This window comes from Capricornis sumatraensis, chromosome 7, assembly GCF_032405125.1.
Source record: "Capricornis sumatraensis isolate serow.1 chromosome 7, serow.2, whole genome shotgun sequence".
Taxonomy (NCBI): Eukaryota; Metazoa; Chordata; class Mammalia; order Artiodactyla; family Bovidae; genus Capricornis; species Capricornis sumatraensis.
Genome location: NC_091075.1, coordinates 106858561 through 107113956, shown reverse-complemented (window position 1 = coordinate 107113956; position 255396 = coordinate 106858561). Strand labels below are relative to the sequence as shown.

General features: G+C 47.1%; 2 protein-coding genes across 3 annotated transcripts; one reads left to right on the top strand and one right to left on the bottom strand.

Moving 5' to 3' along the window:
• The first annotated feature begins 55021 nt into the window (after window positions 1-55021).
• On the top strand, window positions 55022-85882 carry NSG1 (neuronal vesicle trafficking associated 1). 2 transcript variants are annotated; one of them, XM_068975491.1, is made up of 4 exons: window positions 55022-55150; window positions 59611-59727; window positions 78012-78122; window positions 85682-85882. In XM_068975491.1, the coding sequence occupies exons 1-4, from the start codon at window positions 55022-55024 to the stop codon at window positions 85880-85882; spliced, it is 558 nt and encodes a 185-aa protein (XP_068831592.1). The 2 variants fall into 2 exon arrangements, with proteins under 2 accessions (XP_068831592.1, XP_068831593.1); XM_068975492.1 differs by lacking the exon at window positions 59611-59727.
• A 2252-nt stretch (window positions 85883-88134) lies between these two features.
• STX18 (syntaxin 18) lies at window positions 88135-203749 on the bottom strand. The gene is made up of 11 exons (XM_068975311.1): window positions 203562-203749; window positions 130972-131039; window positions 123306-123421; window positions 121406-121483; window positions 121180-121246; window positions 108356-108471; window positions 100006-100094; window positions 93435-93493; window positions 91638-91707; window positions 89063-89143; window positions 88135-88391 (listed from the first exon to the last, which is right to left on the bottom strand). The coding sequence occupies exons 1-11, from the start codon at window positions 203727-203729 to the stop codon at window positions 88296-88298; spliced, it is 1008 nt and encodes a 335-aa protein (XP_068831412.1). The 5' UTR covers window positions 203730-203749; the 3' UTR covers window positions 88135-88295.
• Between the last annotated feature and the right edge of the window lie 51647 nt (window positions 203750-255396).

The following is a 255396-nucleotide window of genomic DNA, read 5'->3' as shown; positions in this document are numbered from 1 at the left end:
AGGGATGGAACCCAGGTCTCCTGCTTTGCAGGTGGATTCTTTACTGACTGAGCCACCAGGGAAGCCCTAACCTAAAGACCCTGCTGCGTTGCTTCAGTCACGTCCGACTCTGTGCGACCCCATAGACGGCAGCCCACCAGGCTCCGCCATCCTTGGGATTCTCCAGGCAAGAACACTGGAGTGGGTTGCCATTTCCTCCCCCAATGCATGAAAGTGAAAACTGAAAGTGAAGTCACTCAGTCGTGCCCGACTCTTAGCGACCCCACGGACTGCAGCCTACCAGGCTCCTCCATCCATGGGATTTTCCAGGCAAGAGTACTGGAGTGGGTTGCCATTGCCTTCTCCAATAGTGGTATAAAAATAAACATCAGGATTTCCCTGGTGGTCCAGTGGTTAAGAATTCACCTTCCAATGCAGGGGACACAGGTTGGATACCTGGTCTCTAAACTAAGATCCCACATGCCTCAGGGCAACTAAGCCAAACTACAGAGCCTGTGCCCCACAGCTAGAGAGCTTGCCTGCTGCAACCAGAGAAAAGCCATACACCCTGATTCCGCATGCCGTGACAAAGACCTGACAGAGCCAGATAAATGAACGCTTAAAAAAAAAAAGGCTTTTTTTGTTTTTGTTAAAGGGTCCAGTGGTTAAGGATCCACCTGCCAGTGCAGGGGACATGGACTTGATCCCTGGTCTGGGAGGATCCCCATGCAGCTGAGCCCTCAGCCGCCATTACTGAAGCCCGTACTCTGCAACAAGAGAAGCCGCTGCAATGAGAGGCCCACACGCCGCGACTAGAGAGCAGCTCCCACTTGCCGCAACTAGAGAATGCCCGTGTGCAGCAACAAAGAGCTGGTGCAGCCAAAAGTAAAAGCACCCAGGAGGGCTCACCCTGGGGATGAATACAGGTTCCGTTCTTCCGTCCTCCTGGACAGTGGCTTCAGGAACCGGCCGATCAGAGCCTGGGTCCTGGCTGCCACATCCCAGTCAGGTCATGGGCAAGCTCCTCAACCTCCCAGAACCTTCTGTGGGTTCACTTTTCTGTGGTGGTTTAGTCACTAAGTCGTGTCCGATTCTTGCAACCGCATGGACTGTAGCCCGCCAGGCTCCTCTGTCCATGGGATTCTCCAGGCAAGAACACTGGAGCGGGTTGCCACTGCCTTCTCCCACTTCTCTGTAGCGCGAGGTGAATAGCTTTTGGTAGTCTTACAGGGCTCAAATGATCTCATCCACTTGAAAACACCTGCCCAGGGCCTGGCTGTTGACAGCTTCTGAACGTGTCCTTCCTCTCAGCCGCCCGGCAGAGCCGCGCTGGCCCCTGCAGGGTGAGTTGCCTTGTAGCGCTGTCTATGGAGCTTCCAAGTGAGAGCAAGTGCGTGAAACTAGTTACACGTGTGGACAGCAGAGTCACTGGCCTCTAGAGCTGCTCGCACAAAGGACTAGGGCTTGTGAGGACACCTCCAAATCCTGTCGTCAGCGCTGGCTTGGAAGTAGAAGACAACCATTGAGAGAGAAACATAGGTTAGATGAGGATTTCCATGGAAACACTTCAAGGAATTCAGCCTTGAAGTCAGGTGCAGGTTCAGCTCCTGGCACTCCCCAGCGTGAAGGGCATCGCTGTCCCACAAGGCTGGAGCAGCGCATGTCATCCCCGCCCTCAGGATGGGCGAGCCTGAGGTTGTGAGAGGTTGGCGACCTGCACGAGGACATGCAGCTGGTAAGGCTGAGACCTCGGGTCTCCTTGCAGGGGGCGTGCCTGGCTGTGAACTTGAAACTTGACCTCTGGTGCGAATGTGCGAGCACACTCAGTCATGTCCAACTCTTGGCAACCCCATGGACTGCAGCCCGCCAGGCTCCTCTGTCCATGGGGATTCTCCAGGCAAGAATACTGGAGTGGGTTGCTGTGCCCTCCTCCAGGGGATCTTCCCAACCCAGTGATCGAACCCCCATCTCCTGCGTCTCCTGTATGGCAGGCGGATTATTTACCACTGAGCCATTGGGGAAGCCCTAGTCACATATGGGTGGTCATCTCCCTGGGCCTCCTCACTTGTTCCCATTCTCATCCCCACCACCTCTTTCTAGCGCCTCCCTAGTATGCCAGCCCCAGCAACAGCCCTTCATGCCCACCAGGACCTCCAGCCCGTTGGTGAGCTCGTCTCACAGTGCCTCACCCCTGGTGTCCCAGTCCACCTCCTTCCCGGCTGTACCCCGTGGGCTGACGTGCTCTGGTCCGCCCTCCAGCCTCTCTGTCCAGCTTCCCTGCTGAGCCCTGCCCTCTGCTCCTGCACACGGGGCACGGAGCCTGGCTGGCGGGGAGCAGCCACCCTCTGGTTTCTAACACAGCTCGCTCCTGGTGAGGTCGGAGTCCGCCTGGCCTCCTTCCTCAGTGATCGAGGCCCTGTGCTCTCCTGGACGACTTTTCCTCCATCTTCATGGTGCTCTCCAGCCTCTGCCCCTCCCTGCCCCATCCTCAAGGCCCAAAGAATAAGATTTGCCTTGGCCAAGGTAGGTCTTCCCTGGGGGCTCAGCGGGTAAAGAATCCACCTGCAATGCAGGAGACCCGGCTTCAGTTCCCGGGTCGGGAAGATCCCCTGCCAAAGGGAATGGCAACCCACTCCAGTATTCTTGCCTGGAGAATCCCATGGACCGAGAAGCCTGGTGAGCTACAGTCCATGGGATCTCAGAGTTGGAGGCGACTGAGGCCAAGGTAGCCATCCTTGAATAACTCTGCATGACTGGGACAATAATTTGACCTTAATAAAAGTTTAGGGAAAAAATGAAAACCAAATCTTTAAAATTCGTATTTCCTGCCTCTTTCTTTCTCCCCTTATTACTCTGCCCCAAAGGCTTAACCTAAATAAGGAAGAACTTAGGAGTGGTGAAATGTTTGGAAGTGTGCTTGTGTGTCCATGAGTGGGGGATTGCGTTTCAGTGCACCAGGCCTTGACTTTGTGGTGCACACGTAACATGGCCATCCACAGCATGAATGAATGCCTCTGTGTGTGTGTGTGTGTGTGTGTGTGTGTGTGTGTGTGTACATGTGCACATGCGTATCACTGGCCCCAGAGTCAGGAGGCCTGGACTGTGTTCTCAGCTCCATCACCAGCGTGTGACAAGTGCCCTCCCTTCTCTGGACTTCAGTATCCTGACGGCAGGATGAGGTCTCCATGGTTTTGTTGCTCTGTGAACACTCTAGATGGCTCATGACTAGGCTCCTGTAGATCCTTCCAGGGCCAAGAACAGCCTTTCATTACAAAGTTGGAGTGCAGAGGCCAAGAGATTGGGCAGGTCTTCAGAAGCACCCCAGCATCGTAGAGCTGGACGGGACCTTAGGAACCATATCCTGCTTCCATACGGGTCTCCGGGTTCTGTGAGGTCGACGGGAAGTCTTGTTAACAATGCAGGTCTTTATCATTTGGCTGCTATCAGAATCAAATGGACCAAATCTGACTCTTGGTCAGGGCCAAGGCCTAGGAACTGCATTTTATCAAGTTTCCCAGGTGATTCTCAGGCAGCTGGCGTCAGGACAGTAGTTGAAGAGCCTCTGCTGTAGTCTGCGTCCCTCATCGGACAGACGCCCTGAGCTGGGAGGGGATGTGCCCAGGCGCAACAGCAGCTTCGTGTTCGTCCTGTGCCAGGGACGACGGAGACGCTTTACCAGTGTCAACTCTTTTAAACTCCATGACACCCTCAAGGAGATCCTGCGATCCTCCCCATCTACAGATGAGGAGAGGGACCCCCTTGGGAGGTCAAGGAACTTGCCCAGTTCCACTCAGCCAGGAGGTTGGGTCCCAAGGTTCTGGGTGAGTTACTGACCCCAAAACTAGGATCAGACCCAGCCCAGAATGCAGGGCTCATCTGCCAGGAGGTTGATGGGTTTCCAGAGACCAACCTGCTCCTGAAACAAAACTCACCTCTGCAGGGACTCATCCCACCCTCTTCTTTTTAATTTTTTTTCTTTTTTCTAAGTGAATGAAACAGAAACATCAGAAAATACAAGAAGTGAAAAGGAAATATATTTCCGTCACCCAGAGGTGACAATGATGTTGATAATGATGACAGATGTGACTCTAGTCCTGACCACAACTGACAGCTGCTGAACACCCCAGCCTTGGCTCTGCACCTCACATGCATTTTCTCGTTAAGCCCCTTCAACACCCGAGGAAGCTGAGCACTGTTTACACCTGGATTTGTTTCCTCTGCAGTCAGATACAACATAACTTCGACACATTAACATTTTAAAGATCTGTTTGTACCATACACTCTTCTTTTTGCCTTGTCACAAAACAAATTGTCATAAGCATCAGCTCAGTTCAGTCATTCAGTTGTGTCCGACTCTTTGCAACCCTGTGGACTGCAGCACGCCTGGCTTCCCTATCCCATCACCAACTCCCGGAGCTTGCTCAAACTCATGTCCATCAAGTTGGTGATGCCATCCAACCATCTCATCCTCCGTCGTCCCCTTCTCCTGCCTTTAATCTTTCCCAGCACCACGGTCTTTTCCAATGAGTCATAAGCATCATTCCTTGTCAAAAAATGTGTTGACCCCACCTCTCTGAGTCCCCATCTCATATCACACCCACTGCGGTTTGAGGCTGTTTGTGAAGGGTCCAGCACAGTTCTGGGAAGAAGGCAGGTGCTCCACATAAAAAGCTCTCTCTTCTGGAGGAGCCTGGTGGGCTACAGTCCATGGGGTCACAAAGAGTCGGACACGACTGAGCGACTTCACTTCACTTCCATGTAGTTACAAGGAAATCTACAGGCCACCCAGGCTGTTTCATGTCAGGTTTGCTTCTGGCCACCAGATGGCGGTATAGCCCCTCAGAATAAGCTGAGGCTGCAGCTGGGAGAACCTCAAACGCTAAGGCTGCCCCCGGAGACTGCCAGGGCCACTTGCACCCACCTGAGTCCCTGCCCTTGCCGCCCACCCCACACCACATGGGAGCCTGTTGGTGACCTAACATTCTCCTTCCCCAGTTTGGAGGGATGTGTCCCAGAAAGGGGAGTCATTTGCTCATTTATTTTTCAACCTTGCTGAGTGCTGACAATGTCCCCCGACTCCAGGGTTCAGGCTTTAAGAGGAGACGATGTGGTTCACTTGGTTCTCAGTCTCCTCTGTACAAATGGGCTCTAAAAAGAGCTCAGACTCAGGGGTGACCTGTGAAAACCTGATGCTGTGTAAAGGAAGCCAGACACAGAAGATCACATGTCTTGCATGGTTCCATTTATATGAAATGCCCAGAATAGGCGAATTCATAGAGAAAGAAAGCGGATGAGTGGTTGCCAGGGCTTGGGGGAGGGCGGGATGGGGAGTGACTGCTAATGAGTCTGGGGTTCCCACCTGGGATGATGAAAAGATTCTAGAACTAGATAGTGGTTATTAAGGGCCAAATTGTGTCTCCCTCCCCCCAAAATAAGACCGTAAGTCTGGGACCTGATCCCATAGAACCATGTCCTTAGAAGAAGGGACCCCAGAGGCAATCAGGAGGTGGGGACCAGGCTCCCTGGCTCCTAAGGGGTGGCTTCAGTGAGCTCACCTGCAGGATCCCTGGACACGTGAATCGGACGCTGACACTGTCTGCCCTCCTCCTTGTGCCTTCAGGACAAAAAAAAAAAATCCTGTGTTCTGAGCCCCAGAGCCGGCCTCACCATCTCCTGAGAACCCTCTAAGCCGCCTGGGCCTGGCCCATGATGTGCTGACAGAGAAGAGAAATGAATTGTGAAAATCCCGTCTCTCTCACAAAACCCTGGCTTTTGAATCTATTGTCTGACTGCAGGATTCATTCTGCATGCCAGAGTCAAAACAGGACCTGGAGCCTTTTTTCTTTGCTTCCTGTGTGACATTCCTAACCCCACACCCATCCCCATCCCCACCCAAGGCAGATGGATGTTTTTGATCATCAGGGAGGAAGTTCTCAGAGGCAAAAGAGAAACAAAATGAATAATTTTCCGAATAATACCTTTTAAACATACATCATGCAAAAGTATAAACGTGGTTCAGTCTGGGGCCAACAGCAGAGCAAAATAATTGTTGTCTATCTCCTGTCCGGCAGAGGCCCAGCTGGCTTCTCCCCTGACGTAAAAAGCCAGTCCTGTCTCCATTTCATTTCAATATTCCTGACCTGAATATAGGTCTATTCTTTGGATTCTCTGTTGAACTAGCTAGGACATCTGCCCAGCTCCCTCCCTGATTAACGTGTTAAATAAAATCTTCAACACGTATTCATTCTCACCTCTCTGTGAGAGGTATGATTTTTCCCTTTTTTTTTTTTTTGGAAATTATTTCTGACAGACTTCAGAAAGTAGAGCTTGGTCCAGACATAGACAAAATTTTCTCTTGTTTATTTCGTGCCTGAATTTGGTAGATTTCCAAGCCTAGAGTGTTATTAGTTTGCCAGAGCTGCCAAAACACAGTACTGCAGACTGGGCACTCAAACAGCAAAAATTGGTTTTCTCGCAGTTCTAGAGGCTGGGAGGCTGAGATCAAGGGCTTGGTGGGGTTGGTCCCTTCTGAGGCCTCTCCCCTTTGCTTGAAGATGGCCATCTTCTCCCTGGGTCCTCACAAAGTCATTCTTCTGTGCTTATCTTTGTCCTGAACGCCTCTTCTCATAAGGACACCAGTCCTATTGGATCAAGGCCTACCCGTATGACCTCATTTTACCTTAATCTCCTGTATAAAAGCCCTGCCTCCAAATACAGTCACATTCTGAAGTCCTAGAGGTTAGAATTTCAACATGGATTTGGAGGAGAGGGGATCGTAATTCAGCCCATAACATAGAGCAAGAAGCAGGACAGGCTTGAGTGCATGGCGCGGAATCGTGCTGGGTGACCCAGCAGAGGGAGCTGGGCCCTTGCCCCCAGGAGCCACAGACAGAAGAGTGCTAAGGTACCCACTCCACTCGTCTGTCTGTGATTCCCAGAGACCACAGCAGCAAGGCCAGTGGCAAACCGGTGCTACTGCTAAAGGAGGTGGGTCATTTTACTTTTGGTCCCTGAGATTCTCCAGTTCCTTGGCTGTAGACCGCCTGACCCTTCAACTGTAGGAAAAAGAGAAATGGGACTATGGGCTTTGAGCACTGACACTGCTTCCCTCCTGCTGACCTGCTGGGGCTGGTTTGGCTTCAGGGTTTCTTTCAAGCAGTCTTGGTCACGAGATCTTTAATCCATCACATGGCAGGTGGATGCCCAACCCACAGAGCCGAAGAAACCAAAACGCTTTGATTCATGCAGGGTGGAGCCAGAACCCTGTGTGCTCAGCGCCTCATCCTTCTATGCCCCACCAGCCTTGACCCTGAGGGGGCTCCGTGAGATCCCCAGGGACTCCAAGAAGCACACTGTGGAAACGCCTGCCCTTGGGGACACTGCTGGGCGTGCCACCACGTTTCCTGCCTCCTGACCTCTGCAAATCAACACAGTGTGGTTCCATTATCTCATTAGTTATTAAGACTTGTCTTGCTCCAAGAAGATGATAGAAATACAAATAAATTTCTAAAATATCTAAGGAGACTGAGACAAAGAGAAAATAGAGGCACGAGATATGTGTATATATGTTCAGTTCAGTTCAGTCACTCAGTCGTGTCTGACTCTTTGCGACCCCATGAATCACAGCACGCCAGGCCTCCCTATCCATCACCAACTCCCAGAGTTTACTCAGATTGACATCCATCGAGTCCATGATGCCATCCAGCCATCTCATCCTCTGTCATCCCTTTCTCCTCCTGCCCCCAATCCCTCCCAGCATCAGAGTCTTTTCCAATGAGTCAACTCTTTGCATGAGGTGGCCAAAGTACTGGAGTTTCAGCTTTAGCATCATTCCTTCCAAAGAAATCCCAGGGCTGATCTCCTTCAGAATGGACTGGTTGGATCTCCTTGCAGTCCAAGGGACTCTCAAGAGTCTTCTCCAACACCGCAGTTCAAAAGCATCAATTCTTCGGCGCTTAGCCTTCTTCACAGTCCAACTCTCACATCCATACATGACTACTGGAAAAACCATAGCCTTGACGAGACGGACCTTAGTTGGCAAAGTAATGTCTTTGCTTTTGAATATGCTATCTAGGTTAATCATAACTTTTCTTCCAAGGAGTAAGTGTCTTTTAATTTCATGGCTGCAGTCACCATCTGCAGTATATATGTTACATACATAGAAAGTGAAAGTGAAGTCACTCAGTCGTGTCCGACTCTTTTCAACCCCATGGACTGTAGTCTATCAGGCTCTTCCATCCATGGGATTTTCCAGGCAAGAGCACTGGAGTGGGTTGTCATTTCCTTCTCCAGGGGATCTTCCCAACCCAGGAATCGAACCCGGGTCTCCCGCATTGCGGGCAGACACTTTACCGTCTGAGCCATCAGGGAAGCAGACATACCTAGAAGTGTATACCATATAGCATAGAATCTATAACATAACGTGTAGTGTATAATGTATATATGTAATATAACAGATAATGTATAATGTTAAGAGGTGTTATGAACTGAATGTCATGGAAGTGAAAAGTGAAAGTCACTCAGTTGTGTCCAAGTCTTTACAACCCCAAGGACTATACAGTCCATGGAATTCTCCAGGCCAGGATACTAGAGTGGGTAGCCTTTCCTTTCTCCAGGGGATCTTCTCAACCCAGGAATCGAACCCACGTCTCCGGCTTTGCAGGCGGATTCTTTACCAGCTGAGTCATAAAATACCCCCTCCCAATTCATATAATGAAGCCCTGGCACCTAATGTGGTTGTATTTGGGGATGGGGCCTCTAGTGAGTTGATTAAGGCTAAATAAGGTCACAAGGGAGGGGCCCTCATCCAATGGGATTAGCATCCTTATGAGAGAAGAGACAGCAGAGAGCTCTCATCCATGGAAAGGCCATGTAAGGACACATCAAGAAGACAGCCACATCCCACCAAAATTCTTATGCTGAAGTCCTGACCCCCAGGACCTCATATATGACCCTCTTTGGAAATACGGTCATTCAGACATAATCAGTCAATTTAAATCAGATCATACTGGTGTCAGGTAGGCCCTAATCCAATGTGACTGGTATCCTTATAAAAGGAGAAGTTTGTAAACAGACACAGGAAGAGTGCCATGCGAAGATTACAGTTCTTTTCTTTTTTTTTTTTTAGTATTTATTCATTTGGCTATGCCGCATCTTACTTGCAGCACATGGGATCTTTAGTTGCAACACTCACAGTCTTCACTGTGGCGTGTGGGATCTAGTCCCTGGACTAGGGAGTGAACCCAGGCCCTCTGCATTGGGAGTGCAGAGTCTTAGCCACTGGACCACCAAGGAAATCCTGAAGATTACAGTTCTGCTGCCACAGCTGGGAAGCTAGTAGAGAGATCTGGATTCTTCCTTAGCACCTTCAGAGGGGCCATAGTCCTGCCAATACCTTGCTTTTGACTGTGGTCTCCAGAACTGGGAGGCAATAAATGTCTGTTGTTTAAGCCCCTCAGTGGTAGTTCTTTGTTATGACGACCCTTGCAAACTCTCAGTATACACACAGTGCTGCACTGCCAGTTTACACACGTGAGCGTCACCTTCAGCCATGAGATTCCTGGCGGCCAAAGGAAAGAGGGAATCTGCTACTGGAATCTCAGCATTTCTTATGGGCTAAGAACTGCCGGGGCCAGGACACTCAGCACAGTGCCTGGAAGCCAGGCGGTGCTCAAAAATATATGTTACCTGGCCTTTTTATTTTTAATTTTTCTTATTTTTAATTTATTAGCCACCAATTTCCTTGAAATCATCACTTTGGGGAGCAATAGACTAGAATCTAAGCTTATCTCCAGCTCTGTGGTTTTAAGGTTTTGCAGTCCTCTTGCAGTGGTTGGTGTTGGTTTTCATGGCAGACGAGCTGGTGTAGGAATCCACAGGCTGTGGGCTCAGGCCAAACCACAGGGCCGGGCCAGCCAGGTACCGGCAGGGAGGAGCCCTGTCCCCAGGCATGTGCCCTGGCCAGGCCAGAGTGTTTGCCTCTGCTTGCCTGCTCCACCTGCCTCCCTGCACCTACACTGGTCTACACATCCCAGCATTCTCTCACTAAGCTCATGCCGATTTCAGGATCTTCTCAACACCATGTTCTAGGCAAACCGGGCCAACCAGACCAGCTGCACCAAATAGGAAGGCTGAAATGATCCCAAAGCCCCTGGAGGAGTGAATGTTCTAGAATTCCATCATCTATGTCATGGACGTCCAGACCATGCTTCTTTAGCCTTTATGCTTTCATTCACGGTCTGGTGGGTCTTAGAGCTGGTCTCCGAGTGTCTGTCTTGCACTAGTTCGTGCCCTCCTCAGAGTGGACGTGTGAAGGCACCTCACAGTCCCTGTCACTGTCCCCCACTCACTGTGTACCCGCGGCCCCCAGGCCTCTGCGGGGCACACGCTTTCACAGTGAAACCCACTGCGGTGTTCCCTTCTCTCCTCCAGCCACCCTGCATGATCCCAAGGGGCTTGGAGCATAGTGCTGCTGCTGCTGCTGCTGCCAAGTCACTTCAGTCGTATCCGACTCTGTGCGACCCCATAGACGGAAGCCCACCAGGCTCCCCCGTCCCTGGGATTCTCCAGGCAAGAACACTGGAGTGGGTTGCCATTTCCTTCTGCAATGCATGAAAGTGAAAAGTCAAAGTGAAGTTGCTGAGTCATATCCAGCTCTTAACAACCCCATGGACTACAGCCTACCAGGCTTCTCTGTCCATGGGATTTTCCAGGCAAGAGTACTGGAGTGGGGTGCCATAGCTAGTAAGTGCTCAAAAATATTAATACTTAATGATTTCATCAAATAGAAAACAAATCTGACCTTACACCCATGAGAATAGATACTACCAAAAAAAAAAAAAGACAAACGTTGGCAAGAAGTGAAGAAATTGAAACCTTTATTCGACGCAGGAAGGACAACCACTATGGAAAACAAGCATGGAGACCCCTCAAAACTTTTTCAATTCATTAAAAAAAATTTTAATTAAAAAAAAATTTTAAATCGACCTAGCCAACCCACTTGTGGGTATATATCCAAGAGAATTCAAAGTAGACAAGATATTTTGCACATTCATGCTCATAGCAATGTTACTCACAAGAGCTAAGAAGTATAAATGACCCCAAGAGTCCAACAACAGAAGAATGAGTCAATAAAGTGTGGTCTAGATCTTCCTAGGCCATGGGATATTATTCAGCCCTAAACAGGAAGAGGGTTCCGGTATATGTTACAACATGGATGGACATTGAGGACGTTATGCTAAATGAAATTAGCCAGAACGAAAGGACAAACACATTAGGCTTCCACTAGCACAGGTGCTTGGAGGAGACAAGTTCCTAGAGACAGAAGGTAGAATGGTGTCATCAGAGGCTGGGGGAGGGACGATGGGGAGTCATTTAGTAGGGACAGAGTTTCAGTTTTGCAAGATGAAAAAGTGCCAGCAATCGATGGTGGTTGAGGTTGCACAATGACGTGAGTGCACTTAACGCAACCGAAGCAGATACTTCAAAATGGTTAAGATGGTCAATCTTATGTGTTTTTACTACAATTTTTAAAAAGAGAAGCACATATTTAAAAAAAAAAAATCTGATCTCAGGTAAACGGAGACTTTTTCAGATAGGATCTTGGCAACAGCAGGAGGGACAATCACACGAGCCAGGCAAGTCGCCCGAGGCCAGGCTGGGTCCTCTCCAGGGAAGTGCCAGCACGCCTGGGAAGAGCCGGGTGGGTGGGCTGGGGTGGAGTGATGGGCAATAGATCAGAAGATGTCTTTCCTGCCACCAGCCCAAGGGTCCTTGGGAGGACGTTGGCAGGTATCATTGTACCCTGGCCCCAGGCCAAGGGCAGCCAGACTTCAGGAGCCCAGAGGGAAGGGAGAATCTTCACGGAGGTTCGGTCAAGTCAGAGGAATGGACATGTCCAGGGGGGTCAGTGGGAACAAACCGTTCAGCTATTTTTTTTTTTTTTTTGGCCTCACTATCTGGCAGGGAGATGGTCAGGGATGGAACCCACGCTCCCTGCACTGGAATCATGGGGTCCTAACCACTAGACCGCCAGGGAATTCCTCAGGTAATCATTCAGGAGCAAAGGATGAGAATTTGGAAGGTCTGACCACGTCACTGGTAAACGGGTGGGGCGAGGATCTGTGAGTCGTACCCGAGTCACCTGGACGACGGCAGGGGCTTTGCAGTGAGCTGCCTCTGCAGAACACAAAAAGGGGAAAGTTTCTGGATGTTCTCTGTTTTCCCGGAGCAGGTAAAATTCAACATCAATTTGCATGGGATGGAAGTGGTCAGCGCTGGGGAGGACCTGCTTTTCTGGCATAGAGCAGACCCTCAATAGACACTTCAGTGAACGAATGAGTGAGTGAGTGGATGAATGAGTTGGTAGAAGGGAGTAAGTGCTGTGGGCTGCTGGGGTCTGGGGGGGCCCCCAGAGAAGGGGAGACCTGAAGCGAGTGTGATAGATGCACAGGAAATTGGTCACCTTGAAAGTGCTAGTCGCTCAGGCGTGTCTGACTCTTTGTGACCCCGTGGACTGTAGCCCACCAGGCTCCTCTGTCCATGGGATTCTCCAGGCAAGGATACTGGAGTGGGTTGCCACACCTTCCTCCAGCAGATCTGCCCAACTCATGGATCGAACCCGGGTCCCCTGCGCTGCAGGCGGACTCTTTACCCTCTGAGCCACAAGGGCAGCCTGGTCACCTTGAGAGTCACAGCAACAAAGCAGTTTTAAGGGACAGGAAGGCAAAACCATGCATGGTTCATTATATATTATACGTGAGGCCCTAGGCAGTTCGATCAGGAAAACAGAAACCTCCCTGGTTATTTCAAGCAGAAAAGACAAGGAATCGACTGCTTACAGAGCCAGAGGACCAAGCTTCTAGGTCAAAAACCAAGAGCCCTTCCAGAAATGGACACATTTGCCTGAGGTCCAGCTGTCTGCCCAGCGCGTTTATTGCCACTGGTACAGGTAGAACCTCCTTGAGTACAAGACTCATATGATACAGATTAAGAGGACCAGGCCCCTTGCTGCTGTTGTTCACTAGACCGGATTTCCTAGGCTCAGCTTGCTTGTAATAGAAGCCCAGGCCGGAAAGGAAGATTCCTCTGGATTCCTCACTCCAGTAAGGGGGTGCTGACCTACAGAGCCCTTCCAGGAAAGAGGACAACAGTGAAACCAGTTTATTGAACAAGAGGCCCCACAAAGGGCAATGGAAGCGAGAATTTGCTTTCTCGTGTCTGCCCCTTTCAGCCTGGTCCCCGGAAGTGGTCCTGGCAGATCCCAGGCTCCCCCCTCCCCCACCCCATCACCCTCTGAGGATGCTCCGTGTGCCATTACCTGGCTGTTAAAGGGCCAGTCCCATCGGCTCTCAAGGCTCCAATCTGACATCTAATTTATAAACTCCACTGCCCCAGGTCTCAGGTGTAGAGCCGTGACCCCAACTTGCCCACTGTTCCTCTCCCCTGTTGCAGGTCTCTGCACTCCAGAAGGCGTGTGCGGCTCCCCCAGCAGGTGTGTTGGGCGTGCTGGAGAGAAGACAGGACAGTGTTCCGTAGCTGGTGGAGCTGGAGTTCACTCTCAGCTGTGAAAAGCCCTGGGCTGTGGCAGATACCAGGCCTGCAGTGGTTCTGTGCCCACTTGTGTGGCTTCTTCAGAACCTGCTCATTCCTGCTGCCTGTCACCGGAACCAATAGCTGCTGGCAACACCTGATGCCTTCTGTGTGCGAGGCCTGGGGGTCAGCTCAGCCATGCCCTGGAAGCCTCCAGATCCTCACCCCTGGACCCTGGAAATGCCACCTTACACAGCAGAAGGGACTTTGCAGGTCTGATTAAGGAACTTTAGATGGGAGCTTAGCCTGGATTTTCTGGATCCATGTCATCAGGAGGGTCTTTATAAGGAGACAGGGAGGTTTGACACAAAAGAAGGAGGCAATGTGATGACAGAAACAGATTTGAAGCTGCCAGACACACCAGACCCAGCTTGGTGACCAGGACTCAGGTCTCCGGGAGATTACCTTATAGTGGGAGGAGACAAGCAGGAAAATGATTGTCGAGATGGTTTTCAGAGAAGGGTAAATGCTTCGAGGGTCATAGACTGGGGTGGCACGTTACCCACGCTGGAGGGGCCGATGTGGGAGGGAGGCACTTGAATGAGATATCAACATTCCCGGGTCCTGAGCCCCTGCGTGTGGTAAGTCCTCAAGTTCGCCTTAGCTAAATTCAAACGTGAAACGCAGGCAGGGAACAAAGTGCAGGCTTGCCCTAGGGGCCTGGAACACTCGTGCGAGGATCCTGAGTGGTTTCCTGCCTTTCCCAGGGTGCAGTCATTCAGTAAACAATGGGCTTCCCTTGTGGCTTAGCTGGGAAAGAACCTGCCTGCAGTGCGGGAGACCTGGGTTCGATCCCTTGGTTGGGAAGATCCCCTGGGGGAAGGGAAAGGCTACCCACTCCAGTATTCTGGCCTGGAGAATTCCATGGACTGTATAGTCCAGGGGGTCCCAAAGAGTCGACATGACTGAGCAACTTTCACTCTTTAAACAATTATCTCTTAAACACTCCTCACCCACTCTGATTGTATGCCAGGCATTGTGCTCTCTGTCCCCTTATTCCAGCTCTGTAGCCTCACCCCAGGCCACCTCTCCCACCAGCCACAGGACTGACAGTATCAGCAAAATGCCTGCCTTCCCTTCCTAAGTCTGGCTGTACACCTCCCCACCAACACACACCCACTCCCCACAGGAGAGCCCCACCCTCTCAGGGAAGCTTAGTTGCTAGGTGTCTCCCCAGGTCCAGGTTGAGCATCTAGGAACCTGCAGTCATAACCCACTGCATGCCTGGGTCCTCTGTCGCCTCAGTCACGTCTGAATCAGTGACACTATGGACTATAGCCCACCAGGCTCCTCTGTCCATGGGATTTTCCAGGCAAGAGTACTAGAGTGGGTTGCCATGCCCTCCTCCAGGGGATCTTCCCAACCCAGGGATCAAACCCCAAACCTGCATCTATTATATCCGCCCTGGCAGGTGGGTTCTTTACCACTAGCGCCACCTAGGAAGCCTTTTGCCAGAGTGCAAATTGGGAAACGCCTCATTTCAATCGAGCCTCTCATTATTTGCCTTGCCGCAGGGCTGGGAGGTGGTGGTTAAATGAGATTCTGGTTCAGCAGCAGCTGGGGGAGTGTGGGAGCCTGGCTTTCTCACCGGCCCCCCCGCTGATGCCCACACGGCTGGATCTCAGACCAGTGTTGAGGAGCTAAGGGTTACCAGACTATAGCACTTCACCCTAGAGCCCTTCCAACGTGTGAATAACAGCTCTTTTCTACAGACCCTTCCTGGGAATCTGGGAATGTGTGAAGGGCTTTGCATCAACCCTTCCTTTGATCTAGTAAAAGCCCCCTTTTACAAACATAGGAAACAGGCACAGGAGGTTAGAGACTTGCCAAGTCATGGAGCTGAGTAACGCAAAGCTGGAGCCTGAACCCAGGAGATCTGAGGCCAACTCTAAGGTGGCCAAGAAGAGAGAACATTTCTGGGCAGCTGTGTGCGTCAGGCCTACGCTGTTTGCTTGTCACCACCTCTGATCCTTACAGAGTCATGTGGTAGACTTGTGGATGTCCTCAACTTACCAAAAAGGAAACCGAGGCCCGGGGCGGCTCGTAACCAGCCCAGCGCCAGTCTGTGCCAAGTGGCAGACCTGGGACTGAGCCCAGCCCCTGATGTCCACACTGGGACCACTCAGGCCGCCCACCCAGGGTAACCTTTGAGCCGAGCACAGAGCTGGAGCTGCTCAGTGACCTGGCCCACGGCCCGCCTGTCACCCCGCCAGCTGTCCCTGCCCAACCGTAGCCCTGTGCTCCTTTCCTGCAGCTGCTGGGACAAATTCCCACCACTGGCTGGCTTGAAACAACAGTGCTGCATTCTCTTACAGTCCTGGAGGCCAGAAGTCTGAGGTCAAGGTGTCCCAGGGGCCCTTCCGGCTTCTGGTGGCTCCTTGGCTGAGGTCCCATCACAGTCCCTGCCTCTATCGTCACGTGCCTTCTGTGTCCAGGTCTATGTCTCTTCTCCTCTTAGAAGGGATTGGGTCAGGGCCCAGCCCAGTCAGCATCATCTCCTCCTAACTAATGACGTTGCAAAGACCCTATTACCAAACAATAGGTTCCGAGGATCCGGGTGACCCACCAGGGTTCCTGGCCTTAACTAGAGCCAGACAAGAAGTTCAGGCAAGGCTTTACTGGGGCCCCTGCTGCCGTAGGGGGCAGTGAGCACAGCTAACAGGTTCCCTGGCTTGCTGTTTCCAACGCGGGGCGGGTGGAGCTGGTTCCTTATTTGGGGTGAAGGTAGGGGTGGGTCAAGGGGTCAGGCCGAAAGGATGGCTTAGGTGGTTTACCCCCACCTCTGTGGTGTTGTGTGCAGAGAAGGGGATGTACAATACTGTAACGCTGAGTTGGGGGTGGGGAGCCTAATCCAATACCTGGCTCACTACTGTTTTTTCTCCTGACCCCTTGCTTTTGCTCCTGGCTCTTCAGAAGAGACAGTGGGGCCTTTGGGGGTTTTTTTGGTGTCTTTTGTCCAGAATCTGCCCCAGCTGCTCACGCACACAGACATTTTTAGTCCCATTTTTAGTTTCTGTGTTTTGCTGCTCGAGGAGAGGTGTGTCAGGTGCCAGCATCGTGGCGCTGCGGCCAAGGCCCCCACCTGTCTCGCGGGGAGATGGGAATCCGGGGGACTGTTACTCAATCCAGTACAAGCCCACCATCTGCCCTCAGCCCCAGGCTGCAGCACAGAACTAGGAGACCAGAGAGGCTGGGGGAGCCACTGGCGGTCCCTGCAGCGCCCAGAGCTCCGTCACGTGTGGGGCCAGCTGTGCCTTTCCCATCCTGACAAAACGAGGACTTTTGCTCTGGTTTGGTTTGTTGTCCTTTCTAGAATTTCCCCTCCAGGTCTTTTTCCCCTGCCTGTGGTTGGGAGCTGCCAGGCTGTTGCTGTGTTTGTAAGAGGTCAGAAGCAAAGGATATGGACAAGCGACATGGGGCAGGGGCTGGGGGTGATGGGAGGCAGGGGCAGGGCAGGAATGTCACCCACAGGAGGAAATGTCACTAGCTAACAAGCTGGGAAATGCATTCGTCCCCTCTGGGGGTCAAACAAATGCAAACCGACACAGGATACCATTTCTTGCCCTTGAAGTTAAGGGAAGTTTCTTGGGTTTGTTTTTCAATGATAATTGTCAATGCTGGCAATGATGTGTTTGAAGCAGTCACTTTCAAGCAAGGCTTTTAGCCCCTTTTGGAAAGTCATGTGATAGTGCTCCCCAAGAACTGCCAAGAGTCATGCCATTCTATTCAGTGATTCCACTTCTAATCATCTCTCCTAAGGAAATAATCAGAGATGTGGTCAAGTTTTTTGTACCAAGTGTTATTACAATGTTTTTTAAAAATCATGGTTAAAAAAATAAATTGGAAATAGCTTAAATGTCTAACCATAGGGGATTGACTGAGTAAACAATGGCATATCAGCTTGATAGAAAAGTGTTTACAGAGCTTGTACTAACTTGGAAGAATGCGATGCTAAGTGAAACAGGATACACAATTGTATATCCACAGGACCACAAATGTGTACAAAATTGTGCAGAAAGAAAGGATTTGATGTGCTTGTGATAATGAATGTCTTCAGGGAGTCTACGAAGAGAGGGGAAAAAAAGCGAGTTGGCAAGGGGACTGCCTCTGGGACAGAGATGGGCCCTGGGGGAGGGGAGGGAGGTCACAGCCCAGAAATTATCCCCCACGACAAGCAGCGTATGAATGGACATGAGATTTTGAAGCGTTCTGAGCAGGGACCAGCCCACCTTGGCCCCATCTCCCCACTAATCTCCTGCAGCTCCACATCCTTCCATCCTGCACCCCAAAGGCAGAGTGATTTTCCAAAACACAGATCTAGTCAGCTCATTCCCATACCATGAACCCTTCAACAGCTCCCCATTGACTAAAGAATAAATCCAGGCCCAAGTTGGAAGGCCAGGTGCTTGCCAATCAGCTCACCCATCTTCCCAGCCTCACCTTTCTCCCCACCAGTCATAAGCCATGCTCTTCCATCCCTCTGTGCATTCGCTCATAGTCTCCCCTCTGCTCCCAATCCACTTCTCTTTCATTTCCTCCTAGTAAACTCCTACACATCCTTCAAAACCCTAAACAGTTGCCACCTCCTCTCTGACCCTTTCTCTGGCTGTCCCCAGGTGAGCTGGAATTTCCCTCCTCTGCTCCCACAGTCTCTGAAGCTCCCAGTTCTCGCTTGCTTTTACACTCTAAAGATTCATTTGGCATCCAGTCTCCTCCTCCAGGCTGTGAATTCCTTAAGGGAAAGGGCGGCACTTCTTCATCTAGAATCTTCAGAGCCCAACCGAGGAGCCAGACCACAATAAAGACCCATTGATCATTTGTTGAGTAGTGATTACATGTCATGGCTGACCACGAAAAAAAGGTTCCAGATGAATTTACTCACTGGAACAACTGTCAGAAATAGGAATTAGGATCCTCATTTAATACCCAGGGAAGCTAAGACTTACAGTGCTTAGGGAATTCAGCCAAGACAGCAAGAGGCAGAGCTATCTGAATCCAAGTATCTTGTGTTCTTTCTAAGACACCTGTATCAGTTTTCCTGGGGCTGCTGTAACAAAGTACCACAAACCAGCTGACTTAGAACAACTGAAAGTTGTCCTCCCACAGTTTCCGAGATCGGAAGTCCAAAGTTAAGGCGTCAGCAGCGCCAAGCTCCAGGCTCGGGTATTCCTGCATCGCTCTGGTCTCTGCCTCCATCTGCACGGCCTTGTCTCTGTCTCTCCTCTGGGTGTCTCTTAAAAGGACACCATCATTGGATTTAGGGCCCACCCAGGTAATTCCATCTGCAAAGGCCCTTTTCCCAAAGAAGGTCACATTCCCAGGTTCTAAGGATTAGTGGGGACATGGAAATCTTGGGGAAGAGTCAGCTTTCACTAATTCAATTCAGTTCAGTTCAGTTGCTTAGTCGTATCCGACTCTTTGCGACCCCATGAACTGCAGCATGCCAGGCCTCCCTGTCCATCACCAACTCCTGGAGTTCACCCAAACCCATGTCCATTGAGTCGGTGATGCCATCCAACCATCTCATCCTCTGTTGTCTCCTTCTCCTCCTGCCCCCAATCCCTCCCAGCATCAGAGTCTTTTCCAATGAGTCAATTCTTTGCATGAGGTGGCCAAAGTACTGCAGTTTCAGCTTTAGCATCATTCCTTCCAATGAATATTCAGGACTGATTTCCTTCAGGATGGATTGGTTGGATCTCCTTGCAGTCCAAGGGACTCTCAAGAGTCTTCTCCAACACCACAGTTCAAAGGCATCAATTCTTCGGCGTTCAGCCTTCTTCACAGTCCAACTCTTACATCCATACATGACTACTGAAAACCATAGCCTTGACTAGATGGACCTTTGTTGACAAAATGATGTCTCTGCTTTTTAATGGGCTTCCCTGGTGGCTCAGAGGTTAAAGCATCTGCCTGCAATGTGGGAGACCTGGGTTCAATCCCTGGGTCGGGAAGATCCCCTGGAGAAGGAAATGGCAGCCCACTCCAGTACTCTTGCCTGGAGAATCCCATGGGTGGAGGAGCCAGGTGGGCTACAGTCCACGGGGTCCCAAAGAGTAGGACACAACTGAGCGACTTCACTTTCACTTTCACTTCTGCTTTTTAATATGCTATCTAAGTTGGTCATAACTTTCCTTCCAAGGAGTAAGCATCTTTTAATTTCATGGCTGCAATCACCATCTGCAGTGATTTTGGAGCCCAAAAAAATAAAGTCTGACACTGTTTCCACTGTTTCCCCATCTATTTCCCATGAAGTGATGGGACAAGGTGCCATGATCTTCGTTTTCTGAATGTTGAGCTTTAAGCCAACTTTTTCACTCTCCTCTTTCACTTTCATCAAGAGGCTTTTTAGCTCCTCTTCACTTTCTGCCATAAGGGTGGTGTCATCTGCATATCTGAAGTTATTGATATTTCTCCCTGCAATCTTGATTCCAGTTTGTGCTTCCTCCAGCCCAGTGTTTCTCATAATGTACTCTGCATATAAGTTAAATAAGCAGAGTGACAATATACAGCCTTGGCGTACTCCTTTTCCTATTTGGAGCCAGTCTGTTGTTCCATGTCCAGTTCTAACTGTTACTTCCTGACCTGCATACAGGTTTCTCAAGAGGCAGGTCAGGTGGTCTGGTATTCCCATCTCTTTCAGAATTTTCCAGTTTGTTGTGATTATATAAACCTATAATGAGTATACTTATGTCTGGTTTTAATTAGTTTCATTTCTACACAAAGGGTTTCATCGTAATCCAGTCAGTGCTGGCTGGACAGCTTCCATGGACCAAGGTTGGTGAAATTCCATAGATGAAGGATGTGGCCCTCATAAAGGGTCCCCACTTAACAAGGGAGCTGTCATGGGAGAGGGTACAGCTAACTCTCTCTGTAGGTCGGAGTGGGAGTGCCAGAAAAAAAGCTCTTAGGCCCAGCTGAGTGGTTTAGGAACAGCCAAGGGACCAGCTTGTCAAGAGCAAAGCATCGTAAGGGACCTGGGATGATCATCCACGAGGTGGGAGTTGGGGTGGGGGTGTCCGGTCAGCCTGCAGTGGAGGAGGCTGGGAGAGGTGCCAGGCAACCCGGCTGGAGATCTGGGCCAGCCTTGGTCATGGAGGGCCCCGGGGGCTGGGGGAGCTGGACTCTGTGAACTGGACGCAGCCTCCCCAAGGCCTCAGCTCCTCCCATGCCTGCCCTTCAAGGGCTGCCTGGGTCCGGCTCTCTGTGGGGCTCAGCTTTCTCTTGACCTAACTGATGCCCTCAGCTGTGCTGGCTGGTGACATCCTTGGGGCCTCCCCAGAAAAATGACGCTGGGTGCCCTGGCTCCCTCTTTACAATGAAGAGAAATGAGTGCTCAGCCCTCAGCATCTTATTACCAAGATTGAAGGGGGGATGCCGCTAAAAGCCTGCCCCAATGGCCTTGGTTCACACTTGAGCTACTGTGAAGGTCTTCTCTGTTCTTCCCCCTCCAGCCCTCCCTCCCCAGCTTTGTGAATCAGAAAAGACAATCTGCAGAGCCGAAGGGCAAACACATAAATATCCCTCCTTCCCTGCCTTTGGACGAATCCCAAAATGTTCCCTGTGTCTAAATTGAGTCCCTTCCACAAGAGCCACATTCTGTCAGGGTCTCCCTCCCATCCCACACCCCCCCCCCCCCAGAGCTCCTGGGGTCTGTTTGTTGCTGGAAGCCAGAAGCCCCCGGCTCCCACACTCTGTAACTTTGGACCTTGTCCCTCCCCCCATCCCCTCCCATCCCAGACCAGCACAGATCTTTCTAACCTGGACAGGTGTGTTCTGCAGGGCCCCGAGCTCTGACTCTGCCCCTTCCCTTCTGTGGGGCCCCTTGCTCATCTGTGAAATGGGGATAAGAGTCACTTTTACTCCACTGGTTTTTTTTCATTGAGGTAGGGCTTCCCAGGTGGCTCAGTGGTAAAGAACCTTCCAGCCAGTGCAGGAGATGTGAGTTCGATCCCTGGATGGGGAAGATCCCTTTACTTCATTGTTTTTTTTAAACTGAGGTGGGGCTTCCCAGGTGGCTCAGTGGTAAAGAACCTGCCTGCCAATGTGGGTTTGCTCCCTGAATGGGGAAGATCCCCTGGAGAAGGAAACGGTCAACCCACTCCAGTATTCTTGCCTGGAAAATCCTATGGACAGAGGAGCCTGCCAGAGTACAGTCCATGGGGTCACAAAAGAGTTGGACATGACTCAGCACCTGAGCAGTAACAACAACAAAGTATATTTAGCATGGAATTGACCATTTTAACCATTTTAAAGGTGTGAGGGACATTCACACTGTTGTGTAACCATCACCACCATCCATCCCTAGAACTTCGTCATCTTCCTAAACTGAAACTCAGTCCCCATTAAACACTCAATCCCCTGCCCTCCCCTGAGCCTCTGGGCCCACCTCTCTGCCTTCTGTCTCTATGAACTTGTCTCTGCTGGACGCCTCATGTAAGTGGGATCATGCAGGGTTTGTCCCTTGTGACGGGCTTATTTTATTTCACACAACATCTCTGAGGGTCATCCGTGTTGTAGCCTGTGCCCAATTTTCTCTTTTAAGGCTGAACACCAGTCCATTGCACAGATAGACCCTGGTTTGTTTGTCCATTCATCTGTCGATGTGAGCACGAATGTTTGAGTCAGATCTGTTGAGACTCATATCTGTTTGAGTCTTCATTTTCAATTCTTTTGAGTATACACTGAGAAGTAGAGTTGAAAATATATCCAGAGGTGGGATCGCTGGGTTATATGCTGACTCCTTGTAAATTGTCACGGGACCACCAGAGTCTGTTCCCAGCCATTTTTACCTTCACTGCACAGGGCTTTGTGTGCAAATTGAAAGTGAGAGCAACGCTTAGCAAGAACCAGAGGTTGAGAAACGTTGACTGTGAGCCCTGCAACCTGCCCTGCCTGTTACCTTCCAGATGTAACAGACAGGGTGGAGCCTTTGGCTCAGGGTGGAGCTGAACTCCTTTACCTGCATCTAAGACCCCCATGGACTGGCCTTCAGCTTCCCCAGTATCACTTTCTCTGGCCCTTCCTAAACCCTGGCTCTAGCAATTGGGACTGGCTGACCAGTTGGGGTGACCTTGACTGGGGCTCCTTGGGTCTTGGAGCCTTGGGTCTTGGTTTATGTCAGTTCCTTTGCCTGACCCTCCTGCTTTGCCAGTAGCCAATATTCAATTTGTCAATATTCAATTATGAATGTTCATATTCAATATGAATTTGAATGAAATTCATTTGAAATTGAAAATGAATTTGAAATTCATTGAACATGATTTTGAAATGGCATATTCAAGTCAATTCATAATCAATATTCAATTATGGATATTTAATAATATATCAATTATTCAATTAAAATATTCGATTCAATTTGTCAGTACTGGATTATGTGCCGCCTCCTCCAGGGAGACTTCCTAGTTGTTCACTGTTATGCCCCGTGGTCTTCTAGTGAATTCCTGAAGGTCCAAGAGATGCAGGATTGATGAAGAAGGTCTCAGACCCTGGCACTAGAGACCCTGGGTATCCTGCTCATCTCTTGATGCTGCCAAAAACTGTGTGGGCACAGGGCTACATCTGGCCCTTCTGTCTGGAAGCCCTTGATGGGCTGCCTCATGGCGTGAGTCCAGTGAATGAATGAACGGATGAATGACTGAATGAACGCATGCAGCCGTGGGCACTCGCTCCAGGCAGAGGTCCCATCCCCATGCATGGAGGCTAGGCAGGAAGGCAGCCTGTTGGGGAGGCTTGGCGTGAGGAGTCAGCATTCTGACCTCAGGAAGGTGACCCCCCCTCTCGGAAGCTCACACACACCTACCGAGATCTTGTGGGTATCAGAGGTCATGCATGTGACCTCCTGCCTGGGTGGTGCCCTGAGGATAGGCCTGGGATCTTGTGCCCTGCAGATCTCATAGGGGCAGACCATCCCAGGGGCCACTGCCGGTCTCCTTCCAGCACACACAGAGCATGCCTCCCTTACCTAGAGAACATCACCCACGGGGGACAGACTACAAACCCAGAGATCACAAAAAAAGGGAAAAAAATGATCTGGGTCTGAGCCCCCAGATGAATGCCACAGCCTGTGGGTGCTGCTGGGGGAACACAGCTCCCTAGTTCCTCATAAGGAGGACCTTTATTCTGTAGGCCCGGGTATCATGATCTGGTCCAGCCTTCAACAGATGCGGAGTAGTGAGCGCTACCATTTTCTGGAGTTTTCATTTTCCCCGAGGCAGGATTCCAAGTTATTTCACATTTGTTGCCCATTTAAGCCTTCTCACAACCGCAGGAAGTACATTATTTTCTTAGCATCTCTATTTGACGCACAGAGAGGTCGATGAACTTGCTCAAGGTCACACAGCTGAGAAGAGCAGAGCTAGGATTTGAACCCAGGCAGGCTGGCTCTAAAACTTACACTTTGACCACTGTGTTCTGGTGAAATAGAAGCTAAGGAAACAGATTTGAGAGCAGCGGGATGTGACAGCGGCAGCTGGGGGACAGAAAAGGTTTAAAAAGAAAACGCAAGAACTCAGAAGGTTGGCGGTATGGGGGTCTCTGGTGGAAGGGCCTAGAAACATGAAATCAGGCAGGGTTACAGCTTCTTCCTACCCCATCCCCACCCCCGTCCCCCTCTCCTTGCTGCTCAGAAGGCTCCCCTCGCACTGACAAGGTGGCCTCCAGCCTTGCCCCCCCAGGCCCTTTCCAGCAGCCCCAGACACTGTCTCTTGCCATCTCCGTGGCCCGAGATGGATGCTGCCCAGGGAGCTGGGGTCCCTGCAGCTGTAGGTCAGGGGGTGGGTGCGGGTGGGAGGCGGCTACTGGCATCTTGGCATCATCACCAAGTGGGGCTCAGCAGGCCTCAGTGTCCTGTGTTAGAGAGGCCAGGGGAGCTGCAGCTAGTAAGACGGAGGGTCTGGGTGCTTGTTTCCCGGGTCCACACCTGCTACCTGGACTCCTCGGCATGAATATCTCAATAAGGAGGATTGCCGCCTTCCCTCGGGATGCAGCCTGGAGGCTTTGCCAAGCAAGGGCCATCTTGCCGGGATGCTCTGACACGGACCACTGGTTCTTTGGCCACATTGGGTCGCTGTGAGATCTCAGTCTTGTAAGCACATGCCAAGAGCCTTACCAGCCTTACCAGGGAAACAAGGGTAGTAAACCAGGTTCTTCCTGTGTGTCCGCATCCTCCCTGAAGTAGACCTACGCAGGGAAACTGGGGTTCAGTCTGTGTGTGCCTGTGGGGTTCGGTCACTCCCTGGGGATTGGGCCCAGAGATTCTATGGGACACCCCTGTGCTCCTAGGGGTCTGGCAGGAGCCTCCCCATCCCACGGGGGGGGGGTTCCCAGCTTCAGACTGTAGATGTGGAACCTGCCCTATGCCCCTTCTGGTCTCAGTGCCCCCAAGACCCCAAAGGCTCTCAGACTCCAGCACCACTCCACTGGGAGAGGGCACCAGGAAAGGTCGTCATTCCACCTCCTTGCCTCCTGCCATGCTGTACCCGCCCCCCAGAAGCCCTCTGGCCCCACTCTCAGGGGCCTGGTTAACCCCTACATCTGCAGGACCTACAGTGCACATCCTCCTCTCTGAAGCGTTCCCTGACTCAGCAGTTCATGTGTCCCCAGGTAACACACCAGTGAAACAGACACTGGGGTCCTAGGACTCAGGGTGCATCTCTGCACCCCACCAGCCAGAAACACTGCCTGGAATACACAGGCACTCAGTAAGCACCAGACGAGTGGGGGGTGAAGCCATGGGGTGGGCAAACAGTGGGCTTGGGATCCCCCCTTATCTAGAGTTTGAACCCCAGCTCTGCCACTTGCCAGCCAAGTGGATGTAGCTTCGTGGCTTTACCTCTGTGAGCCTCTGTTTTCCCATCTGGAAAATGGGTGCAGTGACCCTTCCTTTAGGGTTGGTGGAAGGAGGAATAGAGTAACAGGCATAAAGCGTGAGGCACAGAGCAGAGCTGAGGAAGCGCTGGTCCCCATTCCATGCAGAGAATTGGGGCATTTTGTAATGTCACCTTTCTATACCTCTAAGAAAAATGTCACAAAATGAGGAGGCCGCTTTGCAAAAGTTCAGAGCAGGGACTCTGACACCAGGCTGCCTGGGTCCCTGGGTGGCCACTTATAATCTTAGGCAGATAACTTCTGTGTGCCTACCTCAGTTTGTTTGCAGTAAAAATGGGTCGATGATGGTCCCTCCTCACAGGAGGGTCAGAGGGTCAGAGGGTCAGATGAACTCATCTTAAATTAGGGGTGGCATGAGCTAAGTTTTGTAGAGCACACAGGACAGCACCTGGTTGAAGGAAGCCCCTAAGAGTGTCAGAGAACCAAGCTTCCTTCCTGGGCCTTTGTGGTCTGGGGTTTGGACCTCGCTCTGTGTTTCCCTCTGCAAGAGGAGCAAGACCTCGGTTACTCTTAACAGAGGACCTTTGTTTCGCAGATAGAGTCCGGACGCTGATTTTATGTGAAGGCATCCTTTATGGTCTGTGAGGCCGTCACACCATGGGTACCACACAAAGGGGAGGACAGATCTGCAGCGCTTGAAGCTAGGTCGACCAGGCCAGCCCATTACGCAGGATTCATGTGATCCTTCTCTAGGAGTGTGGATGTTGAGCAGCTTCGAAGTAAACTCCTAAATACGGGCTGCAGCCCAGCCCACGTGCCCTGAGCAATCTGAATCTTCTAGTTCTGTACAGTTCCCACCTTCTCCATGACAGTTTTCTCAGACTTCTGTCCACTCACATTCTGCCCCCCCAACAGAGAAAAGAATCCAAAAGATATGAGTTCGAAAACCACTTTCCCTGCTCACTGCTGTGTGACCTTGACCAAGTTACTTACCCTCTCTGAGCAACTCTCATCTTCCTTAAAGTGGGGATAATGCATCATGCTTTCCATGGAGGAGAACCGAGGGGACTCAGTGAGGTTAGGAAGGAAATGGAACTCAGGTCGTTTTTCTGCTTCATCACCTGGAACCTCTCTTTTCTGAGCCAGCCTCTGACCGTGGTTAATTTCATGGGAGCTGAGCACCTCCACTCACAAGTGAGGTCCCCGAGTCAGGATTCAGTGGCCTCCTCCTTGTGTCCCCCACACCCAGCCATGCCTGGGAAATGCTTGCCTCAAGGATGTGCCCCCAAGGGACCCACAAACACCTATCAACATGGATCCTCCCATGAGTGGCTTTTAGACATCTTTGTTAAGAAGCAGTGAATGTTTATCTCTCAGCTTGTTTTATGCTGAAAATGTGAGAGGAGTCAGAAAATCCTCCTGGGACCCCGTGGCGGAGCTGGGGGAGAAACATGGAGAAGAGTAGGGCCAGGCTAACGGGTGATGTGGGTCTGGGTCTAGGACCACAGCCGTGCAGTGCGTGGGGCTGGGTGGGTGTTCCACGAGCACAGCTGGAGCCCGGCAGGGAGGTGGTGACAACATGGGTTCTAAGCCAGTGCCAGTGCGATGGCTGGGAGCCTGGACATGGCATTCCACACCCGAGGACACTGCTTGTGAGCAGGCTGTGGGCTGAATGGTAGCCTCCATCAAATGTGTCCACATCCCAGTCCCTGGACCCTCTGTTGTCGCTGTTTATTTGCTCAGTCGTGTCTGACTCTTTGCAGCCCTGTAGACTGTAGCCCACCAGGCTCCTCTGTCCCTGGAGTTTTCCCAGCCAGAATGCTGGAATCGGTTGCCATGCCCTCCTCCAGGGGATCTTCCCGACCCAGGATCGAACCCTTGTCTCCTGCACTGGCAGGTGGATTCTTTACCACTGAGCCACCTGGGAAGCCCTCTGAATGCTCCCTTATCTGGCAAAGGCCTTTACAGATGTGATTAATCAAGGACCTCCAGAGGGGATAATCCCGTATTAATGAGGTGGGCCCTGAATCTGACAAGTGTCCATATAGGAGGGAGATTTGAGACAGGAGAAAAAGCCATGTGAGGGTGGGCCAGAGACTGGAGCAATGGGGCCACGAGCCAAGGAAGCCCCCAGACACTGGGAGAGAGAGAACACGCCACACCCCCACCCTGAATTCAGACTTCTGGCCTCCGGAACTGTGAAAGAATAATAAATTCTGCTGAGTACAGCTGCTGTGTGTGTTCCCGCAGCTTCCAGAAACTAACACATGAGCTTTGTGACTTTGCGGGAATTCCTTAATCTTCTAAATTTCAGCATCTTCGCTTGTAAATAGCACCTAATTTATACAATTTGTAAAGGATGAACCGAAGTATTGGGCTTCCCTGGTGGCTCAGATGATAAAGAATCTGCTTGCCCTGTGGGAGACCCAGGTTCCGTCTCTGGGTTGGGAGGATCCCCTGGAGAAGGAAATGGCAACCCATTCAGTATTGGTGCCTAGAGAATTCCATGGACAGAGGAGCCTAGTGGGTCATGGGGGTACAGTCCATGGGGTCGTAAAGAGTTAGACATGACTGAGCCACTAACACTGATACTGACTGAACTGAAGTATTTAGGTTGAATCATGTTAAATTGCCATTTTTGCAAGTCAGAAATAATTGGATGCTGGCAGTTTTATTTGAGTCAACCCAGTAATCTATGCAAAGCTCTTAGAATAGTATGTGGCCCACAAAAAGTGTGCACAACTACGGAAACACACTCCCAGGGCTAGGAGAGATGACTCCTCAACTGGGGCTGATAGCTTTCGGTGAAGGGGCATTTACACTGGGCTCTGAGGGATGCATAGGAGCTCATGTGGCAGAAAATGGGGATGCTGAGGGTGGGGGAACACTTCAAAAGGTGGGCCAAGAGGGAAAGGGGGCTTTGGTAGGTACTGGTAGGAGACAGAGGAGCTCCCCTAGGGGGAGGGGTACAGGGATGATGTAGGCACCTACTGAATACAGAACCCCCTGTGCCTGCCCAGCCACCAAAGTGGACTCTCCTCCATCCTATCACAGCATGCTGCTGCTAAATCACTTCAGTCGTGTCCGACTCTGTGTGACCCCATAGACGGCAGCCCACTAGGCTCCCCCGTCCCTGGGATTCTCCAGGCAAGAACACTGGAGTGGGTTGCCATTTCCTTCTCCAATGCATGAAAGTGAAAAGTGAAAGTGAAGTTGCTCAGTCGTATCCGATTCTTCGGGACCCCATGGACTGCAGCCTACCAGGCTCCTCCGTCCATGGGATTTTCCAGGGAAGAGAACTGGAGTGGGGTGCCATTGCCTTCTCCATATCACAGCATAACTTTCTTAAAATACCTAAGTGAGCCACATCCGTGCTCACACTTTTCACTGAGGTATGTGACCCTGGGGAAGAAAACTTAAATCTCTTTAGCCTACATAGGAGTTTCCTGTGGTTGCTGTAATAGATAACCCAAGACTGGGAGGCTTAAAATAACAGATATTAATTTTCTTACAGTTCTGGGACTCAGAAGTCCAAAATCATTTTCACTGGGCCGAAATCAAGGTCAATAGGGCCACATCCCATCTAGAAGTTTCCTTGCATTTTCCAGCTTCCGTGGCTGGTCTTCACCGAATGTCTTGGCTGGCAGCCCCTTCCTCCATCTTCAAGGCCAGAAGCTTAACATCTTACTTCCTTGTCACATGGCCTTCTTTCATGTCAAATCTCCTTCAGTGGCTCAGTCAGTGAAGAATCTGCCTGCAATGCGGGAGACCTGGGTTTGATCCCTGGAGAAGGGAATGGCAACTCACTCAGTATTCCATGGACAGAGGAGCCTGGCGAGCTATACTGTCCATGGGGTCCTGAAGTGTCCAATTAATTAGAGTTGTTCGGTTAGTCTGAACTACAAACACTAACACTCCCTCTTTAAGAACACCTGTGATTCCATGTACAGTCTGCCTGTATAATTGAGGATAATCTCTCCTATCCCAAGATCGTTGATGTAATCAAATTTGCAAAGTTCCTTTGCCACACAAAGTCACAAGCAGAGGTTCTGGGAACTAAGACCCACATGCCCATGGGGACTGTTATTCAGCCAGCCTGACTGGCATTAGAAGTCCCGCCTTTTGTTTGGCCTCTGATCCTCGTCTTCCTGCCTGCTCCACCAAGCCCTGCTCAGACACGCCAGGACCTGCTTCCGCTGGAACACTCTCCCTGCCCCTCCACATGGTTCCTCTGTCTGGAGATCTCCGTAGTAACACCCCGTGGTGCTTCCGTCACTGCCTGCCCCCCGGTGCCCCCGGAGGAGTGCCTCTGCACCCATCTCTGGCAGCATCTGAGTCCCAGGCCAGTTCTGGACCGACTCAATGGACGTGAGTTGGAGCAAACTCTGGGGGATAGTGAAGGACGGGGAAGCCATCACTTCACAGACCTGGAGTGCGGCAGTTCACGGGGCTGCAAAGAGTCAGACACGACTGAGCGACAGCATGGGAGGGGACAGGCAGAACAAGCACATCCTGGGAGGACCTGCATGCGATCTCACAGAAAGGAAGGGACAGGTCGGGTGAGAACAGGTGGGGCACTGAGAATGCCCGGAACACAGACACGCCAGGGACTCTCTGCCACCCCGTGAGCTGTAGCACGTGAGGCTCCTCTGTCCTTGGAATTCTCCAGGCAAGGATACTGGGGTAGGTTGCCATTTCCTTCTCCAGGGGATCTTCCCTACCCAGGGAATCGAACCCAGGTCTCCTACATTGTAGGCAGATTCTTTACTGTCTGAGCCACAAGGGAAGCCCCGATTGGGCTCGTACTGTTAATACAGCCCACTCATGCAACAGCGCTCACAGCATCTCCAAGAGGGAGAAACTCTCATCAGATCTATTCCAAGGATGAGGAAGTTGAGGCACAGAGAGCTTCAATGACTTCCACAAGGTCACGCAGCTGGATCCTTGATCTTGGACTCTAGCTCCCAGAACTGTGAGAAAACACATTCCTGTTGTTTAAGCCACTCAGTCTGTAGTGTTCTTGCTATAGCAGCCCAAGCTGACAAGGACACTCTGTGATTCCACTCATATAACCTTCCGGAAAAAGCATAGCTGTAAGGACAGAGAAGAGACTGGAAGTCACCAAGGGCAGAGGCGGGAGGATTTCACTACGAAGGGATAAACAGAGGGAATTTGCGGGGGAGGGGGGATGATGGAACTATTCTCTGTGCTCTGAGAGTGATGATGATCACATAACTCCTAGAACTCTGCTGCTGCTGCTGCTAAGTCTCTTCAGTTGTGTCCAATTCTGTGCGACCCCACAGACGGCAGCCCACCAGGCTCCCCCATCCCTGGGATTCTCTACTCCCTTATAAAACAAACTTTTCTGTGTATAAATTTTAATTTTTAAAAAGTTTATGGCATGCTGGATCTTAATTCCCCGACCAGGGGTTGAACCCATGCTCCCTGCAGTGGGTGCATCATGTCTTAACCAATGGACCACCAGTGAAGTTCTCGTGTATAAATTTTAAAAGAAATAAAAGGTATGCTTTGCTTCACAGACAGAAGGCTGAGCACCGAAGAATTGATGCTTTTGAACTGTGGTGCTGGAGAAGACTTTTGAGAATCCCTTGGACAGCAAGGAAATCCAACCAATCAATCTGAAAGGAAATCAACCCTGGATATTCACTGGAAGGACTGATGCTGAAGCTGAAGCTCTAATACTTTGTCTACCTGATTCGAAGAGCTGACTCATTGGAAAAGACCCTGATGCTGGGAAAGATTGCGGGCAGGAGGAGAAGGGAGTGACAGAGGATGAGATGGTTGGATGGCATCATAGACTCAATAGACATGAATTTGAGCAAATTCCAGGAGATAGTGAAGGACAGGGAATCCTGGTGTGCGAAGAGTTGGACATGGCTAAGCAACTGAACAACAACAATATCACAGATAAAAAGAACCCTCTGGCTGCTGTTTGGAGAATGGACTAGGGGGGCAAGAGTTGGAGGAGGTTGGAAATCAGACAGCAGTAGTGATGGTGAGGCTGAGGGGTAGCCAGGGAGGAGGGGAGATGCAGTCAGACTAGGGCTGTGTTTGGAGGTAGAAGTGACAAGAATTGCTGATGGACTGGCTGGGGACTGGTCAGGAATGGAGCAGAATCAGTGATGACTTCTAGGTGTTGGCTGTGAGTCTGCCTTGGTGGAGAGGATTGGGGGTAGGGTTCCAATGGCAGCCCCAGTGTCATTAGATTGGGTTGGTTCCGGTAGACGCTGCTCTAGTAGTGAACACTGGATTCCAGCTGGAAGCTATGGCCTATGCTCAGAGTTAGCCATGAGTGAAATGATGCTTTATAAGCAATAAACATCCCTGAGCATGTTAAGCATTTCCAAGAGGCTGGCAGGTGTCTCCCTCCGAATCGATCTGGATAAGCCCCACGGCATCCCTCGCTTTCCCTACCTCCCAATGAGTTATTGTAAGTGTCTGTCTTCTTGACCATTTGGGAACTCACAGATTGGTCATCCATGCTTCCCACTGACTCAGGATGCATCTGGGTGAGTCCTCTTATTTAAACCTCATAGCTTGAAAGGAGACTAGAATCCAAACCTTCCTTCCCAGCCCCAAATTTGTGGTTGAAGTTCAGGGCTTGTCCCCTCACTGGTCCTGCCAGTCCCCCAACCCTGGATTGAGCCATCATCAACTGGAAACTCCTTGGTTTGAAAACATTGTTCCTACAGTCACTGGGGGCTGGCACAGGCCTGCAGGGAACCCCTGTGGGCCTCGGTATCCTCGTCTGTAAAGTGGAGACACTCATAGTCATCCCCTAATGAGTGTGTTAGTTGCTCAGTCATGTCCAGCTCTTGCGGCTTCATGGACTCTAGCCTGCCAGGCTCGTCTGTCCATGGGCTTCTCCAGGCAAGAACACTGGTGTGGGTTGCTAGGCCCTTCTCCAGAGGATCTTTCCGATTCAGGGATCGAACCTGGGTCTCCTGCACTGCAGGCAGATTCTTTACTGTCTGAGCCACCAGGGAAGCCCTTCATTACCTCGTGGGAGGTAGTGAAAATCAGGAGAATCCAAATGAGACACCAAGGACAGGGCCTGACCCATGATCTGGGCTCAAAATAGGCTAAGATATTCTATTGCTGTGCTCAGACGCTCAGTCGTGTCCGACTCTTTGCGACCCCATGGACTGTAGCCGCCAGGCTCTTCTGTCCCTGGGATTTCCCAGGCAAGAATACAGGAGTGCGTTGCCATTTTCTCCTCCAGGGGATCTTCCCGACCCAGGGGATTGAACCCGCATCATCTGCATTCACAGGTGGATTGGAGAATCCCGTGGACAGAGGAGCCTGCTGGGCTATGGTCCATAGGGTTGCAAAGAGTCAGACATAACTGAAGTGACTTAGCACGCACGCACAAGTACCACCTAGGAAGCCCAAGACATGCAATTACCGTCCAGAAAAAAATCATGCTCCTTCCAGCGGACACAGTGCTTTCAAGTTTGCAAAGAGCTGAGTAGATAGCATTTCATTCCCGCTGTGTGGCAAGCCCGTGAAGGCAGATCGCACAGCAGTGTGGCCTCTGATTTGGGGAGCAGGGAGTAGAGCTCTCAGCCCCACGGCAGGGTGCAGGCGGATGGCCAGGGCTCAGCCTGGAGGCCTGAGATCTTTTCACACTTCTCTGTGGGAGAGACTGGCCAGCTCCTTGGAGACAGAAAGTGGGTCTCTGTGACAGCGCTCGGAAAGGAGCGCCTGCACGGACTCACCTCTTTGTTCTTTTTTTTTTTTTTGTATTATTTATTTATCTTTGGCTGCGCTGGGCCTTCGTGGCTGCTTGCGCTTTTCTCTAGCTGCAGCGAGCGGGGGCTGCTCTCCGGCTGTGGTGTGCGGGCTTCTCATTGCGGTCACTTCTCCTGTTGTGGAGTGCAGGCTCTAGGGAGTGTGGGCTTCAGGAGCTGTGGCACGTGGGCTCTGTACTTGTGGTTTCTGGGCTCCAAAGCACAAGCCCAGTCGCTGTGGCACACGAGCTTAGTTGCTCCGTGGCTTGTGGAAGCTTCCCAGATCAGGGATTGAACCTGTGTCCTGCACTGGCAGGTTCCATTGAGCCACGAGGGAAGTGCTCATCTCTGTGTTCTGATACCACGTCCTGGGCCTGGCTCTTAAGTGGAGACCCTCGGTTAGGTTGTTGTTGTTTGTTCTTAACTTTTTAATTCTTTTTTAAAAAATTAATTTATTTTAATTGGAGGCTAATTACTTTACAATATTGTAGTGGCTCTTGCCATACATTGACATGAATCCGCCACAGTGTACATGTGTTCCCCATCCTGAACCCCCTTCCCACCTCCCTTCCCATCCCATCCCTCAGGGTCATCCCAGTGCACCAGCCTTGAGCGCCCTGCCTCATGCATGCAACCTGGACTAGCGATCTATTTCACATATGATAATATACACGATTCAATGCTATTCTCTGTTCTTAATTTTTATTGAAATATAGTTGATTTACCATGTTGTGTTAGTTTCAGCGTACAGCAAAGTGATTCACTTACACACACACACACACACACACACATATATATTCTTTTCCATTCTAGGTTATTGCAAGATACTGAGTATGCAGTTCCCTGCGAGACAGTAGAGTCTCGTTACCTATTTCATATATAGTAGTTGGTCTATGTTAATCCCAAACTCTTCATTTACCTCTTCCTGCCTCTTTCCCCTTCGGTAACCATAAGTTTGTTTTCTATGTCTGTGAGTCTGTTCTGTTTTAGAAATAATTTCATTTATATCTTTTTTTCACATTCCACATATAAGTGATACCATATGATATTTGCCTTTGTCTGACTTCACTTATTATGACAATCTCTAGGTTCATCCATGCTGATGCAAATGGCATTATTTCATCCCTTATATGGCTGAGTAATATTCCATTGTGTGTATACACACACACACACACACACACACACACACACACACACACACACCCATGTGTGTATATATATGGACTTTCCTGGTAGCTCAAACAGTAAAGAATCCACCTGTAATGCAGGATACCTGTGTTTGATCCCTGGGTTGGGAAGATCCCCTGGAGAAAGGCATGGCAACCCACTCCAGTATTCTTGCCTAGAGAATCCCATGGACAGAGGAGCCTGGCGGGCTACAGTCCATAGGGTCACAAAGAGTCAGACACGACTGAGCGACTAAGCACACACATGCATATACACACCACATCTTCTTTATCCATTCATCTGTCAGTGGAGATTTAAACTGCTTCCATGTCTTGGCTACTATAAATACTGCTGCTACGAACACTGGGGTGCAGGTATCTTTTGGAATTAGAGTTTTCTCTGGATATACGCCCAGGAGTGGAATCACCATGGTGGATTTGTTAAGTGAATGAGCAAATGAATGAGGGCTCTGTATGGTGATTGAGTCAGGGGTGTGAACCATGAATACAGAGGGGCCTGCTTCATAACACTTACTCTAAGCCTGGTGAATGCTGAGCCAGCCTTCACAACAATCCACCACCATTAGTCCCATCTTACAGATGGGAAAACTAACACTCAGAGAGCTTAAGCCACCTGCCAACCATCACTAGGCCAGTGAGTGGTCCAGCCAGAGTAAAATTTAGGCCTGACCGATGCCTGTTACCCTTGCCAAACACCTTCACCCAGGGGTAGGTGATGGGAGAGCATAGACTTTCAAATCAAGGTCCTATTTGCCATATGAATGCAATCGTCCAACTCTTACAAGCTAAAAGCTTATACTACTTATACCAAAATTGCAACCACCTCGACTTTTTCAAAGCCTAGGATACTGGTTTCCCAGGGCTGCCCTCAGGAAGGACCATGGACAGAAGTGTCTTCTCGCGGTTCTAGAGGGGCTCCAGGTCCGCATTACAGGACTGGCTTTGCTGATGAAATGTGACTAGAGGGGGCACTTTAAGGGTTGCCATGTGATCTGGGCAGCTCTCTTTCCCCTCTGCTCCAAGATCAGCAAGTCCCTGAGATGGGCTGCTGCTGTTCTGTGGTCTGGGATGCAGAAGATGAAGGACAGGACCACAGAGGCCCGCAGTAGACATGGATGGGAGTGTTCCTGCTGATGCTGCTGGGATCTCAGTGTTCCTTGTTACAGCAGCATGACTTGACCTCAGCTGGCGCTATACACTGCAGACATCATTTTATGAATTTTAGGGTGTTCAGTGTAGCTCTTCACAGAGATGGAGGAAATCCCTCAGTCCTCAGACCCCTGCGATTAAACTCTACTCACTGCAGTGTTCAGGTTTCCCTGGCGGCTCAGATGATAAAGAGTCTACCTGTCAATGCAGGAGACCCAGCTTCGATCCTTGGGTAGGGAAGATCCCCTGGAGAAGGGCACGGCAACCCACTCCAGTATTCTTTCCTGGAGAATCACTTGGACAGAGAAGCCTGGCGGACTACAGTTCACGGGGTTGCAAACAATCGGACACGACTAAGCAGCTAACACTTCCACTTTTCACTTCACTCCAGTGTTCATCTGTTTGTCTTTGACAGTATAACTTGGCAGCTGAATCTCTGAAACACCAAGTGGTGCCCAGGCCTCAGCATTCATCAGGATGCCACTTGCCCCATGGCCCGACAGCAATCAGAGGCTGGCCACTGCAGGGTGGGCTTTGGAAAGAGACCCAAATTCCCGCCTTTGTTCTTCCTACCAACCTGATAGCCATGAGCCAGTTACCAAATTGACTGGTGGGTGAGTGTGTTAGTCTGCTTGGGCCGCTATCATAAAATTCCATAAACTGGGTGGCTTAAATAATAAAAATTTACTTCTCACAGTTCTGGAGGCCAGGTGTCCCGGATCAAGGTCCAGCAAGATCAGTTTCTGGTGAGGGCTCTGGTCCTGCCTTGCAGGCGGCCGCCTCCTCACTACGTCCTCACGTGGTAGAGAGAAAGAGAGCTCTCTAGGGTCCTTTCCTCTTCTGACAAGGTCACCAGCCCTACAGGATAAGCCCTACCCTTATGACCTCAGTTAAACTTTATCACCTCCTCAAAGGGTCACATTGGGGGTCAGAGCTTCAACATTTGGGGGAGAGAGACATAGCATTCAGTCCATAATGGTGTGGTAGGCTGAGTAAAATCCTTCCAGATCCTTCCATGACCTAATTTCTGGAATCTGTGAATGTCACCTTAAATGGGAAAAGAGACTTTGCAGGTGTGATTAAGTTAAGAGTCTTGAGGTGGGCAGTCGCCCTGAATCATCAAAACGGCCTCATGCAATCATGCTGGTCCAAGCGGGAGGAGATGGGAAGAAGAGAGGAAAAAGTGATGATGGAAGGAGAAACTTCAAGAGATGCTCTGAAGGAGGAGGAAGGGGCCATGAACACAGGAGGCCGTGAAGGTGAAAGAGGCAAGGAAACACATTCTCCTCCAGAGCCTCCCGAAAGAACCAGCTCTGCCAACCTGGTGAGGCTGACTTCAGACTTCCGATTTGCAAAACCCTAAGAGAGGAAGTTTGTATTGTTTTAAGCCAACAAGTCCTTCGTTGGAAGGACTGATGTTGAAGCTAAAACTCCAATACTCTGGCCACCTGATGCAAAGAGCTGACTCCCTTGAAAAGACCCTGATGCTGGGAAAGATTGAGGGCAGGAGGAGAAGGGGATGACAGAGGATGAGATGGTTGGATGGCGTCACCGGCTCAATGGACATGGGTTTGGGTGGACTCCGGGAGTTGGTGATGGACAGGGAGGCCTGGCGTGTTGCAGTTCATGGGGTTGGACACAACTGAGCGACTGAACTGAACTGAAGCCAATGAGCGTATGATACCTTGTTACAGCAACCACAGAAAACAAATGCAGCTGCTTTGGGTTTGACCGTGACAGAAAATGCCACCTAAGAGTAGCTCAAAGAAGAGAGCTGGGCACAAAGCCTGGAGACAAGTGGGTCAGGGCTGGGGGCAGGGCTCAGCCACAAGGTCCTTCGAGCGGGTCCCAGCTCCTTTTAGCTCCCTGCTGCACCAACCTGGCCAGGGCCCTTATCTTCGTGGTCCGTGGTGACATCCACAAAGCAGGCAGCGGGGAGGAGGAAGGGGCAAAGGCGACAGAGGCAAGGAGTGGGCATCAGCTGTCCCGAGGGAAGGTTACGAGGAGCTTCCACACAACACTTCCTCCGTTTTTTCTTCCTGCCAGGACTTACCTATGGGCCACACCTCACCACGAGGGAGGTGAGACAATTGTTCTTACTCTGTGCAGACACATGCCTGGAGGGAACTTCCAGTGCAACAGAAGCAGGGGAGAATGGGTGTGGGAATGGTCCGCATCTGGCACGCTGAACCTGCCTGTGAGTCAGGAATGCGCTCATCTGAAGGAACAGAAGTCCTGCCCTAATAAGGCTTCAGCAAATTAAGCTTTGCTTTTCCTGGACAACAAGGAGCGTTTGGTTGCTCATGCAGTGCAACCATTGCAAAGATGGCCACGCTTTGAGGGTTGGTTTCCATCCTCAGACTTGGAGCCTCATGGACAGAAAATGGCTGCTGTGGCTCCAAACATCATTTTTATGTTTAAGGCAGGAAGAAGGATGAAGAGTACTGCAGTCTGTGTGTCCCTCTTCAGCAGGAAAATGAAAGCTTCTTATAGGCACTCCCAGAAGACTTTGTATAACAGTCATTGGGCAGGACTGGGGTTCATGGCCTCTCTAGCTCCAAAGGGGTGTGGAAAACCAAGCAGTCAGCTTTTCAGCATATTAGGCAATAGATCTGGCATGCCAATTGTTATTCCATGCAATTGTCATACCAATTGTTATTATCATTATTGTGCACAGACCTGTATATGCCCAAAGATGTTCACTACAAGTTTTACTTATCACTGTGAAAAATCATAAACATCTCACATGTTCAACTGTATAGTTTGGGTCCCAGTCGATGAGTTGATCATTCAGGGTCTGGCCCCGCCACCTGTGTTACTTCATCTGGAAAACAGAAGAAAATATAACTTATCTTTTAGGATTATGGAGAAGAGCAAGGATGGGCATGGAGCTTGTCTGGCACTTAGCTGGTGCTCTGTTGTTGTTCAGTTGCTAAGTCACGTTCGACTCTTTCCTGCCCCATGACCTGCAGTATGCTAGGCTTCCCTGTCCTCCACTATCTCCCGAAGTTTGCTCAAACTCATGTCCATTGACTCAGTGATGTTATCTAATCATCTCATATTCTGCTACCTTCTTCTCCTCCTGCTCTCAATCTTTCCTAGCGTCGGGGTCTTTTCCAAAGAGCTGGTGCTTAGTCAATGGTGCGGAGAAGGCAGTGGCACCCCACTCCAGTGCTCTTGCCCAGAAAATCCCATGGATGGAGGAGCCTGGTGGGCTGCAGTCCATGGGGTCGCTAAGAGTCGGACACGACTGAGTGACTTCACTTTCACTTTTCACTTTCATCCATTGAGAAGGAAATGGCAACCCACTCCAGTGTCCTTGCCTGGAGAATCCCAGGGACGGAGGAGCCTGGTGGGCTGCTGTCTATGGGGTCGCACAGAGTCAGACACGACTGAAGCGACTTAGCAGCAGCAGCAGCAGTCAATGGTAATGTATCCTAACCTCCAGCCCTTCCACCATCTGCCCCAATGGTAAGTGCAGCCATGAAATTAAAGATGCTTGCTCCTTGGAAGAAAAGCTATGACAAACCTAGACAGTTTATTAAAAACCAGAGATATCACTTTGCTGACAAAGGTCCATCTAGTCAAAGCTATAGTTTTTCCAGGAGTCATGTACGGATGTGAGAGTTGGACCATAAATAAAACTGAGCACTGAAGAATTAATGCTTTTGAATTGTGCTCCTGGAGATGACTCTTGAGAGTCCTTTGGACTGCAAGGAGAACAAACCAGTCAATTCTAAAGGAAATTAACCCTGAATATACATTAGACAGTCTGATGCTGAAGCTAAAGCCTAATACATTGGCCACCTGATGCAAAGAACCAACTCTGGAAAAGACCCTGATGCTGGGAGAGACTGAGGGCAGGAGGAGAAGGGGACGACAGAGGATGAGATTGGTTGGATGGCATCACCGACTCAATGGACATGAGTTTGAGCAAACTCCGGGAGACAGTGAATGACAGGGAAGCCTGGCATGCTGCAGTCCATGGGGTAGCAAAGAATCGGACACGGCTGAGTGACTGAACAAAAACAACTCCCAAAATGGAGAAATAATCAGTTTCAATGTTTTAAGCATCTTGTTAGAACCATTTCTGGTGGATTTAGCTTGTTGATCTCAAGAGAGTGAAACTCCACCCTCCGACTCTCTAAACTCTGGAGGGAGAGGTGCCTGTGTGGTATGGGGCTGCGGGGGCGGATGGCACCTGCTTGGGAGCAGGCTGTGCCTTCCTGTGAGGATGGCTTTCACTCTCCTATCAAAAGGAATAGTGCTGACCTCCCAGGCTGTTGTGAGGTTTCACAGGACGAACTACCCCTGGTTACAGTGTCTACAGTCTAGCAAACCCCAAACAAGTGCTAGTCCCCTGCTCCCGACATTAGGCGTTGGAGGAAGCCTGTTGTGCCCAGGCCCTGGGGCATCCTGACATTGGCAGTGGGAACGCTGCAGCACGCTAGGGGCTTCTAATCCAGTTTAAGTCTCCCCGGCCTGGCCCATCCAGGGCTCCTGGCTAAAAGGTGACCTAATTATTAACGAAAGCCCCAGAGATGAAAGCTCAGACATAATCCACCCCTGAATGGATTCAGAAGGAGCAGATAATGGGACAATAAAATTAATCTAGTAGAAAAACACAATTAGCTGTATCGTTTATAAATCTCCTCTCCTTCCTCACGGGGTGAAGTGGGGAACAGTGTAGCCTGAGCTGTTCACGGCCCAGCGTCCCGTTTCACTTGGATGGAGGCATCTTTGGCTGGGAAAATATTTCCAATTCACATTCGCAGAGCCTTGTTAGAGGTTTGAAAACAGTCTTCAGAAGCCAGGATGACCCAGAGGACAAAGTCAACGTGACGGTCTGTCATCGCTCCCATCCCTTCTCTTGCCTGTTTCAAGTCATTTCAGTATAACTGAAGCTCTGTTTATGGAGAATATACCCACAAGGGGCCCATGCCAGGCATGAGGGCGTTAAATGGACGAGCCCCAGTTTCCATCTCCTCAGGGTTCACAGGAGACACAGACCCACCCCCAGCTCCCCACCCCCACCACCCAGTGTGTGACGTTGGGCAGGTACTTCACCTTAGCAAGACTCCGTTTCCGTACAGGTAATGCACAGAAAACGAGGGCGCCTCCTTCCTCCCGTGGCCTGCCGAGGATCAGGTGGACATCAGCAGAGCCCTCGCCCAGGACTGGCCCACAACAGCCTCAGCAACCGGAAGCCGGGATGACTCCCACGGCGGGAAGCGTCATTTATTGAGCACGTGCTGTGTGCCAGGCACTGGTAGCTGCAGAGACCTAAGGACTCGGCCCTGGACTCTCACGAGGCCCCCTCGTGGTTCAGAGGAGTCTACAAAGTGAGCAAATCCAGGTTTGAGCCCAGCCCATCAGGCTTGGAAGCCTAAGCTATTTTCTGAAACATTACTCTATGTGGAGGTGGGTTGTGAGTTAAAGTCTGTCCCCCACATTTCATATGTTGGAGCCCGAACCCCCAGTGCCTCAAAATGTGGCTGCATTAGGAGAAAATGCCTTGAAGGAGGTGATTAAGGTAGAATGAGGTCACTAAGGTGGGCCCTGATCCAATGTGACTGGCGTCCTTATAAGAAGGGGAGATTAGGATACAGACACACACAGAGGGAAGCCCATTGAGGATGGAGGGAGGACCACTGAGGATGGAGGGAAGACTACTAAGGATGGAGGGAAGACCACTGAGGATGGAGGGAGGACTGCTGAGGATGTATGGAGGACCACTGAGGGTGGAGGGAGGATCACTGGGGAAGGAGGGAGGACCACTGGGGATGGAGGGAGGACCACTGAGGATGGAGGGAAGACTACTAAGGATGGAGGGAAGACCACTGAGGATGGAGGGAAGACCACTGAGGCTGGAGAGAGGACCATGTGAGGATTGAGGGAGCACCACTGAGGGTGGAGGGAGGATCACTGGGGAAGGAGGGAGGACCACTGGGGATGGAGGGAAGACCACTGAGGATGGAGAGAGGACCACTGAGGATGGAGGGAGGATCACTGAAGACGGAGGGGGACAACTGAGGATGGAGGGAGGACTACGTGAGGATGGAGGGAGGATCACTGAGGATGGAGGGAGGATCACTGAGGATGGAGGGAGGATCACTGAGGATGGAGGGAGGACCATGTAAGGATGGAGGGAAGACCACTGAGGATGGAGGGAGGACCACATGAGGATGGAGGGAGGATTACTGAAGGTGGAGGGAGGATTACTGAAGGTGGAGGGAGGACTACTGAGGGTGGAGGGAGGATCACTGAGGATAGAGGGAAGACCACTGAGGGTGGAGGGAGGATCACTGAGGATGGAGGGAAGACCACTGAGGATGGAGGAAAGACCACTGAGGATGGAAGGAGGACCACTGAGGATGGAAGGAGGACCACTGAGGATGGAAGGAGGACCACTGAGGATGGAGGGAGGACCACTGAGGATGGAGGGAGGATCACTGGGGAAGGAGGGAGGATCACTGGGGAAGGAGGGAGGACCACTGGGGAAGGAGGGAGGACCACTGAGGATGGAGGGAGACCACTGAGGATGGAGGGAGGACTACGTGAGGACATGGGGAGAAGGTGGGCACCCACAAGCCAAGGAGAGTGGCCTCAGGAGGGACCATCCGTGCCCACATCTCATCCCTAGCTGCAGCCTCCAGGACCGAGAACACAGCATCTGTTGTTTAAGCCCCAGGCTGTGGTGCTTTGTCCAGTGGCTGAGAGGAAGGAGGGAGTGAGCCTCAACCTGTGGAGTGGGGTCGGGTGGTAGCGGAGCTGCCCCTGGGAAGGCGGTCTCGAAGTTCACTAGGAGGGGCCGGCAAAGGCAGCGCTGCTTCTGGTCCGAAGGCCCAGCATCTGTCGGTCCGTCGGGCCCTTAGGCACAGGCTGACTTCCTCAGGAGATTTTCTTCTCTCAACCCAGTTCCATCTCGCCCTGGGAAAGGACCCAACCAGGAGACAGAGGGCTGCCTCACAGGCCCTCAAGTTCCTCTCATGGGTGTGCAAGATACACACACAAAACACACATGCAAACAGGCATGCACGTGTGTGCATCTCCAGGTATACATGCAAACACACATGTGCATATGCACACATGGACACGTGCATGCACATACATGCGCATAGATGGGCTTGTGCACAAATAATACACACCTGCACACACAGCCACAGTGTCACAAGCCAGCTGACAGAGTGGTAGAGTGGGTGACTCCTTGGGTTTGAGTCTTGGCCCTGCCTCAGTTTGACATCTGCAAATGGGCTCTAACCACAGTAGCTGCACATACTTCACTGCAAGTACAGTATTTAACTAAGTCAGTGTACAAGGCAATGTATATAAAGTCTTAATACAGTGCCTGTTGTGTAAACGCTTTGAAAGTGTCAGCAATTAACAGCACTGTGCTTGGAATCATTCTGTCCCCACCCCAACTGCTGATTCACCAACCATTTTGTGACCTGAGCATTCCCTCCCTATTTTGAAATGTAATTCACACACCACAAAGTTTGCCATTTTTTTCCTTTTCTTTTCTTCCTTTTTTTTTTTTTTTTTTGCTGCGTGTTATGCAGGATCCTAGTTCCCCAGCCAGGGATCAAACCTGCATCCCCTGCAGTAGAAGCATGGAATTCCAACCACTGGACTGCCAGGGAAGTCCCAAGTGAGCCATTTAAAGTGTACAAGTCACAGGTTTTCAGAATGTCCACAAAGTAGTGCAACTACTCAGCTGGTAAATAATCTGCCTGCAGTGAAGGAGGCCCCGGTTCGATCCCTGGGTCGGGAAGATGCCCTGGAGAAGGATAGGCTGCCCGCTCCAATGTTCCTGGGCTTTCCTGGTGGCTCAGTCTGTGAAGAATCCGCCTGCAATGCGGGAGACCTGGGCTCCATCCCTAGGTTGGGAAGACCCCCTGGAGGAGGGCATGGCAGCCCACTTCAGTATTCTTGCCTGGAGAATCCCCAGGGACAGAGAGCCTGGTGGGCTACATCCATGGGGTCACAGAGAGTTGGACCTGACTGAGCGACTAAGCACAGCACACAGCACAGAACAATGCGGCTCTCACCACTGCCTAATTTCAGAATATTCTCATCACTGCAGAAAGAAACTCCATTCTGTTAACAGCCACCTTCTATTCTCTCCCCTTCCCCATCCCCAGGCAACCACTAATCTTCCTATGTGAACACTGTCTACCAATGGGATGATACCAATTGGTAAGATATCAATGGGATCATACAATATGTGGGGTTTTGTGACCAATTTCCTTCATTCCACATCATAATATTTTCATCCATGCTGTAGCCTGCCTCAGTGCATCATTCCTTTTTGAGATTGAGTCATTTTCCATTCTATGGAGAGACCACGTTTTGTTTACCTGTTCATCAGCTGATGGATGTTTGGGTGGCTTCCACTTTCAGCTTTTATGATTCGTGTTAGAATGAACATGGGTGTACTCATTTTTGTGTGAGCCTGTGCTGGGTGCATTGCTAGGCCTGGAATTGCTGGACCCTCTGTTCATTCTACATTTAAATTCTGGAGGAACCATCATGCTGTTTTCCATGGCGGCTGCACCATTCGACATTCCCATCAGCAGTGTAGAGGGGTTTCCATTTCTTCGCAACCTTGTCAACACTTGTTACTGTCTTTTGAAGTAGTAGTAGTTGCTGTTATAGCCAGCCCCCCACCATCTCTGCGTCTCTCTCCATGACCTCGCCCTTATCCCACCTTCCCCTTCCCCGCGTGGCCCAGTGTGCCACCGAGGGTTTCTAATAGTAGGGCTGACTGCCAGGACTGTAGTTTTTCCCAGGTGCCCCTGATGAACCTCTGTGTTTGCCTAAGTACCTGCAAAGTCTCCCAAGCTGCCCAGGTTACCCAGCAAATATGTTGGAAAGTGCTCTTTCCTTTGTCTGTTCCTCAGTGTCCCCACGTGTAAAATGAGGTCTTAGCGTCTCAAACTCTAGCGCCTCCAAGAGCCAAGTAGGCGAGGTAGTGGAGGTGTAAGGAGGAAGGGGGCATGGTGCAGGGGACAGGCGTTATTTGCACACAGCCGATTTCTGTCCTGTAGGAATGCCTCTATTCTTAGATCCCTCAATTTTCCAAAAGAAAGCAGGAAATCTGAATGTTTTGCAAAATCTCCTGGCTTTCCAATATTTTCAACGAAAGCATTTTTTAAAGGGCACACAATTAAAACATATCTGTGTATCTAGCCTAGCCCAGCCTGCAGAATTCCAGTTTACAAAGCTGGAAGCAATGATTCTGGAACCTGCGTGTACCTGGGAGTCACCTGGAGGGCTTGTTAAGCCAGAGTCTCTGAGCCAGCATGTCCGGGGGGTGGGGGGAACCCGAATATTTGCACGTGTAACCAGTTCCCAGGTAAGGCCCATGCTGCTGGTCCCAGGACCCCACCTTGGGAATCACAGCTTTGGACTAATGCTAAGTTCCATCCCAGGTCTGAAAGGCAGGTTCAGGATTCTACACCCCACAGTTCAGGGTCTCCCCTCGAGGGGAGGAAGTGCCACGTCGTGGATGGGACTATGGACAGGAGTTAGCAAGCTCCTGTGATGACCACCCGGCAAGGACAGCAGCACAGAGCAGGTACCTCCCTTCTGTCAAGCTTTTGTTGTTTGGTCGATCAGGCATGTCTGACTCTTTGCGACCCCATGGACTGCAGCACACCAGGCTTCCCCGTCCATCACCAACTCCCATTGTGGAAGTTCTTCCCCATGAAAGGCTTTGAAAACTCTAAATCAGGGGTCCCCAACCTCCAAGCCAAGGACCAGTACCTCCTGTCAGATGAGCAGTGGTGTTATATTAGAAATGAAGTGTAAAATAAATAGAAAACGCTTGAATCATCTCAAAACCACCCCCCTGCCCTGGTCCGTGGAAAAAGTGTCTTCCACAAAACCAATCCCTGGTGCCAAAAAAGTCAGGGACTGTTGTTCAAAAGGGCTTTTAAAAAAATTTATATAGGGCTAGTGGTAAAGAACCTGCTTGCAAATGCAGGAGATGTAAGAGACCAGGGTTCGATCCCTGGATCGGGAAGATTCCCTGGAGAAGGAAATGGCAACCCACTCCAGTCTTCTTGCCTGGAGAATCCCAAGGACAGAGGAGCCAGGCAAGAGTCCACAGAGTCGGACATGAATGAGCGCACACTCCCACAGTCCTGTTTCTCTCTCTTTTTAAAAATTTGTTCTAATAAATTTGGCATTTCAGATATTTTGCTCACAGCAAGTTGGATAGAGATAACGGGGTGAATGGTAAGGAGGGCTACCAGCAGCCCCCTGACGGGGACAGAGGCCACAGAGATGTCAATAATTAGCCCTACACAAGCCCAGGAGCCTGGAGACACCCAGCGTGGGAAGGTTCCTGACTCTGTACCCCCAGTCCAGTTCGTGCAGAAAGCTGACCCCATTCTTCTAGAAGCGGTACGATTCCTTTCAGCATCCTCTGTTTTGGAACACAGGGTAACGTACTATCCACATTAGAGTCACGGTGGTCCAAAATGAGCAAATTTTCAATCTTTAGGAAAACCCACCCCCATTTCCCAGCTGGACCAGAGAAACAGGGAGCCTGTCTGACATAGAAAGGATTATAAATTATGGATGTAAAAAAATAAAATCACACCACAGCCAGAAGTCCTAGGTCAGCTCAGAGCCTGGGATCGGCTCTGTGCTAATTTCACTGGGCTGCTACTACCCAGCCTCGGGAAGGGAGAGATTCTGGACAGAACAGCCCCACCAGGTCATAGCTGAGCTGCCTGCAATGCAGCTGAGCCTGGCCCTGCGTAATCTCCAGCACACTCTGAGGATGCTGTGAATTTTAGACACTCTCCCAGGGACCTGGCTCCACAGAGCGTGCAATGCGTTGCACTCAGCCATCTGTGGGCTTTTTAAAAATTCAATAATTAATTCCAGCATATGGTGGTCTTACTGCTATTAGGATTTGGTCTTTTTGTGGTTCTTTTCTTCGGTAAAGGGCTTTTCTAATCATTTACCAGCTAAATAATTTAATATGAGTTATTGCTACAGGCTGCAAACCTGGCACTTAGCCGGTGCTGGGTGATACGAAAATGCCTCTGAACGGAGCAGGGGAAGAGCTGAATGGAATTATGTGGCCCTGGTAATTTATTCCCCAGGTTGAGCGCAGTACCTTGCTTGACCTCACCATGCCCTCAGTAATTTTGCTTCTGATTTATCCCGGGGCATTCTTGTCATGGGAAGAGTGAACCCAGTTGGGGCGGAGGTGTCTTTGAAGCAGGAAGGGAATTCCGTTCTAGTCCAGGAAGGGGAAACTGAGGCCCAGGCAGGTTGGTGGTTTGCCCAAGGCCATCTTGCTAGGATGACTGCTGGCCAATGAGGAAAGGGAGTGATGGCGCGTAGCCTCTGGGCCACAGTGTAGGGTTTCAGATTTAGGGGATTTGTCCTCCCCCATTTTAGGTGCTAAGTGGAAACTGAAGGGGGTTAGGGGAGAGCAGAGATGAGCAGCTGGGCAGGGGCTGGGCCTGGAGCACGGGCGGGCTGCAGTTCCGCCACGCTCAGTCGCTTCAGTCCTGTCCCACTCTTTGTGATCCCATGGACTGTAGCCCACCAGGCTCCCGTGTCCATGGGGTTCTCCAGGCAAGAAAATACTGGAGTGGGTTGCCATTTCCTTCCTCCTGGAGGAGGAAATGGTAGTTTTAGTGGAGGAAATGGTAGTTTTGGTGGAGAATCTACATTTTCACTAGGTTCTTCTGAGCTTTGTCTTTTTTTATTTCTTTCAGCTTAGCTTCTCCTAATTTTATTAAATTATTATTATTATTAAAAATTTTACAGCTATACTGCGAGGCATGTGGGATCTTAGTTCCCAGGCCAGGGGTGGAACCCACACCCCATGCAGTGCAAGGGCAGAGCTGTAACCACTGGACCACCAGGGAAATTCTCTGAGCTTGTCTTAATGACCACATCTCGTCTCAGACCCAGTGGTTTTGTCTGAGAGGTGGAATAATAGAACTGCACACAGTGGTTTGCAGGGATTGATAGCATTCACTGCCTGTTGGCTCTGGTTGATACAGTCTTTCTACCTATTGTTACAGTTCTTTTATCTGCAAAATGGGTATACTTCGAGACTCAACAACAATGACTGCCCCCACCACTTTGGTATTGATGCTTTCAAATGGTAGTGCTGGAGAAGACTCTTAGACAGCAAGGAGATCTAACCACTCAATTCAAAAGGAAGTCAACCCTGAATACTCCATGGAAGGACTGATGCTGAAGCTGAAGCTCCAATACTTTGGCTTCCTGATGCAAAGAGCTGACTTATTGGAAAAGACCCTGATGACTGGGAAAGACTGAAGGCAGGAAGAGAGGGGGAGACAGAGGATGAGATGGTTGGATGGTATCACTGACTCAATGGACATGAGTTTGAGCAAACTTCTGGAGATGGTGAAGGACAAGGGAGCCTGGAGTGCTGCAGTCCATGGGGGCGCAAAGAGTCAGACATGACTGAGCGATTGAACACACAACAACTTTGGAAATTTTGAGTAGTGAGACAGAAAAGGATAATGGTACACAGTTCTTCACCCAAGAGGTGGTCAGGGCAGGACATGGGGGTATTTCTGGAGGCTCCAGGAAGGGTCTAGGCAGGAGCAAAAACTTTCTCCATTGCCAATTGTATCATGAGTCAAGATGACTAGAGGTAGCAGGTGGCCTGCTAAATGGGATTGTTTGAAGGGGACTTGTCTGCAAAGGTGTGGCCGAGGTCTGGGGCCCAGAAGGTGTGGTCCAGTAGCCTGAGCCGAGGTTGGGGAGCATGAAGGCAGGGCAGGGGGCGGGGCTCCTCCTGAGTGACCTCCTTTTAGGGACAGGGACACAGGATCCCATTGGTCAGAGTGCATGATGATGTCTGCAGGATTAGAGACAGGATGGGATAGTGGGAACGGGTCTGGAGGAAAAAGGGCAGGGGGAGGGGTGCCTAGCACATCCCTGGGGGTGCCCTCCATGCAGTGGGGTTGCCTGGGAGGTGAAGGGAAGGGATGGGGGCTGGAGTCCGCCTGGCCTGTGAGTTCACTGCCAGGGCTCCCAGGGAAGATGAGCTGCGGAAAGCCCCAGGGACGGGTTCTCCTTCTCGGAGAGGCTGGTGACAGTGTGTGCGACTCCCCCTGGGCCTCGGCTTCCCTGGAGGAAAAATGTAAAACCAGGGTGTGGAACTAGAGGATGATTCAACCTCTGAAAAGCCCTTGATCCTAAGTTACATTGTCACTTGATCTGCATTTCCTCCGCCGTCAGGACTGTGGAGATGCGTGTTCTGAACTTGCTCCCCTCAAAAAGCAACCACATTGGATGTTCTTAGAATGCACTGCCCCCCGCCCCCCAGCCCCTTATGTGTGGGGGGTAAGGGTGGGCGGGGTGGGGGGGACGGGGGTCACGGGGAGAGCATAGGGTGATGTGGAGGTGCTGGTGCTCCCCCTTCCCCCTCCCTCCCTGCAAACACGGGAAACCTTGGGGGTGGGGGATGGAGGGGTCAGTGCATGTTGTTTTAAGTCCCCTCTGCTAGACAGTGACAGGCCTTGTCCTCAGCATCTTTCTACCTACTGTCCTTGATTTCAGGGTTGGACAGGTTTGAACATTTGAAAGCAGCCTGGGTTGTGCAGACCATAGGAATTTGGAGCTGCCAGCATTTCTTGGAGACAATTGAGTGAGTGAAAGTCACTCAGTCGTGTCTGACTCTTTGCAACCCCATAGACTATACAGTCCATGGAATTCTCCAGGCCAGAATATTGGAGTGGGTAGCCTTTCCTGTCTCCAGGGGATCTTCCCATCTCAGGGATCAAACCCAGGTCTCCCACATTGCAGGTGGATTCTTTACCAGCCTAGCCACCAGGGGAGCTCAACTGGAGGCTCAACCAGGGAAGGCTACTGGAGTGGGTAGCCCATCCCTTCTCCAGAGGATTTTCCCAACCCAAGAATCGAACCGGAGTCTCCTGCATTGTAAGCAGATTCTTTACCAACTGAGCTATCAAGGAAGCCCCAACAGGAAAAAATCAACTTCTGCTGACTTTATGCCCATCAGTCACCCAAAATTGCAATTCTCTGATGGAAAATGCAAAAATTTGCGGGACTCAAGTAGGAAGCATTTTAAAAATAGTATTTTCGGGCCTTCCTTGGTGGTCCAGTGGTTAACACTCCATGCTTCCACTGCAGGGGGCATGGGTTCCCTCCTTGGTTTGGGAGTTGAGTTCCCTCATGCCACAAGGTGTGGCCAAAAAATTAAAAAAAATTTTTTAATTAAAAAAATGCAGAATAAAAAAAATTGTTCTTTTCTTATATCCCAAATCAGGATGAAAACAAGAAACCTCTGTGATCACTGCCATCATTTTAGATGAGGACACTGAGGATGGAGGGAATCACTCCCCAGATCGCTGTGTCTTTCTTGCTCACAGCCCCCCAGCCCTGCAGCCCTGCCAAGGCCGAGGACCTCAGGGCCAAAGTGAAGTGGGTCTAAGAAACATGTGGGGAAGATCAGGAATTGTTGAGTGGTTCACTAAGGCTATACAGGCAACAACAAACAAACAACCCCCCAACTTTCCCTGGAGACTTCTAAAACCCCAAATACCATAGTTTTGTTTAAAACGTAACAGGTCACCTAATGACTTGGAGCCCCTTTAGTCCTGTTTAGTTTCTACAAGTACAGAGAAAGGAACAAAAGTATCGCTCATTCATTTCTTAACCATTCACAGAGTCCCTAGTGTGTGCCGAGGGCTGGGGACTACAAAGGTGAATGAGACACTGAAACCATCAAAATGACCGTATTTATGATTTTGTCTACACAGCATATATTTTTAAACAAGGTCTGGCATTTTCCAGAAATGAGCATTGGCAGCAGGGTTAAACCTAGGAGGCGGAATGTCTCAATGATGCTACAGGCCAGCCTGCTTTCAGCTTGAATTAGACTGTGAATTTTCTCACGACACACTTGAGCTTGGCTTTACAAACCTGACATTAGGATGTCTGAATCTACTGTGAATGTGAGATGAGTGGGTGCCTATTTCATTTAACATCTGGCTCCTGTGCAGTTGCAGTGTGCCAGGCCTTGTTCTAGGCACGGGGGCTGGAGAGACGAGAAACTGAGTTCTTTTGCAGGATTTGCTCCTATGCTGGGGACCAGGCTGGTATGGGAAGCCAGCCCAGTGAGCCTGGGACTTGCCCCACATTTGCCCAGAGCTCTGTGGCCTGGGACTAGGCATTTACTTCCCTGAGCTGCAAAGAGGCTCATCAGGACCCTGGAAGAGTCTTCATAGTTATTCTGAGCCCTCATCCTACACCCTTGACAAGCCTCTACCACCTCTGCCTGGCTCCAGCACACGCTACCAAGTACAGAGACCACCTAATGAGAGGTCAACGCTGTAATAAGAGTCGAAGAAGGCACTGTGGGTTTTTAAAATAATGGCTCATTTGATCCTCACGAGACAGTGATGGAGGGACTATTATTATCCTCCCCGTTTTATAGAGGGGAAACTGAAGCACAGAGAAGTTACGCAACTAGTCCAAAGTCACACAGCTAGAAATGGGAGAGACAGGACTGGAAATCAGACTGGCTCAGCCTGCCTCCCGTTGTGGCAGTCTGGGCTCCAACAAAGTGGGACCAAAAAAGTTGCTGAGAGGCTAGAACCTGGGGACAGGGTCTCGAGTGGTGGGGAGCAGTAGCTGGTGGTCCTGCCCCGTGGAAGGTAGGTGGGTTACTGCAGTCACCTGCAAAATGAAGGGTCTGTCCTTAGAAGGGAACACAACCCTAGAAACATCCCTGAAAAAGTCATCTGGAAAAACCAAATCCTTGTCAAATATCCTGCGAGGCACCAGGAATTATAGACTGTTGGTGTGAGGACGAAACTGGGGTCCCAGAACATGGTGTATTCCACACAGATTTCATTCTGTGTGGACTGTAAAAACACCTTAAATCCATTTGCCTTAAAACTACCAACACAGCGTCACTGATCCCCAGTTCTGTGACTGTGGCCTCTTCAATTGACTCTCTAGCCCAGACCCTGCCCCTCCCAGAAAGCATCTGAGACCCTGAGTTCCCCAATTCCCTGCACTCCTAAAGGCTTGAAGCTTATGGTGGGCTCCATGGTGTTCCCCTCAAACACGTCCAAATCTAACTCTTGGAACCTGCAGATGTTATGTATAGGGCAAATGATGTGATTGAGGATTTTGCAAGAACATTAATTTGGATCATCCCAGTGGCCCTGAAATCCAGTGACGAGTGCCCTAGGAGGAGACACACACAGGAGGGGAAGGGGCGGTGCGACCGTGGAGGCGGAGACTGAAGGCATGTGGCCATAGGTCAAGAAACGGGGGCCACCAAGAGCTGGCAGGGGCAGAAGAGATTTCCCCCCACAACTTCTGCAGGGAGAGAGGCTGGCTGACACCTTGATGTCAGACCCTGGCCTCTAGAGCTGTGAGACCAAACATTTCTGCTGTTTTGAGCCCCCCAGTTTGGAGTAATTTGTTACAGCAGCCCCAGGAACTGATGCCTGCACCTCCACCCCTACTTGTGAGGCCCTCCGCCCGCTCTGCCTTCCCTCCCACTCCCCTCCAGGATTTCACACGTTGTCCACAGTCTCTTGCGCCACCCCCCAGCAGAGGATGTGGTCTCTTACTCCCGTGGGCGCTCTGCTCTGTCCAAAGGCTATTTCATTTTCCTCACCTGTCAGCTGCTGATGGGTGGGCTATGTCTTGTGTGCTGCCCTGCCCATGTGTGTGCCCTTCACAGGGCCTAGTATGGCCTGCTAGTGCTAAGTCGCTTCAGTCGTCTCCGACTCTTTGCAACCCCATGGACTGTAGCCTGCCAGGTTTCTCCATCCATGGGATTTTTTTCAAGCAAGCACACTGGAGTGGGTTGCCATGCCCTCTTCCAGGGGGTCCTCCCCACCCAGGGATGGAACCTGCGTCTACTATGTCTGCAGCACTGGCAGGTTCTTTACCACTAGTACCACCTGGGAAGCCCTGGGCACCCAACAAAAAACCCACAGAACGAAACTACAGAGACCCAATGACCGGCACCAGCCAAAATCCTTGACAAAATGAGAAAGCAAGCAAACGCATGGCAACTGTCCACTGCTGTCTCTGGGACAACCATGAGTTCTTGTCTTTGTCCTTCACAGGTGACAAAGGCTTGAAGGGGCTTTCATCACACGGGGTGCAGGAGGCCCACCCGGCAGCTCCCTGTGTGAGATTCTGACTGGTGTGTGTGTGTATGTGTTGGGGTCTGTAAAATGCTGGTACCTAAGATGGGGCAAAGCTATGCCCTTGCTTAAACCCACAAAGTTTCTCATGATCTGTAAGCTTAATCTGCACCTAAACCAGGACCTGAGCAGATTCCCACCACTCTTCCTCACCTGCGGCAGGAGGAAACAAAGTGTCAGGAAGGAGGCTGCCCCGGTTCCACGGAAGACCCTGGACCACACACAGGTGCCTTATCGTGCCACCAGTCCTGCATTCTAAAGCCCTTTGCCAAAAGGATGCTAAGGTCAGGCCCCCAAGGCCAGTGGCAGGGGCCAGTACCTGGGACACCTGCCCCCACCTCCAGGGTCTGCCCAGGGGTATGTGTACGCCAAGAGCCTGGACCCTTTCAGGCTACAATGTGGTCAAAGGCCCACTTGGACCCTGGTGAGGACTTGGAGCCATGTAAGAGGTACCTCATCTGCTGGTACCCTCCAGGGGATTCTGGAACCAAGGTGCCCATGGCCAGGTTCCTAGATTGAGCCGGTGGCTCAAGGCTTGGCAGGCAGTGGCTGCTCCTATTCTAGAGGTAGACTGGGGGCCAGGAGGTTTTGCGGGGCTGGTTTGCAGGCAGCTGATGGAAAACGCTGGGCTTCAGGCCACAGTCAAGCAAAGCAGAAGCAGGCAAAGTGTGTTAAAGTAAGACTTTAGGTAACACCTACTCTGGGTCCTAGCAGGGCCCCAAGCAGGACACAGGGGCCTGGGAAAAGCCCTTTTTTCCTTGAGCCCCCTTCCTCGGCTCCGGGTCTTGCTCCCACACCCCCGCAATTTCTCTCTGGGGAAGTCCTGAAGCCAGGGTTGGTTGGACGTCTGTAAAATGGGGGCCCTAATCTGGGCAGCTGCGACAGTGGCCCCGCTGCGGAGAGGGTGGGCCAACGGATCGGGTTAGAAACCCTCTCTTTCTTTCCAGGACGACCCCTTTCTGCGCCCTGGAGGCGTGAGGCTGAGCTGCCTGGAGCGTCCCGAGCTTTCTCTTCGGATCGGGACCGGAGAAACCCTCCGACGCGGCACGCAGCGCTCTCTCTGCCCTGAATTTCCTTCCCTCCAGCTACCCTGGGCGTCCCCCCAAATCCGGGCCCTCTCCCCGGCTCTGGAGAGCGCCCCCCAATTCCTGCACCCCCGAAAACTCCCCCCGCTCCGCACTCCCGCCTCGATTCCCATCCATGCCTCCTTCCACCAGGGACACGCCCTCTCCCGCACCCAGCCACGCACACTAACTGGACGCTCCGGTCTCTGCCGCCCTCTACCGCCTGCTGGAACCCTCCCCGTCGGCCCCTTCCCCATTCTTCAGGACTCCCAGATCCTGCTCGACTGCAAGGTGGGGGTGGTGGGGGGAGCACCTTTTCCACTACTTTTGGGCACCGCTTCATCCTTAGCATCGCCCCCCGCCCCTCTCTGGCTTCCAATTGCCTCGCGCCCGGGCCGCCGCCCCGGGATTGCGCAGCCCGCACCTCTCTTGGCCGCCCGCCTCCTCCCCATCCCCGGCTTCCAGCCCTGTGGGCGCCCTCCCGCCGCTCGGAGCCTCCCATCCAGGGTGCGATCCCACCCCTCCCCGGTTCCCCCGCCCCCAGGTCCTAGCGATCGCGGGGTCCCCCGGGGAGTGCTCCCCCCTGAGCCCGGCCCGCGCTCCTTTGTGCGGCCGGTGCGCGCGCTGCGTCAAGGCTGCTGCCGCCACACGCACGCACTCACCGCGCTCAGTTAACCCCCGGGAGCGGCAGGAAGGGAGGCGGAGAGCGGGAGGAGGGAGCCCAATCGCACGGTGCCCCCGCCCCGGCCCCGCGCGGCGCCGCCTCCGCCATTGCTGCGAGCGGGAGCGGGCGACGCGGAGGCTCGGAGCGCGGCCGGAGCCCAGACCTGCCGGAGCCGGGCGTGGGGTGAGTGCCGGCCGGAGGGACCGCGGGGCGCCCGCGCTGGACCCTCCCGCCCGGGAGCCGGGTCCAGGGCCGCGCATCACCCTTAGGTGGGAGGGCCGGGGGTGGGGGTCCCCGGGCAGGTCTCCGGCGCAGCGGCGCCAGGACCGGGGACGCGTCTAGACCTCGCGGGCAGGGGCGGCGCCCCCTCCCCGGCGGCCGTGCGCCCCTGCACTGGGCGCTTTTGTCCAGCCGGTGGGAGTCCGTAAATACACCGCGCCCGCCCCCCACCCCTAGAGCCGCGACCTCTGCATCCTCACGACCCCTCCCCGGAGACCAGGCGGGGGGCCGGAGAGCTCGCCGACGCCCGGGACAGCGGGTGGGTCCGGCTCGCGGTGACTCCCGCCCGGCCCTCGCTCCGCAGGCTGGCAGCCTCGGGTCTCCCGGAACCATGGTGAAGTTGGGGAACAATTTCGCGGAGAAGGGCGCCAAGCAGCAGCTGCTGGAGGATGGCTTCGACACCATCCCCCTGATGACGCCCCTCGATGTCAATCAGCTGCAGTTCCCGCCCCCGGATAAGGTGAGAGGCCCCCCCACCCCGGCGCCCCGCACGGCCCGGTGCGCACCCCCAAATCTCGGGTGGCGGCCGAAACAAAAGGATCGCGCCGCGCGTGTGCTCGGGACGGGCTTGGGCGGGGTGGAGGACGCGCCTCGGGGGACAACGTATCCCCGAGGGATTCTGGAGCGGGCGGTCTGCGCCCCCCATCACCCCACCCTCCGCGCCCCGCCTTAGATGACAGCTTCGTGCTGACCCAGGAACTGCGCGGTCCGGGAAAGATCCTTTGATTTTCGTGGGACCCTGATCCGAGAGAGGTCCCTGACCCCTCCGCCGCCAGCCCAGCTCTGCGCCTGCCTGCCACGGGATACCAGGGGCTCTGCTTTGGGGGTGAGCCCAGGAGCGGCTCGGCGGCCCCTCGCGCCTTCCCGGGTGGTGCAGTTTCCGATTTGCCCCTTTGCGGTGGGGAGACCCCTCTCCTTGGCCAGATGGACCCTCCCTGGGGGCATCCTCCTCTCCCCCCGCCCAGACACACCGGTGGTAGCTGCGGCAGGATGCGCGCTCCTTCGCCGCCACCTTCCTTTCTTTGTTCCTTTTGTGAAAATCTCCAAATAAGCTGAACACTCGCGCTCCTCAGTGTTAGTGTAACCGGGGACAGCCATTCATCATCCTCTTCTGGAAGTGGGATTTGTGTGTGTGCGCTGAATTTAAAGAATCCCCTCTTTTCTTAAATACAGTCTGCAATCGAGTGCTTTCTGTCCGTTAAGAGCAGTCTTTACAAGAGTTAACGCTTAGAAAACGTTTAAAAGCCTAGACAACTCTATCGTGAAACGGAGACCTAAAATTGGGCACTCGCATCCTTTCTGCCCGCCTTGCTGCTCTTTAGAAGTCACCCCAGCCGCCAGGAAGCGCTCTCTCTTCCCTGAAGTGTGCAGGCATTTCTTGTTTCATTGAATGCCTGGCGGGGTGGTTCTGACTCAGGACTTGTCCTTTATTCCAGCCTGTTGACGATGATGGGTGACAGGGCTCGGGTGGGGATGGGGGGAATATCCCTGCCATGGATCCATCCTCTCTGGAGGATTCCTTTATTCACATGGTGGGCCCTTTGATAGGCTTACTCAGCTCCTCGAGATGGTTCTGATCCTCCCAACTCTTGTGTTTGGGTAGGTAGGCAGGGGGGCAGGGGCTGGAGGGAGGCTGAAACAAGTGTTTCATTTCAAGGAAAAGGATCAGCTGATCTCACCTGTGCGCTTGGGCCATGTGGGACCACTCTGGGGCATTGATGGTCCAAAAGAGGCTTTGAGGGAGGGGCAGGACTGCCTGAGGCCTTGGCTCCCACCTCCCTTTTGCCGTGCAGGTTAGCACAGCCTGGCGCCACCATCCCCACCTTCTGCTGCTGCCTCAGCCCAGGAGCCATGGCAGCCTGTGCCAGGAACACTGCATGCCCGGGCAGCACCCCTGTCAGGCCCTTCCCTCCACTCGGCCTCCTCTTGCGTCCTAAGTCTGTTCCATTTTGGCTTATAGCAGGGAGGAGGTTTCAGGCAGGTATGAAGTCTTGACCAACCAATTGGGCCGTCCAGGAGTAGCTTTGTTCTTAAGTCACTCAGTTGTGTTCGACTCTTTGTGACCCCTTGGACTGCAGCATGCCAGGCTTCCCTGTCCTTCACTATCTCCTGGAGTTTGCTCAAACTCATGTCCATTGAGTCAGGGATGCCATCCAACCATCTCATCCTCTGCCACCCCTTTCTCCTGCCCTCAATCTTTCCTGAAATCAGGGTCTTTTCCAATGAGTCGGCTCTTTGCATCAGGTGGTCAAAGTATTGAAGTAACCTAGGCTGCTCTGAAAGGTGATGAATCTCCCATCCCTGTGATGCTCCCAGCTGGGGATTCTAGCAGGAAGTGATGGATGGGCCAGAAGATTTCTAAGGTCCACAGATGAAGAAACCGACTCTCCGGGAGTTTATAGGACATGCCCAAGGTCACTCAACTGATGGCCACCACCCTCCAGGATGTGAAGCTCCAGCAAGACCTCTTGCTCTGCCCTCTTGGAGCTAGACCGTGCTCACATGGGATGTCTCTTAACCCAAGCAGTGGCACCGTGTTGCTCCCAGCCCAGGTTCAGGGAGGTGATGTCACCTGTCCCAGAGGACACGTGTCTGACGGCAGATAGTGCAGATAGGGTTTTCAATGGACTGTGTGCTGCGTGCCGAGGTTCTAGAGGTGCGACAGTGCGGGTAGTCACAGAGCTGGCAGCCACGTCAGGGCCAGTCTCTGCTGACGTGTGTTGAATGTTTATTATGCACCAAGCCCTTGTCTGTGTGGTTTACAGCTTTCACTTCCTTTCGTGTTGCTGACATTAGACAGTAACCACCACTGTTGCCCCATTTTACAGGTGTGGAAATGGAGGCACAGAGAGTAAGGAACTTGCCTGAGGTCAGCCTTGTAGTGGCAGAGGCAGACTGAATCTGGGCCAGTGGGCTACTGAGCAGGTCCCCACTGGGCTGAGGGTCCCAGGGATTCCCTCCTCCTCACAGTAGCCCAACCAGATGGGCCTTGTTCCCATTTCACAGGCCAGGACACTGAGGTTCCAAGTGGTCAAGGGTGTGCTCAGGGTCACGCAGCTAGTCAGGTACAGTTGGGGTTCGAGGATGGCAGGGTTAGGCTCTAGTGCTGCCCTAGAGACGGGTGCCCCTGGACTGGGCACGCAGGCTGTCAGGCTGGGTAGAGGAGAGCTGCATATAACCGAAGGGAGGGAGGAGGGGGCCAAGGGTGTGCTTACAAGCGATGTGGCCCTTGGATCGGTTTTTCAGTGTCACGAGGCGTGAGCCAAATTCTCCCTGAGGCTGGGTCCACTGTCACAGCTCCGTGTGGGATCCCTGCAATCTCCTAAGTCCTTGTTCTGCCCTGGGTCCCAGCATCATGCAAGGCAGTATGTCCCACCCAGTGAAGGGCGCTGCCACCTGGGTGAGGAAGCAGGTTGGTGGCGGGGGGCTGGTCCTCTCCAGTCCAACAGCCACTTCCTGGCTCCTGCTTTGGGGTGGGGGTGGGCGTTTGGGGATTAGAGACTTGTAGCCCCTGGATAATTTGCCACCTCGTCAAGTGGGAACAGAGAAGGAAACAATCCCAGAAACAGGGTTTGAGGAGGGCAGTAAATGATGCAGAAAGGCTGAGGGTGGAGGCTGCAAGGTTGGGTTAGGGTTCATCTGAAGCTGGTGGGGATGATGGGAACAGGTTTGCCCTGGGCAAAGGCAGAGCAGGTTTCCTGGTTGGAAAAACATCTCCTGCTTCACAGTGGAGAGTGGAAGGGTAACAAGCAAGGAGACCATCTAAGTGGTAAAGAACCTGCTGGTCAACGCAGGAGGGGTAGGAGACATGGGTTCGATCTCTGGGTTGGGAAGATCCCCTGGAGTAGGAAGTGGTCAACCCACTCCAGTATTCTTGCCTGGAGAATCCCATGGACAGGGAGCCTGGCGGGCTACAGTCCACGGGGTCGCAAAGAGTCAAACACAGCTGAAGCAACTGAGCACGCAGAGACAGGGGAGAGAGGAGGATGGTGGGGGTTAGACAGACTCCCCAAAAGTGATTTGCTTGAAGGCTGGTTTCCTGTTCCTTCCTAATCCTGGAGGGACATAGTGCACTTGAATCTTCTCATTTTACCCCTGGCAGCATATAAAAAATAAATGTATCCTTCCTTCCCGCTACCCAGACCATGAAGCTCCGGGCAGTGATCAGTCAGTTCAGTCTCTCAGTCATGTCTGACTCTTTGCGACCCCATGGACTGCAGTGCGCCAGGCTTCCCTGTCCATCACCAACTCCTGGAGCTTGTTCAAACCCATGCCCATCGAGTCGGTGATACCATCCAACCATCTCATCTTCTGTCGTCCCCTTCTCCTCTTGCCTTCAGTCTTTCCCAGCATCAGGGTCTTTCCCAATGAGTCAGTTCTTCTCATCAGGTGGCCAAAGTATTGGAGCTTCAGCTTCAGCATCAGTCCTTCCAATGAATATTCAGGACTGATTTCCTCTAGGATAGACTGGTTGGATCTCCTTGCAGTCCAAGAGATTCTCAAGAGTCTCCTCCAGCACCACAGTGAAGGGAGTTCACTGTGAAGAGAGCCCCAGGTACGGAGGCGGGAGCCCCAGGTGCCGGGGGAGCACTGCATCAGGAGTCTGGGGCCCTGCTGACCCCTAATAGGCCTGCTGCCTATTAGCCTTGGCTTCGGAGCTTAACTTCTCTGACTCTCTGTTGTCATATTTCCCTTCTGGTGCTGCTCTCAGGATTATCAGTGCATAATTTCTCACTAGTCTTGGCACAGAGGAGAGTTGTAATAAGTGGTGACTGTTCTCATTCTTTTTGTGAAATACTTCCTGGCAAAATGGTGACTTTGAACACTAGAGTCCCCTCCGACAACCTGTCCTCTTTGGACAGGTGTGTCGGAATGCATGTGGCCATACTCCTAACTGTTTGCTTCTGTTTCCTGAACAAGGTGGTCGTGAAAACTAAGACTGAATATGAACCTGACCGCAAGAAAGGCAAAGTGCGTCCTCCCAAGATAGCAGAGTTCACCGTCAGCATCACCGAGGGCGTCACCGAGAGGTTCAAGGTGAGTGGCCCCGGAGACAGGTGAGATGCTGCTTTTGCCCCCAGGACAGGTCCACTGAGCTCCAGAGATGACCTGTGGAATGATGGGAACAGAATGGGACACTAATATGGGCTGACTCCAGATATGCAAAATTGACCTTGTGGTTTTTAAAATTTCTTCTTTTATTTTCAGAAAATGATCAGTATTACCAAGTTTTAATAATAGGGACAACCCAGTCCTCAACTTTCTTTTAGACAGAGGTATATATGGCTTCCTGGGTAGCTCAAATAGTAAAGAATCTGCCTGCAATGCGAGATGCCTGGGTTTGATTCTTGAGTCTGGAAGATCCCCTGGAGAATGGAATGGCAACCCACTCTAGTATTCTTGCCTGGAGAATTCCATGGACAGTGAAGCCTGGTGGTCTACAGTCCATAGGGTCACAAAAAATTGGACATGACTGAGCAGCTAACACTTTATAAACAGTAAAATCTTTACCTTAAGTGCAGAAGAGGGGCAAACAATAACAAAAAGGCAACCATTGTCCTTAGTTGGTGCAAGACCCAGTCTGAGCCTTTGTGTTGCAGGCTCATCTGAGCATCCCTCTCCAGGGAGTCAATACTCTCCATGTAACCTGTTTTGCAGAAGTTGAGGCACAGGGCAGTCAGGGCCAGGAGTCAGAGGTGGTCCACTCTGGAGCCCTTGTGTTCACACTTCACCTATCACCATCCTTGACAGGTGCAGAGGTGTGGGGCCTGACCAGCTCTGTACACAGTTTGCTGGAAGTGCTCACTTTGGGGAAAGAAACTGCTCCAGACCATTCTTTAGGGAGAGACAGCTACTGAAAGGGTCAGGGTTCCAGCCAAGCCTGGGGACAAAGCCTTCTCCACTGAGTCTGTGTGGCCTCTGAGGGTGGAAGCAGCTGTGATGGTTGAGGAACAAGTTAGGATATTGATATTCTGGAAACTTTGTTTCTTTGGCAAACATGAAAGATGGTAAAATGGAGGCCCTCACCTAGATTCAAAGGAATGATTTAGGAGACATAAGGCATAAGTCACCCAGGCCCTAAAGGGTGGCCTTGACTGGCCACCCTGGTTGTCACCCACGTGGATGTGTGAGCAGTGTCTTTATGCTGGGTGCATAGACACCTGCCCACCCCCATGCTCTGCAGTTTCCAAAGTCCCTTTGCATATTGCATCCTGTTCTCTCTCTCTCTCAACCCTGTGAACTGGTTAAGAGATGAAAGTCAACCCCAAAGGAGTGAGCGGCTTTGTGGGGTGATTGGGTATGCCAGGACATAATCTGGCTTTAAGTCCTTCTTCCCATGCCTTGGTGCTGCCGTCCTGGGCTGGAGGAAGACCATCCGGGGGCTTGCCTGAAAACCATACAGCAGGTCCCATCAGAGTCGCCGTGTCTTTTGTGTCTGTGGGGCTGTTACTGGTGTCAGCTCATCTAACCCTCCTATCAGTCTTCCCAGAGAAGCAAGTACCATTAGTGCTACTCAGTTTACAGATGGAGAAGTCGAGGCACAGACAGGCCTGCGTCTGTGGTTTCTGCTGGTGTCCAGGAGGGTGTCCAGGTGGAGATGCTCTTCCGGCAGTTCCTGGCTTGGTGGTTCATCTGTGTTGCGAGGTTCATGGGGGACCAGGTCAGACTGACCTAAGGTCACCATCTGTCTCCTGCTCTGGCCAGCCGCTTGGCGTGTGCCTCTTCTGGGGCCAGTCGCTCATCCTGTCCTGTCCACACCTGGGGCTCAGCCCTGGCTGAGGCAGAGGTGACTTCATTTTCAAGGTCATGATAACCATCACCATCTGAATCTCTGAGCATGGCTGGGTTTGTTTTCCCTGCTTTGAACCCTGCCTCTTCTGGCCCTGGCATTTTGTGTCCCTACGAGGCAGTACGCTTTGTGGCCCTTGAACGGCCGTCCCTGCATCTGTGAGTTGCCTGCCGGCTCTGACCCCACGTCTGGGGTCCTTTGCTTGTGCTTTTCCCTCACCTGATGCAGGTCCCCAGGTCCCTTATTTAAGGTGTGGATGACGCACCAGAGCCTCCAGGGCTCTCAGCCTTGGCTGGGCCTTTGTGTGGTTACCAGGCTCCGGTTGCCAAGAACCTGGGCCCAGAAGATCGGTGCTATCCCAGGGGGTGGGCTGTGGCGGCAGAGGTCCTGCCTTCTCTGCCCCCACCTCCCAGGGATGTCTAAGAGGTGTTGTCCACAGGTGGTGCTCAGTGGATTTTTTTGCACTGCAGTGGCCTGTTTCCCCAGTTCTATGTGTAAACCAGGCATGTCTGTACACTTAGATTTGTGGCCTTCCTGTGACTCCTGGCCATCCTGAAGGGAGCATCACAGCCCCTTTTGCAGCTGAGGCCGTTGAGTCCCAGGAGGTCACCGGTGGGGGGGGGGGGGGTTGCTGGGGTCCTCCCCACGACTCTCTGCCTCCGAGTCCAATGCCCTTGCATCACCCCTCCTGCCACACACACTGCTCTGTGGGCCCCGCTTCCAATTTCTAGGCCCGGTTCCCCTTCTGTCCCCTTCCAGTGCCAGCTCAGATATCACCTCTGCCGTGAAGCCTCCCAGGATTAACCTCACCCTCCCTGTAGTTCCACTGCCCTTTTTAATGAGGCAATGACAGCCTCTCACAGTAACGGAGTGCCCCCAGGAGCCAGATTCCGGGTCCGGCTCGTTATGCTTATGATCTCATTTTATACTCAGAGACCTCAGGGGGCAGGCACTGTTATTATCTGCATTTTGCTCTCGAGGGGGAATTGAGGTAGACATCTTGAACCTGAGCAGCCTATTCTTGGCTGTACCACCTGAGGTCCAGGCGGCTTCTCCTGCAGGACACATTTGCAGAGGATGCTCTGAGCCCCAGGTGACCCATGTGCTGCTGGACTGACTCGCTTCTAAGAAGCCTTTTCCTTTGTTGATTCAGAGCCCTTCCCAGTGCCTGCCGCCCTGTGGCCTCCGTCCGAACACCAGTCACCCTCCTTTCCAGCAGCCTTCAGATATGGGGGCGCCCGTGTACCTCGAGTCCTCCCCATGTGAGCCTCGAATTTCAGCTTTTTATGTTGCGGTGCCCTTTCCCTGGCCCATGCTTCTCTTTGGGTGTGAGGCCTGTGACCTGGTGCCCCAGTGAGTGGGGTGAGTCTGTCCAGTGGGGTGATCCTGCTAATAAGCAAAGGCCCCTTGACCTGAGTTGTTGACCTGGGGGAGGCGGCCGGAGTGTAGTACCCCCGAGCCACTGTCAGGCAGAGTGAAGGTGCGGGGCTCTGGGTGCAGACAGAACTTCCCAGCCCCTCTATGTCAGGCGGGAGAGGAGCTCCCCGATGCCTTCTGTGGTGCTGGACACACAGGGTGACAGCTCCGTAAGTCGGGGTGACAGACCAGGCTGCCGGCCCCAGGTGGCGAAGTTTCCAGGGACCCTGGCTTGTTGGGTACATTTGGTGGTAGCTCCCCAGGAAGCTCCTCTCTGGGCCGGGTGGGGGTGTGAGTCCTTTATAGGTGACCACGCAGTCAGCAGGTGACACGCCCAGGGTCCCACAGTCAGTGTGAAGCGACCTGGCCAGCTTGACCCGGAGGCCTGTGATCCCAACTCGCTCAGCTCAATGACCTGTATCCTGCACACTTCCTGCTTTTGCTCCCAAACAGGAAGCAGGTGTAGCTGGTTCCCTGCCTGCCTGCCTGCTGTGGGGGTCTGGGTGTGGAATGTAGCCTCCAGGTATGGCCTGGGGCCACCTGTGTTGGAATCACCTGAGGTTTGATTGTAGCAGTGGGACCTTGGACCCTAGGGTATTGTGACAACCTCTCCAGATGATTCTTTTGGGTTCGTGACCTTTTGTGGGTGGGGCTGCGTTCTAGCACACGAGCAGGGCAGGCTTAGGAAAGTGGGTGCCTTTTGAAGATGCTGAGGGTTTTAGCCCTTCTAGAATGTTCTCTCGGCCTTTTCCTACCCACTTATGTTTCTCGCATCTCTGAATGCATGCAGACAGTGAGGCGTGCTTCTCTGGTGGGTGGTGTCAGCTGGCTGAGGGCGGGGGGCTCTCTTTTGGAAAATTGGGGTGCATGTGGGCAGCAGAGAGGAGGACCTGCATGCGCCCCCCCTCCCCAATCACCTTGAAGGTCAGTCACGGCTCTCCTGGGACAGAACGTCTTCCTCGTCCTGCTGATGAGCAGGCAGCTTCCATGTGGCTCCCCAGCCCAGCCGTCTCTTCATTCTTTCTGGCCCTGTGTGTGAAGGGCCAGAATGAAACCATGCCTTTCAGCTGTTGAAGCAACCAGTAAATAACATGGGCCCTTTTTGTCTGTAACTTGTGTAGTTCAGGAGCGGGAGGCCACTGCTGTAAGGCTCATCTTTATATACCTTTGGATGGCATCCTCGAGACGAGATGTCTTTTTGGATGTTGCTTTATGATTATCACCCAGGGATTAATCTCTTGGCTACGAGGTTGCTAGGCTGGTTGCTAGGTAACCGCTGGCTGGGGAGAGGGTTTTCTGAGGCTCCTCCACATGGGATTGCTGGATGAGCCACCCAGCGGTGGCCCAGAGTCTAGGCTTCCAAAGAGGTTGGTGTCAACAAGGAAAGCGGCCGCTTAATTAATTGGAGGTGTATTTATGCCGAGAATAAACATGGGCCTGAGCTGTTTCTCCAATGAACTAAACCTAAACACTGTTCTAATTGCGTGGTCCTGCTCACCCATGCAGAGTAGCATGTCATGGTGTTGTGTGGGATTCTGGAGGGCGGAGGGGCCATAATGAGGCAGATTAAAGGAATATTTCTGCTTGCGACTGCCATGATGGAAAGCTGTTGACACCTCTGACATCCACACGCATTCTACTTGTAAGTTCAGGGTTCGGGTGAACAGGCTGCATCCCAGCCCCTGCTGCTACGTTGCCTTCTGGCCTTTCAGAGATTCCAAGGTCAGCCTGGCCCAGATGGCGCAGGGCTGGGAGAACATCCTGGGAGGAGAGACTGAATTTGTTTGTATGGGCCCTGGGTGCTGCACTGGAGGGTCCCTTTGCCTTCTGTCCACAAGTGAATCTGTGGGTAGGGACTTCCCTGGTGGTCCAGCAGTTAAGACTCTACACTCCCAAATGCAGGGGGCAATGAGGGGGTGTTGTGTGTGACCAGTTAGATCCTTGGTTTGGGAAATAAGATCCTGCATGCCACACAGTGTGGCCAAAACAAGAGAACAAACCAAATGAATCTGTGGGTGGTTTGTATCTTTTTCTCACATCCTGAATGACCTTGAGCTTCCTGTGCTGTTAGTCAGTCTGTTTTTCCACCCTCTCCAATAATCCCCTGGTGTGTTTCAGGATGCATTTGTTAAATATTTATGAATGGTGACACCGTTTCCTTGGCACTCACCGGTGGGGGCGGTCTTCACGAGTTGGCACTGGGGATCCTAGAAATACTTCAGCAGCTTCAGCACCCTGTCACCTCCAACAGAGCGTCAGGTGGGGTTCCCCTACCATGTTTTGCGGTTTCCTGGCCCAGCTGTACAGTGGGGGCTTCACCCAGAATTGAATAATTATGTGGATTGAATCATCTGGGGGTGTGTCTGTGTGTTCACTTTGTGTGGGTTACCTAAAATATTTAAGTGCTGTAAATGCTTGGAGATATCAGGATTCATCTTCTGTTTCCAAGATCTTTTCTTTTTTTGAAACTGCATTACTCAGCAGAAAAGCACATTTCTCTACCCGCCCCACCCCCTCCCAGCCCCAAGGCTGGGAGGGCAGAGACAGCAGAGAAAGAATGACCCAGCTACCATCGACCCAGTGCTGCCTGCCTGCGCTCTTACTGTCTTGAAGGTTGATCTTCTGTCCTGGTTTTGAAGGTGGGGAATTAAGGTCAGAGAGGACCCCGGCCCAAGGTCAGCCAGCTAACTGGTGGGTAGCAGTAGGATTCAGACCCATGCCCACCTGACACGGAGCCTGCCAAGCTCTGTTTTCTGTTCTGGCAGCTACGTGGGGTTCATGGAATGATTCTGCCCTGCCACAGACTCCCTAGTTCCCACCCTAGTTGAGCAGTGACCTCTGGGAGGCCCCCAGCAAGAGAGGAGACCCCAACCAGAAAGAGCAGGTGGGAACACAGCATATTCAAATGCCCTTCAAGCCCCTCGGCTGTGAAATAGGGTGAACTGCCAGTTCCCAGCTCATGGTGTACATTTAGAGAACTGGTACAGCGTCCAGGGCCTTGTAAGTTGCGTGGCTGTGTAATTAATCGCCCAGAGTGGGATACTTTCGGGAGTGGCAGTGGGCCCTGTGCGTTTGGGATGCTGGGGCAGGAACCGTTGTCAGGACTGTCCCGAGCAGGTCCGGCATATGATCCTCTCCTTATAAATTCCTGATAAAGTTCACCCTGAGGCCCATAGCCTATTTGCTGTCCATTCCTGGCTGTTCTTTCCAGAACACACACCTGGGACCCCTCTGGTCTCTGGGGTAAGGCTGCTCTGGCTTGGGGTTCCCATCTGTCTCTCTAAGGCCCCTGCCATAGTCTGGCCTCCTGTCTCTGCCTCACCCCCCCTCACCTTTTATTTGGAGCAAACTGTGTTGGAAGGACTGATGCTGAAGCTGAAACTCCAATACTTTGGCCACCTGATGTGAAGGGCTGATTCATTAGAAAAGACCCTGATGCTGGGAAAGATTGAAGGCAGGAGGAGAAGGGGATGACAGAGGAGGAGATGGTTGGATGGCATCACCGACTTGATGGATATGAGTTTGAGCAAGCTCCAGGAGTTGGTGATGGACAGGAAAGCTTGGTGTGCTGCAGTCCATGGGGTCGCAAAGGACAGGATTGAGCGACTGAACTGATACATAAAATACAATTTACAACTTTAAAGTGTTCAATTTAGTGATATTTATTACATTCACAGTGTTGTCCAACCATCACCACTATCTCCTTTCAGAACATTTTCAGTCACCTCCAGAGGAGACCCCATACGCACTGGCAATTACTCCCTGATTCCGTCTGCCCTTAGCTCTAAGCAATCACTCATCTCTTTCCTGTCTCTGTGGATTTTCCTATTCTGGACACTTCATAGAAATAGAATCATAGACTGTGTGGTCCACATTGCGTTTATCTCATCTTATCGATGGGCGTTTGTGTTGTTCCCTCCTTTCGGTTAAGTGTGAATAGTACTGGAATGAACATTTGTGTGCAAGTTTCTGTTTGAGCACCTGTTTTGCATTCTCTTGGGTTTGTACCCAGGAGTGGAATTGCTGGTTCATGTGTTGATGTTTTGTTTAACATGCCGAGGAGCTGCTGTTTTCCACAGTAGCTGCACCATTTTACATTTTCACCCACAGTGTGCAAGGTTTCATTTTATATCCTCACCAGCAACCATTATTTACTTTTATTGTAGCCATTCTCGTAGGTGTGAGGTGGCATCTCCTTGGGGCTTTGGTTCACATTTCCTCATAATGGAGAATGATGTTGAATATCTCTTCCTGTGCCTGTTGGCTATTTATTTATCTTCTTCAGCGCGAGGTCTGTTCCAGTCCTTTTCCATTTTTAATTGGATTGTTTGTCTTTCTGTTGTTGAGTTGTAAGAGGTTTTTATATATACTCTGGATACTAGGTCCTTACCAGATGTATCAGTTGCAGATATTTTCTACCATTTTGTGGGTCGGTCTCATCATTTTCTTGCTTGTGTTCTTCAATGCACAAAATTTTAAAATTTCAGTCAAGTACAGATTATTTTTGCTGATTGTGCTTTTGGTGTTATATCTAAGACATCATTGCCAAATGCAGGGTCATAAAGATTTACCTCATGTTTTCTTTTAAGAATTTTAAGGCTTTAGCTTTTATATTTAGGTTTTTATTCCATTTCAAATTAGTTTTTTTATATGATGTGTGGTCAGGGTCCAGCTCGATTCTTTCATGTGCAGACAGCTAGTTGTCCTGATGCCACTTATTGAAGAGACTCTTCTTGCCCCATTAAATGGTCTTGGCACCCTTAGTGAAAAGTCAGTTGACCATGAACACATGGTTATAGTTCTGGACTCCTCCATTCTATACCATTGATTTATGTAGCTATTCTTACGCTAGTCCCATACTGTTTTGATTACTGTAGCTTTGTAGTACGTTTTGAAATTAGGAAGCCTGAGTCCTCCAGCTTATTCTTCATTTTAAAGATTGTTTTGGCCATTCACAAACCCTTGTAATTTCCATTTCTAAGGAGAAAGTCTGTTGGGATTTTGATAGGGATTGTATTGAGTGTAGGTCAGTCTGGGAAGGATTCTCATCTTAGCACTAGTGTCTGTCCATCCGTGGTGTCATTCCATTTATTTGGGTCTTACTTTAATTTCTTTCAGCAGCGTGTTATATAGCCTGCAGTGGACCCATTCTTTCACTTTGTACAATCAGCTGCAGAAGTAGAAGTCATACTTGTGATTCACCAACACAAATCACCGGTGTTCTGTGTATCATGCTGCAAGTGACATTGAGATTTTGGGAAGTGTTTAGTCTCATCATTCCTTTGAAATCATAGTATTGTAAGAGCTTGTTGTTTGATGTATTATATCACAAATCTACGTTTTGGCAATGTTTTCATATTAGTATTTCAGTATCCTTGGTTTTCTTTCCTGTGTATCGTGTCTTACGCATTTTTAAGCATGAGTCTGAGGATTGATACGCTCCATGTGACTGCCAGGGGCACAAATGTAATGGGAACCCTGCAGCAGGCTGTTCCCTGCCCCCTGCTGTTCCCATATGCTGTCCCTTAAAGCCACAGCCCACATCAGGGGGTAAGGGCCACCATGGGGGCATCTGGCAGAGAACACAGGGCGATGAGTGGAACCACGCACAGTAGCTCTAATTTCATCCCACTATCTCCTGCTTTCGAGCTTTCATTGACAGCTGCACAAAAGTGATGTCAATTTAAGGAACATGTAGAATCTGCTCTAACAGACAGACACACACCACGCACACGTGTAAACTGATGGCAAACATCTGTCCTTCAGGCAGCTGGTGACACCTCCCAGAGCTGTGAGAAACGCTAATTTGAGGTATAATAGAGGGGCAGCCACCTCCTGGAATCCTGCAATACCCAGGATGCATCTGGGCTCCCTCCTCTTGGTATGACAGGCCTCCCAGGTGATAAGGAACCTGCCCGCCAATGCAGGAGACGTAAGTGATGCGAGTTTTGATTCCTGGGTTGGGAAGATCCCCTGGAGGAGGGCACAGCCACGCACTCCAGTATTCTTGCCTGGAGAATCCCATGGACAGAGGAGCCTGGTGGGCTACAGTCCATGGGGTTGCAAAGAGTCGGATGCAGCTGAGCGGCTTAGTGTGCATGCACCCTTGGTATGACGCACGGGGTCCTTTGTCACCCAGCCCGTGGCCCCTCTCCTACAGGACATGTGATGCTGCGGGCACACCAGCTGAACTCGCTGTGTCTAGGGCCTCCGGGCTTTGGCACAACCTCTCTTTCCCTCTGAGAATAACCCTCTTTGCCGAGTTGTCTTTGGTCAGCTCCTTGTCCTTCAAGCCTAGACCCCTCTCCTGGACATCTGCCCTCCTGAACGTGTCTGCTCCTACCTTCCCCTCCTGGTTCTCACCCTGCGCTGTAACGAGTTAACACCACTCTGCAGAGACCAGGGCCGACCCTGCTGTCCAAGCTCACTCCAAGGTGGCCGCTGTCAGGCCTCCCAGAAACATCCACCAGCCACTGGGGAAGCTGATGACCAAGGAGGGCAGGGTCAGGGCGCCCAAGGTGCTTTTCTACCTTAAAAAAAAAAAGTCTTATGATCGCCTTGGACCAAAGATGAATATAATCCAGGCTGGGTGCATTATTGTTTATTCATTATTTTTTATTTTCTGTTTTTTTAAAAAAACAAAAGTTAAAACCATTTTCTGGGGTCACTAAAAGCATTGTGGGCCCCAGCACTGGGTTTCTGCACCCGATAAAGTCATCAGCCCTGAAAGAAAGGCCCTGTCTTTGAGGAAACACCCTTCCACCAGCCAAGGGACTCCCTGGCCTCCATCCCTGGCCTGCAGCCCACCCCAGAGAGGACTCCTTGGGTGCTGCCCATCCACCTGGGTCTCAGAGCCACCTGGGGTCCTGCCTCCTTCCCATGCACCATCATTTCTATAGTAAAACCCGGGCAGACAGTGCCTCCACAGGCTGCATTTATGTTCTGTTTGATGTGTAGTCACTCTGGCTTGGCTCCAGGTCCCCAAGGGTTGCCCTGTGACTCCTCACTGGGGGACGGGCCACCTGCACCCGCTCACTCATTGTTCACTGAGTTTGGGAGGCTCCTCTGTCTGCCTGGTGCTTGGGTTTCAGCCTTCCCTGCAGGGGCTCGGTCTGTGGAAGTGGACAGGCTTGAAAGGAGGTGAATTTGTTTCCTGGGGTGGCCGTGACAAGGACCGGCAGCTGAGAGGCTGGTAGCCACGCATATCTGGAGGCCAGAAGTCCTGAGTCAGCCCTCCTGGCTGTGCTTCCTCTGGGGTGCAGTCTCCTTGCCTCCGCAGCCCCTGGAGCTGTGCTGCTCACATTCCTTGCCCTTCAGCCCCTTGTCCGTCTCCATAGCCTGCAGCACAGCCTCTCCAGTGTCCCATTGCCTTCTCGTCTGTAGCCGAATCTCTCGGTCTCCCTCTCAGAAGTTCACTTGCCTGTGACTCCACTCCTGGACAGTCCAGGAGAATCTTCTGTCTCAAGATCCTTGACTTGATCCCACCTGCAGAGTCCCTTTGTGCATGTGAAGTGGAAGTGTGAAAGTGCTAGTCACCCCCAGATGTGCCCCTAGAGGAGGGGCCTTCCTTGCCTCTTCTGGGCCTGGGGGGCGGGGACCGGGGCTTGCCAGCCGTCCTTGGCTTGTGGCTGCACCACCTCCATCCTCCATCTTCACGTGGCCGCCTCCCTGAGCGTGTGCCTCTGTGTCCAACGGTCCCCTTTTCACGACCCAGTCATCCCGGATTAGGGCTCATGCAAATGACCTTAATTAATGTAATCACACCTGCAAGGACCCCTATTCTAAATAAGGTCACATTCACAAGTACCTGGCTTAGGGGGGCATAGTTCAGCCTTGACAGGGGCCCAGCACGTGGGGCTGGCCACGTGCTCTCAAGCCCTTGAGCGCTTACCATCTTGGTAAACCTGTCAAAGCGTGGGGCCTTGTTCCCTGCTTCAGAGGCGAGATGTACAGGGGACCTGCTGTCACGCAGGTGGTGTGTGGTAGAGCTGGGTCCAGTTCTGAGCCAGGTGGGGATCTTCCCAGAGAGGCCCATGGTTCTCTTCTTGGTCAGTGGTGACCACGGGGTGGGCACCATGCCCGAGTAGTGAAATGTGAACTGAGTTGTGAAATGTGAACTGGAGTAGTGAAACGTGAACCTTTATTGCTGCCCCCACCCGCCCCATACAGTGCTTCCCAGGTCTGAGCAGATTCTGGGGCCCAGGAGAGGTTCAGGGTTCACAGAGGCATTGTGGCGGGCGGGGGGTGGGGGGGGGGGAGTGAGACAGCCTATGGGTGTGGGAGGCTTTGCCATGCCCCATGCCTCCTGCTTCCCTTGTAGCTCAGTCAGTAAAGAATCTGCCTGCAGTGCAGGAGACACGGGTTCGATCCCTGGGTCGGGACGATCCCCTGGAGACAGGAATGACAACCCACTCCAGTATTCTTGCCTGGAGAATCCCATGGCCAGAGGAGCCTGGCGGGCTACAGTCCATGGGGTCACAAGAGTTGGACACGACTTAGCGACTGAACCACCACCACGCCCCCTGCTGACGCTCCGGGGATTTATCCCTTTGCCCTCTTCATTGGCTGCTCCGGGGACTGTGGTGTTTTCATTTCTCAGTGCTGAGAGCACCTTGGCCATCGAGCCCAGGAATCCTGGGTGAAAGGTCCAGGCGTCCTCTTTCCTCGGAGGAGAGCCCTTAGGAGGTGCTTCCCCACGGCTCCGCGGAGAAGGGGTTATTTATACACCTAAACAGATGGGGTGCTGTGAACCAGACTCCATGTGGCTTCCAATCCAAGGGACAGGATTCAGAATGTGTGTCTTTCCAAGACTTATGATCATCATCTTTTTTTTTTTTTTTAAAATTGAGATGTAATTGACATAGAGCATATTAGTTTCAAGTGTGCAACAGATTGATTCAATATTTGTGTGTATTGAGAAATGATCACACTCTAAGTCTAGTTAGCATCTGTCACCACACACAGTGATACATTTTTTCCCTTGTGATGAGAACTTTTAAGAACTCCTGTCTCAGCAACTTTCAGACATGCACTATAGTGTTTTTAACTACAGTCACTGTGCTGTATACCACATCCTCTTGACTTCATTTTGGTTCAGTTCAGTTGCTCAGTTGTGTCCGACTCTTTGTGATCCCATGGACTGCAGCACGCCAGGCTCCCTGTCCATCACCAACTCCCGTAGCTTACTCAAACTCATGTCCATCGAGTCGGTGATGCCATCCAACCATCTCATCCTCTGTCATCCCCTTCTCCTCCTGCTTTCAATCTTTCCCAGCATCAGGGTCTTTTCCAGTGAGTCAGTTCTTCACATCAGGTGGCCAAAGTATTGGAGTTTCAGTTTCAGCATCGGTCCTTCCAATGAATATTCAGGACTGATTTCCTTTAGGATTGACTAGTTTGATCTCCTTGCAGTCCAAGGGACTCTCAAGAGTCTTCTCTAACACCGCTGTTCAGAAGCATCAATTATTTGGTTCTCAGCTTTCTTTATGGTCCAACTCCCACATGCGTACATGACTGCTGGAAAAACCATAGCTTTGACTAGACAGACCTTTCAGCAAAGTAATGTCTCTGCTTTTTAATATGCTGTCTAGGTTGACTTATTTATCTTTAATTGGAAGTTTGTATCTTTTGACCTCCTTCACCCAGTTCTCCCACCCCAGCCCCCTGCCTCTGGCACCACCAGTCTGTTCTCTGTATCTTTGAGGTCAGTTTTTTTCCTGTTTGTTTTTTAAGATTCCACACTTAAGTGAGTTCAGAGCACTGTTTGTCTTTCTTGGTTTGACTTATTTCACTTAGTGTAAGGCCCTCAGGGTTTACCCGTGTTGTTGCAGATGGCGAGATTTCCTTCTTTGTGCGGCTGAATTATACTCCATTGAATTTATATGCCACGTCTTTATCCATTCCCCCATCAATGGACACTTCTGTTGCTTCTGTACCTTAGCTGCTGTAGACAATGCAGCAGTAGACATGGGTGCAGATGTCTTTCCAAGCAAGTATCTCCATTGCCCTCAGACAAATACCCAGAAGCAGGATTGCTGGACCATATGGTAGTCCTATTTTTAATTTTTTGAGGACTCTCCATACTTTTTCCATAATGGCTGCACCAGTTGACATTCCCACTAATAGTGTAGGAGAGTTCCCTTTTTCCCATGCCCTTGCCAACCATTATTTCCTGTCTTTTTGAAAACTGCCATTTTAATAGGTGGGCGGTGATATCTCATTGTGATTTTGATTTGCATTTTCCTGACGAGCGATGTTGAGCACTTTCTCATTTACCTGTTGGCCATCTGTATGTCTTCCTTGGAAAAATGCCTGTTCGGTTCCTCTACCCATTTTTGTTGGATTGTTTGGCTTTTGGCTCTAGAGTCATATGAGTTTTTATATATTTTGTATATTAGCCCCTTATCAGATACATGATTTACAGACATTTCAGTAGGTTGCTTTTTAGTTTTGTTGATGGTTTCCTTTGCTGCACAGAAGTGTTTTAGTTTGATGTTGTCCCACTTGTTTATTTTTGCCTTTGTTGCTTTTGCTTTGTGGGCCAAATGCAACAAAGCATTGCCAAGACCAATGTCAAGGGCTTATCACCTATGCTTTTTCCTAAGGAAACTCACGTTCAAGGTTTTAATCCGTCTTGGGTTAATGTTTGTATATAAGGGACTTATCACCTATGCTTTTTTTCCTAAGAAAACTCACGTTCAAGTTTTTAATCCATCTTGGGTTAATGTTTGTATATGGTATTAGGTAGTGGTTGAATTTTATTCTTTTGCTCAAGGTTCTCCAGTTTCTCTTCTTTATTGAAGAGACTGTCTGTCCCCATTTTATATTCCTGGCTCCATTGTCATAAATTAATTGATCATATATGTGTGGGTTTATTTCTGGCCTCTCTTTGCTGTCCATTGGTCTATTTGTTTCTGTGCCAATACCATACTGTTTTGATTACTATAACTTTGTAATATTGTTTGAAACCAGGGAGCATGATACCTCCAGCTTTGTTGTTCTTTCTCAAGATTGCTTTATTTATTTGGAGGCTTTTGTGGTTCCATACAAATTTGAGGATTGTTTGTTCCATTTCTGTGAAAAATGGAATTAGAATTGTGGCAGGGACTGTATTGAATCTGTAGGTTTCTTTGGGTTGTGATAGTATGGACATATTAACAATATTAATTCTTCTGATGCATGAGAACAGAATCTTTCCATTTATTTGTATCTTCAGTTTCTTTTATCAATGTCGTTTTTAGTGTGTAGACCTTTCACCTCCTTTGTTAAATTTATTCTTGGATATTTTATTCTTTGGGATGCAATTATAAGTGGGATTGTTTTCTTAACTCTTCTGATAGTTCATTTACTAGTGCATAGAAATGCAAAAGATTTTTGTATGTTGATTTTTTATTCTCCAACTTTAATTTGTTGATAACTTCTAACAATTATTTGGTGGAGTCTTTAGGGTTTTCCATAGGAAATTTGTCATCTGCAAATAGCAACAGTTTTACTTCTTCCTTTTGTAGCTTGAATGCCTGTTTTTTTTCTTGCCTAATTGCTCTGGCTAGGATTTGTAATACTACGTTGAGTAAAATTAGCAAGAGTGGGCATCCTTTTCTGTTACTGATCTTGGAGTTTAAGTTTTCAGTGTTTCACCATTTGAGTATGCTATTAGCTTGGGCTTATCATATTTGGCCTTTATTATGTATGTTCCCTCTATACCCACTTTATTGAGAATTTTTATCATGAATACATGTTAAATTTTGTCAAATGCTTTTTATGCATCTATTGGGATGGTCATATAATTTTTATCCTTCACTTGGTTAATGTGATATATCACGTCTGCGGATGTCGAACCATCCTTGCAACCATGGGATAAATTCCACTTGATCGTGGTGTATGTAGTTAACGTGTAGTTGAATTCAGTGGGGTGATATGGAGAACAGTCTAACAATGCTTGTTAACCTGTTGTGTGCCATAGACCTTTCGGAATAATTTCAAGTGCTCCAAAAGAGAATATAAAGGGTTACGGAGGACAGTTACTTTAGATACAGCTCTCCCTACGGACAACCCTGCTGTTCTAGACTGTGGGAAGAGCTGCCCTCGCTGCTCCCAGGGGCCGCCAGCAGGTAGCCGGGTCCCAGGCGGGGCAGATTTGGGCGAGCAGTAGCCAGGTGGATGTGGGGAGGAGGGCTCGGGGAGGATCAGGCATCGGGCCTGTGGGGGGCTGTGTGTCTGGACTGAGAGCCCAGCTCCGCATCTGCTGGCCGTGGTGGCAGCTGCAGCAGCAGTAGCAAACGCCTCCTTCCAGAGTACCCACTGTGTCCGGTTCTGTCCTCTCATCACTGCACTGAGGCAGTCCTCCACCGTCCCACCAGCCCTGGGTGTGGGTCCTCTCACTGCTCTTGGCTGGCAGGAGCCTGGGCCCAGAGGAGCTGGGTGACTTACCCAGGGTCTGGCCGCCCCTCCTGGGCACTGTAGGCAGGCTGGATTGCTGCTCCTGTTGGAAAGCCCTGCACGTGCTCCATTGCTGCCTCTGCTGACACATGTCCCAGGGCCACTGCGCCCACCTCTTCCCACCTCCTTCATCACCCAGCTCCATGCTCGGCCGCCTCCGCTGTCCCCCTAGGCTGCCCTCCTGAGCCAGGTGGTCTCATCCTTGCCTGTGTGTAGCCGCCACCAGGATCCCCGATGGCACCTTCCCTGTGGCTGCTTTGGGTCCCGAGGCAGCCGTGGCTCCACCCTGTGTTGGAGGTGGGGACTTGTGGCTGGGGCCCGCATGGCCAGTGGCCAGGGTGGCCGTGTGGGGTGAAGGGAGGGAGCAGTGGATCTGGGCCGGGGACCTGGGCACAGCTCCTGGTCACACCTCCTGACCTGACACACAGTGCTTTTGCACGCCCTTTCTGCCCAGGATGGACGCTCGCCCTGCCCAGCAGCTCCCTGGCCTCCAGGGTGTGCCTTTGAGGCCCAGAGGCAGCATCATTTTGTCTTCCTATCCCTAGACCCTGCAGCAGGGGACGTCTCATCACCTGGCCCAGTCTGCTCAGGGACTGTCACGTGTCCACCTGCAGACATTCCTGGGCCCATCCCATGGTCCGGCCAAGCTGTACTGGGTGCTCCACAGATGGCGGTGCAAAAAGCCAAGTCCCATGCTTATGGGGACCACCCTCCAGGGAGGGGCAGGCTCTCCCTGAACACTCTTGTCCAGGGTGGAGGTGATGGGGGCCCTGGAGGGTCTGCCCTGCTCAGCTGGTCCCAGCTCACGGGTGGGGTTGGCATCTGGGACTCAGGGGCATCTGTGAGACAGCTGATTAGCCAGTGACTGGCGCATCACCAGGGTGACTGGCAGTGTCAGAAGGGCAGCTGCACCCACAGCTCCATGGCGTGTCCAGCGTCCCTGAGGCCCAGTCATAGGTGTACCCAGGCTGTCTATACTGGGCCCAGAATACAACAAGTGGCCAGTTTACAAAGAAGGTGATACATGGATGTGATAAAAAATGAACATGGTACAGAAATTGTCCAGTGTGGAGAGGCTGTGCTGACCTTCATCCCCAGAGGCCTCCTGCGTCCGTGTTCTGTGCCTTCCAGACACAGCGCCTGTGTGCCCTGGCGTGGGCTCGTGTGTGTGCATCTGTGTGTATGTGTCTATGTATGTGTCTGTGTGTGTGTGTATATGCTACTGTGTGTGTGTCCATGTCTGTGTGCATGTTACTGTGTGTGTGCCCATTTCTGTGTATATGTTATTCTGTGTGTATGTCCATGTCTGTGTGTATGTTACTGTATGTGTATGTTACTCTGTGTGTGTCAATGTGTTACTGTGTGTGTCTGTGTGTTTGTTACTGTGTGTATGTCCGTGTCTGTATGTGTACGTTTCTATGTGTATGTTACTGTGTGTGTGTCTCTTTGTTACTGTGTGTGTGTCTCTTTGTTACTGTGTGTGTATGTGTCTGTGGGCTTCCCTAGTAGAGTCCACCTGCAACGCAGGAGATCCTGGTTTGATTCCTGGGTTAGGAAGATCCCCTGGAGAAGGGATAGGCTACCCACTCCAATTTTCTTGGGCTTCCCTGGTGGCTCAGACAGTAAAGAATCCACCTGCAATGCGGGAGACCCGGGTCTGATCCCTGGGTCAGGAAGATCCTCTGGAGGAGGGCATCGCAACCCACTCCAATATTCTTGCCTGGAGGATCCCATGGACAGAGAAGCCTGTTGGGCTACAGTCCATGGGGTTGCAAAGAGCTGGACACAACTGAGTGACTAAGCATAGCACATGTGTATGTTTATTACTGTGTGTGTGTATATCTGTGTGTATGTGTCTGTCTGTTTCTGTGTGTATCTGTTTGTATGCTTCTCTGTATGTATCTCTATACGTGTCTGTATATATGTTTCTCGCTGTGTATCTGTGTGTCTGTATGTATGTTTCTCTCTCTGTGTGTATCTGTGTATGTGTCTGTATGTTTCTCTGTGTCTGTATGTTACTGTGTATGTGTCTGTATGTTTCTCTGTGTATGTGTATGTATGTTTCTATGTGTGTCTCTGTGTATGTATGTTTCTCTGTGTCTGTATGTATGTTACTGTGTATGTATGTATGTGTCTATGTTTCTGTGTGTATCTCTGTGTCTGTACGTTTCTCTGTGTCTGTATGTATGTTACTGTGTATGTATGTATGTGTCTATGTTTCTGTGTGTATCTCTGTGTCTGTACGTTTCTCTGTGTCTGTATGTATGTTACTGTGTATGTGTGTATGTGTCTGTATGTTTCTGTGTGTATCTCTGTGTATGTATGTTTCTCTGTGTCTATGTTTCTCTGTGTCTGTCTGTATGTTACTGTGTACGTATGTTTCTGTGTGTCTGTATGTTTCTCTGTGTATGTATGTTACTGTGTATGTGTGTATGTGTCTTATGTTTCTGTGTATCTCTGTGTATGTATGTTTCTCTATGTGTCTGTATGTTTCTCTGTGTATGTGTATGTATGTTTCTCTGTGTGTCTCTGTGTCTGTAGGTTTCTCTGTGTATGTGTATGTATGTTTCTGTGTGTGTCTCTGTGTCTGTATGTTGCCATGTGCGTCTGTGTGTGTTATTGTGCGCACACACTACGTCATCAGCAGCCATAATCCCCTGCCCCCTGCTGCCCACAGGTGTCGGTGCTGGTCCTCTTTGCCCTGGCCTTCCTCACCTGTGTCGTCTTCCTGGTAGTCTACAAGGTGTACAAGTATGACCGCGCCTGCCCTGACGGCTTTGTCCTCAAGGTAAGCCCCCAGTCCCTGGGGCCCCCAGTGTGTTTGCACCTTACCCCCCTGCTTTAGTCGCGGCTCCCAAGGCATGGGCCTAGAGTGGTGGGAGCTCCCGGTGGGGCCCCTGCGGGCAGGGCATGGGGTGCGGTGGGGATGTGGGGTGAGCCTCCTGCCCGGCAGGCCCAGTGCAGCCCCTGGGGGTGTGGTGAGGGAGGGAGGGACACCCGTGGAAGTGGAGGTCCTGGGAGAGGAAGACCTGCACTGCCACGCAGGGGTCGGGAGCCCAGCCCCCCTGAACGCGCGTCCCTGCTCTGCCCACCGCAAAACACAGCTGGTCTCTCTTTGGACAGACGATGCTCGCTTTGCTGAGCTGTGTGACGCCTCTTTCTGCAGAGGCTGCACGGAGAAGCAGACGCGGGGGACTGCAGGACTAAAGGGAGAAGAACAAGGGCGGGGCTGGGATGAGGGACACGCAGGAGGTGGTAACGCGCACTGGCCGCGGGCTTGCTCCCGAGTCCCCCACAGTCGGATCTGGGCCCTGTTTGGTTCTGAACTTCCTGGAGCCAGTATGAGGAAGACCCCATGGGTTCCAGGACTATGTGCTGCTGGAATGAGGCAGGACCCGGCACTGAGCAGGGGCTGACCCGGCCTGGTCGCCACCGTCACTGGGCGCCCTTGCTTGGCCGACGCTAATGTGAGGGCCGCGGGGCTCTTGTTTCTGCTCCTCCTCTCCCAGCTCCAGAGCTCCTGACATTCTGTGCCCACCACGTGGGAGGTCTGTGAGGGCGCCCTGCAGGTCCCTGGGGAAGGACTCCAGGCTGGCGAAGCCCCCCTGCCCCTTCCATCAGCCCCTGTGCACACTCTGGGTGGGGCCCAGGCTGGAGGAGTTGATGGTTTGTTTGTAGGCTCAGAAGATGCTGGGGTTTAAAGGAGGCGGATCCAGAGGGCTGGGATCCAGCAGGGCAGAGCCAGGTGGGTCGGTGGGGTGGTGGGTAGCTCCCAGGTACCTGCTGGCTGGTCCATACATGGCCCACCTGGTGGGGCAGCCAGCCGTGGCTAGACTAGAGTGTCGGCCAGAGACCCCCGGGGGATGGGGGAAGTGATGGGACAGTCACTCGGGTGGCTGTGGAGTCTGTGGGTTGGAAGGGAGTGACAGGGGGCGAGTGAGATGGCCCAGGAGGCTAGTAGAGGGGAGCAGGAGAGAGATGGGGGACTGGACAGGTTGGGGTTCTGAGGATGGAGCAGGAGTGACTCTGGGAGGCAGGGGCAACAGGGCAGGACGGGAGGACCCGGGGGTCACAGAGGAGCCAGGGTGACATGGGAGCTGTGCCCTGATGGAACCTGGGTGCACGGAGCATGGCTTCCTGGGGACCAGCGCCCTTGTCCAGGTGGACTGCTCACACATACCTGTGGCCACAGCCCCCCTTGGGGCTTCCTTCTGGCTCATTCTCTGTGACCCCGAGTGCAGAGGAGGGCGGGTCCGAGCTATTTTCTCCATCTTTCATGGCTGGGTTCTGCTAGATTCGCTGGTCCAGGTGGGGCTGGGGAGATGAAGGCCAGTCCGTGGGCTCACCGCAGCACTGGACGAGGCAAGCGTGTGCCTGTTTAATAGATACTGTAGGTTGATGCTGGGGCTCAGCTAGCCTTGGGGATTTAGAGCCCCAGGGAGATTGTTCTGGATCTTCATCTGCTGGGACTTGGCAGTCTCCCCTGGCATCTGAGGGGCAGTGTTTTTCCTGGAGAAGGGGAGCCTGGAGGGCCAGGGAGCTGCTGACCTGTTTCCACTGCCCTCGGGCTACGGCTGGAGCAAGGAAGATGTGAGTGTGTCTCCTTCCTCCCTTTCTGTGTGTTCGTGCATGTGATCAAATGCCACCACCCAACAGTTTACAGGGGGATTTTAACTCAGATCTTTGATGCTCCCAGAAACCCTGTGGGGTAGGTCTCATTAGACCCCATTATACCAACAGGAAATTGAGCTCAGACATGTCCGTGGTACCCAAGGTTACGCCCTGCCCTTCATTCATTACTCACTGCATTTGAAGGGCCCCCTTCTGTGTGCGTGGTGGGGTGCTGGGCGTGCTATGGGGCAGATAGGCAGTGCTGGGTGCCTGCCCTTGAGCTCCCGTTCTAGCAGCAAGCCAGCAGACAGATGCCCGGACAATGTGCATGCTGCCAAGAGTTAGGAAGCAAGGAATACAGGGTGACTGAGCATCTGTGGCCACCTCTTCCAGTAAGACCACAGGGCTTGTCTGGCAGGGATCTAAATGAGGAGGGGGCATTGGTGCGGACCAGCTGTGGGCAACACTTGCGCTGGGGGGACAGAGTGGCCTGGGCCCCCGAGGGAAGGGCTGATGGGCACAGGTGCCCAACGTCTGGGATGCGTGGAGGGGCGGCCCTTGCTGAGGCTGGCCCCAAACTGAGGAGTGTCACAGGAGATTTCAAAGGGCAGATGTGCACTGCAGAGGACCCTAGGTTTCTGGCTTTTTAAAAAAAATCATGAAGTCACTGTATGAGCACTATAGAAAGAGGAAGAGATAGGGAAGCTACCTGATAAAGAATTCCAAATAATGATAGTGAAAATGATCTAAAATCTTGAAATCAAAATGGAATCACAGATAAATAACCTGGAGACAAGGGTTGAGAAGATGCAAGAAAGGTTTAACAAGGACCTAGAAGAAATAAAAAAGAGCCAATATATAATGAATAATGCAATAAATGAGATAAAAAACACTCTGGAGGCAACAAATAGTAGAATAATTGAGGCAGAAGATAGGATTAGTGAGGTAGAAGATAGAATTGTAGAAATAAATGAAGCAGAGAGGAAAAAAGAAAAACGAATTAAAAGAAATGAGGACAATCTCAGAGACCTCCAGGACAATACTAAACGCTCCAACATTCAAATCATAGGAGTCCCAGAAGAAGAAGACAAAAAGAAAGACCATGAGAAAATACTTGAGGAGATAATAGTTGAAAACTTCCCTAAAATGGGGAAGGAAATAATCACCCAAGTCTAAGAAACCCAGAGAGTCCCAAACAGGATAAACCCAAGGAGAAACACCCCAAGACACATAGTAATCAAATTAACAAAGATCAAACACAAAGAACAAATATCAAAAGCAGCAAGGGAAAAACAACAAATAACACACAAGGGGATTCCCATAAGGATAACAGCTGATCTTTCAATAGAAACTCTTCAGGCCAGGAGGGAATGGCAAGACATACTTAAAGTGATGAAAGACAATAACCTACAGCCCAGATTACTGTACCCAGCAAGGATCTCATTCAAATATGAAGGAGAAATCAAAAGCTTTACAGATAAACATAATGGGAACTGCCCCAGACCCCCATGAGGTGTTTACGCTTGGGCGTTCCTTGTACACTTACTCTCAGGGAGCCTCCATGTGAGGTTTAATAGCTGACCAGGGCTGTTGGGACACTTTTCCTGGGCCCCCTCACCTATCTGGTTGTCGTTTCATGTTTAGAGGCTCCGTGACCTCCCCACGCTCACCCCTGACAGACACGTGGCTCTGCTAGGGTCTCTCTGGCCCAAGAGGGCCAGGTCACAGCTTCCTGGGAGCCCTGGCCCCGGCCCCATCCCACTCCCACGTGGCTCCCACGTGCCCCCCAGGGTCTTGCCTGCCACCGGCTTGCCCCCTCCCCACCCCTGTGGTGCCTTCTGAGCATCCCTGTCTGTCTTGCCGCCTTGCTGTGTTGGCGGCAGCAGGACCATCTCGTTTTCTTTGGCCTGGGCACCTAGAGAAGCAGGAATACCTTGTCCTGTTTGGAGGCCCATCTCAGCCTGGAACAAAGTCACTCGCTGCCCACCAGGTGCTGGAGACTTCAGAAGGTTGTGCCAGACCCTGTGCTGGTGGCGTGGACAGAGTGGAGGCGAGGTGGCAGTGCAGGTGGGGGCGGAGGGTGGCTGCTGGCTCTCTGGATGGAGGCCAGTTCACCTGCAGCCTGGCCTGGGAGTGAACAAATGGTTCACCCCTGCAAAGCATCCCTGCTCCAAGACGCCCAGGTGTAGCTGGAGGTCAGGACACCGGTGAGAGGTCAGGACATCAGAATCTGCCTGCAATGTAGGAGACCCAGGTTCGGTCCTTGGGTTGGGAAGGTCCCCTGGAGGAGGGCATGGCAACCCACTCCAGTATGCTCACCTGGAGAATGCCATGGATGGAAGAGCCTGTACAGTCCATGGAGTTGCAGAGTCAGACACGACTGAGCAACTAATACACACAGTGAGCACAGCTGTTCTGGTAAACTTGTAGGGCTTCCCTGATAACTCAGTTGGTCTAGAATCTGCCTGCAATGCAGGAGACCCCAGTTCAATCCCTGGGTGGGGAAGATCCCCTAGAGAAGGGATAGGCTACCCACTCCAGTATTCCTGGGCTTCCCTTGTGGCTCATCTAGCGAAGAATCTGCCTGCAGTGTGGGAGATTTGGGTTCAGTCCCTGGGTTGGGAAGATCCCCTGGAGAAGGGAAAGGCTACTCACTCCACTATTCTGGCCTAGAGAATTCCATGGACCATATAGTCCGTGGGGTCGCAGAGTCAGACACGACTGAGCGATGTTCACTTCACTGTACTCCATCTTCACTAAACCAGCAACAGTGAGTTTCGCATCTCTGAGGTGAGCCAGTAGCTACAGCAGCCGCAGCAGGGAAAACACCCATGGAGCCTGCTGGGCCTCACGGGGCCTGGCTGGGGAAGAGGTGGCTGGATCTGCTGTCAGAGTCAACTTATTTACACAGCTCCACCAGACCCCAGAGCTCTCTAGACCCCCTGCCCCCAACCACGTCCCATCCTTCACCTCTGGCCCTCTTCCCAGACCAGGAGTGATGAAGCTGCAGCTTGGCGGTCGGGGCTGGACCAGGTGTGGTGCCCTCCCTCTGCCGAGAGCCCATGCCCACCCCTTCTTAGTGTAGGCGGCGGAGCGGAGGCCTCGGGGCAGGCGTGGGGCTGCAGGCCCGGGCTCGGCAGGTCTGTGGATCCCCAGTGCCTGGCCCTGAACTGGCGTGGTGGCTCTGCACCCTATGGGCAGCCTGCACCATGGGAGAGCCCCCGACCCTTGGGCTGACACGCCACTTCGCAGACACAAGGCTGGTGTCCTCTGTAAGAACCGTTCAACGTGGAGAGGGAGCCCCAGGTCACGCTCGTTCAGGCTTCTAAATGGGCTCAAATGGGAGCCTTTCTAAGACCCAGATGTGGTCCCTTTCCCCCCACAAATCACTTGTTGAGCCCTCTATGACTGCTCCTGACACCAGGCAGTGGTCCTGCACAGTGGGAAGGCCTCCAGGTCCTGAGGGTGGCGTGACCACCTGGTGCCCAAAGAGGGCCTCGTGAAGGCTGTGGCATTCGCCAGGTTCCCGTGCTTCTGGCTGTAGGAGCAGCTCCTCCCGCCAAGCCCTGTAGACAGAGCACCGCCATCCCCACCTCTGAGGAAGCCGCGGGCCCAGCAGGACCAGGCCAATGGACTGCTGGGGCCCAATGAATGCTGGCGGAACGTGAGGCTGCTGAGGGTACAGCCCTGCCCTGGTGCCCCGGGGACCTCGCTGCCTTGTTTCTCATTGTTCTGCCTTTGGGCAGAGTGTTCACCGTCGGCGGCTTTGTGGGTGGAGTCCAGAGTGCTCTGAGCAGAGGCCCTGGGCTGGAGCTGGCTTCTCACCCAGGTGAGTCTTGCTGGCCACATCTATGAAATGGCACTAACGGATCCCAGCTCATGGGGAGATCCTGTGCCCACAGGGTGCTTGGCCGCTTGCTCAAAAGGAACCAGTTTGGTGGCCAGGCCGGGGTCTGGTGATGGGCCTTGGGTCTGTAGGATAGATCCCCCCCAAGGAACAGCCCCTTAACAGGGAGGCAGAGCTAACCTGCCTTTAGCTTCTGGAGGCTGAGGAAGCCTGCGTTGGGCAGGGACGAGGCTCTCAGAGAAGGTTCCCCTTGTGTGTCCCAGGATGGCGCTCACGTCCACCGGGAGCAGCTACCACCGGCCATGCAGGGGACCATTGGAGACCCATTGTGGTCTCCACGCTGGGCCCATGCAGGGAGGCACAGGAGCGCTTTGAACAGCTGGAGTCTTGCTGGGTGGGCCCTAGGGGATCCCGCTGGTGCGCTTGCCCGTGAGTTGGTTGAGGTTGAGACGCTACTTCAGGGTTATCTGAGCGCTGGATCCTGCGGGCGGGGCTGGGAATCCAGTTTAAAACTCCCTGGTGACCGTGATGTGGCCGAGTCTGGGACCCCCGTCACTTCACGCTCCCTTCACCATGTGACAAGGAGACGGTGGCGGTGCTGTGATGCTTCTGTCGTTTGGAGACACAGATGGTGTATCCCGCCAGATGGAAGGCTCCTCCCTTGTTAAAGCCGCAGCTGGCAGGCAGTGGGGCTCCAGGAAGACCTTCTGTTCTGTCTTGGGCAGCGCTGCCAGCCCCTGGGGGTGTTGCCCCTTTCTTGGCAGGGACCAGTCTAAGAGGTCAAAGCGGCTGAGAAGGGGCCGCAGAAGCAGTGGAGGGCAGGCAGCTTCCCTGTTGGCTCCCCTTCCAACCTGCCTCTGCCACACCCCTCACACCCATTGGTCAGAAGTTAGTCCCGTGGAGGGACACACCCCTCACATCCCATTGGCCAGAAATTGGTGCTGAGGGCTGGGAAAAGTCCTGAGCTGGGTGCTCTGTACCTGCTGATCTCTGGGAGCCCGCCACCCTTCCTCGAGGGCTTGTGTGTGTGTGTTTGGGGGGGGGGGGGGCCGGGGGGGGGGTGACAGTGGGTGGTGGCTTAGCCCAGCTTCTGGATGGACGAAGAAAAGCAGCTTTTGGCGGGGGTGGGGTGGGAGGTGGGGGGTGGTGGTGCTAGACTCCGGGTGAGCTGAAGAGAGCCAGAGATTCTTGTCTCCACTCCCAGCCTGCCCCGGTTCCGTGGTCGGTAGGGAAGCGCCTCTTCCCTAGAGGACAGCTTCCCCGGGAGAGCCTCCCTCTCAAGTGCCCTGGTGGGATCCCCTTGGCTTCCTGCTGCTTTCTGGTTCTCAGGGTCACACCAGTCCCTCCCGACTCCTTGACCCTTGCCTTCTTCTCCAGGCGTTTGTGTCCTGAGGCTCTTCGCTCTCTGCTGTGGCCACGGGCCTCTTTCCAGCCTGTGTTCCGGGTCCTCCTGCCCCCAGGCCCAGCTCACGTGCCCTCAAGTGTGCCTCCCCCAAACCCCCTGGCCCCAACTGGTTCACAGAAGCCTTTCTTCACTGTTGGATCTGGTGGACATGTCAGAAGTTCCATTGTTTTCTAGATTTAAAATGGGCTTCCCTGATAGCTCAGGTGGTAAAGACTCCACCGGCAATGCAGGAGACCCTGGTTCGATTTAAAATAAATCGCGAGTGTAAGATCTTTAGAGCAATAGGAAGGACCACTAAGTCCCCATCACTGTGGCCTTAGAGACGCCCCACCTGTTATGATGCCATCAGCACCAGGCGGTCAGCTCAGCATTGAGTCTCCCCCAAACTTAGGGAGGTACTTGGTGACCACGTGTGTTACCTGGAGACTCACGGGCCCGCCTCCTGCGTCAGTGTGTGTGTCTCAGGGGGCTGCTTGTCTTGCAGAACACCCAGTGCATCCCAGAAGGCTTGGAGAGCTACTATGCTGAGCAAGACTCCAATGCCCGGGAGAAATTTTATACCGTCATTAACCACTACAACCTGGCCAAGCAGAGCATCACCCGCTCCGTGTCGCCATGGATGTCCGTTCTGTCAGAAGAGAAGCTCTCGGAGCAGGAGACGGAGGCCGCCGAGAAATCCGCTTAGCGAGATGGACAAGTTCCTTAACGGTGTCGCTTGAAGGTAACAAGGGGACTTTGAGGGACATTTCATCAAATATAATTACTGATAATTTATAGAGGTTACTCATGTATGGTGCAACTGCTTCTGTTTGCTAATTGCTGCTTTGCAAATACAACTTGCTGCGGACCATTCACGGGCATAAAGTCAAGTGCATATCAGCACTGCTTAGGGAGCTCTGCCACCACTTTCCATGTTAGGGAATCTTAATTTAGTGACTTTCCTGGGATTTATTGGATGCTGTCAAAAAAAAAAATTTACACTGGATATGCAAGGGGTTTGAACTTCAGATAAATAATAATGCATTTTATGGAATTTTTTTTTCGTTTAAACCACCTTGCTGTTTTGCAAACCCGACTCCACAGCCGTATCTAGAGTGACCCCTGCTGTGCTAAGGGCAAGCTGTACTTCACATTTCTTCCCACCTCCCAGAAGGGTACTCCGATAGGCCAAGAAGCCCATGCCCCATAGCGAGTGGTGGAGGACGGTGGGAAGGAAGCAGAGAGGCCCCGGTTTGAGAGGGTGGCGGGGGCGGCTGTGCCCTCCTCTCCCCGCGCTCACTGCCGAGTGAGCAGGTGCTGCAGCGAGGAGGTGGGTACCTCTCTGTACAGAGGGCGCTGGCCGGGCAGCGGAGCCAGGGTGGCCCCTCAGTACCTGTGAATTGGGTCAGAGCACGTGAGGTGGGGACTCTGGGAGGAGGGGACCCCAGGCCGCAGGCTGCAGATTCCCGTCTCCCTGTAGGTAGTCTGTTCTGTGATGGGCAGAGTAGGAATGAAACCCAACCAGCCCTTTTGTCCACGTCTATTATGAACAAGTTTGCACCGACATGCCCGTGATAGCAGGTTAGTTTTGAAACACTTAGTTGGGTGGGAAAAGTGAAAAGTGTAATTGCTGGTATAAGTCAAGGCTATGTTGATTTTTATTTTGTGGGACAGATGTAACTCCTTTGATGTAAGAAACAGGCTGGAAAGGCTGGGAGGGGGTGCTGCAAGTCGTTATGACATTTCCATTCACAATCTTTGTAAGACAATTACATTTCAGCCTGAATCTTGACATTAAAAGTTTATGTTTACAGAATTACCAGTTAGATAAACCAAGTGTGTAAGACGATTAAATAGAAAGAAAGACATTCACAGACATCTTCTTCCATGTTATTTGAATGTGTTGTTTCTGGTGGACATGTCAGAAGTTTCACTGTTTGTTTTTTTAGATCAAAAATAAATGACAATAGTGCAAGCTGTGTTGTGAACAAGCATGGTGGTCATGGCCATCTCCGTTCCTGTTCCCTGAAATGTGCTTCCGAAACATACAGTGTATTTTAGTATCAAGGGTGCGTGCAAACAATGACCATGACCTTGGGGCGTGGGTGGGCACGTACAGTTGTGGACGTGGTGAGGCTGTGGGGAAAAGAGCAGTAACTGTGCCAGAACTCCTGTGTAGAGAGGATCCATCAGCCAATTCCAGCCCATGTCAACGCAGTGCCAAGGCAACTTTCTTTGTGTTTTCTAGTAGATGTGTACTTTACTGATGTAAACTTGCTCACATGTAACTTTCGACATTCTCACTCTGTGCAAATAAAGAACACAAGGATCCCTGTGGTGCCCCTGGACTGTCTTGTGCAGAGCCCTTGACCATACCTTGGGGCCCCCAAGTACCCGGGACTTTCTGCACAGATGTGGTTGCAGATGCCTCACGCATCTGTACCAGTGGCTCTTCCCGACTCCTGCGGCCTGGGTGGGAGGAGAGGCCCAGGCCCTTCTCTGGACGCAGCTTCTGGGGGGCCCCAGGGGCAGGAAGTCAGGCCTCCCCTGCCTGCCCCCCCCCGCAACAGGAAAAGTGCTGCGAGGAGCCAGGCCCCTGCCCACATTTCTTCCCTGACAGGAGGCAGCTGGCCCGCAGTGACATCCTAACCTTGGACCCACCAGTAAGACAGTAAGTGGCTGCGGTTTTATTACTAGTTTTCCAGGGTGAATGAAGGTGAGCCGTCTTTTCCTCTGCTCAGGAGTCTGTGCATCAGTTGCTCAGGCACACAGGAAACACAGGTCCTCTGCCCTGAGGAGCTACTGACCGGCGTTCTTCCTGCCAGGGTGGGGCATGGCTGCTGCCTCCTCTGAATCGGACACGTTTGTGGAGCAGGAAGCCCACCAGGCCCCCTCCCTGGGGCAGCCCCTACCCCCCAGCAGCCCTATCAGGTGCAGGAACCACCCCCCAGCTCCTCCCCTCTGGCCTCAGGATTGCAGCGCAGACCAGTTTCAGTTCTGTGGTTTTCTTTTTCGTTACTGAATGCTTAAGCCACAGGTCTGGTGTCCCTTCTGTGAGCACACGTCTCAGCCCCGCTCCCGTCGGTGGCTCCGGTGCTGGGCGCCGTCCGCCAGGCCGCCTAGCTGTCGTACCAGTCAAGGAAGAGCAGGGAGAAGGAGCACATCACCAGGAAGAAGAGCACCCACACCCGGAAGCCGGCGTTGTTCTTGATGGCCTGGAGGAAGAGGGGAGGGGGTTGGTCCGAAAGGCCCGAGTGTGTCAGCTCGCGCTCCCCCTGCAGGGCTGTGACTGTGAGGGCAGCTCCAGCCTGTGCCTACCTTGCACGGATGGCTTAGTTTTTAAGCAAAACCGAAAGGTGGGTTTAAGATCTATTAGAAGACAGACGCAGTGTCTTGCCCTTGCTGGTTAGCCACCATGTGGCGCCTCTGCATGAGTCTCCCAGGAGAAACAGCTCACATCTGCCCAGGGTTAGACCCACACAGGCAGGCTCAGTGTGCGTGTCTGCTACCCTGGCCTGTGTTTCCTGGCAGTGCGATGGCAGTGGTGGCCCAAGAGTGGTCCCACATCAACCCAAACCTGAGGACTGCACCCAGAAAATAAAGTCCACTCGACAGAGTTGACTGGTGGTCCCATCAAAGACCAGGGCTCTGGTCCAACAAGCTTCTCCAGTGGTACCCAAGCCTGGACTTAGGGAGTGGCCCCTGCACCCTAGAACGGCTCCTCTGCAGGGCGATGAGCAGGCCCTGGGCTGGGCAGGATGAAACTATGAAACTGGTCCATCCACTGCATGGTCCCGTGACTCTCCCCGTGTGTGGGGCCCTGACAAGGTGACCACCACCCTGGACTCAGTGCCTCCGAGTCAGACTCGGGGCCTAGAGTACCCACCTCTCTGATGTCTTCATTGCCCTCCTTGATATTTTCAGTTGCTCCAACTACTAACTGGTGAATACTGTCAATCTCGGCTTCCTGTGGAGGACAACAGCAGATAAATATAACTGTCCTCCTTCCCCAAGTGTCTGTCACAGTAGAAACAGCAGCTGCTGCATGCAAAGAGCAGGGCTTTACACACATGAACCCACACGTTTTCACAGCACCCGGGAGGTAGGCAACACTCACATTTTACCAAAGGGAAACTTCCGGCTCAGAGAAGCTTAGTAACTTTCCCGGAGACACACAGCACCCAAGTGGCAGGACTGGGACTGGACGGGGGCCTGTGCTCCCTCCACCCCCACTTGCCGCCTTCCCGTCCACTCACTGGACAGGCAGGGACAAACATATGAGCTCAATCAGAGAGCGGCTGCCACATGCCAGGGCTTTCAAGGTGCACGTGGCTTTAAAACACACACAGTAGCTTCAAAATGGTGCTTTGTTTGCAAAATTTTAGTCAGAATACTTGGAAAGCTTGTATGTGGGCTCCCGGGCTTACACAGAAGCGTCTGGCTAATAACCCACCCTGCACCCCAACACTACCCTCTAAGGGGTAGGGCTGGCTGTCCTTCCCTCTTCCTCTAGGGGGTGGGTGGGAATGTAAACAAGCTCGGGTTTTAGGGAAACCAGACTGACATGGAACTGGTACCGCAGAGAGGAAAGTGACCTTCAGCCATCTGCTTCCCAGCAGTGAGAGCCACACAGTGTAAGACCCAAGGGCCAGGGACTACCTTGTTCTCTAACTGCGTCTTGGAGACGCTCCCACTGGGGGCAGGTGCTCCCATGAGTGTGTTGTGAGAGCCACTTTGCAACACAGATGAGAAACCCCTGACACACTCAACTCTGTTTGTCTTAGAAATCCTGAGAAGCCAGGTGCAGCTCAGTCTGTGCTCTGCAAGCTCCTCCCAGGTCAAGCCCCGCAGCCCTGGGTGTGACGCAGGCTGGGCTTTGCTCCCACCCCACGGGGTGCCCGTCCAGAACTCCAGGACAGCTGCTTCGTGTCCGAGAAGCAGCCCCCTAACCAGAAGCAACTGTGAATGGCAGCCAGTGCTCTTCGGGGGCTAGGCTAAGAAGCAGACACAATGGTTGTGGAAGTAAGAGCTTCTAGTGCACTCAGCCACTCAAGACCTGAGTGTTTCTCGCTGCACGTAGGCTCCGCCCACTGGTGAAGCTCTGGCTATGCCAGTGAAACAGGGCATCACCCACGTTGGCCGCAGCCACACCCACAAACAACAATGGTTCCCAGTTCAGTTCGGATCGAGAGCCCAGGGCGGGCCGGGCATGTCCTATTCTCTAGCCGAGAGGGACACGCGTGACCCGGCCTCTCTGCAGAGGGGGAGGGGGCTAGGGAGTACCGCAGGTCATACAGCGAGCAATGGGGAACCAGGTTGGGGCTGGCTGTCTGGCTCTGCTGGGGCTCAGAGAGGGAGACATCTGATTGAGCTGTTTTCTGTGTTGGGTGGCTGAACTGATGACCATTAGGCTTCTAAATGGAGGCTTAACATATATGGACTAGAATAGTCCCTGCAATGTGCTTGTAAAAAGAGCAACTCCTGCGAACCTGAACAACCTCGTGTGCCCAGTCTGCAATGATCTGACTCTGGCTGTGTGGTTTAGGGGACATTTTGTGAGCAGAGTCTCTTAAGTCAAGTGGCCCAGTTTAACACTGGAGAAAAATGATTTGTCTTTCAAACCCTTCCAGTCTGTGGATGCTGAATACAAAAGGGAAATTTTACCAGGTGTTTTCTAAAAACTTGGTCAGTTAGTGGCTAGAAGAACTTCCAAACAGTAGGCAGGTAGAAATGTCATGAAAATCCACTTATGAGAACAGTCACACTTGCTGTGAGGATGAGACACCCGAGGTGGCAGGGACCTGGCATCTGTCTGGGAGGGCCGAGCCTGAGCCTGCAGCACTGCTGATTGTAAAGCTACCACCCATCAGGCACTGTGCTGGGCACTTTCCGTGGGTTATGTCTGTGCCTTACGACAACCATACAAAGGCTGCTCCATTTTATAGATGGAAAAATACTGTGGCTCAGAAAGGCTCCCAAGCTTTCCCAAGGGTACCCAGAATCGCAACCTAGCTGCCTCCCCTGCCCACGGGCTCTGCTGCATGGGGCTGGGGCATATGGAAAGTTGTCCCACAGTCCATGGAATTCTCTAGGCCGGAATACTGGAGTGGTAGCTGTTCCCTTCTCCAGAGGGTCTTCCCAACCCAGAGATTCAACTCCTGCACTGAAGGCGGAGATACCAGCTGAGCCATCAAAGAAGCCCAAGAATATTGGAGTGGGTAGCCTATCCCTTCTCCAGGGGATCTTCCCAACCTAGGAATCGAACTGTGGTCTCCTATCCCTTCTCCAGCAAATCTTCCCAAGCCAGGAATCAAACCCAGGTCTCCTGCACTGAAGGCATATTCTTTACCAGCTAAGCCACAAGGAAACAGTTGCGGAGGCCTGATGACTTCAGGAGAAATGTCCCAAGTTCTGAGTAGATGTCCCTTTAAGTTAAAACTGAAAACATTATTTTTTCTTACTTGCTGTAAAACCTTCTCTGTGAAGATCTCTTGGAGTCTGGAGATTTCAACCACTTTCCCTTCAATTTGCCTTCATTAAAAAAAAAAAAAAAAAACCAGATATACATTAACTGTTAGTACCTGGTGATCTTAACAGCAACGTCACACATTTCTAAAGAAGTCGTCTCTTCTAAGTGAAGGCATGGGAGGGAGGGAACACCATGGTGACTCACGGTGGCCTGCTCAGGACGCAGGCTCAGGAGGGCAGAGGCTCACGCTCCTTACTGGTTCCCCTTTAACACCCTTCAGCTTTCTGGGTGTACTGGACGGTTTGGAAGCCCACCCCTACCACTTTATAAGCTGACCCCCGGGAACCCTGACTCCCAAGTCAGTGTGGGGCCAGGAGCACGTGGCTGTACCGAGTAGTTACAAAAGGCAGAGTCTCCTTTAATGCTGAGCCCTGTCCTGGCAACACAGTCACACATGGTGAGGATTTAGAAGAAAACGCCAGAATATGCTGTCACCCAAAACTCTGTTACCACTCAGCAGGTTAAGAGGAAAGGGTATATTCACCATTCAAACCAACTCTGTGGAAGGGAAACCTCCTTTGATTCCGGCTGAAAATATCCCATCTGGGTTCAGCACCAGAGCATGTGGGCCTCTCCTGGTTGCCTGGGCAGCACGGGTGACCCTGGGGTGGTCTAGCGGGTGTGCGTCTAGAGGCCGAGTTCCCAGCCCAGACGGAAGCGATGTTCGGTGGGGAGATGACTCCCCCAGGCCAGGTGAGGGAAGCAGAGGAGAGGAGAGAAGAGTGAAGAGGGGCCGGGGCGGGAAGAGCACCGTCTTGAAGAAGGACTGGGAGGCCTGCCTATGAGGGCAGAGGCCGCGGAAGAGCTCAGGGCGGCAGTCAGGGGAAACCCTGTACTCAGTATCCAGGGCTGCGAGGCTGACCCGTCAGGACGCCTCCTTTTGGGAAGTGGCCACGATGCAACATGAGTTTCAGCACGTCTTTCCAGAACACGCCTGGCACTCCCAGGGCAGCAGGCCCGAGCGCTTTCACCGGAGGGCTGGGTGGCGGCCCTATTCGTGTGGGCCCATGGCCACGGGCCTTCTGCGTGGCTGATAGCCTGGTCAGGGAGCAGCCAGACCCCAGTGGAGCCCTCTGCAGGGCTTCCCTCTGCCAGCCGTCCCTGCTGCTGCTAAGTCGCTTCAGTCGTGTCTGACTCTGTGTGACCCCATTGACGGCAGCCCACCAGGCTCCCCCATCCCTGGGATTCTCCAGGCAAGAACACTGGAGTGGGTTGCCATTTCCTTCTCCAATGCATGAAAGTGAAAAGTGAAAGTGAAGTCGCTCAGACGTGTCCGACTCTTAGTGACCTCATGGACTGCAGCCCACCAGGCTCCTCCGTCCATGGGATTTTCCAGGCAAGAGTACTGGAGTGGGGTGCCATTGCCTTCTCCGGCCAGCCATCCCTATCTACACTTAATTAACCCCTTTCATCTTAGGGTAGCTAGATGCAGACAGTCCCCTCCTGGTAGCCGCCGTGACACGTGCCATCATGACCTCTCAGATGGGGCTGCAGCACCTGGGAGCCTGGTAGCGGCCCACAGAGGGTACCTCGCAGGCCCACAAGTTGAGGGGCAGTGAATTTGGGCAGCTTCCTTACAGGGGGCGGGGGCCTGGGGGCTGGAGTAGCTACATTTGGCCCAAGGGCCACATGTGGATGCCTGAGCACCAAACTAAATGAATAAAGTTTCTACTTTCTGGGAAAGTTGTAAACTAGGCCATTTGCTCACCCGGGAACCCCACACACATACCTCACTTCATCAAACAGGCTGTTCATTTCACCAATCAGGCGCTGATTTTCTTGTTCAAACTGTAAGGAAACACACACATTAAAGATAATGTCACACTGAACTCGAGTCTCAAAGCAACCCAGCCAAAGGCAAGTGTCTAGCACAGCGAGTCTGTGCAGAACTCTCTGATCCGCCCACTGAGAATCACGCTGGAGCCCCTTTCCAGCACGGAGTGAGTCAGCGTTGCTGGAAGACCTTGAGCATTCACGTGAGGATAGCCAGGCTGCAGGAAGAAAATGAAACCCTGCAGTACAGCGGGGCTGCCTGAGGCCAGACTTCTCATCTCACTCGTTTGAACCGCAAGCATACAAGCTGACTTTAATGACTGATGGCGAGCGTGGAGAAGTGTGGGTCATCCCTGTGATGCGTGTACCACGTTGTGTGTGCCACCCTTCTGTGTGACTGTGAGCTGCCTGAGGGTGGGAACCGTACTGGACCCACACACCTGTTCCAGCTGCAGTCACACCTGCAAATGTTCTCTGAGGCACCCCTGTGCCGGGCACTGTGCACGGAAGAGAAGGGAGCTCTTGGCCTGCAGAGGCTGGAAATACAGCTGAGGACCAGGCCACCCTGCCTTAGTACAGTAGCAGGGATGAGGACGATGAGGGGCAGGGGCTCGGCTCACCTGGGCGCGCTGTGCTCTGCCTCTGCCGGGGAGCAGCCGTGCTATCCTGGCTGGCCCCTCCCCACGCTGCTCTGCCAGGTTTCCTCGGCACCCTTGCTGGCTTCATGCCTTCCCTGCTGTCTAAGGTCTGCCCTCACATCTCTCTCCCTGGGTCTGCCCTCCCTCCCGTTTGGTCTAGGTGATCTGGTCCGTTCCACCCCTGTACCATGAGCATGGAGCTGCTCCACACACAGGCCTCCACTCCAGCCCAGACCCACCAGGTCAGAAGATGGAGGGGGGGGGGGGTGGCAAGGGGTTGGGGGAGTGCTAGGGAAGCCCCCCCGAAGGGCCACCCCAACCACAGCAGGCTGCCTTGCCGGCTGCTGACATGGCACTGAGATGGCCCTCCTAACTGTGCATCAAAAAGGCGATTTAAGAGACTATAACTTCACTCCTGAGTTTGAAAGAATTGGCTCCATTAATTGTCAGCAGTCTAGTATTTAAGAAAAAAAATATAATTACTTCAGCATGTGGGTGCTAATTTAACTAATTCTCTCAGGTACTTTACTCAGGTTTTGGATTTTTCCTTTTGGCAGGGGGCATTTTCTTTGAATTTTTCTAATGACAAAATATGGGCCTAACCTTTTAAATCTACAGTCCTTTCATGCTTTTGAACTATTCCTAAACAAAATTAACTGGTGGTTTAACACGAATGTTCCTTGGGAACAAAGCTTGCTTCTTTTCCCTCCCCAGCTGAAGGGCATGTGGCTTCCATTCAGGCCTTTGTGTTACTGTTCCTTCTGCAGGGCTCCCGGTTAGCTGTGTCAGGAGTGGATCACATTCTGGCTTTGACTTCCTGCCAGATGGGTTCTTAAAGTTACCTGAGAAATTCCCCGTCCCTGGAGGAAGTGAGAGAAACAAAGGCCTGAAGGGAGCAAGCAGTAAGGTGGGATGAGGGGAGAGGTGTGCCTATGGCCAGCTTTAAGGAGAGCAGGCTCCATTCACGGGCACGAGTTACAATGAAACTTCATTTACAAAAAAACAACACAACAGAACCTGCTTCCCACAGCCCAGTGCCCGGGAGCCTTTTATCGCGGATCTGGCCGGTCGATGAGGCAGTGGCCAGGCTGCTGCCCACAGTCCCCTGCACAGGCAGGGTGGTTTCCGAGGCTGTCTGGGGACCAAACCTGTACACCTCCTCTCTCATGTGCTGAGTGAGGCAGGGAGCCACCAACACCAGGAGAGGTGGGGGATATGCCAGGGGCTCCAGTGACCCATTTCCTGTGTCCTCAGGGGGACTCCCTCGCTGACCCTGGACCGGCCACTGGCCTTCTGTGTGGCGGTCAGTTTCTCTTTGTGAACAGACACGGTGGGCAATTCGTATCCTTTCTGCCTGATCCTGAGGGTGGGGAGGGAAGACTCCTGTATCTTCTAAGCTGTTTGCCCTTGGGCGGGTAACACCCTCTCAGTGCCTCTGTCTTCATCACTAAACTAGGGGTAACTGGAGTACTTAATAGAGTTGGTAACAACTTTACCTCTAGGAGTGTTAATTCTTGTTACGTCATCTCTCCAGGACTTAGATTCTGGATATGCAAAATGAGTCATTAAACGCTTTGGAGGCCCCGCCCTGGGCTTCCCTGGTGGCTCAGTCGGTAAAGAATCTGCCTGCAACGTGGGAGACAAGGGTTCAATCCCTGGGTTGGGAAGATTCCTTGGAGGAGGGCATGGCAACCCAGTCCAGTCTTCTTCCCTGGAGAATCCCCATGGACAGAGGAGCCTGGCGGGCTACGATCTACGATCCATGGGGTCGCACAGAGTTGGACACGACTGAGTGACTAAGCATGCAGCACAGCAGCCCGGTCTCAAGTTCGAGAGGACCACATGGCTCCGGGTCCCTCCAGTCTCTCAGGCGTGAGGAGTCCACGCACAGCACTCACAGCGGGGCTCCCGGGCACCACACAGGCACCGTGCAGCCGCAGCCCCACAATCAGCACCAAGGACAGGCAGACCTCCAAGCCCTGGGAAGACACACCTGCCGGCATCTTCCTCCATCTCTGTGTCCCTGAAAAGGGGGCTGAGAGGCCTAGATGACGGGGAGGGTGGGCAGGCCCAGCCCAGGGAGAAATGACAGCAGCCAGCCTGCCTTTCTGGGCCTTTCCACTCTATACTGTTTAGGTCTCACCCCAGAATACAGTGCTTTCCCTCAGTGCAGACCCCCAGCAACTCCCAACAACAGTGGCTGGTGTCGCGGTTACAAGTCCCTACCACATGGGGCGTCTAAACTAATAAATGCTCAAGTGCTCAGACACTGCTGGGCATAGCAGGTGATACGATTTAACTGCTTTATGCCATTTAGAAGTCGGTCAGACTTTCCAACAGGACCTCCCAAAAGGGTTTATAGTCTGGTTTAAAGGCTGCAGATCCACACTGTGCATGCGTTGTTACAGAAACCCTTTTCTAATCCAGAAAAAGAAAATCACTCCTCCCAAGGCCTCTGAGTGTCAAATGAGGAGAAATATCTGCCCTGCAAAGACCTAAGAAGAGTTCACTAGAGCAAGACGGTGGACCCATGGGGGGCTTGGCCCAGAGGGCAGCCTGCTCCCTCAGCTTGGAGCCCACTCCCCAGACCTGCTCGGGGCTCTTCCAGTTACGTTTTGTCTGTGCCAGACACCTTCACACCTGTGGCTCCGTGCCCCTCACCCTGACCTCCACCTGTGCCCCAGCAAACCTTCCCAGGGTCTAGACCCCAGCTTTCACCCGCGTGGTGCTCAGATTCTATCAACAATGCTCATGTTCCCAGTGTGTAAGCCGAGCGTGGCCACAGGCCACAGGCCCTGCAGCCACCCATTTGGGGCTTCCAGGCGCCTGCCTCACGGCACAGGGGCAAGGGGCACTTTTCAGGCAAACTGAAGAGCAGAAGTCACTCATGTCTTTAAAACTTACCCCAAAGAAATATATTACTAAGTGCAGTGGTTTCACTGAAGGTAAGTGAAATGAAGGTGAGCTCAAAAAGGAGGTATTTTTCTCTGTGCAACAACAGAAAACAATTTGGTTCCACTCAGCCTGACCACAAAACATCTGCTTATAGTAACCCAGGGGTATTAATATACCTGTACCACGAGTGATGAATGGAAATGTGTGAAGAATTACATAATGCTCCGCAGCCATTCTGGAACGAGTATCAACAGCTCATGTGGGTGAAATAATGGATTAAATTGCTATTATAGAGCTTAATTCATTATTTTACCCTGAGGAAAAATTCCAAAACAGTGACTATGAATTATGACCACAATTTGCTATAACACTTTCCAATTTAAAACCAATAGTGTGGCATTTCTTTTCCTTCATTTTTCAGGGTTGAGCCTTTTAAATAAGATTCGGGTCAGTCAGACTGTAAGGTATGGTACTTGGCTATGAGCCCCCATTAAGAAAGGAGTGAAGTGAACATCAAACAGCCTGTCATAACAGTGCTGAATGGAACAGCCTTCTGCCTCATCCTCTTGCAATAACGCAATAAAAATTAGGGAGGGAGGCCCCGCTGGCTCTGATCGCTAGGGTCACTGATCTCGTGACGCCGAGGTAGCTAGCATTATTGGGAATGGTCGCTGGCACGTTTTTGGACGATACTGCCATCAAGATAGCACAAGGCACACATGGTGCTCCAGCCGTCATTATGGAAAGACGAGCCTCACAATATGAACGTGTTTCTCATACGCATCAGTTACATCACCCTCTGAACATGCAGGGAATGCAGAACCTCATGGGCCCAGCAATAATCTCTCACTGTTGGCGAGGAAACATCCGCTGAAGCAGCTGCTCTGTGCCCTGCACTCCGCTGGGCGCTCATACATACATGACCCCATTCCTGACAACCCTGTCACCCTCCCAAGCTCAGGTGCAGTGAGGCTCAGCCTCTTGCCCCAAAATTACAGAGGCAGTAAGTGATACAGAGGATTCAACACTTGCTCTGTCTCACAGCTCACATTGCTGCCTCATCTCTCCCTGGGGCCGAGCATCTGCTGATCACAGATATCCTAGCTGCCAGCCCTCCTCTGGTCCAGCCCCCATGCAGCCAACAACTTCTGAGCCCACACCTGTGGACGTTAACAAGCCGCTGCTGCTCACCACTGCCCGGTGGGGGTGAGGGGAAGGCAACAACTGGCAAACAACTGCCTGCCATTTCTCTAGCTACTTCCTTTATGAAGTGGGGCAGCATATTTAAAAAAATAAACCCTGAAATAGAAGCTAAGTTCTGCCTAAACACATATGTATTCTTTCTTAATGAAGGGACAGTGCTGTACTTATATTTATCTCTAGCAAAGACAGGGTGGTCATGTTACATGATCTGGGGGAACACATGACATCATTTTCAGTTATAAACTTATTTTGTATAAACTGAAGAAGAACTATGAGGTTTCAGACAATTTGGCCATCATCTAGCTATAGGGGAGCATGATCCAACTGCCCTTTAGTCTGCTGGCTTCTCCGCCTTGACCTGCTCCAGCCCTGTGTCCCAGGTGGCGTGTGTCTCTCTCCACTGTGGATGTGCTTTCAAACACCTGCTCTCAGGGGTCTCCCATGGTCACATCTCCAGCTGGAGCCCCAGGCCCGGGATCCCAGCGCCCACCAGACACCTCCCAGGACCCAAACCTGCCCCCGACAGAGGGCATCACCCCCTGACTGCCGGCATCCTGCGTCCCCAGGCTAGAAACCTCCTGGCTCTCTCCTCCCTCTCTCTCTCACGCCCAGCTGCCCTCCTCGGATCACTCAAGTCTTGCCCACTTCCCGTTTCTCATCTCTGCCCTCACTGCCCGCCCTGGCCGTCATCCTCAACCTCTCCCAACTGGACTGGCTAGCGAGGACTGCTGCTTGGAGTCGTGTGCAGGCCTCTGGGTGGCATGCTTGCTGTACTGGGGAGCAACGAGCACGTACCCCAAACTGGAGGTGCATCTGGACCATGACAGAAGCAGGGGCCTGGCAGGCCGCTTTAAGGTATCTAAGTTACTTCCTGAGCTCAGAATTATTTTTGTCTATCAAGGACACAAGGAGCTCTGCCTCTTGTTCCAAAGAAAGTCCCACAGCCTCTGAGGGAGTGCCCCCAGAGCAAGTCCCAGAAAAGTTGAGGCTAATGGTATCACTGGAATCAGTGTCACACTTCTGAGATGATTTAAAGGGAAACTTCTCATCCAAGAGAACAAATGTTTGTCAAACAGCCCCAAGTACAAAGCATGTATGAGGCTCCAGTGAGCAGTAGCTACCACCCAATGTGGCCCTCTGATCCTGCCATGAGTACAGCACGCACACCACAGCCCTTCTTCTGCATGCACGCGCGTGTGCGTGTACATGCATGTGCACGCACACACACGCACGCACACACACACACACGAGGGCATGGCCCAGCTCCTCCTCCCCTGCCCCGGGCCCTGCTGTAAACGGACTAGACTGGGGCTCTGACCACGTCTATCACTTTTCTTCTGAAATTCAACCAGAGATAATAAGCTGCAGTTGGCAACTAGGGGATGGGTAACTAAAAGGTGAAATTAGCAGCTAAAGTGGTACTTGTCATTTGCAGTCATTACTTATGCTTTCTTTACATTATCATATACCAGCAATTCAAACAATTAAAAAGCACCACAGCAATGAATATAAAAGATTCATTTAGAAGACTATTTTACTGCTGCCAAAAAGACATCTAATATTAGTAATGTTATTCTAAGGCAATTTCTTCCTTAATTATGCTATTGCAAATTTAAAGCATATGAAAAGTATACTAAGAAACAGGAAATCAAGTGGAAAATTGTATCTAAACTATAATTTTTAAAACAGCATAAAAGTAAGGGTAAGAGCATTTAGGATGACCTTCTATTCAATGAAATATTCTTCCTAAAACTAGTTAAAAACACACAATTAGGAAGAGAATAGCATTACCATTTGTATTTCCTCTGGGGATAATTCATCTTCACCTTTGCCATCTCCCCAGCTTCCCAATTCAGGTTGTGCTTCAACTGGAACCTTTTCTGTTTAAAAAATAAATAAATAGATAGAAAGGAAAATAGTCACTTTAGAACAGGTTGGCTTAGGAGGCAAGCATATTAAAAAAACCTGAGATGAAGCAAAATTGTAGAGCTTTGTCCATCCATATTGGATTATCTCTCGGTTAATATTCAAGTACTGTGGCGTGATCCTTTACAATGTTTGGGCCTGTGCTGTGTGTGTGTATACGTGTGTCAAAAGGGGACCCACATACAGTTTCAGTATTGCCGTGATCTCAGCAATGGTCACAAACCATATGGATGTTTTTCAGGACCAGTTTTCAAGTGGACTTTACTTCAAAACACATACTCACACACTTACATCCTTCCCTCTGCTTTTTAAAGACTGTCAAATGTATGGGCAATTTCATTAAAATGTTTCCTGTATTTCATTAAAATACAGGAAATGACATACCATCCCTCATGCCCTTCCCTCCCAGAAGTAATCACTCATTGGTGCTGTGATGCGGCCTCGCAGGCTGTCTCTGGCATGTTCACATACCAATAGATAAGCAATTCCCTGCCTCCCCTGCCCTCACGCCAGCCCAGAAATAATTTACAGTTCTGCGAGTGTGGTATTAATAATTTGCTTTTCACAGGTATATCAATGGTAACATACTGTTCTAAAACTTGCTTTTTATAAATTCACAGTGCATCTTGGTGATTTTCCTATGTCACTCCACATAGATCTCCCTTGTTCTTTAACTTTTAAATATTTATTTATTTAGCTGCACCAGGTCTTAGCTGCAGCCTGTGGGATCTTTAGCTGCAGCATGCAAAGTCTTGGTTCTGACACCTGGGGGTCTAGTTCGCTGACCAGGGATGGAACCTGAACGCCCTGCACTGGGAACATGCAGTCTTAGCCACTGAACCACCAGGGAAGTTCCTACTTCATTTTGTTAAATTGCTGCATAATATCCCACTGTAAGGAATTCTCTGTGTAACTAACTCCACTGGTAAACCTCGTACTTCTGCTAGTACGTGTGCCAGTCCATGCTTTGGTGCACTCTGATGTATTCCAGGACAGGAACCTGGTAACAGACTGCTGACTGGTGGTGTAGGAACATTTTAACCTAGAGAATGTTTTCATCATGATCACACAGACATGGACCAGACCTCTGAGGCAGCAGACCAATAGCACAGCTCCCAGAAGGAGTTGTCTGCTGTCTCAGCAGTGCTTCTGGGCTTATGAGCAGGTTGCCAAGTACTTAAAAGGCAAATACTGCTTCTTTCCCTCCCCGATCTCAGTAAAATTCCCATGGCTGCTCTCAGTCCCATGAGACAGGCAGAAGTCCAGAGTTTTTGTCTGGAGACTGATAAAGGAAAAGAATATAATGATGGCGTCAGTTTACAGAAAGCAGATTAGGCAGATCTGTGTACAAAGTGCAGTTATTATTCTGGATATGTCATCACAAAAAAAGAAAATTAAATGTGCATTAATTTTTTTTAACACTATCCTTATAGAGAAGGGGGAAAAAAAAGAAGCAAATGAGAAAAATATGGGAAACCTACTGAAAATATGTCCATGACTTTGTGCATGTTTTTAGAAAATGGCTGGTTTTTTTCTTTTTTGCCAGAACTATCATCGTATTTATAAATGACACATGTACATCCCACTCCCGCCAGAGCCCAGGCTTCTCTGTCCATGGAATTCTCCAGGCAAGAACACTGGAGCAGACTGCCATTCCCTTCTCCAGCCTCTACCTTGTACTTGACCTCATTATGGTATCCATCTTGAGCTTTTACTTCTATGTGTTTTAAGGATAAGAACACCAAAATTAGAAACAGAAACATCACTCACATCAGAATCAGGTATAAACCATTCTGAGCTAGAATGGGAAGTCTGTTAACAGAATTCACGCTCTCCTTTGCAGCCACCTAGAGCCATCCTGACCTGTAGCAGTTAAGAATCAACTTGAAGCATGGCACCCCAAACACCAGTGCTTTGCCCAGATCTCCCGCCTGTCCTGATGCCGAGAAGACTCAAGTCCCGGTTCCGTGGTCCAGCACTCAAGGCCCCCTGCATTCTGGCCCCCCTGACCTCAAGGCCCACTCCTCCTCCCCTTTCTGTGAGTTTTACTGACCCAGAAGTGCTTTCCTCCACTGACTGCATTCCACACCTCCCCTGTGCTTTGTGGCCTCTGAGTATTTACTCATGCTGTTCCCTCGGCCTGGAACATTCTAAGCTTCCCCCTTTTCAGGTCCAGACTCATTTCTCAGGACCACCACCACCTCCTGAAGTCCACTTTGCCCATTTAAAAACTGGGTTGTCGTTTTCTTACTGACTTGTAAAAGTCCTTTCCATGTTCTAGATACAGATCCCTTATTAGGTCTGTGATTTTCAAATATTTTCTCCCATTCCAAGGGCTTTTTTCACTTTCTTTCCTTGTTAATTCTTTGTCAAATCTGAGATCAGGATGATTTAGCCCTGGTTTTTGTTGTTGTTGTTTTGTTTTTTAACAAGTTTTAGGGTTTTAGCTCTGTAAAGGCCTTTGGTCTATTCTGAGTTAGCTTTAATGAATGGTGTGACTCAAGTGTCAATCTTTGTTCTTCTGCATGTAGGTATCCAATTTTCCCAGCACCAATTGTTAAAGAGACTGTTTTTGCCCACTTGAAGGAAATCAACTGGCCAGAGCCACATGGCGTTATTTCTGGATTCTCAGTTCTGTCCCCATTCATCCATGCTCATCTCTGTGCAGGCATCCCTGTCCTGATTACTGTTGCCCTGTTGTCTGTTTTGAAATTGGGAAGTGTGAGACCTCCTATTTTGTTACTTTTCATGACAGTTTGGTTTTCTTGAGTTCCTTACTCTTCCTCATGATTTTAGAATCAACTTGTCAATTTTCACAAAGAAATCAGCTGGGATTCTAATAAGGAATGCACTGAAATTGCGGATCATTTTGGGGTGTACTACCATCTGAACAACATTAATTCTTCTGATTCATTAACTTGAGATGCTTTTCTGTTTGCATGTGAGTCGCTCAGTCATATTCGACTCTTTGCGACCCCATGGACTGCAATCCTCCAGGCTTCTCTGTCCAAGGGACACTCCAAGCAAGAACACTGGAGTAGGTTGCCATTTCCTTCTCCAGGGGATCTTCCCAACCCTGGGATTGAACCCGTGTCTCCTGCGTTGGAAGGCAGATTCGTTACCATCTGAGCCACCAGGGAAGCCCCTTTCTATCTGTTTTGGTTTAGTTCAGTCGCTCATTCTTGTCCAGACTCTTTGCGACCCCATGGATGCCAGGTTTCCCTGTCTATCACCCACTCGCAGAGTTTACTCAAACTAATTTCCACTGAGTCAGTGATCCTATCTAACGATCTGATCCTGTTGTCCCCTTCTCCTCCCACCTTCAATCTTTCCCAGCATCAGGGTCTTTTCCAATGAGTCAGTTCCTTGCATCAGGTGGCCGAAGTACTGGAGTTTCAGCTTCAGCATCAGTCCTTCCAATGAATATTCAGGACTGATTTCCTTTAGGATTGATTGGTTGGATCTCCCTGCAGTCCAAGGGACTCTCAAGAGTCTTTTCTAACACCACACAGTTCAAAAGCATCAATTCTTTAGCATCACTTTCTTACAGTCCAACTCTCACATCCATACATGACTACTGGAAAACCCATAGCTTTGACTAGACAGACCTTTGTTAGCAAAGTAATGTCTCTGCTTTTTAATATGCTGTCTAGGTTGGTCATAGCTTTTCTTCCAAGGAGCAAGCGTCTTTTAATTTCATGGCTGCAGTTACCATCTGCAGTGATTTTGGAGCCCAAGAAAATAAAGTCTCTCACTGTTTCTACTGTTTCCCCATCTATTTGCCATGAAGTGATAGGATTCAATGCTGCGATCTTATTTTCTGAATGTTGAGTTTTAAGCCAACTTTTTCACTCTCCTCTTTCACTATTATCAAGAGGCTTTTTAGTTCCTCTTCACTTTCTGCCATAAGGGTGGTGTCATCTGCATATCTGAGGTTATTGATATTTCTCCAGGCAATCTTGATTCCAGCTTGTGCTACATCCAGCCCAACATTTCTCATGATGACCTCTCCATATAAGTTAAATAAGCAGGGTGACAGTATACAGCCTTGAGGTACTCCTTTTCCTATTTGGAACCAGTCTGTTGTTCCATGTCCAGTTCTAACTGTTGCTTCCTGACCTGCATACAGATTTCTCAGGAGGCAGGTCAGGTGGTCTGGTATTTCCATCTCTTGAAGAATTTTCCACAGTTTGTTGTGATCCACACAGTCAAAGGCTTTGGCGTAGTCAATAAAGCAGAAGTAGATGTTTTGCTGGGACTCTCTTTCTTTTCTCTTTGATCCAACGGATGTTGGCCATTTGATCTCTGGTTCCTCTGCTTTTTCTAAATCCAGCTTGAACATCTGGAAGTTCACAGTTTACGTACTGATGAAGCCTGGCTTCAAGAATTTTGAGCATTACTTTGGTAGCGTGTGAGATGAGTGCAATTGTGTGGCAGTTTGAGCATTCTTTGGCATTGCCTTTCTTTGGGATTAGAATGAAATCTGACTTTTTCCAGTCCTGTGGCCACTGCTGAGGTTTCCAAATTTGCTGGCATATTAAGTGCAGCACTTTCACTACATCATCTTTTAGGATTTGAAATAGCTCAACTGGAATTTCATCACCTCCACTAGCTTTGTTTATAGTGATGCTTTCTAAGGCCCACTTGACTTTGCATTCCATGATGTCTGGCTCTAGGCTGGTGATCACACCATCGTGGTTAAATGGGTCATGAAGATCTTTTTTGTATAGTTCTTCTGTATATTCTTGCCACCTCTTCTTAATATCTTCTGCTTCTGTTAGGTGTATTTAGATCATGTTAAATTTCTTTCAACAATGATTTGTAGCTTTCAAAGTATAAGCCTTACACTTCTGTTTGGTTTATCCTTTTTGATATTATCACAAGGGAATTCCTGCTTTTTACATTTCATTTCTGGATTGTTCACTGAGTATATAGAAATGAAATTTTTGTTTAATGGTTTTGTATCCCACAACCTTGCTGAAACTCATTTACTACTTGTCTTTATTGGTGGAGCTCTTGAAATTTTCTGTATACAATACCAGGCTGTTTATTATTAATAGAAAAAACTTCCTTCCTAATTGCCTCTGCTATCTTGGTCAGCCTATTAATCCACTTTCAGTGTTCATCCGATAAAGAATCCTGCCAAACCTCAGTGTCAAGCAATGGATCGCTTCATAGCTGGCTCCACAAACCAATGCGCCAGACACTGCTTAGCCCTTTATACCAGGCTCCTGAAGTGCTCACAACAAACCACGGCTATGTGATACTGTATGTGGTGGCTCAGAGTTCAAGTAACTTGTCCACGTGCAGGACAGCGGCCAGACTGAAACCAAGGTTCACAGTCCTTCCATGACATCATGCTGCAACCAAATGCTTCCCCTTCTCTCACTCAGAAGGAAGGATGGCACATCTCCATGCACAGGAAATAGATAAAGGTGGGGTGCAGCAATGGTAAAGTTTTCTTTCAGGAAAAACATACAAAATGAAGCAGAGAAAGCTTGTTATACATGCAGCAACTGGTACATAAAGTGTGCACATTTTTAATGAGCACCAACTCAGATTTTATGACCCTTTGGGACTCTAAGGATCATAAAATCTGAATCTACAGAGAAGGCAATGGCAACCCACTCTAGGACTCTTGCCTGGAAAATCTCATGGACGGAGAAGCCTGGTAGGCTGCAGTCCATGGGGTCGCGAAGAGTCCAACACGTCTGAGAGACTTCACTTTCACTTTTCACTTTCACGCATTGGAGAAGGAAATAGCAACCCAGTGTTCTTGCCTGGAGAATCCCAGGGACGGGGGTGCCTGGTGGGCTGCCGTCTATGGGTTGCACAGAGTCGGACACGACTGAAGCAACTTAGCAGCAGTAGCAGGGACTCTATGTAACCAGGAAAGTGATGACTGTGAAATAAGCATCAGCTAACGACCATGGATGAAAGGGTGGCCGGGTGGAGCTGTGGGGACAGTGAGGCCACCGGAAGCAGGGGCCGGGATGCCTGGGGGGAGAGAGAGGCCTGACCAAGTGGTGGTGGAGGTGGAGAGGGGAGAGTCCTGAGACCCAGGGGTCTTCATTTAGCAAATGGGGGAACTGGTGCTTGGCAGTGCCACTAACTGCTGCAGCTGGGATGCTGACGACCTCCAGGGAGACACTCTTCACACCACTCAGCTCCTACGTGTGCTGGTCAAAAGCCAAATGGGAGCGCGCGCTCTGAATATTTTGTGGGGACGGCTTAGTCAGGAGATAACTGCATGATTATAAAGTATCCAAATAGTGACTTTAGGATAAAAGCATAAACTGTGAGGAATGACGCTCTTTCACTCTGACCATTTGTTTTCTACCACCCAGAGGCATTAAGTTCCTTTTGCTTCAGGAAATAGTTCCGCAGCAACTAAAAGCAGTCAGTATTCCAGACAGAGGCTTCATTCATTCTTTCAGTTGCTCATTCATTCATTCATTCTTTTCAACAAAGATTTAACGAGCACCTCCTATGTGCTAGGTATTGTTCTGGGTACCAGTGTTACAGCAGTGAGCAAAGCACATACAGAAATTTCTGCCCTCGTGGGACTCAGGTTTAGCTCGGAAGACAGACCATAAAGAGTATAAATGAGAAAAACGTAGAAGGGTAGAGACAAGTGCCGGGGAGAAACAGCAGGGAGGATCGCAAGTGGCAGGAGGCATAGCCCTTCATCCTCTTTCTACCAACCCTCATTCCTTGGGGCATCCCAGCCTGTCTCATGTGATCTACAGACCTGTCCCCTGGCCTCCAGCTGCACAGACCCACCTCCCTGTTCAACCTATGGGCCGGGCAGCCCCTACCCTGTCCCTCCTCAGCCTCTCACATCTCAGTGAACGGCAGCCACCTTCTTCCCGCTGCAAACAACCACGGCACCCTTCCTTGACCCGTCTCCTCCTCATGCCCCACATCCAGGAAGCAGATTCTGTGCTCGACTTTCAAAATATATCCAGAACTCTACCCCTTCTCCCCCAGGCCCTGGCTACCCATGCTTGGTGTGACCCACCATCATCTTGTTTCTGGGAGACTTTAGCAGCCTCTTGCTGCTGCTGCTGCTGCTGCTAAGTCGCTTCAGTCGTGTCTGACTCTGTGCGACCTCATAGACGGCAGCCCACCAGGCTCCCCCGTCCCTGGGATTTAAGTACTGGAGGTGCCATTGCCTTCTCCGTTAGCAGCCTCTTAACTATCCCTATTTTGCTTCCTGAGCCCCTGAACAATCTGTTTCAACAGAGCACCTGGAGGGACCCTGTCCAAACGTAGCCCTCTGTGCAATGGTCCTCTCAGAGCCTTTTGGAAGGCTCATCTTAAGAAAAAACAAGTTCATGAAATCCATCTGAGAGGGCTGCTGTAAGGATGGTGGTGACGTCTATGAAGGTTCAGGACAGCACCTAGGTAGCACCTGGGAGGTGTGCAGTAACCGAGTGCCACTGTGAGAGTACAGGAGGGAAGGCGAGGAGGGGAGGTGGGGAGACTCGCGGGCCTCAGCATCCTGGGATCCACGCACAGCAAGCACTCACCCTGCTGCCCAGTGCCGAGGTATGGAGCACACTAAGCACGCATCCCCTACACACGCTGCCACCCCGGCCAGACACAGGGGCTTAAGACGTCCCCAACAACGCTCTGTACACTTGCCTGTGTTACAGGCTGTACAGAGACACTGTGTTTACCCAGCATCCCATGTGTGTCAGGAGGTGCTCTAAGACAGGCTGGCCAGCAAACATGAAGACACGAAGCATATAAACCCAGACGTGCGTTACACTGGCTCAGTTGGCTGATGGAGCCTGCTGACATCACACACCCCACCCGAGGCAGGAGGGTCAGGTCCACATAAGGTCAGCGCTGACACGGGCGCAGGGGAGGCAGCGCCCTACCATTCCTGAGACTGACAAGCAGAGATCTCTGATGTTCCTCTGGGTTCTAAGGCTCCAGTCCCCACCCCACCGGTGCGTGGAGACTCAGGCCCTTTCTTTAGACCCTGCTGGTGCCCAGGTGTCCGTGGGGCCCCTCCCGTCCCACCCTTGAAGTGGTCATTAAGATCCAGCTGTGACCAGAAAAAGGCTGCTGCTGCCACGTTTCCTTGCCTTCATGCAAACGCAAGCACAAGAGGTTCGGGGCTGTGGTCCTTCTTGTTCTGCTTTGTGTTTTTGCCCATACGTCATAAGGAAGAGACGCAAGGCGTGATTTTGATTTTAATTCATACCTGGATATTCTTCAGGGATAGGTTTTTCTTCAGAGTCTTTTGATGGACTCTGTGAAACTTTCTCAGAAGACATGGATTCTCTTGTCTTTGCATTTGGTTCTGGTTCCAGCTTAGACCTAAAGATGAAAAATCAGCAGTTATATCATTTACTTACACAGCAGGATTCCGCCTGAAAACAGAGAGGAGTCACAGAGGAGCCCTGCATCCTTGCCTTGCGCCCTCAGCTGGAAAGCAGAACCACGGCCTTGGGCCCAGCAACCATCCTGACACAGTCCAACGGGGGTGCTTACTAAAGGGCAGTCGGCACACTCCCGTGACGGCCCGCACCCGGAGGAGTGCCGTCAGCAGGCGTCAAAGGAAAGGACGCAGGAACCCACCCTACCTCCTGACCCCACACTCGAGACGTGGCAGCAAGGGCCAGCCCACTGCTCCAAGTTCAACAAACCCAAGAGCTGGTCGTGCACCAATGCAGAAGTGGGGCTGAATAAATACACGCACATGTTACATAACACACGATACACAAGTATCATCTTAAAACTGAACTGTAGAAGCACGAGTCTTCACACACCCACAGGGAGCAAGGCCCTGTGTCAGGTCTCTCAGCCTCATCGCCAGCCCTGGCCCGGGGCTTGCTCCCACAGTGTATTCTCTTCCATCCCCAGGGCCAGGAGACATCCCGCCCACCTTGTCTCATGCTCCTGCCTGCAGAAGGCCTCCTCTGGCCACTCCGTGCCCCAGCGCCTGTCTGTCTTTTTCCCAGCAGTCACTGTGGGCTGGGGTGACCTTGCCCTTTCATTTGGTTACTGTCTCGTTCCACTGGAGTATATGCTCTGGGAGCAGGGCCCCCGACTGTGTTAAGTCGTGGCTGTTGTGTGGCCCTGGGTTCAAGATGAGTGTGTGGCGTTCAGGGTTTAATAAACATAGGGTGAATGAATGGATGCTTTATAATTCTCAGTGCATTGTTAATAAGAGAAAAAAAATTGGTTATGAGATAAGGGGCCTTGTATTGGAACTCATAAAACACTATGAAAATTGTAGGCAGATTGCTAAAAACGACCTATGATAACTTCCATGTTATGAGGCAGAAAGACTCAAAAAGAACAATGCAAATGCATATCAGGATGAAATTATTAATGCCAGTTAACATTTATTGAGGGCTTCTCAGGTACTGGGCACTCTTCTAAGTACCTTTATATGCATAAACTTAAGTTAATGCCATACATCCCTATGAAAGTGAAAGTGAAAGTGAAGTCGCTCAGTCGTGTCCGACTCTTTGCAACACGTGGACTGTAGCTCACCAAGCTCCTCCATCCATGGGATTCTCCAGGCAAGAATACTGGAGTGCATTGCCATTTCCTTCTTCAGGGGATCCTCCCAACCCAGGGATTGAACCTAGGTCTCCCACACTGCAGGCAGACGCTTTAACCTCTGCACCACCAGGGAAGCGGCAGTTACTAATATTAATGGTCTTTTCACAGAGGAGGAAAGTGAGGTGCGGGGAAGTCAGGAAACTTGCCCGGGCCAAACAGTGAGTACATGGTGGGGCTGGGATGTGGCCTCAGGGAACCCATCTTGGAGGCCACACTCTGAACAACTAACTGCCCTGTGAAGAGGAGGTTCTATCCACCAGGTTCTGTAAGAAGGGACTGCAGTGACCAAGAGAGGCTGAGAGAGTGGACTCAAAGCCGGATGGGTACTTGACTCTGCAACTTTCCAGAGCTGTATATATTAAAATACACACTGAATTTCCAAAAAGGATGTCTCTTCCAAATAACCTGACCACAGAGGCCATTTTCATTGTTTTTTTTTTTTTCCAAAAGACTAGTGTTCTAAGAAAGGCTGTTTATAGGAACTGCTCCTCTACAACAGTAACAAAAGAATTGTCGAGTAATTATATGATCAGTCACGCTAAGGGCTCCAGTTACTGAGGCTGAGTAACAGCTATCTAAAATGTATGCACCTTGAAACAGTAACAACCACTTAAGGTGGCTCAGTGGTAAAGAATCTGCCTGCAGTGAAGGAGACCTGGGTTCAGTCCCTGAGTCAGGAAGATCCCCTGAAGAAGGAAACGGCCACACACTCCAGTATTCTTACCAGGATAATCCCATGGACAGAGAAGCCTGGTGGGTCACAGTCCATGGGATTGCCAAGAGTCAGACATGACTGAGAGACTAACATTTTCACTTTCACCATCTAGTGGTGTTTCTGGGGCCAGGAATTTGGGAGCAGCTTGGCCGGGCGGTTCTGACTCATGAGGGCACTGCTATAGGGTAGAGGGCCCCACCACCTGAAGGCTTGCCTGGGGTTAGAGGAGTCCCTTCCAAGGAGGCTCATTCTCACGGCTGTGAGACAGTGCTGGCAGGAGCCTGGTCCCTTCCTCGTGGGCACGTCAGTGTGTCACAGGGCATGGTAGCTGGCTTCCCCCAGAGCAAGCAGTCTCAGAGACCACGGCAGAAGCTTCAGTGCTTCTTTATAACAGTCTCAGCCTCCGTTTACAACAAACTGTCATTTCTGTCACATCCCACTGTCCAGGCAGTTGTGACGGTCCACTCAGGTTCAAGGAGAGGGAACACAGACCACACATCTCCCTCTCAGTGAAGCAAGAACAAAATCACATTTTAAATAAGACCATGTGGGATGGGATGTTTGGGTTCAACCGTCTTAGAAAAATACATTTGACATTCTAAGTATCACAGATATGTACAAAGATGAACAGAATTTCACAGAAGACATACAAACGGTCAATAAAGCAGAGGAAAAGGTGTCCAACAACATGGAGTAACAAAACGATAGTCAGATACTGTGACATTGCCACTAGAATGGCTCAAAAAAGTTACCATCTCCAAACCCTGGTGAATACAGGGAGCAACACTAACTCTCACACATTGCTGGGAGGAGGGTAAAATAATAAGTCCACTTTGGAAAACCTAAAACAGCTTAAGAAACATCTCCACGTTGACAGAGCAGCTCCACTTTTAGGTATTTACACAAGAAAAGTGAAAAGATACATCCACACACAGATCTATCCAAGAATGTTCACGGCATCCTTATCTGTAACAGCCAGAACAGTAGAAACAACTCGAATGTCCACCAACAGGTGAACGGACAAACCAACTGTGTGGATAGAACAGAGAGACCAACAATTCATGCAGTACAATGCTATTCATTAATAAAGAAGAAAAAACTTTGGATAAACACAACATGGATAAAAAATTGGTTAAGCAAAAAAGCCAGTTGAAACCATAACTGAAAAGAAAAACACAAAACAAGGGCCTATCTTGTTTAACATTAAATGTATAAATATGATTATTTATTACTTACTTCCTAACATTTTATCTCAAAGATGAGTTTTGGGATTTAGTATGTGGCAACCTGACACCCTGGGCTGCCCAGGCGATGAGACTGGAAACACGCCTGCAAATGCAGGAGACATGTGAGACGTGGGTTCAATCCTTGGGTCAGGAAGATCTCCTGGAGTAGGGAACAGCAATGCTCTCCAGTATTCTTGCCTGGGAAGTTCCAAGGACAGAGGAGCCTGGCAGGCTAGAGTCCATGGGGTCGCAAAGAGTGGGACACGACTGAGCTACTGGGCACGCATGTACCCAACCTGACACCTTAGCCACGTTCAAACTAGTATAGCATGAATAAGACATCCATTTGTCAGAATTTTCAGATTTTTTTTTCAGTAACTAAATAACAAGTGACAGCATTTCTTAGCCTGTTTTCTCCTCTGTAAAATGGGACTGTAAAAGCATCTTTCTACTGGTTTACATGTAAATCTTTAGCACAGTCTAGGGCAAAGGATGAAAAAATTAGCTATTACTACCACTCTTGCTACTGCTACTTGAATCACTGTATAACGAGAAAAGGCAGAGGGGTTAGATAATCTTGAGAAACCCTAAAGAAATAAACATTTTTTAAAAAAGATTCTGTCAAGATACAAATCAATGGAGGAAAAGCAGGAAGCAGCTGGCACAAACACTGCTGCTATCAGTGTAAGGGACTCAGTAGGGTCTGCAGTCATGGGCCAACTAGTCCTCATCTTCCAGGCTGGTGCTGTGGAGAGGGAAGGATCTGAGGAGTCTTGGTAGATCAGCAGAGAGGAGGTCTCGGGGTGGTGGCCATGCCTCAGTGGCAAGGCAGCCTTGTCCTCTGCCACGTTCCTTGGTAGGACTGGCCTGATGTCCTCCTGGACGGTCTCGGTTGACAGGCTACTCCAGTAATTCCACAAATCTACGGCGGATGGGGACACAGTCCTTAAACTATTGGCTGACTGCCCATCTGTCTGAGAAAGATATGCTCAGAAATCTGTTTGGAGACAAAAAGCGGGTTTGGATTCTGGTCTGCCACCTGTCTGCAATGTGACACTTTCCTGTTGTTGTTTTTTTCAATCCCCTGAGATTTCTTCATCTGCAAAGCACTTTTCTACAAAGAAGAATCTTGCAAACACTGCATGAGGTCACCCGTGACAATGTACTTAGCACAGAGGTTGGCGTGAAGCACGTACTGCTCTGGCTGCTCTGGCTCACCTTCTAAGTACTGGGCCTCAGTTTCTGCATTTGTAAAGTAGCTTCCGGTATCTTTTGTTCTGACCAATAAAACAAGGTTCATTCTGCCTTTCTCCTTTCACTTCTTTGAGAATGAGAAACCTGGCTTTGGGTACCTTTCCAATATTAACACTCAAAATCACTGCAAAGACCAAATGACTCACTAGACCAAAAGAAAAACAAACAAACAGTATTACATCAAAGCTAAGTACTTTAAAAATATAACTGCTATTAATTCAAAGAGTAGAAATACCCAGGGGCTTCTCAGGGGAGGTATCACTTAGGCAAGCTCTTAAAAGAGAAGTAAAGTTTTGCCAGGCACAGAAGAGCAGAAAAAATATTCTAGGCATAAAGAACAAAGGTGTGGAATTGCTGGGTCATCAGATGGTCACTTAACTTTGGAGAACTATTTGGGTGTTTAGATGGTCAACACCAAAATCAGATTGATTATATTCTATGCAGCCAAAGATGGAGAAGCTCTATACAGTCAACAAAAACAAGACCAGGAGCTGACTGTGGCTCAGATCATGAACCCCTTATCACCAAATTCAGACTTAAATTGAAGAAAGTAGGGAAAACTGCTAGACCATTCAGGTATGACCTAAATAAAATCCCTTATGATTATACAGTGGAAGTGAGAAATAGATTTAAGGGCCTAGATCTGAAAGATAGAGTGCCTGATGAACTATGGAATGAGGTTCATGACACTGTACAGGAGACAGGGATCAAGACCATCCCCATGGAAAAGAAATGCAAAAAAGCAAAATGGCTGTCTGGGGAGGCCTTACAAATAGCTGTGAAAAGAAGAGAGGTGAAAAGCAAAGGAGGAAAGGAAAGATATAAGCATCTGAATACAGAGTTCCAAAGAATAGGAAGAAGAGATAAGAGAGCCTTCTTCAGTGATCAATGCAAAGAAATAGAGGAAAACAACAGAATGGGAAAGACTAGAGATCTCTTCAAGAAAATTAGAGACACCAAGGGAACATTTCATGCAAGGATGGGCTCGATAAAGGACAGAAATGGTACGGACCTAACAGAAGCAGAAGATATTAAGAAGAGGTGGCAAGAATACACAGAAGAACTCTACAAAAAAGATCTTCATGACCCAGATAATCATGATGATGTGATCACTAATCTAGAGCCAGACATCTTGGAAAGTGAAATCAAGTGGGCCTTAGAAAGCATCACTACGAACAAAGCTAGTGGAGGTGATGGAATTCCAGTTGAGCTGTTTCAAATCCTAAAAGATGATGCTGTGAAAGTGTTGCATTCAATATGCCAGCAAATTTGGAAAACTCAGCAGTGGCCACAGGACTGGAAAAGGTCAGTTTTCATTCCAATTCCAAAGAAAGGCAATGCAAAAGAATGCTCAAACTACCGCACAGTTTGCACTGATCTCACATGCTAGTAAAGTAATGCTCAAAATTCTCCAAGCCAGGCTTCAGCAATACGTGAACCATGAACTCTCTGATGTTCAAGCTGGTTTTAGAAAAGGCAGAGGAACCAGACATCAAATTGCCAACATCTGCTGGATCATCAAAAAAGCAAGAGAGTTCCAGAAAAACATCTATTTCTGCTTTATTGACTATGCCAAAGCCTTTGACTGTGTGGATCACAATAAACTGTGGAAAATTCTGAAAGAGATGGGAATACCAGACCACCTGACCTGCCTCTTGAGAAATCTGTATGCAGGTCAGGAAGCAACAGTTAGAACTGGACATGGAACAACAGACTGGTTCCAAATAGGAAAAGGAGTATGTCAAGGCTATATATTGTCACCCTGCTTATTTAACTTCTATGCAGAGTACATCATGAGAAACGCTGGACTGGAAGAAACACAAGCTGGAATCAAGATTGCTGGGAGAAATATCAATAACCTCAATTATGCAGATGACACCACCCTTATGGCAGAAAGTGAAGAAGAACTAAAAAGCCTCTTGATGATAGTGAAAGAGGAGAGTGAAAAAGTTGGCTTACAGCTCAACATTCAGAAAACGAAGATCATGGCACCTGGTCCCATCACTTCATGGGAAATAGATGGGGAAACAGTAGTAACAGTGTCAGACTTTATTTTCTTGGGCTCCAAAATCACTGCAGATGGTGACTGCAGCCATGAAATTAAAAGACACTTACTCCTTGGAAGAAAAGTTATGACCAACCTAGATAGCATATTCAAAAGCAAAGACATTACTTTGCCGACTAAGGCCTGGCTAGTCAAGGCTATGGTTTTTCCAGTGGTCATGTATGGATGTGAGAGTTGGACTGTGAAGAAGGCTGAGTGACGAAAAATTGATGCTTTTGAACTGTGGTGTTGGAGAAGACTCTTGAGAATCCCTTGGACTGCAAGGAGATCCAACCAGTCCATTCTGAAGGAGATCAGCCCTGGGATTTCTTTGGAAGGAATGATGCTAAAGCTGAAACTCCAGTACTTTGGCCACCTCATGTGAAGAGTTGACTCATTGGAAAAGACTCTGATGCTGGGAGGGATTGGGGGCAGGAGGAGAAGGGGACGGCTGAGGATGAGATGGCTGGATGGCATCACGGACTCGATGGACGTGAGTCTGAGTGAACTCCGGGAGTTGGTGATGGACAGGGAGGCCTGGCGTGCTGTGATTCATGGGGTCGCGAAGAGTCGGACACGACTGAGCGACTGAACTGAACTGAACTGAACTGAACTGAATACAAGGCTTCCCTAGTGGCTCAGATGGTCAAGGATCTGCTTTCAATGCAGGAGACCCAGGATCGATCCCTGGTCAGGAAGATCCCTTGGAGAAGGGAATGACTATCCACTCCAGCATTCTTGCCTGGAGAATCCCATGAACGGAGGGGCCTGGCGGGCTACAGTCTGTGGGGCTGCAAAGAGTCAGACACGACTGGTGACTAAGCATGCACGCAATACACAGTTACTTTATACTCCCACCAGTCATAAACGAGAGTTCCAGCTGCTGCACACCCTCCCTGAAGTGTCACTTTTCTTTTAGCCTTTCTAACATGTGTGAGACGCGACCTTTTAGCATTTTATTTTCTTGTGAAATAAATATAGTCACAGGCATAGTAATCTGAAGGACAGTATCGAGAATGCTTTTTACTGTACCACTGGAGAGTAATATGCCAACCTGATGCCCCTTCACCTCTGAATATTTTAGTATTTCCTAAAGATGAAAGTTGAATATTCATTGGAAGGACTGATGCTGAAACTCCAATACTTTGGCCACCGAATGCAAACAGTCGACTCACTGGAAAAGAACTGATGCTGGGAAAGACTGAAGGCAGGAGGAGAAGGGGTGGCAGAGGATGAGATGGTCAGATGGCATCACTTACTTAATGGACATGAGTTTGAACAAACTCCAGGAGATGGTGAAGGTCAGGGAAGCCTGTCCTTTGTCTTTAATTTGGTCACCGGCAGCTTTCAAACTGGTTTATGTCCTTTTTGCAGGTCCCCATCACTCTCTGAGCCTTCCCTTGCTTTCTGGTACAACAATATGCTCCAAGTTCATTTTATACTTTCCCTGACCTAGCCCCAGACTCAGTCATTTCTGCAAGGAGCCCCGGTTCCTGGAAGTTGAAATTGCTATTTAGAAGCCAAGATCTGAGTGCTAAACATGCTTATTACCTCTGGGATGTCAGTGTGTCCAGGCTCTGTCAGCGGACAGAGCCAGAAAAATTGGTCTGCTTTTGCAGAACTAGATATGCACACACGTTTACGACCACATTTCATTTCTATGTCCACCTATGTAAACTGGAAACCATGAGTTCACACCAGTCCTTTTCATTCTAATCCAACATCCCTTTCACTCCCCTGAGAGTCTGAACGTGCCTTCCATTATCCTTCTGTGTTCATTATTTGATCGATCCCCCTGCATACAACCCATCTGCCTCTTCCACCGCCTCTCCTCCCCTGTCGCGGCGCAGGCTCTTGCTGCCCATGCTGAGGCAGACCCCCTCAGCTCGCTCAGGCTCTGAGCTGCCCCGGGAAACGTCCCCATAGCTGTGGACACCTCCCCTTACTCTGACCCACTCCATGGCTGCAGGACTTAACTGTTCAGGAAGGAGAGGGGCTTAACTGACTTTTAAATAAAGGGTTCCATTAATATCTGTCACCCTTTGTGTCCAGAGTATGCTAATGTGCCAGTTTTTAATTTAAAATGAACAAAGGACTGCAATGCAGCAGACTTAGACAAAGTTGAGCGCTTTTTTCGCCTTTTTTTAAGTGATAAAAACAGATCTAATTATACACAGAATGTCTATTGAAATCCTCAGGGAAATTACAAATTAACTAGTTGAAGGCAATTTGAAAAAAGCAATTTTTTAAAAAAGTCATCAGAAAGATCAGTTTATGCTCCGTGATTTACTTTAATTGATTTCTCTAACTGAAAGCTGAGCATTTCATAACTGCAATCAAAACAGTTTCTACCTGGCCAACATCTGTTTCCAGGCCCCTTATTTGAAAAACTCTGGGATTTTATATAAAATTTGGGAAGAACAGAAGGATAGAGAGGAGAGGGAGAGAAACACTTTTTCCAGGTCTGAAACAAGAAACTACATGGAAGAAGTTCTTTGAAATCCTTAGATAAAGCCCTACACAAATATTAGAGAAAAGTGATAACTATTTCAGAGTGCAAGGAGATCAAAAGAGTCAATCTTAAAGGAAATCAGTCCTGAATATTCATTGGAAGGACTGATGCTGAAGCTGAAGCTCCAGTACTTTGGCCACCTGATGTGAAGAACTGACTCATTGGAAAAGACCCTGATGCTGGGAAAGATTGAAGGAGGAGAAGGGGACAACAGAGGATGAGATGGTTGGATGGCATCACTGACTTGATGGACATGAATTTGAGCAAGCTCTGGGAGTTGGTGATGGACAGGGAAGCTTGGTGTGCTGCAGTCCATGGGGTCGCAAAGAGTTGGACAAGACTGAGTGTTGTTGTGAACAACAACAATGTCTCAACAAAGGCTCTAGGTAGAAAGGAGAAAACCCACACTGATCCTTAGTACTGTAGTACTCTCCTTTCAAGGACGGCTGTCAGACTAAGGTGTCCACCAGGGCACAGGTCTCTTGGACTCCCCTGGACTCCCCCAGAGCAGGAAATGCATCATATCATCTAAGCCATCTTCACACTTACAGATATTTACTGGGCATGTACTTCATACTGAGTGATTTTCAGGCCAGTGATACTCAAGTGTGATCCACAGACCAGTATGAGACTATGAACTGTTTGTTACTGGCCTGCTATGAGTAAGTACAAAAATGAAGAATAACTATTTAGAAACATCTATGGCAATTTGATACTGCTGTTTGATCAGGGGACTCCTGTCTGCAAACAGGGTCTAGGCCAGTTCAGGTGTTATCAAACTACAGTGGTGGGTCACCTGAGTGGGGGAAGAGGGACAGAGAATACAAGCGTGTATGTATGAAGGCCATTCTAGGCAAAGAAATCAGAAAGGATGAAGGCACAAGAATGTCAAAGGACACAAGTAGTCAGCTTTGGTCAGAGCATAAAGCCATGGGGACCAACTGAAAAAACAAAGTATTATGGGCCCGGAATGTCCCGCTGTGACGGTTAGCTCTGTAAGACACTGGAGAAAGGGAGTGCTACAAGCATACATATGTTTTAGGCAGGTGCCTTCTGGGGTAAGGAGAGGAAAGAACTAGAAGGGAGGGCTGCACCACGCTGAGGCGGCTCACACAGTTATCTCCCTCAAGGTCCTCTGCTCAAAGTAATTGGCACAGGGCAGCTATCTGACAGGAGATGAGGCTGAACTTCACAGCCTAAATGAGAACAATTCCCATCTGACTGATCTTAATTTGTCCAAACCTCTGCTGAGAACCAGGAGCTGAGGAGGCAGCAGCAAGAGCCCCCTTCTTACCTTACTCAAGGGACCTGCTAAGTCTCAAGGGTCAGGGACCGCCTGGGATCAGGAAGCAGAAGTTAGCATCTCTTTCTGGTGGGCGTGAGACCCAGTGACCACACCCCATCTCGACAGCACACGGAATACCGTCAGAGCCCTTGTTTCTTCTCCCAGGACCTGCTTTGGGCAAACACTCCGCCTGCCCTCCTGCCTGAGCCATTCTTCCTTTCTGATCCTTTTTTTTAAAAATATAAATTTATTTAATTGGAGGCTAATTACTTTACAATATTGTATTGGTTTTGCCATATATCAACATGAATCCACCACAGGTGTACACCTTTTCTGATCCTTTACCCAGATTATTTTCATTCAACCTCCAACACAAAGCCCATTGTTTGAGATAACCCTGGTTAATCTGACGTTCAAATCTGAGTTCAGCTGTGTGACACTGGGCAAGTAACCCAAATTTCTTGAGTCTCAATTTCCTCTATAAAATGAGATACTAGTAGTTACTAACAAAGTGGCTGTGAGGATTAAATGAAATAAACAATAATGCCTGACACATGGCAAATGCTTAACAGCAGATAACAGTACAAGTTAACATGTGTTAACCACTCACTACTCCTTGGAAGAAAAGCCATGACAAACCTAGACAGCATATTAAAAAAAAAGAGACGTGACTTTGCCAACAAAGGTCCATATAGTCAAAGCGACGGTTTTTCTGGTAGTCATGGACAGATGTGACAGTTGGAGCATAAAGAAGGCTAAGCACCAAAGAATTGAGGCTTTCCAACTGCAGTGTTGGAGAAGACTTTTGAGAGTCCCTTGGACTGCAAGAAGATCAAACTAGTCAATCCTAAAGGAAATCAACCCTGAATATTCACTGGAAGGACTGATGTTAAAGCTGAAGCTCCAATACTTTGGCCACACTGACTCATTGCAAAAAACCCTGACGCTGGCATTCAGAAAATGAAGATCATGGCATCTGGTCCCATCACTTCATGGGAAATAGATGGGGAAACAGTAGAAACAGTGTCAGACTTTATTTTTTTGGGCTCCAAAATCACTGCAGATGGTGACTGCAGCCATGAAATTAAAAGACAGTTATTCCTTGGAAGAAAAGTTATGACCAACCTAGATAGTATATTCAAAAGCAGAGACATTACTTTGCCAACTAAGGTCCACCTAGTCAAGGCTATGGTTTTTCCAGTCGTCATGTATGGATGTGAGAGTTGGACTGTGAAGAAGGCTGAGCGCCAAAGAACTGATGCGTTTGAACTGTGGTGTTGGAGAAGACTCTTGAGAGTCCCTTGGACTGCAAGGAGATCCAACCAGTCCATTCTAAAGGAGATCAGCCCTGGGATTTCTTTGGAAGGAATGATGCCAAAGCTGAAGCTCCAGTACTTTGGCCACCTCATGCGAAGAGTTGACTCATTGGAAAAGACTCTGATGCTGGGAGGGACTGGGGGCAGGAGGAGAAGGGGACGACCCAGGATGAGATGGCTGGATGGCATCACAGACTCAATGGACGTGAGTCTGAGTGAACTCCGGGAGATGGTGATGGACAGGGAGGCCTGGCGTGCCGCGATTCATGGGGTCGCAAAGAGTCGGACACGACTGAGCGAATGAACTGAACTGGGAAAGATTGAGGGTAGGAGGAGAAAGGGGTGACAGAGGATGAGATGGTTGGATGGCATCACCGACTCAATGGACATGAGTTTGAACAAATTCTGGGAGATGGTGAAGGACAGGGAAGCCTGGCGTGCTGCAGTCCATGGGGTCGCAGAGTCGGACATGACTTAGGGACTGCACAACAACAAAGGATATCCAATGGTTCTAGCACTCATGTTAAAGAAGACCATCCTTGTTCCACTAAAATCGCTTTGTACCTTGGTGGAAAATCAACTGACCAATATATGTATGTCTGTCTATATGGACTCAAATTCCAGTTCTGCCACCTCCTGGCTAAGGGACACAGGTGAGTCACCCCACTTCCCAAGCCTCAGCCTCCCCATAAAGTGCCTGCCTCCTGGGGCTGCTGTGAGCTAGAAAAGTGTCCAGCACAGAACGTGCCCAGGGAATCCTGGTCACAGCAGTTCGTGAGGAAATTGAAGCTTTACAGGAATCAAGTTCTACAAACTTTGGGCTTCCCTCGTAGCTCAGTTGGTAAAGAATCTGCCTGCAGTGTAGGAGACCCAGGTTTGATCCCTGGGTTGGGAAGATCCCCTTGAGAAGGAAATGGCAACCCACACCAGTATTCTTGCCTGGAGAATTCCATGGACAGAGGACCCCGGTGGGCTACAGTCCATGGAGTCACCAAGAGTCGGACACAACTTAGCAACTAAATCATCATCATCTACAAACTTTAGCTGCTATTATTATCATTACTTTTGTTAATTAAAGAACACCAATGAAGACAATACTCACAATCTTTTCTTGTCCACCACTCGCTTGACTCGGATGGCTCTTTGTTCTGAGTAAAGTTTACACACTCCTGTCCAGGGGAAAATACCAGAGACCATTTAAAACTGCTTCTCAGGCAAAGGTATCATTATATACAGTGAGACATTACAGTCTTCAGCTAGCAAAGCTAAAGGTTGCATCCCACCTATTGTGAAATGCCACATGTGACCTTTAAGATAAAATGAAATACTTTTTAAGTAATCTTCAATGAAATCCAAAACGGCGGTCCTGTGCTCCTTCACTTGCTGAGAGTGTATCTCCTTGTGGGCTGAAAGGGAAAAGGACAATATTCAGGGCTCTGCATTCAATTACACTGAAGAACAATTCATCAGCTTCCTTACAACAGCTTCTTTATTAGATGTATTCTTAAAAACACAGCTATAAAACAAGTCCTGTGTCAAGTGACATTTCATTTTTAAAAGAGTGAGATTTATGAGGTTTTGCGAGAGTAAAAGATTAAACCTGCAGAAAAACTACAGTCAAATAATTTACGGTTTATTACGAAGGGATCGTGTTTGACATGGGCCATTTCTCGAGAGCTGACCCCGTGCGTGTTAACAGGATCCAATGCTCAAGCTGACCTTCAAGGACCATTTTAAATCAAACTCAGAGCACACACTCCCCTCTGCCTGCCCAGCTGCCTGTCAGCTTGGGCTGCTCCGTCCTCTTCCCTCAGCCACTCACATTCACCTCCGACACTGAATGAAACCTTCCTTCTCTGGGAAACCTTGACTCTCTGAGCCTTGAGGACGTCTTTCTCCTGTGAATCATCGCTTCTTCTTAGAGTCTGTGCCAGTTATATTTTGGTAGAGGCTGGGTACCTACAGTGTGAGGCACCCTGACAGTACTTTACACAAATTACTGCTAACGGCCCAAACAATGCAGAAGACGATTATGATTATGCCTGTTTTACACATGAGGAATTCGGAAGGAGCCCTGGGTCACATGGTTTGGTACTTCTTTCTCATTGTATTAATGTGCATGTATTTTCAAGGTATCTCAATGAATGTCCTTAAGGGTAGGGGATGTGATCTGTTTCACCACAGGGCTGCTGCTGAACCTGAGGTTCACACGGGGAATTCAACGGATCCATAAAATTATACACAAAACTTGATGCATCTGCATATTTTTTTGAGGCAGGAAAGTCTACAGTTTTTATCACTCTCCAGGTGGTCCATCAGGGTTCAAATGGAAGCTACCCAAACAAAAGTCTGGGTCGAGCACAGCAGCATCTGACCACTTCAATTCCACGCTATGTAATGTAATCTGCATCTGCTTAAGGAAATTAAAAGAGAATCAAGGTAGACACCTAACTTGGGAAGCTGTCTCAGTGCCCCAGTAAAAATTCAACATCAATGAAAGTGAGATGATGGTAGTAACCCTAAGGCTAGCTATTGTTCTGAGGGTGCTAGGAGAATTTAATTCTCATGGTGACCCCAAGAATGGGCTTCCCTGGTGACTCAGATGGTAAAGAGCCTGCCTGCAATGCAGGAGGCTTGGGGTCAATCCCTGGGTTGACCCCAAGAAATATGCCATATAATTGTCTCCATTTTATAGATGAAGAAACTGAGACCCAGGGCGACTAAGTGACTTGCCCAAGGCCACATGGCCTGAACACGTGGAGCCGGCCTGGGTGCATAAGCAGCCAAGGCTCCAGAGCCGTCCTCTTTACCAAGAGAGTCTGTCGCTACAGTAGACGCTCCAAGTGGAGAGCTGAGCACCTTCGTGCGTCCTCGTTCACATGCCATCAACTGCTGCCCTACTCAATGCCGCCCAGAGCACAGGCACGCCCGCACACACCTCCACGCTCGAGTCATCTTCTCTGACCCTGGCCCAAGGTAAACTCTTGCTTCTGTCTGGAGAGGTCTTTTCCACCTCCCTCTTCCCATCCGTTTAACTTGAATCATGGCCTTTGCATGATTTTTAACAGCTTAGGTCAAAACATTACTGAGGAAAAAGAAGACTTTGAAAGTTCTGAGACCGAAACCTAAATAAGAGCACAAGAGAGAGCTTTAACTGGCTGTGCCACACACATTCTGTGAGTACTTAATCGTGAAGAGGCTGGCGGCTGCCTCTTTCAGGGCACGCACCTTGTGTTCTCAGCTGCTGGATCGCTTCTGAGCAGGTCCTCATGAACGTCTGAGCGTCTTGGTCTATCTGGTCTCGTTCTGTGTCCGTCATTCTCCCGTATTCAGACATGACATGACTGACGGAGAGAGAGAGGACAGAATGAAGGGGCAGCAGCAAATGCCCACACCTGGAGTCTGGATGGGGTGTGAAGGGGAGCACAAAGCTCCCTGCTGAAATGACTGCTAAGCTGAGACTTAAAGGAGGAGGAGGAGCTGGCCAGGCTAAGAGGTGGGAGATTGTTCTAGACAGTGGAACCAATACATCTGAAGCTTACAGCCCCAACTCCATTTTCCTGACCAAACAGCCTTTTGCCCTGAACTCTCCAAGGTCACCACTGGGGTCATCCTTCCCCCTAAGGTACTTTCCACCCACTGGACAGTGCTGATGGCTCCCCTTCCCTGATCTGCTCTCTCCTGTCTCCTGACTACATTCTCTCCTGGTTCCCTCCCACCTCCTTGGCTGCTGGTTTTCAGGTTTTTTGTTGACACCTTTTACCCATGGGTTTCCCTGGTGGCTCCAACAGTAAATAATTCACCTGCAATGCAGAAGACCTGGTTTCCATCCTTGGGTTGGGAAGATCCCCTGGAGGAGGGCGTGGCAATAGAAATCCCATGGACAGAGGAGCCTGGTGGGCTATAGTCCATGGGGTTTCAAAGAGTCGGACATGACTGAGTGGCTAAGCATAGCACACCCTTAGTCCCTGAATATCTCTGTTGTCCACACTGCTCTCTTGGTGAGTACAGCTAGGCTAGTGGGTTTTTTTTTTGTTGTTGTTAGTTTAACACTTGTAAGTCCAAAATTTATATCTTTAGCCTGAACCTCTCCTTGAACTTGAGAAGGATATATCTAACTGCTGGTTCAGTATCTCTATTCAGATGTTTAATCTGTATTGCAAATACGCCCCACACTGAGCCTGCAGCCACTCCCAAGCCCACTTCCCACTTGTGTCGCGGGCAATTCCATTCCTTCTAGCTGCTCAGCCTCAAACCTGGGGTCATTCTGGCACCTCTTTTTCTCTCAGTTCACAACTAATCTATTAACAAATTTCATTGGCTCCACCTTCAAAACACTTCCAGAATCTGATCTCTTGTTATCCCATCCACTGCTAACCCCTCTGGGCCATGTCACTGGGATCCCAAGGCTAGACCGTTAACTGCCGCCGCCCAGCTGGTCTGTTGTGTCTGGCGAGCTCCTCCTCCAATGATTCAAATACACCAGCCTTACCGTTCCTGTTACACAGTCAGTCAGATCCTATCAAACCTCCATACAGATGTCCAGTGCTTCCCACCTAAAAGCAGAAGCCAAGGCCCTTACAAGAGCTGCACGAGCCTTAAGGAGACGGAGACTCACAAGCTCTGGCTCCTGCCCTCTCTGGGCTTATCTTCAGTTGCCCACCTTCCCCTGCTCCAGCCGGCTTGGCCTCTGAGCACTTCCTGGAACACTACAGCTGTACCCCTGCACCAGGACGTACACTAGCTGGCTGTCTTCTTCTTCGGGGATGTCCTTTCCCTGGATGAGATCTCCATGAACTGAATGCTTACTTCTTGCAGGTGTTTACTCAAAGTCCCTGCAACTTACTAAGTACTGCCCTAAGCTACCTTTATTGGAGAAGGCAATGGCATCCCACTCCAGTCCTTTAGCCTGGAAAATCCCATGGGCGGAGGAGCCTGGTAGGCTGCAATCCATGGGGTCGCTAGAGTCAGACACGACTGAGCGACTTCACTTTCACTTTTCACTTTCATGCATTGGAGAAGGAAATGGCAACCCACTCCAGTGTTCTTGCCTGGAGAATCCCAGGGACGGGGAAGCCTGGTGGGCTGCCGTCTATGGGGTCACACAGAGTCGTACACGACTGAAGCGACTTAGCAGCAGCAGCAAACTACCTTTAAACACTTGTATCCACCCTGACAGTTTCTATTTTCCCTTCTTCACTTCCTCTAAAAACATTTACTGAACTCCAACATTCTATGTTTTACTCATTTTGTTTCTTTTCTATCTTCCCCTCCAAAATACACATTCCATAAAGGTGGGGGCATTTGTCTGCCTGTTCACTGCTGTATCCCCATCATCACCAGCAATCCTAGGATTTAGTAGGCTGATAAATCAATGGAGCAATAACCAAATGCTTTCAGAATGACCTCGCCTAGTGCGTGAGGCCCATGTGAGAAGCTTGACACACAGCTACAGCTGTGCTCCTTAACAGGTCCCTCCTGGTCTGATTGCACCCCTTCCCCTGAGACCTGCAGACATCCCACTTCCAGAGCCTCCCCTGGAAATATGGAGGTACAGAGGCCCCAGGAATGTGTCCCTCCTAGGACAGGCCCCCAAGAGAAGAGGGAGGAGTAAGCCTGGGGCTCTCCTCAGGGCCAAGCAGGAGGCCAGTCTCCTCTCCTCTCCTCCTTCGGTACCGGCAACCCCCCAAACCCTCCCCAAGCCCAGCGTCCACTTTCTGGGCGAGCACTGGAAGGAGGAAGGCAGCCCGTAGGTTCCAGGGGAAGGGATGGTCTCCAGCCCTTCGCAGGGTCTTGTTTCCTTAACTAATTTGGCTTGACACGGTAATCCTGACAGAAATGTGCTCTGAGGAGGAAGACCCCAGGGAGGGGAAAGGGGGCAAGGGCCGGGCAAGCAGGCTCATCAACCCTCCCCACAACTCCCCAGTCTGGCGCAGGAGGACGGAGGGCTGGGAGGACGAAGAGCTGTGAGCACACGGGCGCAGTCTGTACCGCCCCTCAAGAAACTGGCTCACGGGAAACCGGAAACGGAAATGGAGGCTAACGGGGTTGGGGCGGATAAATGAGACCGGTGCTCACTTCCGAGTGACGAGGCACCCCATGGACGGAGTCGATCTATAAAATGACCAATTTCAGGAACGTGAGATTAACGTCCTCCTTCTCTATTTTGACTTAATGGAAACTCAGTTCAGTGAAACTGAAAAAGTCTAAAGGTTAATTTGATAAAACTGATTATACTCAATTAAAAGGTGCTGTTCATTTACGATACATTATATATTAACCTTTTAAATTGGAAATTGCCAGTATGGTCATTCTAGTAGTAGTAACGACAGAAACCAAGAAAGTTTCTCCCCCCAGGTGGTACTGTTGTGTCGTCAGGATATTAAGGGAAAGGTCTATCTACCAGAGGTGGAGAAATTATTTTTAATTAAAATCATTCAAGAGATCTAGCCAGAGGCTACTTAGGTTGCTTGCTGTTCTGCTTTAGTAAAATGTCATTATTATTTTTTTTTAATTAAATGGGTCAATAAAGTCTGAGTTCTACATTATGGGAAAAATTATAGCTTCCTAATTATGTCAAACCAACATAGCCTTGTGGGTCTGAAGGCAATATTTCTCTCAATTCCATGATCGCACTCTATCCAAAATGTTCCCAGCGAGGCAGGAGATAGATGGGCCCACCAGGGTGAATAGCTGGAGTCCTTTCCCGACACGTCAAGATGAAAATAGCAGGACAATAGGGAGAGGAGGCTGGGCACTGCCCAGATGAAAGACAAGAGACCACAGATTTCTCATTCTCAAAGTCAAGGAGACCTTCCCGACTAGAAAGCTCCTTGGTGGTCAAAAGGGGAGGCCTATGGGTCAAGGTTACCCACAGGCCTCTTTGCTGGAATCCACCTTGGCTGTGAGATGCACGTGCATACATGGGAGGATGTGGAGATGCACCAAAGGTAGACGCAGAACCAAAGGAAAATTACTGGCCAAAGGAAATCTGGAAGAAATGCCCCATATAAGTGATTTAAACCACCACAAGCGTGGGACACTCTCTGAGTCCACCCATGTGTCTACTATCCACAGGTACTGTACTCTTCTCCCTCCTAATAAACACTTTCCTTGTTTCCCTACTTCTGCCTTTGTGGGAATTCTTTCCTGCAAAGCCAAAGGGCCAGGGCTTTGTCACTGGTCACTGGTCTAGTGGCTAGGATTTGGCGTTCTCAATGCTACGGCCTGACCTTAGTCTCTGGCTGGAAACCCAAACTTTGCTTCAAGCCAATGAAGAACAGGAGGAGAAGGGGACGACAGAGGATGAGATGGTTGGATGGCATCACCGACTCAATGGACATGGGTTTGAGTAAACTCCGGGAATTGGTGATGGACAGGGAGGCCTGGTGTGCTGCAGTTCATGGGCCCGCAAAAAGCTGGACACGACTGAGTGACTGGACGGAACTGAACTGAAGAGCAAGGCCACCAGAGATCACTAGAAACAGGCCAAGGCCAGCACCCTGCACTGGGAGGCACAGCAGTAAAACAAAGAAAAGACTTTAAACAGTCTACCACCTTTGGGAGGGAGAGTGTGATGGGAGAAGGTAAGGGTGGCCCTTCTCCCTCTGGAGAGAATGTAGGGGGTGTGTGTATGGGAAATGCTTATTCCCTGGTCCTCCTGTTTCTACCAGAGAATCCACACCTCTCATGACACCCTCCCTCCCTCCTCAGTCTCCTCCCTCCTGCCCCTCCCTTGGGGCAGGGACTTCTCTGACTGGCAGCCTGGCAGAAGGACCTGAGCAGGGAGTGAACAGGCCTCCAGCACATGGGCTCAGCAGTTATGGCTCCCGGGCGCTACAGCACAGGCTTAGTAGTTGTGGCACATGGGCTTAGTTGCTCCCCCTCACATGGAATCTTTTCGGATCGGGGATCGAATCCGTGCCTCCTGCATTGGCAGGTGGATTCTTTACCACTGAGCCCCCAGAAGCCCTGAGAGGTGCTTTCTTTATCAAATGGCCACTGACTCACCTGCACCACAGGTTAAATGGGGTTCCAATTCAATAACCATTCACCAAGGGACTTATGTGTGACAGGAGCTCTCACACACATCTCATTCAGTCCTCATAAGAACACTGCGTGTGAGTGTGCTCAGTCATGTCCGACTCTTCTCGATCTATCGACTGTAGCCCGCCAGGCTCCTCTGTCCATGGGATTCTCCAGGCAAGAATACTGAGATGGAAATGGGTTGCCACTTCCTCCTCCAGGAGATCTTCCTGACCCAGGGATCAAACCTGAATCTCCTGTGCCTGCTGCACTGGCAGGAGGATTCTTTACCCACTGAGCCATCTGGGAAGCCCCTGATCCACATTATCCATACTTTATTTAAAAACAAATGAAAACTAAAGCACAAATATCTGAAGTGAGTTGTGTATACTCACATGACTAATACTTAGTGGAGCTGGGACTAGAACTCAGGTGTGACTGACCCCCAAAGCCCTGCTCTTTCAGAGGAGCCAAAACAGGGGCAGGAGCGGAACTCGGAGTCCTCTGGCTACTGATGAAGTGCAACTGGGAGGAGGACTCAGTGGGGTGATGACCCGTCAAGACTCAGAAGTCTCAGGAGCACTAGTTGTGGTGACGCTGTAGCCACACAACCACCGTGAAGACAAGAGTGGAATGGGCTCTGGGGACCTCATGCTCCCTCCCAGCGTGTGCTGCCACAGTGGCTGGGAAACGGGGAAGCCGAGGCCAGCTACCCGCTGTCCTGAGAAACATGAGGACTTGGAGTAAGTCCACACCGTGCTGCTCTGGGAACGTTGACAGGCAGTGGTCTGTGCTATTCGAGGAGAAATGTCTTAATCCTACCCCTATAGTCAAGTTTAAAACTACTGCAAAGTTACATAATAGCTGCCTTATACAATAATCTTTTTATAAATCCACTGCTTTTTTTCTTTTCTGCACAGCATTTCAGCTGCACCATCTTGTCTGAATCTAACAGGCAAGTGAGCATCACTCTCGTTATTTAGAGCAGGACTCCTCAAAGGTTTTCTGAAAAGGGCCAGAGTGTAAATATTAGACTCTGAGGGCCATACAGCCTGGGCACAGCCACTCAGCTCTGCTGCTGAGGTGTAAAAGCAGCCATCCATACATAACATGCAAATGAATGGGCATGCTGGTATTCCAATAAACTTTATTTATGACACCAAAAATTTAACTTCATTTAATTTTCTTATGAGGTAAAATATTATGATTACTGGCTCAGATGGTAAAGCGTCTGCCTGCAATGTGGGAGACCCAGGTTCCATTCCTGGGTCAGGAAGATACCTTGGAGAAGGAAATGGCAATCCACTCCAGCACTCTTGCCTGGAAAATCCCATGGACGGAGGAGCCTGGTAGGCTACCGTCCATGGGAATGCAAAGAGTCGGACACGACTGAGCGACTTCACTTCACTTCACTTCACTTCATTATGATTATTATTACGCTCCCCATAGCCATTAAAAAATGTAAGAACTATTCTCAGCTCACAGGCTGTACAAAAATAGGCAGTGAGCTGGACTTGGCTTATAGGCTATGGCTTGCTGACCCCTGGTTTAGAGGAAGACATTGCCTTCTACCAGGTAAGTGAATTTCTCAGGTTCGCATGGCTAATAAGGAGATAGAGTAGCTTGAACTAAACCAACATTTAAAGCATTCACTTCAGCTGGATGCCTTTTGAAGGCAAAGGGAAGTTAATAATGGATTTCCATGAGAGATCTCCATGACCACTTATGTAACCTAAGATGTCAAGTACTAAACAAAGGAGCTGGAAAATGATAGGCTGACACCAGTTTTGTTAAGTTTTCCAAAACAACAGTCACTTCCATCTGTACAGACTATAAAATTAGCATCTGATGTACATTAGCATCTGTATACCTTTAGAAATAAAATTTATACTGCCATCTAGTGTTGACCAACTATTTTAACTGAGAATTTTAAAATAAGGTTTACTTGGTATGAAGCACTAGAATAATAATTTTACTATATTCCAAAATCATGTAAATGAAATACACTTAAAAGCATAAAGTAGACAAAGTGGTAGAGATTATTTAAACCCACCTGGGGCATAATTTTTTTCTCTGTTAAAAAACTGATATGAATATTTCCATTTTTGCATATATTGATTAAAGTCCTTTTATAAATTCAGAAGATTTATTCTATATTTTCTAACTGTGTGATAGGAAGACTTCCAAAGGGCAAAACCCCTTATTCTATAATGATGAAATCCTAAACAGATGCTTCTAATGATGTCGCTTCCTATGTCTAGTCCAACTTTTCCACTGCTTAGGCACTACAGTTGAAGCTGAATCCTATGGGAGATATGCCAACTAAAGCCGGGTGCAAACAGAGGTCAAAGAAGAGCAGGAGGCATGACAGTTGCACTGCAGTACAGTCCTGAGTTTATTGAGAGCCGGAGTCCATTCTAGAAGTGCTTTTGGAGGTTGCAATCAAAATGCTTTTCTTTTTAAAAATCAACCTAACAAAAACCCTCAGGGAGGCAAGAGTTCTCTCTCCAAATGGCATTTTTATGTGACTGGCACGATCTCTTCATTTGCTCAGTAGTAATGCATTCATTGAGACACTGCCCCATCCTCTCTGGATGCTTCACAACATATATGGCACGTACAGAGCTGCAAACACGTGTGTGCCTCAGGGGACACTGCTGTGGGGCTGTGGTGACTTTAAGGATGTGGGATATGGCTGCACTTACCCTGGCTGGAGGAGCCCCATTCTGCTCTGCAGGTTTTCTTTCACTGTCAAACTGATCTTCCCCATTAAAACCCGGAGTCAGTATAAAGTGAGGACGAAAACCTCACAAGGAATATAAGGCAAAGAACAGTCACCAAAATCATGATTTAAAAAACAGACACTTACCTATAAGCATTAATATAATCTTTTCTATGTTCCAGAAGAAAATCTCTCAGCTTGCCAATGTGTGATATCTGTCATAGAAAGAAAGCAAAAGGTTTACATGGATAAATATGTTACACTCATATGCAACAAATTTTAAATTAGTAGAGAGAGAGAGTGGAATGCTCTCTCTTCAAGTCTTCAAAGGATTCTGAAGCTCCAAACTGGACAATTAAGACTCCTGTATAATCACTGACTTGTCAAAGTCACCCACATTCCTGGGCCTAGGTCTCCTACTTAAATCACAGATCGCAACAATTAAAGGAAGAAGGAAAGAACCAACAGCAATGAAGAGGTGACTTGAAGCAACTTCGAGATTCTATGAGATAATGCATATGTCTAGTAACTGCACAGCATGTGCTTAATAAAGGCCAGTTCCCTTCCTTAAGCATTTTCTACCTAAAATTTTATAGACAAACATTCCTTCCAAGTGTTCTAGGGGATGGATTCTAAGGCTGGAGCCATTAAGTTTATAAACAGGGTCCATGCAGAGCAGCAGAATTAAACAGAAGATTCAGGAGCAGTGATATATCCCTACACAGCACATCTCCATCTTCTCCACTTCTGTGGATAAACAAGAAAGGACACAAAAGAACAGGGGACTGAACTCCTGATGGCTCATTTCTTGTGCGAAAGCCCCTACCATGTGTCAGGTGCTGTGTGTGGAAGGAGGGATTAAGAAACAAAACAACAAGAGGTAGGAAGAAGACTGGGAACATGGTCGACATGGACAACAGCACTTCCAGAAGGAGAGAATGATTAGCTAAGCTGGGGGCCTGTGCGGTCCTGTGGCCACAGCTCATGCTTGCTTCCTCCTAATGCCCTTTGTATTTATTCCAAACACACGCAGCCCCAGTCTCAAAGGATCTGCTGAACTTTCATCTTTTGCATGAAAGTTTTTCTGTCAAGGCCAACTCAGGCCAATTTTCGCTCCGCTCTGAACTTAAAAGCATGTCTGCATCCCACCCCCTGGGCACTCAGCTACACACGGCCACGTCCACTGGCTTCACTTTTGTGCACACACCTCTGCCAGGGGTTAGGAACCATGTGAGGAGGGGGCTGCCCAGCTTCTCCCACAGCCCTACGTACAACATGGAGCCCGGCATAGAGTCAGTCAGTACTTGCAGACCGAGTAAACGTCTAAATACAAAAACAGTATTTACCACTAAAGAAACATTCAGCAATTGTCTGGGGATAGGTCAGTCGGGGTTCAGTTACATTTCCCAGGGTCTAGATTAAGACAAAATACGGTTCAGAAAAGCACCCTCAGGCATCTTAAGAGCATGAATTAAAGAAAAAAATGAACTGTGGCCACATATTCATTTATTTACCAGATTACAAAGATTACTGAGACTGTTCGGCAACCCTGGCTCCATAAGGAACCTCCACACACACACACACATGACCTCCTTCTTCCCCAGTGGCCCGTTGAGGGCACTGACGTCACTGTGCTTACAACCAGGCTGGGAATGTGAAGCTTGCAGAGGCTACGTGACTCGCCCACAGTTACACGGTTAGTGTCTGGTGGGGGTTGGAGGCAAGCTCAGGACTCTTGAGTTCATTTGGCCTGTCTTCCACTAAACCACAGCTGCCTGCTTCATCCTCTTATTCCAATTTTCCACTTACACTGCATTTTAAAATCTGACTTTTAAGACTGTTGGGAAAAAAAAATTTAGATCTGCAAACGAGGTGCTTACTATACCACATATGAGATATAATCAAATTAACTCTCCTGTTTAATATGCTTCAGTGGTTCCCAGCATCAGGGTCAGGGTCCTTGTTGCTAGGAAGATTTAAGGGCAGGAGGAGAAGGGGGCGACAGAGGATGAAATGGTTGGATGGCATCACTGACTCAATGGACAGGAGTTTGAGCAAACTCCGGGAGATACTGAAGGACAGGGAAGCCTGGCATGCTGCAGTCCACAGGGTCACAAAGACATGGACACGACTGAGCAACTGAATGACAACAAAGAACAATGGTTCCCATTCCCTTCCCCAACCCCTGCCTACAAGGGGCTAGACAAGCAGTGAGGGTAAGGCAACGCGAGCGGAGGGGACAGGGCACTCCGGAGGCGTGAATTCTGGTTATGGAACACCCTGCAGTCAAAGGAAGCATCTATCCCAGACGACTTGCCAGAGGGCAGCTAATTGTCATCTCTGCGCCTAATCAGTAGGGTCAAGCCCAAGCCCCAAACGCAGCACTCACGGCCCTTCACAGTGCAGCTCCAGAAGTCCTGAGGGGCCTCAGTCCTGCCACGCTCCCCACCGACCACAAAGACCACAATGACTCCTTACCGATTAGCCTCCCTTCACCAGAGCACCACAAGCTCCTAGAGGGTAAAGGATCCTCCCCTTTCCCCAGAGCCTGTCAGGCACAAAAACTTTCACTGCCTGTTGAATAGATAGTGGGCACTGAATAATGCGGGCTTCCCATGCGGCTCAGTGGTAAAGAACCCACCTGCCAATGCAGGAGACGCAAGAGATGCAGGTTGGATTCCTGGGTCTGGAAGATCCCCTGGAGGAAGAAACGGCAACCCACTGCAGTATTCTTGCCTGAAAAAGCCTATGGACAGAGGATGGGCCCCAGTCTCATGGGATCACAAAGAGCTGGGCATGACTAAGTGATTAAGCACACATGCACTGAATAATACCCTAAGGATTATACCTACTGTGGTAGGCAAGGGAATGCTATATACCCTTCTCCCAAAGATGTCCAAGTCTTATCCCCGGAACCTGTGAATTTATTATGTTACATGGCAAAGGGGAATCACTGTGGCAGAAGGTAATAAGATGCTCATCAGCTGAGCTTAAAATAGGGAGATTACCCTGGATTTACGTTGGCGTATCCGGGGAGGTCCATGAATGGAGAATAAGGAGGCAGAAGAGAGTCAGAACAATGCAACGCGAGGACTCGGTCCAACACTGCTGGCTTTCAAGACAGAGGAAGGGAGCCCAGGGATGAACGCCACGTCTGCATGCTGGAAAATGAAACTTAGTGGATCCTCCCCTAGCGGCTCCAGAAGAGACTAGAACCCTGCCCACACCTTGATCTCAACCTAGGGAGTCCCATTGTGGACTTTAGACCCACAGAACAAGAACACAATACATTTTTGTCATTTTAAGCCACTAAATTGATGGTAACTTGTTACAGCAGCAACAAGAAACTAACATACTGTGTCTCAGTTTGGGCTGCTATAACAAAACACCACAGGTTGGGTAGCTTACACAGCCAACGCTTGTTTCTCTCGGTTCTGGAGGCGGGCAGGTCCTGGCCAACGTGGCAGCATACTTGGGGCCTGGGGAGGGCTCTCACCCTAATTTTAGACAGCTGCCTTCTTGACGAGTCCTCACGTGGTGGTCTCAAATCTCTTCCTCTAAGGACACCTATCCCATTCAAGGGGGCCCCGCCCTCATGATCTAATTAGGCACCGAAGGCCTCACCTCCAAATACCATCCCGTTGGCTATCAGGGCTTCAATTCTGGGATGACACAAACATTCAGTCATAGGGTATCTGACATAGCAGAAAGCCTTATATGAAACAGCCTTTTTTTTTTTTAAGGAGTCATAATGTTTTCAATAAAGGTTTAAATGTCCAGGGGAATCCACTGCACAGCCTAGACACAGAAGCTCCCCTCTTTAAGTCCCCCCTCCCGCATCTTTAGCTAGGTTCAGTCTGCCAGGGTGGAATGGTGTGTGGGGGTGAGTGCCAAGAACAAGAAGCCCCTCAGAAAACTTGATTACAAGAAGTTTCACTTAAAGTATAACAAATGTGATCCCTATTTCTTATGATACCTGGGATTTGCTTGAATATAACATGGATGGGCAGTAACACCTGAAAGAGGATCAGTCACGAGTTGACAGCTGAGTGTGGGTAGGGGCGGACTCCTTATAAATACTGTCTACTTCAATACACACTTGATAGCTTTCTTGACGAAACATTATTTTTTTAAATCTCCCATTTTTCGCTCTCTTTTAACATGTTTGGTGATTCTGAAGTACAGATTTTCTGCTGCCAAACTAGTAATAACCCATACTTGAACAAGCAACCCAACCCCACCTCAAATCTCTAGCTAGTTTATTTCTAAATAGACTTTAGCAAGTTTTTGCTTAAAATTCCACTTAAGACGATCAATACCACTTAAAAAACAAACAAACACCCTACCAACCCCAAAACCTTCACCAAGAGTTTACTATGTGCCAGGCTCTATTCCAAGATCTCTGCATGCGTTAGCTCATGGAACTCTCCCAGCAATCCCGAGATGAGTAACATCATCACACCTGGTTTACCAGATGAGGAAACTGAGTCAGAGAGCTGGTAAGTAATTTGCTCAGGGACACATGGGGTGAAGCCTGGATGGAACCCAGTATTCTAAGTTACCAGACTGGAGTTCTTAACCCCCAAATGTATGCACAGATTCTTGGCAGGTGGCAAGTTCAGTTTTTCAGCATAGTCGTCACGAAGGGGGATGCCTGGGAATTCAGAAAAACACCCAGTGAGCAACGGCAGGCTGTTTCTTCGTGCATCTGTATTCAACAGTGCGCTGCACATCTGACGTCACCCCACAGTGATGGGCACTTACAGAGCGCCCGCTGTGTGTGCCAGGCAGCGAGTGAAATGCTTGCTTCGTGCTGGCATTGGCTCCCCTATAACCAATCGGATGAATGAGACGTTGCCCCCATTTCTATTTTATAAACATGGAAACTGAGGCCCACGTGAGCTCACAGGCTAATAAGGGGCAGGACTGGCATGGATCACAGGTCTATATGACTCAAAGGCTAAGTTATTTATATCATCAAAAGGTCAATAAACTGTTACTTCTTATCTTATTTAATTTTGGCTTTTTTTTTTCACAAATATAAACTGGGTTTCATGTGAGAGTTATTTATAGACACTGATTTTTAAAATGTTTTCAACTACAGTGGATACAGAAAGCTCTACAAGAGAAATTTTTTTGAATGTTTCCACACAGAGCACTCATTTTAAAAGTCACTCAAAGTGGGAACATGCATATATCCAAAGCGACTGTTTTCCACACTGAAGTCTCCTCCTCCAAGCCCATCTGTTATTCCCAGTGTTGTCAACACAGGAGGCTTGGAATTGCTAAGTACTGTCGGGATGCTGGGAGGAAGGCCCACAGATGTGTGCCAGGAACCAGGACGGTCATAGAGACTGGTGGTGCCACGGTAACTGTTCACCCTGAGTACCAACCATCAAACTGCCATCAAAACAAGGTTTAAACAAGGAATGAAGGCAACTTCCAGGGCTGGGTCTCTTCCCCCTGTCTGAGTTCATCTACCTCCACCCATAGTGCAGGGCAGGATATCAGCAGAGGAGCAGACTCCTAGCAAAAGACCGTGGAGTTTGGGTGGGGCAGGGCAGACAGCAGAGAAATGGGTAAGAAATCCAGGGAGTTGGCTGAGCTTCTTGGGTCTCATCTCTGGTCAGTCTCTGCTACTTCCTCTGAAAAGGACACTGATGCCCGCCTCGTTAGGCTTCGAGGGACCCCAGCTGGATGAACTTCCTCTTCTGTTTCTCAACCCCTCCCTCCCATATCTGAGGGAAGAGGACTGGCTGGGGTAGGGTCTGGAGAGGGCAGGGAGCAGGCTCCGCTCGCTGGCAGCCAGGCAGCAGAGAGTGTCTGCTCCAGCTCCACCCACATCTGGCCACAAAGCTACAGCCCGGTTCTCCGTTTGGCCTTTTCATGTTCTGACTGCTTATTTCTTTCAGGTAGCTCCAAAACTCGCTGAGGGAAAACGGGTGTTTTTAATAAAATCCCTAAACTCTTAACCTTTGCCAACTGAGATTTTGAGCAAGTTGCTTAATCTCCCTGAGCTTTACTACAAAGGGAGGGCAATAAACATGCTTCTTTAAAAGCAGAAGCAGCAGCACGAGTTGACAGAGAACTCTCATTACGCGCATGCTGTGCGGCAGGCACCAGCCGAACGCTGTCCGCCCACCAGCGCATTTGTTCGCTCCTCCTGATAAGCTCGTGGGACAGGCTTCGCTGTAATCCCACTTCACAGATGAGAAGACAGTGAAGTAACGCATTTCATATAAATGGTTCAAAATAAACGGGGGACTGTGATGCCCAATCCAAGGACCTGTGTGCTTTCAGCCTCTACAAGTCCACCCATGAAGACAGCCCTACCGTCCCATCCAAGCGCAGGGCATCTCTGAGGGCCGCTTTCATCACAGGGCACACAGAACGTTTTGAGATCAAAAGTACTCAACGCTGAGATGTCCTGTTCAGGTCAAACGCAATGTCAACAGCTATGGGTCAGTGTGGAGCCAACAGCCACCCTCCAAGGCCTGCTGGGATCTGGCTTCTCCACAAAGCTGATACTCAACCAAGCAATTGTTTAAACTCCATTCTAAAACGACAGGCGTTCATCTGGCCCATCCTTTTCTTTCTCTGAAGATAAACCAAGTTCATTTTTAAGTGACTGAATTTTAATAAGGCTCATTTCAAAAGTCATGAAGACATTGGACTTCCCCACACAGCACATCTACCATATACACAGAGTGATTATAAAACAGTAGCCAGTGGTCCCAATGCATCTGACAGGGAAAAACATTCTCACATTACATGATATCACACATAAAGCTTTTACCAGGAGAGACCAAGCAACAGTTAGAACTGGACATGGAACAACAGACTGGTTCCAAATAGGAAAAGGAGTATGTCAAGGCTGTATATTGTCACCTTGCTTATTTAACTTCTATGCAGAGTACATCATGAGAAATGCTGGGCTGGAAGAAGCACAAGCTGGAATCAAGATTGCCGGGAGAAATATCAATAACCTCAGATATGGAGATGACACCACCCTTATGGCAGAAAGTGAAGAGGAACTAAAAAAACCTCTTGATGAAAGTGAAAGAGGAGAGTGAAAAAGTTGGCTTACAGCTCAACATTCAGAAAACGAAGTTCATGGCATCTGGTCCCATCACTTCATGGGAAATAGATGGGGAAACAGTGGAAACAGTGTCAGACTTTATTTTTTTGGGCTCCAAGATCACTGCAGATGGTGACTGCAGCCATGAAATTAAAAGACGCTTACTCCTTGGAAGAAAAGTTATAACAAACCTAGATAGGATATTCAAAAGCAGAGACGTTACTTGGCCAACAAAGGTCCATCTAGTCAAGGCTATGGTTTTTCCAGTGGTCAGGTATGGATGTGAGAGTTGGACTGTGAAGAAAGCTGTTCAGTTCAGTTCAGTTGCTCAGTCATGTTTGACTCTTTGCAACCCCATGAATCGTAGCAAGCCAGGCCTCCCTGTCCATCACCAACTCCCAGAGTTCACTCAGATTCAACGTCCATCGAGTCAGTGATGCCATCCAGCCATCTCATCTTCTGTCATCCCCTTCTCCTCCTGCCCCCAATCCCTCTCAGCATCAGAGTCTTTTCCAATGAGTCAACTCTTTGCATGAGGCAGCCGAAGTACTGGAGTTTCAGCTTTAGCATCATTCCTTCCAATGAAGACCCAGGACTGATCTCCTTTAGGATGAACTGGTTGGATCTCCTTGCAGTCCAAGGGACTCTCAAGAGTCTTCACCAACACCACAGTTCAAAAGCATCAATTCTTCGGTGCTCAGCTTTCTTCACAGTCCAACTCTCACATCCATACATGACCACTGGAAAAACCATAGCCTTGACTAGACGGACCTTTGTTGGCCAAGTAACGTCTCTGCTTTTGAATATCCTATCTAGGTTGGTCATAACTTTTCTTCCAAGGAGTAAGCGCCTTTTAATTTCATGGCTGAAGTCACCATCTGCAGTGATTTTGGAGCCCCCCAAAAACAAAGTCTGACACTGTTTTCCCATCTATTTGCCATGAAGTGATGGGACCAGATGCCATGATCTTCATTTTCTGAATGTTGAGCTGTAAGCCAACTTTTTCGCTCTCCTCTTTCACTTTCATCAAGAGGTTTTTTAGTTCCTCTTCACTTTCTGCCATAAGGGTGGTGTCATCTCCATATCTGAGGTTATTGATATTTCTCCCAGCAATCTTGATTCCAGCTTGTGTTTCTTCCAGCCCAGTGTTTCTCACGATGTACTCTGCATATAAGTTAAATAAGTAGGGTGACAATATACAGCCTTGACATACTCCTTTTCCTATTTGGAACCAGTCTGTTGTTCCATGTCCAGTTCTAACTGTTGCTTCCTGACCTGCATATAGGTTTCTCAAGAGGCAGGTCAGGTGGTCTGGTATTCCCATCTCTCAGAATTTTCCACAGTTTATTGTGATCCACACAGTCAAAGGCTTTGGCATAGTCAATAAAGCAGAAATAGAAGTTTTTCTGGAACTCTCTTGCTTTTCCCATGATCCAGCAGATGTTGGCAATTTGATCTCTGGTTCCTCTGCCTTTTCTAAAACCAGCTTGAACATCTGGAAGTTCACGGTTCACGTATTGCTGAAGCCTGGCTTCGAGAATTTTGAGCATTACTTTACTAGCGAGTGAGATGAGTGCAATTGTGCGGCAGTTTGAGCATTCTTTGGCATTGCCTTTCTTTGGGATTGGAATGAAAACTGAGTTTTTCCAGTCCTGTGGCCACTGCTGAGTTTTCCAAATTTGCTGGCATATTGAGTGCAGCACTTTCACAACATCATCTTTCAGGATTTGAAACAGCTCAATTGGAATTCCATCACCTCCACTAGCTTTGTTCATAGTGATGGTTTCTAAGGCCCACTTGACTTCACATTCCAGGATGTCTGGCTCTAGGTGAGTGATCACACCATCATGATTATCTTGGTCGTGAAGATCTTTTTTGTAGAGTTCTTCTGTGTATTTTTGCCACCTCTTCTTAATATCTTCTGCTTCTGTTAGGTCCATAGCGTTCTGGAAGAAAGCTGAGCAGCGAAGAATTGAAGGTTTTGAACTGTGGTGTTGGAGAAGACTCTTGAGAGTCCCTTGGACTGGAAAGAGATCCAACCAGTCCATTCTGAAGGAGATCAGCCCTGGGATTTCTTTGGAGGGAATGATGCTAAAGCTGAAACTCCAGTACTTTGGCCACCTCATACGAAGAGTTGACTCATTGGAAAAGACTGATGCTGGGAGGGATTGGGGGCAGGAGGAGAAGGGGACGACAGAGGATGAGATGGCTGGATGGCATCACTGACTCAATGGACGTTGAGTCTGAGTGAACTCTGGGAGTTGCTGATGGACAGGGAGGCCTGGCGTGCTGCGATTCATGGGGTTGCAAAGAGTCGGATACAAGTGAGCGACTGAACTGAACCAAACAAAAACACCCTAATATGTGCAGCCGTGAGACCGGCTCCCGTGGGTGAATGTGTCCTATTGACATGGACTCGGCTCCGGGGACTCAACCCCATGGATGGCTGCCCACAAGCATGCTGGTGAATGGGGTTGGAAAACCAAGGTTGCCCTCAGCATGTACTTATGTAAAATATGTAAAATGCAGACCTAAAGCTGTATCCATACAGAAAGAGGCATCTAAAAGACTGCTCATCAAAATATTGATGGTTGGGTGGTAAGATTTAGAGACTGTGCTTTTTCCTATTTATAAGACCTTTTCATACCTTAACATCTTTCTACAATTTGTATGTATAATCCTTGTATCCGACAGAAAAGTATTTTTAAACAAAAATGTAAATCTTCCTACATCCTTCCCTGACTAAGAGTGTATACGGACCCCTGAGACCCCTACAGGACCAAGTCCAGTTCTGTGAGCCCAGGGCATCACCGACTCGATGGACATGAGTTTGAGCAAGCTCCAGGAGTTGGTGATGGACAGGGAAGCCTGGTGTGCTGCAGTCCATGGGGTCGCAAAGAGTCAGATACAACTGAGTGACTGAACTGAACTGATGAAGGGCCCACCAGTGTCCCTGTCCCTCCTGACTTCTCGGGGTTCAGAGCCCTCTCCGATCTCCCAATCCCGGTTTCCTGACTCACTCCTACTCTGCTCACGGGGTACACCTCCCAGAAGTCTTCTCTGCCATTTCAGGCCAGGCTAACAACCCTTTGCAAGCACCCCTCTTTCAGTGATGTCAGCCTCTTGTTTTGAAATGTTTTCATGTCTCTCTGACGCAAGCTGCTCAGGCATAAGCTTAGCCCAAAGCAGCTCTTAAAAGACGACTTAGTGCTCCTAATGCAGGAAGCGGGCCACATTTTGCATTACCCACTAGATGGCAACACAAGTCTTGCAGGAGTAGAAATATTAGGAACTCTCAGAAATAGCAGTCTGGTCTTTTTGTCCCCAAGGGCTTTACAATTTTCTCTGGTTCTGTACTTCTGATCTGGAATTGAAGGATTATTAAAGGTTAATTGTGTTGCTCAGGCTGAAGCTGAAATGACATTGTTTTGAAATAGACATGTGCACTTGGACAAGACTAAGGTTTTATTTTATTTTTTCTTTTCTTTTTCTTTTTTTAATTTTTATTTTTACTTTATTTTACTTTACAATACTGTATTGGTTTTGCCAAGACTAAGGTTTTAAAACACTGCGTTCCCGGCAGGTTGGACACACAGGCAGCTCCCAGGGATGGCTGCCATCTGCCACCCCCAGCAGCGAGGGCCCAGCTTTGCTTATGTGTGTCACCCAGAGCACAGACCTGGGTGCTTTGTGAATCACCCAGAGCAAGGTAAGACTGTAAAACAAAAAACTCTGGTATAAAATGGAAGACGACTGCATGTTCACAGCAGGGGCAGTTCGGAGCAGTCACCGGTGTCTTTAGCAGATCACAGCAGCGGTTGGACTTGCACACGCCTCCCCGCCCCCACAACCCCCGTGATAGGAATTCTCTTCTGGCACTCACAACACGTCCAACAAAGACCTGATTGAGTAGGAAACACTGAGTACCCATTTGCATAATGTGCCTCTGCAAGAAACAGCCATTGTTCAAGATTAAAGAGACTCCAGTACGGCCTCTGGCATATTGTAAAAAGGTCCATGTAACACAGAATCATTATTTTTTTTTAGTTCAATCAGTGGACACAGCTTACTGTTCAGTTTAAGTAGGCAGCCAAAGGCACAGTCAGAACAACCGCCGCTGTATAAATGTTTGCCAACCACTGATAAGCTGACAAGACTTTTCACAGGGGTCATGTTCCCAAGTCTGATTTGGAGGCCCGCTAAACTAAATTCCAAATCCACTCTCTCAGTCATGATTGCAAAGGGCCTCAATACCAATTACGGCGGAAGGTTCAGAACGGCTCGCAGCTCTGGAGCGCGATGACCCCGCTGAAGTCACAGTGGGGGCTGTCTGAGTCCTTGTGCTAGGGAAGCTCCCCGTGACCAGTCACCCACAAAAGAGCCTGGCACAGCCACTGGCATTCCTTTGGCTTTGGGGTCACAGCAGGGAGGGTGTTAAGGGATTACACGTATGGACTGTGCCTTCTCGCTTTGTCTCCTTTCAGCAATTGTTTAGTCATAAGCTGAGCCTCCTCCTATAGCTCCCTGCCTAATTCCTACTGCTGGAGGCCGCCCTTCAGCGGGCACAGGGTCTGCCGCGGGCAGCCGCTCTCCAGTCCTCGCACGAGCCCCTCCTGAAAGCACGGTCCTGTCAGGATCTCTTCCTAAACCTCTGACAACTCTGCGTCACCTTCTTTCCTTGCCTCCTCCCACCTCTGCAAACCTCTGAAACTTCAGGAATCTCAGCCCTGACCCACTCCTCCTACCCATAACTTAATGTACCATCTACAGAAAACTTGTCCACTGGCCCCCTGCTTCACTCCTGTGTCCTGAGGGTGAATTCAACTGTCCACTGTGTGTCCCACAGGTGTCTTAAAAGCCACATGTCCCAAAGCCTGAGTCATCCAACCACTCCCGCTCAACCCCCCTCTCCCTGCCATGCTGACTTACTAGGTGTGACTTATAGGGAGAACTTCCAGGGGTCCCTGTCCCCGCAAAGAAAAAGAGCTTCTCTCTTCTGACTCCCAAGTTAGAGAACCCCAGAGCATGTTGACTCTCTTTTTCACTCCACAAATGAAACTGGTCAGCCAGGCCTGTCCACTCCACTGGTTGAACAGCTGCCAGAGGAATGGGCACCCACGGACCAGCTTCTCCTCCTGTTTACCCATGTCCACCCAGGAGTCCAGACCCTCAAGAAAGAGCAAAAACCTATCCTGTTCTCAACCTTTTCCTCTTCAATCCTTCTGCCACAGCTTTCTCTTTCCATCTCATGGTCTTCATGCTCAGACTTTAACCTCAGGGCTTCCCTTGTAGCTCAGTTGGTAAAAAATCTGCCTACAATGCAGGAGAATGGGTTCGATTCCTGGATTGGGAAGATCCCCTGGAGAAGGAAATGGCAACCCATGCCAGTACTCTTGCTTGGAGAATCCCATGGACTGTAGCCTGCCAGGCTCCTCTGTCCATGGGATCGCAAGAGTTGGACATGACTTAAGTGACTAAACCACCAACCACCACCACCACCACCAAACACATTCTCTGGCTCCCCCAAATGGCACTGGGGTTGCTTCGCTGGAGCACAACCTCTGTTCCCAAAGCTGGGTCCACTCCCGGCCTATCTGACCCTCCTGTTTGCTCACTGACGCTCAGAGTATAACCCTGCTCCACGTGCATGGAGGGAGCCCCTGTGTCTTGCAGACCCTGGACTCCACTTCATAGGACACAGTTCTTTTTCACTCTGCTCGAGAGCAGCTGTTGTGTGGCCCCTGTGAGGAGGGTCTTCTCACTTCTGTAAGCTACATGTCTTCAATCCCTTCCGGAATTCTTTACATGAAATGCACTTGTGGCTGCTGGTCATACTTATTAGTTTCTGAATGCAGGAATTTATTGGCCTCAAAAAATCAAATGTGGTTCCGAGAATGGACTCTATGCTCCTTTCAACAGGAGGTGGAGAGCAGGCAGAACTTTCACCTACACTCTTTCAGCCTCCGGGCTTCTAGTAATGCCACCTAAGAGGGTGTTCACGCTTTCCAGGGGGGCTCAGTGGTAAAGAACCCGCCTGCCAATGCAGGAGACATAAGAGACACGGGTTCGATCCCTGGATTGGGAAGACCCCTTGGAGGAGGGTATGACAACCCACTCCAGTATTCTTGCCTAGAGAATCCCATGGACAGAGGAGCCCGGCGGGCTACAGTCCATGGCGTCACAAAGAGTCGGACATGACTGAGTGACTGAGGAAGGCACAGCAGCAAGATGGTGTTCACTTTCAAGTCACTGAGTCAAACTGACTTACCATCGACTACAATTATTTTTTTCATGAAGACCTATGTCTTCACTATATTCATATTCCCCCCTTAGCCTCTTGCCATTTGCCATTCTGATCATTCTGCCACTAAAGACATCTGTTAACTAAAAATTATCAGTTTAAAAAATAGAATGAATATTGGGCTGAAAAAGCAGCATAGAGTTACAGACCCCTCCCAGTGGACAGCCAGCTTAATGAGCCACAGACATCCCTGCAATCCAAATAATCAGTCCATTAAAAAAAATGTTTCCTTGGGACTTCCCTGGTGGCTCAGCGGTTAAGACTCTGAGCGTCCACTGCAGGTGATGCAGGTCTGATCCCTGCTCAGGGAACTAAGATCCCACATGCTGTGTGGCACAGCCAAAAGTAAGTAAATAAATAACAACACAACATTGTGAATCAACTATACGCCAATAAAATTTTTAAAAAATTAAAAGAAAGTTCATCCACAAAAGCAACACAGTGAGATCTGCTAACTACCCTGTGAAATCAGGTCTCCTCGCCTGCACTGATTCAAAAGTGCACAAGACCAGGGGGCTGGCGGGTAGGGGTCGTGCTTCGGGAATGTACTGGTTCACTATCACTATCTTTTCTGCGGGCTTGGAAACCTCCCTTTTATTTGTTTTCAGTGAACAGATTAAGAGCAGGTACGGGGCAAGCACATCAAGGAGGGAGGTAATGAGGCAGAAGGGAGGGGAGGTGGGTGGACAGACGGGGAGTTCTGACCCGGGGCCAGCGTGGCTTCGCACTGCTTTTCAGACCCCAACCCAAGCCCAGCTGGTCTGGAGGCCGTGTGCAGAGCGTGTGTGTGGAGAGGGCACGTATCTTGTCTCTCTCCACACTCGCTCCACGGGGTAGTGCAAAGCTTGAACTCCAGAGTCACACAGCCCTGTGTTCAGATCCTGGCACCATCCCTGACCACTGCAACTCATTTAACTTCTCTGAGCTTTAACCTCTGATTTGTAAACTTGAGACGGTAACTCTGAAGGTGACTACAAGCCTTCAGTGAAACGTCGACAGTCTGACACTGTATCTGGCACAGAGCAGGTGCTCAGGGAGTCGAGTGCCCCACTCCCCTTCATCACTGTCTGGGTCTTACCCATGAGGCCAGGTCTGCCTGGATGGGGGCGCTGTCCTGGGGCAGCAGATGGAAAGGTAGACGGAGGGACCTAGGCCGTGCTAAAGGGCTGTGACCTTTAAGGTCATTCACAAGATCATAGTGCTGAGGAAAGCAGAGAGCTATGGAGTCAAAGAAAAGAAACTGGATTTGGTACAAATCCAGCACACGTGGAGGACAGGTGGTGGCAACACTAAGTAATATTTACTGACTGCTTACTTACTACATGCCAGGCACTGTTCTAGGAGCTTTATGTATATCTAACAATGAAGGCGGGAGGAGAAGGTGACGACAGAGGATGAGGTGGTTGGATGGCATCACCAACTCAATGGACATGAGTTTGCGCAAGCTCCGGGAGCTGGTGATGGACAGGGAGGCCTGGCGTGCTGCAGTCCATGGGGTTGCAAAGAGTCAGACACAACTGACCAACTGAACTGAACTTATTTAACTCTCCTGATGACCATATGAGACAGGTACTGTTACTACCCTCTATGAAAAGAAGCTGAGGCCCAGAGGGGTTATTTCACTGCCAAAGGCCCCACAGTGAGCCTATGACTTATCACGATCTGGACCCAGAGGGTCTGGCTGGGGAGCCCAACTTAAACTGCCACGGTGGCAATGGGAGGCCCCCACGGGTACCGAGGTCAGAAGCAGAGAGTGGAGAGAGGAGTGGCAGGGACCCCCTGATGCAGGTTCAACCCCAGGGCGGTGGGGCACCTGGAAGGTCTTTCTCGAAAGCAGCTTGGAAACAAGTCCCGCCCTTCCTCAGGCACAACCAGCTCCTATAAAGGGCTGGCCGTGGACAAGCGCTCTTTGCTTGTCCTTGGTACTTGTGCCTCCAACGTGGAGTGCACCTCATGGCAGCCTAACTTCTGAGCACGGGGTGAACCTCATACACAGCCACCCACACCCACAATCTACACAGCATTTACAAAGCCCACCCTGAATCCCAACGTAGGCTCTTACACTAAGTTCAAGACTGCTCGTTCCGCCAGAGCTGGAACAGGTGCTGTCTCTTCAGCTGTGCATCAGAGGATGTGGCTGGTTTGAGTTTTTAAGAGCCACAGTGAGAGCAAAAACGCTTCTTCTTAGATGCTAGACTCACAGGCAGGACTCTTGTTGCAAAAGGCCCCAGGAAACCACAGAGGAGAGAGCAGCAATGCCCTCCCACCCTCACTGGGGCTTGCACGTGCAGAATGGACAACAGGCACTGGTGAAATCATTGTCTCTTCCCTGCCAAGCACACGGAGCTAACTCCTGCCAGTTCGGTATCTGTGATATGCGCCTTGAGGTTGTGGGCAGCTCCATCATCCCACCCATTCTCCTCTGCATCTTCTCTCTCCTCTGTGATCAAAGAAATTAACTGCGGCCCCAGAGCTCACCTCCATGGCTGAAGAGGGAGCCTCCAACTGCACATCGCTGGACCAGGTCTTGACACACTGGCCTTGAGTGTGAGGGAGGGTCCCCTTCCTCCCTTCCATCCACCTATCAAACACTAACTGGGAAGTCAGTACTCTACTTAAAATTTACCTACCACCTCTCTGACCTTGACAAGTAATAAACAATGCATGGGTGCTCAGTTGCTAAGTAGTCTCCAACTCTGCAACACCATGGACTGTAGCCCACCAGGGTCCTCTGTCCATGGGGTGGGGTGCCATGCCCTCCTCCAGGGGATCTTCCCAACCAAGGGGTTGAACCCAGTCTCCCACATTGCAGGTGGATTCTTTACTGTCTGAGCTGCCAGGGAAGCCCAGGAATACTGGAGTGGGTTCAGTTCAGTTCAGTCACTCAGTCACGTCCTACTCTTTGCGACCCCATGGACTGCAGCATGCCAGGCTTCCTTGCCCATCACCAACTCTCGGAGTTGCTCAAACTCATGTCCATCGAGTTGGTGATGCCATCCAACCATCTCATCCTCTGTTATCCCCTTCTCCTCCTGCCTTCAATGCTTCCCAGCATCAGGGTCTTTTCCATTGAGTCAGTTCTTTGCACTAGGTGGCCAAAGTATTGGAGCTTTAGCATCAGTCCTTCCAATGAGTATTCAGGGTTGATCTCCTTTAAAATTGGCTGGTTTGATCTCCTTGCTATCCAAGGGACTCTCAAGAGTCTTCTCTAACACCACAGTTCAAAAGCATCAATTCTTCGGCACTCAGCTTTCTTTATGGTCCAACTCTCACATCCATACAGGACTACTGGAAAAACCATAGCTTTGACCAGACAGGCCTTTGTCGGCAAAGTAATGTCTCTGAGTTTTAACATGCTGTCTAGGTTGGTCATAGCTTTTCTTCCAAGGAGCAAGTGTCTTTTAATTTCATGGCTGCAGTCATCACCTGCAGTGATTTTGGAGCCCAAGAAAATAAAGTCTGTCATTGTTTCCATTGTTTATCTATCTATTTGCCATGAAGTGATGAGACTGGATGCTATGATCTTAGTTTTATGAATGTTGAGCTTCAAGCCAGCTTTTTCACTCTCCTCTTTCACTTTCATCAAGAGGCTCTTTAGTTCCTCTTTTTTTTTTGCCACAAGGTTGGTGCAATCTCTGTTTGTTTCCAACTGGAGTGGGTAGCCTAATCCCTTCTCCAGGGGAATCTTCCCGACCCAGGAATCGAACTGGGGTCTCCTGCATCGCAGGCAGATTCTTTACCCGCTAAGCTACCAGGGAAGCCCGGGAGGCCCTTACATAGTACTTAGTACATGCCAAGAAGAGCCCCAAGGCTTTGTCCAGATGACTCCATTCATCCCCGGTATAGCCCTCCAGGGGAGGCACCATCATTAGTTCCCTTTATGGGAGGGAGGCTCACCGACTGGCTCAAGGTTTCTTTAGCAGGCGACAGTGCAGGATCTGTAGCCAGGGGCTCTACGCCAGAGCCTGAACTCCTAATGTTTCCTTGCTCTTATTGTTCTTCAGAACTTTGACAAGATGAGTGAAGGGGAAAATGGTCCATCTATATTTGAGTTCCTCAAATTAAAATCTCAACTCTATCTTTAACATTCCAATTTGAGTTTCATTTTATAGGAGGGAGTTATAGTATCTTTCATTTCATAAGTGGGCTTCCAGAAAGAATTGTGAATTTCAAAGGTACAGGTCTCGCTTTCAGGGGGCACAGATGCCTTTGAGACACTAACCAAAGCTACGTATCTGATCTGTTCCCTTAAGAAAATGAATTTTCCCACAGACGCAAAAGAAAACTTCCTGCCCACTGTTCTGAGCTTCAGAGGCTCTTGGCTCACTGGAGCTCAGGTTAAAATGTAATTCAACAAACAAATAGACAAACACAGGAGGGCACAACTTTTCTGTAAACCTCCTGTGCGTAAGAAAGCGCTTCTAGCTGGACACCTGGGGGCAGCTGCCGCAGTCCGTCAGCAGACTCTGTCTGCATGGTGGTAACAGTAACCCGGGAGGGGTGGGGGCGGCAGGGGCGTGAGGCCTGCAGGCATCAGGGAGAGACCGAGTGTACTGTCATAACCACGCACACGCTGTCTGCCTTACAGCATGGAGCAAAGGCGAGATGGAAGAGAAGAACCGACTGAGCACGGCCACCGTCGGATGAATCGCCATCATCATCAGTGTTTACCGTTGACTATGCTGTTGCACGGATGATCTCATCTAATTCTCCTAACACATGAGAAAACAGAAACTGAAGCACAGAGCGGTTAAGTAACTTGCTCAAGGTCACACAGCAAGCACGCTGAAAAGCCAAGGTCCGTTACTTCAAAACAGGTTCCACAACCTGTGATCTATGTCTCCAAGCTTAGGCTTTTCGAGCAAAAAAAAATGTGAGCTGAACATCCAAACCAAGGAAGAGTTACCAGCATCTTTCGACAACCTCCCACACACTGAGCTCATTAAAAGAAAAGCCATCGGTTTTATTTATCAGCTCCTCCAAAAGTCCTTGTTACATATCTTTTAAATTCTTCTTCCAGTCACAGCAGAAAATACCAAGCAAATAAACACATTTATACCCCATCGTAGTACATGCCACATCTCAGGAATATGTTCCCTCTCTTCTGTTGTAAAGAATTAAAAGAATTATGTTGTATTTGTTTCAGATTCCCAAAGTCTGGCAAGGATCCTAACTCAACAAGTGTCTGTAGAACAAGTGAGGCATTTTATTATGAATTTGTCATTCTGAAATAAACATTAAGGAAGGAACAGCTGCATCTCAAACAGGTGGTTATGATGGATTAAAAAGTGTTTTTTTTTTTCAACACAGATTTTTCTCACACTGATTTTACAGATGTGTTAGTACACTCTGAAGGCACACACTCTCTGTAACAGACAGGCCATTGATAATCAGCAGCAACTCCTCTCCTCCTGCTGCTGCTGCTAAGTCGCTTCAGTCTTGTCCGACTTTGTGCAACCCCATAGACGGCAGCCCACCAGGCTCCCCCGTCCGTGGGATTCTCCAGGCAAGAACACTGGAGTGGGTTGCCATTTCCTTCTCCAATGCATGAAAGTGAAAAGTGAAAGTGAAGTCACTCAGTCGTGTCCGACCCTCAGCGACCCCATGAACTGTAGCCCCCAGGCTCCTCCGTCCATGGGAGTTTCCAGGCAAGAGCACTGGAGTGGGGTGCCATTGCCTTCTCCCCTCTCCTCCTAAGGTGAACCAATTCTATCCAACCAGTTCCAGCCAAAGGGAGACTCCTATCACTAAGGTTAAACACATACACTCCAAAACACAAACTCTCCAAAGACTGACTGCTGCCCTAGTGACATTTTTAAAAAAATGATCTTTATTTCATAAAAATATCAACTATGAGAAGGGACTATGTTTGTGACGATGGCAAAGATTAGCACGTACACCTACACGTGTGGGGAACCACAAATAAAACCGACATGTCACAGCTTCTCCCAATGTCATTCTCCTGGGATCCTTGCCCTGGGTAGAAATTATGAGCTGGGAACAACAAAAAACCTCACTTATTTGCAAACCAAGGTCAAGAGTCACGTCAACACAGACTCGCTCTCTAAACGCTGTACCCAGAGCAGCAAGCGCACGTCCCGTCCACTAGGTGGTGCTCTCTACCACACTGTGCCTCACAAACAATACTGTATATCAAAATGACAACAGCCTGGTTTTAAGATGATTTGTCTCTTGAGGATATACATTTGGTTTAAGTTTCCACTGCAGCGTTAAAGTTCTTAAGATAGGTCATGCAGATCAATTGCTCCTGTAATCTGAAACTCAAAAGAGCAAGTAATATCTAAACAAGGGGAGGGGGCAGCCCTGAGCTTACAAGGTTCTCTAAAAGCCAGGAGACAGTCAGCCTGGCTACCTCTAATCTCATCATCAAAACAGTTACCTTGTCCAGTTTCTGCTTCACATCAGCAGAGAGAAGAGTGAAATCAACTGTGGGCGGTACAAAGGGAAAACATACATTCAACTTCCATACTGCTTGATAGATGCCAATAATTTACACTCAACAGAAAACACTGCTTGATAACATTTGAACCCGCAAAGTGTAAGTGCTTTGCTCTATTAAAACACATTCCTCTCCCCCCACCCCCCACTTTATTAGTGAAAACAAAAGCAAAGGAATCGATGTGCGTTTTATCACGAAGCTCTGGGAAAGACGGCTTGGTAACAAGATACACAACGTTGCCTCCAATGTCATCTTTCAACTGAGTGATGGGAATAAAATGCAGAGCATGCCGGCCTCGAGCAATAACACAAGTGTTCAAATTCCAAGCAAAACCCAGGGCCTGTTTCATCATTCCCAGTCCTGCCCAAAATATAGATTCTTTCCCCTCATTATGGTCCTCTTTGGAGTCAATAAGGCATAAAACTGAAAGTGAAAAAAAGGCAAAAATATTATTTCAAGGAATAAGATACAAAACATTCTAACAATCTCTTTGCTTGAAAAAAAAGAAAGTAAAATTGAGTTGTTTTCAGGATTTAAAAGAACTGCAGCAAATTAGCTAACTGCTAAGTTTTATAAAATGGGGACGAGCCTGATAAAAATTGATTAAACTTACATGTTCAAAATAGCAGAAAATATGTAAGTTTCTAACATTGGGCTGGCCAAAAAGTTCATTAAGGTTTTTCCATAACATGTTATGGAAAAACCTTTTGAATGAATTTTTTGGCCAACTCAATACAACATTTGCTAGAGAAAAATCAGTGTGTAATAATAACTAGAAAAATAATGGTTAGATCTTGAGCTGTATATATAGATCTTGATTTTGAGAATCAAATTATACCTTTTCAGTCTACTTTTAAGATTTATTTACTGTTTTATACTCAGACACCTAAATATTTAAAAGCTATACTTGAATTTTACATTGAGAACTCAGCTTTGAAAGTAAAACAAGTATACATAATTTAAATTCCTTTTAAACAGTTTTTCAGATCATTAGGTAAAGCATTTGAAACACTATGCAGAAAGAATTTTCCATTCTTATCCTAGCAACAAGTTTCAGTTAAAATCACATATCAATTTGTAAGCAATAAAATTGTCATCAAAATGTAATACTAACCATTCCCCACCCAAACACATATACTTTTAAGGGATATATATAGTAGTGCATCAAAGAAAGGAAAGCAAAAATGTCTATATGTAATAGGTGCTAAAGTGAAATCTTTTTACACTTATTGTACCATTACATTAAAAAACGGACAAATTTCCCCAAGAATTCGTATGAACAACTAAAAAAATATTATAAAATGCCAATATGCAATTGTGAAGTTAATGTAATGACAATGAAATTGAAATCAAATCTTAGACTAAAGTTTTAAAATTTTATTTGTATTTATACTGCATATTGTGATATATCTCAATAATTAAAAGAACTAAGACATTTTTCCGCCTTTCAAAATTAGGAATCGTAGTATACACTAAAATTTAATGCTTCTTTTGTAAAAATTAGTTTAAATTTTCCTGGCAACTACGTATGCACTTTGTGTTTTAAACAAAAATACATATGTAGTTTTGGTGTCCATAATTGGAGGGGGACATTTTGGGGACTCCCAAACAATCAGTATGGCTCTTAAAAAAGAAAAAAACCCAAGATTTCATACATATTGAAGAATTCATATTTAGGCCTTATTTTCAATTATAGCCAAAGTCTTTATTCTAGAGCACATAATAACCACCCTTCTCCCTGAAAATGAGTTTTCAGAGACAACATTATTAAATGTTACATCTGACTTTAATAGAGTTTCCCAATTTGCTTTTGCATGTTTATTATCAAACTCCAATCATGACTTTCCCAAACTTATTTATACTTTCACACAAACTTCCAAAGTTTTCCCAACTTAAATAAAAGCCCACAAGAACTGTGGGAAATGTTTTGCTTGAAAGATAAAAGGAAATTGGTTCAAATGTACATTTGCAATAATCAGTGTTTACTTTCATTGCTCAAACATTCAGCTTACGGCCCTTTCAATATCTGCATTCAACTTAATTTTTTTGTCTCGTTAAAAAAAGTGGGGGAGGGAAAGTAGTTTTCTTTCCTCTTATTTTGCTCTCAAAATATAAACTCATTTAATGCAAAGCATTCCTGAATCAGGCACGTTTTATACTAAAAGCATATCTAGTCCCAACAGCATTCATATTACATACAAAACACTATTTCTCTCAAAACTTGTCTGAATATTTTATAAGCCTAATTTCACCTTTCTTAATAAAGTGAAGACATTTTACTATGTAAGACCTTCTTAAAATGTTTAGTAAATGAAAATACCAAAAGAGCGGATACTACAATACTAAAGTAGAAGGAAGAGAAGTATTAATTCACTTACTTGGAAAGGTGAAGGGTTTTTCTTTAAGTGTTCCTACTATAGATTTTGCACTCTATTTATTAAAATAGGACAAATCTTTAACCTGGGAACAATTTACCAGTTAACATTATCTACTGAAAGAGGAAGTATACTTTGGATAAGTAAAACATTGGAAACTATTTGTGCTGCCCTGCTTAAAGTTGCTTAGAAAACTGGGCTATATACTTTTAAAAATAATCATTAAAAAGAGCTTAAAGAGCAACTGTGATACAGGTAATCCACAAGCCAACTGAAGCCACCTAATTCTAGAGACAGAAGTCTGTCTTTCAAGGGGGATCTAAGACACCCATCCATACAGTAATACACGTTAAAGGTGATAAAACCATACACACTTCCTAATAGAATGAACATATTTTAAAGTCTGTATGACCGGCAATAGAAAAGGTTTGGGTTTTTTTTAACCATTAAAAAAAAAAATCCAGACAAGAGAATCTGGTTTTGAAGTATGTCACACCTCAGTTCCCCAACCACGAATCCAAGTTCATTTTTTAAAATGAGGTCTATTTCCTGTAATTTTAGATATTTTAGAGCACAATTATTTTACATTTTTATGATGCCTTTGGGGTATCATTACAAATATTTTTATATGTTTAAACTTAGGAAAGTAAAATTAAGTAATAGCTTCTCTTAAAGGGAGCTGTCAACTCTCTCCTAAACAAAAATCTTTGTTTTAAAGCAATCTAGAGATTTATATCCCCAGTAACCATAGAAATTAATCTTAAGCTTTAGAAAAAAAAACTGCATAAAATGCTCTTTAATTAAAATCAGAGCTCTGCTCTTAGAAATAAGGACCCTCTTTTAAAAGGAAAGAACTTTCCACAGAGTAGAATTGTTTTTACTCAAGGTGGCACTCTTTGTGATAAATTAATCAAACATGTTTAACTGACTCATGAATCCGTGTGCACAGAAAGTTAAATACTTTGTTGGAAAGGAAAGGATTTGCTGAAAACTTTTAGCTAAGAAGAGAAAATGAAACACACAGGATCCAAACAGTATTTGTAGATTATCTAAGTGTGAGCAGGAAAAGAGACAGCAGAGCAAAAGAATTTAACAATAACAATTAGGAGAATCACTCAGAACGGAACTCAACTTTGTTTTTATAAGGAAACTGAAAGTATCATTTATGGTGCCTTAATATGAAGATCCATCAACACATCATAACTCAAATTTCACTCTTGTGAGCACGATCACTTTCTATCTCACATGTGCTAAAATAGAGGCGCGTTCTGAATTCTGCTTATCACACAAGACTGAGAAGTTTCTTTCAGTTTTAGAAACCAGTCAGGGCTGCCTCGGGGAGTCGGCAACGCTCTTCCGTGCACTTTCTTCCTGAGTGGTCTGAAAGAATGCGTGCGTTTGAGAATGGGAAAGGCAAACTCCTCAAACATTTTTAAAACATCAGAGTCTTCAAGGCTTATGAAATTCAGGTTTTGATGAAGGCTGTGCACAACCAAATCTGATTAACTTTCATGAGATTTACATTTTATAGCTTCAGGTTTTTCTCTGTATAATGAATCATTTTAAAAGCTAAGCCACATTGTTTCCATTACATTTTTAAAAATCCACCCATTTGGACTTTTCTAAAAAAGAAGATAAAGACAAAAAAGGATCAGAGCTTCATATAGAATCAGGAAACAAAGATAACAATTATCATGTCAAAAAATAAACATTAAGTATTTGTAAAGTGCTCATACAGTATATTGTAAATCCTAAGTAAAGTCCAAACTACAAATGTTTCTGCTTTTAGACAACCGAAGTCTTTGAAGGCGCCTGAAATAGGTGTTTTTCTGCATGAGTTTTGGCAATGCTAAGAATGCTAAACATTTATCACCATCTTCTCTAAGCAAATCCACTTTTTGGAAAAGTCACAGGCACTTCCTCCCCCCACTGTCCATGGCTAATTTCAGGGTCCTACAAAGAAAAACTTTCCCAAGCATTTAAGGGAATCAAGACCGCTTGGTGTATGTAGTAAGCTGCAAAACAGGGCAGAAAATGATGAGGAAATGCAAATGATTTGACACCACAGTGTGCTCACCTTGGTTGTTCCAAAAACTATCCCAACAACAACAACAAATGTGTTTTTGCTGGAGGTGGAGGGGGAGATGACAGGAGTCAAGAATTTGAGTTCAGATACTAGAAAATGACACATCTTATTATCTTCCTATCCTCACTACAGGCTGGATACTTCCCTAGCAATTACATCCCAACTTAAACAAGACATATTATATGTCAGCGAGCTGAAGCACTTTTAATTCAATCTGTAATAATCAACATTAATAGAAATCTAAAACATCTATTCTAAGGCATCAATAGGAGATGATATTTATAATGGTTTAAACATTATATCAAAGCATGATGCCATTTTTTTTTTCATGATGCCATTTTGAAGCTTTTACAACTTGATGTTGAGTAAAAACAAAATACCAACATTCTATTAGAAGCATAGTTGGAATAACTTCATTCCCATCCAATATCAACCTTATACATGCAAGAACTGATGAAAGATAAAAGAGCCCCATTTTCCTGGAAAACAGAGGAACTGGAAAGAGGTTCATGGGCTTTCAGCCATTCGCTATTTGTATATTTTTAACTCTTCTCCTTCTTGTTCAAAAACATCAAGGTAAATACATACTCTTTCCTTGTACCCCCTTAACCCCGTTCATGGTGGCTTGTTTAGGACTTTATCCAACAGGCAAAGCCTTCCGCTGGAGTCAGGCGCTGGAGGCCCAGGGAGTTGCTTTGAGGGGTCCGTAACATACACAAGAGTGCACTGAGGTGACCGTGCAAACACTAGGAAGCAGAGGCGATGCCAGTCACAGCGGTAAGACAGCGTCTGGACCGCATCTGGGCTCACAGTGTGCCCCTGGCCCAGTCTTTTCTTTACGCTCCCATTTCCTCACTTGTATTTCAAATTAAGGGGCTGCATTCCCTGATCCCGAAGGTCTATTTGAGCTCCAAAAACTTCATGACTTCTTGCATTTGACTGAAAGCTGAACAGCACATTTTCAAGTGATTTTTCCTATTCAAACTGTGCTTACTTTACAAAGAAATAATTCAGCATTTATTTCTGATTTCCTACTACAGGGCTTCCCTAGTGGCTCAGATGGTAAAGAATCTGCCTGCAACGCGGGAGACCTGGGTTCGATCCCTGGGTTGGGAAGATCCCCTGGAGGAGCGCATGGCAACCCACTCCAGTCTTCTTGCCTGGAGAATCCCATGGACACAGGAGTCTGGTGGGCTACAGTCCATGGGGTCGCCAAGAGTCGGACACAGCTGAGCGACTAAGCGCAGCACAGCACTACAGGACAGAGCAATTCCATATTTTCACATATCTCATTTCATCTTTACAGAAGTCTTCTGACAGTATCACTTTTACAATTTTAGAGGTAAGAAAACTGAGGCTCTGATATACTAGAGCTGGCCAAATTAGATCTGCCCAGTTAACTATCCACACTCTTTCCATACATCCCGGGATCTCCCCTGATGTGATAACAGTGATAAATAAAGTGATGTGATGAGGTGATAACAGTACGTTGAAGCATCCCCTGAGGGATTAACACTCAAGTCCTGTGTATGTCTATACCGCTGTGCTGGGCACCAGGCCAGATACACACAGGGAGAAAGGATGTCCCTGTCCCCTTGGGCCCTACCTTACAGAGTCAAACCACAGAGCTCTATGCCCTTCACTGTAAAAGGCCATTAAAAACCCTACTAAGTGTTAGTCATGTCCGACTCTTTGTGACCCCATGGATTGTGGCCCTGCCAGGCTCCTCTGTTCATGGGATTCTCCAGGCAAGAATACTGGAGTGGGCAGCCATTCTCTTCTCCGGGGGATCTACCTGACCCAGGGATCAAACCCAGGTCTCCCACATTGCAGGCAGATTCTTTACCATCTATATGTCATGAAATGGGGAAAAGGAAAGAGTCTAGTGGATTAGAAAAACAGGGAGAGAGTGATCTTTTTTTCTAAAAAAGGGAGAAGATGGAAGATTTGATTGGGTCTCAGGTAGGGCCAGGTGAAATGTCTCTCTCTGCCCCCAGCCCTGTTGGCAAGCTCTCCAGATGAGTCTAACGGACAAGCAGGCTAAGAACCAGCAATGAGGAGGGGGCACTGGGGAGCAGAGTCTGCACTCAGACTGCCTGGATCCAATACCAGCTCTGACAGTCACCAGGTGGGAGGCTCTGCCCAGATTACTTAACCTATCTTTGCCTCAGTTTCTCCTTTTGTAAAAATGCGAAAAATAATATTATTAGTACACACCACACATATATGAGAGTGAAATGCATTATTTTCTGCTCAGAAAAGAACGTGGCATATGAGAAGTCCTATGCGAAGACTGGAAGGCCTTTAATGCCCAGTGAAGGAACTTCTGGAACCCAACAGGGTTAAGATTCTCTCATACTGCCAAGGCAAATTAGCCTGTATCTGAGAGGACCTCATAGCCCCTAGAAGAACCAAGACACAGAAATGAATTCCATAAAACCAGCAATTGAGCCAGCGCAGGGCTGTGTCAGTTTCTGAGGACTGAGGTCGGGCCTGCCATCCCAGATACAGGACTGAGGAGGTTGGCAAGGGGAGTGGATGATCACAGACGTGCAAGTGGACCACTCACTGCCCTGGCACCCCTGCAAGGGAAGCCACAAGGTTGACAAGACCCCTCCAACCCCCGCCCCCAGTACCTGCACCAGGCGGCCAGCTCGGAGAGGCTTTCAGAGGGCGTGACCTCTGATTAGCTCCCAGGGGCTCAGGCTGAATTCCCGGGATTACTGCACAATATGCCAATAAAGAGCACAGACTTCCAGTTTCTAAGATGTTTATAATGAACCATCAGTGCAGAAAAACTGGGGCGCTGCAAGGGATGGGAGTAGGACGAAGGAAAACCAGAAAAAGCTACATCGCCATTCAACTCACGCAGCGTCAGCCAACCAGGCCCCGGACCTATAAAGGGCATCTTATAATTCAGAAACATCAACCGGTATCAAGACACCTATCACACACTCACTACTGCCCATACAGCGCTCCGCACCAGGCGTGGTTTTATTCTACAGATATTAACTCACTTAATTCTCCTTAATCTATGAGGTGAAAAGTAGTATTATCCCTATTTTACACATGAGGAAAAGGAGGCGCAGCAAGGTTGAACACCGTGCCCACGGTCACTTGGCTAATAAAGCATAACAAGATTAAAACCTGGGTAACGTGGCTCCAGAACCTTTGCTCTTAACTAACATCTATACTCCCTACTGTGTTAGAATTTGTAAGATCTGTCAATGAGAAATGAGTTCACCGGCCCTCAGAATCACCCTGTCATAGCTTCCTGAGATACCTAGAACAAAATGTGTATTGTGCCTGCTGAGTTAAACGAAGACTAATTTTGGGAGACAATATGCTGTGGTTTGAACTGAACTGATGCTATGGTCAGGAAAAAATGAACTCCTAGGTGTTCACATCTGAGGGTCTATGGTATGTGTCAAAGAGAGGTGTGATCACTGGTGCTGTAAATGAACAGATGTCGTCTATGAATTAAAATAAGTCACATAAAACTTCAGTAACAATATGAACTGGGAAAATCAAACTTAATCACTCTTTTCTATAAAAGGAGAAATTTTGTTCCATAGAACCTCATATTGTTTTCACCACATAAATTTACAACTCATTTATATACATCTTCCCTAAATTTGCAAGCTTTTTTTAGAATGATTTTTCTCTGGAGGGAAACACTTCTGGGTTTGGGGGGTTGGGGCAAAAAGCAAATAGATCTGAAGCCACTTTTCAACTTCTCTGCAAAATAATACTGGAAAATAAACCCATTAACAACAATAAACCCCAAATAATGAATGATACTATCACTGCCAATATATCGGAAAGGTCTCCCTACTAGACTTGCTGTATTCTGAAGCACTTAATCTCATCCTTTTTTGGGGGTGAAAAGTGGGGAGTGGACAGTATCTTCAGCCCCCAGTACAATGACTGACACACAGTCCCGGTATCACACAAACATCTAGTAAATTGCTAAATAAATGTAAGTTTATGTGTCTGGACTATTTAAATCATTGGCCCAATCCATTATCAAAGACTTCCTAACCTTTCCAGGAAAACAGTTGTGTGATAGCAGTTCTCTGGTACATAATGCTGTTGTTAGGACAAAACAATCAGGTAATATACAGTCAGTCAGAACATTCAGGGAGGATAATAAGAACAATTTGTTTATATCCATACAGGTATAGATTAGTACTCCAAAATATGGGGCAAATAGCAAAAGAGCTTAAGTTTAAAGAAAAAGATCTATGTTTCACACCAGATGGAAAAAAAGGAGAGAGAAAAAGATAATGGTCAATCAGAAACACAAAGCACTGGAAAGACTGCGAGACATCCCTCTCTGAAGGCCTTTAAGAGAAGACACTCATCAAGGGGCTTCAGGTTATTTTTGCAAAAGACAGAAAGCTCACCGAGGCAGCTTATTCCAGCTCTAGAATTCCTTGGCTGTTGCAAATGTGGCAAAGTAGACAACTAGGCCGAACAGGCAAATGAGGGAAAAAAAGATGCCACTTATTGGCAGGAGAATAACAATTTGAGGCTATCATGAACTTACATACAACAAACATCTAAAAAATTAATCCCAGGGACTAACAAACTTTCTTTAAGAGATCTTTTCTTTTAAATTAAAAACAGTAGCTTTATTAATGCTCAACCCATTGCGAACTTGAAACACAACTCTAAGCCATACCTTGTGGACTGGAAAGCCATAATTGTAATGTGGAATGAGACCAACTGAAATCAATATAAGAAATTTGAAGTAAGTAAATACTTTCCCCCCCCCCCAGGGGGGTTAGTATGAAACGTATGAAATTACAGTAGTAAGAAGTCATTAATTTTAAATTATAAAGTGGAATCGAAGACTTCAAAATATTCATAGATTTTTTCAAAGAATTTTGGAAGCAAAGTAAGCCATACCATGCCTTAGGAAAGCTTACCTTTCAGAAAAACAGCATTTAATTTGCCCTGCTGCTCGACTATGTTGCATGCAAAGCCTCTGTAACATGGATCCCACCAAGACATGCACTGATTATAAAGTGGTGTTTTCAAGTTTACAGGCATTAAACTGACTGGCTTCTCCACAAACATGCATTATTTAATAGCTAACCCCATTTAATTATTAAACCTGAACCAGGTAAGAACAGGAACTGTGTCAAGTTACCTGTATACCACAAGACTCTGGCAGAGAGAATTAGCAACATTTCAACAATCACTGGGCAAAGAATCACTAGCAGCAGAATGTTACCTTCAAGTCAGAAGAACTAACTAGTGGGCACTCAAAAATGTTTGCTAATGAAAGAATAAAGGAATGTTCATTCGACAGGGGAAATGGCTTCTCAAATTTTTCTCCAAATAAAATGACCACTGATTAAAACAGCAGTTACTTGTGGATTCCACCCCATTGTCCGCATTCCAGATGGGTCACTACCCCTGCCATTAGGATTCCAGCCATGGGGATGGGGATGAGGGTGGGGCAGCTGTACGTGACTTAACACAGCCCAAGCACCAGAGACTCTCAATGAGCCTGTCCTCAGTGGGATTTTAAAGTGGGTTTTTCCAACACTTGGCATTTGAAAAAAAAAATTGCCTCTTCAACTACATTTTAAACTCCTTTTTTAATAATCTGATTCTCTGCTAATCATGGAGTCGGTGAAATAAGCAAAATAAAAAGAAAATAAAATCAACTCATCATCACCTAGAAATACAAACTCCTTTGTCACTTTGATGTATGATCCATTTTATAAATAAATTTCCTTTATGTAAGGAATCATAATATACAATCTTATATTCTACTGATTTTCAATAACACTACAAATAAGCACCTTACCACATAGTTAAAAAATCTTCTAAAAATTACTTCGATGGCTATATAATATTTCATTGTTTAAATATACCATAATCTCACTATTTCTCTACCACTGGATAACTGAACTGCTCCTTCTGATTTTCCACAGGATAAATTATGCTGTAAAGAACATCTTTCTGCTAAACCATACCAGGCTATTTTTGTACACTGAATCTTTATCTGATTTTGTAATTCCTTAAGACAAAGTCTTAAAAGAGGAACCGAGAGCTTGACAGTTACAAAATCTTTTAAAATTTTGACGCATCTCGCCAAATGGTTTCCCAGGCAGGGAAAGGAATTATTGGCCTCACGTGGCACCCCAGTCCTAGGCTTGGCACACAGCAGTCCACCAGCAGGCCTGCCGAGACCCCCCTCCTTTGGTTCCCTTGTTCAGAATGACTGCCTTTTAAAACACTAAACAACACGATTATCTTAATACCATTAAACCTGATTTCTTCTGCCTCAGGTCAGTGATCATTTTCTATATACAGGGCAAAATAAGATCTCGCTGTCCTCATCTAGAAACTACAGAGTCAAAACTAACCCATCTGTAAGGTGCTTGCTGAGCACCAACAGTTCTTATTTTGCAGCTCTTATCTGTCCTTGGGCAGACACCACGTGTGTAGGTTCACGGGACACCAAGAGAAGAATAAAACGTAACCTACTCACTTAAAGCTGTTCAGCTGTTGTTCAGTCTTGTTTCTCTTGGAGCAAATCACGAACAATAACGCTGCAAATTGGAAATACTTAAATACAATTGCCATACTGTTTTAGAAAAAGAAAGATAACATTCACTTCTGGTATTTAAATACATAACCTAGTTTTTGATTTTCAATTCAGGCTCCATAAAACAAGATGCCAACAGCTGGAAATTCTGATTCAAAATTATGACTTCACAGAAAACCAGATGCTATAGCAAAGATAAGGTTTCCTGGAGAAGTGTAGCATTTTAAGAGGCAATCGAAAATCTGTATTAGATTTTCTGCAGAAAAGCAGAAACCTCCAGAATACTAAGCATTAAGAATCTGCACATTAACAGAAAGGTGAAGCTGCCAATCTGCGGTTCATATTTCTTAGCAGCAATACAGCCTATTTGCATGACGCAGGCACACAGACCTCTACTGCCCTATAGGTGTAATACGCCTAAAAGTATCTCCCAGATACCTCAAAATCACTGCAGGTAAAAAGGAAACAAATGACAATTATTTTTTCCTAAGGTTTGAAAATTACATTAGGATAAAAAGCACCCCCAAAAATTATTTCCATGGAGAATTCAAGCAGAACCTTATTACTTGAAGAACAGTAAAAGTACCTTTTAACAACAGTGTAATTGGGAAAACAGAGAAAAAGGATTTAGGGTAAATAGTATAATCATCGCTAGCAGGACAGCTACTGAGTCAAAAACTTTACTTGTAAAAGAACATTTTATTCCTGAAAATTAAAAATGAGCTCCAAAGCATACAATACTACTCAGGAACAAAAACATTTTTCCCTTTGTATCTTTTCAAAGAAAGTATAAAAGATGAACAAGTTCAGATTTTACACAAAAATTTTACATCAAAATTTTACATGAAAAAAAAATTTTTTTTCCTGGATCAGTGAGAAAATATATATTCAGTTCTTCTTGATAGGAGTTCTGAGTTGAGGAGATGGAGGTTGGTTCTTTGCCTGACGAATGCTGAAGCAATAGTCCACGTGGCAGACGGATGCATACTAGGAAACACAGGATGGACTGCTAAGGTGCATCAGGCACACATGATTTTAAGGAAGGCGATTTCTGGAGCTTCGACATCTATGTATACTCTTTTCTGAAGCGACTCTTCCTGCGAATCTGTTGCTGATCCACATCCTGCTGGTCTACTTTCCCACAAGCCCTTCACAAGTACATTTTCTGCTTCTTAAAAGTCAGAGCTCTACCATACCTGAAGCTTACTATGGTGCCCAGTCTTAGACATAAAAACCTCTAACAAGGGACACTTAGAAATCCTGGGAATGACACTTATGACTGAACAACAAACCCTTTCACAAGCTTGCGGGTGGCAGGATAGGGGGGTTCCAACATTTCCCACTCAACAAAATTAACGGAGGATCCAACTCAGTTTTCATCTGGCAGATCATTTTTAAAAGTTTTGATGACAGTTTGGGCTTGTAATGCAGAGGAAGTTCAAACAACAGAGAGGAGTGGTGGTGCTAACACAAAACTCCTTCCATTCATGTCTGTTACGTGTGCGAACAAGGTTTCCAAGGGTTCTCAGCTCTTATGTCACAAGAAAGGAAAACCAAGAATGCAGTTGATATGGAATAACTGTTATGATCTAGAAGAAAGTAACATTCATCTACTTGCACATAATCCAGTTTAAAAAAAATCTGTTTCCTTAAGAGTCTTTTCATGTCAAATAACATATTTTTTTGTTTTAATATATGTACACTGATAATAACTACCAAAGTAACTAAACACAGAATAAAATTCAATACAATAATTCAACAGAGAACAATTACAGCCTTTTGGTTATCACTAGAAATACTTTTAAAATTAAATTTCTACTTGCATACCTATTTCTGTTGCAAAGAAGTAGAAGAGAATGAACAATAAAAGATTTCAGCAATAACCAAGGAAAATGAGATGGAGTTTATGAAGAAAAAGAAAGATTGTAAAATTTATGACTAAAAAAAGGAATTTTTAGGGATTTTTTTTCCCAATAAATGATGGTGAGCATCATATACAGTATTTAGATTCCATGGGATACATTTAAAAGAGTGACCAAAAGTTTAACTGTAAAATGTCAAGTTTTATAGCATGCTGGAAATTATATCCTTTGCAACTATTTAAATTTATAAAGAAAAGAAGTGTACATGTCAGCTTGAAATATATGTACAAGGTTACTTGGCTTTGTCCAAAATTCTTTTAAGAGACAAATAAAAATATTTAAAGGTCATTGGTTTACGGGTCGGTACAGTGAACATACTTAATTATAAATAATTAAAGTTTTGTTAAGTAAAAACACAAGGACACTATGAAACAGAGGCACCCAACCTAGACTGGGGCAAGGGGGAGAGGGTTTCTCTCACGAAAGGTAAGCCTCAAGAGGATAAGGGATTGTGTTTGTCTTATTTATTCTCATATTCCCCGAGTCTAGAATGAATGAGCAAAGGCAATGCTTGAACTAGGAAATAAATAAATTAGCCTGGCAAAGAGAGTGGGAGGAAAAGTGCTTGAGACAGAAGGAACAGCACCTGTAAAGGTTATAAGGCTGAGGAGAACAGGAAATGTTCAAGGAATCAAGCTGTATCATGACTGGCTTTACCATCTACATTAGAGAATTTTTTTTTAAGAGTATGTATAGGAAGGAAATATTTTAATCAGGTTTACTTTTAATATATTATTTTCTTTCAGGAAAAAAAAAAACCTGTTGCTAATCAGTATGAAGAGGGAACTCATTCATTCATCCATCAAATATTAACTGCATATCTGTTTTATGCCAGATATTAAGCACTGAGGGTACAGGAGTAATCAGACAATGAAACCCTGAGAACTTGGAATTCATCAAGAAGTACTGAAGAGAGTAAAAAGACGAGCTAATCAGGAGAGGAAGAGAAAATACTTGCAAACCACATATCTGACAAAGGACTTGTATTCAGAACATATCAAGAACTCTCAATCTTCACACTAAGAAAACAAACAACTCAATCATAAAATGAGCTCAAGACATGTACAGATTCCTCACTAAAGAAAGCAGATAGGCATATGAAAACTATTCCATATCATTAACTAAGGAAATGCAAATGAGTAGTGAAATATCACTACACACCTATTAAAAGTAGCTAAAATAAAAAATACTGACAATACCAAGTGCTGGTGAGGTTTATGTGAACACCTAGACCTCCCACGCTTTGCTGGTGAGAATACAAAAATGTAGAGCCACTGTGGAAAAGAAGTTAGCAGTTTATTATTTTTTTAAATAGCTTGTGTGCTCAGTTGCTAAGCCATGTCTGATTCTTTGCGACCCCACAGACTACAGCCCCACAGGCTCAGACTCTGTCCATGGGATTTCCTATGCAAGAATACTGGAGTGGGTTGCCATTAAACAGCCTTACCAAGATATAATTCATATAGTATACAATTCACTCATTTAAACTGTGCTATTCAATGATTTCTAGTATACCTACAAGTGAGGCAGCCATCACTTAAATCAATTTTAGAGTGTTTTCATCACTCTGAAGATGCAATATCCATCAGCAGTCACTTCCCATATCTACCCAATCTCCCAGCCCCAGGCAACCATACTACATTCTGTCTCTACAGATACCTCTCTTCTGGACATTTCATAGAAATGGAATCATACAACAAGTGGTCCTTTGTGACTGGTTTCTTCCATTTAGCATATTCTCAAGGTTTATCCTTGTTGCAATAAATATCAGTACATTTCTTTTTACTGCCAAATAATACCAACTGTATAGATACATCAGATTTTATTTACCCATTCCTCAAGTTGATGGACATTTGGGCTATTTTCACTTTTTCCTCATTATAAATAATGCTGCTAAGAACATTTGTACACAGGCAGTTTTTTATAACATATAGTTATCATATGACCTATCAGTCCCACTTCTGGCCATCTGCCCTAGAGAAACAAAAATTTATTCTCACTCAAAAACCTGTACACAAATACGCAGCAGCTCCACTCATAATCGCCAAAAACAGGAAACAACCTCAATGTCCTCAAGAAGTGATGATCATGGTGCCTCCAGATACTACTGCTCAGCAATAAAGAAAGAGCTATGAATAAACACAGCTTAAAGGAATCTCAAAGGCTTTATATTAAGATTGAAGGCTTTGTACTTGAGAAAAGAAGTCAGTATCAAAGGATTACATACTACATGATTCCATTTACATAAAATTCTCAAAAAACCAAAACTATAGAAGAAAGAACCGGTTATGGCTGGAGGGGGCTGGCTACAAAGGGATAACATGAGGGAGATTTTAGAGGTAATTGTTCTGTATTCTGATTAAAATGGTTATACCAAAAGAGAATACATATGTATGTATACATACATTTATGTTGGTAAAACATATATGCATGTGTATTAAAATTAGAACTGAAGAGTATAAAAGTCAAATTATTGTATGTTAATATTAAACTAAAATTAAGAAAAAAAGAAGGCAACTAGAAAGATACACAGACTCTCCTGGCACGTTATACTCCAGTCCCCAAAGTAAGCATTGGTGGCTCAGACGGTAAAGCGTCTGCCTGCAGTGCGGGAGACCGGGGTTCCATCCCTGGGTTGAGAAGATCCCCTGGAGAAGGAAATGGCAACCCACTCCAGTACTCTTGCCTGGAAAATTCCGTGGACTGAGGAGCCTGGTAGGCTACAGTCCACGGAGTCGCAAAGAGTCGGACACGGCTGAGCGACTTCACTTCACTTCACTTACCATCTATCAGCCCATGCCAGAGAGCCGATCACAGAACAAAAACTTTGGCCATCCGAACACAGATGTAGAAGTCCAAATGGGGGGTGTGTTTTAAATACTAGCTGGCCTCCCATGACTGCTTAGGAGAATTATGAATTATCATCAAATAAATGTGTCACAGCTGACATGCCTTCTAGACTATAAGATATAGAAATGCTCAAGTGAAAAGCACCTGCTTCTAGGACTTTTAACTTGGGGTTCAAATCCCAAACCACCGTTGTCTTTGTTTTTGTTTTCTGTATGTTCATGGTGTCTTAAGAGTCTGTCATTTGGGTCTCTCCATTCCCCACTGAAGCAGCTCTGGAAGAAAACTGCCTCTTCTGACTGCACGTTCTCATCTCTCATTTATGCTACGTAGCCTGTACTTCCCTTTAGATCATCCCAAACAAAGCCTCCAAATTCGGTGAAAATCCAAGAGGTTTTGGTGTTGCAGTCAGAAACAAATGTCACTTTAATTATGTAGGCTATACAGGCTTCCCTGGTGGCTCAAATGGTAAAGAATCTGCCAGCAATGTGGGAGACCTGGGTTTGATCCCTGGGTTGGGAAGATCCCTGGAGAAGAGCATGGTAACCCACTCCATTATTCCTGCCTGGAGAACCCCCATGGACAGAGGAGCCTGGCGGGCTACAGTCCATGGAGTCACAAAGAGTCGGACACGACTGAACGACTAAGCACAGCACAGCACATATACAAAATTAATTATTTTGAAACAAAGACTTAAGCCCAACACTTCAGGAGACCAGAAATATCAAGGCCATTCTGAAGTCAAAACAAAGAAGCTGGTTTGTAACAAAAACTGAATTAAACTTGGGAGTCAAAAGATCCCGGTTTGAATGATCTTGGCTCTGCTTACAATTGAGCCAGAGTCTAAACAGGTAATAAACAATAAATATAATAAATATATTAAAATTAACATATAAAAATAAAGTTTGTCAATAAAGTATATTAGTTGTTTAGTCACTGAGTAGTGCCCAACTCATTTGCGACCCCATGGACTGCAGCATGCCAGGCTCCTCTGTCCATGGGATTTTCCAGGCAAGAATACTGGAGTGGGGTGCCATTTCCTTGTCCAGGGGGATCTTCCCGATCCAGGGATCAAACCCTTGTCTCCTGCACTTGCAGGCAAATGTTTTATCCCTGAGCCACCGGGGAAGCCCCAGTAAAGTATATCAGATGGTGATGAGTGTTATAGGGAAAAACAAGAAAAAGTAGAGTAAAGGTAGAGAAATCTAGGTAGAGTGTGGGGGAAGAGGTGAATTATAATTTTTAAATAGAGGGGTTAGGATGGCCCCATTGACAAGATAACATATAAGGACACGCTTAAAGGAGGGGAGCTAAGAGTTCTCCTGACAGATATTCTGGGGGAAAGCATTACAAGTAGAGTGAACAAGTACAAAGCCCCTAAGACAGGAGTACGACAGGGGTAGACCTAGCATTTGCGATGAAGAGCAAGGACACCAAGGGTCTATTGGACCTCCGAGCAAACATGTCAAAATTTAGGCAGCAGAATGTAGTGTCTGAAGAGAAGTCTGAGCTGGAAATAAAAATTTAGAAGTTAGCAGAATTCAAAAACAGATATGCATTGTTCTTCGAGCAAACATTTAATGAGTCAACTATGTGCCAGGAAGAGTGGGAGAGGGAGAGAGACAGAGAAACTCGCCTCACAAAATGCTCTGCAGTTCAACCCCAGCTTAACCAGAGCGATGAGGGAGGCCAAGGAGAAAGAAACCGAGGGCAAATTTCCAGTCTCGGTTTTTAGAAGACATTAGTCAAAGAAAGATTTAGTGAAAAATGTAAGAAATATTAAGTCTGATTCCTCATCTACAAGATGAACTGGAGGACTGTGAATTCTCGCTGTGAAGTCATTACTAACATTCTTTTCATCGAGTTGTCATTAAGAAACTCCTGTATATGAGTCTGAAGATGAATTGGAGGTACCTTACTTTGCAATAGTTTCAAGGAGGGAACTTCGCTTGCCCAGCCCATGTTAATACGGATGCTGTAGCTCCCTGTATTCAACAAGCATGATCAAGGCCCTTGTAAGACAGTGTTTTGTTCCACACAGTTACTCCTAAGAATGGATATCTCATCCCTTACATGGGCTGAATATAAATCTCAAAAGGAATCTTAGGGAGGACGGCATAATTTTCATGCAATCCTAGCAGCAATTTATATGAATAGGTTATGCATCAAAAGTTTTCAAGTTTAGAATACATGTTGCTTGGGTATACAAGAGAGGCTATAAGTGTCCATCTGAACCCCTGTGGTAGGTGAATCAACAGTCCCCCTAAGTCTGAGTGATAGGGTTCATCAGGTTACCTGTGTACCAAAACATCTTAAATATGGGACTAAAATGCGTACTGATAACAAACAACACTCACAATTAGTTCACATATACCCCTAGATTAGCTAAGGGTCTCTTCAACAGAAACTAGTTCTAGCTAGCGTTCCAAAAATGGGGAGTGGGGACTGAATGGATACCAATGTTATCCAACATGTTTGAAAGAAGGATTAAAATTCAGGGTTTATCACCCTAAGCTCCACTGACATTTTGAGCCAGGTAACTCTTTGTTGTAGGGAAATTATTTGGGGAGTAGGAGCCGTCCTGTACACTGTAGGACAGTTTAGCAGCATCCCCCAAGCAATGTCTCTAGACACTGCCAAATATCCCCAGGAAGCTGAATTGCCACCAGTTAAGGACAACCGTTTAATGTCAAGGCACGGGAAGGGCAAAGCCACAGCTGGCCCTGAGACAACTGGAAGCAGGTATTTAAAAACTTTTCTGTGAGTCTGCCTGAAGGTTTATCTTAAAAAAAACAAACAAACAAACAAAAAACACCAAAACAAAAGGAAAAAAAAAAAACAGCTCATAGTTTAACCAATCTTTTCTATTGTTTGTTTTGGTGTCTATTTCATTTATTTCTGCTCTGATCTGTATTATTTCTTTCCTTCTACTGACTTGAGGTTTACTTTGTTCTTTTTCTAGTCCCTCTAGGTGTAAAGTTGGGTTGTTCATTTGAGACTTTTCTTGTTTCTTGAAATAAGGGCTGTACTGCTATAAACTTCCCTCTTAGAACAGCTTTTGCTGCACCCCACCGATTTTGGAAAGCTGTGTTTCTACTTTCATTTGCCTCCAGCTACTCTGTGACCTCCTCTTTGATTCTTTGTTGACTCACTGGTGCTTTTGGTAGCATGCTGCTTAGCCTCCATGTCTCTGTGTTTACTCCAGCTGTCTTCCTATAACTGATTTCTAGTCTCATGCTGTTGTGGTCAGAAAAATGCTTGAAACGGACTCTTTCTTCTTAAATTTATTGAGACTTCTGTGGCCCAACACGTGGTCTATCCTGGGGAAGGTTCCATGTGCACTTGAAAGGAATGTGTATTCTTCTGTTTGGGGATGGAATGATGCTCATTATCAGGGAAATGACAAGCAAACCCCAGTAAGATGCCACTTCACACCAGTCAAAATGACTGTCATCAAAAAGACAAGAAATGACAAGTGGCCCTAAGGATGTGGAGAAAAGGGAACCCTCAGGCACGTCTGATGGGGATGTAAATTGGTTGTAGTCACTGTGAAAAATAGTATGGAGGTTCCTCAAAAAATTAAAAATAAAACTACCATATACTCCAACAATTCACTTCTGGGTATTTATCCAAAGAAAACAAAAACAGTAATTCAAAAAGACATATGCGCCCTGATGTTCGCTGCAGCATTATTTATAAAAGCCAAGACACGGAAGCAACCTATGTGTACCCATCAACAGATGAATAAATAAAGATGTGATACACACCTACACACAATGGAATAATACTCAGTTATAAAGAAGAATGAAATCTTGCCATCTGTGACAACACGGATGGACCTAAAGGGTACCGCACGCTAAGTGAAATAAGTCTGACAGAGAAAAACAAATACTGCATGTTTCCACTTATAGGTGGAATCTAAAAAACAAAACAAACAAATACAATAAAAAAGAAGCAGACTCACAGGTGCAGACAACAAGGTAGTGGTGGCCAGAGGGAAGGAGGCGGGTAGGGGTGAAATAGGTGAGGGAGATTGAGAGGTACAAACTACCCACCAATTATAAAGTAAAGAAGCCAGGGGATGTACAGGCCAGGGGAATACAGTCAATAATACTATAGAAACTCTGCATGATGTGAAATCTATGAAGATATCAAATCACTGTGTTGTATATCTGAAATTAATATTATAAGTCAACTATACTTCAATTAAAAATAAATTAGTTTAATTTAAAAAAAAATCCCTCAAGAGCTCCCTTGATTTCTAACCCCTTTTCCCCTCTGTATTTCAGCTTCAATTCTCTCACTGCAATTCAGCAATGGGAACATGGTCAACAGCTCCTTTTATTTGTTAAAATTCAGGCCTCTGGACAAAGAATGACTCTTTTCTCAAAATCCAATTTTTAAGAAATGTTTGTTGTTGTTTGTTTTAATCGCTCAGTCATGTCTGAGTCTTTGCGACCCCAGGGACTGTAGCTCGCCAGACTCCTCTGTCCGTGGGATTTCCCAGGCAAGAATACTGGAGTGGGTTGCCATTTCCTTCTCCAGGGGATCTTCCCGACCCAAGGATTGAACTTGCATCTCCTGCACTGCAGGCGGATTCTTTACCACTGAGCCACCAGGGAAGCCCAGCAAATCTTAGGGAATGAGTCGTATTGTCCTGACTGGAGCCTGACCCCTGCCTATGGTGTGTGACCTGAAGGATGGAGGATGTTACATGGAAGTACAGCAGCTTCTGCTGAAACTACGTTTGAAGTCAGAGGCAGTATCAGCTTCCAAAAGGAGGAAGGTGCTATTGTTGATAGAAGAGTGGTTTGGGAACAAAAAACAAAGAAACAAACCAGGCATCCACCACAACCACTTAATAATGAATAATAAGCGTATCATAGGGCAAACAGTCAGCAAATTAATATTTCCTCATTATATTGAACTAAGTTTCCTTTACTACATTTGGGCACGTTTGTGAGCTGAGTATTCTGGGAAGCACCTGAATCCACTGGGAGATGAGTAGGATTTTTAGTTAGGTGGGGAGACACAACATCTATGCCTGGCTATTTTGTCACTAATGTATTTTAAAGCGAGTTTCTAGATGACACATTTAAGTAATCCACAGATGAAATTCTGGAATATTACTACTGCTGTTAAGATTACTGCCCACAGGCAGACATGACAAAGGACTGACAGTTGGTGTGCTTTGTGGGTTACTAGCAAAATATACTTTTAACATGTGACTGCCTAAGTCAACGGCAGACCATAATTGAACAACCATTGCCCAATTTGTGGGCTAACAGAAAACCAAATGTTTGCCTTGAAACTTTCCAACTCGGTTCAAGAATAAAATCCAAGAATATGATAATATACACATCAAATGGACATGAATGCATTCAACTCAAAATTTAAGGAAGGATGCAGTGTAAGTTTAAAATTTTTCATAAGTTTCCCAAAGACTAAGAGAAGATAGGAGACAGGAAACCTTTCCCTAGTTCTCCCATTAGCAAATCCCAGAAATTACATTCCATGTTAATTCAGAAGCACTGCACCTTGAGAGTAAGATCAGAAAGAACCTAGATGCCAAATCCCAGCTGTAGGCACTCCAGACCTCTCAGGGCCTCCCATTCAGCTGTGATCTCACAGAAAGTAGGCTCAAAGACCTGACCGCAACATTACCCTAGAAAAAGCAACCCTGCATAGAGCCACAGGCCAACCCTAGTCAAAGGAAGGACAGAGAAAAAGGTTGAAGCGATGGAGGAGCGTGGGGGACTTCAACCTGCAGAGTCGTCTCAGTCGGCTTTCTGGGAGATGGGCCCTCTCTCTTCAGTTCCTGAATCTTACTGTGTTAGCACTGACTTTAGGGGCTACATTTGTCAGCAGAACACAGGAATGCTGATATTAGTATTTTCAAAGTCCATCAGTAGATTACTTAAACATGGCACCTTGAAAATCTCTAAAAATTCCAAGGTCAATAAAAAATCACATTTCTACATTTCATAACAGGCACCCAACAGAAAGGAATAACTGATGAGATTCTTAATCCTCTGATGAGTAAAAAGTACCCCAGCACTCACAACAAAGCCAGAGGTCTGCGGTGTCTCCTTGCTAACACAGTAGTAACATGCTGGTTGGCTACGATGAGACAACCATAAACTATCTTTTCTTAGAAAAGACGGGTGTTCAATCAATGCTTTTATAGATGACATAAATTTTTTTTTATTTTTAATGTCAATCTGAGGGCAGGGCTATGATGAAAACATTGAGGACCTGGAAGAAAACCATCCAGCTGTGAGATTCCAGCTCCCACTGAGGGAGAGAAGGGGCCTGAAGGAGACATGGTGATCAAAGGAGCCGTGGTCAGCCCTCAGCCTTCACGGCCCATGAGGCCAGGAGCTGTCCATTATGATGTCTCTGCTTCGAGCAGCACCTTGAAAGTGCTCAGGAACTCTTTACTGAGTGGTCAAGGAAAGGCTTCAAGGCTTCTCTACAAATCAGGAGGACTTGTATCATACACAAATCAAAGAAACGTTTCTCAGTCTTTTCACGGCAGATGAGGAAAGCAGTTGCATAAACATTATCATAAGTTAAGCAATCAGTTTGTCGAACACAGCAACAGACAGTGCAGTCTGAATGCAAAGCAAATTTTGTGAATGAAATTCATCCTATCATTGTTCTCATTTTTAAAATATTAGAGTAAAAACAAGGTTCTTTCAGCTATTTGGTTATGGCAGAAAGAGAGAGTTTCAGAGTTAGATATGATTTCTATGAGCTTTTAAAGCTCTTTCACTCCTGTCTTTCAATACTAAGAACCCTGAATGGATGGTACACTGTGCCCTGATTTTTCAAGACACTGGTTTATTTATTCTTAAGCTCTCTGACCTGTCTTCTTTCAATGAAGTCTTCAACGAAACTATTCTCTCCATGATAACCAATTAATACAGACAACCCTCCTGGTCTTCCCTCTGTTGCATGGTACTTAACCAATTATTTAATCAAAATTCTCTCCTCCTTGGGAACCAGGATATTCTGATCCATATCCCTTATTCTCTGAGGGCATGGCCCAGGCACTGTCCTTCACTCCTGTCTAAAGGAGCACCTAGCACCCTTCTCCTCTGAACTTGACATGCAGAATATGCAAACATCATACACATCCACGTGGCAGAGTGCACAGACAACACTGGGCATGTTTTGCTGCGTGAACATTCTCCTGCACACCAATGCTCGGCTCCTCCACTCAGCGTTCTCAAGCTGCCTTCATGCAATGTGAACTGCTCAAATTACGCAGCATCTCCTTAAGAGTTTTCCACTATTTTTACTGATATGAGAAGGAAATGGCAACCCACTCCAGTATTCTTGCCTGGAGAATCCCATAGACAGAGGAGCGTGGTGGGAACTACGGTCCATGGGGTCGCAAAGAGTCAGACAGGACTGAGTGACTAACACACACACAACAATCTCAATTATATTTATATTTGTATTATATTTATATTTATGAATGCCTATCACCAGTGGTCCTATGTAGTCTGTTTAAACTAAAGCTAATATTTATTAAGCATTACTATGAGTCAGATACTATTCCGAATGTGTGTGTGTGTGTGTGTGTGTATAAACATCCCTACAAGGCAGGTAGGATTATAATCCCCTATAATTATAATCATATAATTTCAGATGAGAAAATTGATGCACACAGAGGCCAAGTAATTTGCCTGGGTCACATAGCGAGAAAGTGCCACAGCCAGGGCTTGAAATCTGGGCAGACTGCATTCTAGCCTCTCTGGTGTTCACCACTACGCCATACTGCCTTTGTAGCAGAATGTTTTAGATATTATCTACGTCAGTTAAGGATTTATTTTTGATTGCATTTCTCTCACCTGATACACTATGCACGCTACATCACTTCAGTCGTGTCCAACTCCTTGCGACCCTATGGACTGCAGCCCACCAGGCTCCTCTGTCCATGGGATTCTCTAGGCAAGAATACCGGAGTGGGTTGCCATGCCCTCCTCCAGAGGACCTTCCTGACCCAGGGATCGACCTGCATTTCCTGCAACTCCTGCACTGCACGTGGATCCTTTACCGCTGAGCTACCAGGGAAGTCCTGATACTCTATATTCGCTCAACAAATGTTCTTTGCATTTCTACTATGACTGCACATTGTGGACTGAAAACAGAATAAGATGAGGCCAGTGCCCTTAAAAAGCAAAAGTCAGGGAGACAGTCACCCAGCTGCAGTGAGCTCAATAAGTAATACAACAGACACGACTATGGGCTGCATCAATTCAGTCAATGAACAAACCAACAGTTTCCTATGTGTAAAGAATGTCTGCAAAGATAGAACAAATTTTCAAATAATCTTGATGTTCCAGAAAGAGTTTATAGAGTGACAAAACCCTGATCTGAATCCTCGTCCTGCAGCTTTGGGGTTTATGAGTCAACCTGGGTTCTCTGACTCCTATCTCTGAAAGAGGGAGGACTTCCTAAAAGGATTGTGAGAACTGAGTGAAAACAACCAGTAAACTGGAATGCTGTAAAGAAATACTAGGTATTATTCACACTTAGACCTCATGTGGGCCCCATAACAACACAGCCCAACACAGACTAACTGCTCTGTATCAACAGATCATAAAGAAATGTCCTCAACCATAAAAATAACTTTTCCAAGACTATGTTCAATCAAGTGTAAATACCAGGCAAGTACAAGTATATAAGAGGAGGTGTAACTTGGAGCAACAGTGTTTCTGAGGAGTGGATCACCTTGTAAAAAGAAGAGTAATTGGTTGGCTGAAAGGAAAATGGTGAGGAGTTTTTCAGGGCAGGGCACCAGTGTGGCCAGAGTTATTTGCTAAGAGAAATAAGATCTATATGTGGAAATGACACAAAAAGAAAAGGAGAGAAGACTAACACTGGGTTAAGAGAGGCTTGGGTGATCTGAAAAAGAGTGTGGATATGGTGACTAAGTCAGGGAGAATGGGATGAAAGTGAGGCAGATGGTGCATTCACCCATCATTCGGCCAGAAGAAGCGAATGTCTGCCCCAAGCAACACTGTGCTTGGTGCTGGGAGACAACAGAACATAGCACACGTCCAGCCTTTGATCTGAAAGAGCTTACAGTCCAGTGGGAGCTGCATAAAACAGGTTAGTAAACAAACACAAAAATCCAAGTCAGGCTAAATGCCATGAAGAAGGGCACTTCAGTGGCCCAAAAAGCACATAAGGAAGCAGCAACTAGGAGGGAGTGCTGGTCTAGGAAAATCTGGGTGGAGACAGGAACATTTTAAGTAGGATCAGATCAGGGAGGGAATGAGACAGGATCCAAAGGGTATCTCTGTTAAGTTCCCACTTAGAAAGACTAATCTTTAACCTTCTCTGTGAGGACCCTAAGAAGCATGGGGACTGGAAGAAGGTAAAAGATATCACACTGTTCTAGAGTAACTGAGCAAATGTCTTACGGAATTATGAAGCATACGGTTTTTGAAATTCTCTTCAAGTTTCATTTTCCCATATAATTCTCAGAAAGTTCATTCATGCAACCAAATAAAACTATTTCCCTCCCCTACGACAGAATCTTTAAAAACGTCCCAAGAATGGTAAGACCTAAATGAACTTAAAAAAAAAAAAAAAACCCACACTAAGAACGGTCATAAAGTTTCTAGAAAAATTCACAATACAATATGCAATGATGACTCCAATAAATACCTCAGAACATTGGTTTCCAATGCTAACTGGAATGTGAATGACTTGAATACTAAATAATGGCGGGGGGGGGGGGGCGGGGGTTGGAAAGAGCTAGGACTATTGCATAGGCATTCTAAAATCTGTGGTGATCTTTTGTTTGTCTTGTGTTTTATGAAAAACTTTAAGTGCCAAAATTCCTGGATAAAATTTGAATATTTTGAACTAGCTGTGGCAGCTCATGGTTAATTCTCACACAAAGATTCATCAAATGATAAACTGACTTGAAAAGAAACGGTCTGAATGGATTTTGAAATCTATACAATGTCTTATAACAGATACCTGCCTGATGGGCAAAGGCAATAAAAATGTATAAAGAGAAAAACAATTGAAAAATACCTTTGATAAAAGAAAGACAGATTTTAGCAGTTTACATGTATTTTTAAAAACACCTTACTAATTGTATATAGCAATTTAAAATGATCTCAACTATAGTTTTCTAAGTTTAAGAGGAAAATAAATTATCTTTTCCTAGCACATAAAAAAAAGTTATAGAGTCAGCAGCAACATTTTAACTGCTACTTTTAAAAAATACCGCTCACGAGTATAACTCTCTCCCTCAACCCCATGCAGTCTTTTCTCCAGTGCAAATTATTAATTTCCAGACAAAAGTATTCAGAAAACACATATCTGACTATAGCATAAGCTAGCAATGGTACACAAGCTTTTGTGATGAGAAAAGGCAATATCTCAAATCTAAGAAGGTAGAACACCAAGTAGCAAAAACGAATCCTTTAAGAACTATCAAACCAAACAAAAAATAAAATTAGATATAAATCCAAGTTTTAGACTGTGGTCAATTGAGGTCTAGACAAAACCCTATGTTTGTTCACTGCCTAGTCTCCAGTCTGCTCCAAGTTTGAAAAGGTAATTGAACACAGTCTATAATTACTGGATTAGACACAGATGGGCTCTGTACATTTCAGGGGGAAAAAAGCACTGTTTCGATTGATTTTATGATTGCCTGTAAGGTCAGACTTTTCAAAATGTACTTTCATCTGTTAAATGGTTTCTCAAATTCCCTAGGGTAGATCTTCAATAACTGTGATGTTTTAAGCAATTTGGGCCTATCAGACCCTGTCTTTGAATGTAACTAGCTGCCCATTCTCTAATATTATAAACGTGCATGGAGGTTAATTGCTACATCTCTTTCATATTTTCTGAAGTTGCAGTTTTGGGGAAAAAAATGAAAACATTGTGCCCCTTCTCTGACAGGAACTGGTCATATTGATGAGGATTTGCATGTAAGAAAAAAAGAAAAATTAGCTATTTAATAACAAATCGTTTACTGTCATCTAAAGTCCATGAAAAATATTTTCTGATTCAAGTGAAAAACAGAAACAAGGACTTCTACATTTTGGACGAAAGTTGTAAGCAAAGTTTAAGTTTAGATTCCTTCCAACTGAGTAATTTGTAAAACAAGATAACACACAGTTGCCTCTCCTTATACATTTTTATTTTAATAACTGTAAATGACTAGGAAGTATGTTGTCTGTGCAAACACACACACAGACAAGGAAAATCGATTTCCTAATCTAAAAAAAGAAAACTCCTAAAGATAGCAAATCTATATCACTTACGATAATAATGATGCCATGATACAGCAACGTATCATCAATTCACAGAGGAAAATAATATCTAACTTGGAGAAGCCAGTATTTAGTCCTTTCAGCGTCCTGCCTATCCTATTCCCAACCATCTCATGTTAAAACAATTTAGTCAATAGAGCTAGACACAAAGTTTTTAATTATAAAATTTGTGGCATAACCAATAGCTTCAGTTAAAATGCCACAAAAAGTCCTCCTTGCTTAGTGCACTGAACCACAGAAGATAGATTCTCAGGCTAAAGACTTGGTCACAGGGGCTCCCAAGTCCACCACAGGAGCCCCAGTCCCGACAAGAGCTGGAAGGCCGAGGGCAGTCCTGTGGCAGCGGCAGCGAGGCTACAGGCCTGTCAGGACAGCCTTCATCTAGTTCCCACCTTGCACGGTATCACATTAGACTCTCCTGTTTCTTATTAAAATCTCCTTCATTTTCTATTTCCCAAACTCATCTTAGTTGGCTACTCTGCAGCCTAGATAGTATAGAAACACCTCAATAATAGAAAAAAAAAATTTTTAAAAAGAAAGAGGGTAGAGTAAGAAATAATTCCAAATAGTTTTGACATGTTTTAGGAAGTTGGTTTTGTGTATGTTTTAACATACATGAAAAAGAAGAATTTACAGTCACCTAATAAAACCTAAGTTGATATTCTTCATGAAATTATACATGCAAATAGCAAGTATTTATACTTACAGAAAGATTTACAGCCATGTTCAAGAGAATTTAGCAATTTTCTGATGCTGTCTTCAAGATGCATAAATATAATCCACTTATAACCTCCTCTTGTCACAAAACCAAGGAGTTTCTAAACCACCCAGATAATCTTGGGTTTTTTTAAAACACACTAATATAAACAGAAAATTTTGCAGAAGCAAATGTTTATGTGACTATTTACATGAACACAGTAATCATTTCATTTATAAGTGTTCCCATAAATGTTGTTGCAACTATAACAACCTCACATGTACTAAGGAAGTGGTTTTTAAAATTAAATCTATTCTATATTTGTTCTATCTTCATGCAAAATGAACAGCTGCCTCTATTTTATATTTCACATATGTATGGATTTTCTTACCAAAATTTCCTAAACATAAGATATATCTGTATTAAGTGACTAGAAGCTCAGAGTACCATGTAAATTCTGTAGAAAATTATTAACAATTTCCGTCCTTGCTCTCCATCGAGCTCATACACAAAACCAAGATAATATCGGCATAAGGCATTTGTACAGAAAACCATGACAGAACTTTGGCCCTGTTACCGTGCTGTTCTATGCTTTCTTCACAAGGGTGTATATAAATTGAGTGCAACAAGCCAACCGAAATGGTGAAACTGCCAAGGAGGGAAGTTTCTCTAGGTAAATCTGTTTGTGAAATTAAATATGCGTTTCACAAGACTGGTTACCAAAAACTGTGCCTTAAATGTCGACCACAGACACACAGCTACTTAAGAGAACACAAGGGTTTTTTAAAAAAAGATGTACATGCGGTGAGTTAATTCCGTCCTTCCTCCCCTCCCTGCTTCCTTCCTCCCTCTCTCTTTTCCTTTCTTCCTTAATTTCATTTCCAAAGTCACATGAAACACATTTTAAAATATTACAGTGTATTTGGTACATCTTATTCTGCATCAACACCTGGTTTTAGCCCAGCCCTAGCTCACAACCATCTTTACTCACACACTCGTGCATTTTATTTTTTTAACATTAATGCTTTAAATAAACTGAGCTTAAAATCATGAAGCTAACTATAAGAAACAAAGCCTGGAAAGACTTCTTCTTAGCCTTTCTCAAAAAAGGCCTTTCCCTTTTTAAACAATTTACATGATGTTTTATGGTCCTTTTAGAAGAGATTATAGTGAATGGCACTCCAAGTGGGTTGTGTGAACCCACAAACCACTCCTCATAAAAACTGCTATAATTTTCCAGGACAGGGACAATAAAATATCATACATAAGCCAAAGCTAAATCACGGTGTGACCACAGTAACAAACACATTATTTTCATGAAAATTAAGCATGATAAAGCTAACAAAGAAATGACAAAGAGAAAGCTTCTGACAGATCCTTCTCAATCTAGCACTTATACAAGCATTTACAGAATTTTCCTCCATTTCCTAAGTGGCTTGAAATGCAGGTGCTAATTCAGTTCCCAAGTTTTTGTATGTAGTTCATCTATTTTCAATGAGATTAAGAAAATAAGTAACTACAACTATAGCTCAAAGAACACTATAAATAAGTCAATCAACCTACCTAAAATTATTAACATTTTTGTTTCTGATGAAATGTTAAGCTTTGTGGAAAGTTCAAATGAAATTTTCCAGGGATGCATTTCTCATTTCAGACCACTAGGGACCAATGAGGGTCTTCCATTTCCCAATCAGTAACTTCACGTTAAGAGAATGAAGGCTGCAATCACTAGCAATGTACTCTGTCTCCCGAACAGAACCAAATTCATTATCTGTGAAACGGCTGAGAAGATCCAATCACTATACAGAGAAAGAGGGGTGATCGAATAAAATGTACAAAAGATGGAAGGAATTCAAACAGTATAATTCTTTCATCATCACCTATCTTGAAAAGCTTCCCACTTTCCTTTTTCCTAAGACAGAGTTATTAAACATTAAAACTGAAAAACAATATGAAGATCATGCTTTTCTACCTCAGAGGTGGGAGAAACTGCAATACCACACTGCCACAGAAAATAAAGCCTGCCTAATACAATTCACTGTAGCTGATCATAGCAGCTTATTGCTAAGTCAGGCATAATACTGAAATTAGGATCGGCGAGCCAGGCCAAAATATCTATAAAAGAATATCATTTACAGAGAGTTAGCTTATGATGCAGTAAGAATGGTAAAACAAAACAGCATTTTCTACGTATATCTGGTGGTATTAATCCTGGTTAGACAGAACTATTTAAAATATTTACAACTCTCCTTCACAGAAAAACATTGGAAGAGAATTGGAATGAAATAATACAAAGCTCTGAAACAAGCTAACTGACAGAAACCTTAACAGATACGTTTTACTGCTATTCAGAGTCTTACGATAAAAAGGATGGCTCTAGAATAACAAATTATGCTAAATTTATATAGTACTTTTGCATATAGCTCAAAGTTCCCAACTCTTTCCAAAAGGGTACTGTTAATTAGCATCACAAATTTCTAGGAGAATACGGCAATGATTCAATTAAATCTGCTAAGACATCAAACACAGAAATTTGCTCTCCTTTCTTCTACACACAAAACAGAAAATACTACTTCCAAAACAGCAATCCAAAAAACAAAAGGCGAACACCTGAAACACATACTTGTCAAGTCCTTTCATATAAAAAATGCACTTTTTTATAAGAAGAAAATTATTGCTTCTAAATCAAACTTTAACAAATAGAACATTTAAAAATGATTTACAGTTAGATATTGAGAACAAACAGCCATGTTTAAATAGTTTGCTATTAAAGCTAAATTCACTATTTTTGAGGTTAAAGTTTTGTACGCTAAAATATGTCATTATATTTGTTCAGACAGTCTAGTGAGCCTTTGTGTTTATTGGAAATGCCTTCCAAATACTAGGCCCCAAAGCAAAGCTTCCCAAATGGAATCTGCAAAGAAAAAACACTGATTCCAAAAAGAAGACTGTGCAAACAATACATAGTTCCAAGATAAATAATTCTACCCAAACCAACTAGACTGTTCTCCAGGTTAATCGGAGACTCCTGCCCTGTGACATGTATCCTTCAGAAAACTTAAGCTGTCCACATGTCAGACTTAACAATTAAAATGATCTTCAGAACTAAAAAATTTCATCGGCCCGAACAAAATGAACGATTTATCTAATCTTGCAAATAGATATGAAGAAGCTTTGAAGATACAAAACATCTTCACCTCATCCTGCAAAATCTGACCTGACTCCTCCTCCATTTACCAAAGCCCACTCACCTACCCAATCCACCCTTTCACCTCACCCCACCCCATCCACTGCCCCTACTACATTCTAGGTTATACGGTGAAATCCTTGTAAGCAGAAAGAGGAGTGTACTGTATCTCATTTCGCTCCACGGCCTTGTTGCCTTTAGGTCCCCTCACTGACATGTCTTTGGCCCCATAGCACGGGGGTACGGCCGGATCTGCGTGGCTGGCTCTACAGACATACCATGCATGAAGCCTTCACGACTGACCACACAAACACAACACCACGATGTAGGTCAACCTGTGCATGCAAATGCCAACATGACATTTACACAGAAGTAAACTGCAGACATAAATCTCAAAGGGTAGAATTCCACTCAGTGATCCTAAAATTATTTCAAGGAATCAATCTCCAAGAATGCATGATCAAATCAGAAGAGCCCAGTTAAGCTTTAAGACGAGGAGCTGGGGATGACGAAGAAAGAAAGAAAAGGAAAGGCTTCAGAAGAGGCAGCAAAGGTTTCACCAATCATTATATCACTGAGAGGGCTCAAACTACAGATGAAGTTAGAATACAGAAGATTGTAGAAAGGGCATTTAAAATTATTAACTGATCAAAAATTTGTAGTTGTCATTTAAAAAAAAATACAACTTAGCAATTCAGTTCAGAAAGAAGAATATCCCCAGAAACATACACATCTGTTTAATATTACAAGCCAACTGTCAACATCCTAAGTGAAGTTTTAATTTAATATTTTTTCTTTCTTGATGTTTTACCTTTAATCAATGCCTCATGAGAGTATCAGTTTTCTATAAGAAACTGTTAAATATAAAGAAATGTTATTGTAGCATGTTTATAAAATCATAGTTCGAGAACTTTTTATTTTTCCAAAGCCTGACCACAACTTAATTATCTGCAGGACATTCCAGGCTCACAATTGCAAGCTCCAGTTCCCAAGCAATTTTAAACAATATCTACTGTACAGGACAGAGGGTACACAACAGACCGCAACATGGTTATATTTCCAAAAGTCAGCATTAGGCCCTTTAGACATGGTTTTTATTTTCATTAAACAATATTTGTTTCCTCACTAATCATTAAATGGTTTTCATCACTATCGCCTGTTTTCCTTTCACATGTCAGTTGTTAGCATCAATGTTTGTGTTCATAATAAATAAAAAAGTGATCCACCCAGTTACTTAAAAATGAACACACACGACGTCTGGTTCAACAAGTGTTAGAGATTTCATGACAAACTCACGCTCTTAATACTGTTCTATTTTAATCTAGACTCTGAAGGACTTAAATGGAGTAACAGACTGTACAATACTGCTTTAAATCAGATTTAAGCTTCATGCCTGCTTATGTTATTGTGGGCACATAGATCTAATCAGTGGTTCAAGACATTTACTTGGGAAAATGCAAAAGGAAGAAGAAAAAGACAGCGAGGTCGTATTCCTGACCATAATGGAGAGGAGTTGAAAATATTGCCAATTTCTACAGATGGATGAAAAAAGTAGCCTGATTAAAAGTAACATGCCAGAAACTGACCAAAATGCGGGGGTGCAACTAAAAGGGCATTCCAGAACTTTATAAGAATGATTCTGGGGAAGAAAATCTGAAGAAAACAAGAGAGAGGGAGAAAGAAGAGAAAGCTACATGCAGTGAGGTTATTAGGAACAATTTTAAAACACATCAAGTGTGGAAGAAACAAAGTACATCAAAGTCAAAGGTACATCAAATTAATAGCCAGTATAATAATAATAATCCAATAAATAATCTGGAAAACCTTTAAGAAGTCAGATACTTGCACTGTTTACATTGGAACCACCAGAGTTTTCAGAAGAATAAATTATTTAGGTCCAAACAAACTAATTTTGGATTTCAGATTAACTGGCCAGTAGATAAGTAAATTCAGAGGCAGACAGACCACAAATGCAGGGCACGTGCACTGACTGATTTCTATGTCTATTTATCAAACACTTTATAACATTTCTCATGTGCCAAGCACTTTCAAAGCGATTTACTCATTTAATCCTCTATAATTTTTTCTTCAGGGGCTTCCTTGGTGAATCAGACAGTAACAAATGTGCCTGCAGTACAGGAGACCCGGGTTCGATCCCTGGGTCAGTAAGATCCCACGGAGAAGGGAATGGCAACCAACTCCAGTATTCTTGCCTGGAGAATTCCATGGACAGAGGATACAGTCCAAGGGGTTCTCAAAGAGTCGGAGACGACGGAGCGACTGACGCTTTCACCTTCACTTATTCCCACCATATAGATCCGGAAACGAAGTAATCTGCCCACAAGTCACACACCAGTAGGTAGTAGAGCCCAGGGTCCATGTGCCTAACCAAACACCATGGCATCAATCTCCCAGGAGACACTGCCTTTATCAAGGCAAGAGGAGGTCTATTATTTGGAGAGACCCAGATGCCTAACTTCTCCATGGCCTCCTTCTCTGATTCCTTATCCTCTCCTAGACTCTCAAATGTTGCTCTTCCCCATTCGCCAGCCCTCTTTCCCTCTCATTTGAAATTCCCCTTGGGTAACCTCACTCCTTCAAGGAAGAAGTGATATCTATACTCCACCTGTACTCGGTTATCTCCCATCTATGTCTCTGGCTCAGAGACTTTTCCCTGAGGTCCCCTTCTGTATTTACCATTGCCTGACAGACATGCGTCCCTTGGGTGGGTGTTCAGCAGGCACCTCAAAGAACCACAAAGATGAACTCATCTTGAACTGAACTAAACTCATCTAGCAGTCACCCACAGCTGAAACCTTGAATTCATCTAGACCGATTGGTTTTCATCTCCTACATAAGTCCCAAATCCTGTCAATGTATCTTAAACCTGTCCTCTGTCCCTATAGTCCCTGGCTCAGTTCAGGCCTCCACTGGGTCTGGCTCAGACTTGATTATTCCAACAGTCAATGGATCTTTCTCCTCCCTGCCAGTCCTTCTTGCCTCCACTGAATCAACCAACGGCCAGCAGAACCATCTTTCTAAAACCCATACCTGATCCTGCCAGTTCCCTGCTGGAAACTTTTTAAGGTTCTCCATGGCCTTGAGGATAATGCCTTTCTTTCTCCATTCTAGGGAAATCCTTTCTACCCTTCAAGTCTTAGCTCAAAAGTCACCTCTCCTGTGAAACTCTCCCCTTTCAAGCCCCTCCCACTGAGTCTCTCACTTCCATTGTCAGTGAAGGTGAGTGAAGTTGCTCAATCGTGTCTGACTCTTTGCGACCCCATGGACTGTAGCCTACCAGGTTCCACCATCCAAGGGATTTTCCATACAAGAATACTGGAGTGGGTTGCCATTTCCTTCTCCAGGAGATCTTCCTGACCCAGGGACTGAACCCAAGTCTCCTACATTGTGGGCAGACACTTTACCGTCTGAGCCACCAGGAAGTCAGTATCCACATACATTCTGATAACAGCACTTATTACAACAGGCTTTAACTATTTGCCTATTCATCTGTCTTTTCCATAGATTAAAAGTTTCTCCTGGTCAGGGATTGTCTCCCTCGTGGTTGTACATACAATACCTAGTTGCATGCCTGGCATACTCCATCCAGAGTGTTCAATAAAGAGTGAGTGAAGGGTTCATGCCAGAAACATCTCCAGTTCAAAGCAGTATTAATAATCTGTCTAAGGCAGAGTGAAGAAGCACAATTTCAGAGCGATATACATCGATGGCCGGCCACCCACACCCACTGCCCTCCTCCTGGGAACAGCTCCCCAAGTTTCCTTGGAACATTCTTCCCATTTGCAGCCATGTGTGACACTGCTCTGGCTGCAGAGCTGGGTCCTAAGCAGGCCTCTGGGGACGGGTTTAAGGCGCATCCGCCTCAGCGCCAGGATTCCAGCGGGTCTCCCAGGAAAAGTGCTTCTCTCTTCCTCTGGGTGGGGTAGTCTGGCGAGTAAGCTCCGCCTGTGCAGCACATCTACGGCCACCACAAAGCCGGAGCCTGGAGAGGCCAGAAGGGAGGTGCTAATACCAACAGAGAGAGCAAGAAAACAGCGCCTCTGGTGACACTGTTTTGTCCCCGGGGCACAGCCACGCTGGAGGTTAAGTCGTATTACCAGACTTTTCAGTGATATAAGCCAATAAATTCCCTTCCATCACTTAAGCTAATTTGTACTGGGTTCTCTATAACTTGTAAGACTACTGATACAGCAAGTTAGCGTTTTGGGGAAGAAAATCAAGCTACACATTTGAAGAAATGCACTGAAAAAGGAAACAAAACAAGGAAAGGGTGAGAGCAGACGCCGAGCTACATCTCACCGGCAATGGGGAGAGAGGTTAACAGGGTACTCCAAAGCGCAAATGAGAGGAGATCCCAGATGCCTTCCTTTCCAGACAGCATTAATCAGTTACTCGCAGGGGCATTCTATACGGTACATTTATGAAAAGAATAAAGTTTTATAAAGAGGTAGAAAAAGAAATAAAAAATAACAAATGCTTCTTTCTGAAAAGGCCTTTATGAGAAAAAGAAAAGGCTTTGGGATAATTTAATCTAGAGAAAGCAAGTCCTAAAGGCAATTTAACTTGTTGAAGGGTTATTTATAAGGAGGTGACTAAACAGCTGTTCTCCAATTTCACAGGGGAAAGAATGAGAGGAAATTGATTTGCATTTCAGGATGAAGAAAAAGCCAGGCAAAAGGAAGAAGTGCTGGAGGGAGAACTGTTAATGTTGAAAAAAACTAAATGAGAAACTGGATTTTTATGGCTTTTCGAAGATGGAAAATCACCCATGTTGATTCATTTAGCTCTGGGTCAAACTAGTAAACAAATATTTGAGAATGTTTTCGATTCATTTAGTCACATACCATGTTCTGACTGCCCACTATGGGCCAGGCGCTGGGCTGGGCGCTGGGAAAGCAAGCATGAGTAAGTTGGGTGATTATCCTGCCTAATAGCTGCAGCCCTAGCTACACCAAAGCCACTGAAGGAAATATTTAAAAGAATTTAGAAAGATGGTAACGATAACCCTGTATGCGAGACAGCAAAAGAGACACAGATGTATAGAACAGTCTTTTGGACTCTGTGGGAGAGGGAGACGGTGGGATGATTTGGGAGAATGGCACTGAAACACGTATAATATCATATAAGAAACAAATCACCAGTCTAGGTTCGATGCAGGATACAGGATGCTTGGGGCTGGTGCACTGGGATGACCCAGAGAGATGGTATGGGGAGGGAGGTGGGGAGGGGGGTTCAGGATTGGGAACACATGTACACCCGTGGCAGATTCATGTTGCTGTATGGCAAAACCAATACAGTATTGTAAAGTAAAATAAAGTAAAATTAAAAAAAAAAAAGACATCCAGTCACTCGTACCCTTTCCTTTTCCATCTCCTGTGCTCAAAAGTAAATAACATAGTTTGGAAGACAATACAACGGCACTTGGAAGGCTAAGCAACGATGCAATTATTAAATAACAATATGTGAGTGCCTGTCTCTCAGCTAGACAGGATACTGCCCGATTCATCTTCACAAAGTAATGACAACAACAAAGAAACAATAACGCAAAGGCTATCATAAGCTGCCCAGAGATGCTGGGCTAACGAGCAATACAGGCAGCAAATGCTCTGCATTGAGAAGAGATTCCTCTTCTGCCCTTTTAAGACGGGTAGCATATGAGTTAAGTGAAGAGGGGTGAGCCGTCGAGGCAAGAGAAAGAGCAGGAGTTTCAGACAAGGAGACGAGAGCAGAAGAGCGTGTGGAGAGAGCCCCTTGATCAAAGCTGGTGGACGGTATGGAGGTATGGGGTGTAAACTGGAGAAGTGGGCGGGGCTAGCTTCATGACGCCTTTGAACACCTGCCAAATAACAGAATCCACCGTGTGAGGAAGGAGCAGTGCTGAACACTTCCGAGCTCAGGGACATAATGAGCGTGGCACTTTCTGCACAGCGGCGTGGCTTTGAGAGAGGGTGGCGGTGTGGGAGCCCTCGGACCTGCTGTTGCTTCAGCTCAGGCTCAAGATGGTGAGGGGGCGAGCCCACGTGGTGGTAGTGGGATAGATGAGAAAGAGAGGAAACGCAAGGCCCTAGTTAACGTCACAAACAGTGCTGAGCTCCGCACCGTGTTTGCAGGGACCCAGTCTGTCCTCTTGGGCCTGAGATTTCACCAGGCAGGGGAGGCCAGCAAAAGAGAAACTGAGATGACTGCAGAAATGGCAGTCAGCGTGGCTGAGAGCCCAGGAGGCTCTGATTCCTACAATTTTAGTCACATGAGCTGAACAATAACACAAAGTCAAAATATAAACAGAAAAACCAATCCTCCCAAAATATTACCTCCTCTGTGTATCTGGGAGATGCTGATTTTTTTTTTTTTTTCCTGCCAGTTGAGTCATGGAAAAGTATAGAAGCAATGTGCGTGTATTGACTGAACTGTACCAAGTAATGAATACCAAAAAGACTTCAGAAAAGAGAGAGAGTTCTTTTTTAGGACTGAAATGTTTCCAGATTTCATCCTTTGACACAACTGACAGTCACAGATCTCCTACTTAGCCACAGATAAGTATTTAGAAGCCTTCAGAAAATTCACCACCTCTCCTGATATCTTTTTTTTTCTTCCTTCCCTTAATTTAATTTTGATTTAACTTCCTCTTGTCACTGCTTGCTTACAAATCATGGCCTCTATGTCTGGAGTCAATTAGGGCTATAAAAGACCCCACCACGCCTTCATCTGGGGACTCATTTATATATATTTTCTTATTTCAAGAGGTAGAGCTAAAAGCCTGTAAGTCCCAAAGTTTCCAATCGACCATCACATTCTATTCTTGGGAAAAGTATGTTTCTCTCCACAGTTAGGATGATGACTATCAAACTATACTTTGTAAGAATATTTCCTCTCCACCTGTATAAAGATGAATTGTGCTTTGGGAATTCATTTGCAAAAAATGGGTTGAGTGTGTATAATACATGCTTAATAGCAATAACATTAAAAAATCTTTCTATCATTTAAAATTAAATGTAATTTCCTTATTACTTTAATGGAATCCTTTGGAGTTGAAGTATTTAACTAGTCCCTCTCACATCAAGTATTCATTATATAATTCCCTCTTAATATTAGGTATATTAGGTATGTAAACTGTCCCATTGACAGAATAAAAACACACATTTCACTGAAACAAAAACAGGAGAAAGGCAGGCAGATTGATTCAGAATCTGATAATGGGTTACAGATTCCATTCCAGCGCAGATTTATAGTCAGAATGCCATGAGAGCCGTTTGCCACCTCTAGCCTTTCAGGTCATTTCTGGAAGAAAAGTACGAACAGCCACATCACTAGGAGAAAATCTGTTTGAGCCTAAAATCTGTGACATTTCCCTGTTGTAATGTTGAGGGAGAGAGAGAAAGAGAAATATGTCACCTTTAAAAGCTACCTTAAATAAAAAGGCAAAGATGAACCGTCCAACATTCTATCCAAGGGGATGAATTCCCTTTGTTACACTCGTTCAGGGTCACCCCTGAGTGGAGCTGCACTGCAATCCTGTCTATTGCTGGCTGGTACCAGACTATTTGCTAAACCCATCCTAACCTATGGGATGCTCGGCATACACAGGTAAAAAGTGCTGGGGCTGGTGGGCAGACACCTGTGAGCAGACACCTGGCCCTTGTGGACACAAAGCCCGGCTATCCAGTTCCCACACCAACTCCTGCCTCTTCCAGCCCTCCAGTCTCCTGCTGGAGCCTCGCACCGACTGCACCGTCAGAAGCCGGAGAACAAGGACACCGGCCATGCACTCCATACAGACGGGCCTCCTGAGGCATGCAGAGAGGAAAGGATAGACAGGGGCCAATGGGGTGATATTCTGGGCTTCCCTGGTGGCTCAGAGGTTAAAGCATCTGCCTGCAATGCAGGAGACCCGGGTTCGATCCCTGGATCAGGAAGATCCCCTGGAGAAGGAAATGCCAACCCACTCCAGTATTCTTGCCTGGGAAATCCCATGGACGCAGGAGCCTGGTGGCCTACAGACCATCCAGAAAAACTGCTTGCTGATGCCTCACAGCTGAGTCTCTCTCAAGGCACTGTTTTCAGCAGAATGAAGCTGCCCCACCCAACTCAAAGGCCTCTCCCTGGGGGAAGCCCTCTCCCTGGGGGAAGCCCTCTCCCTGGGGGAAGCCTTCATCCAATAACTGACCAGTGGTTCCAAAGGCCTGGGCCTTTGCCTCACCTCAACGTTTCTGGAAAGTCATCTCAGCTTGAGTCCTCCATGGGACTCACTGTTGAATAAACAAATAAATAACAAAAGACTGTCCCAACAACAGAAAGGGGAATTATACTTTCTCAGACTCTTGCCTGGAAAATCCCATGGACGGAGAAGCCTGGTAGGCTGCAGTCCATGGGGTCGCTAAGAGTCGGACATGACTGAGCGACTTCACTTTCACTTTTCACTTTCATGCATCAGAGATGGAAATGGCAACCCACTCCAGTATTCTTGCCTGGAGAATCCCAGGGACAGAGGAGCCTAATGGGCTGCCGTCGCACAGAGTTGGACACTACTGAAGCGACTTAGCAGCAGCAGCAGCAGATGTATATAATGTATAAATTGTATATATAATGTATAAAACCCCTTCCTTCTCAATGATTTCACTAACTAAAACCACATCCCTTTTCCCCTTTGCCCCAAAACAGACCTCAACACTGCCTCTAAGAAATACAACTGTTGACTAAAAAAAGAGTTTGCTTTGGAGGTAGCTGTATTTCCCCAAATGCTAGTCAGGCACTTTCAAATACCTGAGATTTATAGAGCAAAACATGCTCCCAAAGACAGCAGATGATATGACAACATGCTAGGAGAAAACCACCAGAGATCCTGCCTGCGCAACGCCAAGTGGAGCCCAGCTCCAAAGTCCCAGCACAGCACTCACATGCACACACAGTCCTGTACTAAGAGGTGTGTGCATGGAGAGGTGGCAGGAGATGTCAGGAACGGGGCGCAAGCTCATCAAGGTGACACCACCCTGGGCAGGGACTCAACCTCCTGAACCTTGGTTTCTTTATGAGTAAAGGAACCTAACTTGCAAGGATAGCCAACCAAATGATAATGCTCTTAGCAGAGTGCCAGCTAGAATAGGTGCTCAACAAGTGGTAGCTATTATTATCGGTTTATTATTTTTTAGAATGGCAACCAGAAAGCTAAGACATCAATGGAACATTTGTGGATGATTTTCTTGTACAGGTTAAGAAAGTCCCAACTGAAAATCCAGCTAAGTTACAGGAAAATTACTCCCTTTACAAAAGATTTACCACAGACTTCTTTCAAACAGGGGCCCTCTCTATTGTGCATTTAATATATAATTAGATACTGCTTATTCATGACGTTTTTCCAATCAAAAGATATTAATTCTTTTCTATTTCCTTTCACAGCAAATAAAAACTCATCGGCCTGGAAGTTTACTTGTTCTGTTTCGTTTCTCATTTCAGTAGTAATATGTGCTCATTAAAGAAATTCAGGAAAATAGAAACAGAAAAATAAATCACTCATTATCTCATTAGCCAGCAACAGCCATTGTTAACATTTTAGTGGATTCTCTTCTAATCAATATTTGCATGCCTAGAGCTTTTTGATTTGGTATATAAAGTTTTAAATGTGTGTGGTTTGGGTAGTAACTTTTTAGTATGAGCATTTCTTCTCAGGCCATGACAAACTCTTCAGTATGCATATTTACCCAATAGTTTCTTATACTTGGGAATAATGCTATGATGTCTCAGTGTAAAGGTCTCGTGAGAGCTGCCATCATCAAAATCAATGCCATTATTAAGTCCAGTGCTATGAATTTTTAAACTCAGAAACACCTCCCACTTTTAGAAGATAGGTTAATTTTTGTTTTCTTCAGTTTGGCTTTTACAAGTAAATCTTTAGTCCATCTAGAAATTTAATGTGTGCACGGTAAAAGATAAGGACCTTAAAAAAAAGCCTTTTTTGCAGAGTGCTAACTAATTATCCCCAAATCACTGAATGAACCTTGTTTTTATTATAAATCTTACTGATTTACAATACAAGATAAAAATTACAAACACACAAATAAATCATATATGATCCATACATGTATACATTCAGCTTTGGCTTTAAAATGTTTTAATATTTGGTAAGGCTAGGACACCGACCCCAACATGTATACTCTTCCTCAAAAAACTAATTAGCTATTTACACACATCTTCTTTTCTAGATGAATTTCAAAGCAACTTTCTAGACAAATTTCAGAACGACTTTCTGTTGGAATTTAGGTTAAAGCCGCACTAAACCTGCAAATTAATTTAGGAATAACTGATGTCTTTATAGTACTTCCTCCCTTCCACATATACAATATGTGTTTATATTTATTCAAGTTTTCTCTCTCTACAAAACTGTGAAGTTTTCTTCAAATGAGGTGTTTACATTGCTTATTAAGGTTATTTCTAGACATGCTTTTTGTTACTACCTTAAATAATCCCAGGGACGGGGGAGCCTGGTGGGCTGCCGTCTATGGGGTCGAACAGAGTCAGACACGACTGAAGCGACTTAGTAGTAGTAGTAGTAAATGATTTTACTGGATTGTAAGTGGTCATTAGATTTGGATGGCCACTGATTTTTATACACTTATTCTGTATAAAAGCTCAGGAGGCCTTCTATAGTCTGTAGGCCATAAAGCACCTCCCCAAGTTTGTTTCACGCCACCGACCAAGAAGCAGCTACCTGGCCCAGTTATCCAGTGTCCTTACTGTCACTGAAACGCACCACACTCATGCTCACCATCTACCAGTTTTACTTGCCCTTCAAGGCTCCGGTCTCACGCCAAAGTTTTCCTGATTAGCCTGCCCCTCATTACCACCTACCTACCCCTACCCCTTTTCTATTCCCCCGACCCCCAGCACCAAAATAAGTTCTAATACATGTAACATTTCCCCCCAAATTAGGGATAATTTTCTTCTTATCATATTAGGGCATCCGATTCTTTATATTTGAGAAAAGATTAAATAGAAAACAAGTGAAATGATATACATTTTTGCCTTTCATCTTGAGAGTTTATAAATTTGAAACAAATTTGCTAAAAATGTACTGTTTGTTTAAAATAGTGATAAACTAAAGCAGCCTAAATATCTTTCAACAGCGATTCAGGTAAATAAGTTACAGAATATAATTATTTTTTTAGGTAAGATATTTTTACTCTGTAGTGTTACTTTTAATGGTTATGCAGCCAAATAAATTGGCAGCAAGAACAATATGTATTGACATAGAAAAAATTTCACAATATGTTATTAGGTAAGGGTGGCAAAAAAGTACAAAAAAGATCTTCACAACCAAGATAATCACGATGGTGTGATCACTCACCTAGAGCCAGACATCCTGGAATGTGAAGTGGGTCTTAGAAAGCATCACTACGAACAAAGCCAGTGGAGGTGATGGAATTCCAGTTGAGCTATTTCAAATCCTGAAAGACGATGCTGTGAAAGTGCTGCACTCAATATGCCAGCACATTTGGAAAACTCCAGCAGTGGCCACAGGACTGGAAAAGGTCAGTTTTCATTCCAATCCCAAAGAAAGGCAATGCCAAAGAATGCTCAAACTACCGCACAATTGTACTCATCTCACACGCTAGTAAAGTAATGCTCAAAATTCTCCAAGCCAGACCTCAGCAATATGTGAACCGTGAACTTCCAGATGTCCAAGCTGGTTTTAAAAAAGGCAGAGGAACCAGAGATCAAATTGCCAACATCCACTGGATCATCGAAAAAGCAAGAGAGTTCCAGAAAAACATCTATTTCTGCTTTATTGACTATGCCAAAGCCTTTGACTGTGTAGATCACAATAAACTGTGGAAAATTCTGAAAGAGATGGGAATACCAGACCACCCGACCGGCCTCTTGAGAAACCTATATGCAGGTCAGGGAGCAACAGTTAGAACTGGACATGGAACAACAGACTGGTTCCAAATAGCAAAAGGCTGTGTATTGTCACTCTGCTTATTTAACTTATATGCAGAGGACATCATGAGAAACACTGGGCTGGAAGAAGCACAAGCTGGAATCAAGACTGCCTGGAGAAATATCAATAACCTCAGATATGCAGATGACACCACCCTTATATGGCAGAAAGTGAAGAGGAACTAAAAAGCCTCTTGATGAAAGTCAAAGAGGAGAGTGAAAAAGTTGGCTGACAGCTCAACATTCAGAAAACGAAGATCATGGCATCTGGTCCCATCACTTCATGGCAAATAGATGGGGAAACAGTGGAAACAGTGTCAGACTTGTTTTGGGGGGCTCCAAAATCACTGCAGATGATGACTGCAGCCATGAAATTAAAAGACGCTTACTCCTTGGAAGGAAAGTTATGACCAACCTAGACAGTATATTCAAAAGCAGAGACATTACTTTGCCAACAAAGGTCCGTCTAGTCAAGGCTATGGTTTTTCCAGTGGTCATGTATGGATGTGAGAGTTGGACTGTGAAGAAGGCTGAGCACCGAAGAATTGATGCTTTTGAACTGTGGTATTGGAGAAGACTGTTGAGAGTCCCTTGGACTGCAAGGAGATCCAACCAGTCCATTCTGAAGGAGATCAACCCTGGGTGTTCACTGGAAGGACTGATGCTAAAGCTGAAACTCCAATACTTTGGCCACCTCATGCGAAGAGCTGACTCATTGGAAAAGACTCTGATGCTGGTAGGGATTGGGGGCAGGAGGAGAAGGGGACGACCGAGGATGAGATGACTGGATGGCATCACTGACTCAATGGATATGAGTTTGAGTGAACTCCGGGAGTTAGTGATGGACAGGGAGGCCTGGCGTGCTGAGATTCTTGGGGCCGCAAAGAGTCGGACATGACTCAGCGACTGAACTGAACTGAACTGAAAGAAGGCAAGATAAGACAAAAAATAGTCGGGGCAGGGGACAGAAAACACTATTGTAGAAAAATTCTGTTTTGTTTTTTTTTTAATAAGAAAAATGTCTGAAAAATATATATACCAAAATTAAAACAGTGGTTATTTCTGGCCATAAGTAGTATATGTGAACTTCACTTTCTTTTCTATTCTGTTCAATGAGCATTTACTATTTTTATAGTCAGATTTCAAAATCAGTCAACTTCAGAAACATACCCCACTGATAAAACCCATTACAAGAATACATAATCACTACTAAATCAAATACATTCGTGGAAACATACCAAATGAGAACTCTGAAAAAAATTTCTTTTCTTTTAATCTAGGTGAAAAATTCTAAGTACACAGAAAGTCAGGGAGGAATATCACCAGGTGCTGTAAAAAGCATTTAAAAATATATTCTGGGACTTTCAGAAAGAAGAGTACTGATCATGGAAAGATTCTTAACGATGATCTAGTGGAAGTTCCTCATTAAACAAACAAGTAAAGTGGGGGAAAAAAAAGGAAACAAAAAAACCAAAAATAGAGGTTAGGTGAGTTCTCCAAGATCAGATAATTAATTACTGGCAAAGTCCGAAAGTATTTATAACTCAAAACTTATGCTTTTTAATTCCTTTCTCAATTTCTCCCAGCCAAGATATGCAGCAACCTGTCATTTCTACTTAGGCTATAAAAAAACAAACATTGATTTTAACCAGGATTTTCTTATCATGTGTCCAAAAAAGTGAACAGGAATGTGTACAATATTATGAAATGAAAAGACTCACTTCTCTTGGTTAAATATAGCTTACGAGCTCTGTAAGAAAGTTCTGACAAATAGGCGTATGTTAGACCGTGGCAAGTAGAGGGCAGATTCTAGTATTTATAGACTCTGAGAACCTGAAAGTCAGGAAGAAAAAAGTACTGCTGGGTTTAAAATTACAAGTGTGCGGCAAGCTTTTCATAGCCGAGTTATATGAGTTCATTCAACACATTATACTTTCACTTCTCTGGTTTATTCACTTTCTTTTAGACGGTTCAGACGGGGCCTCTTCTTACATCAATTTTAAAGTTAATATGTTTAAAACACAGTAAGTTTTTCATAACACAAGCCATAATTAACCACTGTAAACGTCACTGTTTCTTTGCCCACCAGAGGGAGCCCATAAAGATTTCCAAGTAACAAGAAACCTCAAACATCAAGTTCGTATGAATACTAGAATTATATTATTCATAATACAATCAACATTGTAAAATAACTTAATAATATTATACTTCTATCCCTCTAAACAGAGAAAAATTAATTGAGATCAGGTATGTAAAGCCCTCAGCAGAGTTCCGGACCTATAGAAGCTCAAAAATAACTGACTTTCTAAAATTTGGATCCTTCTGAGTATTAGTTATAGCATTCAAAGTAAATGAACAATCTAGTATTCTGTCTTGTACACAAGCTGGTGTGAGCTCCGTTGATACCTGCCCTGAAAATGGTTCTTTCCTTGGTATGTTGACAAATCTCAAGTCTCAAGTTCTGGTTCTCAAGTCTGCAAGACAGAATCAGACCCTGGACAGGAAGAACTCATTCCAAAGGTCACTCTGAGAGGACCTGCTTGGGCAGCCCTATCCTAGGAGGTGATACACTGAACTGTTTACCTGCCAATGACAAACTGAGAAAAGAGGGAGCTCTTTGACCCTTTCCAGACTTTTCTTGGAATAAAGAAGAAAGTTAACTGACGGACTATCCCTGAGAATCAAACTTCTACTATATGTATGTCGAATATGTAAGTGATACTATCATTACCACAAAGATGAATTTCTTTCAAGAATAAAGAAAGCACAACTGAGAACAAGTCTGTATAAGATCCTGGAGTCTAAATGTGAAAGTCGCTCAGTCGTGTCCGACTCTTTGCCACCCCATGGACTATACAGTTCATGGAATTCTCCAGGCCAGAATACTGGAGTGGGTAGCCTTTCCCTTCTCCAGGGGATCTTCCCAACCCGGGGATGGAACCCAGCATTGCAGGTGGATTCTTTACCAGCTGAGCCACAAGGGGAGCCCCTACTGGGCCCTGCTGAACAGCCCATCTGCAGTCTGGCGCTGAGAACTTGCCTTGGGTCTGCCGCCATAATGAGGCACAGCCCAGCGTTCGGTGGGCTTGTGAGGTAATGGCTGGGCACGTGTACTAGGTGTCTATTTTAAAGATTCAATCATCTCCAAGTTCTAAGTATGACAAAACTAGAGGACCCCACTTGGTTCCAGCTATGCTTTCCAATCCAGCTTTTCCAAGAAGCAATGCCACTGGGGAGTCACCCACCACCTGTTGTCTCAATGGGCTTCCCTGGTGGCTCAGTGGTAAAGAATCCACCTGCAATGCAGGGGACCTGGGTTCGATCCCGAGGTCAGGAAGATCCCCTGAAGAAGGGAATGGCAGCCCATTCCAGTATTCTTGCCTGGAGAATTCCATGGACAGAGGAGCCTGGTGGGCTACAGTCCATGGGGTCACAAAGAGTCGGACACTAGAAAGCTGGGAATTGTTCTACCTCTTCTTTCTAACCCCACCAACTGCTACATTTTTAAAAGATCCACTTTCTAGATATCTCCTTCATCCAGTCATTACTCCATCCACTAGCTCATCAGCTCTCACCTGGATCACTGCAATAGCCTCCTAATGAGCTTTTCTATGTCAGTCATGTTAACACTCCAAACCCATCTGCAATATTGCTGATCATCTTAAAATACAAATATGAACTCTCCTGCCTCTGCTCACACTGCTTAGAACACAAAGTCCAAATTCCTCAGCATAGGTGTGGCCAACGTTCTATCTGTCACTATAGCACAAAACTATCCACAGCCTAAAATGAATATGATCGCATTCCATTGAAACCTCATTTATAAAAACTGGCTGCGGCTGGATATGGCCTGTGGCCCAAAGCTGGTCGACCTCTGCTCTAACCTCATCCAGCACAGCCTCTTCTCCTGCCTGCCCGCCCCTCTCCCAGGCCCCCCAGGAAAGGGCTCCAGCCGCACCAGCATTCCCCCTGCTCCCCTAGTCACCCTGCCCTTGAACACCAGCGCCCTTGCTCACAGTCCCCCCTCTGCCAGGAAGGCGATTCAATCCGCTTCCTTTGTCTGGTAGAATGGCTCTTGTCTTCAAAGTCCGGTTTGTTTTTCCACTCATTCTCCCTCAAGGAGCTTTAGTTGCCCTTCATCTGTATTTCCTAAAAGCCAGGACATAGATGTCATAACTTTTTAATGTCCTCACAATGACTGACACGTATCAGGAGTCTAATGATTACTGGAGATGGAATAAACCAATTAGTATTGAATAAATGTAATTTCAAAAGCTACAGTCTTCATAAGCCCTGGAAAAATTCGTAAGTGCAGTCCCTACAAAGGATTCACTATTTATGTCATGTAAAGTCTCTGGCACTGAGTCCCGCTTACAGTTTACACTTGGTTATTAAGATCCATAAAAACACAGCATCATGAAGTTAAAAGAGGCCCTGAAGAACATTAATACAGTGAGACTGTGTCTCTCTGAGCCCTACAGGTGGTTCCAAAGAGGATCCTCAAGGAGAAGGGGGGGACGGTGGAGAGGCAGCTGACTAATTAACTTCTCTTTTCCCAGCCCTCTCATCCCAGCCTTAGAGAAAACAACTCTTTATATCAGTTGCAAAAGGAATTCTACATTAATTTTTAAAAAGTCGATATGATTTAACAGACTGTTTGGAGCCTGCCTCCTAAATCCACACTGCCTCCTGATCTATTCCTGTCCTGTGAGGCCCTATCTCAAGCTTCTCACTGCAGCACCTGTTGCCTGATACTGCTTCTTTGAACATGCTCTCCTCCACTGGCACTCTATTTAAGTAGAACTACACTCAATCCTTGAATAAAGTCTATTTCCAGCTACTCTGGATAACAATAATAATACTCTGGATAATAATTCTGTTCCCAGCTTCACTTATGGCTCCAAAGACTGGCACACAAGGTCAACACTACATCTCAGAAGAAAACTGAGAAGGACCGGGGTATCAATGTTTAGTGTTACAGTTTTCACTTCCACTTGAGTTGTTGTGGTATTTATGTGTCCGCTTCTCCATTTGACTATAAACTCCCTAAGGCAGGAACGAAATCTTAATAATAAAAGCTACTATTTATTCAATGTTTACTCCAGACACTGGATTAAGTTTATGTGCGTGCATGTCAGTCACTCAGTAATATCTGACTCTTTGAAACCCGTGGACTGTGACCCACCAGGCTGCTCTGTCCACAGTATTTCCCAGGTAAGAATACTGGGGTGGGTTGCCATTTCCTCCTTCAGGGGATCTTCCCAACCCAGAGATGGAACCCGAGTCTCCTGCTTTGCAAGCAGATTCCTTACCATCTGAGCCACAAGGGAAGCCCCTAAGTGTGTACACACATGCTATATAATATTAAGGAATCATGTTAGGCTCACACATTTTCTGGAATTGGAAGGAGCCTTAGACAGAGATCAACCAGCTCCAAAATTCAAAGCAAAGTAACACAGTAAATAACATTCGTTCATTAATTCAAGAAACATTTACTGAGAGCCTATCCTGTACTGCTCTAAAACCTAAGGAGTCTTTGTTTTCATGAAGTATATGTTCCAGTGGATAAACAGGTCGATGGATACATAGTATGTTAAATAATAGGAATAAAGCAGAGTAAAGAAGAGAAAAAGGATGCTCTTTCACACAGGGCAGTGGAGGAAGGGATCACTGAGGAAACACATAAGCAGAGGCCTAAAGACCAAATTACGTGGCATCTGGGAGAGAAGCGCTCCAGGTCGAGGGAACACGCACAAAGGTCCTGAGGTGGGGATGTGCCTGGAGGGTGTGAGGAAAGCAAGGAGGTCAGGGCAGCTAGAGCAGGGTAAGAGGAGAGGCGCTTGGGACAGTAGCAGGGAGCAGACCATTTGCCTTTGGGCTGCTGTAAGAAGTCTGATTTGAAGTCAGGAACTCAAGATAATGCACTCCTACAAAAAAGAAAAAATAAGTGACACTTGGCTTTCACAAAAGCAATGTATAATGAACATAGAAAAACTCATCTGCATGCTTAATCTGAAAACAGAACTCCCAACAAATAGTCAGAGCCGATGTTTATCTTAGGTTATCTCTGCTTTATAAGAAATTGTTACAGTCATGGCCAAGCTGTCAGTTTTACCAAGATGGACACTGAGGCGCAGAAAGACTAGGCTGTCTGCCCCTCGTGGCTGAATGTGGGCCAGGACACAGGTCTCTTGACACCGTGTAGGCGGGCTCCCGCTGTTCATGCACACTCAGTTCGGCTGCTTAGAGGTGTCTTGGTTTACTGCATGTTGCTTCCCCTGGCCTCTGTAACTTTTATAAATTAATAAGAGAATGAAAGACCTGCCCCCTAGGAGACACCTCCGGACACATTCCCGCATGAAGCCTGTCATTACAAACTCCCACAATTCTAGTTTTTTTTCTTCCCCACGGAGCGGAAGACCAGGCACGTAACGTGAAAGCAGGTCAGGCACTGTGCTAGGACTAGCAGAACATCTGCGTTGGTTTTGCCTGCCCAGTATCCCGTATTCCCTGATTTTCAGACACAGTACTCCCTTTACCAAGGTTCTGGTGGGACGGCCATCACAGCATTCAAGCCATAAGGAGGGCTTCCCTGATGGCTCGGACGCTGAAGAATCTGCCTGCGATGCAGGAGACCTGGGTTCATTCCCTGGGTCGGCAAGATCCCCTGGAGAAGGGAATGGCAACCCACTCCAGTATCCTTGCTTGAAGAATCCATGGACAGAGAAGCCTGGTGGCCTACAGTCCATGGGGGTCACAAAGAGTCAGACACGAGTGAATGACTTTCTAATGAGGGCTCAGGACCCAAGTAGAACCAACTAGAGCCTTTTTCTGGAGTTTTACGGATAAGAGCTAAAGAAAGAAGCTCCTCCCTATGTTTCCCAGGTATATAAGCCAAAATATTCCTGTTTTCCTCAGGTTGGTTTACACAGCGCTGGGTGTTCAGTTGCTCAGTCACGTCTGACTCTTAGTGCAACCCCATGGACTGTACCCCACCAGGCTCCTCTGTCCCTGGGATTTTCCAGGCAAGAATACTGGCGTGGGTTGCCATTTCCTCCTCCAGGTAGTTTACAAGAAGCTACCCTTACTTGCAACCAGAACATGTCACACTCATGCAAGCACCTGCACACCTTTTCTCATTTCATCTGCATAACCACGTTATCAACTTGCTATGACTCACTCTATTTTAGAAGTGAGGAAATTGAGGTTAAATAACTTTCCCAGGGTCTTGCAGTAACTAAGAGGCATTCAAATTCAGGACCTTCTGCTCCAAATCTTATTCAGTATCCAGTTATGAATTCAGTATTAATTCAGGAAGAAGAAACTCAGCTAAGGAATTTTTGCTTTAAAATTAGAGTGGAAATGCATGTATGGGATGGGAAATAAACAACATTCAACTGGGGTCAAAGGACCTGGCTTCTTCCACTGGCTCTGCCCTTTGACCTCATTAATTATTACTCTGGGCAAGGCATTTTACTTACCTGAGTATTAGTTTGCCCATCTACAAAATGAGAAGCCTGAACACAAACTTCAGGTCCTTTTAAGTACTAAAAAGAAAAAAAGTCCACGGTTCTGCCTTAGGCATACAGATTCTATTTTTACTATTAATATATATTAGATAGGATGTCAGTAAATTTCAACTTGAATGTCAGATCCAACAACTGGTAATAGCTGCCTGGGGCAGTGTTGCATGGGATTCTGAGCAATAGGGATCTGCTGGGAAATTAACACCAGCTTCCACGGTCCCAGGGAGGTGGGGAGAGAGGAAGAGCTGCCCGCTTGCCACACATCTGCTATCGCCAATAGCTTCACCTTGACAGAGGAAAGCTGCTCTCTCCTCTAGTGCTGCTATTAGCACGTGCACAGGGTTTTCAGACTCCTTCATGAACTGACTTGGTTTCCCTTTGCAAGAAAGAATGAAAGTGCAAGACAGGTAAGTGGTGTAAGGGACAATGTTTCACAACACTGATGAAAATACATCTAAATGGCCTACCTGGAATCAGGGTAGGGGGTGAAGAGCAACAATAATAATAATTATAGCTCTTTACAATATGTACAATGTCTCATAAGATCCTGATAATTAGCTTGCCAGTTAAGTAGGGTATTATCATGCCCATTTTATAGAAAAAGGATGTGAGACACAGGTAACAGGACTTGCCCCAGTCACCCACTTCTAAGTAGCAGACTAGAATACAGTTCTTCTAAATTCAAGACCCAGTTTCTACTCCCAAGATCCCCATTAACCCCACAGTCCAAATGAGTCAAGCTCCCGTTGCCAAGAAGCCATAATTATCACTGTTGGGAATTGTTCAGCTATGAAAAATTCCTCCTCCCAGAATCTGAAATGCCATTACTAATCTGTAATTCAACCAGTAGACACACATTGAGTATAAATAAGTTGAGCATAACGTTACTTAGCTTCACACCTTTGTGCACATGCTTCTCTTAGCCTCAGAGGCCCTTCTCCACCCTGTCTGCACTGGAACCAACTACTCTTCCTACAAGATTTGTTTCAGGCATCATCTCCTCTGTAAAGCCTCTCTTGGCCCTGAGGTTTAACTGAACACACTCTCCTTTGTGTCCCACATGACATGTACAAGGCTTTGTGACATTACTTTTGGTAATATGTCTTCCCACCATTCCTTTTAAATCACATTATTCTAACACAATGGTGGTCAGAAAGTAGGCACTTAATAGATGCTTTCTGATGGACTAAATATATACATCTGGACCAACTTTCCTTCCAAGGCTTGAATATCCTTTGCAAACTGCCACTCCCTAATTCATGCATACATATATTCATTGAAAACTGTGACTGCAAAGTACCAGACACTGCATGCACTGTGTATCAAACAGAAGTGGATTTACCAAGAAGTTTAAGCCTCAGGGCCCCTCCCTTGCACCTCCCAAAGCTCTGAACCTTTTATTGTGATTTTGGATTTTTATTTCTTAAAGAGAACAGACAGAACTGTATAAGCTTCAAGCTCCACAAAAACTAGATCCATCCTTGGTGGCAAGTATACAAAAGTGAACTTGGCAAACTTTCTCTCTCCCCTTACAGAGTTTCCAGTGTAGCGGGGAAGACAGACAACCATTTGTTCATTCATTCCTTCAACAAACACTTACTAAGCAATGTTAGGAGTCAGGCTTTGGGGATTCTGCGGTGAAGTCAACACTGTTCCTGCCCTTAAGGAGTAGGTCACAGCTCTTCTGAACGTAAGTCGGCTGTGTTCAGGAACCAGAAAGGAGTTTAGATGACTGGAATAGAGCATGCTTGTGAAGGATCACCCTAAACTAGCCGGTTCCTAGCCCGAGTCGTGATCTATCGCGAGAAGCTAGGGGAAGTGAGAGATCAGCTGAACGCGACCTGCGATCTCAAGGCGGGGGAGGGAAGGTGAAGGCGATGAGACGAGCAAACCAAAGTAATACACCGTGGTCAGTGCTGCAACAGGAAAGCAGAGGACTATGGGGGAAGCCTCGCCGGCGCTCAGGTCTGCAGAGTGACAGCGAAATCACTACCTCACGAAGCAGCCCATGAACTTAGAGTTCCGAGTTCCCAACATGCGTCCCCATTCTTCCACCCAAAGTGAAGTTCGCTCTTTGCGAGCCCATGGACTGTAGCCTACCAGGCTCGCTCCTCCGTCCATGGAATTTTCCAGGCAAGAATACTGGAGTGGGTTGCCATTTTCCCTTCTCCAGGGGATCTTCCCGACCCTGGGATCGAACCTGGGTCCTCCCGCATTGCAGGCAGACACTTTACCGTCTGAGCACCAGGGAAGACCCAAGACTGTTCGTTTCCCAAGACAGCCGTCAGCTCTCCGGGACCAACTCTCCCGCCCCACTCTTAATACCACCTTCCCCAGGCTCTCTGACACGGCTCTACCAGACGAAGACAGCCCGGATTGGGGGTCCTCGCCCGCCGCTCTCCAGCCCGCCGTTTCCATAGCAACCAGCTCACCACTTCGCGCGCTCGGCTGGAGAAGTCGCCCTTGGGCCTGGGGCTCCGGCGAAACAGCTCGTCGCGGCTGCCTTCCACCCCGCCGCCCACTGCCACTCCCAGTGCTTTGTTGCGCGTCTTCACGGTCTTGACGCTGGCCCTGAACAGCAGTGTGATGTCCACCGCCATGGCGACCCGCACCCACTCTTGCCCCACCAAGCCGGCCCACGTCAGCAGCCGGCGACCGCCGCGCGACTACCGGGCGGCTGGAGGACCGTTCCGTTGCCCGCACCCCTCCGCCTGACAACAGCGACGCGAGAAAAATAGTTCCGATTCGAGCGGGGCTGCCGCGGAGAGAGGAGAAAGGTTCCGGCCTCCGGCCGCGGGCGTGGACCGATTCCCTCGCCGAAGATCACACCAGCGCCAGTTTCCCCTCCCGGCAAACCTCGGCGGGCTTGGCTGCGCGAGGAAAGGTCCCGGAGTCCCGCCCCGGGAGCTAGGGGATCGGGAAGCTGGATCCCTTCTCGTGGCTCCGGGCGTTGCCTGAGCCCGGCCGCGCGGGTTGCCGGGGTACGGGAGGCGACCCAGCCTGACTCAGACCTCATCGACCCACCTTGTGCGGGACGGAAGCTCATAGATGGTGACCACCTGGGTGCAGTAAGTGGTAGGGCAGATCAGGTGTGCAGGGCACAGCGCTAGAGGTCTTTCTTTTCTAGTCTTCACCCGCCTGATCTGTAAAGTGAAGCCAGCACCTTCCTCAGTGTTAGTGTGAAAGTTAAGCGAGATAACACGTGCACTGTTTTGGCACTGCTTGAAATAAAAAGGCGCTTACTCCTTGGAAGAAAAGTTATGACCAACCTAGACAGCATATTAAAAAGCAGAGACGTTACTTTGCCAACAAAGGTCTGTCTAGTCAAGGCTAGGGTTTTTCCAGTAGTCATGCATGGCTGTGAGAGCTGGACAATAAAGAAAGCTGAGCGCTGAAGAATTAATGCTTTTGAAATGTGGTGTTGGAGAAGACTCTTGAGAGTCCCTTGGACAGCAAGGAGATCCAACCGGTCCATCCTAAAGGAAATCAGTCCTGAATGTTCATTGGAAGGACTGATTCTGAAGCTGAAACTCCAATACTTTGGCCAGCTGATGCGAAGAGCTGACTCATTTGAAAAGACCCTGATGCTTGGAAGGATTGAAGGCGAGAAGAGAAGGGAACGACAGAGGATGAGATGGTTGGATGGCATCACCAACTCAGTGGACATGAGTTTGAGTAAACTCTGGGAGTTGGTGATGGACAGGGAGGCCTAGCGTACTGCAGTCCATGGGATCACAAAGAGTCACAAAGAGTCGGAGACGACTGAGCGACTGAACTGAACTGAACTGACTCCTTGAGACCAATGACAGTTACCTTTATTAATAATAACTATTTCTATCATTCTTGTTATTAATTACAGTAGGGAAAGCTCTATAGAGAAGCCATCACTCTATAGAGAAGCCATCACTCTATAGAGAAAGCAGATTTGAAGAATGAGTAGGAATTTACGAGTTGGAGACAAAGATGGAAGAATTTGGCTGGTTTCTGTTCATCCTCATGTATGCTTTTTAAATAGACCATCTTAAGTCTTAGATATTTAAGTTGACTGCACGTTAGCCAATCAGTTCTTTCTACAGTTTGGTTCAAGGTTCAGATTTAATTCAAGGTCTCTTTGGTTTCATCGTTTGTTTTCTTTTTGAGAGGATGCACAACTAGAATATGTATTAAAATGTGGTTGTCATAGTGGTAGGCAAAATAAAAATTATTTTCATCACTTCAGTTCAGTCACTAAGTCGTATCCGACTCTTTTCGACCCCATGAATTGCAGCACGCCAGGCCTCCCAGGAGCATCACCAACTCCTGGAGTTCACTCAAACTCAGGTCCATCGAGTCAGTGATGCCATCCAGCCATCTCATCCTCTGTCGTCCCCTTCTCCTCCTGCCCCCAATCCCTCCCAGCATCAAAGTCTTTTCCAATGACTCAACTCTTCGCATGAAGTGGCCAAAGTATTGGAGTTTCAGCTTTAGCATCATTCCTTCCAAAGAACACCCAGGGCTGATCTCCTTTAGAATGGACTGGTTGGATCTCCTTGCAGTCCAGGGACTCTCAAGAGTCTTCTCCAACACCACAGTTCAAAAGCACCAATTCTTCGGTGCTCAGCCTTCTTCACAGTCCAACTCTCACATCCATACATTTGTCTTTTAGTTCTTTGTCTTGCATGAACTGTGCACAGTTGGGTTTCCTAGAGGCTGAGTGGCTTGTGATGTTGCAAAACACTGTGCAGAACAGCTGTCTTCTATTAAGTCAAACTTTAAAAGAGATTTGCAAAAATATAAAACAATTCTCATTAAGTTGTTTTGGTAATATATTTGTTTCACAAAAAAAAAATGCCACTTGTATTAAGATATATCCATTCTTTGTTTTTAACTGAATGAATATTTGAAAGTTTTGTTTTCATTTCTAATATGGTAGGTATCTATAGCTAAAACCCACATCGACACAAATAGTTTTAGACCCCTTAGTAATTTTTTGAGAGTGTGAAGCATTGCTGAGAGCAAAAGTTTAAGGCCCTCTGTGTTAAATAAGTTTATCACAAATAGATGTCAAGAAAGTACCTAAGTACCTGAAAGGAAGAGGGAAAATAGTATTTGAAACCCAATCTGTAGCCCCTTCAGCCCTCCTGTATGATGAAAATAAATTTTCATATGGCTTTCTTCTACCAACAGAGTAAGGGAGAGAAATTGAGAAAGAAATTACAAAATCTCTACCAACGATTCCGTCTCACAGAAATAGCCCCTTGTTTTATTGAGACATTGAGTCTCTGGCTTCTGTGAAGTTAAGCCTGGGGCAGAGTAGAAGGAAAGAAGAGTTAAAGCACTCTGCATAATAAAATGAACAGGATTGAATTGAGAGTAAGAGGGAGGAACCAGAACCCAGGGAAGGGGCCAGGAGAGGAAAGAGTAGCCCATTGTGTAGACTTTTCGAGTGGAAGGGGGCCAAACTACAGCAAGCCTTCAGTGAGTAGTGTGCTGGGGTTGGGTTTTTTGGTTAAAAGTTCCGGAGAAAAGTCTAAGTTTTTTTTTTGTCTGCATCTGCAAAGAGCAAAGGGGATTATGGAGATGAGACCCAAGTGAGCTCAAGACATCAGGCTCTAAAGCCACAAGTGACCACAAGCACATCAAATTCCTAGAAAAGTTACAAAGATCTTTTGTATCCCACAAACCGTAAGATGAAAGATGTTGCATTTTTATTATCGTATTTTACTCTAACCTCAAAGAGCAAGGTCACTTCAGTTGACCACGGACTTAATAACTATTCGAAACCTCGTAAAGCCGAGAGATGTAAATAAAAAGGAAGAACAGAAGCATGATGGAAGTGTATTACAAACTGCTGAGTGTGAAATGGTACCTAAATTATGTTTCATTTGTAACAATGCTTCATTCATTAGACTAGGCTCTCTTCTCTTGAAAAACAGTGAGGCATATTGAAATTCTTGAAGATAATCAATAGTTCTCTGTAACAGCACCCTCCATACAATTAGGATAGATGAAGGCAGCTTAGAATCATTTGGGGACTCATAAAAGCCATTAAATGCAGCCTCTGCCAAAAGGAGGGTATTCTGGCCCATCCAGATACCCAAGTCATGACAGAACTGTGCTGTGAGTGAGAAATAAACTTGCTGTCAGCCGCTGAGGCTTTGTCATTGCTGCGTCCTTTATAGAGATGTTGGTTTTATTGCCCTACCACCCTAGTAAGCAGGCATTACTGCTGTATGGAGGGTGCTCAATGCCTGGAAGTATAAACCCCTACAAGGCAGTACAGAGAGACTAGTTTTCTGTGTATATGAAATCATAGACTTGCCACAGTTGCTATTAATATATAAACAGTAACTGGAAACCGTCTATTTTATTGTTCAGTCATATTCTTGGCCCCTCCAAGGGGAGGATTATAGCTCCTTGGCCTATTGATGACTAACATGATCGGGTAATTCCTTTCAGCTTAGAAAAGTGACATGTGTTGGTTCTGGGCAGCACATTTAAGAGTTCATGTGTGATACACTGTTCTCGCTTTTCCCTCTGCTATGGCAATCTGTGACTTACCGCTGGGTCATGAGTCTCGGTCCCTGAGTATAGAGGATGCAGAGCACAGCCAACCAAGGACGTGTGCTGGCAGTGAGAAGTAAACCTTTGCTCTTGTTGTCCACGGAGATGTGTGGTTGCTTGTTACTGTAGCATAATTACCTTATCCTAACTGATACAGCCTATATCAAGATATCTTGTAAAATAGTCTATAGGGTGCATTCGTCACTTACCATCATTACAGTGTTATCTTTCAGTAGGTAAAGGACAGAGAGGGAGGACCTGTTAGGTTATACCTAGATCTAACCAACAGGACATGAGTTTGAGTAGGCTCCAGGAGTTGGCGATGGACAGGGAAGCCTGGCGTGCTGTAGTCCATGGGGCCGCAAAGAGTCGGACATGACTGAGCACTGAACTGAACCAATAGGAAAGACCTGATTAGGAGGATTAGAGTGACAAACCCTGGAAGGCTGGCCATGCCATGGTGGAACTCGCAATGCCAAGAGGAGAGAATGTGGAGAATGTGTGTTTTCACTTTAGGATGTGGACCTAAAGAAATTCATCAAAAAATATTTTTTCTCAGGGGCTCTAAAACAGGACCATGACTCTAGGTATGAGAAACTCAAAGAATAAACTTTTGTTCCTAAAAAGGAACCTAGCTAAAGAAGTCAGGATGATGGAGAAATTGGAACCCTTGTACACTGTTGATTGGTGTGCAGAATGGTGTAGTCACTATGGAAAACAATACGGAGTTTCCTCACAACATTAGAGACAGAACTACCATATAATCCAACAATTCTAATTTTGGATATTTAGCTAAAAGAATTGAATTTGGGATATCAAAGAGATAGTTATACTTCCATGCTCATAGCACTATTTGCAAGCACTCAGACATGGAAGCTATCTAAATATCCATTAATAGATGAGTGGGTTCAAAAAAGGAGCATGATATATACATGCAGTGGAATATTATTCGGTCATTAAAAAAGAAGGAAATCCTCCAATATACAACAACACAGATTAAACTTGAAGACATTATGCGAAGTGAAAGAGGCCACTCACAGAAGAATAAATACTTCATGATTGCACTTATATGAAGTATCTAAAATAATCAAGGGCTTCCCTGGTGGCTCAGATGGTAAAGAATCTGCCTGCCAATTCAGGGGATGTGGGCTCGATCTCTGGGTCGAAAAGATCCCCTGGAAGATGAAATGGCTACCCACTCCACTATTCTTGCCTGGAAAATCCATGGACAGAGGAGCCTGGTGTGCTTGCAGTCCATGGGGTCACAAAGAGTGGGACATGACTTACTGACTAAGCAAGAATAACAACAACATAGTCAAACCCATAGAAGGAGAGAAAAGAATAGTGGTTGCCAGGGGCTGGGGGAGGGGTTTGCTAATTAACAGGTATAAAATTTTAGATACACAAGATAAATAGGTTTCTGACAACTGCATCACTTTTCTTACAACCTATCATTTGACAGCACCAGCTCTGCTCCTCTCTCGTCTGTTTAAGAACTCTTGTGATTATATTGGACTCACCTGGTAGTCTGAGATAATCTCTGTATCTGGAGGCCAGGTGATTAAAAACCTCAATTCCATCTGCAACCTCGGTTTCCCCTTGCCAAGTACTCACACGTTCCAGGGATTGAGACTTGGACATCCGTGGCGGGCTATCATCCTGCCTACCACGGGGCTTCCTGGTAGCTCAGTTGGTAAAGAATCTGCCTGCAATGCAAGAGACCTGGGTTCAATCCCTGGGTAGGAAAGATCCCCTAGGGAAGGAAATGGCAGCCCACTCCAGTATTCTTGCCATGGGAAATCCCATGAACAGGGGAGCCTGGCGGGCTACAGACCATGGGCTCACAAAGAGTCGGACACGACTGAGTGACTAAGCACAGCACAGAGCAGGGGGTTCACTCCAACAGAAAAGAGAGCTGATTAGGAGCTGAGTAGACGCCTCTTTCTGTCTTCCTGGATGAACAGAGAGATCCACCTCTTCTTTTTCCATTTCTGGAGCAATGTTTCTAGCCCTGCTCCTAACACTCCAAGGGACTACAGAAATAAGGAAAACAGAATCTCTACCCTTAAAAGCTCTAATCTAACAGGAGGCTTTCGGGTATCTCAAGTACCAAGATTTCCTCTGAAATCTTCTAGCCCCTTTTACCTCTCTTAAGGAGTGTCCCACTTTGCTTAACCCGTTTCAGAGAACACAGCTTGCAGCAATGTAATCAGCAGCTACCAAAGTTCAAGCCCTCTCTCTCCCCTCTCCCCCACAGGCTTGTATGGTGGTGCCACTTCCTCCCAGTTCTCCCCCCCTCCACCCCAGGAGTTTCATAAATCACTTCATAAAAACTCATTTACTGGTTTTCCCCACGTAATGGCAGACATAAACTGCTCAATACCCACTTGGAAGCTCCTTCCAGAAAAGTCGCGCATCATGTTGTTGGCGTGGCGTCTTGGTTTCCAACCTGAATTTCCACCGCCTTTGCTTTCCTGACAGTATCTTCTGTAATTAACATGGCTGAATCCTCCCCTTTTTATTGAGTTGGACGGCAAATCACAGAGTAAATGCTTTCCCTTGCACTTTAAACGGATTTAATAGGAAAATATTTTTCTTACATCCTGTTTCAAGGGGAAAATGTGATTTTAGGGGACATTTTATAGTTCACAACAGGATATTGAAGGGCATTTGGTTTTGCTTAGTCTATTATGACTGTGTTTCTCCAGCATGAAGTGGTGTTTTTTGTGATTATTTAGATAAGTCTGATTAAGGGAGGTAGATAGCCATAGAATTATGGGAATTTAGGATGGAAAAGGGGCTCAAATACCATCCAGGCCATTCCCTTCATAATTCAGATGAGAAAACAAGTGACTTGTCCAAGGTCGCACACTGAGTTACAGGGGAAAATGAGATTCAATTCTTTATCTCTCAACTGTTCGATGCTCCCAAACCAGCTTTGTAGAGGGGTTGGAGGTGGAGGTGGAAATAGAAGAGAGGAATTTACATAAGGGACCCATGTGTTTCTATATGTATCATATAAGTACTTTCATGTATCATATAAGTACTTTTGATTTGAGAATTGGGGTGATTAGTAAGTATGGATTTGTGTGTGTTATATCCACTCATCCATTCAGGCAGATTCTGAACACATTTTTAGTGTCTACTCAATATATGGCACCATGCTACGTACTGAAAAGATAAAAACAAAGCTGAAGTCTCCACCTTCTGTTGTTTAGTCACTAAGTCTTTGCAACCCATGGACTGCAGCACCCCAGGCTTCCCTGTCCTTCACCATCTCTCAGAGTTTGTCCAAACTCATGTCTATTGAGTTGGTGATGCCATCCAACCATCTCACCCTTTGTTGCCCCTTCTTCTGCCCTCAATCTTTCCCAGCATCAGGGTCTTTTCCAAAGAATTGACTCAGCATCAGGTGGCCACAGTATTGGAGCTTCAGCATCAATCCTTCCAATGAATATTCAGGGTTAATTTCATTTAGGATCAATTGGTTGGATTTCCTTGCTGTCCAAGGGACTCTCAAGAGTTTTCTCCACCACCACAATTCGAAAGTATCAATTCTTCGGCCCTCAGCCAAAGTCCAAGCCTCCCATATATATATATATGACTCCTGGAAAAACTGTGGCTTTGACTATACAGATCTTTATAATTAAATGTAGTAAGTGCAATAACTGAGTTCGTTGTTTTAAACGAAATGTCTGAAGAATGAAATTCTCCAGGGCTAGGAGAAGATCAGCATGAGTGAGAAAGGGGACTCAGCTCCAGGAATAGGGCAGTAGAGAAGATATTCTTATGGTCCTCCTTTCTGGCCATTTCAGTCATCCCAGTCTTGATGAGACTTTTTGGAGCAGAAAACAGATCTTAGCCTGGCACTGTGGCAAGAGTCCAGGCTCTGAGTCTTACACTCTCGTGTTCAAATCCCAGCCACTTATTAGCAGTGAGATCTTTAGAAGTTATTTCTTCATCTGTGAAGTAAAGATAAAAATATCCAATAGAATTGTTGCATGAGAGTCGTGTCCAACTCTTTGTGACCCCAGGGACTGTAGCCTGCTAGGCTTCTCTGTCCATGGGATTCTCCAGGCAGGAATACTGGATTGGGTTGCCATGCCCTTCTCCAGGGGATCTTCCTGACCCAGGGATCAAACCCAGGTCTCCTGCATTGCAGGCGGATTCTTTACCATCTGAGCCACCAGGGAAGCCCAACTGATCTATATGAAATGTATAAGGCAACATCTGGCACAAAGCTAGGAATAAAAGTACAGCCATTATGTCAATAAGGTTGTTGAGGATTAGATTTCATGGCTCATGGGGTTGGGGAAACTGGAAGTTGTGGCAAGTCTTCTTCTAGTATTGGAAGGAGCCTTGGTTTACTTTCCGGTCTCTGCATCACACAGCTAATGGGCACTATTCAAGGTTGAATAAAGGCTAAGACAGTACCTTGGGTCAGTGTTGGAATTAAAGGAAGCACTCAGAAAGTAATTGGACACTGTGGTTTGGGTCAGTCTCAGAGAATGTTTCTGGGAGTTTGACTATTTATTCTGGAGAAGAAAAGACTTAGGGGATGGATGAAGTAAAGGTCTTCAGGAGCATGAACCAGTGGATGGAGAGCAGCTGTTCCCTATTTCTGTTTTGGACAGAGTGAGAGGAAATGAGCTTACCCTGAAGCATGAGGGACTTAGGCTAAACATCAAGAAGTATTTCCTGGCTGTGGGTGTTGTTGGACTTGGGAACGAGTTACCAAGGTGTTTAATATCAGGACAGTGTCTCTTCCGCCCACAGATTTTTACACGTGGGAAGATTGGCTCCATGTAGGAATGGCTACACTCTCAAGCTCTTTCCAAACTGAGGAGTCCATGTCACTCACAGAATCCTTTAATACAAGAACAGGAGACTCAGCCAACCTGAAACCACTGTCCTACACCCCCGCCTATCCTAAGAAACAGTTGTGATAGAGGCTGAGTGATCACCTCCAGCAATCTGCCGTTTTGACATTCCAGAAATACCACAATTGCTTATGTAGGCTACTCCAGTGACCAAACACCTCCCCTCTCTGAAATTTATTAAGAAATTCTCTGTAGGGCTTCTTTTACCAAAAGTGCATTTAATAAAGCTTGGAATTTCCTCACAACACATTTATTCCTGATGATGTATTTTTAGGTCTCCATTATTACTTGTCTTCACCTTTCTTTGCTTTGTAGGCATAAGGCAGGCCAACCCAGCAGGATTCCAAAAGTTATCAATAACCAGGAATGGGCCACACTGCTGGAACTCTCCCCAAACCCAACTAGGAAAGCCAAGGTTCTCAGTGTTAATTTAGGAAGCCTTTAAGCCAGCCACTGGTTTTAATAATAGCTCATTAAAAGGGCAGGCAAATTACAACTCCAAGTTAAAATTTGAACATGAAAGTCTCACTGTGAGCATCAGTGTTGAAGTAGTTTTGAGTTATTTCCCCACAAAACCTGTGATGGGTTAAGTTTGTGTTTTAAGGGATTTAAAGTCGAGTGGCTATAATCAGGAAGAGGTTTTCAAGAAAGAATCTGTATCAGCCAATCACTGAGCAGTTATCACATACATCCTTATACACTCCAGAGTGTTCTGTTGAAAATGTCAAATTCCTTATAATAATCCACTGATTCAACTTATGAAGTCCCTAATTACAACCAAAGAACTTTCACATGTTAGATGCATCCTGACATACCTCCAGGACTCGGCAGGTTATGAAGAAGCCAGGGCTGGCCTTCCATCCCCCACCTGTAGAAAGAAGAGTCATGGTTTCCATCACTGAACAGATGATGCTCACATCATCTTCCACACCAGATTCTCACCCCCCCGGGACTGGCTGAAGGAGGAGAGGCAGTGGCCGCTGTTTTTCCCAGTGTGAATCCCGCCCCCCATAGCCAGCGGGACTTCCGCTTTGATGGCTGCCCTCCCAGGTCTGCAGAGAGACCTCCTCCCCTCAGACCTTTCTGTTCTTCCCTCTCCGACTCCTTGGTCTGTTGAGGCCCTGGAGCTCCCCCGGGGTTCGTCGTCTTCCAGGGCTATCGTTCATCTTTGCTTCTGGGGCCCATGCAAGGACTTAAGGGATATCTCCTCTGCCCCACTGCGGGGGAGCCGTGTTAACGACTTTCGTTTGTGCCTCTGGAATGAGCTCTGCCACTTCCTTCTCTACATCAAGTCTCCCTCCTCTTCCCCTTTGAGTGGTCGTGCCTTCATTTGTCTTGGCCTTGGAGCGTGTAGGTTCCAGGAAATGCGGATGAGAGTGGAATTGGACATCACCTGTTCCTCACAGGTAGATAAACTGACCTTCCTCATTGCCCTGAACAGAGATTTGTTGTTTCACTTACTAAGTTATGCCTGACTCTTTTGTGACCCCTTGGACTATAGCCCACCAGGCTCCTCTGTCCATGGGATTTCCCAGGCAAGAATATTGGAATAGGTTTCCTTCTTCAGAGGATCTTTCAGATCCAGGGAATTAACAGAGACAGAGAATGATCACAATGCCGGTGATGAGAGCAAATCCTTAACGTACCACTTACTAGCTTACTTAGTCTTATCATTCCCATTTTATAGATAGGAAAAATCAAGGTACAGAATGGTTAAGACACTTGCTAAAAGTCACACAGCTAATAAGTAAAGAGCAGAAGTGAAACCCAAGCAGCCCAGATCCACAGTCTGAAATGCCACCCACAGAGAGAGCAGTTATGCTGGAAATGCCTGTAGGGGCCGGACAGGCAGAAGTACAGAGCAGCTGCAGGAACTCTGGCTTTGAGACCAGAAGCAGATTCAAAACAATTTAGGGGCTATCTCTCTCCCTGGGCTCCTGGCCTCCAGACTTTCCCACGAGGCCGCCCTTCTAGCTCTGCCTGTTGGCTGGACCAACATCCTCTCTTTTCTCCACTTCACTCACTCTCCCCGACGCATCCTCCTTAAGTCACCCAATCTCATCCCAGGCAGCTCCAGGCTTACTTTACACGATACTTTCTGCCCTTGGAGTTATTCCAGGTGCCAAGCGTTCTGCCTCACCACCGTTCTGTTGCCTGCCCATCAGATTTCTGGCTCCCCCTGCACATGAGCATCCCCAAAGTCCACCTTTACATACAGCTTCCCTAAGAGGAGTTTGATTTAGAGTTGAAAAGCAGATGCAGTGACAATAACCGTCTCCGTGGGCAGCAGTATTTTTCCCAGGCGGTTGTTTTCCTCTGTCCTGCTCTGCCCCGTCTCTGCTCTAGCTCGTGGAGCTGGAAAATGTGAGGGCCCCACTCAAAGAATATAATTTCCATAAAATACTTTCCAAATTTATTAAGGGAGCAGACAGCAAAAGGAAACCCACAATTAAGGAGTTTTTGCATGCACTCAGTATCTTTCCACTGGCTAGAGTATCATCTTCCTGAATTGATGAGGTCTGGCAAAAACTGTAGTGAAGTGTGCTCCACTTTCAAGACTTCAGGGGGTTTGCAACCCCGGGTGGGGCATAGGACTGGCAGGGAAGAGTTAGAGGCCAATTATTTGGTTAGGATGTGTTGCCAGACTAAAATTGCCAGGCTGATACTATAGGTACAGAAAGAGAGGGAACCTTTGTGTGCAGTTGCCTATTCACCCATCAATTTCACTGTCCATCTTCCACCTGCCATTTAGCTCACTCTCTGTCCACCCACAGGCTTAATACTTATATCCTATCTTGTCTTCAAAAGCATTGAAAAAGGTAGCCAGAGATCTGGATCCAAGAATAACTAGGGGAAGAACGGATTGGGCAGGTGGCAGGTAACACCCAGGCATGACTTGTTCTGAATCCTAATATTCAGTTACCACTGACTAGTTCCTTCATCTTATTTCTTTGTGTTTAACATCAGAATCACACTTAACCATTCTGGTGTTGGTAGATGAACTAGTACTATTAATAATGTGCTCCTTGTGTGATATTTATCACTGAAGCAGACAACAATGATTCTATCCATTCTCTGAGTATTGACCGAGCCCCTACTGTGGGTCAGACACTGCTTTAGTGGCAGGAACTGTGATAGGCAATAGGGAGCTCCCCGCCCCCCACCACCACTGAAATTTCTTCAAGCACTTTTCCCCTCCTGCTCATTACAAACTCTTACACAAGGACCTCCCTGGTGGTCCAGTGGTTAAGACTTCACCTTCCAATACAGGGGGTGCGGGCTCTATTCCTGGTCAGGGAGCTAAGGTTCCACATGCTTCAAGGATGAAAAACCAAAACATAAACCAGAAGCAATATTGTAACAAGTTCAATAAAGACTTAAAAAACAAAACAGAAAACCCTTGCACAGGGAATTCCAGTAGTTAGTGAGTGAAAGTGAAGTTGTTTAGTCATGTCCGACTCTTTGTGATTCCATGGACTGTAGCCTACCATGCTCCTCCATCCGTGGGATTTTCCAGGCAAGAATACTGGAGTGGGTTGCCATTTCCTTCTCCAGAGAATCTTCCCCACCCAGGGATCGAACCCAGGTGTCCCGCATTGTAGGCAGACACTTTACCGTCTGACCCACCAGGGAAGTCACCAGTAGTTAGGACTCTGCCCTTTTGTTTCTCAAGGGTTCAATCCCTGATTGGGGAACTAGGATCTTGCAGGCTGTGGGGCGGGACCACCACCACAACAGCAACAACAGTGAAAGCCCTTATACACAGCACAAGATCAATACACAGTTTTTCTAAACCCTGGAGACCAAAGCAAGTAAAATAAAGGCTATCAAGACCCAGAATCTCAGAGGTGCATGCTCACACGATTTCTTTACAAATAAGTAACGAGATGTTTTGCTGTTTGTTTTTTGTTTTTTAGGAAATGTATAGTTGCTTACAAACCAGCCAGAGTAAATGCGACCTGATGTTTCAGCTTCAGGCATCGCATCCCAGACATTTCTGAAACCCACAGAGGGTCGTTTTTACTTCTTCAGAGTGTCACCCCACCTCCCACCCCCATCTGCCTTCCTTTTTCCTCCAGTGGAAGAGTATACACAAACTCTACCTAAGAATATTGTATAAATGATATGCCACTGTAGAAAACACATTCCTAACAAAGTCTGAAGAGTGCAGGATTCATCCATCCATTCATTCAATGCATGTTTACTAACAGGTACTGTTCAAGCAGTACCGTGTGAATGTTGATGGCAAAATGGTACAAAGCAAATGCAGCCAGACCTCCGGGAAGAGAGGTTGTTACACGTGAACCAGGCAGAGGCAGGAAAAACACAGCACAATGAACACTGTTAGTGAAGGGGTGCACTGGGGGTGCGGCCAGGGAGGGGTGCCTTCCTCTTGAGAGTGGGGAGAGAGGGGAGTAGTTTCAGGGAGCTGACAGCCCTCACACTGGTTTGTTCTTCATCCCTCCCTTCTCTTTGGGAACCACTGATGAAAGAGAGTCTTAGAGGCAGACTTTAATATCTTTGTTGTTGTTTAGTCACTCAGTTGCATGTGACTCTTTGTGGTGCTGTGGACTATAGCCCTCCAGGCTCCTCCATCCATGAGATTTCCCAGGCAAGAAATGCCGGAGTAGGTTGCCATTTCCTTCTCCAAGGGATCTTCCCAACCCAAGGATGGAACCCAGGTCTCCTGCATTGGCAGGTGGGTTCTTTATCACTGAGCCTCCTGGGAAGCCCTTTAACATCTAGACTTATGGAATAAGATGCTCAGGACATAGATCTTTAGCATCTATTCCAAGCCCTTATCGGATGCTTGGATCTCTCCTAGGAAAACTCCAGCAAGGGACCATCTATTTTGTACAGATACACTCTCACGGATGGGGAACTCTCCTCTGTGGGAAAACTCTTTCGTTTTGGGATGCTCCAGTTTGTCCATTCAGGAACTGTTAAACAGAGCCATGAACGTGTCTCTGGCTGTGCATCAGGCACTGGGAATACCAAGCTGAGTCAGACATAGCCCTTGCTCTCCAGCTGCCCCCCGCAGCCTTCCAGCTTCTCTGAGGCCACATCTTCTGCCCTGCTTGCCACCCCAGTTCCCTTTCCTGTCATGTGGCTTTTCCTTTGGTCCCCATTTGCCCGTGTTTCTTCCCAGAACTGAGCCCTAGACTTCAGGTGTGGTCTGACTCTCATGCCTCTGGGGTCTCCCGTTCTGAAAACTGTGCTTGTGTTACAGTGGCTCAGAAACTCATTAATATTTTGGCAACCAGGTCCTACTCCAGAGTCACAGGAGCTGGAGACCACCAGCCTCCCCTCTCCCTTTCTTTCCCCCACGCCACCCTCATCCCCATCTTTGTCATCCTTGCTGCTATTAAGCCTTGCCTTTCCCATCTCCCCCTGTGTGAGGCAATTGTGGACAAATGTTTAGCATCCGACATCAGCCTTTGGTAAACTTAGTCTTGTTACATTAGCACCCTTGTTTTCACCTCTCGAACTTCTGAAGTTTGTTTCTGCTACCTAAGACCTCAAAAGGTTTGCATCTCCTGTTAGAGAGTTTGTGTGTGTGTGTGTGTGTGTGTGTGTGTGTGTGTGTGTGTGTGTGTGTGTACACACCTGGGTTAAGCTCCTCAGCCCACCAGTAAGTTTCTGAGCACTCCTTTATGAATGCAGCTCATTCATAGACAAGCGTATTCATGCTACAACATTTATTCAACATCCCCTAATAAAACTTCTTTTCTTTGAGAGCTTTTTGCCTACATCTTACAAAATGGAAGCAAATAATCCATACTGAGGAGTGAAGGATTGATAGTATTCACCTTCTTCTTCACCTCGCAGGATGTTTGCTTGTTAACCCAAATGACAACCTTAATGGTGAAATAGTAGACCGTAGTATCAGAAGCAAGTGGAGGTTTGTATCATTTGACTGACTCTAATGGGGAGCTTTGAAAGCACCACCTACCCTGCCCTCCTTTGGAGCTTCTAGAGGAGACTGGCTCCGCCGGGGTCCCAGAAATGTTCAGAGAATCCTCAGCGTGCCTTCTGTTCATCCCCAGTATCCACCAGTAAACTGCATCACGTTCAGAATGGCTGTGGCAATCCCAGAACCCTAAGATTCCCAGATCTTTTTCCAGCCTCAACTCACCAGTTCCTCCCTTGTTATTGGATGGAGGTGGTAGATTCTGGCTCACATCTGTTTCTCAAAGCAATTTCTTGCTTAGACCACATCTGGGTAGAGTAAAACTCCAACTTACTGTGTTGGGGTGAGTGCAAATGGACTACAGTCTGCTTTTCAAGAGTCAGGGTGGAACTGCAAAAGCAGAGCCTTAGCAGATAGAGCTTGTGAAAAAAATTCTTACATGGCAATAAAACCACTTTCTCATAGAATTAATACAAAGATTAGATGGCATGATGGCTATAAAAGGCTTGGTCAACACAAAACCCTCCTAACAGCAGCTTAAACAGAGAGGGGGGTTATTTCCCTCCCGTAGTAAGATGTCTATAGATAGGTCATAACAAGCATTGGTTCAGCAGCTCATGATGATGGGGTCACTGTCTGTGAAATTTGGGGCCATTCCCTCATAAATGCAAGGGAGCTGCTGTAACTCCAACAATCACATCTTGCTCAAGCCAGGAGAAACAGGAAAGACTGGATTAACCACATCTGATCTCTTTTCAGCAAAGGAAAAGCTTTCTCAGACGTTCGTGAGAAGATTTCTGTTTAGAGTCTGAAATGGACAAGAAGCGTTCCATTATTGGCCGGCGTGGGGGGAAGATGTCCCCCCACCTCTCACCAAAGCAGCTGACGTTCACCCTGAGCCCCGACTCCTGCGCCCCCTCGGTGTCCCGGGCGCGGCAGGGCAGGAACAGCCACCGCGCCCTCTGGGACCGCGGGGCTCGCCTTCGGAGCTGGACGGTCGCGCACACTTTGGAGTGCGGCCGGGCCTAATGAAGGGCTTGCTGGGCGGCTGGATCAAGTGGCAGGGCCGCCCCCAGACGCCGCTGGGCGGACAAAGGGCGCTCGGCCGCCTCGGGGCGCTGGGAGGAGCGCGCGGCCGGCCTCGCGGAACGGGACAAAGGCGGAGACGCGAACGCTGCGAGGACCAGCGGGTGGCCGCGCCGGCCCCGCGCGCCCCCCGCCCGGCTCCCCGGCTCCCCGGCGCCCGGTCCGGTAACCCCGAGCCCCTCAAGCGCCTCCTGGGGCCGGCAGCTGCGGCGTGGGCCGCTGCCAACTGCAGCAAGGTCGCGCCTCCGCCCAGCCCTGGCCCAAACCAAATTTTGGAGACAATGTGACCTTGGCTTTCTCCTATGACGTGTGAAGTTCCCACCGAACGCAATGCTTTCTTTTCACGGTAACAGTAAAGATTTAAAGCGCCTACCTGCCACGCACTGTTCTAAATCCTTTGCTGCTGCTGCTGCTGCTGCTAAGTCACTTCAGTCGTGTCCGACTCTGTGCGACGCCATAGACGGCAGCCCACCAGGCTCCCCCGTCCCTGGGATTCTCCAGGCAAGAACACTGGAGTGGGTTGCCTTAGTAGGAATGTTAATCGCTCAGTCGTACCGGACTCTTTGCAACCCCATGTACTGTAGCTCGCCAGGCTCCCCTGCTCATGGGATTCTCCAGGCAAAAAAAAACTGGACTGGGTTGCCATGTTCTCCTCCAGGGATTTTCCCGACCCAGGAATGGAACCGGAGTCTACCGCATTGTGGGGAGATTCTTTACCATCTGAGCCACCCTATTTCTGCTCCTCCAAACTCCTCCAGTTGGGAAGATGATTAGCCTTGTCCCTCAGATAAAGGAACCGAGGCATGAAGGAACTGTGCCACCAGTTACCAAAACTAGAATGGTCCCTCAAGAATGGCCAGCCCTAGTATCCGTGAAAGATCGTACTTTCATATTTAGTATTTTGCTTATCTGCCTTCTTTGGTAGGTGCATTAATTTTGCTTTTAAAACGTCAGTTCACTTCAGCTGCTCAGTTGTGTCTGACTCTGCGACTCTATGGACTGCAGCATGCCAGACCTCCCTGTCCATCACCAGCTCCCAAAGTCTACTCAGACTCATATCCATTGATTCAGTGATGCTATCCAACCATCTCATCCTCTGTCGTCCCCTTCTCCTCCTGTTTTCAATCTTTCCCAGCATCAGGGTCTTTTCCAGTGAGTCAGTTCTTCGAATCAAGTGGCCAAAGTATTAGAGTTTCAGCTTCAGTATCAGTCCTTCCAGTGAATATTCAGGACTGATTTCCTTTAGGATGGACTGGTTGGATTTCCTTGCTGTCCAAGGGACTCTCAAGAGTCTTCTCCAACATCACAGTTCAAAAGTATATTGTACTAACTTATTATCTTGGATACTGAGCTATTTTGCCACCCGTTTAAATTTGCTTCCCAGCTAGTATCCATATTTCTCTGCCTGACATGAATTCTCACAACAGGCTCCCAAAGTTGGGGTTTCTGACTCCTCTGGATGTTTCAGAATCTCAGAGTTGCCAAGTGACTTGCCCAAGGATTTGTGGCCCGCTAGTCTGCCACTAGCCCTGAGCCGGTTAACATTCCAAAGTATGCAGGCCCTTAAGTACCCCTGTTTTGGAGGTCTCAACCCTCATCATAGCAAACTCTTTAAAAAAGCAACATCCCACACATTATGCAGAGCTTTTTTATGATAAAATCTTTGAAAGAATTTTTTAATAATTTTAATTTTGCTTTACTTGGTTACAAGGCCCTAATTTATAATGGCTGCCACTTCTTAGGACTGATTGGGTGAACTGGGACATTCTTGCAAAGTGAGAAAACTGAAATCGTTTTCACATGTAGTGAAATTTTTAGGAATAATTAATTTAGCAACTTAATGATGTTGACATCGTGCTACCTTCTGTAGACCTTTAATTAAATATTTATTAGTTTTGACTTTGCCGCTTGCTTTTCTCAAGGTGGAGCCAAAAATTACTTTTCCAGGTCTCCAACATTTTTGTTGGAAAGCTGTCCTCCAACATTGAGAGCAGACTGCTCTTCCCTAGGGTACCCAATCCCTAGAATGGTCCCACCCGCTGGACGCCCTGCTCATTCCAGTCCCACCCCACACATTGCAGGGGGTGGGGGGAGCCGCCTCCCATCCTTCCACTGTTGCAACTTTTTTTTTCCTTTTTCTTTTTTAATTGAAGGATAATTGCTTTACAGAATTTTGTTGTTTTCTGCGAAACCGCAACATGATTCAGCCATAGGTATACATATATCCTCTCCCCACTGAACCTCCCTCCCATCTCCCACCCCATCCCACCCCTCTAGGTTGATGCAGAGCCCCTGTTTGAGTTTCCTGAGCCATACAGCAAATTCCCGTTGGCTAGTTTACATATGGTAATGTAAGTTTCCAGGTTACTCTTTGCATACATCTCACACTCTCCTCCCCTCTCCCCATGTCCATAAATCTATTCTCTATGTCTGTTTCTCTATCGCTGCCCTGTAAATAAATTCTTCAGTGCCACTTTTCTGGATTCCATATATATGTGTTAGAATACGATATTTATCTTTCTCTTTCTGACTCACTTCACTCTGCATAATAGGTTCTAGGTTCATCCACCTCATCAGAATTGACTCAAATGTGTTCCTTTTTATGTCAGAGTAATGTTCCATTGTGTGTATGTACCCCAACTTCTTTATCCATTCAACTGTCTATGGGCATCTAGGTTGCTTCCAAGTTCTAGCTATTGTAAATAGTGCTGCAATGAACAATAGGATACATGTGTCTTTCTCAACTTTGGTTTCCTCAGGGTATATGCCTAAGAGTGGGCTTGCTGGGTCATATGGTAGTTTTATTCCTAGTTTTTTAAGAAATCTCCATACCGTCTTCCATAGTGGCTGTATCAATTTACATTCCCACCAACAGTGCAAGAGCATTCCCTTTTCTCCACACCCTCTCCAGCATTTATTGTTTGTAGACTTTTTGATGGTGGCCATTCTGACTGGTGTGAGGTGATATCTCATTGTAGTTTTGATTTGCATTTCTCTAATAATGAGCGATGTTGAGCATCTTTTCATGTGTTTGTGAGCCATCTGTATGTCTTCTTCGGAGAAATGTCTGTTTAGGTCTTTTTCCCACTTTTTGATTGGGTTGTTTGTTTTTCTGACATTGAGTTGTATGAGTTGCTTGTATATTTTGGAAATTAATCCTTTGTCAGTTGTTTAATTTGCTATTATTTTCTCCCATTCTGGGGGTTGTCTTTTCACCTTCCTTATAGTTTCTTTTGCTATGCAAAACTTTTAAGTTTAATCAGGTCCCACTTGTTTACTTTTGTTTTTATTTCCGTTGCTCTAGGAGGTGTGTCATAGACCTTGCTTTGATTTATGTCACTGAGTCTTCTGCCTGTGTTTTCCTCTAAGAGTTTTATAGTTTCTGATCAGATCTTTAACCCATTTTATCTCTGTGTATGGTGTTAGGAAGTGTTCTAATTTCATTCTTTTACATTTAACTGGCCAGTTTTCCCAGCACCATTTATTGAAGAGGCTGTCTTTGCCCCATTATATATTCTTGCCTCCTTTGTCAAAAATAAGGTAATCGTAGGTGCATGGGTTTATTTCTGGGCTTTTTATCTTATTCTATTGGTCTATATTTCTGTTTTTTGTGCCAGTACCATACTTTCTTGATGGCTGTAGCTTAGTAGTATAATCTGAAGTCAGGAAGGTTGATTTCTCCAGCTCCATTCTTCTTTATCAAGAATACTTTGGCTATTTGGGGTCTTTTGTGTTTCCATATGAATTGTGAAATTTTTTGTTCTAGTTCTGTGAAAAATGCCATTGGTAATTTGATAGGGGTTGCATTGAATCTATAGATTGCATTTGGTAGTATAGTCATTTTCACAATATTGATTCTTCCTACACAGGAACATGGAGCATTTCTCCATCTGTTTATGTCACCTTTGATTTCTTTCATTAGTTTCTTATAATTTTCTGTGTACAGTTATTTTGTCTCCTTAGGTAAGTTTATTCCTAGATATTTAATTCTTTTTGTTGCAATGGTGAATGGGATTGAGTCCTTAATTTCTCTTTCTGATTTTTCATTGTTAGTATATAGAAATACAAGTGATTTCTGTGTATTGATTTTGTATCCTACAACTTTGCTAAATCCTCCAACATCTTTGTTGGAAAGCTGTCCTTCAACCCTGAGAGCTGACTGCTCTTCCTTAGAGTACCCACCCCCTAGAATGGTCCCACCCCCTTTATACCCTGCTCACTCCAGTCCCACCCCACACATCACGGGGATGGGGGTGGGGGGAACCACCTCCCATCCTTCCACTGTTGTGACTTTTTAAAAATATATGTACTTATTTCTTTAATTTTGCCTGTGTTGGCTCATGATTGCTGTGCAGGTTTTTCTCTAGGTGTGGCAAGCAGGGGCTACTTTGGTCAGGGTGCTCAGTGTTCTCATTCTAGTGGCTCCTCTTGTTGTGGAACCCGGGATCTAGAGCACCCAGGCTTTAGCAGTTGCAGCATGTGGGCTCAGTAGTGGCTGCTCTGGGCTCTAGAGCACAGCTCAAAAGTTGTGGTGGCAGAGACTTGGTTGCTTTGTGGCATGTGAGATCTTCCTGAATCAGGGATGGAATCTGTATCTCCTACATTGGCAGGTGGATGCTTTACCATTGAGCATGGAAAGCCCATGGTTGTGACTTTTAAGTAAGCAGAGTCTCCTCTGGCTAAGCCCCTGCTAAGCAATGAGCTTCCTCACATCTGGAACTAACCATAACCAAGTCTCAACCACCCTCCTACCTCTGATAGAGGGAGAACACGTGCCAGTCAATATTGAATTGTGACTTTAGTCTTAGAAGAGGGGTGAGAAGGATATGATATAGAAAGGGTTGCAGACAAAGGGGCAGAGAGTCAGGATGTTACTGCTAATGCTGTGTGTCCCCTGGGAGGCCTCTGCCCCTCTCTGGGTCTCAGGTTCCTCTTCTGGGAAGTGAAGATGGAATGGTAGATTTCTAACTTGATGCCTTTTTCAGTGTTGTCATTCTTCAACTGATACGGTTCATGGGAGAAGAAGTTGGTGTCACCCAAATGAACACCAGGGGAAGGGAAATCTCCAAAGCTTGGCTTTGGCAAGTGGGGCCCAAGAAATATTTCCAACAGTGGTGGCTTGTGATTCTCTGTGTTTTTTCTGGGTGCAGTCTCCCCATTTCCTCCCACTTTTTCCTTAGCAGACACTGAATGACCTTCCTGTGTCTTGTGACCCCCAGGCTTGGAAGCACATGTGACTCTTTACAGAGGACCCAGTACCAGGCAGTTCAGGTGCCTCATCACTATAGTCAGAGGAGAGCTCTGATTCCAAATGAGGAGACCGAGGCCCAAAGAGAGGAAGTGGTCCATCCTGGAAACAGCCCAGCTCCTGTGATGTTTCTGTACCAGCTTCTTGGGAAGAGGAGGATTTTTTTATGTTTGCAAGCTGGGTAGACTTTGCTATCTGTACCCAAGGCCCAAGCTCAGTGAGGTCACAGAGGGACCTTGTTTTCCTACTAGGACAGCTTTCAGGAGAGAAGACAGAGAACTTTTCTCTTTACTTGGGAGGCTCAGCCCCATTCCACTTCCACCCATCTTAACCAGAGGCTTCTAGCTAAAGGCAGCTGTGTGGGAACCCTCAAACCTGGGTTCCGGTGCTGACTCTGACTCTGGTGCAAACATGTTGGGATTTGGGGCAGTCTCTCACCCTCTCTGTGCCTTTGTTTCCTCAGCAATAAACCATCAGTCTGGAGAAGAGAAGTGGTGCTCAGGCACATCATCTGAGGTTGCTGTTAAAACTCAGTCTGATGCTGTTCAAAGCAATCTCGGGTGGGCATTTCTAACAAACTCCTGGGTGATGCCATTGTTCCTGCTAGTCTTTGGACCAGCTTTGAGTGGCAAGGACGTAGAGGGCTTTGGTGGTCACTTCTGGTTTTGAAAGACCAGATCTTAATCCCCACCGGCATTAGGTACCTGGAGACTGACAACAAGTTGCCTGGATTTGGGCCAGTGAGGGCAGTGCAAAATGCAAAATGATGCCAAGAGTTCTTTAAACCAACAGTTACAAAAATCGTCATGTCACCATCATCATCATCAACAACAACAAATATTTGTGCAGTGCGTTTTGCTGTCCAGAGCAGCTGTCACATCCTTGAACCCAGCTGACCTCTGCTTGCACCCTGATGGGAGAGGAGGACACGGCTGGGGAACTCCATTCAGACCTAGCCAGAGGATCTGGGCCAGAACACAATAGCCCCCAAACTATTGTTGCCCAGCGGCCCTTTGATTTTCTCAGCTTTTTTTTTTTTTGGTGTCTGCTCTCTGACCCCTTTCTCTTTTGTCTCCAAATGCACCTCTTCAAGGTTCCTAATTCTCCCCTCTCCCAACACACTCAAGCACAATGTCAGGAGGAGAAAACCAGTGTGTCCACCCCCAGATTTCCCACTTTTGATCCTCTCTCCCCACTGACCGAACAGAACCCAGCTTCAGGGACTGGAATCTTGGCTCCTTTCCGGCTGACCTAGGACAAATCAGTTCATCTCCTTAACATCCCCTCTTCTTATTTGTAACAATTGTAACTTTCCTTAAAGTGACATTTGTTGAAAATTTATGTATCTTGAGACACTAGACTCAGTGACTCCATCCTTACTATAACCCTCAGTTCAGTTCAGTCGCTCAGTCGTGTCTGACTCTTTGCAACCCCATGAATCGCAACACCAGGCCTCCCTGTCCATCACCATATCCCGGAGTTCACTCAGACTCACGTCCATCGAGTCAGTGATGCCATTCAGCCATCTCATCCTCGGCCGTCCCCTTCTCCTCCTGCCCCCAATCCCTCCCAGCATCAGAGTCTTTTCCAATGAGTCAACTCTTCACATGAGGTGGCCAAAGTACTGGAGTTTCAGCTTTAACATCATTCCTTCCAAAGAACACCCAGGACTGATCTCCTTTAGGATGGACTGTTTGGATCTCCTTGCAGTCCAAGGGACTCAAGAGTCTTCTCCAACACCACAGTTCAAAAGCATCAATTCTTCACTGCTCTGCCTACTTCACAGTCCAACTCTCACATCCATACATGACCACTGGAAAAATCATAGCCTTGACTAGACAGACCTTAGTTGGCAAAGTGATGTCTCTGCTTTTGAATATGCTATCTAGGTTGGTCATAATTTTTCTTCCAAGGAGTAAGCGTCTTTTAATTTCATGGCTGCAATCACCCTAGGAACTATGAATATCTCCACTTGGTGGATGGGGAAGCTGAGGATTAAGGGAGTTTACCAGCTGGCTTAAAGCTCAACAATTCAAAGAACTAAGATCATCCAGTCTCATCACTTCATGGCAAGTAGAAGGGGAAAAAGTGGAAACGGTGACAGAATTTCTTTTCTTGGTCTCCAAAATCACTGTGGACAGTGACTGCAGCCATTTGCTCCTTGGAAGGAAAGCTATGACAAACCTAGACAGCATATTAAAAAGCAGAAACATCACTTGGCTGACAAAGGTCCATATAGCCAAAACCATGGTTTTTCTGGTAGTCATGTATGGATGTGAGAGTTGGACCATAAAGAAGGCTGAGCCTTGAAGAACTGATCCTTCTGAATTGTGGTGCTGGAGAAAACTCTTGAGAATACCTTGGACAGCAAGGAGATCAAACTAGTCAATTCTAAATGAAATCAATTCTGATTATTCATTGGAAGAACTGATGCTGAAGCTGAAGCTCCAATGCTTTGGTCACCTGATGTGAAGAACTGACTCATTAGAAATGACCCTGATGCTGGGGAAGATTGAAGGCAAATGGAGAAAGAGGTGGCAGAAGATGAGATGGTTGGATAGCATCACCGACTCAATGGACATGAATTTGAGCAAACTCTGGGAGATAGTGAAGGACAGGGAAGCTTGGTGTCCTGTAGTCCATGGGGTTGCAAAGAGTCGGATACAACTTAGTGACTAAACAGCAACAATCTGCCAAAAGTTACCAGAACATCAAACCTTGGCTGACTGCCATCAAAGATCTTCATAGATTCACGTGCAGTTCCAAGAAATCCTACTGAGAGAGCTAGTGCAACCGCTTCCCAGTCTTCCCCAGTGATTTTGTTGTTCAGTTGCCTAGCCATGTTAACCCCATGGACTACAGCACACTAGGTTTTACTGTCCTTCACAACTCCCAGGGTTTACTCAAACTCATGTCCGTTGGGTCAGTGATGCCATCCAACTATCTCATCCTCTGTCATCCCCTTCTCTTCCTGCCTTCAGTCTTTCCCAGCATCAGGGTCTTTTCAAATGAGTCGGCTCTTTGCAGCATGTGGCCAAAGTATTGGAGCTTCAGCTTCAGCATCAGTCCTTCCAATCAATATTCAGGACTGATTTCCTTTAGGATGGACTGGTTGGATCCTTGCAGTCCAAGGGACTCTCAAGAGTCTTCTCCAACACCACAGTTCAAAAGCATCAATCTTCAGTGCTTAGCCTTCTTTGTGGTTCAACTATTATATCCATACATGATTACTGGGAACTATGACTGTCTCCATTTGGAGATAATGTCTTGCACAAATATCCTACAATATCAATCAAAATATTGACATTGATGCAATCTACCAAGCTTATTTAGATTTCACCTCAGTTTTACATGTACTTAAGTGTGTATACAGATACACACACACATGTGCACACACATACATATATATTTAATTCTGTGAAATTTTAGTGTATTTGTAGGTTCATGCATTTAACATTGCAGTCAAGATACAGAACAGCTCCATCATCACAAGGCCCCTTCACCATATACAGCCATACTTACTTCTCTTCCCTTATTCCAAATACCCCTGCAACCACAAATTTTTTCTTCAGCTCTGTAATTTTGTGATTTCAAGAATGTTTTATAAATGGAAGCATACATTTGTAAGATTTTAGGATTGGCTTTTTTCACCCAGCATTACTCCCTTGAGACTCACCCAAGCTGTTTCATGGAGCAATGGTTCGTTCCTCGTCCCTGCTGAGTGGTGTTTCAAGGTGTGGAAACATTCACCTGCTGAAGGATGTTTGTGTACAGATGTTGGTGTGAACACAAGTTTTCATTTTTCCAGGACAAATGCCTGAGAGTTTAAGGTCTTTGCTTTTTGGCCCCAGCTTTGTGTGGCCCTCAGGTTGGATGCAAAGATAATAACACCAATGGGGAAAAAAAAAAAAAGCAGTAAAGTCTTCTTAAGATTTTACTATATATTTGGCACTATTGTAAAAACTTTGCCTGGATCAACTCATGAGTCTTCAAAACAACCTTAAACTTGGGTACTGTTACTAGTATTATCCCTTTTGGGGGCTTCCCTGGTGGTGCAGTGGTAAAGAATCTGTCTGCCAGTGCGGGGGATGCAAGAGACGTGGGTTCAATCCCTGGGTTGGGAAGATCCCCTGGAGAAGGAAAGGGTAACCCTCTCCAGTATTCTTGCCTGGGAAATACCATGGACAGAGGTGCCTGACAGGCTACAGTCCATGGGGTGGCAAAGAGTCAAATGTGACCGAGCGCGCACACACACACACACACATTATCTCTATTTTACAGATGAGGAAATTGAGGTACAGAGAGGCTTATCTCAGAAAACACAGGTTATAAGCGGTTGAGCCAAGATATGAACTTGGGGCTGTCAGACTCCAGCTCTGTCTCTTTAACCTCTACCCTGTGCTGTGCTGTGCTTAGTCGCTCAGTCGTGTCTGACTCTTCGTGACTCCCTGGGCTGTAGCCTGCCAGGCTCCTCTGTCCATGGGGATTCTCCAGGAGAGCCTACTGGCATGGGATGTGGGATGCCATGCCCTCCTCCAATTAGCCACTATCCTACCGGCCCAGAAATTAAAGGTTCTACTTTTTGGGAATGGGGGGCAAACTTTTTATGGAGTTAAAACATATATCCAGCCAGTTTTGCAAACCTTAAGCTCTAAAGTTTTTTGCAAAATGTTGGATACTCCCTGAAAACCACCACTCAGATCAAGATACAGAGCACAACTGATTCCTGGAAGTGTCCCTCATGCCTGCTTCCAGTCTTTATCGCCGACTAAGTGGAGCTGCTATTTAGACAGCTGTTTCTGTCAGCATAGATTATTTTTACTCACTTTGGCATTTTATGAAAATGAAAACACAAGTGTGTTGTTTATGGTATCTAGCTTTTTTCACTCATCCTTGTGTCTTGTATCCTTGGCCACTTGATGTGAAGAGCTGACTCATTGGAAAAGACCCTGATGCTGGGAAAGATTGAGAGTGAGAGAAGGGGGCAACAGAGGATGAGATGGTTGGATGGCATCACAGACTCAATGGACATGAGTCTGAGCCAGCTCTGGAAGATAGTGAAGGACAGGGAAGCCTTGTGTGCTGCAGTTCATGGGGTTGCAAAAAGTCAGACATGACTTAGCAACTGAACAACAGCAACATAGTTGATGTCTTTTCCATTTGAAGGATGTATGGTTTGTTTCCAGTCTTTGGCTATTGTGATTAGCGTTGCTATAAATATTCCTGGCAGTCTCTGTTGGTGTGCTTTCGTAACACATTCTTGTTGGATTGATACCTGGGGGTGGGGTTTCTTTATCTTAGGGTATGTTTTTGTAAGGGTACGTTTCTGCCAGTTTCGCAAAGTTTTGGTACCACTTTATACTGTCCCTGGCTGTATGAGAGAATTTCAGTTGTTCCACTTCTCATCAACACTTGGTATTACCACTTTTTACATTTTAGCGAATCTGGTGGATGTACTTGTGGTAACTCATGGTTTTAATTGCATTTCTTGGTGGTTTATAACATTTAGTAGGTATTCATACGTACACTAGCCATTTGAGTTTTTTTTTTTTTATTATATGCATGAGTTTTGCTTTCAGTTTTAAAATACTTTTCTGTAGTTTTAAAATATTTTCACTAAATACGTACAGCCATTTTAAGCAGAAAAACAAAGTAAAATGATTTTCTATTTACTTCTTTGAGAATTTTTATTTTAATTTTCAGCTCTGTGTATGATTTAAAATTTTTTAAATTTTACATTGGAGGTTTTTAAAACTGTGTATTCTGTCCTCACACTATATCTCATATCTTTAAAAATTTTTTATGTAGTTAATTTACAGTGTACTGATGTTCTGGCAATAAGCTTCCTAAATTTTTATTTGTATAAGTGAAAGTCACTCAGTTGTGTCCCACTGTTTGTGACCCCATGGACTGTAGCCCACCAGGCTCCTCTGTCCATGGGATTCTCCAGGCAAGAATACTGGAGTGGGTTGCCATTTTCTTCTCCATATTTGTATAAAATGTCTTTATTTCCCTTTTCTTTAAAAAGTGATATTTTCCCTGGATATGGAATTCTAGTTAGGTGCCCGAAAGATGTCATTATATTGTCTGTCTTCCATCATTTCCATTGAGAGGTCTTATCACTGCTCTTTTTAAGATAAAGCATCTTTTAAAGGTTATACTCTTTGCTGCTACTTTTCAGTAGTTTGACCACAATTTGCTGTCGTAGAGTCTGTTTTGATGTTTGATGAGCCTTCAAGCCACCTCTCCCTCTTCCCACTTTGCCTCACACCTGGGCAAGCTCAGAAAACCTGGGTGCATCTTCCCTCTGTGCCAGTGGGAAATCTGAACCACACAAATCAGAACCCTGCATGGGAAGCCTCATCCCAGCTCCCTCCTCTAATAACCATAACAACTGGAGCCAGTGTTTCCCCGCCATCCCCCACTCCCCCCACCCCCCACTCCCCCCACTCCCCCCACTCCCCCCACTCCGCCCCCCCCCCCAACCGACTTTCTCGGTTGTTTTTCTTTGTATTTATCCTGCTTGGCATTTGTAAAATTTCTTGAGTCTGTGTGTTGATATTCCTGTAAAACTTGGGAAAATGCTGAGTCATTTTCTCTTCAATGATTGATCTTGTCTGTATTAGAGTTCTGCAGAGAACTCTAATATATATACATAGCATATATATTCTCTATCTATATATCTATAGATATTTATAGATACAGATTTATTGAGAGGGAATTTCTAAGGAATTAAATCACATGATTGTCAGCACCAGTATGTCTATTGAGGGAAAACTGGCAGGCTTTGATTCTTTTTTTAATAGGTGCCAGTTTCTGGTGATTTTCTCCATCATTTCTTCTATTTTTTGGGGCATATTAATCATACCTCTTTTAAAGTTTATGTCTGAAAACTCCAACATCTGATTCCTCTGTAATCTGTTTTCACTCTTTGTTTTTCTATTTTTGGTATTCAATGCTGTTTCTATCCTGCCTGGCAATTTTTTATTGCATACTGAAAATTGTGTATGAAAAATTATAGAGCTTCTGGATGAAGTCTTATTCTTCCAGAAAGGGTTTAATTTTCTCCTTATTGATGGATAAAGTATGGGTACATCATCTTCATTGAGTCATGTCTGGCCTTACCATATTCGTAGAGGGTAGCCCTTTAGGGTTTCAACTGAAAGGCTGAGGTGTTTATTAGGAATCTTTCTTTTGATTTACCGTGAATTCCAAATTTTGTTTCCCCAAATCCATGAGAGTGCCAGAGTCTGTGTTCAGCCTCTGAGCAGGTGCTTTCCAGTTGGGTTCTCTGTCTCTCTCCCTGTGACCTCATAGTTTTAAAATTTGGTACATTTCTTGCAGAGAAATTCAGTGTGGACTACAGCACTCACTTCCTTGTGGTTCCCCGTTCTCTGGTACCTTGCCCTCTCCATCATATGTGCTTGTTACTCAGGTGTCTGTTTCTTTTTCCTTATCCTTCTAATCTAAGTAAGTAGCTGCCTGATGTTCTAGATTGCTGCTTTTGATTCAGCTTCTATGACTCACATTGTGAAAAATACCCCAGGAGTTAAAATCAACAGAGGAGGTAACACTTACTTCAGTGTGTTCCTCTGGGGTTTTGACTGACTGGGATATTTCTGAAGGCCTTTCAAACAGCTCTTTTTAAAAAAGAGATTCAGCCTTCATAGTTGTTCTCAGTGGGTTTAGTTTGAATACTTTCAAATAGCTACTTGCTTATAGCAAGGAGCAGAGGAAGTCTGAGTTAAGTTTTGGATAGGATTTGCATAAGAAAGTTTCTAAAATGGTTAATGGTTTGTCTGATGGTGACTGAGAGACCCCAGTGTTCTCTGCTCACTCGAGATAGCAGTTAATTGTTGAGAGTGAAGAGAGGAGAGTTTCTATGTTAATGCATAAGACCAGGTGGGGAGACTTGAGGCTGGCAGGCACTACTGACGCCAGCTGGGCTTCAAGGCCCTCTCATGAGTGTTTCTTAGTGGTCAGGAGAGGCCTCTGAAATGGTGTTTTCCACCATTTGTGGTTTTATCAGATTTCTAAAGGGGCTAGGGATAAAAAAAGGCAAAGATTCAGTGACCTAGTTGGAGGTCTGAAGCAGCCTGAGGAGAGGTGTATTAGTTCACCCAAGTCACCACAACAAAGTATCATGGACTGGGTGTCTTAAAGGACAGTTATCTTCTCATGGTTCTGGAGGCTGGAAACCCAAGATCAAGGTTGCCATTAATGTTGCTTGCTGGTGAGGCCTCTCTTCCTGGCTTGTAGACGGCCCCTTTTTCACTGTGTCCTCACATGGCCCTGCGTCTCTGGGCTTTGAGACAGACAGCCCACAGTTTGGTATCACTTCTTCTTCCCAGATGGTGCTAGTGGTAAAGAACCCGCCTGGCAATGTAGGAGACATGAGACATGGGTTCACTTCCTGGGTTGGGAAGATTCCCTGGAGGAGGACATGGCAACCCACTCCAGTATTCTTGCATGAAGTATCCTAGTGGCCTAGAGAAGCCTGGTGGTCTATAGTCCATGGGGCCGCAAATGGTCAGATATTGTTAGGGGATGCATACTGATTGAAACTGCCCACCCTGGCCAGGCACCATAGTAACCATTTGCAGAAGTTGTTTTACGACAGGAGGTCCTGGTAAGGAACACAGAACTAATAAGCCACCACCAACCAGAAGAGTTTGGGAAAAGTCAAAAGGAGACACCATACGTCCAACCACCTCCCAGAATCCTCCTCTCTGGCATCCATCTTGGCTAAACAAAGCATACATCACCAGGAAGGACTCTGAGTCAGAATGATTGGCTAAGACAATCCATATACTAATCCCATCACCATAAAACCTGAGACTGCAAGCCACATGGCAGAGCTGTTCTCCTGGGTTCCCTCACCCTCCTTTTCTCCACTCAGGTGCCCTTTCCCAGTAAAATCTCTAGCTTTGTCAGCACATATGTCTCCTTGGACAATTCATTTCTGAGTGTTAGACAAGAGCCCAATTTGGGGCTCTGGAAGGGGCCCACCTTCTTGCAACAACATGACTGAAGTGACCTAGCACGCATGCATGCTTCTTCTTATAAAGACACCAGAACTACCAGATTAGGGCCTCAACCTTATCAACTTGGGGCTTCCTGGTGGTGCTAATGGTATAGAACCCGCCTGCCAATGCAGAGATTCAAGAGATTCAAGAGACGCAGGTTTGATCCCTAGGTCAGGAAGATCCCCTGGAGAAGGAAATGGCAACCCATTCCAGTACTCTTGTCTGGAAAATTCCATGGACAAAGAAGCCTGGCAGGTTACAGTCCATGGGGTTACAAAAGAGTTGGACATGACTGAGCATTCACACTTATAAACTCATGCGTGCGTGCTATGTCACTTTCAGTCGTGTCCAACTCTTCTCGACCCCATGAACTGTAGGTGGCCAGGTTCCTCTGTCCATACTGGAGTGGGTTGCCAGGCCCTACCTCCAAGGGATCTTCCCAACACAGGGATCGAACCCATGTCTCTTACATCTCCTGCATTTGCAGGTGGGTTTTTTACCTCTCACACCACATTTAACCCTAATTATCCCCTTAAAGACCTTAAATATGTAAAAACATATTTACATCCTGAAGTTCTGGGTGTTAGGACTTCAATATATGAACTTAGGTGGGATACTTCAGGCTGTAATATCAAGGCTATCCAAATCATGGCTCATGATAGACCTGAGGATAAAGATGGAGCATACTCTGGTACCTTCTTGATACCCAGTGATGAACTTCTCATCAGAATGGTGCGTCTGCTCATATCCATGGCTTCTGTGCATCTCAGAGCAGTTGCTCAACAAATATCTTATAGAACTGAGTGAACCCGAGGGGTTCTAGCTGGGATCTCTTCTCAGTACAAGATGTCACTCTTCCCTTCCCTAGTGTAAAAACTAGCCCAGTGAGGGTAGAGGGTTGACCTGTGTTCACAGAGTGAGATAGTAGCAGAAAATGGCCCAGTGCCCAGGAGTCCTGCCTCCAGACTCATGCCTATCCCAGGTGGGCCTCTTCCACTCCTGGAGTCCTTGCTAAAACCAGAGAAAGTGGAGCGAATCTGCGAGTTGAGGAGTCGGCACCGACTCATTTCCTCTCACAGGATATTTGTGTTTAAATCTCTGTGCCAGGCCGAGGAAGAGAAATCTAAGCCATGTGTGTGTGCGTGCATGGGCTCCAAAGGGCTGGGTAGGTGGTGTGCTGAGGTCTGCAGACAGGTCACCCAGGGGAGACCTGATTTGCTTGGCCTCTCAATTTTCCTGCCTCCAACCCCGACTTCATTTTGCAATACCTGTGTGTGTATCCATGTGCATGCAGAAATCTTGAAATAACTGGACTGAATCTGTCTCTCTAGCCCTATAGTGTTCCAGACCAAAATCCCAATTGAAAAGCAGGCCAAATTAGCTCATGTCTTCATATCCAAGTTATAATTTGCAATAATAAATGAAAGTGAAATGTTCCTTAAAATGTTAAAAAAAAACCAAACAGCTTAGTTTCCAGGAGAGAGTTTAAAACAAACCCACCACAGAGAGCACAACTTTCCGTGAAAAGCAACAGATTTCTTCCTGATGGCTAAAGTTGCTGAGAAAGCTTCTGGAAACTTCTGGGTCTGGCTAAGAGTGGTATTTCTGACCTTGAGAGCCACTGGCTGGCTGGTATTTGACATGCCCATTGTCCTCTCTGGGCTGTAGTTTTCTCATCTGCACAAGTTTGTTCGTATGGAGGGATGACCATTTGGTGAGAGGTCTCTCTTTGCATTGTGGCACTTTATCTATGCCCACCTGTCACGTGGGTATCGTGACCTCCATTTAATAGGAGAGGGAGGAGGTAGGAAAGGTACTGAGCCATGAGCGACATAGCTGAAAAGCAACACCAGAGCCTCAGACTGCACGGAGGTCTTCACACTCTGAGTAAGGAAGGCTGTGTGGCCTTGGACAGGTCTACCAACCTCTCTGTTCTTCTGTTTCCTGCCTGTAAGGGAAGGGAAACACAATAGTGTCCACTCTAGAGGACTGTTATGAGAATCAAATAAATAAGGCTCTGATGGTGCTTGCTGTGTTAGCCCAGCCCAGAAGTCTCAAGAAACTTTCTTGGCGACTAGAACCACCAGATTTGCTCCCTTCCATGGAAAGTTCTTAGCTTTGTGAAAGTATTGTTTTAAAATGTATCCTACAAATGGAAATAGGTTTTTCTTACCATCCAGCAGATTTTCTCTGCTTGGGCTCCAAAATCACTGTAGATGGTGATGGCAGCCATGAAATTAGAGGATGCTTGCTTCTTGGAAGGAAACCTAAACAGCGTATTAAAAAGCAAAGACATCACTTTGCCAACAAATGTCCATATAGTCAAAGCTATGATCTTTCCAGTAGTCATGTACAGATGTGAGATTTGGACCATAAAGAAAGCTGAGCACCGAAGAACTGATGCTTTTGAACTGTAGTGCTGGAAAAGACTCTTGAGAGTCCCTTGGATTGCAAGGAGATCCAACCAGTTAATCCTAAAAGAAAACAACGCTGAATATTCATTGGAAGGACTGATGCTTAAGCTGAAGCTCCATTACTTTGGCCACCTGATTCGAAGAACTGACTCATTGGAAAAGACCCTGATGCTGGGAAAGATTGAAGGCAAAAGGAGAAGAGGGCAGCAGAGGATGAAATGATTGGGTAGCATCACTGACTCAATGGACGTGAATTTGGGCAAACTCTAGGAGACAGTGAGGAACAGGGAGGCCTGACAAGCTACAGTCCATGTGGTTGCAAGAGTTGGACATGACTTAACAGCTGAACAGCAAAAACAACATCCTAAGCACTGAATTCAGTGTAAGCTATGGGCACTACTTCTAACTGTTGTTCAAATCAGCACTTTGGAGACAAGGCCCTTGGGTTGCTAGCAACAAGCACCAACTCTGGCCAGCTGAAGCAGACAGGCCACTTCTATGATGATGACAATCGACAATCGATGGCTGAGGCAGGCTCTGGATGGACAGAAATCAGGGCACCTGTGGGGAGGCAGGGGATGCGAGTCACAGGAAGCAAGTAGCCAAGCTGATGCTGGGGAACTGGCCGTAGCCCCCTTCTGTGTTACCTTACTCTCTTCCAGATCAAAGTTTGGGGGAGGGAAAAAGTGTCTATGGTAACAAATTACCACAGACAAGGGGCTTATGTGTGTGTATGCTGAGTCACTGAGTCGTGTCCAATTCTGTGTGACCCCGTGGACTGTAGCCCACCAGCCTCCTCTGACCATGGAACTTTCCAGGTAAGAATACTGGCATGGGTTGCCATTTCCTTCTCCAGGGGATCTTCCTGACCCAGGGATTGAACCCACATCTCTTGCATCTCTTGCATTGGCAGGTAGATTGTTTACCAGCTGTACCACCTGGGAAGCCCTAACTAGTGGCTTCAGTTCAGTTGAGTTGCTCGGTCATGTCCGACTCTTTGTGACCCCATGAATTGCAGCACGCCAGGCCTCCCTGTCCATCACCAACTCCTGGAGTTCACTCAGACTCACGTCCATTGAGTCAGGGATGCCATCCAGCCATCTTATCCTCTGTCGACCCCTTCTCCTCCTGCCCCTAATCCCTCCCAGCATCAGAGTCTTTTCCAATGAGTCAACTCTTTGCATGAGGTGGCCAAAGTAATGGAGTTTCAGCTTTAGCATCATTCCTTCCAAAGAACACCCAGGGCTGATCTCCTTCAGAATGGACTGGTTAGATCTCCTTGCAATCCAGGGACTCTCAAAAGTCTTCTCCAACACCACAGTTCAAAAGCATCAATTCTTCAGTGCTCAGCTTTCTTCACAGTCCAACTCCCACATCCACACATGACTACTGGAAAAACCATAGCCTTGACTAGACGGACCTTTGTTGGCAAAGTAATGTCTCTGCTTTTGAATATGCTATCTAGGTTGGTCATAACTTTCCTTCCAAAGAGTAAGTGTCTTTTAATTTCATGGCTGAAGACACCATCTGCAGTGATTTTGGAGCCCCAAAAAATAAAGTCTGGCACTGTTTCCACTGTTTCCCCATCTATTTCCCGTGAAGTGATGGGACCAGATGCCATGATCTTAGTTTTCTGAATGTTGAGCTTTAAGCCAACTTTTTCACTCTCCTCTTTCACTTTCATCAAGTGGCTTATTAGTTCCTCTTCACTTTCTGCCGTAAGGGTTGTGTCACCTGCATATCTGAGGTTATTGATATTTCTCCCGGCAATCTTGATTCCAGCTTGTGCTTCTTCCAGCCCAGTGTTTCTCATGATGTACTCTGCATAGAAGTTAAATAAGCAGGGTGACAATATACAGCCTTGACATACTCCTTTTCCTATTTGGAACCAGTCTATTGTTCCATGTCCAGTTCTAACTGTTGCTTCCTGACTTGCATATAGGTTTCTCAAGAGGCAGGTCAGGTGGTCTGGTATTCCCATCTCTTTCAGAATTTTCCACAGTTTATTGTGATCCACACAGTCAAAGGCTTTGGCATAGTCAATAATGCAGAAATAGATGTTTTGCTGGAACTCTCTTACTTTTTCAATGATCCAATGGATGTTGGCAATTTGCTCTCTGGTTCCTCTGCCATTTCTGAAACCAGCTTGAACATTTGGAAGTTCACGATTCACGTATTGCTGAGGCCTGGCTTGGAGAATTTTGAGCATTACTTTACTAGCATGTGAGATGAGTGCAATTGTGTGGTAGTTTGAGCATTCTTTGGCGTTGCCTTTCTTTGGGATGAAAACTGACCTTTTCCAGTCCTGTGGCCACTGGTGAGTTTTCCAAATGTGCTGGCATATTGAGTGGAGCACTTTCACAGCATCATCTTTCAGGATTTGAAACAGCTCAACTGGAATTCCATCACCTCCACTAGCTTTGTTTGTAGTGATACTTTCTAAGGCCCACTTGACTTCACATTCCAGGATGTCTGGCTCTAGGTGAGTGATCACACCATCGTGATTATCTGGGTCGTGAAGATCTTTTTTGTACAGTTCTTCTGTGTATTCTTGCCACCTCTTCTTAATATCTTCTGCTTCTGTTAGATCCACACCATTTCTGTCCTTTATTGAGCCTTTCTTTGCATGAAATGTTCCCTTGGTATCTCTAATTTTCTTGAAGAGATCTCTAGTCTTTCCCATTCTGTTGTTTTCCTCTTTTTCTTTGCACTGATTGCTGAGGAAGTCTTTCTTATCTAAGTCAACACAAATGGAGGGATGAATAGATGGAACACAGAGGATTTGAGGGCAGAGACTCTTCTCGTATGATACTGTCATGGTGGATACAAGCCATAATCCACCTGTCAAACCCATAGAATGTACAACACCAAGAGGGACCCAGGTGGAGACTGTGGACTCGTGGCCAGTGGAGTAATTTGGTCCACCTGCCTACCTCTAGCATCAGCGTATGCTGGAGCCACCGCGAGGGCTTACCATCAGCTTGTGGGCCCCAGTCCCAGGCTTTCTGACTCAGCAGGTTTGGAAGGGCCCTGAGAATGTGCATTTCTTACAAATTCCCAGGTGATGCTGATGCTTGCTGCTGGTCCCAGAATCTCTCTTTGGGCTCAGAGGAGGCAGAATCCCATGACTGACTTTGTCACACAGACCGTAAATAGTGGGAAGAGAAACTTCCTGAACAATCATGGATGCAGATGCCAGGCGTGATGGGAGGGAACACAAATGTCCAGGTAGTTAGGGGCTCCTGCTCTGAAGAAAGTATGTGATGCAGTCACAAGGAAGGTGTGCTCAGAGCTGACGGAGGAGTCAGTGTTCATTGCAGCGCTGTTGGCAATAGCCAAGACATGGAAGCAACCGAAAAGCCTGTCGACAGAAGAACGGAGAAAGATGCGGTACATACATACCATGAAATATTCTCCAGCCATTGAAAGGAATGGAATGATGCCATCTGCAGCGACGTGAATGGACCTAGAGATTGTCATAGTGAGGGAAGTAAGTCAGACAGAGAAGGGGAAACACTGTATGACATCCCTTTTATGTGAAATCTAAAAAGAAATGATACAAATGAACTTACTTGCAAGACAGAAAGAGACTCACAGGACTTGGAAAATGAACTTTTGGTTGCTGTGGGGATGAGGGGGAGAGTAAGAGAGTTTAGGATGGACATGTACACACTGCTTGCTGTATTTAAAATGGATAACCAACAAGGTTCTACTGTACAGCACATGGAACTCTGCTTGAGGTTATGCGGCAGCCTGGATGGGAGGGGAGTTGGGGGGAGAATGGATACATGTATATGTATGGCTGAGTCCCTTGGCTGTTCACCTGAAACTATCATAACATTGTTAATTGGCTATACCCCAATACAAAATAAAAAGTATTTTAGAAAATGGTAGAGGAGGGTAAAGAGAGGCTGGCAGAGGTCATACTGGCCGTTGAGACCCACAGGCTGGTAGGTCCGCACTCCTGTCTGAGTGTCTAGTGGCCTGGCCACAAACAGTTCCATGGCAGGGACAAAGACTCAGCGGGCCTGCATAACATGTGCTCCCAGTAGGGGTGCCCGGGTAGGGACAATTTTACCTGGATCTTGGAACCAGAGAGCAAGCTGGAGGGAGAATCTGCTTTTCATTCTCAGAAACAAGGAGCCTGGATCAAATGACCTGTGGGACCAGCTGACCGGCCCCGTCTGCCATCCTCTGCAATTGCGTCCCAAAGCTAATGATGTCATAGCCCTGGGCTGCGTCCGATCTGTGTAGTTAGGTTGATGGGATTAATCAGCTCATGTTAACATGCTGATGATCATGAAATAAAGACGACCATTTCAATAGGATACTCGGGGCTGGCGGGGACCAAAGTGAAATCATTTGGACGTTCACAGAGGTCACGGTTGAATTATCACAAAACTTCCTTTACTCAAAGCAGATGCTTATTAAGATTAATTTAGTGTGAAAAGTGAACCAGACTGAGTCTCAAAGACATTGTCTCCTCAATTATGTAACAGGACCCCTCCTCATTGTCCTCTGCTCATTGAAGATGATTGTGTGTTTCCTCCGGGGACGGTTCAGCACGCCGATTGCAGTCCCTCTTTGGGGGATGCTCAGTGAGATCTCAGCATTCACACAGAGACAGAGCACATAGAAACAAAAGGGAGCAGTGTCTGGGAAATAGGGGCTGCAGACAGAACCCATCTTTCTGCTAAAACCGTGTATTCAGCAATTTCCAGAGATGTGCCTTGTCTGAAGACGAGAAACAGACATGGGGAAATGACTTCACCTTCTTGAAAGGTAGTAGATGCTTGTGCGATGATGGGTCCTGGTGACTGTGCAGGTTATCTGGGTCCAGCGGAGGAGCTCTGAGAAGTATAACTGGTGAGAATCACATTTATTGGATCTGTGAAGGGTTTAACCCTTGCAGAGCTGTCATCATGTCCAGCCTTCTTTCTCATTTAAGCAAATGAGATCCAGTTCTCTTGTTTGTCTGTCAGTGGTAAAGAATCCACCTGCCAGTGTGGGAGACGCAGGAGACGCAGGTTCGATCCTTGGGTCAGGAAGATCCCCTGGAGAAAGTAGTGGCAACTCACTCCAGTGTTCTTGCCTGGAGAATTCCATGGACAGAGGAGCCTGGCAGGCTTCAGTCCATGGGGTTGCAAAGAGTTAAACACAACTGAGCATGCATGCACCTTGTTACAAAAATATTGTGAAGATTTTACATTCAAAATTTTGCATTGTAAATTTACATTTTTTATTTTTTATGAATTTATTTTTTATTGAAGGATAATGCTTTACAGAATTTTGCTGTTTTCTATCAAACCTCAACATGAATCAGCCATTACTCTTATGTTTTTAAATTTCCCACTTTAAAATCTTTTCCTTTGGTTTCTAAGACCCTCTGGAGCCCTGATCTGACCCTACGTCTGATCCTTTCCTATTCTCCTTTCTGCCTCCTCTTCCAAAGGTAATTTCTTGACTGTTGCTCCTCCCCAGGGCTCAGCTCTCTGGAAACTCACTGGAAACCCTCTCTTCCCAGAGTTAGTTCATCCAGTCCCATGTTTTAAATGATCACTTGAAGCCTAGAGATACCAGGAAAGCAGGCTATCTGCCCTAATCAAATCAAATCCAGAGTCTCCCAGATTAGCCCAGAGAGGAGAATTTTCTGATGGGAGGGGGCAGCTGGCCACACAGCCCCTGTCTGAGTTTTCTTTTCTTTGGAATTCTTGCTTGTTCCTCCTCTGGGGAATGTCAGGAAGGGCCTGCTTTCCTGCAAATCTCTGACCTAAGAGCGAACAAATCCCTTCCTCTTGGTTTTCCTAAAGCACAGCTGACACAAGAAACCTTTTTAATATTGTTATGGCTACATCCAAGGACTTCTCTAATGGCTTAATGGTAAAGAATCTGCCTGCAATGCAGGAGACGCAGATGTGAATTTGATCCCTGGATGAATTTGATCTTCCTCCAGGAAGATCTCCTGGAGAAGTAAAATGGCAACCCCCTCCAGTGTTCTTGCCTGGAGAATCCCATGGACAGAGGAGCCTGGTGGTCTACAGTCCAGGGGGTTGCAAAGAGCTGGACACAGCTAAACAACTAAACCCCAGCAATGAATGAAGGAAAAACTCAAGGGGAATAAGGGTAACAAGACCAAAGAAGGTAAACAGCTTGGCTTACAAGGTCTGAACCGATAGAGCTGTGTAAGTTTTCTCACGCTAGGTAACAAATCAACTCAAGCTGTAGTGGTGTCAGTATCATTTATTATAGTCATCATTTCCATGGGGCAGGAATAGAGGAAGGCGTCTCATGGACAGCCATGTGTGAGCTCTCTTGTGGTTGCACTCATGTATCAGTTGGGGCTACATCATGTGAAGGCTTGGCTGGGGCTGAAGGATCCACTTCCAAAGTAGATCATTCAGATGGCCAGCAAGTTCTTTCTGGCTATTGGTTGGGGTTGGTGGGGGAGCTCTCAGTTCCTCTGCCAGTGTGCTTGCCACAGGACTGCTCGAGTATCCTCCTGGCATCGTGGCTGGTCGTCCCTCAAGCAAGTGGTCATTGTAATGCCGTCTATCTAACCTCAGAAGTCACACATTTTCAATTCCTCAACATTCTATTGGTCACCAAGAGGCAGCCCTGGTTCAATAAAGGGGTTGACTACATAGCGACTTGAGTGCTGGGAAGCATGGATCCCAGGGGACTGTCTTGGAAGCTGGTTACCGCAAGGGCCAACCTGTTCTCCAGGATTTGTGGGACTGTGTCATGCCATGAGGATCCATATAAAGAGGGTTTTAGGGACCTTCACTTTTTGGCTTCACCCACTGCCTTAGATGAATCACTGACTTGGCAAGAGCGTACAGGGCCACCCTTCTTCCAGTTTTATCTGAAGAAATCAGAAGTGGAGAATTTGATCCTACTCCTTAGTTCAAGGTATACATTCATCATTGCCCTATGGGAGGCTTCTGTTTTGCTTTATTGATTTATTCTTTTTTTATCTCCATTGCACATCTGCACTCTCTCCTCTACACCCCTTCTCCATGACCACCACAGGCAAGCACTTTAAAATGTTTGTTGAGTGCCTTAGCCTGCTTGGGCCGGTATCACAAAATGCCATAGACCGGTGGTTTAAACAATAGACATTTATTTCTCATGGTTCTGGAGGTTGGGAAGTCTAAGACCAAGTTTTGGTTCTTGGTGGGGGCCTTGCTTGAAGACGGCTGCCATCTCATCGTGTCCACACGTATGTCTCACTGTGTCGCCTCTTCTTGCAAGGTCACCAATCTCATCCTGGACCCCAGCCTCATGACCTCATTACCTCTTGAAGGTCCCATCTCTAAATACTATCACATCGGGAGTAGGCTTTCAACATGTGAATTTGAGGGGCACAAAAACATTTAGTCTATAACAATGGGTATCTTTATGTTATGTATACTTGGAAAATATATACTTGGAGAAGGCAAAGGCACCCCACTCCAGTACTCTTGCCTGGAAAATCCCATGGATGGAGGAGCCTGGTAGGCTGCAGTCCACGGGATTGCTTAGAGTCGGACACGACTGAGCGACTTCACTTTCATGCATTGGAGAAGGAAATGGCAACCCACTCCAGTGTTCTTGCCTGGAGAATCCCAGGGACGGGGAGCCTGGTGGTCTGCTGTCTATGGGGTCGCACAGAGTCAGACACGACTGAAGTGACTTAGCAGCTTAGGATACTTGGAAAATAGGTAGTGTTGCTCTGTCTGTTCATGGATTTTTAATCTCCATAGAGGTTATCAGACCAAAGAATTTGCTCTGTACATCATTTGACTCACTTAGCATATACCTCCTCTGAGGTGGATTTCTGCCCCCTTTTAGTCATCCATCCTCCTGGTGATGAATAGACACCCAGATCACCTCCAATCCTTCCAACACAAATAATGTTTCAAAGAAACCCTTTCCCCTTTAGTCCTGAATGATAATTTCCCTGGAGTCTCCATGCAGGTAAAGGTCCCTGGGTCATAGACATACATATATTACTTAACGTGACTACACGGGAGCAGGGAACTCTCCAGGGCACGTTTTAGTCTCCTGGACTCCAGGCCAGAGAGAAAGTGTGTCTTCTTATCTCCCTTCTTCAGGCATTCCTGCCCAGGTCCAAGGTTTTGATTGAGAAACCTACTGCTTTCCAGGAAGCCGGGTGAGTTGTAGCCCACACTTACAGGTCCATCTGCAGAACGTAGCCTAATGTGGTATCCCAACGTTCCAAAATAAAAAAAGGCTGTTATCACATGGTCTGAAAGGTCATGTCATTGAACAGCCCAGTTCATGTCTCTGTCCTTCACCTTCTTGCTGAGCATCAGATCTACTTACTCTGTTACCTGCAACACACCCCTCCTTGGCTGTTCCAAAGGCCCCCTCCAACTCAGCTTGTCTGTACGCTCTTTATTTCCATGACCACTGCCTCCTCATCAGCATGGTACCACCAGCTCCTGCTCAGTCATGTGGTCGCCACTGATGTCACCACTGCCTTCTCTCTCTGCTTCCCTTGGTGAGGTTCTGCTGGGATCATCCCCTAGACACTTCTGGGGTCTGCTGTTCCTTCTCCATCCAGACACCATTGTTCTTGGCTTAGATGATTTCGCCAGTCTCCTGGTTCAAAGCCACATGGCTCACGCACAGGAGGCTCTGTGAGCGGAAGCCACTCACCATGTGATTGCCAGTGCAGGTTCCTGACCTTAACATACAATTGGATCCCTGCACCAGGAGATGAAGGTTGAATCAGTTGAATCAGAACCTGAGGGCGGAGTGTGAAGAGAAGAGAGGCTGGTATTTCTAGCTTTAAAAGTTGCACAAGCTTATGGTCACCAAAGGGGAAAAGTGAGGGGCAGAGGATAAATTAGAAGGTTGGGATTAACAGGTACACACTACTATATTGGGGCTTCCCTGGTGGCTCAGCCAGTAAAGAATGCACCTTCAATGAAGAAGACTCCAGTTTGACCCCGGGGTCAGGAAGATCCTCTGGAGAAGGGCATGACTACCCACTCTAGCATTCTTGCCTGGAGAGTCCCACGGATAGCGGAGCCTGGCGGGAGACAGAGGGGAAGCAAAGAGTCGGACGTTACTTAGTAACTGATATACACACTATTATATCTAAAATAGGTAATCAGCAAGGAAAGAACTCTAGCACAATACTCTTTTATAACCTATATGGGAAGAGAATCTGAAATACACATACATACATACACATATGCATGTGTGTAACTATCACTTGGCGGTACGCCTGAGACTAACATAACATTGTAAGTCCACTGTACTTTAATATAAACTAAAAATTAAATTAAAAAATAAGAGGCTGTACCCTGATGCTGGGAAAGATTGAAGATGGGAGGAGAAGGGGATGACAGAGGATGAGATGATGGTTGGTTGGCATCACAGACTCAATGGACATGAGTTTGAGTAAGCTCTGGGAGTTGATGATGGACAGGGAGGCCTGGTGTGCTGCAGTCCATGGGGTCACAAAGAGTCGGACATGACTGAGCAACTGAACTGAACTGAACTGAACAAGTGGTTTGAATGAACAGTCTGGGTTGTACTCACTGCTCTCATGAAGTGCTTCTCAAACCTTACCGAGTAGATGAATTACTTGGGGATCTTGGCAAAATGCAGCTTCTGATTCAGGATGTGTGTAGGTGCTGTGTTTCTAACAAGCACCCAGAGGCTGCTGATTCTGCTGGTCGGCCGACCACACTTTGCGGAATACATTCTAGCTCACACGGGACATAGCACACTGCCTCCGTCATACCAGTGCTTGAGAAATGCCTGTTGGATGCTAATGCATGAGTGAGTGAGGGAACACCAGGCACTTAGGCGTATCATTTCATCCCATTTTCACATCACACTGAGTGGCTATATTCTTTATTAATCCCGTTTTACAGCTGGTAAGTGGGAGGCAAACGGCTGTAGCAATTAGCCTGTGTGCTTGAGATGAATGATCGTGGGCACACCTGTTCACTCTCTCAGTATTTATAATAAAAGACGGAGGATAAAAGTAATTGCTTCATAGAATTATTGAAAGGGACAAATGACATAGTGAGTGGAAAATTCCTGGCAGAGTTGCTGATGCTTTCTAAGAGACCAGTAAAGGGTAGTTTAAAAAATGGTGCACAATTTCCCACCTATTGGGATGAGTAGAATCAAAAAGACAGATAATGACAAGGCTTGGTGAAGATGTGGAGAAGTTGGAACCCTCGTACACAGCTGCTGGGACAGCAATGGTGTGGCCACTGTGGGAAACAGTCCAGAAACTTCTCAAAAGTAAAACATAGAATTATCACAGGACCCAACAATTTCACTCCAGTCTACCCAAAGGGTGGAAAAAAAGATGTCTACTCTAAAACAGGTACGCATATGCCCATTGCAGCTTTGCTCATAATAACAGAAAAGTGGAAATAGGCCAAACATCCATAGCTAGTGAGTGGATAAACAAAATGTGGTCCATCCATACTATGGAATATTATTCAGCTATAAAAACGACTAAGGTGTTGATTTATGCTACAACATGGATGCATAGTGAAAACATGTTAAGTTAAAGAAATCACCCATTGTATGATTCTATCTATGGAACATCTATAAATAGTCATTGCCTCTGGTTGGGAAAGCTGGGGGTCTAGGGGTAATAGGCAAAAAGTATTGGGTTTCTTCATAGCGACAATAAAAATGTTCTAAAGTTGATTGTAGTGAAAATACTAAAAACAATTGAACTGTACCCTTTGTTTTTTAATTTATTTTTTTGAAGTATAGTTGATTTATAATGCTATGTTAATTTGTCTTCTACAACAAAATGGTTCACTTTTATATATGCATACATTCTTCTTCATATTCTTTCCTATTATGATTTATCAAAGGATATTGAATATAATTCCCTGTTCTATACAGTAGGACCTTGTTGTTTAACCATCCTATATATGCTAGTCTGCATCTGCTAATCTCAAACCCCATCCGTCCCTCCCCACCCCTGGATTATGCACTGTAAATAGGTGAATTGTACGGTATATGTAGGATATCTTAATACAGCTGTTACCCAAATAGTGGTGTGGTTAGGATTCAAGCACTGGTTTGGGACTTAAACCTACGGCTCCTGATGGAGCTATTTATTTAATGAATCAAGACTTGGATGGACCTAGAGACCATCATACAGACTGAAGTAGGTCAAAAAGTGAAAAAAAAAACTGTATATTAACTCGTATATGTGGAATCCAGAAAAATGGTACAGATGAACCTATTTGCAAAGCAGAAATAGAGATACAGACGTAGAGAACAAATGTATGGATACCAAAGGGGAGAGGGAGGGTGGGAGGAACTGGGAGCTCGGGGTTGGCACGTATACACCATTGATACTATGTATAAAATAGACAACTAATGAGAATATACTGCAAAGCACAGGGAACTTACTTAATGCATTGTGGTGATCTGACTGGGAAGGAAGACCAAGGAGGGGATATATGTGTATGTATGGCTGATCCATTTTGCTGTATGGTAAAACTGATACAATATGGGAAAGCAGCTGTACTGCAATAGAAATTAAATTCAGAAAACGACCTCTCTGAGGGTCTATGATGCTGACTTCCAAATCCTGTGACTCTGTGCACTCCCCTCTACCCGGAGAATTAGACACCCTGAAGGATTCTTTACCCTTCCTGCTGCCCCAGTAGCAAACATTGGCTCTCCGTGTAATAGCTGCTCAGTAACTGCCTAGCGAATGGCATGCAATAGGTGTTTAAGAAATGTCAGCATATTAAGATGACTCCCCTAATATTGAGCATTCAGAAGTGGAAGGCACCTTGTGAAGAAGGGACATGTACAGGCCCACAAACGGCACAGTGACAACTGCCTTGCAGCCGTGGAGGCCTGGGGGGAAGGAGGCTGTGGTGAAGTCACGCTCTGGGCCGGGAACGCCATAAATTGAATGGAAAAGTGACCAAAGAGCTGATGGTGTCGTTCCAGTCCAAATCTGAAGGTCTGAGAAGCAGGAGAGCCAAAGGTTCCAGTCCAAGTTCAAGTTCAAAGGTGGGAGAAGATGGATGTCTCAGCCTGAAGAGAGGCAGAGAGAAAGAATTTTTTGTTAGTGACCCTTTCAGGCTGGTTAGGCCTTCAGCTGATTGGAGAAAGCCCATCCACACTGTGGAGGGACTCTGCTGGTAAAGAACCCGCCTGCCAATGCAGGAGACTTAAGAGACATGGGTTCAATCCCTGGGTTGGGAAGATTCCCTGGAGAAGGGCATGGCAACCCACTCCAGTGTTTTTGCCTGGAAAAACCCATGGACAGAGGAACCTGGTGGGCTACAGTCTGTGGGTTCGCAAAGAGTCAGACACGACTAAAGCAACTTAGCCCACATTGCCTTACTCAGTCTACATTTGAGTTTAAGCTCATCCAGAAACACTCACCCCACCCCCAACCCTGATATACTCAGAAATAATGTTTAACTGGGCACCTGTGATCCAATTAACTTGATAAAATCAGCCATCACAGTGAGCAAATGTGCACACCAAAGTCTAACCCTAATGTGTCTGGGTCCTTCTTCATTTGCTGAGTTAATAGCTGTTGACTGTTTGATGAATGACCAGATGCTCCAAGGGGTAGGTATATCAGTTACCAGATGCTCTTAGGATGTGGGATTTGAGACAGACAACCTCAGGGTAGAGTGGGAGTAGTCCTAGTCCTAGGAACCAGTATGTCTCTGTACTGATTTGAATGCTATGCTATGCTAAGTCACTTCAGTCGTGTCCGACCCTGTGCGACCCTGTAGATGGCAGCCCACCAGGCTCCACCCCTGGGATTCTCCAGGCAAGAACACTGGAGTGGGTTGCCATTTCCTTCTCCAATGCATGAAAGTGAAAAGTGAAAGTGAAGTCGCTCAGTCGTGTCTGACTCTTAGTGACCCCATGGACTGCAGCCCACCAGGCTCCTCTGTCCATGGGATTATCCAGGCAAGAGTACGGGAGTGGGGTGCCATGAATAGTGTACCCTAAAAGTTCATGTCACCTCAGAACCTAAGGATGTGGCCTTATTTGAAAATAGATCTTGGGAGAGGTAATTAAGATTCTCTGGACGCTCAGTGGTAAAGAATCTGCCTGCAATGCAGGAGATGCGGGTTCGGTCCGTGGTCTGAAAAGATCCCCTGGAGAAGGAAATGGAAAACCACTCCAGTATTCTTCCCTGGAAATCCTATGGACAAAAGAGACTGGACGGTTGCAGTCCATAGGGCAGCAAAGAGCCAAACAGACACAACTTAGTGACTAAACAGAAAGATCATACTGGCTTAGGGTGGGCCTAAATCCAGCAACAGTCCTTGTAAGAAGAAGATGCACAGATATTCAGGAAGAAGAGGGCTGTGTGAATCTGGAGGCAGAGGCTGGAGTGATGCCACCACAAGCCAAGAGCACCAGGAGCCGCCAGAAGCTGGAAGAGGTGGGAAGGAATCTCCTCAAGAGCCTTAGGAGGGAGCGTACAAAATCCGAGACACCTTGATTTGGTACTTCCGTCCTTCTGAACTGTGAGAAAATAAATCTGTTGATTTAATTATCTGGCTTATGGTAATTTGTTTGGCAGCCACAGGAAACTTGTATTAGCTTCCCAGGTAGCACTAGTGGTAAAGAATCCACCTGCCAATGCAGGAGACACAGGAGATTTGAGTTCGATCCCTGGGTCAGGAAGATCCCCTGGAGGAGGGCATGGCAACCCACTCCAGTATTTTTGCCTGGAGAATCCCATGGACAGAGGAGCCCGGCGGGCTACAGTCCATAGCATCGCAAAGAGTCAGACATGACTCAGGCAACTTAGCACACACTGTCTTGAACAAGAACCTCCTGGGCCTTTCTGCTACTCAAGGGTGATTGCCTATCTCTGCTTCTCTTTCTAGAACACTCAATTCCCCTCTGGTGACCCTGTTCTGCTAACTATAAATGATCAGGTCCCCGTGGGCTTTGGTTGGCCCTCTTATTTTTTTCACTTGGCTGTTACTTACTGAGCCAGGAGGTTCAGATTAACTTTAAGGAACTCATTTGCATTTCAGATAAAAAGGCCTGCTTACTGGGTTGGCTGCAGGGGGAGCCGAGAGGAGAGCTAAAATTCAATTCATCTGGGCGGCTGACTCAACAGAAGTCTTTCTTCCACTGGGCCTCTGCTGGGTGAGACCCTGTGACCTGGAGGGTTTATGGTACCTGCTCTGCAGGAGATATCCTGCACAATTCCCTGGAGTTTGCAGATTTCCTGGCCTTCCCTGAGTGTAGAGAGTTCTGTTATTTTTTTCTAATTACAAAATTAATATGTATTCATTGAAAACAATTCAGACAATAAGTAAAGCATAATATGGCAAAAATGACCCTTACTATCTTCCTGTGTGTGTTTGTGCATGTTAAGTCACTTCAGTCGTGTCCAACTCTTTGGGACCCCCTGGGCTGTAGCAGGTTCCTCTGTCCACGGGTTTCTCCAGGGAAGAACACTGGAGTGGGTTGCCATTCCTTCCTCCAGGGGATCTTTCTGACCCAGGGATCGAACCCACACCTCTTATGTCTCCAGCATTGGCAGGTGGGCTCTTTACCACTAGCGCCACCTGGGAAGTCCTACTATCTTCCTGCTGCTGCTGCTGCTAAGTTGCTTCAGTCGTGTCCGACTCTGTGCGACCCGATAGACAGCAGCCCACCAGGCTCTGCCGTCCCTGGGGTTCTCCAGGCAAAAACACTGGAGTGGGTTGCCATTTCCTTCTCCAGTGCATGAAAGTGAAAAGTGAAAGTGAAGCCACTTAGTCATGTCTGACTCTTTGTGACCCCATGGACTGCAGCCCACCAGGCTCCTCCGTCCATGGGATTTTCCAGGCAAGAGTACTAGAGTGGGTTGCCATGGAATTGTTATTAGTGAAACTGTTATTAGTTGTGTCTGACTCTTTGCGATCCCATGAACTGTACAGTGCATGGAGTTCTCCAAGCCAGAATACTGGAGGGGTAGTCTTTTCCTTCTCCAGGGGATCTTCCCAACCCAGGGATCAAACTCAGGTCTCCCACATTGCAGGTGGATTCTTTACCAGCTGAGCCACCAGGGAAGCCCCTGTCAACTCTTCTTCATTCTTTCTTAGGTGTTTTTGGACACACACACACACACACACACTTTTTTCTTTGTTTATGTTTACATTTACATTTTATTTTTTATTAAATTTTTTTTTTTTTTTGGTTTGGCTGTGTGACTTGCAGGATCTCAGTTCCCTGACCAGGAATTAAACCAGAGTCATGGCAGGGAAAGCCTGAATCCTGACCACTAGGCCATCAGGGAGCTCCCTCAGTCACACTTTATGAGAATTCTGTGCACTATACATACCATTTTGCAAGCTGTTTCTTCACTTTATAGCACTGTGCACATTTTCCACATGTACCATGATGAACTGATATGGACATTTTATTATTTTTTTCATTGAGGTATAGTCAATTTACAGTGTTGCTTTAGTTTCCGGTGTGCAGCAAAATGAATCAGTTAGGCTGTGGACCTTTTTTTTTTTGGCTGCCATGAATCTTAGTTGCATCATGGGGTTTCTTTCGTTGCAGCACACAGACTCTCTAGTTGTGATCCATGGGCTTAGTTTCTTTGAAGCCTGTGGGATTTTAGTTTCCTGACCAGGGATTGAATCCATGTCCCTTGTACCGCAAGGCAGATTCTTTACCACTAGACAACGAGGGAAGTCCCTGTACATTTTAAATGACTGTGTCATTGCTGGCATCCCCTCCCCTGGACGTGCCCTTGCTGTGCAGCACGTGGGTTAGAGTGGCCAGGTATGAAGGACAGAGGCATACCTGTGTGAGGATGAGGGTGGGGTTCCCACCCTGACCCAGACACTATCAAATCACTTTTCCTTGTGACTTTGTTTTCCTAGACACTGAATGTGTGTAAAGATCTATGTTGTTGCCCTAATCAGATCTTATCATGGTGTAGAAATGAATGAGAAGTAGCTTATGGATTTAAGTCCTTAGAGGTGGGACTTTCCTGGTGGTCAAGTGGTGAAGAATCTGCCTTCCATTGCAGAGGACATTGGTTCAATTCCTGGTCGGGGCACTAAGACCCCCACATGCTGAGGGGCAATTAAGCCCACACGCTGCAATGAAGACTTGATGCAGCTAAATAACAAAATATTAAATCCTTAAATGAAAACAAAATGTTGGAAGCGCTTGTTCCTCCTATTCTTCCTGTGGGGACTTGGGAAAGGATTAAGAGATGCAGTTGTCTGCAGGCATATTGTTTATTGTTTATTATATTGAGCTCAAAAAGTTTATGTGATATCTGCTGATGTCCAGGTAGGGAGTGGGGATGCCTCTGAACCCTGAAGCCCACCAGGGTCTCCACCTCAGCTCTGCCTACTTGCTTCGCAAACAGGTACGTTACCCACGCTGGCTTTGGTTTAGCTTCCTGGGGCTGCTGTAACAGATGACCACGAACCGGGTGGCTTAAGACAACAGAAATGTAATCTGCCATAGTCCTGAAGGATAGAAGCCCAAAGCAAGGTGTCAGCGGGGCCAGGATCCCTTTGAAGGCTCCAAGGAAGAAGAATCCTCTGGCCTTTCCCAGCTTCCGGAGGCTCTAGGGAGTCCTTGGCTTTCCTCGGCTCCCACTGTGTCATTCCAAGTTCTGCCTCTGTCATTACAGCGCCTTCTCACCTCTGTGTGCCTGGGTCTCAATCTCCCTCTTTTTTTTTTTTCTGTTATGAGACACAAGTCAGAGGCTTGCCTGGTGGTCCAGTGGTGAAGAATCTGCCTGCCAGTGCAGGGGACATGGATTAAATCCTTGGTCTAGGAAGATCCCACAAGCCTTGGGCAACTAAGCCTGCAAGCCACGAACTACTGAGCCTGTACTCTAAAGCCCATGCTCTGCAACAAGAGAGACCACCGCGATGAGAAGCCCACCCATCACAACTAGCAAAACACTCACCCGGCAACAAAGACTTAATCAGTCAGAAATAAATAAGCAAATGAAATTTTAAAAAGACACCAGTCACAGAATTGAGGGTGCACCTTTTTCTAGTACAGCCTTATCTTACCTTGATTCCTTGATTGCATCTACCAAGACCTATTTCCAACTAAGGTCTCATTTAGCAGTTCTGGGTGGACACAAATTTTGGGGGGCCATGATTGGTGGCACTAGTGGTAAAGAACCCACCTGCCAGTGCAGGAGACATAAGAGATGTGGGTTCGATCCCTGGGTCAGGAAGATCCCCTGGAGAAGAGCATGGCAACCCGCTCCAGTATTCTTGCCTGGAGAATCTCATGAACAGAGGAGCCTGGCAGGCTACAGTCCACAGGGTCACAAAGAGACACCTGAAGTGACTTAACACACACACACACACCCATCCTTTAGGAGGACATGTAATTTGTATTTGGAGGAATTTGTTAACACATATGTATCACTTAGAACAGCAGCTGGCCTGGGGAAGCCCTCACAATGACAGGCATTATGAAGCAAGCATGGTATATGCTAAGTCGCTTCAGTCATGTCCAACTCCTTGTGATTCCACGGACTGCCAGGCCCCTCTGTTCATGATGCAAGGGACCTTTGAAAAAGCTCTGAGAAGAGATTATGTATAAATGCGAAGTGAAGCTCACATCCCACCCGGCCCCGCCCCCAACCCTCTTTTTGAGGTTTGCTGTCTCCTATGCCAAAATATCAAGTTTTCCTCTTGCAATCCTTCCATTAAAGAATGGTTTATCTAGCCATTTGTTTATGTGTGGAAAATGCATAAAAATTTATAAAATAAACCCATTTACTTCCAGACAAAAGTTAGCATTTTTGCCTGGAGTGAATTTTTGTGGCTGAGTTATAAAATTCTGAAAATAAGGGTTTCTAATGAAACGGCGCTACCCTTTAATGAATCTCGCTGCCCTTGCTATAATAAAGAATGTACAACATTTGGCATGATGAACCCTGGAAAAATTGCCTCATGTGTAATATGAGTGATCGCCCTCTTTGTGAGCCAAGTTCTGTTTCCATTTTGTGAGGGTAATTCAGCTCAACAAATATTTATGGAGCAACTACTGAGTCTCCAGTGCTGGGCCGGGTGGGGGGGATGTACAGATGGCTTGAGTGTAAGTAAGAATGACCTCCTGACCGGAAGCATGTTGGGCACCATTGTAAGAGCCTTGTGTATGCATGCTCAGTTGCTCAGTCGTGTCCAGTTCTTTGTGACCCCATGGACTGTAGCCCTCCAGGACCCTCTGTCCATGGCATTTTCTAGGCAAGGATACTGGAGTGGGTTGCCATTTCCTACTCTAGGCAACCTTTCCAACCCAGGGACCGAACCCAGGTCTTCTGCTTTGGCAGATTCTTTACCGCTGAGCCACTGGGGAAGCCCTTCTGAGAGTCTTCAGTTTAGTTCAGTTCAGTCGCTCAGTCGTGTCCGACTCGTTGCGACCCCATGGACTGCAGCACGCCAGGCCTCCCTGTCTATCACCAACTCCCAGAGTTTACTCAAACTCAGGTCCACTGAATTGGTGATGCCATCCAACCATCTCATCCTCTGTCGTCCCCTTCTCCTCCTGCCTTCTATCTTTCCCAGCATCAGGGTCTCTTCTGATGAGTCAGTTCTTTGCATCAGGTGGCCAAATTATTGGAGTTTCAGCTTCAACAACAGTCCTTCCAATGAACACTCAGGACTGATTTCCTTTAGGATGGACTGGTTGGGTCTCCTTGCAGTCCAAGGAACTCTTAAAAGTCTTCTCCATCACCACAGTTCAAAAGCATCAATTCTTTGGCACTCAGCTTTCTTTATAGTCCAACTCTCACATCCATACATGACTACTGGAAAAACCATAGCCTTGACTAGACGGACCTTTGTTGGCAAAGTAATGTCTCTGCTTTTGAATATGCTGTCTAGGTTGGTCATAACTTTCCTTCCAAGAAGTAAGCGTCTTTTAGTTTCATGGCTGCAGTCACCATCTGCAGTGATTCTGGAGCCCAAAAAAATAAAGTCTGCCACTGTTTCCACTGTTTCCCCATCTATTTGCCATGAAATGATGGGACCAGTTGCCATGATCTTAGTTTTCCTAATGTTGAGCTTTAAGCCTTACCTACCCTTATATCCTAACAGGGCCCTATGAGGGAGGCACAGGTCTGTACTCCAGTGACAGAGGGCACACAGGGAGGTGCAGGTGATTTGCCCATCATCATGCA

What these genes read in the sequence shown, in the direction of transcription:
- STX18 (XM_068975311.1), bottom strand. Translation starts at nt 203,729, where the DNA reads ATGGCGGTGGACATCACACTGCTGTTCAGGGCCAGCGTCAAGACCGTG. An exon ending in TATCCCTGAAGAATATCCAG is followed by an intron (nt 100,095 to 108,355) that starts GTATGAATTAAA and finishes TTTTTTAAACAG; the next exon opens with AAAAGGTTCCAGTTGAAGCA. An exon ending in CCCCAGAGGAAATACAAATG is followed by an intron (nt 93,494 to 100,005) that starts GTAATGCTATTC and finishes GTTTCCTTACAG; the next exon opens with TTTGAACAAGAAAATCAGCG.
- NSG1 (XM_068975491.1), top strand. Translation starts at nt 55,022, where the DNA reads ATGGTGAAGTTGGGGAACAATTTCGCGGAGAAGGGCGCCAAGCAGCAG. An exon ending in AGTTCCCGCCCCCGGATAAG is followed by an intron (nt 55,151 to 59,610) that starts GTGAGAGGCCCC and finishes TTCCTGAACAAG; the next exon opens with GTGGTCGTGAAAACTAAGAC. An exon ending in CTGACGGCTTTGTCCTCAAG is followed by an intron (nt 78,123 to 85,681) that starts GTAAGCCCCCAG and finishes CTTGTCTTGCAG; the next exon opens with AACACCCAGTGCATCCCAGA.